At 39.5% G+C, this 288,358-nt stretch overlaps 6 protein-coding genes and 1 long non-coding RNA gene across 12 annotated transcripts in view; 5 read left to right on the top strand and 2 right to left on the bottom strand.

The window, feature by feature from the left end:
* The window catches only part of foxg1b (forkhead box G1b), a 1,667-nt gene extending 1,480 nt beyond the window's left edge, over positions 1–187 (bottom strand). Inside the window, exon 1 of the mRNA XM_017721923.2 lies at positions 1–187. This exon is cut by the window's left edge and continues 1,480 nt beyond it. The gene's annotated coding sequence lies outside the window, so the exon portion shown is untranslated.
* Positions 188–14,722: 14,535 nt separating this feature from the next.
* On the top strand, positions 14,723–34,757 carry LOC108442070 (acylphosphatase-2). Its single transcript, XM_017721922.2, has 4 exons — positions 14,723–14,873; positions 17,730–17,746; positions 18,822–18,931; positions 34,182–34,757. The coding sequence occupies exons 1-4, from the start codon at positions 14,738–14,740 to the stop codon at positions 34,294–34,296; spliced, it is 378 nt and encodes a 125-aa protein (XP_017577411.1). The 5' UTR covers positions 14,723–14,737; the 3' UTR covers positions 34,297–34,757.
* Positions 34,758–41,100: 6,343 nt separating this feature from the next.
* LOC108442069 (uncharacterized protein C2orf73 homolog) lies at positions 41,101–47,412 on the top strand. 2 transcript variants are annotated; one of them, XM_017721921.2, is made up of 5 exons: positions 41,101–41,294; positions 44,015–44,177; positions 44,343–44,496; positions 45,158–45,264; positions 46,955–47,412. In XM_017721921.2, exons 1-5 carry the CDS (start codon positions 41,236–41,238, stop codon positions 47,072–47,074), a joined length of 603 nt encoding a protein of 200 aa, XP_017577410.1. In that variant the 5' UTR covers positions 41,101–41,235; the 3' UTR covers positions 47,075–47,412. The 2 variants fall into 2 exon arrangements, with proteins under 2 accessions (XP_017577410.1, XP_017577409.1); XM_017721920.2 differs by having other exon boundaries at positions 44,015–44,237.
* Positions 47,413–50,260: 2,848 nt separating this feature from the next.
* sptbn1 (spectrin, beta, non-erythrocytic 1) lies at positions 50,261–164,936 on the top strand. 3 transcript variants are annotated; one of them, XM_017721911.2, is made up of 36 exons: positions 87,373–87,517; positions 123,454–123,605; positions 132,279–132,452; positions 132,833–132,924; positions 133,037–133,117; positions 133,243–133,358; positions 133,442–133,554; positions 133,838–134,025; positions 134,138–134,255; positions 134,455–134,613; positions 135,870–136,172; positions 137,851–138,004; positions 140,054–140,505; positions 141,061–141,479; positions 143,348–143,485; positions 144,914–145,670; positions 145,979–146,181; positions 147,174–147,264; positions 147,442–147,588; positions 147,779–148,042; positions 149,702–149,926; positions 150,107–150,196; positions 150,289–150,567; positions 150,915–151,045; positions 151,933–152,137; positions 153,685–154,059; positions 154,749–154,993; positions 155,084–155,222; positions 155,365–155,449; positions 156,263–156,459; positions 157,608–157,705; positions 157,963–158,017; positions 158,797–159,008; positions 159,373–159,546; positions 159,650–159,692; positions 164,706–164,936. In XM_017721911.2, exons 1-36 carry the CDS (start codon positions 87,373–87,375, stop codon positions 164,934–164,936), a joined length of 7,050 nt encoding a protein of 2,349 aa, XP_017577400.1. The 3 variants fall into 3 exon arrangements, with proteins under 3 accessions (XP_037401485.1, XP_017577400.1, XP_017577401.1); XM_017721912.2 differs by lacking the exon at positions 87,373–87,517 and adding an exon at positions 100,122–100,550; XM_037545588.1 differs by lacking the exons at positions 158,797–159,008; positions 159,373–159,546; positions 159,650–159,692; positions 164,706–164,936 and adding an exon at positions 50,261–50,366 and having other exon boundaries at positions 87,308–87,517; positions 157,963–158,029.
* Positions 164,937–173,507: 8,571 nt separating this feature from the next.
* Positions 173,508–243,403, top strand: eml6 (EMAP like 6). Of its 2 annotated transcripts, XM_037545040.1 has the most exons (42): positions 173,508–175,238; positions 199,346–199,505; positions 201,147–201,245; positions 203,399–203,467; positions 205,518–205,703; positions 208,168–208,303; positions 209,344–209,545; positions 211,309–211,446; positions 211,536–211,792; positions 211,915–212,124; positions 213,188–213,355; positions 215,702–215,808; positions 216,060–216,160; positions 216,865–217,051; positions 219,163–219,268; positions 219,586–219,679; positions 219,768–219,868; positions 221,691–221,893; positions 222,683–222,794; positions 222,916–223,043; positions 224,736–224,877; positions 225,039–225,191; positions 226,320–226,451; positions 226,614–226,702; positions 226,806–226,973; positions 229,090–229,291; positions 230,342–230,468; positions 231,029–231,107; positions 231,554–231,683; positions 232,239–232,337; positions 232,636–232,656; positions 235,521–235,694; positions 236,603–236,811; positions 237,190–237,347; positions 237,941–238,055; positions 238,292–238,480; positions 239,447–239,619; positions 240,067–240,229; positions 241,682–241,785; positions 241,894–242,047; positions 242,687–242,787; positions 242,896–243,403. In XM_037545040.1, the coding sequence occupies exons 1-42, from the start codon at positions 175,030–175,032 to the stop codon at positions 242,918–242,920; spliced, it is 5,880 nt and encodes a 1,959-aa protein (XP_037400937.1). In that variant the 5' UTR covers positions 173,508–175,029; the 3' UTR covers positions 242,921–243,403. The 2 variants fall into 2 exon arrangements, with proteins under 2 accessions (XP_037400937.1, XP_017577399.1); XM_017721910.2 differs by lacking the exon at positions 232,636–232,656 and having other exon boundaries at positions 173,509–175,238.
* A 4,403-nt stretch (positions 243,404–247,806) lies between these two features.
* LOC108442068 lies at positions 247,807–273,913 on the bottom strand. 2 transcript variants are annotated; one of them, XR_001858999.1, is made up of 5 exons: positions 273,843–273,913; positions 256,798–256,941; positions 250,999–251,117; positions 248,518–248,662; positions 247,861–247,898 (listed from the first exon to the last, which is right to left on the bottom strand). It is a non-coding gene; the product is annotated as an uncharacterized LOC108442068 (long non-coding RNA). The 2 variants fall into 2 exon arrangements; XR_001858998.2 differs by lacking the exon at positions 248,518–248,662 and having other exon boundaries at positions 247,807–247,898.
* Positions 273,914–274,071: 158 nt separating this feature from the next.
* On the top strand, positions 274,072–278,023 carry LOC108442062 (protocadherin-20). Its single transcript, XM_017721909.2, has 2 exons — positions 274,072–274,229; positions 274,685–278,023. The coding sequence occupies exons 1-2, from the start codon at positions 274,179–274,181 to the stop codon at positions 277,289–277,291; spliced, it is 2,658 nt and encodes an 885-aa protein (XP_017577398.1). The 5' UTR covers positions 274,072–274,178; the 3' UTR covers positions 277,292–278,023.
* Positions 278,024–288,358: the final 10,335 nt, after the last annotated feature.

The raw sequence follows: 288,358 nt of genomic DNA, 5'->3' as shown, positions 1-288,358 counted from the left end.
GGCTGAAGGTGGAGGGGGAGGAGGAGGAAGAGGAGGAGGAGCTGGGAACTTGGTGAGAAATGTTTTCGCGCGACGCGTTCCTGCTTTCTGATTTTATCCCGGAGCTCGGGCGCCTGACGTGGCCGCTGTAGGAGGGACGGAGACGCACTCAGCATTCATTCATATACAGGCTCACAGTGCGCGCTGGGGAGCAGTCTGCTCCGATTCCATCGTGTGGGAGGCGCTTTGGCAATGTTACTAACAGCTTAACCGTCTCATTTGTTTGTTTGTTTGGTGTTTATTTGTTGTCTGTAAACGTGCACGGCCTAGAAAAACACATCAGCAACACTGGCTCATCAAAAAGGGCAAATCGGTATCAGTCATAAACGCTTCCACAACTGCTGAATGACCAGCGTGCGCTTACTGGCGCATGTATAACCTTAACAATGTGGACCTTTTCTTCTTTATTTACTTATTCATTTGGTTACATGCATGTGTAAATATCCACATACAAAAAATCAGTAACTACAAGAAAAGTCAGCAGGATTTGGACTGAATATTGATCTGTATATATATATATATATATATATATATATATATATATATATATACGTGTATGTGTGTGTGTGTGTGTGTGTATGCAATACAACATTAAGTCACGCATTTTCATTTCATTCACTTTTTCACACATACCCACTTGTATTAGCAATATGTACAGTATATTAGCAGTATTTATTGTTTATATATTCATTCCTTCATTTATTATTTATCATTTATTTATTTACCCTTTAGTGTCCGTGGTCTGTGAACGTGCACACAACTTTAAAAACGGATTTTTTAACTGGATTAAAATGCTGATGTGTTTCCTCTCTGTATGAGATTAGAGCGCCTCTAGTGGCTGCACATACGAATAGCAGAGCGGTATTGTTTTTCCCACCCGTATTCGACAAAACAGTCCACCTGGACCATGAATGGCTAGTAAGTCACGCTCAAGCGCAGGCGCACGCTTTCTAGAACGCCCGTGAGTGTCGAGTTCTAACCAATCATAGCGCAGGGGACGCGATGCGACCAGCCAATCACAGCGCGGGGAGACGGGTTTGTCTGAATACGGGTGGGAAAAGAAACAAGCTATGGATTTCTCCTCTCTTCGCGCTGGAGTCTGTTAGGAGCCTCCCAGAAATAAAGCAGCAGCAGATTTAAAAAGCTGTAAAAGGTTTTAATTAGTCCGCGGTTTGCGCCAAAGGTGGTCGCATTAACGCGCTCCCAGCTGAGGAGCCGCAACCGACACTCTAAAAACAGACGAGTTAGAAAACGACGCAGCCTGTCTCTGAATACACGCGTCAGTGAGTAGAGAAAACAGCACGACGCGCGAAGAGTTCAAACAGGCAACACAAGCACGCGTGTTGTTATTGAGCACGTCACTTTTTAGAGTTCATAAGCGCAGCGTGTCCGTCCATTGATGCGTTTTCGTTTTTTAAGCAGGTTGAAATTCTGATCGATAAATGTCACTTTTCGCGTTTATTCGGCGACTTTATTTTAATATTACATCAATGTTCGTCGATTTTTAGTATTTTAAATGTGTATTTATGTGTTTATTTCTCTTTCATTGTATTTATTTGTGTGTTTTCTCTTTGTTCCTTTTTTTTAAACTAATTAACTTTTTACTAATTGAATCTCTTTTTGCTGTTTCTCACTCAAATAGGGTCGATCTGTTTTATCCGGATAGAAACTTACATAAATCTGTTGAATTAAGTTTTTTCATCCCGCCAAATTTAGCGGTTCGTCTTGGATGTTGACCGTTAATAACCGTCTCGCGCCGCATACGTCTTCGATATTTTATTAAATTTTATAGTGAATGTAATTATATTTATATATATATATATATATGAGCGCGTGTGTGTGTCTTGGTTGGTTCTTAGTCCACATTTAGAGTTTTGTGCATCAGCAACGAATAAAAAACTCGCTCAGTTTTAAAGTAAAAAAGTTTTCAAGTAAAAGAGATGAATAAATGAATGTAATATAAAATAATATTAAACGAATTCATGCAGTATTTTGACCTTCTTCCCCCAGTGATGGAACTGAAACGCTGTGTGTGTGTGTTGTAAACTGCTGATGGACGGTTATGAAACGCGTGTTTCTCGTTTCTGCTACAGAAATTTAAAACCAGCCGAGGCGTCGCGGAAAGTGGAACTGATTCTAAACCAATGTCTCTTCCCAAATCTGAGCAGAAAGCGAACTCGGCTCCGCTCCTAAACCAACCTTAGTACTTCACTCATTCTCATGCATTAACGAAGAGATGCTTTATGCCGGATACTTGCACGCGTGATTGTCCGACCAAAACCTTTATAAAGCCTTTATAAATCAGTAACATACTGCTGTTAAAATACAGCGAAAATACATACGTTTAAAATGCCTTTTAAAACAGAAGTCTGTCAGCTCTGGAAACTCGGGCTATAAGGTTAACAGCATGGGGACTGAACTGAACTGACTGGGGTAGCTTGCAATGCTGAGGCCACTGAACCTCCAATAATTAACACGAATTAGTATTACAGCGTCATTTCACGTGAACCTGGTTTCAAAAAAGTGTAAAAGCCGCGTCATTTTTTTATGAGAACAAAAAGTACAAGACGTGGCCTTAAAATCGTTCTAAGGAAGGAAAAACAAGAGCAAGTCTCTTCGATTCCAGAAGGGCCCCCTCCCTCCCCCTTTGCCCACCCCCTCCACAAAGACACAAGGGCTCAGTCAACCCTGTCCTCTTAAACATCACTGTAAAAAGTGGCTCCTCAGGTCTACCCAAAAAACTTCATGTAGGATGAAGGAACGAGATTTTATTCAGCTCCTAATTACTTTGATTGGAAGAGTCTTTCATTCTGGGTATTGATTTAGGTTGAGTAGAACTATTTACTTAACTTGTTACCACTGAGGAGGCATTTTTGCTCTGATTGAACACAATAAGATTTGACTGAGAAACATTTTTCCCCCTCTCAGGCAGGAGTTCACAACTCAGACTATAACGCTTCGGCATCGCCCTTAAAACCCCCATAAAACAGAGTCTAAGAACAGGAGCTGAGGTCTGGGTATGAAATGGGTTTTAGTTTGTTTTGGTTCATAAATGCTGTTCCACATTTATTTTTTAATAGAACTCAATACACATGTTGACATACCATAAAATATGAAGCCTCCTGCACTTATGCACCCATTAAAAAAAAACACAAAAAAGGTGTGGTCACTGTCACAGGTGGAGCACCCCATTTCACTGCCCTGTAAAAAAATGGCTGGTCAGGTCAAGCAATGTACTAGTTTTATTCAACTCAAAATATTGCATAAATTCAAAGAATCGTTCACTCAAAGTGTTCATTTACGCTGAATAAAGTTGAATATTTGATTTCATTTTTACCATATTGTCATTTTTAGGTTGAAGCCATTTTTACAGGGTGGTGCGGTATCTTTAACGGTCTTCAGTGCCTTTAATAAGAAACATAACTGAACCATAATCCACTGAAATGATCCTGTCTAAGCTGTCCTGACTCCACTCCCCGTCTCGCCTCCAGGCTTTTATTTTACTGTTCTGTTTTAAAACTTTCAGTTATGAAAAGGTACAAATATGAACTTTTCACCTGGAAAAACTTATTTAAAGATCAGAGTTGGACCTAAAAGCACTGCTGCACCTCTGAGGGAACATTTACATAGTTTATACTTTGATGAATGAATAATATTCCTGTACAAAACCTTCATTCCTAACAGTTTTATTTAACTCAAACATTTCCTTTGAAACAATCCCTCACATAAAGTACTTATTTAGGTAAAAAAAAAATAGTTAACTTACTTGTTAGCACATGAAGTTTTTGTTGTTTTTTTATTAAACTGGCCAGCCATGTTTACAGTGGGTGTGGTAAACGGTTATATATGATATTATATAATTATATGAAAATAATAACTGAACATACATGTCAATGAAAATAAGAGAGAATAACATTCTCTAAAGAGGATCAACTTCATTGTGGCATTGTCCACTAATTTAGATGCCAAATAAAGAAAGTATAACATACAAAATGTGTCAGAACTTTTGGACAAGTCACATTTTATGATTGATTTTTTTCCCCCCCAAGTTGTCAAATTCAGAAAATGAACACCGGTTGTGCTTTAAAACGTGCACAAGTGTGTTTCGTCATTTGACCAGGACGCCAAGATGTTTGCACACGACTGTAGGCTCTGAATGTTAAAGCTACTCTTTTATACCACCTCCCATTGAAATGACAGAAGTGTTGTCTAAAGCTTGGGAGCTTCCTCTTCTGTTGAAATGTTTCAAGTCATTTTTGATTTCCTCTGTTACTCTTCAGTTCAGAAAAATTAACTGCAAAGGGTTTTTTTAACCATAAAACAGCTGTTAATACTTAGTGTATTTAGTTGTGGCACTCAGCTGCTTGTTCATCAGAGTGTCTTTTTTATCATGACAATGAAACTAAGAAAATGAGCCCTTATTAAAAACATTCGAAAAAGATGGTTCTTCAAGGGTTCTTTAGTAAAGACAGTGGTTCTACATAGAAACATAAACACTCAAGGAACCTGCTGCATGCTTAAATGATTCTTGGCAGGGTGAAATGGCCCTTCAGATTGATGGAGAATGTGTTGTATACGCTTCTATGGAGCACCAGAAAAGGTTTTTACAATGTTACGAGCTAAAGACAACAAATTGTCCATCAATCTGAAGAACCGTTGTACCATGCAAAGAACGATTTAAGCATGCAAAAGGTTCTTTGAGTGTTCATGTTTCCATATAGAACCACTGTCTTCACTAAAGAACCTTTGGAGAGCCATTTTTAGACATCCCCAAATTTTCTCATTTCATGAACCCTTTACATGTACTCTTCAAAATAAAAGTACCAAAAATAGTTCTGTAAAGTGATGTTATAGATGGACCACTTTGGGTTTTCCTGAAGAACCTGCCAATGGATGGGTTCTTTTGTAAATGAGCTGTATAAATGAAGAGCCTTTCTTGTTCCACATAACGTAAAGGTTCTATGTTTTTTTGTTCAGAGCACATCCACTTCAGGTGAAAACACTTTTTAAACTGAAAGTATTTTATTCTGAGTTCAGCACAACAGACCCATTATTATTATTATATAAGGTAACTCATCATACAGTCATATGTAAATGTTTGGACCCCCTGCTTTTATAGTGAAAATAAGTTCACACGTCTACAAACTTTGATATGGTATTATTTTTGTTTATTAATTATTAGTATATAGCAATCAATAATAAGAATGTTATTTATTTTTATTCTTTTCTTTTTTTTTGCTCATTTTAGTGCTTTTAATTTTGACTGAGCCTAAAAATGAGAAAAACATGAAACATAAACTATGCCAGAACCTTTGCACATTTTATGTTTTAACATTTATATGTTACATCTGGCAAAAGAGTTACTGTGCATTAAAAAGTTAACATTAACTTATTTCCACTTAGAAAATCAACAAAACATAACTTGACCAGGGGTGCCCAAACTTTTGCATACAGCTGTAGGACTTTTCAAATTATGTCAAAAAACTGAGAAAAGTCAAAAACAGAGATGTGAGGTTTTCTTCTGACTGTTATTGTTTGTGACAGCATCTGTACAGCTGTGCTGTTGATCATAACTCTTGACTTCTGTCTTTCCTCATTTGTTTAAGACCAAAAGTTCATTAAAACAGAGCCTAACACACATCAATTCTTATGCTCATGGACGATGGAGGTACTTAAGAAATTCCAACTTTAGTTCTGCTGGACCAGAGTCATCATCCATCCTCAGATCTAGACATGAAGAGAAAATCTGACTTATCCCACATCAGCCCAGTTTAGCAACATCTGTGAACATTTCTCACCATCTCTGCAGGTGGAAGCTGCTTTAAGCTGACCTGTAAAGACTTACAGTGTACCTTACAGTGGTTAATATTAGGTTTGGTTAATATTGGATCTGGTTTTGAAAGAGCATTGAAGCGTTTTGTACAAAAGAGAAACTTTCATGAACATCTGCTTCTTATCAGTTCTACTCCAAATCTGTCCATCTAAGCGTCACTTGCTAGCAGGGTTGCCGTCTGCCCTGTACTGCACCTCCTGCCATACGGAATTCATGAATGTGTTCAGTCATTTAACTCAGCCGACTTCCCTTCTTTCTCTGCTGTAAGTTGATTCTGGCTTCTGGAGGAAGAGTCAAACCTCAGCATCGCAAAGTCCAGTTTAAAGTCAGTCAACTGCAAGTTATTATTCAGTTATTGCTCTCAAAACCTATTATTCAGTGACTGCTATCAATAAGTCAGTAATTATTGTGAATGATTCAATAATGACTCTGAATTATTGAGTAGCAAGTATGAATAAGTCTGTAAGTACCAGGAATTATTCCATAACTATTATGAATAATTCATTAACCATTAATTAATAGTAACCATGAATTCAGTAACTGGAATAAATGATTCAGTAAGTACTCTGAATCATGCCAAAGGTACCATGACTATATTGATTATTCCATAACTATAGTTAATAATGCATGAATTATGAATTATTTCTGACTACTATTGATTATTCCATAACTTCCAATCATAATGCAGTAATTACTATGAATTATTTTGTAGTTACCAGGAATTACTCCATAACTACTGTTAATGTTTCAGTAAATTCCTCTATTAATCATTTAGTAACTACTTTTATTTATTTAGTAACTATTATGAATTATTAAGTAATTACTATAATTATTCAGTAACCACTATAAATTATTCCATAACTACTAACAATTATTCCACAACTTTGATCAAGTATTCCCCAACTACTACATATGATTCAGTAACATCTCTGAATTATTCACTAACTACTATAAATGATTCAGTAGCCACTATGAATTGGTCAATAACTATTATGAATTATTCAGAAACTACTATGAATGAATGAATGAATGAATGAATGTATTCCATAAGTACTACATGTGATTCAGTAACAATTGTTTATTATTCACTAACTACTATTGATTATTCTGTAGCCACTGTGAGTTATTCAGTAACTATGATAGGTTATGCCATAAATTCATTTAATAATGTGGTAATTAATGTGAATTATTTCATAGCAACAAAGAATTATTCAGAAACTGCAATTAATTATTAATTTTTTTAAAATGAGTTTTTCAGTAATGATTAGGGACCATTCAGTAACTACTATAAAGCATTCATTAACTACTATTCAGTATACAGTAAAACTAGTCTGCACATTATGTAGTTGTGTAGAGAGTAAGGAAGTAAAGAAGGGGCATATATACACATCCTTATTGTTTAAAGGGTTCTAAATATAGAGAGGACAAAATCTGGGGCACTTCTGGGTCCTTTAAAGGCTTCATCCTGGATCAGAATGACATTCTATAAAAATAAAATAGAATACAGTAATGTAGACCTTAAAGCAGGGATAGAACACTCAGTTCACTGTTAATGAAATAATTCCTCATTAACACCACTTCACTAAACATATTACATGTATAAACCTAAAGTCACATGTTTATACCTACACATTCACACACATTCATGCACAGCAGATGAACACTTACAAATGTACATAGTGTTGACTACTGGTCAAAAAATTCCTCAGCTCTTTCTGCTTCCCCTTCACTCCCCACCTCCCTCCTCTCTCATTCTGTTTGTTGATGGCCTCCCTGGGGTCTGTTTACTCCTGTCTACAACACCTCACAGCGCCTGCGAAAGGTCAGCACTGACCAAGAGAGATAGTGAGAGCGAGAGAGAGAGATTCGCAAGATGTCTTCACCATTTATCACCCTGCCACTTTATGACAAAACATAATAATCCCAAGAGGGAACAACACACAGTCAGAGCATTTGACCCGAATTCCTTTGGAAGACCTTCTACATCTAGTTGATGTAGAGTGCCTTGATTTTTCAGGATTGTACAAGACTAGACAAATGTCAAAGGATTAATATGTAATATTACTCATTACATGGTAATAAGCACATTGTCATACTTGTCATTTGGGATATGTTGTATATCATATTGTACAGCGAGACACATTGACATAAAACATGTACAGTCCATAGTACGAGATTTACTGAAAGGGTTAAATCCTGTAATTCATTCAATGAAAATATGGTGAGCATAAGACCATGCGAACACTCTTTATAAAGATGGTTCTTCAAGCATTCTTTTGTAAAGGGAATGGTTCTACGTAGCACCATGAGTTCTACATAGAGCCATCTCATGAGTAAATGGTTCTTTGCATGGTGAAATGGTTCTTCAGATTGATGGAGAATGTGTTGTATATGGTTCTGTATTGAACCTTTGTGAAAATGGTTCTATATAGCACCAAGGCTTTGACATCACAACAATAAAAGTACCCTTTTTGGTGCTATGTAGAACCATTTTCAAAAAGCCATGTACAACACATACTCCATCAATCAGAAGAACCAGTTCACCATGCAAAGAACCATTTACGCATTAAATGGTTCTATATAGAACTCGCCCCATAGCTAGACAGTGCTGGGTTTGATGCCCCGACTGGGCAACCAGGGTCCTCTCTGTGTGGAGTTTGCAGGTTCTCCCCGTGTCTTTGTGGGTTTCCTCCCACAGTCCAAAGACATGCAGTCAGGCCAGGCCAATACTAAACTGCCCCTAGGTGTGTGTGTGACTGTGTATGTCTTTGTGTCTGCCCTGTGATGGATTGGCAACCTATGTAGGGTGTTTCCTGTCTTCACCCAGTGAGAACTGGGATAGGTCCCAGCACCCTCCACGAACCAGGAGCATAAGCAGCTTTAATGATGAGTGAGTGGGTTCTAAATAGAGACATTCTAAATAGAGCCTTAACTGTCTTTTTTTTTTAAGAGTAAACATTGTGACACTATTTAGCGGAGATGAAGATGCTGAGATTTTCGTTGGGAGTGACAAGGCTGGACAAGATTAGAAATGAGCAGATCAGCGGGACAGTGAAGGTGGAGCAGTTTGGAGATAAAGCCAGAGAGGCCAGGTTGAGATGGTTTGGACATGTGTTAAGAAGGAATAGTGGATATATTGGTCAAAGAATGTTGGAGATGGAGCTGCCGGGTAGAAGGAGAAGAGGTAGACCTCAGAGAAGGTTTATGGATGTAGTGATGGTGGACATGGAGATGGTTGGTGTAAAAGTAGAGGAGGCAGTGGATAGGGCAAGATGGAGGCAGATGATCTGATGTGGTGACCCCTAAAGGGAGCAGCTGAAAGAAGAAGAAGAAGATTGTGACACTATTTAGGCTTTTTAAAGCTACATGACCTGCAAGTGCTATTGTAAGAAAACCATCATGTTCATTAAGTTATGTTAAACATTCACGCCAAATCATGAAAAGCCCATACTTTGAGTTTAGTCTGTTGCTGTGAACAAAGGCAAATGAAAATGAATTCAGAAAAAGAAAGGTGTTCTGCAAGCCTCTATTCTGGGCCCAGTCTTCTTTTCCTTCTATATAAAGAATAGTTAGTAGAAAACACTGTGTTATTATTCAAATCAATCAAATCAAATCTCACTAGAGGATTTTCTTTTACTAGATTTGAATTTGTTATTGAGCAAGTCTGCAAATACCTTCATACCTGGATTGAACACAAGTCTTTTAGGTCTAACACCAATTAATTTCATATTTTCTTTATAGAAATTGAGAATATTTTACTGAAAAGAACAAGAAAACATGTTGTCTGTGTTCAAGGCTGCATTGTTTGTAGATATCTTATACAAGCTGATTGTTTTTTACGATGGTGCTCACACTGAGTGACATACAAAACCTCACTGTGAAGGAGAAACTGAATTTCCCAGAAGGAATATCTACTAAATGAAATAAAAAACAGTGAACTTAAATATGCAGTGAAAATAAAGTGCATGAGCAAAGTAGAACAATGAAATCAGAACTGCAGATGAAGCTTTTTATCAAAGTTTGCTGACCCTGAACTAATAAAAGTGGCCACCAGGAAAATCACTGTGTCATGAATTTGGCCAGTACAATGAGACTCAAAGTCTTAATCATGGATTCACTCATGTTCAATAAAAGTGGAGCTTTTTTATTTTCAGTTGGCAGTAGACTGTACAGATGTTAGTGTTGTTTGCTTCTCCTCTGTCGGCGAGTATTCAGCTGTGTTTTGTTCCAGATCCCAGAATTCCTATGAGGTAACAACTGTTTCTATCAAAACAAATATTCCCAGAAGAGGCGGTGCACATTTTTACGCAGGGAGGTGTTACTGCATTACAGCATTTCCTCCAGATCACTTTGCTATTAGTCTTATAATATGAAGTTGAATGCAAATGTTTGAACACCCCAGGTCAGTTTACATGTTTTGGTAATTTTGTGTCCTCTACAGAGAATGAACCAAAAGCTACACTGTGTATGATTAGGGAATCTGGAGACTTGGGTGTGCTTCGGACCCCTTCCCCAAGCAGATGACTGTGAGCTTGTTGAAAGAATATTCAAAGTGAACTCGGCTAAGGACGTGTTCTCAGAGGATGTGAGTGAATGATCCACTGTTGTCATCATATTTTCATCAGCATGATGTTGATTTTGCATTCTAGACCTAAACATCAAGCCAGACCTTATTTTTGAGCCTGCACATGTGATTCGCAACAGCACACACAAACCAAATCTTAGCCCCAGAAATGCTACTTTCAATTTGAATTTTAAAAAATGTGTGTTCAATTTGTTTATTTATATAATACATTACATAATGTATATATATATATATATATATATATATATATATATATATATAATACATATTTACATTATTTATATTATTTTTTATTGTTCTATTTTTCTGAAATTAATGTTTATTTTTATGATTAGTGTTTTTTTAGTGTCTATTTAAATTCATACTTTTCCTGTTTACCATCTATTTAATGCTATTGCTACACCATGGGTTCTGAGAGTAACGCAATTTCAGTACACTGTGTGTCCTCAGTTGTAGTATTGACAATAAAGCAGACTTGCCTTGACTTGACTTATTTGACTTAGATGAACGTAAGTTACAAAGTGTGCCATTACTTTTACACAGGCCACATTCTATGCTTTATTTGAATCTTTTCCAGCATGCTAGATTCAGCAAATAAACAGTAATTTTGCATCAAAGTGTGCTGAAGCGTCGAGAACATGTTTTTATTTTTCTACTTAGAAAACCAATAAAAAATGTTTGCATCATGACTGTATGTTAATAATGTTCTCGTTGTATTACAGAATGAAGTAGCTATAGAGAAGCCAAATCCAATATTTGCTTATGAAAAAAAAATCTGGGGCAGTTTAGCAGAGGATTTTCCAAAGCCCTTATCCAAATCACTGAGCGCTTTAACTAAAGAGAGAGAGAGAGAGAGAGAGAGAGAGAGAGAGAGAGAGAGAGAGAGAGAGAGAGAGAGAGCGAGAGAGAGGATGTTTGAGAGTGCTGAGATGTCCCCCCTGCTGTGATATAAATCTATTAGCGCTATTTGCAGATTGGAGTTCACCGTGTTAATTACCAGCTCTCATTAGTTTATTCATTTATATAGTTTACTTGTACATATTTGAGCTGGCAAGCTTTACACTGAGCTGAATTGCAGTGTATGAGTGTGTGTGCTCATGTTTGGTCTTAAGTGTGTACAATATGTCTGTCAGTGCATCTGGTGTGTGTGTGTGTGTGTTTGTGTGTGTGTGTGTGTGCAGTGTTGCGAAACTGATCTCTCTCTGTGTGGACAGTGCTTAGGGATTACTGAGTCTTGCCTTTTGGGCATTAATGGCTCAGAGCAAATCAACAAATGTTTGTGTGTGCGTATGTGTCTGTGTCTGTGTGTTTGTGGGGGGGGTTGGGGGTCTGTGTGTGTGTGTGTGTGTGTGTGTGTGCACTGCTGTCTTTCCTAGATCACCCATCTGCACAGCTGTGAGATGTGAAATCCTAAGATGGGGTCACGGTGCGTGGAGATCTCTAACCTCGCCCCATTTTCAGCTGTGTGTTCAGCTCAGGCTGAATCACTCCACACAGCGCCGGCGCTCTGGGCCTGGGCTCATCTATGAGGGGCAAGTTGACATACTGCGAATCCCACCGCTCAAAACATTTGCCAAACAACATCATGTTCCACAGAAGTAAACAAATAGCTGCAGATGGGCGACTCCAGCCTGATGAGCAGAAGCCATACACACCAGCAGTGTTATTAAGAGTGAAAACGTGCAACAGTGCATCAGTCTGAACTTGCAACTGCATCTGTTTTGAAATGCAAATCGAATGCTAAATGATTTGTATATGTATCAAAATATGTGCTCCATTTTTGCTCAGCATACGTGTGCAGTAACTAGTTAGGCTAGATTTTCTCAGTTCCATATAATTAAAAATGCATTAAATACGATGTTTTGTGAAAATTGATAAAACTAGCATTAGTCAACATACAGGCTAAAATATGTTGTGAGTGCACTGCGGTGAGTTGCAATAGTAGTTTAACATTCAGAGGCAGCGGGTTGAGAGTTTTTCAGACTATGTTATACATCTTTATGTATTAATGTCACATGCATAGACTCAAAAAATAAGATCTGGCTAGATGTTTACAAGTCAAATGCAAAAACATTATACTGATGAAGATATGCTGACAATAGTAGATAATGCACTTTGAATACTCTTTCAAGCTGTCTGAAATACAACCGCCTTTAAAAAATTCTTCCACATGTTGCATGCAATTACACGTTGTCTTCAAAGTCCTCAAAACATACATAGTGTAGCTTTAAGTAACATTTTGATGGATTTGTACATCTCTGAATATTTCAAATCATTATACTTTTTCTTGCTTTGTACCATTACCAATACTATATTGCTAGCAGCCCCAATATTGGCTTTTAAATACAACTGGTAAAAGAGAATACTGATAAAACACAGCAATTTCTGGATGTGTACGCATGCTAATACTTAACGCCAGCAAATGGACTTTAACTGAAGCAAGCATATCAGCGGCGTGGGATTATTTCATACTTGACTAAAGCTATTCATTGCTAAATCAAAGCCAGTATTTTGAGGTAAGAAATTCAATGCATTAAATTGAATTTAGCATTTAAAAATATACCATGGCAGAGAGCACTGTGACTTCCCATTGTTCTAAAACAAATATTCAAATATGAAGTTATCCAACCTGTAAATGCCATTCAAGCTTAACAAGTTTTATGTATGTCAGAACACTGTTCTCAGTGTGAAATACAGGGTGATTCAAAAAGATTCATCCGATTTCAAAATGTTTTATGTCACTTGTAAATCACCACAGAATAATGCAGTAAATTGTAAATGGATTAAGTCAGCATAAAGTTTATTATGTAATTTTACTCCACTTTAGTCATCCACACTGACTGCCTGAGTTTAGTTTTTTTTACGTAGGGTTAATTTCATACTGTTTTGTTGATGGGCTGTTTTAATAAGGAGTCTTCATCTTTTCTCATTTTAAAGCATTAGTGAGGTCAAAGAGTATTTATGTAGCACTTTTCACAACAGCCGTTGTCACAAAGCAGCTTTACAGAAAATCCAGGTCCAAGCCCCAGTGAGCAAGCCAAGAGCAACAGTAGCAAGGAAAAACTCCCTAAGAGCAAGAAGAAGACACCTTGAGAGGAACCAGGACCCAAAAAGGGAACCCATCCTCCTCTGGTCGACACCTGATAGCAAAACAATAACATGACAAGAGCGATATTAATAGAGGATAAAACTGTACAATTAATATATGACATTGAAAAAAAGGAAACCAGCCTGTCATTGGACAGAAGTATTTAGATTAACCAGTGTTAACCAGTGACTAGTGTTAGAGGCCCATGAGAGTAACTGAGAAACAGATCCATGAAAATCAGTCACTGTTACCAGTGAAAACCAGTGACTACAGTTAGGAGCGTATCACAGTGAAAAGGAGAGTCACATCCTTAAACAGGACTGAGTATTGTTAGAAACCTATAATGATGATCTGTTAGTATGAATGTGAGAAGAGCTCAGTGTATTGTGAGGCAGGTGGCACAGTGTCTATGATTAAATAGTGTGAGGCTCAGTATCATCAGGAGAGTGAGTGGCATGCAGGTTAGGCTGTATTGCATAAAATGTACCTTTATTTTAGACCCAAAGGTCCCAAAAAATGAAAAAAAAGGGGCACCTAATAAGCTAGCACTGATGTTTTATACTCTCATTTTGTGTGTGTGTGTGTATATATATATATATATATATATATATATATATATATATATATATATATATAAAAGATAAGCTAAGAAGAATACACTCTTTTTTTGCACTCTCAAGAACAAATGAATAATAAATAGAACAGAGGTGGAGTGGAACTGATGAAATCAGTGCCAGTAAAGAGCAGTAGTGGTGTTCTAGTTCTAGTGGTGTATATATATATATATATATATATATATATATATATATATATATATATATATATATATATATATACTGCTTATTCCACTCATCACTTCATTTATAATCTCCGAAAGGTGTTTTAGAGCTGCCAGACACTCAAATGTGTAGTATCCCAGTAGCTACAACACCGCTAAGCCTTCAGGGCGGCCAGCCCAAAGCTTTTTTTCAGCATGATTCTCTCACCCCTACTCTAGATGATATTCACCTGTATTTAAGACTGTGTCGTAGTGGATGGTTAACATGGTTGTGTCTGAGGAGAGTCTTTTAATCACAGCTCCAGCGATTACATTTGAGCCGAGATAAAAATATAACCGGGCCTGTAATGGGTGTGTGGGAAATCTCGCGATGCAAAGCGGGATCAGCCTGCTGGGGGCGACAGAGCTCTGTTTATGTTTGGCTTCAGTTTGAGCGCTTTGAGCGGCTTCTGCCTTCTGCTCGTGTTAATCTCCTCTGCGCTGTTCCTCGCCATGTCCTCTGAGGGGAAATACTCATCCGTAGATTTCGAAATATTCGGCGATGTTCAGGGTAGGTGGGCGAGACTTCAGCTCGCGGGCTCCGCCTCCAAAAATAGAAGCAGTGCTCCGCTTGCTGGGCTGAGGTGGCCGCCGGTGACTGCAGGGTCAGTTTAGGTTAGTTTTGGTTAAGTGGGGCTCTTGAGTTTAACGGCTGCTGTGCTTCGCTGCTGGTTGTGCTGAGAGCTCAACATGGTCTAATGTTTCTCAGTAATGTCACGTCACCAACGAGGAGTTGGATGCATGTTTAAAAAAAACAAAACGCACCCAAAACATGACGATAAGACAAGACTGAAGTTGGCTGCTTATTCAGATTTTCCATTCCACCTTAAATGGTGAAGCAGATACTTTCAGACGCCCGTATAAAAGTCAAATAAGAAGCTTTGGCTTCGTATTCAGCACACGCTCTGCTACATCTACGCAAGTTCGTATTCAGCACATAGACCAGCTGAAGTGTGGCCGTTATAGCCAAACATTTCAATACACAAGTCCGACCAGTCAAAATATAAGTAAGAATAAGAATTATAGATACCTGTCATTTAATTTAATGTAGTGAAATATATATTTTCGCGTGTAAAAATGATATTGTGCTAGTCAAAATTGAATTACAAATCTACTTAATGTAATCACAGATATCAACATATACCTTTTTACTTGTACCACCAAATATTACAGATCTCTATTATGAAAACGTTACTTGTTGATAGATAATTATTAGTCAAATTGGTGTTCTGACTAATTTCAGACAGAATTAATGTAAAACTGACTAGTCAGAGCTCATGTTCATCAGATGCTGATCTGTTAGAAGACAACACACCTCTTTTCTCTGTCACATGCTTAGTGCAGATTTATTAGACTGTATTTCAGAATAAAAGTCCCTCATGGTGTAAGGCTTGTTACTACCATGAAGTTTGCTGAATGAAATTTAACAGGGTTAAAGCCCTGTTATCCCACATGCAGCAGTCTATTTTTGCGCTCAGTAACTTTGACATTTGCACAGTGCGCATGTCTGCTGGACGAGGCAACCCTCTCGCTAGCATGCTTTGCCTTTCACATTGATCTGTTAATTGATATTTACATTTATGGCATTTTGATCATTTTTACACAAGTAGGCGAAGGTAGTGTTTGGAATCTTGCCCAAGGACTCATTATTATTGGTAGTATTATTATAGTGTAGGGTGTTTACCCAGGTGGGGGATTGAACCCTTGTCTACAGCATAGAAGGCAGAGGTGTTAACCACTACACTACACCAACCACCATATATGCCACCACCATACATATAGTAATGTATTTTTCATGGCTTTGCAAAATTGCATACCTGCTAATGCATGTTTAGGGTATTTTGTTAAATTGTGGTTAAATTTTCAATTTTATAGTTCATTGGCTCCGAAGTTAAAGGTTTTAACCTGAACTATGCCAGAAAAAAAAAAGGGATTTGAATAGGCCTAGTTTTCACTGGAACTGGAAGAAGCATCCTATCCTTAATAACTGTTCATTTACACTGGTGCGTCCATTATGCACACTTAATAACAGGTCAGATCAGAAGTTAACCTAGTTTTAAAACTCTGTGATGCAGCATAACTAGATCTAAAATAAAACCTAAGTAACAAAATCAAAATTGCCACAAAATCAGCAACTTAACTGTTTTATTTCAAACTTGGGGTCCAACAAAATTGTAAATCTCTAAAACTATCTGTAAAGATATGCAGACTGCTTCTAAAACATTAGTGAAAGAATGGGTCGCTCTCAGGAGCTCAGTGAATTCCAGCGTGGTACCGTGACAGGATGCCATGTATGCAACAAGACCAGTCGTGTGTATGTGTGTGTGTGTGTCAGTGGTGGACAGTAACAAAGTAAATGTAATTCACTACTGTACTTAATTTGTTTTTTCGTGTATCTGTACTTTACTTAAGTTTTTCCATTTTGGGCGACTTTTTACTTTCACTCCACTACATTTCAAAGCCAAATATCTGACTTTTTTCTCCACTACAATTTGAGAAATCTGTCGTTCCTTTTGGTTTCTGTGTGTATAAAAAGGTAACATGTCAAAACAAAAGAAGTAAGAACACCAATCAGGGCACAGCGTTCACTTTGTTTAGAGCTTGGTTTGACCTGTTGGTCATACCAACCCAGTGCAAGCACGTCAGCACAGCAGCATAAAAATACATACGTCTACCTACATGATGGAATTAACCTAACTTTGTGTAAATAGACCACAATATAGAAATATGTCCACATATGCAGTCGTGACTGGCATGTTTCTTTTTTTCTGAATTCATACAAACACTTTCATATTAAAGTAAATTATTTTGGGTTAGTTTATGTTTATGAACAGAGACCAACAGATCTATATAGTAAAGGAAAACTTATTTGTGATCCTGAGTTTTAAGCAAGTTTTTATTCAACTTGTAACTAATTTACAAAGTAATCTTAAACTGAAACTTTGCTTGTTTGTAAAAGTGATTTCAGAGCCACTCGGTTCTCCCTGATGGAAACTGTTTACCTTCAGTGTTTTGTGCTTATGATCATTTTAATAGATGTCAGCGTCACTAATTAATGACGTTCTATTAAAAGACTGGTTTACCAAGAGAGACACTGGAGGATTTTCACCTAAAATGAGTTCATGAAGCGAGTCTTGTTACAAAAATGATAACAGTTGAGGTCTAGAGTAAGGACTTCTACTTTTACTGGAGTAATATTTTACCTTGGGTATCTCTACTTTAACTCAAGTACATGATTTGTGTACTTCATCCACCACTGGTGGGTGTGTGTGTGTGTGTGTGTGTGTGTGTGTGTGTCTTTATCTGTTATTTGATATCTATGTATCTTCGTGTATTAAATGTATTACATTTTCTTTCTGTGTTTCAGGTGTGTGCTTCAGAATGGTAAGAATATATTTAATCTATACTAAACTGAAGTACAGTAAAGTCATTGTTGTACAGTCTTACTTTTACCACTACCCTGGAATAGTACAGCAGCATGAAAACTATATTTAAAGAAAGAGCTTTGTATATATAATATTTACACAAAGCTGGGTTCACTTTTCTGTTCTACTTTTAAGAAGAATATATTTGAATAGGTGTTTCTTCTTTCATTAAAGCTCAGGTTGTGCTGGGTGGATTGATAAAATTCAGTATTACAGTAATTTCTCAATATGTCACAGTATCAGTTTAATCGGTTTAGTTTACTCATACCTTCCCCTGTACCAGGCCTGCCCAAACTTTTTATCTTGGGGGCCAAAGTGCAATGTGTTTGGTGATTCAAGGACCAAAACCACAAAACAATATACAAGAAGAGAGAGGTTTCAAATAGAGCTTTTAAAATGCTGGGTTTTTTTTAAGTTTTGCTATATCTTGCTACAAAAGTTTTTCTTGTTCTCGCACTGGGTGGGGGGGTGGGATTAGGGTAACTTTAGGGTAGGACAAATTAAACATCCTCACGGGCCAACTTAGGCCTGCTGGAAACCCTTTGGGCAGCCCTGCACTGTGTGAGTAGAATGTCTTATGAACATGACATAGCTTGTTTTTGTTGGACTGTTTTATTGTTTTCTTTTATTAATATTACACCAGAGGGATCCTCATGCAGTAATGTAATTGTTAACCAGACAGAAAGAACATTTCCAGAAAGAAAACATGCTATTTATTCATTTGTATATGGATTTTTTTACCTTTTCTTTCTTAACAATCCGAAACACCCAACACATTACATACTGTTCACTGTCAGGTGAGCAATGCAAACAAAATGGAATTAAATTATAGACATTTTTATGGATATAATAGCCATTCTGTATCACTTATATCACAAAAATATTGCTAAAACTGAACAGCAATATTAGTGTCAGTATCACATTTTACTGATATGTAAGATATATTGTCCAGCTTGAATGTTTAGTCTTTAAATTGGCTGAAAGAGTGAGAAAGTGTAAGAGTCTCTGGGGCTGTGTGCCTGTGCTGTGTGCAGTATACAGAGGATCAAGGGAAGAAGCTGGGGGTGAACGGCTGGGTGAAGAACACCAGACAGGGCACTGTGATCGGGCAGGTGCAGGGGCCTCGGGACAAAGTCGATGAGATGTGAGTACACATGTTCCTTTATGATACTTGTTGACATGGATTTTCTAACCGGTTCCAGCCTGACTTCATTTAGGAAGCAAAAGAATGTGCATTTCAGAACTAACTTTGGTGGCAGGCTTTTTTATGCAGATGTAATTAAGTTATATCATTAAATTAACAGTTAAAGTATGTTTTCTTAATGATGGTAAAAAATCTGTAAAATTATAGTCATTTAATTTTTTTGGAATCCTGCATTTCAGTAGTTTCACTAGTTTGCCCAGTTATTCTGACAGCATTTTCCATAATAATAACAGTAACAACCATCAAAATAATGCAGATGTCTGTGAAATAAAGGTGATCATTTGTTTTTGTGCATTAAAAATGCATTGTTTTTCTGTAAATGAACAAATTATTAAATCTACAATGTATGTATGGTTTATTTACATGCATCAGAAAAACAGGTTTTGACATTTGAATTTTACAGCATTTTGACAGTGATTTTTTTTGCAGTGTATATAAGAGAATAGAGTCTTTATATGTCTTTATAACACTGTGTATTTCTCAGTAAAATGCCCATAAGCCACTTTTCAAGCTTGGATTTTCATGCGATACCCTTTATGACCAGCAGAGGGTGCCACCGATTAACTCTTTGTGCCATGGAACACTCTAGAATCCAGTGGTCTTCTGTCACCCTCTCCATGCACTGTGTTTAAACTGAAACACACTCAGAAACGTTCAGAGAGATGAGTTAGGAACAAAAATGCACATTCATGGGTCACATTTTGCTGTTCACACAGCACTGATTTGAAGGAACAGTTCAGTCAGAAATGCAAATGTTGCTAACAATGAATAAAAGTAAAATGCAAGTAATATAATACTATAATACTACCATTCATTCTTAGCATATCTGATGATACTCGTGATGAAATACGTGGCCCTGCTGTCACAGGCTGATATAATTTGTTTTGACACAAATAGGTTTATGATCCGTTGTGATTCCTTATGATCCGACCTTGCAATTTTGTGCTGGTGGAAGCCTGTGGCCTCAGCTATGAAGCTGTCCTGGGTGGCTACTCTGGCCTGGGCTGTTTTGTTTGTGCTGGGTGGGTGGGTGTGTCCCACTCTGCAGTCCCAGACGCAGGGCAGGGCCAGGAGAGATGATGTCATGAAGTGAGCCTGGGCAGGGGCGGCTCACAGGGGCTGAGAGCGTATGACATCACAGCTCTCCACCAAGTCCCAAATGTGAACCAGACGTTATAGAAAAAGAGAGAGAGAGAGAGAGAGAGAGAGAGAGAGAGAGTGGCGGGGGATAGAGAAAAAAGGTGGGGGGGGGGGTGGAGAGAGAGAGAGAGAGAGAGAGAGAGACCCACCCATTTCCAGATGGATGAGATCGCCTCTCGCTAGGGCTGATTTCATCTTTAAGAGCATGTGTGTTTGCACGCTTGAGTGAGTGGGTGGGTTTGAATGGGGCACTGGGGGCATATATTTTCACGTATGTTTATTTTTATGTGGATTATTATACAGCAGACGACACACTGAGTGGTTGAAAAGCATCCTGCACATGTTATTTGTGACAACAACATTTCCATAAGTTTGTTCTTACACCTGCTCTTTATTAATAGGGAGTTTATCCCCCTTTGCTGTAGTAATAGCCTCTACTATATGCATTCAGGATATGTTTACTTTATTATAACTTCATTTAGCTTTTTCAGTCTCATTTTAGAATCATCTACAGCTCTGTTCATACTTCAGTTTTCTCCCGACAGCAGCGATACACAATAATAAGTAGTTATACATATAATATTCTCTCTCTCTTGCTCGCTCTCTCTCTCTCTCTCTCTCTCTGTCTGTCTGTCTGTCTGTCTGTCTGTCTCTCTCTCTCTCTCTCTCTCTCTCTCTCTTCCTATATACAGTCCCTGACAGAAGTTCTGTCGCTTATCCATGTTGTGGAAACAAAAGCTTATAACCTGACTTTAAATTCATCCATTGGTTTTAGAAATGACTCCTATGAAAGCTGAAACCCTCCCAAATGAGGTTTAATTTACGAAAATAAATTTGCTTCACTGCAGAAATATTGATCATTTAATGAACACAGAAAGGTCAGATTTTGGCCAGGCAAAAGTTTTGTCGCCCACAGAAAGAAATATGAAAATCAAAAAAAGAATTTACTTCAAATACAAAGATATGTTTCATAACATTGGTGAATGAAGTTGCAGTGCTATTAGAGCCATATTTAATAAAAAGGACTGCATCCATGTGGTTCGACAATGATTCATACAATTTATTGATGAAGTCATCAGGAATAGCAAAGAATGCAGTCTTACATGCCTCCCAGAGTTCATCAAGATTCTTTGGTTTTGTCTTCCAAGCTTCCTCTTTCATCCTACCCAAACATGCTCAATGATGTTGATGTCTGGTGACTGGGCTGGCCAGTCCTGGAGCACCTTGATCTTCTTTGCCTTGAGGAACTTTTATGTAGAGATGGATGTATGAGATGGAGCACCATCCTGCTGCAAAATTTGACCCGTTTTATGATTGGGAATGTAAGAGGTAGCTAATACTTCTTGATATTTTAGGCTATTGATATTGCCTTCCACCTTGCAAGTGTTTTGCACACCCCCATACAGTGTAACCCCAGACCATGATCTTTCCACCACCAAACTTAACTGTTTTCTGGGTGAATCTTGGATCCATACGGGCTCCAGTAGGTCTCCTGCAGTATTTGCGGCGGCTGTGGTGTAATTCAACTGAAGATTCATCTGAGAAATCTTCTGCCACTTTTCCAGCGTCCATCTGTTTAGCAGGCTGTGGGCCTTGGCAAATGGCACACAGTTTTTTAACTGCCTTTTGTTTAGTGCTGGCTTCTGGGCACTGATTCGACCATGGAGGCCATTTCGAGACAGAATCCTACAAACTGTTCTAGTTGACACAAGGACTTGAGGTGACCAGGCTGAGAGGGGCTGGCTTTGGATTTTCTAACCAACAAACGTTCCTCCTGAGCAGTTGTCTTGTGGGGTCTACCGGACCTGGGCTTGTCAAAAACATCTCCAGTCTCTTCAAATCTTTTTTTCATTCTTTGTACTTGACGCTGAGACACATTAAAGGTGCCAGCCACCTCTGCAGTGAATCTGGTCTTCAGCCTTTTGATAATCAAGACTTTGGTCGCAGGGTGGATTTTGTGGCATGTTGTCAAAGGTCAAGTTGCAGTTCAAGTGAAGGTCTGAGGTGCTGGGGTTCTTTTTATACACACCCACTAATTTACCGATCAATCAGTGAGCACAGGTGAGGCTGTGAACCAGGATTGGGTGCATTATATGACAAGGCGACAAAACTTTTGTCTTGCCAAAATCTGACCTTTCTGTGTTCATTAAATGATCAATATTTCTGCAGTGAAGCAAATTTATTTTCATAAATTAAACCTCATTTGGGAGGGTTTCAGCTTTCATAGGAGTCATTTCTAAAACCAATGGATGAATTTAAAGTCAGGTTATAAGCTTTTGTTTCCACAACATGGATAAGCAACAGAACTTCTGTCAGGGTCTATATATATATATATATATATATATATATATATATATATATATACACACAGAGTGTGTGTGTGTGTGTGTTTATTTGTTATTGTTACGGATTTGAACTAGCCTTCTTTTTTACAAGTCTTTTAATTTAATGCATTGATCATCCTGAATTGGTTAAAAGTCAGAGTTTATCATCCATTTCATATTTTAAAATTGGACTTCAATCCTTTCAATCAAGACTACAATCCTTTCACTTTGAAAGACCTAATGCCGTAATTATTTTTATTTTGTTTAAATAAATGATTGAACATTCCATTTTGTCACTACCATTACAATAACAGCTCTTCTGAAACTTTACCAAAAGTTCCAGTGGTGACTGTTTTCTTAGTGACAATTTTAAGACTGAGTTTAAAACTCAAAAACACTAGCAAGTGCATGACTAGCAAACACGGCTTTGAACAGCACATCATAATATTTTTCCTTGAAACATAAAGTTTAATTAATTGCAGAAATATGATAATAAATAAGAAAGTATGTCTGTAATGACTTCTTCATGTTACATGCTGTTTTTCAGACTTTAAGATATATTTACAATGGGATCTAACTGCTCACCATGTGGTCATGAGGGACAGGGATGCAGCCTCACTTCCTGCTCTAAAATGCAGGGGTGTGGTTAAAATAAGGCTCCACCTGTGGGCTAAAATTCTGTTTTTCGGTAGTGACATTAAAACGTAGAACAAACTTTTAAAATGTTTTTAATAAAAAATTAAGATAAAAAAAATAGCTAAATCTAGATCTTTCAACTTAACCTGAAAAGAAATAAAAAGATATTTAAACAACTTAGAAAAAAATGTAAATATTATTTTCACAAGTGTAAATTTAGGGGTTAGGGTTTGGGACAGCCACCTTTTGATAGAAAGTACCCTATGAATAATGATTTTGAATATATTTAGCTCATTACCTGTTAAATAGAACAGTATATAAACCTTGTAAATATCTAAGATCTGAATACTTACAGATAAATATATAAAATTGTCGTTATATGCCAAGTTTTAGTCTAAAATGATGAACAGAGTTATAGAGGGTTCTAAAATGATATTCCAAAAGTGATCAGATCTCAAGGCAGTTGACATAAATGAATAAATAGAACATTACAGTATGTATTTCATCATTGAATCATTTACTGTTCACAGAATTCTTGAAATATTGAACAAAACATTTAAGAATACCTTTTCTTATTGTATGCAAAATAACAGAAAATCATTAATATGGCAAATGACTCCAAACTTTGTAACAGCTTCATTTACCAGAGCTTCTCTAGAGCTGTGCGTGGACGTGAACCTAAACTGATCATGTTTGATAAAATTGGCTCAAATGTTTTTTTAGGTTTCAGTCTTTAGTCGCACTCTTGGCTCAGCTGTACAGTTGGCCTCACAACCCAAATAACACTGGAATGACTTCTAGACACTCATGAGCTCAGTGGAGTGTGTGTGAGTTCGCCTGGATACAGAGGCAGATGGCTTGGTTATTATTGCAGTGGAAAGCTTTTCTTCATCCTCCACCTCCTCCCTCCTCTTCGCTCCGGCTCATGTAGTGGAGATGCGAGAGAACAGAAATGTGTTTGCTCATTAAATATTTAGACAGACAGAGACGGCTGGATGGGAAACCTTTTCTCCCCACCCCCTTCAACATTACCTTCCTGTCTTCTACCGTCTACCAGCTATTACTGCTTTATTCTCTCTTTTCTCCTGTTTCTCAATTTGTTCCCTTACAAAAACAGAACTGCAGTAATACTATAAGAATCTATAAGATTTTTAAACAGATGTACTTCTAGAATACTGGACAAAAGTCAGAGACCACCCTTTTCTTTTTTTTATTTCAGATTAAATCGGCCAAGCGCAAGTTATTAATTTTTCAGCGTCAGAGAAAAAAACAGAAAACATATTTACACACAGATATAACATCACGTTTGTATTCTTTCAGTCTGTACTGTGTCCACTCTTTACCTTTATTACAGCTTCTTTTCTTTTCAGGAGACTCACTTTCAGGTTTTCAAAGAAATCCGTAGGGATGTTTTTCCACACCTCCGAAGTTCAGTCTTAGAAGTTGGCTACATTTTTTGCTTTTCACAATCCAAATAATCCAAACACACTCAGTGATGTTGAGGTCTGGACTCTGGGATGGTGAACCTCAGCAGCTTCATTGTTTGCTTTGCAAATGTTCTTGTTTTTCATCTTCTTTTCTCAGTGGTGGCTTCTTGACAGCTACACATCCTTTCAGACTTTTATCACGGAGTCGCCTTCTCACAGTGGAAGGATGGACAGAAACACCTGTGGATGCTTTCAGATATGAAGCAGCTTGGTTTTCTTCTCTGTCTCAATGATGAAAGCTGTTTCTCTGATGGGGACAGTTTTGGTGGTCTTGAACTTTCATTAAGAGTCCTGTTTTCTACTCATGAAGTTTTCTGCTTAGAAATATCTCCAGAAAAATGAAAAACTTGTACTTAATGGCTGTTTAGTTTGGTGAAGGAAAGGTGAAAACTTTTTTGGTGGTCTACCACAGGGTTGCACAACTCCAGTCCTGCATGTCATGTGACCAGCACAGTTTGGTGGTCCCCCTACTCAAACACACCCATCTAACCTGGCAAGTCACAGATGAGTTGCATCATGTGTATTTCAGCAGAGAATTCACCAAACTGTCCTGGACACCAGAGTTGTGCACCCCTGTCTGTTACAGGCCTTGCACGGTTGTTAGGAGTCTCATTTTCTTTTGGCTTCCAATATTTTTCTCCACTCCAGCTTAATTCAAAAACTGTTTTTCCACCTTAACTTCCCCCCTGCCTATGCAAGCAAATTATTTTATATCTAATTTCCTCAGAAAACTCTCCTGGAAAATAAATATGTTGTACTTAATGGCTGTTTTGACAAGAAATCAAATAAGTAAAGGGTGGTCTCTGACTTTTCACATTACTGTGTAATAGCATAGTGTAAATGAATATATTCGGCTGTGTGTCATGTCTATCATACTTAGATTGTATCCTGTAGTAAACTGTTGTAATAGTCTGAATTTACTGTACGACTCTTCTATTACTATAGATATACACTGCTCAAAAAAATAAAGGGAACACTCTTATAACACATCCTAGGTCTGAATGAATGAAATATTCTCATTGAATACTTTGTTCTGTACAAAGTTGAATGTGCTGACAACAAAATCACACAAAAATCATCAATGGAAATCAAATTTATTAACCAATGGAGGCCTGGATTTGGAGTCACACACAAAATTAAAGTGGAAAAACACACTACAGGCTGATCAAACTTTGATGTGATGTCCTTAAAACAAGTCAAAATGAGGCTCAGTATTGTGTGTGGCCTCCACGTGCCTGTATGACCTCCCTACAACGCCTGGTCATGCTCCTGATGAGGTGGCAGATGGTCTCCTGAGGGATCTCCTCCCAGACCTGGACTAAAGCATCCTCCAACTCCTGGACAGTCTGTGGTGCAACGTGGCGTTGGTGGATGGAGCGAGACATGACATGTGCTCAATTGGATTCAGGTCTGGGGAACCGGCGGGCTAGTCCGTAGCTTCAATGCCTTCATCTTGCAGGAACTGTTGACACACTCCAGCCACATGAGGTCTACCATTGTCCTGCATTAGGAGGAACCCAGGGCCAACCGCACCAGCATATGTACTGAGAAGTGGTCTGTGGTCTCCACCTGCAGAACCACTCCTTTATTGAGTGTGTCTTGCTAATTGCCAATAATTTCCACCTGTTGTCTGTTCCATTTGCACAACAGCTGTGAAATTGATTGTCAATCAGTGTTGCTTCCTAACTGGACAGTTTGATTTCACAGAAGTTTGATTTACTTGGAGCTATATTGTGTTGTTTAAGTGTTCCCTTTATTTTTTTGAGCAGTGTATATTTCATAAGGGTTGTTCTACATGCTCTCTGTCTTCAAACCAGCTCTTGTCTGTTTCTCTCTGTTCGTGTTTTGTGTGCGAGCCCTTCATTTGGCACTGAGAAGTGTGTGATTTCTCCATAACCTTTTGTGTGGAAATGTATGTGTCAGAACAGTGACGAGAGCAGTGGTCCCAAAGGCCCCTCATCTGACAATATGCTACACACCCATTTTAGAGGCACAAGGGTGGAACTCTTAAACTGATGGGTCGCCCAAAAGTCTAATTTACACAGATTTCCCCTCACACCAAATGTAGTTCATCAGCCAAGACTTCTCAAGTTTGCTTCTTCAGTCTTGCGCCAGAGCTACAAAGCTAATGAAGCTAACAATGAATGGAGGCTTAGGCACCTGTTAGCAGCACCAAACCACAGGCCTGAATTGCCACTCACTGCAAACTTGCCTCAAAATGGACAGAAGGACAAAATGAAGGCTTTGAGATGGACACACTACGTTACTGTTTTTAGCTATGTAATATACTTTTGAACATTCTTATAGATGCTGTACAGTTACTCGTCAAAAGCATGCAGACACAATTATTTTTACACATGCAAATAATAAGCAGCAGGCTACTCAGAGGCTCTCAGGCACAGTGATGACACATTTCAGACTGGTTAAGCAAATATTGTTTACATATTACTTTTTTCGCGGAAAAAGATTGAGTCTAATAGTGATCCACACGTATTTTGTCACTGTCAGAGCATTATATTATAATTAAAATTAAAGTATATTATGAGTATAATTAAAGTATTATATGTCCAAAAAAGCAAAAGGAAAGTATTTGAGTAATAGAGTTTGCTGAGCAGCTCACCATGGTTTGACGCAATGTGATGATTTAGGTAGCACTGTGGACACTTCATGAATCAAAATGCTAGTTAGAGACCAACCTGTTAGCTGCATTAGCCTTGTAGCCACAGTCTAAAACTAAACAAGCAGAACACAGTTTTTATCCCAGTGACAAGCCAAGGCTGGACCGCCTCTGACCTCATTGTTCACGCTGTATTAAAAATCACCTGGCCAACATCCACTGGTGTTTTCAACACGTGATTGACCAAACCCTCTGTCAGAGCTGCTCTATGATCAGTGGGGCGCCCTCGCTGATGGCTAACCTGTACGGTTTGTGGATAATCCCCCAGCTGGAGGAAATTCCTTCCTATCACTGCACTTCAATGTTATCAGACTTCCTCAACAGCAGAGCAAGGGCAGAACTCATTTCCTTTGGAACACAATGAGTCCATAAACACACAGGGCAGGTGTGTGTGAGAGAGAGAAAGGCTGAGAGGCTACTAGGAAAAGAGGAAGAGTCATTCACCGGGTGAAAGTAGTGGAAAGTTCTTTGTGGTTGTATTTAAAACTCAGTGTATGAGCTCTATGAAAACAAATGGCTGACAAACGTTTAATTAGGGGTGAAAAAATGAATATCATAAGACTTGAAGGTATTTTCACGATATTAAGTTTCACTTAAGGACGTGCACAGTGATTCAAGTACTGGCTCGACCGTTCTAGTTGCCAGTATTCAAATACAGGAAACAATATTTGGGTACTTGTTACATTTCATCAGATAAGGACAGAGAAAATAAACAGGCAAGCAAGTCAAAAAATACCTGTTTTCCATGAAAATGTTATACAGTTTTCCGAGCATGTGTAATGTAATAAGCTACTGCGAAGCACTCGTGCCATAAAGTGAGAGCATTGCCAAAGCTAAGTGTGTGACGGAGATGCAGAGATTGCGCGACTGCCCTGGTATGGCAGATGTTAGCTAGAGCTAATGAGAATGTTTTCCCTGACAAACTAACATGTTGGAACATTGTCCACTGAGTGAAAAGACCTTATGTAAGTTAACATTAAGTTGAGTTCTCACCGGCATCCAGCATTGAACTGGTTAGTTCAGTTAGCTCATTAGCTCCTCTGAAGAGGCAGCTCTCATCGAACAGGAAAACCTGCCAATTTCCCCTGGCAATATATTTGAATAGTAAACTTTAACCTCGAGTACTATCATCTAAGAAGTAAGACTGCTTTATTATTTATGCCCCATGTGTTGAACACAATGACACGTTCCTATTCAGCCCTGCAAAATAATTATAATTTTCTGTTATTATTCGCCCGTTTCACCCTGAGATGCACTACAGTCCCCAGCATGCACTGCAGCAAAGTGTGCATTCTGACCCTCTTCTCCCAGAAACCATATCAGGGCCAGCGGTTACACAAAACGAAAACATGCCTGGTGTCTAGTTCAAGCAAATAGGCAGTTTTAAAAACGACCTAAAATTATTTATTTTTATTTAGAATTATTTTTGAATAAGTATTCATTTCCTGTTGTACTGTTGTAGTTTCAGCATACAATACTGTGAAAGTCTTAGGCACCCAAGACACATTTTCAAAATTTCAAAATCTATTTATTTGTGTAGTATGTGTTTATTTGCTGAGTGTTAATATTCGAATAAACAAAATTTATAGAATAGTAATTAATAATGATTTTATATATACATATAAACAGGGATTTATCGATGTTAGTGTGTTTGTTTAACAATTTTCAAACCTCTCCTTGAGAAAGTCCACTATTATATGTAGTTAAAAAGCAGCTCCTGGTTTGACCAATCAGTGCTTCAGTAAATTGAGCTCATGATGTAATTGATGATATTAACAAGTCTTTGTGGCGGCTGTGAAGAAATTCTTGTTACTTTTTATTGTTTGTTTATTTGAATTATGAATATGACTTTATTCTCATGTATATTGTGATAAACTCACTGCTGAGGTAAATTGTTAAAAAATTTCCTTAGATGCCTAAAACTTTCGCACAGTACTGTATTTTGAATAAACAATACTGGGCAATATGGCAAAATGTTATGTAAAAATCAAATAAAAACACAGCTGATTTTCAGTATTCTAGGAGCACTGACTACACTCTGAAAAGTGCACTGTGACGTAATATATCACTATACCAATAACATATTATCATATTGCCCATCAAGTGCAACCATGGGTCCGGTCCTCCATTCTCAGTGCTCGTTTGATCACTTCCGTCTGCCATTCCTCTAAAGGACACAAATGGAATAACAAACCATCCCAGTGTGAAAGATAAACTGCTCATATTTTCTGCTCTCAGGGCTGGGTTTCCTCTTCTGAGTGGACTCCGCCCGATCAGTGATTTATATCAGTGACGTAACGCTGTCAGATCGAAAGCTAACAGCTGGGGTTTGGGTTTGTGATCTTGAGCAATTTTCAGATAACTCTGTGTGCACCACAGCTCTCTCTAATCCATCACACCCAGAGCACCTAAACACATTCACACATTCTTTCCTCATTGCTGCTTCCAGGGTATTAACTATGTGCTACCCAGTGATCTCTATATTTACTGACCCCTTGGTCACAACTTGTGCAGCCAGACAACACAAACTGATCGGCATGCACCAAAACTGAAGTTCAAAAAAAGATTAAAAGCCACAGAGACTTTTTTTAGCTTTTAAGCTAAATATTTGAAGTTGCATGCGACCTAGCATCATATTAGGATCATTTCATACATGTATCTGAAACAGTACTGTTTATATATTAATGAAAACGGTGATCCAAATGTTTTTCTTTGATGCTCATACAGAGAAGTATATGAAATGCATGATCTCTGTTTCTAATCAGCTTTTCTCTTGTGCATCTGTTTGAGTGCAACCCTTTTTCCTGATAGTGCCGTCAGCTGAGTGAATCAGAGGCAGTCATGCACAGGGCCTTACTGCACACACACAGCCAATAAGAGCCTGCATCTATGGCCCACCACGCAGGATAATGCATTTAGAGGTCCTCCGAGGAATAACTGCATGAGCAGTTCTGCCTGTCCATGCCCACTCTGAGAGAGAGAGAGAGAGAGAGAGAGAGAGAGAGAGAGAGATGCTTTCATGTGTAATCTGATTTCTTAGACTCCTGTGATGCGTTTACTGACTTAGCTGATATTGTTAGGTTTGCCTTCTATGCCTGCATTGATGAATGTGGAGAACTAGGGTCTTTGCTCAGCTTATGAAATAACTTTCCTACATTGTCAATAATGTCTAAATGGAATACAGTACTGAGCAATCTGAATACCCATTTGTTGTCATGCATTACACCACTACAGTACAATGCACTGAGTTGCTGTTTTTGTAGGTATCAGAATCAGAATCAGAATCACAATACTTTACTTAATTGCAGTTGTTACAGTTGCAACCATTTATGTAAAAGAATAAACACTTTAATAATTTAAAACAAAAAGAGAAATTTGCAATATGTACACAAGATTTAAGTTCTTATGAATACAATAAAGTGGCAGTGACTGATAATAAGTATTAAACATCTTGTAAAAAGCAGTTCAAATTATTGCACCTCTGAGTTATTGCACACATATTATTATTATTACACATATGAACAGTACTGTTAGGTATTGAGTTTTGCACAGATGAACCATACTATCACACACTGAGGGAGGAGTTACAGAGTTTGATGGCCACAGGTAAGAATGACTTCCTGTGGCGCTCTGTGGTGCATTCCGGTAGAATGAGTCTTGCACTGAATGAGCTCCTATATCTCATCACTGTGTTGTAGAGTGGGTGGGAGCCATAGTCCATAATGGCCTGCAGCTTAGACAGCATCCTCCTCTTCGACCTTGCAGATCAGTTTGTTGAGTCTGTTGGCATCTGCCACCCTCAGCCTGCTTCCCCAGCATGCAACAGCATAGAGGACAGCACTCGCCATCACAGACTCATAGAAGATCCTGAGCATAGTCCAGCAGATGTCGAAGGACCTCATGCGCCTCAGAAAACAGAGACGACTCTGGCCCTTCCTGTAGAGGGCGTCAGTGTTCTTAGCCCAGTCCAGTTTATCAATATACACTCCCAGATATTTGTAATCCTCCACAGTGTCCACACTCACTGCCCTGATGGACACAGGGGTCACCGGTGCCTTGTCCCTCCTCAGGTCCACCACCAGTTCCTTTGTCTTTATCACGTTGAGCTGCAGGTGGTTCAGCTCGCACTATGCAACAAAGTCCTTCATCGTCACCCTGTACTCATCCTCATCACCCCTGCTGATACATCCAAATACTGCAGAGTCATCAGAAAACTTCTGAAGAGGGCAAGTCTCTGTGCAGTAGCTGAAGTCCATGGAGTAGAGGGTGAAGAGGAAGGGAGAGAGGACAGTTCCTTGCGGGAATCCAATGTTTCTGACCACTCTGGCCGACACAATGTTAGCAGGCGTACATACTGTGATCTGCCAGTCAGGTAGTCAACAATCCAGGACACGAGGGGAGCATCTACTTGCATCACTGTCAGCTTATCACCCAGAAGAGCAGGCCAAATGGTGTTAAATGCACTGGAGAAGTCAAAAAACATGACCCTCACATTGCTGGCTGGCTTGTCCAGGTGAGCAGGCAGATGATGTCCTCAACTCCCAGGCGAGGCTGATAGGTGAACTGGAGGGGGTCCAGAAATGGCTGGACCATGGGCCAGAGCTGATTCAAGACGAGCCTCTCCATGGTCTTCATGACGAGGGACGTCAGTGCCACTGGGCTGTAGTCCATTTTATCCGAAACACCTGCCATATACAGTGAGGGGAAACAAGTATTCATACACTTTTGTTTTTGTCATGTAATTTTTCCAATGCATATATCCACCTCAATTCTACACACATAGAGACCCTTAGTCATCAAAGTCAGATTTGATCGCCTTTATGACTTTACTCTGCATCTGATTCTGATTTTAAGACATGGAAATGAGAGATTTGAGGACAAATAGCGAAATAGTGCATGAAATGAGCCAACGACTGTGCCCATAGGACCCATGTGTCAAACACAAGGCCCATAGGCAATGTCAGGCCTGGGGCACAATCCTGTCTGGCCCATAAAATTATTTTAATGTTCTATTAAACTTAGCCTGTTTCACAATGCACTGCACTACAATCCCCAGCATGCATTGTAATGTAATGCACAATCTAACCCTTCTCCCCCAGCAATCAATGGGAAAGCAGTCACACCAAAAAAAGAAAGGGTGTAGCTCAAGCAAATAGGCGAACAGGGTAGCCTGTATTTTACTCTTGCAGCTTTTGCTTATTTTGAATAAACAATGGTCATTTAGGGTCATGGCAACATGTTTAGTGAAAAATGAAAACAGATGTTCTCTGGCCCACAGATTTGCTTAGATTTTTTAATATGGCCCTTTTAGTGGTTAAGTTTGACACCCCTGCTGTAGAAGAAATCTGAAGACAAGCACTGAGTGTGCTGCTCTACCGACTGACCTTGCAGCACTGGTTTATATCAAGGTGCATGGAAAATAAGCACTTCCTCTTTTGTATTGAAATGCCTGAATGGTTTGTATTATTGTTTTTTTCTGTTTTTCTTCTTCTTTTTCAACTTTGAAGAAAAAGGGTCAATATATTTATTATAAATATGAATACAACTACATATATATATATATATATATATATATATATATATATATATATACACACACACACGTACATACATATATATATATATGTGTGTTTGTGTGTGTATGTAAAGGTTAAAAATAAAAGGAGCTTCTGAAAAGTCTTAGGAACATCATTATTAAACAACACTCAAATTAAAAATCTACAGTGCAGTAGCAATTGTAAAGCCCAAAGAACCATCATTAATCATCCTTGGACAGGTGTGCTATGCAAGTTTTCTCTCAGGCTAATGACACTGAATTTAAGAAGGAATCCATCAGTAACTTGAAAAGATCTGAACTTGATGATGTGAAAGCAGCAGGAGCAACAGTTACACAGAGAACACTAAGCAATGAACTCTACCGCAGACATCTCCGTACATACACCTCACGCAAAACTCCTCTTCTGAGAAAAGAAGCACATACTTGTGTCTGAAATACGCACATAAGTATTTAAACATATCAGAACTCTTTTGGAACAGTGGACTCAGGTCAGACAAAAAAATAGAACAGTAATTCAGCTTGTCATATTTGGAGAAAGGTTTGTGCCTGTGAGCCCAACAACACAAAACCTGCAGTGAAGGTGGGAGCATTATGATAAATGCTGCTTCTCTACAAACAGTACTGGGGCATTACACTTCACTGACGGGGCATAATTAAACCTCATCAGCCAAAAAGGGGGTAAGAAGATGGATGTTCCAACAAGACAACAATGGCAAACAGCCAAAATAATTTAAGAGGGTGAAGATTCTTGTCTAAACTCTAAAACTGATATGAATCCCACTGAAAATCTATAGAGATTTTTGAAATTGTGATCCTAATTTTTGGGAAGGCGATTTGCTAAGAGCAGTGGGCCAAAACTGAACTACAATGCTGCAAAAAGCTATTTACTTCTTACCATAGATGTCTCAAAGCTGTAATTGCCAACAGTGGCTGTGCAATGAAGCATTACAATTATAATTAATTTATTAATTTATTTATAAGTTATTAATTTGTGGTGTCTGAAATTTTTCTCCTATAACAATTTAGTTTATGAAAAAATCTTTTTTAGCCCATCTGCTGCTGCACCACATATTATTCCCCTCGTACCTCATCTATCCATAGAAAAGGGACCAATTTAGGACACCACTGATGTGCTGGGAATGATCCACCACTCAAATAATATCTGATCAGTGGTGGTCCTGTGGTGGGCTACAGTATGTCATCACAAACCTACAAGGTGTACTCTATTACTGATGAAATGGTCAGTTAATATAAGTTCAAGGTATCAGCAACTCTGTATAAAATTAGCTTCAATTAATCTCTCTGTCTCTCTCTCTCTCTCTCCCTCTCTCTCTCTCTCTCTCTCTTTTTTTTCTCTCTCTCGCTGTAGGAAACATTGGCTGAGACATGTGGGCAGTCCCAGCTCCCGTATTGACCGTGCCGAGTTCACCAACGAGAGGGACATTTCTAAGCTGGAGCTTCGCGGATTCAGCACTCGTTACTGAGCTCCTTAACCTTTCAGTTAGCAGCCATAAAGAATGCATTATACCTGCTGACTCAGTGCCTCACATTCATGACCAGACCATTTGGCACCCCTTGGTTTGGTACGTTTACTTAACTAATTATTTTCTCTTCCTATTTATTAGAATATTCAACCCCTCACAGCCTAAAGGCCCTGACGTTGGTGCTAATGTCAGTCACTCTCATAACTACATAAAATACATAGGTTTCGAATAATTTACAGTAGTTACTGTAAGCCTGGGGTTGACGGAGTTAGTGTATGCATTAATAAATGTAACAGAGGAGTATTTTTTACTTATTGTGTTGAATTTGTGACTTTAAATGTAACTTTTTTTTTCCTCTCCAAACTAAAGCCAATATGACTGGAGAGACTTGCCAGTCATTTGTTTATAATTGAAGCAGCTCTCAGTTCCCACCCTGAAATAAATCATTATGTTGAATCCAACATTCTAAACAAATCTGTTTTCATTTTTATACAGATGTTATGTCATTTTGACAGCACTGTTAGACAAAGCTGCGCATACCATTTAGACAGAGAAATGTTTTTTAAAGGAGACTCGCGCTAATGCTTTACAGTGTTTAAACAGGGCAGATCAGAACGCTCCCCAGAGATATGAACACTCGTCCTCTCCTCTCTGCCTTATCCGATTACAGCACAGAGGATTGTTTTCCTGCAAAGCATGTGACTAATATTGATGCCCGTAGTGCAGAGAACAAGGAGATGCATCTCTAACCAAAATGGATATGTGCTAATAATAATGATAATAATAATAATAATAAATGATGGGCATGTCCTTGCACTGTAATCATTATTATTATTAGTAAGTAGTAATAGTAATACTCTGTAATAATAATAATAATAATAATAATAATAATAAATCTTGACCGAAAAATAAAGTAAAAAAAATATATATTTTATATTGACCCTAGTAAATGTCCATAATAATAATGATAGTATTAATAATAATACTTATTATTTTTATTATCATTCTTGACCATAAAATAAATGTTTTACCCTAAAAGGAAATCTAAAGGAAGTCCATCGTTCATTACTGCATATTTTTTATAGTAGTAGTGTTATTGTTGTTGTTATATTGAACATAAAATTAAATATAAATAATAATAATAATCTTGAGTGTAAAAGTCAAATGAAATATTTTTATTTTGACCCTAAAAAGCAACATTATAGTAAATAAATCTTAAATTATATATCTCATTTTACGTATCATTATTATTATTAGTAGTAGTAGTAGTACTGTCGTTTCCTTTTATTTAGTATGTAATTACAAGCTGTCAAAGTATAAGCAGACCTGAGCTATATAGTCTCACTCTTTTTCAAGAGATGTTCACTTTATGGAAAATCCACCAATCACAGGCTTCCTTTGCTCTGTTGCTATGGCGGTTCTAACCCGCCCCTGTGTTCTTCTCTTAAGGTGGCTGGGCTTGAAGCTTATTCCGTTTGCTGCACTTTTCATTCAAACTTCATGAGAAATGTTTCTGTCATGGCCTCTTCTGAATGCCATCCGTAGGGTCACCCCCTGCTGAACGCTCACTGTAACCGTAGCAACAGACACAGACAATCTCCTCTGGGCCTCCTTTTCCCCCCAGCATGCTCGGCTGCAGCAAATCTGCATGCCCGCTGGCAGGGAGGCTGCAATCCTCTTAGCTGACAGTGGCGAGATTATATCAGAGGCTTACGGTGGGGCAGGAGGCAAGCGCTGGGCAAAAGCTGCTCTTTTTCCTCTGACCCAGGACCAGTCTGTGCTATCACAACCCCAATCTCAAACATCGTAGGAGAGAAGACAAATGTGTTCTCAGATCAGTGTAAAAGCTTGCAGCAGTTGAAGTCAGTGGCCTGTGCTGGAGAGCGGATGTGATATAAAATGCCAAAGCCCAGCACCCCCACTGGAATGTGCTTTGCTCTTTGTGTTTGGGCTCTCTATCTGTTGTCCAAATGCACTGTCATCACTGTGCTGCCCACTGCACATGACAGTCCTCTGTTCTTTCTTTAGTGCAGTAGTGGGTTTTTTAATCATCTGTTGCAAAATCTAAGACATATTTTTGAAGTATTTTGTTATTATGTAGTTTATGTAGTACTTAAAAGGTCAGTTCCATTTTATTTAAGTATTTATAATTGGGTTTTAAAGGGCTCATCTATGATGCACTAAAAGTGATGGACAAAAGTATTGGGACACCTACCTACAAGAGTTTTATGACATCCTATTCTAAATCCATTGGCATTAATATGGAGTTGGTTGCTGCTATAACAGCTTCCATTCTTCTGGGAAGCTTTCTACAAGATTTTGGAGTGTGTCTGTGGGAATTTTTGCCCATTCATCCAGAAGAGCATTTCTGAGGTCAGGGCGGACTAAAGGGTCTAGGTCAACCCCATAGCATTATCACTCCTCCACCAAACTTTACACTAGGAGCAATGCAGTCAGGCAAGTAATGTTCTCCTGGCATTCCCCAAACCCAGACTCGGCCATCAGACAGCCAGATAAAGAAGCGTGCTTCACCACTCCACAGAATATATTTCCACTGCTTCAGAGTCCGGGGGTGGCGTACTTTAGACTACTCCATCCAACGCTTGGAATTTTGCATTTTGATCTTAGGCTTGTGTGCAGCTGCTCAGCAGTGGAAACCCATTTCGTGAAGCTCCTAACACGTAGTTCTTTTGCTGATATGGCTTCCAGAGGCAATTCATGGCTACACTGTTGTTGCTCCTGGATGCTTCCATTTCACAATACATTTCACTTACAGTTGACAGGGGCAGATCTAGCAGGCCAAAATTTCACTTGTAACTGACTTGTGGCAGAGGTGGTGTCCTATGATAGTGCCATATTTGAAGTCAAAGAGCTCTTCAGTACAACCCATTCTGCAACCAGTGTTTGTCTATGGAGACTGCAAGAATATGTGCTTAATTTTATTATTTATTAGTAATGAGTGTGGCTAAAACACCTGAACTAATCATTTGGAGTGGTGTCCCAGTACTTTTGTACATACAGTGTATGTTTTGGTACTTGTGTTTGTGAGGTCCTGTTATGACATTACTGTGGAATTATCTTCCAGAACAGTCATAATTCAGTTTTACAGGATCATATTACATCCTTTCTTTTGAGTATCCAGAAGCCTCTTTTAATTAGTGAGTTCAGCCTCTTTAATAGGCCTATTACATGGAAAGTCAAATTGTCCTTTCTTTTTTAAATATCAGTTTGATGTACTATGTAAACATTGGTAAAAGTTTCCAAAAACATTTTTGGAATTCATTGGTTTTGTGATGTCAAAAAACACATTAACATATACTACCAGTCAAAACTTAAAGAACACCCCCATTTTTCCAGTTTTTATTCATTTTTAAGATTAAGTTCAGTGAATAACTTGAAATGGCATAAAGGTAAGCAGTAAACTTCATGGGGTAAGTTTAAATTGAAAGAAAACTGAAAAATAAGGTCAATTTTAGAGTTATAAAAAAGGCCTTTTTATGAAAAAATGCATTTTCTTAACAACTTACAGTTGTTCTGTAGCAATGCAAGTAAATGAAGCATTGAAAGTTGATGCAAACTAATATATATTGTATAAAAGCAGTGTTGGAAGAGATTGAGTTACTAGTGTTTGGATAATATTGTGCTACAGAATGTAATATATTGCTATTGTCATTATAGGAAAAAGGCCATTAGCAAAGGAAAACAGAACATTATATCCTTTAAAATGTAGGTCTTTCAAGAAAAAATGAGGTGGAGTTTCCTTTTAGACCAGTAAAGAACACTAGGCACAAAGGACAAGCATTTATATCATTTGACCAATGATGTAATATCAGATATAACGCTGAGCTTTTTGATCGACTGTAGTAAACACCGCAGCGAAGTCCCCATTGTCTACTCTAACGGATCGTAGAGAGTCAGATGATGGGATCAGGGTCTTCAGCAGGACCCCGCCTATCGCCAGGCCTGTTTTCATTGGTGTGTTTAAAGTTGTCCAGCTACACCTAATCCCAAGAAAGATAACACACCCAGCAGACTTTGTCCTTATCTAATCCATTCTTCGCCCACCATGTAGCACCTTTCTGTCACTTAACTTGCTGATTAGGTGAAAATGCACATGACTAAACGATGGTGTCTTATTATAGCAGAACGAGGCCTTCCCTGTGTTGTTTCCACTCAGATCCCCTAATGAGCTCTAATCACATTATGTGTCAGTTTGGAAAAAAAACAGGAGTGCAAATCAAAACTAAGCAGGCAGGAAGCTGTGAAAGAACACAGGAAATTGGTTTGTTTTAAAATTTCCAATCACCCTCCTCAGTGGGGCTGAGATTCATTTCCAGTATGTATACCATGTCATAACTGTCTGTGCCAAGCAAAGTTGTTTGCTTTCTATTATATTTTCTTATTTTTAAACACTGTGGCTAATGCATGTCCTGTTCACAGACTGGCACACAATAGGTGTAAAACTGCTGCATTTGTGACTGGCATATTATTATGCCAGTCTTCCATATGGTAGAGCCAGTAACCCATGATCTGCAATGAACGGTATACTAGCAGGTGATAACAATTAAACAATTCAAATATATTCTTAGATTATTAAAGAATGTTATAACATTCATAACATCAAACTGAATTATTTGTAGACTTAAAAAAAAACATGTAATCCTATCAACTGAAATCTCTGCCCTGGCAAATCATTTTACTTTCTTCAAGCATTATTTTGCAAAACAAGCTAAATTTATGTGAGAGTAAGATAATTTCACTTAATAAGATCAGTTAAATTAAGCAAAATGCAATACCACAATACTGTGAAAAAGCCAGAAAAGTTTCATTTCCAGTCTAAACAGCATATAAGTACAATATTTTCATTTTTTTCAGGGATATTTATGAACAGAAAACTAGAAATTGGGACTCCTAACAACCCTGCAAGACCTGGGCCATGTTCAATCTTGAAACATTGTGCATTGTTTTGCTACGGCTTCCAGGTTGAACAACGCGTTTTGTCAAACTGGTGTGGAACAGTGTGCAGTGGGCTTCTCTTTCTCATGTTGGATGGATGTGTCAGAGGTGTTACCCGTGTATATAAGGATGGATGTGTCAGCAGTGACGTGTATATAAGCCCCACCATATTAAAAAGGCAGAGCAAACAAAGGATTCTAATAAAAGTCCTCTACAAAAATGTGGTCAGTTGAAGACGTTGGAAAACATGTTAGTCGTATTTAAACCATTTCATCCAATCTTCGGAAAAGAACACCAAAGATGGCCTTCTCAGCTGCCGCAATTGTACCAGTTATGTAACACAATATCCAACTCACCACTGTTTCAGTTTAAACAGATGTTTTGCTACATTTTGTTGGGGTTGAACGCAACCCTGGAAGACCACCAACATTGTCCCAATCAGATGAACAGCACCTGAAGCTTTCAACTTTGAGAGGTCACAATCAGGCTGCTTCAGATCTGAAAACATCCACAGGTGTTTCTGTCCATCCTTCCACTGTAAGAAGACAACTCAGCGCTATGGGTCTGAAAGGATGTGTAGCTCTCAAGAAGTCATTGAGAATAAGAAAAGAACATTAGCAAATCAAACAAAGAAGCTGCTGGTGTTCTCTGGATGATGGACTGACCACTCCAGAGTCCAGGCCTCAATATCACTGAATGTGTTTGGGATTATCTGTATTATGAGCAGCAAAAGAATGGAACCAACTTCTAGGACTGAGCTTTGGAGGTGTAAAACATCCCTGTAGAATTGTTTGAAGAACTGACAAAGAACAGCAGCTGTAAAGGTAGCAAGTGGACACATTAAACCCTGAAAATATTTGAGATCATATTTAGTTGATGAAGCTTCTGTATTATTTATGAAGATGTGAAATGTTAAATATTTGTTTTCTGCTTTTTGCTGATGCTGAAAAATGAATATCTTTGCACTTAATGGCCATTTGATTGGAAATTAAATAAAGTCCATGTAGTCTCTGTATTACAGACAGATTAAGCTCTGTGGGTATAAACAGTAGTGCAATTTGAACAAGCTTATGGAACAGTTAAAGTGATGAGTGCATAACAGTCCCTGAGAATGTCAGGGTTCAGTACTGGGGAGTGGGGGTCAGAAACCTGTGTTTTGGTCCAAACTTTGTTTGTGTGGGGAGCAGGAGGAGGGAGGGGGTGCAAAGCAGGGAGAGAGTTGAGCATTCCGACAGCCTGGTGGATGAAGCTGTCTCCCAGTCGGCTGGTCCTGGCCCGGAGACTCTGCAGTGTTCTCCATGATGGCAGCAAGCTGAAGAAGCTGTGTAGTGAGTGTGACCACCTGCCATGCAGAGAGCTTTCCGGGCTTACCTGCCAGTGTATCATTTTTGCAGTGTGGGACCCTTTGCAGTGCCATTAGCATGCAAGCTTAATAAGCAGTGAGTTCATAAAAGCTATAATTGTCTAATTTAATTTGTTATTGTGATTTTTTATACAAACAGGTGTTATTTCTCCAGGCTGACATAATTCTATCGATGCTGTGCGCTAATTCACTATTGGCTTTGCTAAGGTGGATTGTGTTACACTGAGTAGGCCTATTGGCCCAGCCTGCCGTGGCTAGAGCATATCCTTTCCTCATAAATCACAAGCTTCCTGTGCGAAAGCAAATTAAATTTATTTTCTTGTTGTGCTCAGTAAGGTTCATGTTTAATTTCAGGTCAATTTTTTATCAGCCTGCTACATCTGGCCCGTCCAGGGTCAAATTTCAGCTTGTCCTGGTTGCTCCGCAACCTCCAAACAATGGAGCCTACTTCAGAATAAAAACAGGACCAATACGGAGCCCCTCGAAAGGACACTGAATACTTTCCTTGGGTTTTCAGGTCTAAGGTCTGTCTTTTCTACCATCAGTCTATAGAAAAGGTGGTATAAGGCTGTCAAAAAGCAAATTAGCAACTTAGAAAAGATCAACTTTATCTTCTTGAGATGTATCACCGTGCAGAGATATGTCTGCCTCGAAAGAAGAAGGTACTGGACTCCTACCGGTACGTAGTCCACTCTTATACTGTATTTTAAATCAAACACTACATTCTGCACACTTAGGCCCAATCCCATTTCTTCTTTTTACGCCTACCTGTTGTTTTTGCGTGTCACTCTAACCTCTTGGAACTGAGTTACAAGGGGTTAGTGGTTGAAATATTACCCTGTTACAACACTCAAATGAAAAAAAAAAAAGGTTGCTTCATTACCAGGCTACCTGAGGTGCTCTGTAGGTGATCAGGTCGTCTTCAGGGATAACAGAAGGGAGTTCAGCTCCTCGCTGCTGGGCTTTAGTTACATTCAGGGCATCACGTGCTTTTAAAGAGGGGCTATAAGACAATTATTTATTATCACCCACCCCTAATTATTGGGTGATACGAAGAGCAATTCGCCGGCTTCTTGCTGGAATTTTCCCGTTCCACCTTAAATCTTGCAGCAGATACATTCTGGGACTTCAGGCGTCATTTCTGCTGGTCTATTTAAGGTGGAACGGAAGAGTTAGCCAGCTAGCTACCGAGATATTAGCATGCTATTAGCGACTTTTTATACTTGTTATGAAGAAAACAATCATAATACATCGAAAATACATATTAAACTAAGATGATATAATGATTATGAAACTGAGAAAATACTTTTGTGGGTTTCTTTGGTCGCTCGCGCAGCCATCTTGCTGGCTTGTCTTTTTTTCCTCATAACCTCATTTTTTTCCTCAGTGAATCTCTCAAAAACCTCCGTTTGGAGGGCCATGTAGCCCTGACACTTCACCATATTCTATCTCAACAAAAATTGGCATACCCTACCATTAGACACGAACGCGCAACACCTAAGGGCGAATTGGTGGGGCAAAGGGTGAAATGGGATTGGGCCTTACTACAACACCCAGCATGCACTACTCAAATATGAGACACACACTTTGTGGGTATTGATAAAGAAACTGTGATAGCATAGCTACAGCTACCGAGGCTAATAAATACAGTAAGCTCATAGCAATAAGTTAGCTATCTGTGTTTCTTCTGCATTATCCAACTAGCAGAAAAACAAAGTTTAAAATGGTCCGTTGTCCAGTCCCTGCCCAAAAGCAGTCATAGTTTTTTTGAAAGGTCCATCCACCTTCAAAATACATCATCAGAAGAGGGTTTCCCAAGTCATTAAACCGGAAAATCTTATTCTAGAGACAACTGAAGCACATCTGAAGTAGGTGAGTAACCATGTTTACATCAGATATCACAATGGTTAGATTTGTCATTTTGGCTAGATTGTCCCTTTAAGGACATTGATGTACAATTCATTACCAGTGTTGGAGCAGTTACTATAAAAATAGTCTGTTGCAAATTACTATTTCAATTTGAATTACTTCTCTCAAATTGTGATGGGGTTACTGATTACTTCATGGAAAAAAGTAGTCTTATTACTCATTACTCTGTAAAATCTGTTTATAACAACTTCAGGCCTACAAGGGAAAACCTCATAGTCTTTTTCAGTCATTTATTCAGAGAAAAGCAAGCAGTCAAGCACAGTAAACGTCGTTTAATAATATGTCAGTATGCCTGCGTTTGAACAACACACAGCCAGAAATGCTGATTAAATTACGAAGGTTCGGAAGCAGTATTAAAATTGCTGCCTTGAACTAAAATCTTTTTAAGGAATAAACTGTAAAGTTTACAGAGCTGTTTCTGAGTGAAAATGAAGTCTGGCCTGTTTAGGTGAGGTTGGGCTTCTCTGTTCTTTATCTGTCTTTTTCAAATAGGTGTGATGAGATGTCTCCACAGATTGTTCACTGACCCCCTGTTTAAGTACTGGTTTTAACTAGCCCTTGTCCACTTGGCCTCATCCTTTCCCTCCGCGGGAATCCCCAGCGCCATCTTTAGGGCTGTTCCATTTCTTTATTAGCCAAAATGAAGGGTGTTAGATGAGCCCTCGGAGGGGTGAGAATCGAGTGAACACCAGTGTCCACTTCAGCAGCAGAACTGACCCAGAAATCACTGAACTGAAGCATTTTCCTTTTCAAGCCCTGAAATAATGGGGGACAAAGCTTTTTATAAGCCATAGCAATAAACTACTTTACAGTGCTTAACATTTCATACCCTAACATTTGATTTTCTAGGTTTGAAGTAACGAACTGCATCCATTATTCATGACTGATTCAACTTCATTCATTTCTCTGCTAGCCGCCTCGTTAGCATGCTAAAGGCTACACAGCGGAAGCACTTCAGCAGGGTTCTTACAGCCAGACAAAGCAGTTACTCACACACATTACGTAGCTACGTTATGGACACTGCAAGTGTGATGCACACCCAGTGCTAAGTTGATTTGGTTGAGGACAAGTTAGAAAAATAATTAAAAGTTTACAGCCATTCCTGCGCTAGCCGCTCATATTGGTATCACACTTAAACGGCTAAAGTGCACCAACTTATACACAAGTGTTTGTTTATTGGTCAGAAATTTTACAGGAACACAAAAGCTCTGTTAATCTCACATTTGCCACAATTTGAGCCAAAAAAAACCCTCCAGCTTCCATGAAAATAGAGAAACTTAACGACTGTGATGTCAAAGCAGCAGTCAAACCTCACTTGCTTGTCACTATCTGTTTGTTTATGATTGGTTTATCAATTTGAATAACCAGTGAGATCACCATGCAGTATGTGATCCATGTGCCAAAATGAAATCTTCTATTTACTAAAGGTAGGATCCCTGCTCTTTCTCTCTTCTGCCTCCTGTGCCGCAGTTCAAACACCTTCAGGGTATTTGATGAAAATATCCCGGAACGATTAAAACCAGACGAAGTCTACAGGGACCATAATTATGCAGCCAGAGATGCAGGAGAAACAGAACTTCTGAAGACACACAACATCCCGCATCCTTGCAATGCCAAGTTCATCAGGACCAATGTGAGATTCCTCAATGAGCCTGTTGCTCATATGGAAACGGAGAGTACGGTGGCTGAACAGGTGGCTGTACAAGTTGCTTTGGACTGCAGTTTGGTTTTAAAAAGTCACTCATATGCTGATTCTGATTTATTTGCTTTTGTGTTATTTCATGGTGATTCCCAACAGTTTCATTGGTGTTCGAATAGCCTGGACAGAGATGTGGCTAGAAAAACAGTCTACAGTAAAGACAGCACTCAGAGACGTGACTACCAGGCCATCACATGCACTCCAGTCGTCAGATTTAAAGAGGGAAGAAACAGACCTCCAGCAACAGGAATCAGTAAGCTGGGGGTGGGTGGGGCATGTGGTGTGTGATTATTATTCCATCCCATTTACAATGATCATTTTAAAAATCGTACCATATTTCTTAGGATTTATGTATGTTTACTGTTTGATAGAAAGCAACTTCATTAAACTACTACTTAAAGCTTTTTTCTTTTATGAAACATTTGATAAAATGTAGATATTACATAAATGCTTTCACTTTTTAGTAATAATCTGAAAAAGATTTTCGTCCACCAATCAAAGTAGTTCGCTCTCAGGAGGCTATAGTTTCTATGTAACATCGCAAGTCTTTACATATCTACATAACAGTTGTTTGTTTCTTAACTTCATCAAGATCCTCAACATCAGTTTGACAGTTTGCAAAATTCTAAGAAAGTCCCTCCTCCCTTAGTTATTGGTGCTACGTCTATCACATTTTTTAGTTCAGGCAAAGTCCTTATAGGTCTGTCCACTTGAAAGCGCCTCTGGGCAGTTATTTCCACTCTTACAGGACCAACCTCCTCTCTCTTTGAATGGAGAGAGGCCTGTATACTCCAAACTAAAAGCCACATTAATGTTTCAAAATTCAATTTTTGCAGCAAAGTAGTCAGATTTTAGAACCATTTATCTGTCTTTTAATAGAAAATTTACTCCACTTGGCTTTTGGATTTTTGCAGTTCCGACTCTGAGCCCCCTAGGCCAGCCTAAAATACTAGTGGAGCACATGTCCTTTATTCACCAGTATGACTCCAGAAGACTGCAGGACCAGCCATACCAAGGAAAAGTAAGACTTTTTTTACGTATTTATATGACTGTTTCCCATTCTTTGCATGACGTGTACTTTCTATATACTGTATTTAATGGCAGTGATTGCAATGTCATCAGTATTTAATCTTCACCTCACCTACAGAACCCCTGCTGCTTTTACAAGGGCTTGCAGGAAAATGCAACCACATTTTTCATGCTAGGTATTATGCTTGAAGGTGGATCTACTCTTTTTGATCAGTTTATTCCAGCTAGTTAGTTTTGTCAAATCCCCAGAGGAAAAACACACCACTTCCACTCTTTCACACACCACATGTCCTGCTGGCCTTTGCCAGTGTGATCAGGAGCTGGTTGTTAATGGGCCATTGAGTCCAGTTCAACCTTTTCACAAGAATATCTTTGCCATTGTATTTTTGATATATACCTCCATTTTTATTGGTCTATGCACCGTAATACTATACATCTCCGAAAACACCTCTTCTAATTAGTCAATTCAGCTTTAAGGTGCATCTATTGCTGACATGGGTATTTACCTGAATGCACACAGCTTGTAAAATATCCATAGAAAAGTGCTGCCACTGCAATGGGATGCTGTGGAGCAGCTGCACATTAGCTTAAGGCAGTAGTCACCAACCCTCCCCCTGGAGATTCACTTTCCTATAAAGTTTAGTTCCAACCTGCACAGGCTGCCCCTCTTCCGTAAAGCAATTATATCTGATTCAGCCAATCAAGGACCTCTGAAAATGTTAATTAGGTAGAGTAGGTGTGGCAGAACTAGGCCCAGTAGGGAGGTAGAACCACTGGCTTAAGCGCACCATGCCTAGTGCCAAGTGCCTGCTAGATGGCTATAAAGTTCCCAGTGAAGTTCCCTGTGGAGGAGTGGTGATTGTGATAAATTGGAATAACTAATCATTCAACATGGATACCTGACCTCATTAATGCTTTGTGGCTGAATGCAATCAAATCCTCAAAGCAATGTTCCAACATCTAAAGCCTTCCCAGAAGAGCAGAGGTTTTTACTGCAGCGGGTTGGGGGCGCAAAATTTTATCAATACCCTTGAAATCAGAAACCTTGAATGAGCAGGCGTCTACAAACTTCTGGACACATAGTGTAAGTTATACAATATAAAGGACAGCTGGCAACCTAAGAAAGGTATTACTTAGTAGGCCTATTAAAAAATCTGATCTATCAATTTTCTTGTATAATGACTTCAGCAGGAAACTCTGTCTGCTGCAGTTAACCAAACTTCTGTCACACTGAAAAGGAAACAGACCGGTTTGCATTACAGTTAGGGTTATGATACATAAACGCTTGTGAATGGTGGTGTTGGGCATTAAATCAGGGTTTTGTTTGCCATAATACAAACACACACAAATTTCTCTCATAAAGTCTGACAGTGAAGAGTAAACGTGATCTGGAATGACTTCTGGCCGTTTGTGAACTGTGAGACAAACGCGCCACAGCTGTATCCAACACCCCAACACCCCTTCAGTACTGCCTGTTCTGCTTTAAATCTACTTTATGTTTGTCTCATAATGCTCTCATGCTCTCTCTCTCTCTCTCTCTTTTCTCCTTTTATCACTCCTCTTTCTCTCCCTGTCTTTGTTTTGTCCTCTTCCTTCCTCTCAATCCTTTTACTTCTCTTTCTCTCTCACTGTTTTTCTCTGTCTCTCTCTATCTCACACACACTGTCTCTCTTTCTCTACAGCGTCACGGAGCGTTTGTGTGGACTGAGAGGGGGGTGAGGGGGCCTGGCACATTCCAGAGTGTGGAGGGACTGAACTCTTCCCAGCATGCCCCTCTCTCTCTCCCCTCTGCAGATGTGTGAGTCCACAGGGTCCTTCTCCACCCTTTTCACTCAGCCAGCACCTGACGCCAGGATCTCCTACAGCCCCACTGAGAAAACCGAGGGGGTCTTGAGGGTCCCTGCTCACTTGGGTGGGGCCCAACAGGGATTAAAGGCCCTGTGGACAGTGGAAGAGCCTTTAGGTTTAGCCACCACAGTGACCTGACGCAGACGATGCTGCGAGTCATTATTATTTATAATGTCTTATTACGTATGAACGTAATAAGTACGTTATAAGAAACCGTGCAACACATGCAGGCCCTTTGGGTTTAGTTGGTTAAAGCAATTTATATTGGCACTAAATGTGATTTTTTTTCTTGTGAACAAACTATTTTACATCCAAATAAAAATATTTACAGTAAAAAGTAAGATTTTCTTATTATCATAACTGTACTTGATACCTTGTGAGATGATTAGAAGAACACCAACGGACAAAAGTGATACATTAATGGATGGATGGCACAAGTTATTATTATTATTTTATTTGATAAAATCACTGCAGTCATATAGTGGACATTAGCAGGGGTATCATGGAAGCTAAAATTCTGGGTACACACTCTCTCTCTCTCTCTCTCTCTCTCTCTATATATATATATATATATATATATATATATATATTCAAAGACTTGTAAAACTTCACTATATCAGTTTTTATAACTCATATATCTTCCACTTTACGTTAGGGTAAATATATGTATATGTATATGTGTGTGTATATATATATATATATATATATATATATATATATATATATATGTTTTTAGATATTTCCATGTCAATTATTTGCAGTATTACGGTTTAAAAAAAAACTACACTAGCTTACACTACTGACACTTTTCTTAGAAAAAAAGAGATAAATCTTGTCCCCACTAAAAATGGGGCATAAATTCACATATAAAGACTACATCCACAATCTAAATTTAAAGAATATTGATAGTAAAGCCACAGATGAAGGGAATCTGCCAACATGGTAACAGCTGTGTTTTCAAACACAATGCATAGCAGCATGAGTACAGATGAGAGTACAGATGAGACTGCTTATTGCCATAAGACTCACACAACTCTCCTTTACCAATATTAAACAGGATTCGATGTTATTACAACCACCTAGCGAGCCAAAGGACTAAACAACCGGACTCATAGACGGCTACTAACTGTAACCAGTACCAGCCATTGCCAACTACACTATATTTCCAAAAGTATTCACTCATCCATCCAAATCACTGAATTCAGGTGTTCCAATCACTTCCATGGCCACAGGTGAATAAAACTAAGCATTTGTGAAAAAATAGGTCGCTCTCAGGAGTTCAGTGAATTCCAGTGTGGTACCGTCATAGAACACCACCTATGGAACATATCCAGTCATGAAATTCACTCACTATTAAATATTCCACTGTCAACTGTGAGTGGTATTATAATAAAGTGGAAGTGATTGGGAACGACAGCAACTCAACCACAAAGTGGTAGGCTACATAAAATGACAGAGTTGGGTCAGCAGATGCTGAGGGGCATTGTGCGCAAAGGTTGCCAACTTTCTGCAGAGTCAATTGCTACAGACCTCTAAACTTCATGTGGCCTTCAGATTTGTTCAAGAACAGCGTAGGGAGCTTCATGGAATGGGTTTCCATGGCCGAGTAGCTGCATCCAAGCCTTACATCACCAAGTGCAATGCAAAGCATTGAATGCAGTGGTGTAAAGTGCTGCCACTGGACTCTAGAGTAGTGGAGATGTTTGTTCTCTGCAAGCCAGGCCTTCTCATCCAACGTCAGTGTGTGACCTCACAAATGCTCTTCTGGATGGTCAAAAATTCCCATAAAAACACTCTTAACCCTTGTGGAAAGCCTTCCCAGGAGAGTTGGAGCTGTTATAGCTGCAAAGGGTGGCCTGACATCATATTATACCCTATGGATTAAGAATGGGATGTCACTCAAGTTCATATGCGTGTGAAGACAGACCAGCGAATACTTTTGGAAATATAGTGTATCTTGCAAAGCAAACTATGCCTATACTTTTCAAACTCATTTAAGTGTTTATAACTAACTGCATTTCATTTTCACTTGTTTGAAAAGGGGACTGATGGTCTACTAACCACCTCAGCAACACACCATCAATAGTTCAGCTCTGATGAGCACAGGGTGGTGTGTGCTTCTGTACCTGTGAACTGAGTTCATCCTGCAACTTTGGGAAGAAACCAGTACTGTAGAAATAGGCATGTGTGACTTTTTGAGGTATGATTTATGACATAGTTAGATAAATATGTTTGATTCATAATGTAAAATTACCATCACCATCTGATGGGGCAACACATGCCCCCCCAGCTTGAATGGCACCCATGTGTAAGAGTGACCAGTTGTTGGGCAGGCTCACATAGCCTTGGTCAACCCATTAAGAAGTCCACTGCTGCTCTATACGCCAGAGCAATGTCTCATGAAATATGAATGCATTATGGATGCCTGGTCCATGAACACAAATTCAAGCTGGTCAGCTGATTTAGGACAATCAGGAGCTTTAAAAGCTTAATGGATAGAGTGGACCTACACTCATTCTCCTCTTTACGGTCTTCAATCTGTGCAGAGTGTAATTTGCACATATGGTAAAAATCAGGGGACATTATTGCACTTGTGTTCTATTTAATATTATTCTCTTTCATAACAACAGCACCAACAACATAATACATAGTATTGTTATTTATTCCTTCTTTATTCTCCACTTATTTCCTTTTATTTTAATTTTAACTTAGTTTATTATATAAACTATATATGTTATAGAATATTTAGTCTATTTATATTTAATAAACTGACCAATCCTCACCCCAGCTGCGAGCTACTCGTGTTTTTAACCTGGACTGGACCAGCGCGTCCAGCTCTGTAGCTGTCTAGCCCCGCCCCTTCCCGCTCAGTGCAGCAGTGGCACTGCTGAGACGCGTTATTAGTTACCCCACCCGTATTCCGACAAACCCCTCCCTCCTGCACTACGATTGGCTAGTAGTTTATATTCACAAGCAAATGTATCCCTATCCACCAACACAGAGAACCAGAGCCATCTCTACATGGCTCTGCTGAATGCGAACTAGTAGCCAATCAGTGCGCAGGAGGCCCGATAGGACTAGCCAATCAGAGTATAGGAGGGCGAGACTTGTCGGAATACCGGTGGGAAAAAATCCCATAACGCTGCTTGGGGAGAGAGAAGGAGGCAGTGCGGATTCCGCTGCTTCGGCCAGCCTTCTCGATTGCCTGCTGTAACGCGGTGAAGTTCATTGCTTATTCTTCGATAGGTAAGTGCGAATAAAATGACTCACGGTTTGCAGAAAGCTCCGGGCGGACGGGCGTGCTCGGTTTGTGCCCTGTGATGCGGCTGCGTGTGGAAAGAAAAAGCCCTTTCTTGCGGTAGAGGTTGGAGAGACAATTTGCTAGTTTGCGTCAATGAGATCAATCTGAGTCGATACAGTGATTGCATGTAGTCTACCTGTTAAAACGGCTAACGGCCTGTTTATCGTCCATTAATCTCAGACATGTGTTGGTCGTTTTTCCCAGGCTTGTATATTTAACTGTATTTGCGAGGTCTTGCGATCAGTCCTGTAGTCTGGCCTGATGGTTGTGCAGTAACGGTACAGTAGAATGGATGCAAACAGGCGTGGTCGGATCCAGGAGCTGCTGTAGTTGTTATTGAGAGGGCGTGCTGTCTTTGGCTAAAACAACACGGCAGCCCTTTAGAATTGTTTTCCTTTCCTCGTTATATGCAAATTCCCAGTGCCACTTTTATGCGCGTTTATATGCTGCTGTATTTCTCTCTCTTTTTTTTATTGTGCTTAATTTCACATCAAAGGCGAGTCCTTTTTCACTCACCACCGTTTAGCACCGTCGTGCAGTAGTTACCAAACAGTTTCCACACATGTGCATATCACACCTCCACCGGCGCCAAATGGCCTCAGAGCCCGAGTGTGAATGCTAAACCAGTCGTTTGTGATGGGAGGTCGGTGAATTTTATTTTATGATATCATTTTCATCTCAGTCTTTACCGCAGGAGATTTTCCGCCATAAAACATTCCTGCTCTGCGGAGCCAGTGTGCGTCTCTTCTCCCCGTAACCACCTTAACTAACTGGAACCATGGGCCTGGTGACGTCACAGCGCCAAGCGCCGGCCTCTTCAGCTCGCAAAGTTCGATTCCGGTTCGATTGTGCCGAACCGATTCTTTCGAACCGAATTTGACGATTCATCAGTTCACGAGTCAGTATGTCTGAGTTTATAACTAAAACGTATACATGATATATTTTTAAACCCAGAATAACAGCCCCTGTCATCCTGCCTCGTTTACAAATAAGGCTACATTAAAAGTTATCTGCTATTAGTTAGCTAACATTAGCTAGTTAGCCATATTTGTTAGGCTATGCCTAGGTGGCTAGCGAGGCTAACTAACTAGCTAACAGTACATCATGTTTTTACATAAAAATTCCTTACAAAAACGCTGACAGGTGCATTTCTAAGTAGAATGTAATTGTTTTTTAAAGGTAGTTCTGCAGATTTGGGCTCAGAAATCACGTTTGTAAACCACTTCTGGTGCTGCTACTGCCGATGTTGCATCGCCAACGGCTAATTTTTTCAACATTTTCCAGACGTGAGAAACTCCTGCTCCTGTTTAGAACAGTAGTGTCCAACAGTAGCTGCCGTACTTGAAAATCAAATGGTCCTAAGTATGCATTGTGAATTTTTGAGTGTACTTGACTTTGTTGCTTGTGACTCACACTACATACTCAAAAACTAGTTAGTGTTAGTACTAAATGTGCAATTGGGACACATCCATGTTCTCATTTCCTCTATATTCAATGACATTAAATTCAGAAAGTGAGTCTCATCTTCTGCATGTCTGCTGTTTCTGCATGATAATGGAGATAAACATATAAAACCAAAAAAGTATTTTATTAAAAGGCTTCAGCTTTTACAAAAGGCTCAATACCTCTTTTCTTTTCTTATATCAGCGTTGATAAAGTACCCTTGAGTGTTGGGTACTGATACCAGTCCTGCTTTAAAAACTACTTAGCTTTGAAATGACCTGTTTTTAACCATACTTCACTGAAAATGAGAATCTAAAAGTGCTTGTATTACTAAATACAAACTTTCAAGACACACCTTATTTCAGGCTAGATTTGTTGCATGACTGGGCTGGATTAAAATAAAAATAAATAAATAAACAATAAATAAATCAATAATAATAATAATTGTGTTCATGTTGGGCTTTTGTCTTTTTTCCACTTCCAATATCTGATCTATCAGTCTTTGCTGATATCGGCCAATACCGATACCTGTTATTGGGTTGGACTGATCTCTGTTCAGCTTAAGACTTAGTTTTGACTGATTTGGGCTGGAGTCAGTTTGATGGATTTATCGCTTGCAAAAAGAATTGTAGCAGAATTATAAGAACATATGTTTTTTCCACAATGTGGTATAAAGTTTCTATAATTATCCATAATCTAAGCTCCAACTGCTGCACGTCTACCTTTTAGTATTCTGTAATACTTTATTTAGTTCTAAAAATGATGAATAAAAAAATACCTGATTTATTTGCTGGTCAGATAGTGCTACTAAGCTAAGCTGACTCCCCTCAGCATGACAGTTGCTGTTTTATTTCATTTGTTAATGGTTGGCCTGGGAGGAGGGATGAGGGATTTGAAGGTGCTAGGAAAGATATCAAACCTGTGACTCTTTAAGGAACTCCAGATGGTTGGTTCCAACCATGGTGCTAACCGAGGCACCCTGGAGAGCTGAGGGTATTTTGTGGGTTTTACCTCAAGTTCACACCTCTTGTATTAAAAGAGCTCACAGATATCGGCTTGAGGAGCTCCAGGGTGAATAGTAACAGTGTATACTTAATAACAGACACTTGCTGTAGTGTAAAATAGTTGTGCTGAAATGGTGAAATAGAATGTTGGTGAACTATAGCAAGTAGGCTGGACTACAAGATGGTTATTCAAGGGTTCTCAAGTAAGGAGAATGGTTGTGTTTAGAGCCATGAGTTATATATAGAACCATTTTATACTCAAATTGTTCTTTGCATGCTGAAATGGTTTTGCAGATTGATGGAGAATTATTTTGTATATGATTCTATAAAAACCTTTTAAAAATGGTTCTAAGCAGCACCAAAAGAGTTGTTCTATCATTACAATGTCAGTCCTTTAACAGTAGATTGGCCCTGTTTGTTGCTATATAGAAGCATTTCAAAAATGTTATATACAGAGCTATATATATAACACATTCTGTATCAATCTGAAGATCAATTTTACCATGCAAAGAATCATTTAACCCCTTAAAAGTTTTATTACATGCCTCCACAACTCAACAATCGCTTAACCAGTCCCTGTAGTTAAGTCTGGGATTTTAAGGGCTTAAGCATGAAGTGGTTCTATGTAGAACGCATGGTTCTTGTGTATCTTCACTCCCCAGTTATTTTGCCTCTTAATGTCCACCTCCTACATGTTTTGTAACTTCAAAGAAATGCAGATCATGATTCTGCTTTGTGTCCCAAGATGCAGTATTTGGACCTGGTCCATGGACTCATGGACTCATTCCAACCATAATAGACTTCATCCCTTCGCCGTGGTTTAAGGCTATGCTATACAGCCACTATAAACTAACATGCTTGCTTTTTTTTGTCTGCTTCATACATATTAGCTAAATTAAAAATGCACCCTGTTTTATTTTTATAGCCTTACATCAGAGTATCGAGACCAAATAAGTACCAGCTTTTGTTCTGGTTGTGCTTTAATTTCACACTTTTACTGCACCACTTTAGGAAGCCTGGCATTTACCACTTCAGCGCTTAAGTGTACTTTCCAATTAGATTTCTTCGCTTTATAGATCAGTTCCTGTGCCGACCTGATCACTCTTTGCAGACAAACTGTCTCCTTGTCCTCAAGGGTGGGGTCACCTTGTATTGGAGAAATGCTGCAACTACAGTGTATGTGTAATGAGGTGGTGGTGTATGTTCACATCCCTGAGGGAGGTGGAAGAGTGTGGCGCATGTGTGCTCATGGTAGAGTGCATGTCAGGGGACCGGGATATTTGTGCGATTATTAGGCCTAGTACAAGATCTGTCCCACAGCCAAGCATGTTTGTGCTCTTGACTATGTGTTTTTGCTAATGACGTGTTTTGTATGCATGTATTTGAGAATACAAAACCACAGACTTCTGTATTTGGGATGGGAATTTCTCTTCAATTTAGATTCCAGGATTATAAAATAGTTCTCAATGCATGTAAGTTTTTGATTTCTATAGCTTGCATTTTGATTTTTCCCTGTATTTTCACTAATAAGTAGTATTAGCTTCAATGAACCTCAACACAGGCTGCACACTTGCAAAGTCTGTAGGCCTGTTTCACCATGAAAAATTTAAAAAGACTAAACTTCTGCTTTTTAAGAAGCATTTTTGCCTAATAACACCACTACACTGTTGTTTCTTTAGGAATGTTTTCAGTGTTATGTTAGGACAGTTGTACAATCACTTACCCAGACATGTTTTATTAGTAGTTGTAGCAGTTCTACCCTAAATCTAGAGCTGAATATTACTGGAGTAGCCTGTTCGAAGTTTGCTAAGTTGTTTAAACAACATTGTTAAACAAAGACATTTTCTTAGGTAGGGTGTGTTTGCTGTGGTTTTGTGACTGCAAACTTGCATGTCTTGTAAAGGTCCTGCGTTTTTTCCGGACTGTGCCGAAGCGCTTTAGAAAGTCTCCGGATGCATGTGCGTTTATTTTACAGGAGGTGAAATGCAAAGTCTGTGTAAAAAAAACAATTATGAAAGTTTGTATATCGATTCAGAATCTTTCATGAGGGAATTGTGATCCATCTAAGAATCAGTTACTTGATTCTTTGACGGCCCTTATTTCCACTAATGCACCAGTGAAAATGTAGAACCTTATCTAAAAGCTGTGAAAAGCTGTGTGCTATTTAAAGGGAGGAACAGAACAAATAAACAATTGGCGAAAACCAGTTAGGCCCATTTTGGGCTGACATCCAGTCTGCTGCTTGTTGCTATGCAGTTTGTGCAGTTACTGTACACGCTGGGTTTCGTTGTTGTTTACAGTCTCTCCATAATTGGTCATAATCTGTCTTTTTGATACTTAAAGTTGTTTTGTGGTCTGGAAGTACAAATTCATCACAGGGCTGATTTGTCATGCAATAATAAATTATGAGACATTGTTTGCTATTTCTGTGTCCACTATACATGTTCACTCTGTAAGAGCCCTGTGTGGTCTTACCCTATTATTACTGGCTACCTGTTGGACAGGGTGCAGTTTAATTAGTTTCACAGCACAGACAGTGTTAGAGCGGGACAGGTGGCAGGAGGTTTGGGGGGGGGGGCAGTGTTTACCATCTGAGTTCGTTAAGGAGGGGAATTTTGGAGGGTGTGGAGTGGTCGAGGGCCAGCTGTCACAAGGGGGCAATGACAGGTGAGGGACACATGGACCCCATGGGTGGCTCCCAGGGTGACAGGGAAGGGACAGAAGAGGGGGGGCACGCATGGGCCTGCTTTGAAGGCATTTGCACAAGCTTTCTTCTACCAGGCCAAGCAAGGCAAGCATCTCGGCCATGTTCGCCATGTTTTCCCAGCTGCCTCTCTCGGGACCGCCTGGAATTTCACATTTTATTTTTGGGTCCAGCGTCTGAGAATCTTACAACGCTCTTGCATAGTTTGTGGCTGGGGGCACCGAGGGCCTTTTTTCTGCTCCTGTTGTTCATATGGAAAATGGCTAAATCCATTTGTGACCTCAAAGGAAATCAAACTAATTACATTTTCCACTCGAGGCCATGAGCCCATGTGTTTGGATAGAAGCAGCGGCAAAAGTGCTTGCATTATGATCTGATCGCAGTGTTGTGCTCATTTGGTGATCAATACCATGGAAAAATTTGCACTCAGATGAATTCTGATGGCCAAATCATCCAGACTCACTGTGTGCTATGTAACCTTATTTCCACCACATTGACACAACATTATGGTATTATATATCTTATTATTCAGATTTTCTCACAGTATTACCTCTTAAACTACAGGGTTATCGTTCACTTATTAATCTTAAGACTAATTACGATACTAACTTTACAGTAACTGTTGAATTATCATAACGCTGGTATGTTGTTATGTAGTTATGAGGGTGAGGAATTGGCCCATGTATAAGTTTCCAGAGATAATAGCTGTATTTGCTTAGTGTAATTGTAAATATAAATATGAAAAGGAGTTCAGCTTTGTTTTGTAGTTTAAACAGACATATTGAAGTGAAATTCGTCTCTGAGAAGAAGAGATATTTCTGTGCTGATTGCAGTTGTCGGAGCGGAGCCATAGCTGACGTACTCAAGGCTGTCTGAGCCCAAAGTGAATTAGAGGAAATGAGAGAGACCCTAAGGGACTGGGTGAGGCCTACAGCCCCAGACCTCTCTTTTCTTCTCCTTTATCTTCTCTTCTCTTCTCCTTTCTCTTCTCTTCTCTCCTCCTTTCTCTTACCTTTCTTATCCTCTTCTTTGGTCTCTTCTCATTTTGTCTCCTTCTTCTCCTTGCTTTCTCTTATTGTTTTGTCTCTACTTTCCTCCTGTTTGCTTTCTCTTTCTTCTTGTCTTTCTTCTCATTTTCTCTTCTGATCTCTTCTCATGTTGTCTCTCTGCTCTTGTCTTCTCTTCTCTTGTATACATTGTGACTAGCACATCACTTACCTTCTGTCTTTTTACATTTTTACCTTCTTGATGAAACAGCAGTGATTCATTGTCAGGCTGTACAACAATAATGCATATTTTGATTTCTACTGTGAAATAAAAAGTCTGATGAAAACACTCAGTTATATATTTAAACAGCCTTTCTACTTCATTTTTTTCAGTGTAGGACTTTGAAACATAGTTTGTCCAAGCATAGCCCTCTATTGTTTGGCTTTTTTAACCAACTCTATTTACTCCTCTAAATCATCACTGGATTACTCGATTCCTCATACAGTCGGCAGTGACAGCTCTAAGCACATAGTCTGTATCATCACTATCATCAAGAGAAGATCTATGACATTTCACAGAATGTCTTCCTCACACTCTGAACGCTTCCTCCAGCCCCCCAGCTGTATTCCACAGCTCTGTTTATACAGTTTAAACACAGCTTGTTATCCACCCATCCATCCCCATCCGCCCCAATCCTCCAGCTGGATGGATGGACACAGCCTGGGCTGGATGGTCAAAGGTGCACAGCTGTGTGACAGCGCAGGCCTTGACCCTGATCCAATAACTCATCCAAAACTCTGCAAAAGGCCCAGACCTCTGAAGAGCAGCACATGGCCGAGGCTGTGTGAGTGACGTCATGTTGCTAATTCATGATGGAGATATTAGGTCCTGCTGAATAATCCCTCCAGCACAGAGGTCAGTGGGGAGGCTAGCTGTTTGCCACAGTGTGAGTAGGGCTGGGTGTAGCCTGATACAGAATGGTTGGAGACTGGAGGCAGTGTTTCAGTGTAGCTCATCAGTGAGGAGGCTACCTGTTAATCGTGGAGGTGCTAGCGTAAATTAGGCTAGGTGTGCTGCTAATGGCTGATTGGGAACTGGAAGTTGCTGCTAGCTTTCAGTTGTCGTGCTTCAAATGAACTGACCCAGATAGCAAGCTTATATCAGTCCGCTAGCTTGATAAGGTTGGCACCCACTGACCGCATGCCAGGGGTTGTCCACCTTCAGACGACCCAAATTATTGTCCTGCATACGAGATCTTTCAAGACCAGTGCACAAAGCCTTTTATTTTAGAAAATAAACCAAAACAATTATTACAAAAACATTGCTGTGCAAAAAGCCAGTGGGCCTCCAGCGTTGTCGTCAGTGGCCTCTTGCTATCTGGGGAGGCAGTAAGACTATTGGTGAGGTTAACTGTTAGCAATGGAAGTGCTAGTATGAGTGGTGCTAGGGGACAGACTGATATCGATTGGTCAGGGACTAAAGGTTGTTGTTAGTGTTCAGTAGTGGTGCTTCAGTGTGAATTAAGGTCAGCAGCTAGGCTAGCCCTTAACATAAGTGGAGATGGGTTTAGACCTGTAAGTTACAGCGGATGGAACAGTTTAACTGAGGCATTGATGTGCACGCTAGCAGGCACTCAAAGATCTTGGTGGTTCTTATGGATAATGTGTTGAGTTTCCTGAAGTGCTTAATGTTGGCCATAATGGAAGCAGGGAAGCCATAAATTGCATTTCTCTTGGCAACAATACAATGTCATATTGCAATAATTGATGATTAGTGGAGGCTTTGAACTTCCCATGAGTTCAAAGGAAAGGTGTGGTTCTGTGTTGTGAAATTGACCATTGTTTTTATTGGGAACTCCCGAGGAAGCTTTAGTTCAAAGGCGTGGCTTTAAACAGACACTTCCTAGCTGCATCTCCGTATCCCAGCAGAACACTTTTCCATAAGCCCAGGAGTCCATGTGGGCTGGCAGATTGTGCTCCAGTGGCTGATAAAGGTGTAACAATACAGTGATTCTGATAAATGTGTGAGTTTTGATGTGTGATTGATCCAGTATACATAGACACATATCATAGAGCTATTTTGTTTTGTTTTAGATCACTTTCTGAAGAAAACATCTTTTCTGCAGAGTCATAACCATCATCTTAGGTTGTTCATTCAGAGCTCAACAAACCTTGTTTTAGTAGTGTTTATTGTGATACACTGAGAATGAGAACTGTGCCGGTGCTAATATCCTATAATTTTTGTGTATATATTTGACAATTTCAACAGATAAATGTTCACAAAATGTAGCACTTAAGATTAAATCTACCTGAATTAGCATTATAGGATAACATTAATATAGTAAAATTAACATATTTTATTTTTTTTTCTGTGTTTTGTCTTGAGTTGAATATGTTGGAAAAAATTCAACATGTAATTTAACCAGGGGCATCCAAATGGTTGCCTACAGCTGTATTGTAGGGGCTACTACTCGCGACTGGAGCGAATCCACAACGGACAGGCTTTAAGTCACTCAATGGGGTCTAGCCCTTTAAGAGACTCGAGGGGGGAGGCACTAATTGGTTTTAGCTGAGTTGTTGTTTTGGAAGCGAGTTGTGAGTTTCGTTTTTGTCTCGTTGAATTAAAGTTTTCCCTCCACAGGATTCTCCACTAACTTGAGCCTCCTTACTTCACGACCCGCTTCAGTATATTCAATATATGTGATACATAGTAAAGACTATGTTATCCAGATACACAATTAAGCCAATTTTCATATAAGCCAGTTGTTTTTAGATTGTATTCTCTTTTTACAGATACAAAACATCTGCAATATCATATCGACAGTCCATCACCATATTTGGGTACAACAGTGTTACTTTTCTATTTGGAACGGTGGCAGTACATTGGTGTGAATATAAGAGAGAGAGTGGGATCAGGAGAGGGAGAGGGGTGGAGGCCAAAAGACCAAATCAAGCTGTACAGACCAGCCCTTTGCCTTGATATGAGAAACACACTGTAGACACGTAATTCATTTGTGATCGATTCCTGGCCTCTACCCACTCTCTTTGTCTCTCTCTCTCTCTCTCTCTCTCTCTCTCTCTCCCCCCCCTCTCTCCCCACCTTGGACTGGCTGAACTTGGGCAGCTCGTCATCTGAGGCGATAGTGATCTCATCTTCAAAGTCCTGGGAGGAGGAAATTAATTAGAAAAGTCTGTGTTCGCCTCACGTATCAACAAACACATCTTTGGGGGTGTTGTTCCAACAATTGCATAATCAGACCGTTTGAATTTGGAGAAAGGTGTCTGTCATGTGTGCAATAGTACATGCCGTGTTCTTTGTACCGGAAAATAATCTACCGTTTAAGAACCTCAGAATGTCCTGTTTGTGCCTTCCAGCCTTTTAAAAGTGTGTTGGATTATCTTTATCTTTATCTTTCAGGGGTTTGCCATGATGTCAGACGTGTAAGCATCTGAGAGCTCAAATCCACCATTCGCCCTCAATTTGGGGTTTTAATTAAATGCAATAGCAGTTAAAGACGCTGACACTTCAAGCTGGAGTCTGAAATGTTCCAAGCAGTCTTTCAAGGTCACGGCTGCAATCTGTAATCCAGATTTGAGAAAGCTCTTTCTCGTTCTCTCTCTCTCGCGCTGTCTTTCTCTCCCCATGTCTCTCTACTGTCTCGAGTGGATACAGTGCAACCACCCCCCCCCCCCTCTCCCCCTCTCTCTCCATGACATTCTTGGTTGTTTTTCTCATTATAGTGACCTGCTCTGCTGGCCTCAGTGCTAGCCCTGTTTTTACAGTTGCACCATATCCACCAGAGCTTCATAGCAGAGTTTGTGTAATAACGAGTGCTTTCCAGTTCCCCTCGGGATAAACGAATGCCGTCTTCATGTCTTGCAGATGTGCAGAAATGAGCAGCGTTTGATTCGGTACAATAAACATGTTGTAATTACCGTGTAATAAAGGCCTCGTCTCCCTTTCTCTTCTCCTGATTCTCGTTGACACAGCGTGGAAGTCGTTGAAGAGGCTTTGGAAAACATGAGGTCATCTCGAGGAGACACACACTTCCCAGGTCACTGGCCCCACTCCACTTATCTCCTCATTTTCCCATAGTCCTCCTACACGATGAAAGCAGGAAGTCCTGACCTGTGTCCCCACTGGGGGGACCTCAATGTGAACTCTCTGTTGTGAAGCCTGCAATGGCACTGTGGTCTTTGGCTGCTCCCCATGTACGATCCTGACCCAAAAGGGTCCTGGACGGCTGTTGAGTCATTTCATAAGCCTTCTGGTGAAGCAGTGTGTGTTAAGGGACCCTGCAATGATTTGATTTGGCTGAGATGCTTTTTTATAGCATGTTTTCTTTCCAATTTAGTCCTTCTCATTTCTGCCCACTATCTAGATCTATCCCTCACTCAGTGCTACCACGCTGGGAAGTAGGCAAGTTAAGCCTCTTGCAGTTATTGCGTAATCACCTGATCCCAGTTATTTCAGCTGACTGCAGTTATTTGCCACAGTTGTCGGTTTTTACAATCGTATATTTACATTGCAACAAACAGTTTGAATTGTGAGTGTTTTCATCATTTCGGTTAAGACCAATACAGAATAATTGAAGGAAACCAGAGGAAAACACAAGTATCCTATAAAAACTTTGTCATTTTGGAGCTTCTAAAAGCTAGGAAGCAAAACTGTCAGCCAATTTGGCCACTTTAGGCTTTTGTTAAATCCATACAATTATTAATCACAATTATTTCTTTGCCAAATAATTATCAGCTAAATGATCAAGATCATGACAGGTCTACAAGAGGAGTTTTCAAACCTCCGCTAACAAAACATCACTTGATGCATGGAGGAGAGCTCTAAGTACCAGTTCTGTTCTGCTGGCTAATAGATGTCCACTATGACGGGAATCGTGCTGAGTGGTGGTGTAGAAATGTTCTGCTTTGTAATGTGTTTAGTGTTGTGTTATATGTCATTATATTCTGTTTTGTGTGTGCCTGTACTGTGACTGTATTTAGAACATTCTTCTGCCTGTTCTTGTTTATCCCTACATGGTCATGTCTGTCACACTCACTTGTCATGTATAGGCTGAGCCTAATCTTGGCATCAGTCCTGCTATACAACCGCATCATCCCAGTGTCTTACAGGCTGGCTAGGTGTCTGGTACCTGCACGCAAACGAATAAACTTCACTTCTCCAGACATATGGCTGGTCCCCTGGTTAAATTAGTGTTTGGATTCTTCAGTGGCCGGAGAGGGAGGTCCAATCTGCTCAGCAAGTGATAGCGAGGCCAGTAACGCTGTCCTGGACTCTTGATCAAATATGGCTGTGGCATCACGAGTGACTGAACTTCTTAAGAAAATGATTCAATCTCAAATTGCACACAATTCAGTTATTATTGACATGTTTATTTTGGTATGAGTCAGAACTATTTACACAGCATTGTTGTTGTTTTTGAGATTTTAAAATATGAAAAATTGAGTGTGATGTGAGTGCAGGCTTTCCTAAATATTATAACCGTTTAGGATAAGTTTCTAACCACAGTCATCATTAAGGTTGATCCATTGTGATCAATTTTACACCTCTGCTGTGTGGCTGTGTGTATGTGTGTGTGTGTGTGTGTGTGTGTGTGTGTGTGTGTGTGTGTGCGTGTCAGCCTAACTGGCGCTGCTTTACTGCCAAACTCTCGTCTGCCAGAGTTGTGTTTGGAGCTTGTTGTGAAGAGCCCTCAGCACTGTAATTTATCCCCTTCGCCTGCTCAGCCTGTGACAGTGTTAGTCTCTGAAGAAAAGCATTTAGGTCTGCATGATCAATTAAACCATCACAGAGGGGACTGATTCCAAATGGTAAGAAACAAAAAGGAAATGAATGAATTATTAATATTTTTAAGAAATCTATGCACATCATAATTCTGTATTATCTGTTTGTGTTATACGGTCAGGAGACTGTTTTGGGTCTTTAGTTCTTCTGCAAAGAGCAAAAGCTACTGGCTAACAGAATGATCAACATTTGTTTATCACTAAAGAATCAAATGTACTTAATTCTCCCTTTAAATGCAGTTGATTGGTCTAAAGTTTGATTCTTTAGGTTTGCGTTGGAGCTACAAATCTTATGATGCTAACAAGTGATGGAAACCTACCAACCCGGATAGTGAGCATATAATGGTCCTCTGCTAGATAAGATTGACATCCTCTACTAATCCACCCTTGAACCATCCCAATAATTGTCCTGCAAAAAAAGCTCTAAAGTTTTAATCTATTCTAACCAATTTTATATGCACAGTGTCTTTTATTTGGGAAAATAAAGTATTTATACATAGAAATATTACAAACAATTAAAAAGAATACTAGGTCTATTAAAATTATTCAGTTGAAATGTTGTTGCTGTTATTGCTGGTTAACACTTTATTTATGATATTGCCTTTAAATTATTTACTAAATAAATAACAAAGGCCAAGAAAAGAATAAAATAAAGGCATTTGGACCATGAGTTGCATTTTACCTGATGCTCTGCTCAACCACCAGTGGGCTGCTTGGCAAACGATGAGCACAAAGCCAATGGGCCTCCAGCTTTGCCATCAGTGGGCCAACAGTGACCTACTGTCCTGTTGATATTGGGGAAGTCATATCATGCTTGATTAGGTACACAAAACATTTGTGTTATAGCTATAAGCAGTAGCATTGGCCATTAAGAAGCCTGAATTAAGAAGCCCCACACAGTGCTCTATTTTTATAGATAAAGTATATCTGAGATTATTGAACAACTTGCCGCAGGCAAGTTTACACGATGCTAACTCGCCACATTCGGATCGTAGCTCCAGTACAAAGCTAAAGAAGCACACTTTAGACTCTAAACATATCTCGCCTCTCTGTCTGTCTCCCACCTGCACGCACCCACTCCTCGCTGTGTGCTCTCTGCTCTCTCTCCATCCTTTCTTTGTCGTGCCCAGCAGCAGCCTGCTGCAGGTACTCATCTGTCATCTGCTGTCGTCTGACTGTTCCATTTAGCATCTGATTAATGTGGCCTAGCAGCCTTTCCCCGTACTGCAGCACTCACTGCAGCAGGAATATAGACAGCAAGGAGCTCAGATTACAGCAGTGCTGGGTTACCAGTTTAAATGATATACTGTGGAATAAATTCCAGTGATAATCACATCATTGCGGTTTTTTAATAATTATTTGTATGATTACTGTCTTTTAAAAAGTGACATTGGAAGTAAACGGCCTATTGCTACAGTCTCTCTGCAACAGGATTTGCATATTTATAATCTGAATAGTAAACAACAGTAGAGCAGGTGATGATTTCATATTTATTTGTGCTCAAATAGATCTTTTGGTGCTATTAACACATACAGAGAGTTACCCATAAGACACGATACCACATGGCTTGAGCTGAAACTTTTAACCTGAATTGAATAAAGTGGAATTGAGGTATCTGATTGGGCGTGACTGGAGCCAATCACTTTCTCCCACCTGTAGGACAGTCCCTCATAGAAGGCCTCAGTAGAGGGCGCCATTGTGTACTTTGCTAGCTTGCAGAGTTTCTCAGATACAGTGTATCACAAAAGTGAGTACACCCCTCACATTTCTGCAGATATTTAAGTATATCTTTTCATGGGACAACACTGACAAAATGACACTTTGACACAATGAAAAGTAGTCTGTGTGCAGCTTATATAACAGTGTAAATTTATTCTTCCCTCAAAATAACTCAATATACACCCCTAAATGTCCAAATTGAGCACTGCTTGTCATTTTCCCTCCAAAATGACATGTGACTCATTAGTGAGTGTTACTAGGTCTCAGGTGTGCATAGGGAGCAGGTGTGTTCAAATTTGTAGTACAGCTCTCACACTCTTTCATACTGGTCACTGAAAGTTCCAACATGGCACCTCACATGTTGCGCTACATGAAGATGGCCAGGGCTACAAGAAGATTGCCAACAACCTGAAACTGAGCTGCAGCACAGTGGCCAAGAACATCAAGCGTTTTAAAAGAGCAGGGTCCACTCTGAACAGACCTCATGTTGGTTGTCCAAAGAAGCTGAGTGCATGTGCTCAGCGTCAAATCCAAATGCTGTCTTTGAAAGATAGGCGCAGGAGTGCTGTCAGCATTGCTGCAGAGATTGAAGAGGTGGGGGGTCAGCCTGTCATTGCTCAGACTGTACACCGCACACTACATCAAATTGGTCTGCATGGCTGTCACCCCAGAAGGAAGCCTCTTCTGAAGTCTGTACACAAGAAAGCCCGCAAACAGTTTGCTGAAGACGTCAACAAAGGACATGGATTACTGGAACCATGTCCTATGGTCTGATGAGACCAAGATTAATTTGTTTGGTTCAGATGGTCTCAAGCATGTGGCGGCAATCAGGTGAGGTGTACAAAGATAAGTGTGTCATGCCTACAGTCAAGCATGGTGGTGGGACTGTCATGGTCTGGGGCTGCATGAGTGCAGCAATGTTGGGGAGTTACATTTCATTGAGGGACACATGAACTCCAATATGTAGTGTGAAATACTGAAGCAGAGCATGATCCCCTCCCTCCGAAAACTTAGTTGCAGGGCAGTGTTTCAGCATGATAATGACCCCAAACACACCTCTAAGATGACCACTGCTTTATTGAAGAGGCTGAGGGTAAAGGTGATGGACTGGCCAAGCATGTCTCCAGACCTAAACCCAATAGAACATCTTTGGGGCATCCTCAAGCGGAAGGTGGAGGAGCGCAAAGTCTCGAATATCCACCAGCCCTGTGATGTCGTGATGGAGGAGTGGAAAAGCATTCCAGTGGCAACCTGTGAAGCTCTGGTAAACTCCATGCCCAGGAGAGTTAAGGCAGTTCTGGAAAAAAAAATGGTGGCCACACAAAATATTGACACTTCAGGAACTGTCTCTTAGGGGTGTACTCACTTTTGTTGCCGGTGGTTTAGACATTAATGGCTGTATATTGAGTTATTTTGAGGGAAGAATAAATTTACACTGTTATATAAGCTGCACACAGACTACTTATCATTGTGTCAAAGTGTCATTTTGTCAGTGTTGTCCCATGAAAAGATATACTTAAATATCTGCAGAAATGTGAGGGGTGTACTCACTTTTGTGATACACTGTATGAAATAGATGTTAAAGAGAATGAATTTGAGGTGGTCTTGTATGCCAGATTGAATGGATGTATTCAGTTCATAATCAGCATGAATCCCATTCGACTATTAGCCTGTTTTATTTTAAATTATTTTTATTTAACAGATCAATCGTGACTACGATCTGCTGGGAAAAAAAACACACATCCCTCAAAACGAGGGCTGATTCCAAATAGTGGCTCAAAGAAATCAGGCAAAATTATATGGCCTGGAATTCAAGACTAGTTAATGTAACATGTGTGGTGGAATAATTTCAGTGTATTAGTGCTTTTTAAGCGTTTTGAGTATACAGTATACAGTAGTTGAGCTGGTGATGATTCCAGATTTATTTGAACTGTAGATCTTTGTTGTAAAATAAAATGACTATAAATATGTCTCAGAAAAAGATGCCTTGAGTTCTGTAAGGACCATAGTTGGTGGCAGGAAATTCTGGAATTGAATAAAGATGAATCTGATTGAGTGTTGGTTGCATTCTCCACTGAAAGTTCCGCCTACATGACCCCCCAGAGAGTCCGTCCCCCAAAGCAGCCCCTGCTGCTAGCTTTAGCTATGTACTTCGCTACCTGGCCTTTTGTCTCTCTGATCTGTACAAAGAAATCTCTCAGAAAATGAACATTGATTCCAAACAGTGCCTTAAAGAAATCAGGCAAAATCATATTGCATGGAATTAGAAGCTGATAAATAAGTGCATGTTAGCTGTTTTTAAACATTATTCTCAAACTATTTCAAACCTTCTTCTATGAGAGTGAAATGGTATTGGGAAAGAGGAATGAGAGGAGGAATGAGGCGTGAGGGCTGGAAAAGACTGTGAGAGTTTCTGAGAGAGAGAGAGGGGGAGATGTCCAGGAAGAAGAACAGGGGGGAGATGAGTGTGAGAGTGTGAGTAGGAGTATAATGACATCCAGACTTTGCCACAGAGCCATGTGTGTTTTCCAGCATACGGTGTCCAGGTCCAAACGGGATATATTCAATTCCAGCTCCGACACTAGGGCGTGGTGAGGCAAGGTTTAAGAGCTTGGAGGCAATACCTTGTGAAGAAACGTGGCTGGAGTGTCTGTCTTGAAAATGCAAAGTTAAATTTGCATGTCCTTATTAAGAAGCTTGTGTTGCTTCTGTGCATTTTTGAGATAAACACGCTTTTGTACAGCGTACCATTCACTTCCCATTCCCGTTCAATCCATATATGGGAAAATAAGCTGTTTTGAGTTCATTATGGTTGTTGAATCACAACCACAAAACATTTACATATGACCACCCACTCAGTGTGCAGCACTTTAGCCCCATCCATTCATGTTGAAGTGATGCAGAGTATTGTTACTGCAGACAGTCTGTAGCTGTGGAGAAATTGGTCCTAGCTGTGCTGTTCCTGGCTGAATAAAAAGGATCTTTGAAGCTCTCCAGGACCCAGATGTCGGAAAGGAATGGCGGAAAATGTTTTTTCCCCTGAAGATAGCAGTTTGAAGTCCTTTTCAGACTTTATGTGGTTTACATACACTTTATACCCAAAAAATCCAAACGCAGTCCCAATCTAGTGTTTCTTCTGAAATCAAGGCTTTCACTAAGGTGTTTGCTGCTTCTTTGCTGCATTTACAGCCTCTACTCTTCCAGGAAGGCCTTAAACTAGATGAGGATTTGCTTGCAAACAGCAGTTCCACTGCTGCTCAGCCCAGTGCTGGGGGGCTTTATACCCCTCTAGCCAGCCCTTGGCATTGAGCATGGTGACCTTAGACTCATGTGCAGCTGCTTCAGAGCATTCCATTCCATTCCTTCCCATTCAGCAGTGGGTGCACCTTAAAGTAGCTGAATGTACTAATGAGAAGAGGGGCCTTGATACTTCTATTGTATTGGTTGATGTATTAAAGCTAGAATACAAGAAAAAATAGAATATGTGCCTTTTAAGCAATTCATCCCTGACTAAGCACAAGAGAGAGAGAGAGAGAGAGAGAGAGAGAGAGAGAGAGAAGGTGCCATTAAAAGCCAATGTAAACCATAAAGCACTTTACTCTGGCCTCGGTAGTGCAAATGTTTGGACTGTTATTAAAGATCTACTGGCAGGGACATCAGTCTTGACACCTGGGTAATCCCGTAATGTTTCTGCCCTCAGCATTAGAGAAGCTGTCTAATCTAGAAGAGTCTGAAAGTGAGAAATTTTATCTGCTAAGAGAACAATGGTGCATGTTAGAGAAGTCTTGTGGTCTTTATATAGCCCAGCCGTTTCTCCTCAGTGCTTCTCCTTCAGCTGAGTGGCCATCATCACTTGCAGCCGGGGAGGGACATGAAAAATGTGTTACATGTTTAATGGAACAGATGTAGAAGCCAGGTTTATGTGAGTGTATTGATGGAACAGAAGTTGGCCTAACGCTTATGTTAAGGTTATTTGATCTTTATCAGACCACAGATTTCCTTTTTGGACTTCAGTGAATTTTGCATGACACCACAGTATTACTTAACATTCAGTGATGTTCAGTGCAGAGTGACAATGCGAAAGGGGAAGGCAGTGAAACGCTATACAACACTGAAATAAATAACAAATACTGTAAAAAGTAACAAGAATTTCGCTTTCAAAAAGTTGCAGTTCCAGTTGTAGCTATAAAAAGGGCCTAAATGACTTCTGTACAGACTGACTATCAGTGTGTGGAACTTTAATATATATTTAATATATTATGTATTAGAACAAAACCTTGTACCTCCAAAATGGTAACTTTATAGGAGAAGGAAAAAACATACATTACTTTCAATGTAAATCAATGGAAGCAGACTTTTTTACAAGTTATTTTTGGCCATTTATTTTGGTCCATCCTTCATGAAATTTACATACAATATAAAGACCAACATGCATTTTCAATGTATGTCAAAAACTGAAAATCGACAAAAATGGAGACAAAAGCGATATGTATTTTTAAGTATTATTCTATTGTGTATATTTAATATGAATGACCATATACCAAGCACTGCTAATTTAAAGAAATTATACTCAGAATAGTGTTGTTGTCATGACCACTAGAGGCAATCCAAGTCAAGAGTTTGTAGTTCATTGTACGTTCATTATCATTCATTATACAGGACATGCATTAGTAAATATTTTTGTTTTAGAATGTAGTTTGTAAAACATAAAATAATTTTGAACCTAAAAGTAGTATTAATGACTATTATATTATTACTACTGCGATGGACTGGCGACCTGTCCAGGGTGTATCCTGCCTTCCGCCCGAAGTCTGCTGGGATAGGCTCCAGCATCCCCCCGCGACCCTGACGGAGAAGCGGCTTAGAAAATGGATGGACGGATATCATTACTATTATAGACTTAGTGCAACTTTCTGATCTGCTCTCAGCAGATGTTTAAATTTTGAAATCAAAGAAAATCAACAAACAAATAAAATTTAAATCAAGGAAAGATTCTCAGCTGGCAGTAACAGATTTTATCTAAACATGCAGAGAAAGAGCTGTTTTATTTTGCTTGAAGGCTTGTTGATATTCGATTATGATGGAAAAAACTGCCTCAGACGTAGGCTAGGCATCACACTCAGCTGGGCTCAAGAATTTTGGAGACAAAGACAAGACTGAGACGTTAATTGACTTGAGTGCTGTAACACTTTTCAGAACATAGTTTGTTTAACTATAAAAAGTTAGCTTTTTTTTTTTATAATATGGTGAGGAGGGTAATCCAGGTCCAAAAAGTAAAAACCCTCCCCAGGATTTTGTTCCAACTGCTAGACTTCTCTAATTTGCTCAAACCAGCAGCAAAGGTGTTCAGGCAGTTGGAACAAAATCCTGGGGAGGGTTTTTACTTTTTGGACCTGGAGCACACACCTCTACATACCACACACTGGGATAAAGGATGATTATCATAATATACCTTCCGTTTTTTTATATTGGCGCATGCATATGCCAAGATAAAGGCCTGTGTTTTGATCCAGGTCCAAATAAAGTGACATTTGACTGATCAGTCACTAAAATGACTTGTTACTGTTTTCATGCTAATAAATATTGACAATCCTTGTCTCTCCTTGATTAGGTTTTCAATAATCTTCAAGCCCAAAATCTCTGTGAAGGTTGAAGACGTCATTATTGCCTGTTAGAGGTTCTATGTTGTGGTCATCTCACTGGAATGTGGGTATCAGCAGCACCCCCAGTTTCTAAAAGAATTCAGAGGCCAAAGAGTGTCGACGCTACGCTGCTGGTTTTCCCACACTTCAAGCCTCGCTGACTCCGGTCTCAGTCTAAGTGGATCTAATTTTACTGCATTCCACAGTCTGACTGCACGAGTTAAAAACATCTCTTTTATCACAGAGCACAGAAGCTCTATTCACAAAAGACTGAGTTTCCCAAATTAGTCGCATTTCACTTCAGTGCATCTTGCTGGCGAGAACTCTTCTGAGTAATGTTGTCCTCTGCGTTCTTTGGATTTATTTCTCCAGTCCTCTTTGGGTGGACATAATGTCCAGTAAGTCTTTGTTACAGGGGTGTTTGGGGATAAGGGGGAAAACGCCTAACATTTTCCAGAGACTCAGGATGTGAGGTCATAATGAGGCTCATTCTCTAATGCGAGTGACATTCACAGCACATGACATCTCCAGCAGCTCTAACAAAAGACAGACGGCCAGTCGCATCATTTGTCCCTGTCAAGCTCCTTTTTCTCTTGGATTCACAGTAACCCACCCTTATAGGCCAGCTTTGGCCTGTAGGCGTGGGTGGAGTGGTGAAAACATAACATTACAATGCATGATACGTATCATAATTAGGGGTGGGCGATATGGCAAAGATATTCAGTTGCGATACTTTAAGACATTTTCACAATACATAATATGCATCATGATATTTAGTATTTCTGAGATTTAATAAGTTGGAACAGACAAACTAGAACCTGCAGTGCCACATATTAAAATTCTATAATAATACTACTACTAATACTACCAATAATAATAATAATAACAATAAACCTACAACTACAATGATTTTACTCAAAGTTAATATTTCAAATTGTACTGCAATCTAATTAAACAGGACTAATTATGTCTATATATGGAAATTTGTTTTGAATTCATTGCTTTTGTGATGTCACAATAACAAACATATTTACCTGAGCCGAATTACCCTACAGCAGTTAAAGCTCACCCATTCATACTAAAGCTCTAAGGACTGTTTCTTCCCGGACTGCATTTAGAAAAGAATGAGGCACAAAACTCAAAATCAGCCTTGATTAATACGTAATTAGGGCTGAAAGGCTGGCAATTTTAAAGAGCGCAATATTCAAATCACAAGAGCTGCAATTTCTGTTATAGCCTTAGAGGCTGGTTAAAACTACATAGTTCCTCAGGGGTTCTTTAGTAAAGAAAATGGTTCTATATAGAACCGTGAACACCTCAAAGAACGCTTTGCATGATTAAACGGTCCCTCGCATTGTGAAAGGGCTCTTCCAACTGATGGAGAATATGCTGTAGATGGTTCTATATAGAACCGTTTTGGAAAAGGTTCTATAAAACACCCAGAAGGGTTCTTCTGTTGTTACGGTGTCAAGCTAGTAATAGCAAAACCCTTTTGGGTGCTATATAGAACCATATACAATACATTTCAAGAAGCATTTAATTAGGCCAAGGGTCTGAGGGTTCATAGCTCCATATAGATCCATTTTCATTACAAAAGAACCCTTGAAGAACTGTCTTTTTTAAGTGTGAATGTCAGGTTAAAGTAGGGAAATTTACCAAGCATAATAGGGAAATTTAACGTAATTACATAGAGCTTGTGAATTGGTTTTAGATGAATTCGACCAATCAGAGGCCACCAAACAACCGCGTGCTGTGACATCACAACCGCAAATCACTGGGAGGCTGATGCTCTGCGATGTGTTCAGTCCTCAAGCCAAAAAAGTATACGCTGGTCTTCTTAGTCAAAAAAAGGCCCACACATCAGTTTATAGAAATATTCTCAATTTATTTAGACAGAGAAATCGCAATTAGATAGTTCACCAAAATCCTTCAGCCCTACATATAACAGTCTTAAAGGCACAAAAACAGCCTGTTTAATGCTATGGAATAAAGAGAGGTTGGAAAATGGTCTTTTAAAAATGAATTGTAACCGTTTCTATTACATAAACCCACAAAAATGTCATAAGCTGGAAAACGTGAAGAATAAGGTTCTTAAGGTAGTCAGATGGGAAAGACAGTTTTGCAGGACAGTTCCTGCTCTGTGCACCATGACGAGTCCTTTGGTGCAAAGTTTATGGCATCACATCTTTAAAGTTATTCAAGCTCTTTCTTATGGGCTTGTTTTTGCTGTAGCCCTTATAGTCAAACGGCCTATCCTGCCAAAGTGGGCGGCTCTTGGTCACGCTGAGCAACAAGACACACCCTCTCTGTGAGAACAGGCAGAAGTCTGGCTTGCAAGACTAAGCAAATACAATCCAGTATAATGGCGCAGAAAATAGAATGAAATGTGACAATAGCACATTTAAAACCTCCTGCTTCATCTTTCATTTTAACTGAAAAACAATCCAGACAACATTACTGCATATATTGTACATACAAATAAAAATATGATCTGGACATAGAATGTGTCGTTTTATGTCGCTCGCCTTCTCTGCCTGGTTAATTCTGTTTCCTGATAGCCCTGATTTTGTTAAATCATAAATAGTGAGCAGTAAGGGGTCATTAGCTTATCTAACATTCTGCTGGATGGAATATCTACTATTTCTTTGTGTTCCTCATCATCGATCTTAAACATCTGGTATGCATAGATCATGCTCCCTTTTTATTTTTTCCCTTTACTGTGGTCACCATCCATCTAGCAAAGGGCCAAACAATATCCAATAGTAAAATTCCTGGACTCGTGCCTTTGTAAACAGAACGCTGGCTGGCTATTATAGAATTTGTCAAAAGAGAAATGCCAGCAGCTTTTGTAGCCAGAATTCAGACACCATCCCCGCTAGCTTTTTAACAATCTTTCGTATGAGCGATTAATCCCACATGCTGCGCAAGGAGGGATATTCAGAGGCTGGAAAAATAAAGAAACTCCAAATGGAGATTGATTAACCCTTTAATAAGGTAAATGTTTGGTCATAAGACCAAACAATGTTCCTTTATAATGACAGAACAGCCGGTGTGGTGTTCTCTCTTATTGATGGCTTTAATGTTTGTTTGGAGAATATTTGTCACTTAGACGCCGAGCTCTGATATTTCTGTTGTACAGCATTCATTCTGTTTCTTTTATTTCATTTTCCTGTACAGTAAACATTTAGACAGATCCTATGGAGATTTACTGTAGTGGCAGTGGGGTGTTGACATGTGTCCTGCTTCCTTTTCATCTATATAAGTAAATAAAATTTATAAAAAAAGAAAGAAAGACATACTGAAGGAGAGAGGCGGAGATGCGGAGAAGATCACTGACCACAACTTTGAATATAAAGTCTCTATTATGTGGCTTTACGAAACCACAAAACAGCAAGCAAAAGCATGACCAACACAATCAACAACTTTACCCAGTAAAACAGGTGTAAAAATGGTTGGTTTGATGAAAATTGTGACAAATGTTAAAATTAAGTGCGTTAGCCAAAACTGGCTAACATTTTTAAAATGGGTAGAGAAAGCTAGCTAATATAAGGTTAATGATATATAAATGTGCTTTTAGAATTGTTTGCTAACTTAAAAATCACTTATGTACCCACTTCCAACTGTTTAAAGACTTTAGCAACTTTATCCAAATCAGTAAATGTTCAATTCATTATTGGTGGTTGATGTAATGCATTCGCAATATTTGTGCATTTTTTATGGATATTTTTGGTTAAGCTGTTGTTTTAGCTTAAAATTTACACTTAAGCTGTTATTTTTTTTAACACTTTATGGTATTGTTGAGTTTTCCTTTAATGCATTTGTGTTGACCCTTAATGTAGCCATGCTGTCATCTTTTGCCAGCTCTCCAAATGCTGCTGTGTTCTGACTCTGTGGGCCACCATAAAACATGCCATTCATCAGCAGCCTCATAAGTGAATTTCAAGAGCCCCAGCATGGCAGTCGTGGGAACACAGTAACCACCAGAGTGGGGAGAGCAGCCAGAGTGTCCTGCTCCCTGCTGATCTGAGGGGTTGTGTCCTCATATCCTCCTGCCCTGTCTCTCCCACTGCTCTCTGACCAGGCTCCATGGGGCTATGTTCGTCCCTCTGGTGGGGTCAAGTGAAGGACTGTGCTTTATGTCATTTCAACATGTTGGCCATGGTGCGTTTGCCGTGCAATGCTGGCTCTTAAACAGAGGAGCAAGCAAAAGTTGCATAACAGTAGTGGAAAGTATTTATAATTTTTAATTATATGGCAAACTTGATGACGAACCACAACCAATAACCGATTACAGCATTAACTGTTATGCTTGGCAAAAATCTTGGTAAAAATCTTATTGTCGTTTTTGGCCTAAATCTTGGTAATTTGTCATTATATGTCAAAGCAATTGCCCAGATTATTAATGCAGAATCACAGTGATAATCACTTACAGTATTGGCTCTTACTGTTGGCCTCGAAACTGTTGTAAATGAAATGCTTTAACCTAAAATGCAAAATGATCCCAAAAGAAGAATCAGACACAAACCCAGCCACGTGCATGTGTGTTTACATGCAAGGATTTTTGCCAGTCTGATTGAACACATTTTGTTTATAGATTAAGAATGTTTATATGGTCACTCTATTCAACAGTCTGATGGAAAATCTCTATTTACATGCACACAACAAGTAACTGGATCAAAATTATGCACATGCGCAGAGTAACACTTAGAGTAAATGTTACCATGACAACAAGCATCACGTGAGTCCAGTCAGAGTGAGATGAGCAGCAGTGAGCAGTGCTTGTGTTTTACTTGCTTTAAAATGACGTCAGACTCAGGAAAATATGCTTCACATGTTCTTATTAAAGAAGGCTGAGAGGAAGACATCGTGCTCTGAGACCCATGTGGTGGATGACCGTCCCGCCGCTGTCTTTTTAAGATCAGAGCATAAACTTCACCTCCTCTGCAGACCAGTTTCTGCTCCCGCCATGTTGAACAGTATAAACTTTCGCTATGATCGCAACGAACATGCGCAGAGCGTACTTAAACTCTGATTGGGACTGTGATCAGATACAGGTGTTTACATGGTTATAATTCGTCTATTTAACAGGTTATTTACAGGATTACCCACCGCGTTCATTAGGATGGAAAATATGGCTTTAGTTGGACCAGTTTATTACGATTGAGGTGTTTACATGGACGTATTCTATCCAGATTGAGCTGTCCCCGCCTAAGCCGCTTCTCCTTGTGGGTCGCGGGGGGTGCTGGAGCCTATCCCAGCTGTCATTGGGTGAAAGGCAGGATCCAATTGAGCTATTAGTCGGATTATTAACGGATTATTAGGCTGCATGAAAGTGCAGTCCAACCACGGTATAACATCTCTGCATAGTAAGATTTACAGAAGGAAGCCAGATAGACAGTATGTAATTGCGGCTATATAATTGTGGTAACTATCTTCAAATCTTCAACAATGGTTCATTCAAATGATAGAATTTGACTTGTCAGATGAGGAGGACATCAAGCCAAAGTTAGCAAGGTTAGCAAGTAACATGACTATCTAGATACATAACTACAGTTTTGCTTATTTCCTCTGCCTGAAAGGGTAAAAAACCTGTCTCTGTTGTCCATTATTTATTGCATTAAGACACAATAATAATAAATAATAAAAAGGCCATGGTAAGAGTTACAAAAGTGTATTTATTTGCCTTTGGCCTTATTGGCTAGGCTAGCAGGATTGGTCGAGCACGTCAGGGATTCCCAATGGTTGGTGGGAGATATATGTGGAATGCATGCTGGGTATTATAGTGAGAGAACATTGGCAAATGAAATCATAAAAACAATATAAATTTGTCCCCAGAGGAAAAATGTCTTTGGTAAGATTGTCTCAAAGAAATAAAGCAGATCTCGATATTGTATTAGTGAAGGATCACTGATTTCTGAATACTTTCTCCTAAAGCCCCCCTTAGGAGACAAGAGAAGATTAATATCAGTTTTTCATTGTGAGAAATTCTGGTGATGAATGAGAAAAATGACACCATTTAAAAGATGATAAGATCTTACACTTTTCTTATGGAACTAATATTCAACTAAGACTGGGGTGAGACACAGAAGAGTTATTCCATATGCGTGACAACATTTTGATCAAAGTGAGAAAACCTGAGGGTTATATCTCAGAGCCAAATTTCAGAAAAAACGGCTTAGTCGGATTTCAAACCATGTCGAGAAGTATACTATATTTCCAAAAGTATTCACTGACCCATCCAAATCATTGAATTCAGGTGTTCCAATCACTTCCATGGCCACAGGTGTATAAAACCAAGCACCTAGGCCTGCAGACTGCTTCTACAAACATTACTGAAAGAATGGGTCGCTCTCAGGAGCTCAGTGAATTCCAGCATGGTACCGTGATAGGATGCCACCTGTGCAACAAGTCCAGTCGTGAAATTTCCTCAGTGCTAAATATTCCACAGTCAACTGTCAGTGGTATTATAACAAAGTGGAAGCGATTGGGAATGACAGCAACTCAGCCACGTAAAATGACAGAGCTGAGGCGCATCGTGCACAGAGGTCACCAACTTTCTGCAGAGTCAATCACTACAGACCTCCAAACTTCATGTGGCCATCAGATTAGCTCAAGAACAGCATAGAGAGCTTCATGGAATGGGTTTCCATGGCCGAATATTTGTTTCCTCTGGGTCAATTTCTGAATAATGTCAAGCTGATGAGGCTGAGGGATACAATCCTGCTCTAATGCATTTCACAACTGCCTACACATTACTGCCTGATTCATAATTTAATCAAACTGGTTCCCTGTGAGTGTACTTTCCTTATAAATAGGGCTGCCTAAGTGCAGCAAATGATGTTACGCAATTTAGCTAGCAGTTTGCGGGCAACCGGCAGGCATCCCTCATTTTTTCTGCATGTTTTCTGGGTCTGAAATCCACAAGCCTGGAGTGGCATAGGCACATGCAGCAGCGCCAGATGGTGCCTCTTATTTACCACCAACACTGGCTGGGTTTGTTACTTAGCAACCCCAGCAACTGCACAGGAAGCATTGTCTGAGGATTTGTCGGCACTGAGTGAGCAGAGCAGACCCTACAATAGCCATACTGTCTGCTGACAGATCTAGGGTCAGGCTGGCTGTTGCCCTGGTTTTGGAAAAGTCAAGTCGGCCAGACACATTCTGCAACACCATCGGTCAGCATTAGATACACCCGAAGTGCCACGCCGTTTACTCACTGAAAGGAGCTGCTGCGGCCGAGGGGGAGTAGTATTTTAGGTTTGTGTGCGCCAGGCTAAGCTACATACCATAGATAGTGGGCATATCTGAGCAGTAAGAATGCATAGGGAGATATCTCAGCCTGCTTTGTCAAGAGCGTTGGCTGCCTGGGAACAGTTGGCTTTTATGGAGCGTTCGGCAATGAGGGGTTCTGCATAGCATGTGTGTGTGGGTGTGTGCAGACAGGGCTGAGTCTGGTAACGTGAGAGAGTATGTGTGTATGCGTGCATGTGGGTTGCAACAGGAGGTGGAGGGCTTCGCCAGGTTGAAGGATGTGTGCCTGATGATTCTCCATCCCACTCGACCACTAGGGCAGCGAGGTGTCAAACTAGCTCGTATGGATGGTTTTGACCAGAACAACAACCTCCTCCTACACACGCGCACACACTGATCTCAGATGTTCTCAGATGCTCTGGCAGAATGTGGTTTAAAGCTTCAGAGCACTGCACAGACCTAGAGGTAGAACTGTAGGTTGTGGAATACAGAATAAATAATGTATAGCATGTATGTGCATTTTAAATGTAAATACTTCTCCCTAACTGTGCAAGTTCCAATCCAGAGGCACTTAAAGTTTCCTGCCGCTGCAGTGAAAGAGTGGAAAGCTGGTGGAAAATCATGTTGCAGTTGTTGCTGACTATGCTGGAAACATGCACTCCAGGTTATGGGTAGATGTACAGTACATCGGCATGGCTGCCTCACAGACGAGACTGTTTTATGTAACAGCGAGAAAAAGACAATGCCAGACGCAATTCAGAGCCCGTTTCACTACAGCGCTACTAGAAAATAGAAAATAGGTTGCCATGGATGCGGAGTGCCATGGTGTGACCACAAATCTGCACCCAAGCTGTTACAACTGGCCATTTTTTATGTTGGTCGAGAGAAGCATAAGTGCGATTTCAGTGTACAGAAACTGCACATACTGTCTTTTAAACCTGATTCTGTGGTGAAAAATCAAATATGATGTTTATCCTAAACTGAATGTGTCTTGAAATTTGAAATTCTTCCTCTGGTATGAGTTTTGTCAGACCCGTTAAACCGGTACAAGACAGGACAAGAGAAGATAAGATAAGCAGAGCGCAGTGTACAAACAGAACATGATGCACACAAATGACTTTCCGGTTCCACCTTAACTGGTGCAGCAGTTGCTTTCAGTTTAACTGAATATAACTTCTGCTCCATTTAAGGTGGAACTGAAAATTCATGGCATGTAGGCAGCCTTCAGCCCTGTAGAAGTTAATACATGAAATAACATTCAGGACTGTGTTTGCCAGGCCCACGGGGCTAGAGCTAGAAGGCAATATTAATATATGTTTATCTATGTATTATCCAGTTTTGTTTGTAGGTTTATAAAAAGTAATATTTCAGATTTACTTTGGTTATTAAATAAAATAAAATATTTGTAGTTCTATCGTTACAGACTGTAGTCCATCTGTTTCTCTGCATCCTTTGTTAGCCCCTTTTACACTGTTCTTCAGTGGTCAGGACCCCCATGGACCCTCACAGAGCAGATACTATTTGAGTGGTGGGTCATTCTCAGCACTGCAGTAACACTGATGTGGTGGTGGTGTGTTAGTGCTGCTGGAGTGTTAAAACACCTCAGTGTCACTGCTGGACTGAGAATAGTCCACCAACCAAAAATATCCAGCCAACAGCGTCCTGTGAGCAGCGTCCTGTGACCACTGATGAAGGATTAGAGGATGACCAACACAAACTGTGCAGCAGCAGACGAGCTATCGTCTCTGACTTTACATCTATACGGTGAACCAAAAAGGTACATATGTGTAGTAGAGTGGACAGTGAGTGGACATTGTTTAAAAGCTCTTGTAGCACTGTCCATACATTTTACGTTCTGCTCGTATTCACAGTGTGGGACTTTCAGAGGACCTACTGTGACCTTTTTCCCTCACCAAGCTGGTCCAGTCTGGTCCCTGATTGGTTGATTCCTTTGTTACTTCGTAATTATACCAGTGGTTAATCTAACACATTAGGCCTTCTCTTCAGCACTTGAAGTCCTATCCAATAGGAAGGCTCGCTTAGTTTTATCTACCTAGACACCATGGAGTAAAATAGTTACTGATTGGCCAGTTTCCCGCTGGATGTTTATAGAGTAAAACTTAACAATGAAACAAGAGTAGCACTGTAACACTTCCAGAATTGGAATAAAAGCAAGATCATACTGAATGAAAAATTCACAATCATCTTCTCTGAAGGCCTAGAAAGTCCTGATGGTTTCCTGCTGGTCTGGATAACTTTGAACTGAACTGAACTGTGAGCTAAAAGACAGCCACCCGTTCTCAGAGCTAAGTGTTCTTTGTGCTGGCGTGAGATATCAGTGTGATGTGTGTGTGGGGGTGTGAAGGAGCAGCAGGGTGGAACCAGCAGCTGTTCTGTGGAGTTCAGTGTTCGCTGGACTGTGAGAGACGTGTTGCGTTATCATTTAAACAGCTGCAGAAAGATGGGTGGAGCCTTTAGCTGAGCTCCTCAGGCTCAACACCCTTCAGGGAAGTTTGACCCTTCATTTTCACTTCTCCATTCGTCCAGTAAATACTCAGGATGATACTCGTGTAACGTCCAAGATACAGCTAATCATCATCAGCTCCAAATGTTTAATGGCTTTTCCAAGTGTTGTTGTATGAAGTATAGCCGCACAACAGCGCCCCCTTTCGGGGAAGAGCCAAACATCTTCTGGAAATGAGACAAACCACAGCCGCTGTAAATCTCAGAGGCAAACCGCAGCTCTCCTTTGTGATTTTCTGTTCAGAGTGACCGTTTTTATTTATCCGACCACGGTAAGCCTGAAACAATATAATGTCAGTGTGTGCCTGAGACCTGATCAATCATAGCTGGTTCTGAGCTGGAGTCTTCGCAGGGGGCTCAGAGGAGTTGGCCCGCTGCGTCCTCTGGCTGTGATCACACCATCTCTGTCTAAGCTAAGCAGGGGTCCGTGCACCGAGCCAAGTTTACAGAGATTGGAGGCTCCAGTTTCCTCTTTCATAATAATCACCCTCTCTGCTCCCACAGGCTTTAGAGTTGTTTTCCTTCACAGAGAGAAAAAATAGAGAGAAAGTAGAGGAGGACATTTGTTGGAGCTGTAGTGTTATCCAGCTTTCATTTCCTGCAGAAGAGAGGGAAAGAGAGAGAGAGAGAGAGAGAGAGAGAGAAGGGAGCAAGAAAGAAAGAAAATGAGAGACAACGAAAAGAGAAAAGAAAAACGATAGAGGGAGAAAGGTGAAGAGAAGGACTGAAAAAGAAAGAACGAAAGACGAGAAACAAAAAAGCGAGAAAAAAAGAAGAGAGAAAAGAAAGTACAAACAGAAAGAAAGAGAGATAGTACGAAGAAAGTAAAGAATGAAGGAGTGAGAGGAGAAAGAAAAAAGGAAGAAAGAACAAAAATGAGAGAGCAAAAAGAAAAAGAAAGAAAAGGACAGAAAGAGAAAAGAGAAAGACAATAAGAGACAGTAAAAAGAGAAAAAGAAAAGGACAGAGAGAGAAAGAAAGCAAGAGAACAAGCAAAAAAGGAAGAGAAACAGAAAGAAGAAAGCAAAGAATAAAGGAGTGAGAGGGTGAGAGAAAGAAGAAAGAAAGATAGTACAAAAAAAGTAAAGAATGAAGCAGAGTGAGATGAAGAAAGAAAGAAAATGAGGCACAGCAAAAAGAAAAAAGAAATAGAGAAAAGAGAAAGAAAGAAGAGAGAAAGCAAAAAGGAAGAGACGGAAAAAGAAAGGAGAAGAAAAGACAGAAAGAAAACAGAAAAGGAAGAAGGAAACAAGGAAAGACGGAGTCAGAAAGTATAAAGAAAGGCACAAAAAGGGAGACAGAGAAAGGAGGAGGAAAGAAAAAAGAAAGGTCAATGAAAAGAGAAAGAGAAGTTCACAAAGGAGAGAGATTGAACCAGAGCCGGAAAGTTCGTGAGTAGAAAGAGAAAAAAGAAAACAGCGGAAGAGAAGGAATGAGGAGAGAGCATCACTTCTCTGTAGCTCCACTTACTGACCGTAAACAGAGTAATGATGATCGGTCACTCATCTGCTGATCTGATGGCCCTCCTTCCACTTTTCTCCGTGCATCGATTGGTCATATCAGCAGGCTGAAGGCTAATGCTCTCTCAGTTAACTGTCCACTACAGGAACTTTGCTGAGCAGCAATGTTAAGACAAACAGATCGATCAGTCGCAGCCAAATGGACTGCAGTTCCACTGTCCATCTTTTCAGTCTGTAGTTTATAGTTTATATTTATATCAGATCCATTTCTAGTTTGTTTGCAAATACAGATAAAAGTTCTTTTCTATCTTTAAAAGAGCTTATAGACGAGCAGGAGATTAGAGGCAGGGATTTTAAGGCTATTTTAAGGTGGAACCATCCTAACAGAATAAGCACATCAAACATAGTCGAGGAGTCGTGACTCCTTAATCTGATCAGTGAGGAGCCTCTCTCTCTCTCTCTCTCTCTCTCTCTCTCTCTCTCCACAGAGCACACCATTTCACCCAGGCTGGAGCTGGAATTAAGACCGAATGACTTGTAATCTGCAGAAGATGCCAAAAAGGGGTTATGGTCAAACCCATATGAGGATTGTTTTGTTAAGGATTTCAGATGTAAAGTGGCGTTTAATCTCCAAAACCCTGGCCGCAGCACTGCTCGGCTGGGTGCATATTGACCTGTCTCCATAGTGACCCGGCAAAAAGGCTTTGTATCTTGCCTTGTTTACCAGCTAATGGAATCAGTGGAAGAGGAGTGGACAGAGGAAGCGCTCGTAATGGCCTTTAAGAGAGGGAGAACGAGAAGCAGAGGGACGAATGATGATGATGATGGTGATGAGGGTGATTTGAGAAAAGATGCAGAAGGTTGAGGTACAGTGATGAAGTGATGATGGCTCAAAGGATGAATCCCCTTCTTTTCTCTCTCCCTCCGTTCTCGTGTGCTATAGTGCCTCCTGCCCAAGCCACCTCTAAGTGTGGTCCAGTTAGACCTGGATGATCAAATAATGAAACATTGCTGATGATGCCTGATTTATGTATTTTCAATAAGATAAAAAAACCCTTAAACTTTGTGTAATTGCTTCTTCTGTACAATAGGTGGCGTTTTTACCCCATAACTAATGCAAACAATTGATCCCAGTAAAGGCTGATTCTTTGATTCCTGGCATTTGGGAATCGAGAGTCGATTCCAAAGCTTTAGACTCGATTTCACACTCTGACATTCAACACACATTTTAATAGATTGGCTAAAAAAGGTAGCTAGCTAGCTAGACAGACAGACAAATAGATAGACAGACAGGTAGATAGGCAGACAGACAGATAGACAGATAGATGGATCATCAGTGATCTCAAAGGGAAGTTGCAGTGATACTGTAGCAAGACATATAATTGCACATAAACATACACATTTTTGGCAAAAATAAAAAATAGAAATAAAAATAGACATAAAATAAGGGAGAGTAGAAATAAAAATTACATCTATTTGCATATTTACAACAACTTTATTCAGGCCTCGATATCCACAAAAGAAAGAAAAGTAGGTAAAAAGACACTTTTACTTTTTTACAAAAACAGAAGACCACACACAGAGCTACTGGAACTGGCAGCCACCTTGAGTGGCACCAGAACTGAATTCAATTTTTTAATGTCCAGATTCGATGACGTGAAAACTCATTTGTGTCATACGTGCATCTCTTAGGCCTTGCTCAGACTGCTTGCCAAATCCGATTTTCAGGATATTCGGATTGTATCCAGGTTGATTTTAGATAGTCTGGACTGCAAAAAAATGACACAAAATCCCTTTTTTTCTTAAAAAATCAGATCCAAACCAGTTGGATTTTTACAGATGCGCCTCAGTCTTTACGCTCTGGCAGCTCAAATTTGAGTTCAAAGTGTCTTTTGTCACTCGCAATGCCACAAACAACAACGACGTCAGATCCAGAGTGATGAAAGTGCTGGGATTTAAGAAGAGTGACAAAGATTTATGCTTATACCAGAGAATTTTGATGAGCTTGGAGGGTGAGATGACAGACCTCCATCTGCCCTGCATATGGCCTCCAATATATCCTGAAATTTGAGAAACAAACCCGACTTGCCTGCAGTCTGAACATTCTCACTTGAGCTTATCTATGATCGTCAGAGGCTGCAGGAATTTCAGTATTAAATATTGCAAATGTCTTATGCTGTCGCCATTTGTCGAAAAAGCTGTGGAGCTTCTTGGCTTGTAGCAAGGACTAGGCCGTGCGTTGCAATACAGCATGAAGAGGCAAGGGGATGCCAGGTTGTCTTCATGCTAGACCCCAAGAGACCAGCTTCTTTTTTATTTTACTCTTTTTGGCCATCTGTAACTCATTAAAATCTGATGCCTGCTCTGTTAGAGGTGATAGTCCATTCATCATGAAAGTTGATGGAAAGGGCAGCTGTTATTTTAAAATGATATAACAAAATAGTTTAATAAAAGGAAAAATGGAATTACAAGTTATGACATCTGTTATGATAGGAATGTTTTTAAAAGGCAGACAGACAAGCTGCTCTCTTCTGTAACTAGCACTGGACCATACAGTTAGAGGAGAAGAAAGAAGCTTGAATTTAGCCACATTCAACTGTACTTATAGCTCCACTTGCACATGCAGAATGATGCTAGTCTCAATCGACAGCCTGTAACAGGAGACTGGCTAATGGAGACACATTACCAGCAGCCTAAAGGCTCTCTCAGATAACCCACCATTACTGTAAAAGGCCTTCTCAGATTCTCACATTCTGGCGATGTGACATTCTGATGATAATCAGCGACTGCAGTAGAAATGCTCTTGTAGCTCTTCGAGTGCTCAGGCTTCGCAGGACGCCTTTGCTGTTGTATAAACAAATAACTGTTGACCTTAAGATGAAGTGTGGTAGGAGTCTTGTTTGGGAAAATACAGATTACAGCTACAGCTTAATCAATATGTAGGAATGCAGTGCATCTGGAAGCCAATGGAAAATCAGTAACGCAGAGGGTTTTGGCTATGGGACAGACTTGTCTGGTATCTGGGCTTTAGAGTATGGCGTGCGTCTTCGATAGGGATGGCCAGCACCATTTATTTTGATGCCAAGGAATGTGAAGGCTAGCACTGTCCTGACACTGGTGTCTTATGCACGTGAAAAGGGGACTTGTATTATTATAGTAATAGTAATACTGTTGGCATTGTCTGATTGGAATGAAATAACTATAAAATGCCAGTAGCACTCGTGTGACTATTATATGTATATAAGGAGCAGAAGGATGAAAAAGCAGTTCCTGTCCTATTCAGTTAGTTGCTACAATAAATTTTAATCCCACATATCCAGCATCAAATACATATTCTATTTAATAGACAACAGGGATGTCCTGATTTTGGACTTAAGCAATGACATATAAATTTTGGTCAACTGCCAGTATCTGATATTTTCCATGCACATGCCTGACACTGATGTTGACACAAGTGCCAATACATTTATGAAGTGTGAAAATTAGGACCAAATCCACCTGGATTAGCATTACAGAGAAATAAAACATTATTTCTGCAGGTTACAAATGCAGTAAAACAAATAAAATACATTTCAGCACAGTGGTGTAGTGTTGTACCGCAAATATGTCATCAAATATTGAAAACACTGGTCAAATCTGAACATCACAAAATCGAATACAGAATACAGTTATCTGCTGATACTGATATGATTCCAAAATTATCACTCATCCCTAATGGCAGTTCTGGGCTGATGCTTAAATCTAGAGTTTATATATATATAGGGAGGCACGGTGGCGTGGTGGGTAGTGCTGTCGCCTCACAGCGAGGAGGGCCTGGGTTCGATTCCCCTGGCCGGGTGCCCGGGGTTCTCTCTGTGTGGAGTTTGCATGTTCTCCCTGTGTCTGTGTGGGTTTCCTCCGGTTTTCTCCCACAGTCCAAAGACATGGGGCCAGGCCAATTGGGTATGCTAGGTGTGAGTGTGTGAGTGACTGTCTGTGTCTGTCTCTCTGCCCTGTGATGGACTGGTGATCTGTCCAGGGTGTATCCTGCCTTCTGCCTGATGGGATAGGCTCCAGCACCCCCCTGCCCTGATGGAGAAGTGGCTTGGAAAATGGATGTATATATATATATATATATATATATATATATGCATTTCCAAACTGGATTAGCATCATAAAAATTTGATTTATTTGTAGAGGATTATGAATCAGTAAAATGTATATAATGCAGACTGGTAGCCAAGTGTTGCCTAAACTGAAGCCAGTTTTATGCAAATTCAAACATCAGTTTGAGTTATTGGTCAACTCTATAGGTCTATTGATGATTATTTTCCTGTTTGATTCAAATATCATTGTCTGTCCCTTACAGAAGATAAGTATTGAAATTGATGCTCAAGAACACACTGGATATTTATTTGTATTTATATGAGGACTAATAGTGTAAATGTCAGATGCAGGGCTGTGTAATACATCACATTCTAGAATCAGTGTTCTTTAAGTACTGCTGCTATACACAATATGCTCAGGAAAGCATATTGTGACGTGATTGATCACAATAATGATAAAATATCGTCATATTGCCCAGGCTTATGTCACACTATGCTTTCCTGAGCATACTGTGGATATCGTCAGTACTAAAAAAACACTTTCCACCTGCATGTTTGAGTCCTGTTGGATTGGATTTAATGTTGTGCAGTATGTAAAATGCTGTATATAAAGTGTTTTTAAACTTTGTCTGTTCCAACTTCTCAGATGTCTTAAAAAATGAAATACCATACCATGTTAGTATCTTAAAGTATTGCGATATAACATTTTTGCCATATTGGCCACCTCTAGCCAGATCTATTGATATCAGTGTATTTTGGTATTTGCCCACCCATCTCCAGTCTCCAGTCTGACCATCAAGCATTCAATGTTTTCAGAGGCTTTTTGCCAGTCAGTGCGATTAAGTTATTACATATAAGCTGATTGAGTGCATTTAAGTGGTGCATGCATGTATGGTCTTTTTTAGGATGTGCCACTGCCAAAAAAATCTGTATAAATCCGTCCTTTGGACTCTCGTGCCATCCGTGTGTTTATTTTATTCTGTGCTTCTGTGTCGGCACCCACTCTAACTCCAGCTCCTGCGGCCTACGCATGTAAAGAGCCTGGCCCAGCGGCCGGGTTATATTTAGCCAGCTCCACCACCAGGAGTCTCAGAGCCACAGCGTTCGCTCTCACTCCTACACAAAGAGGCTGATGTGGTATGGAAATGGAGGGAGTAAGGTCTCAGCAAGAGACATGTTCCACCTAATTGCAGTAGTTAAGCGCAATCTGCAGCAGAATTTCAATAAAGTTTTCAGTTGTGTAGCTAGATAGACCAGCTAGGACAAATCTCTTTGTGTGTGTGTGTGTGTGTGTGTGTGTGTGTGTGTGTGGGTGGTATGCCTAGAAAGAAACTGGGGGGAAAAATCCCACAGGACTGAAGTACATTCTTTATTTTGCACAGGCCTTATGGTAGCAATTAGAAAAATGAACACCATTTTAAATGGAGTTTGAACCCAAGAGTTCCACAAACCAGGCATTGAGAGAAGCCTTATGTTCTTACTGTGAAAAAGCAGCTTCTATTTTGTTTATTTTATTGTGTCTGGCACCTCTGCAGCTAGGCCTCACACATGCCTGGTACTAGGCCCTAGTTCATAGGTTTCTGACTCTCTGCAGGCTCAGTGCTGACAATAGGATTTTACACGCGCACATACACATAAGAGGTATTCGCTGAGCTTGTCAAGCTGAGATGCACTCATGCATTTGAGGGCAGAGTGCTGATTTCAATTAAGGGGAGCAAGTCTGCACACAGCAAACACAGAGAAAACCTTGGCAGGAGATGTTATGGTCAGCCAGCTCTGCCAGAAGCCTCCCCATGCTGTCACTGTTATGAATTACTACTGAAGAACTCCAATAAGTGTACTTGTCCACACTTTCTGGTTATGGATGGTTTGAGGTCATACAGAGCAGTTCTGAGACTTGACCAGGAGGGGGCAATGTATCTCCTCAACATTTGAAGGGTTCCAACTTGTGGTTCAGTTTTAACTTTGTGGTTCAGTCTCATAAGGGGGTAACCATTGATGGGTCATGAATCCTCATATTACACCCTGTTTCCCCACCCAGCAGTTTTCTGTTGCAATAAGGAAAACAAACAAATTATTGTGTAATACAGCAGCGAAGAGTCATTGCCATGCAAACCAAAACAGCATTCACAGCTTTTTACTCACAGGCCTAAGCTGTTTGGATTTCATTCCGGCTTTGTGGTTTTTTTCAAAGCTGTTATTTTGTGACACCCACGCTTTATATATATATAAATATATATGTCTGACATTTGCTCCCTTCTCCTATGCAGGGCTTCAGAGGAAGCCGCCCATGAGGAAGTGTGATCGGTGAAAAGGTGAAAGGCGAGAGGTCAGGATGACGACAGTAGCCGCAGAATATGACCACATGGACATCCAGCAGCAGTACCAGGATACTGTCAACAACCGCTGGGATGAGGACTGGGACAATGAGAACAGCTCCGCCCGCCTCTTTGAGCGCTCACGCATCAAGGCCTTAGCAGGTGAGGCGCAGTCTCTGAAGGGCTTAGAATGGAACCTTGAGGTACTCCATACAATACTATTACAGCTAAGGGTTTTGGGGAAGATTGAACATACCGTTCAATAGAATTGCACAGCATAGATTGTAATGAAAAGATTGGACTTTTGGATTTGCGAATTAGCTCACAAATTGTACTGGGCATCCTAATGACTGAGCAGCCTAACCAAATCTCACACCATTCCAATGATTAATGGTTTCTGTTAAATTATTTTAATCAAAATAATGCAGGTAATTATTTAATCACATAACATCAAGGGCTCCCTAATGTGTTTCCTAACATACTGCAACTGTCATATCTTAATCACAGTATGCAATTTTGATAGCATTAGCAAAATGCAATACGATCCACATATTACAGCTCTGCTCTTCAGGAAAACATGGACTTTTTTGTATAGGCAAAATATCCCTTAGACGAGTGGATTCTGACTAAATAATAATGTGTATGGATGTTGTAATAGTAGTGGTCATCAGTCATCTAGATCACATAGTGCACAATGGACAGTTAGGAGGTCATTGCTAGTTTACTGTGGGCACATTAGTACTTTTTCACCTGCATCGTAATTTATTCCCTTTATTCTCCCTCCCTCAAGAATCTTTTGATAAATAAGCCTACCTAGTGTTCCTCACAAGGCACCCATTTTAATATTAATGCTGTAATATTACACTTGCTTTTGTGCATCATGTAGCTTAAATGGCTTGAGGCACAGAAAATCAATGTTCAGGTTTGGCCTTATGTTGCATTATTTAATAAGTGAATTCTTTGTGCAGTCACTATATAAAGCAGAGTAAAGAGCTAAACACGCAAGGATGGAAGGTATTGATCTATTTCTATAGGCCCATAACCACGCCACCACCCTCTCCCCCTTTTTTGCTGCTGCCTTAGAGGGAACTGTAATTAGTCTGGACATTTTTCAGTGATGCCATGTTGGTAGTAATATTGCTTTCGGGAGTAGTGCTCTGGGGCACTGGGGCTTTCATATATCAGCATGGTAACATTTTGGTTATATTCCAGCATATTAGAGTAAGATCATATTTAAGGGCTCATATGCTACGTTTTTCTTGTCTGTTATATATTATGTCTACTTTTTATGTCCACTTTTGGCATTTACATGGTTTTATGTGCCAAAAAAAAAAAAAAAAAAAAATTAAAATAATTTTTTAAATGGTATTTTCCCACATTTTCGTCCTTTAGAATTAAACAAGCTGTTTTTTTTACTCTGCCTTTAAGGCTGATACACCATTGTGTGGAAATTTTGAACACTCCTGGTCAAATGACATGTTTTGTTGATTTTCTAAATGACAATATCTTTTGCCTCTACATGGAACAACCTTAAATTTTGTGCACAATTTCGGCTTATTGGCTGAGTTTATCACAGACAAGATATAAAATATAAAATAAAATTAGAAATAAAATATAAAATGTGTCGTAACTTCCACACAGGCCATGTTTCATGTTTTATTTCTAATACATTAAATTTGTAAAGCAATAATTGTGCCTTGAATGTGCAGATCTGGATGTGTACTTATTTTCACTTATTTTCATAAGAAAATAAACATGTCATTTGACCAAGAGTGCCCAAACTTTTGCATAAGACTGTATGTGATTAACCTCTGTTTTGATTGGTCCCCCTATATTGTGCTTAATCAAAAAGCACTGTACACTAAAACACTATTAATTCAGTAGGAATATGTCAGAAGTGAATCTACTGAGCTGAATGAGTGGATGTATGTCAATGTGTTGGTCTCTGTGACATCATAAAAACAGTGAATTTGGAGTGCAGCTTAATTTTCATTTATGGACTGAGGAGCAAATGATACGCTTAAAAAATGCACCAATAACACTATAAATCAGACTCTTATTTTGATGTGCAGGGATGGCACATCAGTAGTGTATTTGCCACCTCTGTTTTCAGTCACTCTCTCCATTCAGAGGACGATCTAAAGTGCTGTAAGTGCACTGTTTACAGGGGTGTGATGTTGTTTATGATGGCTGACTATTAAAAGGGCCGTAAGATGGCAGAGCAGAGGGGAGAGCGAGCACTCTTAAGTGCCCCGGAGCAGCCTGGCCTGTTATTCCTGATGGGCAGCGGAGCTTAAACAGGCCCCGACTTTAACCTCCAAACCTCTCTTTTTACTCGCCACCCCACTCAGTCCAGGAAGTACTTCAAATATTTCAGTAAAAGAAGGAAAAAAATAGTTGACACAAAATAGAACATGGAAAGCGTTTTTCTGACTCCTTCTTTTGCCCGAGACCACAATCTGTTTTGGGAGCAGGGGGGGGAAAAGCCCCCAGAATTCCAGTGAGCATCCTGCTTTTCACATGATTCTGTTTTCCTGCATTCCTGAGCACTAAAGCATACGCCTCTCTCTCTCTCTCTCTCTCTCTCTCTCTCTTCACTCTTGTTCTCTCTTTCACTCTCATTGCAATGGGAGTGTGAAGGGTAAAGTTAGTGTAAGCTGAACACTGAACACACAACCACGTTAGCCATGTAGTTTTTGGCTAGAAACCTTTTTTTGCACAATGTTTGAGCAGCTATGGCTTATGCACATCTGGGAGATGAAGAGAGAGAAAAGCAAAGAGAGAAAAGAAGAACATATGAGTTTATACAGTGTTGAAGCATAAAAGATTTGTGTCTGGCTTGTAGCGTAACCATTTAATGGTGCCAGTCCATCGCAGGGCAGGGCCCATATTATGGAAAATCAAATTCTTTTTTTGCAGTAAAGTTATATTAAGGCTTGAAATATATCATTCACATCTCCAGATCTATAAAATCACTGTGTGAGTTGTCTATGATATGTTAAATAAGGGTTAATTTATCTTGTTTCACTGTAGCATTTTCCAGCATCCTATCAGTCCAGTTATCCGTCAAAGATTTCTCAATCTTTAAAGGGGCACCCCAGCCAAAATGAAAAAATGGAACCCTTGCTTCATCACTGTAAACGTGCCTAACCCTCTGCTACAGCAGTGCCAGATTTGTTGCTACAGTGAGATTTTCTGTATTAAAGACTAGGAAAGTCCTCTTGTGATGATGTATCTTGAAGGTGGGAGGAGCCTACAACTGCTCTGGGGCAGATGTCCCTGCTATTTGGCTAAAACCAAAAGAAGCTAAATGGCTAACATTTCATTATTATGGATTTCTTTTATCACATAGGTTGTATGATTTATTTGTGTAATGCATGCTGGGTATTGTAGTGAGAAAATCATTGATGGAAGCCCACTCAAAAAGGATAATCCATCAGACCAGTTAGGCTGGGGATGCTGTGGCAAATAATATATTAAATGCTAGTTTGGGCAGGAAGGCCCCTTTAAGCAAAACCCCTAAAACTGTTCCCTGGCTAAAAACTGAACAGTGCAACAACTATAACATAACAGATGCAACATCTTCATTCTGAGAGGGTTCTTCAGATATGCAAGTTCTTCTCTTGCATATCTGATCTGACCATTGGTGACTTGGACAGGAAGTGCAATGTAACGCTAGCACACATTCTAGTCCCAGTGGGCCGATAAGGCAGGAATCCCCCCACTAGCAGTTAGCATACCCCACTAATGTGGACCATGTGGCCTGCGATGAGAAGAGCCAAAACTATGACATTCATCCTCCACTGCCTCTCTACTCAGCACTCCACAATTACGGGTTGCCAGATTGAGGCAAAGCGGACTGTCATATTGTGGCTGAAAAAAAAAAATAAAGCGCCCTGATGAGAATTCCCCCAAAAGCTAACTCCAAACAAAAACATGTGTTACATGTATCGACTTTGTTTGTTTGGACGCAGAGGCACAGTTCAGGGAAGAAGCTCAGTTATCACTGCGGTGCATAAAAGTACCTTGGGTTCCATTTAGTGGATTTTTGTTATCTTTGGCCAACATTCAACTAGAATGGAATGCATAACAACTTTCGGTTTCATCACACGTTGCTTCAAGGTCCAAGGTCTCCAAGGAATCTTGGTGAAATCATATGGACTTGAATGCAGGGATAGGGAACTGAGGGCTGGTCTCCAGCAATGTTTGCTAATTTTCCTGCTCTGACAGCACTGCTAAACTGCTAATTACCGTAAGAGATGAGGTACACTTGAGCCTGAGAGGGAGATTCACGACGCAGGCTTCACTCACACTTGAGAATGTGAAAAAATTCTTAAATTCAAACCACCAACGTTAATTTGGTAAATATAGAAAACCTTTTGTTTCCAATTTTGTGTGGGACATTGTCTGTCAGTTTTGCTGCAGCCATTGCTGCAGTGCTGTTCTCCTGTAGCTTGCAGTGGCATCAGGTTCTACATGGCTAAAAATGAGGCTTACGTTGCGGAAAACCTTCAGTCTGGTGGATAAAATGAAATACTACATATAGTAAATTCTGTGTTCATATGAAAGAGGCAAAACTTCAAACAGTTGCTGATTTGGCTAGCAAGAATGCTAGTGCAATAGCTAATTTAGCAGAAGTTCAGAGCTAATCTAATGGAGGTTTTAGTAGGCTACAGATTATATTCCTTTAAATCTTACTCACTCCAGCTGTTAGCTGTTGCGCTAGCTAGCTAGCACAATTGGTGCTCAAACTACAGACAACCGACCATTTGAAGTTTTTTTCTTTTTAAACCATAAAATACAGCATTTTCTGTGTTCAGCAGTTTTTTCTCTAATGAAAGGCTTATTATTTGAATCTGTGTGAAATTAACATGTTCCTAATGGTGTTTACATTTACATTTACAGCATTTAGCAGACGCTCTTATCCAGAGCAACTTAGAAGAAGTGCTTTATCTATCTAGAGAAAGTATCTTTGCTAGTTACCAATAGGTTAGAGAAAAGACAGTCCTGAGCTCAGATACTGCTAGAAACAAAGTCACTGTAGATACCGAGAGAAAAAGGAACAGAGTTAAACTCAGAACTCTGTGCCATTCAATACAATGCAATACAATAAAATACAATGCAATATACTACAATACACAGTGCAATACAATAAAATATAATTGCAGCTTATAATTCAATGTTTACTTTTGCACAGTGCAGGGCCTGCAGCTTATAACAAGGTTTAACCAAAATTCTCCAGGTTTTTTGAGACTTGACTTGGGCTCACACCTCAGAGACTTGAAATTTGACTCAGACTTACATCCCTGAGACTTGACTTCCATGAAGCGACTCATGAACATCTCTGTTCTGAGCAGGAAAATGAGCCAAATGTGCAGTAATCCAGCCCTCTAGGACTGGAGCTCTCTGCCCCTGCTCGGGGAGATGCTCAGTTCTGAATAGAAACCCCTTATAAATTAGTATAGACTGGACTATTGGTGGGTCAGATGTTATTCGCAGTTCTGCTACTTATACTGCAGAAATTGAAGTTAATGGAAATGTTGCAGTGTTGTCACGAGGGGTGGGTCTGTTAGGGACTTTGCTGCTTTTACTACATGCCTCTGTTCTTAATAAATGCTGTTTTTTGTTCTATTGCTTTTTGGTAAGATTAGCAGGAAAATACAGGCTTAATATGTAGTGTTGATCAATATTTATAAGGATTTTACCAAAAATAATGAGTTTGTCCATTTCTGCTAGTGAATGTCCCGGAATTAATAAAGTAACCCACCAAAAGAAACAAGAGAAATCATCTGTAATCTAGTCTAAATATCTAATATTTTTCATTTTGAGGTGGTTGTATGAATATTGCGATTTGCGATTGTATGGATATTGAAATGTTATTCATGTTTTATACTCATAAAATCTTCTCCTTATATTGGCAGATAATTTTGTTGTTTCAAGCACCTAAACCCCAGCACATAGTTAAATAATTAAATTTTGTTGTTTTCATAAAATAAGCATAATTATCTACCAATGTAGTGAGGTAAATTTACTTTAAAAATACTCAAAATAACACATAAAATCTAAAAGTTTAAACTTAAAGTAAAATAAACTTATTCTACTGTGCAATAACGTGGTGACCTGTCCAGAGTATATCCTGCTCCAGCCCCCCCCCATGACCCAGGAGAATAAGCAGTTTAGAAAGTATGTGTTTGTGTAAATAATCTTATCATAAGCTTAGAGCAATGTCAACATGAATAATATTCAATGTATCCACTAGATCTAAGATCATTTGACTTGCCAAGAAATCATTTTCTGCAGTGTGAGTTCCTCTGTTGCTCATTTTTAAACACACTTGACCTGAATTTGGCCGCATCTCGGGCCACGTAATCAATGTGAAGGCATCGCTGTGTCTGGAAAGGCTGAGGATGTTTGGGGAGTGTTTTAGAAGCTTTTTCCTCGAATGGATGTACATTTCTTAGTACAATGGAAACAGCTATGAATTGCCTGTTCCTTCCTTATGGCTTCCTTCCCTGTGTTCATCGGCCAGATGCTAGTAAAACTTTGCTATGGTTATGCTAGCATGCCTGTCTTATAACATCATCGTTCCTACACCCGTTCACCCTCTCTCACACTTCGACCCGCTTTCCTGGCCCGACAGCTGCTACACAGCTTGGATTCGCAGCGCTGACATCAGCGAAGTGAGCTAAGGCCCAAAGAAATGTCGCTGTGACATAGCATTGGCTGTTCTCATTGAAATTGTGCAGATTCGTGAGGCCATTCTGTTTGAGATCTCAATGGACCATCATGTGAAAACTTGTACAGGAGACTGCATTACATGCCTGCCAAAGGGGCTACTGTCCTCTCTGTTGAGGCCTGAATGACCATTGTGGATACGTGTTTATCTCACAAAGGGGGAATTAGCTACGGATCTTTATGTCTCCTTCAGTCATTCTCGCTTCTGCAGTTTTTAGTTTTTGGTGTTTAGTTAAAATATAGAACATTGCTATTATAGCTGTTGTGGGTTTTAACAGAACAGGATACACTACGGTTGATTGATATGGTGCATTTTTTTTTTATTAAATCAGCAGCTGAATCCAGCTTGGTCAGCACACTGCATGATTACTTTCCATGGTAAACTCCATCCAGGTACTTTCTATCCCAGCATATGTGGTCACAGTCAGAGCCTTGCAACTCAAGTTTTATCATTTTTTTTTCTTTTAAAATTCTTTTGAAGTCACTGCCCTTAACAATGTGTGACAGTTCAATTGTGAATGGACCAATAGAAACGGCCCAAAATACCATTAATGATATTTCTATATAAATTACTTGGAATTTCATTGAAAGTTAAAGCAATTTTTTTGTTCTCGTTTTCTATGTTGGAGATTCAAAAGACCATATTACCAATCTTGAGATTTGCTGGGCTTTTTTTCCACAATTTTTTGATTATTGAAAGTTTTCTTGTTGGGATGTAAGCATGACAATCCTTTTTGGGTGAGGGTAAAAATAAATAAATAAATATATAAAATAGAATGCGAGACTGCACAATACATCATAATTTCATTGTTGTTAAGATAGACGTTTCTGTTGTTAAGGGCTGTGATCATAGAACTGATCAAACTAGTTCACCAGTGAAGTGCAAAAGTATGTAGTTAGATTGCTGGGAAGTTAGTGTTAGAAGCCAAAGCTCAAGAACTGCTCTGTCCTGAACTGCTAGTCTGAAAAAATGCTTAAAGCACTGAGGACTATTCGCACTCTCAGTGTTGGATGTAAAATGCATGTGTGGTAAAGTGTATAAAGCAGTAATAGCTACTGTCACAACAAACCTGCATCATCATAAGAAGCTTGTGAATGACTTAAAAATATATTTGTTTGTTGTAGGCATCTATGGAAAATAAAAATATATGTAGTCATTCATTTTTATGCAAACACGGATAGAAAATTAGTTCGATGACTGTTTTTAGACTGAAGTGCTTCAAGGAACTCACATTTCGCAGGCTACAAATTCACCCCAAGGGGGCACTATTAGCATTGATATAGCTTTTGTTGCATCATAAGAGCCGCACTTCTCACCAGTGGCGCTGTGTGTGCTGGTTCAGGCCTAGTTCAGCCTTTTAAGTGTTTATAGACGTCCTTTTACAGAAAGAAGTCAGTATTTTTCCACTTAGCATTGATGGCTTCAGTTGAAAAGCATTGCTGAGCTAGTTTGTGTTTAATGTGAGACCAGATATTCTCTGTAGGGTTTAAATCTAGACCATCAGTAAAAAAAAACATTATATTTTGGACTTGGTTCATTTTGCCCAGGAGTATACATGCAGCATGTCACAGTGTACAGGCTGTCAGACACACAATATTTTAGTTATTATTTATTGCCTCTTATATTTTCATTGTGATATCCAACAGCTTTAATGATACTTCACATTTTATCTCCATATTATACAGCCATAGCTTTGACCAACCCTTCACCTGGAGATCTGCTTTCCTACAGCGTTCAGGTTATAACCTGAACATGCTGCCCACCCACAACTCTGTTAAACAGCGCAAGTGTATCTGGTCCCATCAAGCCAATCTAGCACTTCTGAAGCTAATTAACTGAAGCAGGTGTAGCAGATTGTAGTTGAAACTAGACCCTGCAGGAACTAATAAGTAAACAATGGAAGTATTATATAGTGTTATAGAACCACTAAAGAAAAAAAGTAGTGTATTTTTATCTAGTTGAAAAGAAAACCTGGTTAGAAGATTTACTTGCTTTTACTTCAGTCCGATTCCATGCAGGTCTCTGTGCTTCCACTTCAGACTTATTTAAGTCAAGCAAATGCTTCATTGTGGTGGATGACTAACTCATCGTGCAGGAAGCGTCCCCTCCCTCCTCCACTCAAAGTGAAAGGAGCGCAGAAAAACTTTCTGATGAGGAGCTGTTCCACAGCTACGAGTCAGATACGCTCATGATAGAAAACAGAAGTGCATGTAGAGGTCAGGACAGAGCAGCACTGCCTGTAGGGGTGTGGAGACCACGTGGGTGCCTTGTGACTGCCCAGTGACACAACCACAAGTGTTTCTCCATAATATCCTTCTCAAAGACACCCAGCCAGCCTCGAGCCCCATACCAGTCCTGTGTCTCAAATCCCACGGCCCATAAACCCGTAAACACATAAAAAGCGCATAGTTAAATATTGTGTTATGGAAAAATGAATGGTCATGGGGCTGGTTTCCCTGTGCCACATTTTATTTCTGGTCCTTGTTCTTTGTACTACCAGGCGCTCTTATGAAAGGAACGGATGAGACTCGGTTTGGCTGCACTGCAACAGTATAAAATTCATATGCGAAGAAAGGATAGCTTTTAAATTCTTTTAAGATACCACGTCCCTCGTTCTTGAACAAACAGCCCACCATTGTAGCCATTACACTGCTACATCATAGGGTAATTTTAAACGGTGTCCATTCAGTTTATTCTTAAAGCAGTTTTCTGCATTTCTTGTTTGTGTTTGTTTGCACTTGCTTGTCCTGAACACTCTAAAAATATTATCATTGTTAGTATTATTAATAACATTATTATTGTTGTTCCCAGATAGTTACTCTAATGAATGCTTATGCCAGATCGTGGTTACATTGCATCTTCAGTGCATCGTAAACAGTAAAAAAAAAAATACAAGCATTATTTAAGGGCCAAAAGGCAGACGGGCTCCTCTAATAATACTCACAGTTGAATTAGTTATAATAATAACTAACTGCAATAATAAAAACTGCAATAATAAAAGTAAAATATGTTGCATATATCTCTTACCAGCTGCAGAAGTCTGTGTTTAAGCTAAAACTGTGTAGTATTAAACCAAGTTTGGGAAAGTGAATGTGCGCCACTGTTAGCTTGTCACTAATATGGCAGTGCAAATTTCTTAGAGACTGAATCTCACAGCTAGCTGAAGTGAGCATAATCGTGAGTCCCCATCACAAAGTGAGTTTTTACATTGAATTCTATTACACAATGACATAAATAACAATAAACTAGTTGAGCTAATTATACTGAATGTTTTGTTTTATTGTTACATTATTGTTAAGTATTACAGTAGTCATGCAATAAGGTGATACAACATAGTCTGCCTGTACAGTAAATATTTTCCCTGAATTCAGAGAAAATATTCAGGGATTTGACATGAAACTGTAAAACACATTAACAGTACCATACTGGCTTGTGCACAGTGCTTCATTACAGAAATCACAGAAATTTATTACAGTGTAGATCTACATCATTGGCACAGAATGAGCTAGAAGCTACGATATGGCTCATAATTCTCATAATGAGAATAAACATCTGGGGGACGACATTTGGATCTTTTGGGCTGAGTTGCACCGCAGACAATGGTACTTAACGTAATATTATTGTACCTTTTGTAGTTCATTTGCAGTCATGCTTCAGACGCCTGCAGAATCCCCTGACTCTTTGTTCATTGTGAGATTAACAATGTTTCAAGCACCATTCCCTTTAGTATAATGTCCTCCTAAAATATGTCCCAGAATAGATCTCTGCAAATATCTCATCTGCCGTTTTTTCACAGCCCCTCTCTCTGTCCGCCCAGGCGAAAGAAGGAATGATTCTGCTCTGTGTCCCGGTAGGGGACGGAGGCTTGACAGGATGCTTATGGAGACATTTATCATCAGCTCATTAATCATAAGGAAAGTTTCCCTCTATGAAATCCTCTAGTGAGAGGAGTTGAGTGCAAGAGTGGAGCCCCATCACGAAAGGCCCAGCTTGTGCTCTCAGAGGAACTCTAGCACTAAAGAGAGTTGGGTATTATTCCAGTAAAGTGTTGGGTACTTACTTACTTGGAGGAATGTGGAATTTAATACGTCCCATGCCGATGTGTATGAGGGAGGGTCTCTCGGTGTGTTTGGAATAAAGATATCAAAGTGCATCAGCACATCATGATGTATTTTTGGGAAAGTTGAAATTTAACTGCTTAGATTTTTGGAAATTTGCAAAAGATCATGATCAGTTTACATGAAAAAGAGTATGTTGTTGTGAAAAACATAACGGCAGTTTAGTTTAAAATCTCAAACTTTATGAATGTTTGAAAAGGATACACAGTGATATCGGAATCATATCAGTATCTGCTTAGGAAGAAATCGGCATCAGATAGATTTTTAAGTTTTGACAAACAGTTTAATCCAATATTTGATGACTAGATGATACTGGGTTGCAGTGATGCTGGCTAATGTCTGCAGGTTAGTCATTTTACTGCATTTGTAATCCTACAGAAATTAATGTTATCATCAGCCAGAGGAGCAACAGATATGTACCTCCGAAATATTGGATATCGGCCTCAACTCACAATTCCCATACCAATGCATCCCAAGTTTTAATCTTGAAAATTTCTTTTGCTGGGAAAAGTAATTCCACCACAAGTGGTGTGTTGCCTAGGAAGCAGCTGTTGTTTTTACTCATACATGTTTGGGGAAAAAAAACAATAATCAAAAAAGTGTGATCAAAATGAATAGTATAACAGTAGTTGATAAAGTATGTGGTCATTTTTGGCCAAAATAAAAATTCGGGCTATGTTTAAATGTAAAATATAAAACAGTAATACAAAGATTATTATTTAAAATTAATATTATTATTTGTAGTAGTGGTACTGTTAGTGTTATTTTCCTTTTTTCTCCCAAATTTTTTCCCCAATTTTAGTCATCCCATCAATTCTACCCACTAGTTAGGACTCCCCCAATGACACAATACCACCAGCACTAGGAGGGTGAAGACTCCCACAAGCTTCCTCCAAGACCAGGGAAGCGCCACCACATCTTTTCTAACTTATTTACTATATTCCTACAAATACCAACATAATTAAATGGATCATGTTAAAGTTGAGATTTCACGATTTCGTGAATCATTTCCTAAAGAATTGTAGCTGAATTGAATCTTGAATTTGGAGGTCAAATATTTGCACTAGCTTCTAAAAGAGTGTCCAGCTCTAGTCCTGAATTTAACAGTTTGGTGATTTCCCTGCTCAAACACATCTGATTCAACTCTTCAGTTAGGTACTAGGTTTGCTAGATGTATTTGAGCAGGGAAATCACCAGATTGTGTTGGACTCTGGAATTAGACACCTCTGTGCTACAAAGGAAGGCACAAGTTAGGAGGGGGGAACTGGATAACTGAAGCAGGATGTGTGCAAACAAGCTTTTAGACAGGACATCAGTTACTCTAACATCCCAAAAAAGGGATTTAGTGCTCCTCATCATGGCATATTTCAGTCTTTCTTGACTCCAAACAACAATGCAGGGAAGCTGGCCTGCATCCTGTACAGCTCGCAACCCCCGTCTTCTCTGGAGGTTTGGTACATTCCACCTCCTCCTTCTTTCCTTCTCTCCGCCTACTGCCTTCTTTATGGTAATACGGTGGTGAGATCATTGCTCTACACACACCAATGACTGGACCTGTGTTGAAATTACAACCCCACGTTCTCCTCCCATCTCCTGGGAAAGGTGTACTGAGTGGGACAGAGACCCTTTCATTGCCCATTACATTTTTTTAACCCCTACACACCAAGCACATCTTTGGCTGGCTCGAGTAGTACATGGTGCTAAAATGATATGCAGCTTTCACTCGCTCCCACTCCACCCCCTCATCTAACTGCTGTCTGAATGAGTAAAAGCTTTCGGGTGAAAGAGTGCCCTCCCCTCTGCTGCGCTTGCGACAGAGAAGGGTTGTGGGTGTGTGCATTTTAGGGGAGGGGGTAGAGGCTACTTTTGAATGGCCAGGGAGGGAAGACAGAAGAAGAACAATCGGGGTAGAAGCAGCATGCTAACCCCCCCTCCTTCTGGGACGTGTCCCGCCGTATTATTGCCTGCTCCTCGAGCGCTGGACTGGGCTGAACCCTAACAGACTGGCCCCTCTCTTCTCCTCCGGATATCTTTTCTTCAAACTTGTGGTGGAAAGAGAGGGAGGGACTGGAGTGTGAAGGAGAAAGGAAAGTGCAGCGGACCTCTCCTTCCCTACCCTACCCTTTCCTTCCCTTCCCTCCGTTTTTCTTGTCTTGCGTTCTTGCTTTCCTGTGGTTTTCCTGGGACCTTTTGGGAGGAATTAGGATCTAGTTTCCCTACAACTGAGGGAGCATGGATGCAGAATGGGGGTCTGGCGGGGACCTCTATCAGGGGGCTGGTTACACTGCTCAGATGCCCTTCAACTACAACCAGCTGGATGGACGTTTCAAACAGCTGCAAGGTAAGGCAACATCTGCAGGTAAAGCTTTCCGTATCCGTGCAATACTGCAGCAAATTCCGAAGCTCCTTGGGTGAACATGGACGTGCTGCAGTTCTGGTACCACCTAAGCTGAGAAGAGCAAAAACAGAGCAACCCTGACTCTTTGTTTTGCTGTGGTTCAGTGCCTGTAACTGATCCACATGGACCTGCTACAGTTCCATCACCTCCTAAGATAAGCGGGGAGACCAAAAAGGAGCAGTCCCGGCTCTTTGTTTTGCTATTTTTCCATGTTGTTTAGAGCCTGTAGCTGGCCCATAATCCTAGAAAGGGGGGACCAAGGGAGGAGATAGATGCAGCATGTCTACTGCTTTTGCTGGAACCGTCCAGGAGAGGATGAGTTTCAGACTGGATTAGTAAGAAGGGATTTGAAGCTACGACATAAAGGAGAATAATTACTCTGGGTTTGTGTTTCTCTGTGTGTGAAAGGCAGCTTTTCATTACAAACATTCCGTGACTATGTTTGGCTCCCCCTCCCCAAAGTACAAGCGGCGCCCAATGCCGATGGGCTAAGTCAATAAAAGGGCCGCTTAGTCTGAATGGGCCGTCGTACACAACAATGGCAGGCCAAGGAAGGTGGGAGTGGCTGTTTTGTTCTTGCCTTCACAATTGTGCTTACTTCTTGGTACCAGTTTACTTGGGCATATTTGGGCACATTTGGGCGCAATAGCCGTTCATGGCGTTGCCTTTGAACGTCACCCTTTTCTACTTAATGTAGGCATGACAAAAGAGCTGCTTTAGCACTGCAGTTCTTTTGTTATTCCTGAGTGCTGAAACATTGCCAGTGGTAAAGTAATGCAGGTATAGGCCTGGTCCTAATAGTGATAAAAGCAAAGTACTTCCTTTAATTTGGACTGTCTTTTCCAAATGAAAAACAATGGGCATTGCTGGATGGCTAGTTTATAGATGATTTGATTCATGGCAGGGTAGGATTGATCAGTGGGAGTGCTCTAGGCTATCCTAACACACTCAGCAATTTCATGGTTTTAAGCTATTACATTGCTTTGTCCTTGCAGTAGCTTTCACCCATGCCAAGGTCCTTTTTTTTTCTTTTTTTTAAATAAAAAAATGAGTCGTCAATACTTCATTTGTTTTTGATTAAACTAAAAATACCAGATCACATTGTGTAACCATTTTGTGGCAAATGGACAAATGGTAGTTAGGAAAGTCAGAGACCACCATTAATTTGTTTTACAGCCAAGATGGCCAAGTATGTTTTTCAGTGTCAGAAAAAAGAAAACATATTTAACAGAAAGTATAAATTCCTAAATATAATTTTACATTTTCATTATTCACCCTTTGCCTTTATTATAACTTTCAGTTTTTTAAAGAAATCTGGAGTGATTGTTTCCATACCTTCAAGGTTCTGTCTTAGAAGCTGGTTGGATTTTTGGCATCTCGTGGTCCAACTTGCTCCATCTTTTGATGTTCTGGTTTTGATGTTCTGGTGCATATTTTCTTATTTTTTTGTCGATTTCCATCTCTTCTCACAATGGAAGGATTGAAAGAAACACCTATTGATTTCGTCCTGTATCTCATAGATCCAAGTACTTTTTTTGACAGTGACAGTTTTGGTGATCCGCCAGGTCTTGCACTGTTGTTAGGAGTGCTTTTTTATAACTTTGGGTCATTTTTTAACTCAAAATTTCCTTTGGTCTTCCTCTTCTGTATGTCAGCGTATTATATTATATGTGCTCAGAATATCTTCTGAAAAATACTTAATGTACTTAATGGCCATTTTGACTGAAAATGTAAAAAATGAATGGTCATCTCTGACTTTGGCCTAGCACTGTATCTCACATTAACATACATTTAAATTTACATTGCTGTATATTTTAACTGTGCTGTAGACTCAATATATTCAAAGAACGTCCCTCATGTCAGAAAAAGAAGGCTGGTTCTGGGACATTATTCAGAGCCACTGCTGAGGTCACTGTGCTATGGAGATGGAGGAATCAGAGGTGTAGAAGACATTAAGCCCTTCTCAATCTCTGTATCTCACAGGCTCGGAAAGTGCTGGACATGCTCTTACTAGCTAATCAGTAAACCTTCCCGCTAACCCCACCCTTCATCATAAAGCATTTAACAGCAAGAATCACAAAGAAGATGACTTGACCTTTCATCTGCGTCTGTTTGGGTGGTTCGCCCTGCATGAGTCATTAAAAAATCAGGCTCTGATCAGATCCCAATAAAAGCACTTCGGAGTATTGAGTAGCCGTCTCCAAACTGTGTTTGTTTATAAATTCCTTCCTTTTCTTTCTGGCTTTGAAGTGACTAATGAATCATACAAATGCTGTGTATTGGTTTCTTCTTGAATGACAACAAAGATATATTGATTAGCCATGTTAAACGTGACATTCCTCCTCCTTCTGATATGACATCCTTATAAATTTCCATCTGTACTTACTGTTTCCTGTGATTATCATCAGTTTTCCTCAGTCCTGTTTCTCATGTTATGTGTTGATGGCAAGATTCTTGGAATTCACTTTGCACTTCTTCACTGCTTGAGGGACGTATCTGTCAACGAAGGATGAGATTGAACCTGTCAGTCAGTTGTGGAATTGAAATAAATGACAAATTAATTAAGCTCGGTATAGTTATGGGTGGCTACATAGGCTTTAAACTAACAAAAAAAATATGTACTATGTAATCTACTGTAATAACTATTCAGTACTGCCTTTTTACAGGCCGTATACTTTCTTCTATGTGGTATTTCTTTTACTTTTGTCATATTTGTTTTTAGCTTTTCGTCCCTTTGTTCAGACAGAACTATATAGTGCATGGACACTGGAAATTGGCTATTTCTTTTTTGGTCACCGCTGTGCAGCTGAACCTTGTGAATCTGCATAAATTTGAAGCCAGCTCAACTTTTCTCATCGCATCGTGAGTCATGTTTCTGCCACTTGCTATTCCAAATCCCTCATACATATTTTCGGTACCCCTCATTGAAAAGGCTTGACGAATTTGCAGTAAATATCAATCAATCAATCATCAATCAGAATTTCAAATAACTACTCATGACTACTCTTAATAAACTTAATAAGCTCTGTATAGTTCAGTAGATGCTGGCTGGCTGTGTAGCTGACGAACGGCAAAATAGACTAGCTTGCTGTAATTGTGATTCAGTTCTGTCTTGTAACTGTCTAGGAAAACAGACAATGTCAGAGACTTTCTGCCATGACAAAGCTAAGATGAACTTTTTCTTGTCCATGTCGTCCAGACAGAACTGTGTAGCCACATACTCATTGTGCATGGACAGTGATGCTCTTGCTTGATTGGTCAGCATTGTGCAGCTGTGGTGTGAAATTTGCATTAAAATTGAAGCCAACTCAACTTTTCTCGCTGCACCGTGAGTCAAGTTCATGCTTCTCACAATCCCACACTTTTTCATTACCCCTCATGAAAATGAATGGGGTGAAATTCAGACATTGAATTTGCATACAGTAGACACAATGAATCAATACTTCAAATATCTTGGGTCAACCATCCAGAGCAATGGACAGTGCAAAAAAGAGGTGAGGAAGAGGGTGCAGGCAGGATGGAGTGGGTGGAGACGGATGTCAGGGCTGACGTGTGACAGAAGTATAGCAGCAAGAGTGAAAGGGAAGGTTTACAAGACAGTAGTGCGTCCTGCTATGATGTATGGTTTGGAGACTGTGGCTCTGTCTAAAAGACAGGAGGCTGAGCTGGAGGTGGCAGAGATGAAGATGCTGAGATTTTCGTTGGGAGTGACAAGGATGGACAAGATTAGAAATGAGCAGATCAGAGGGACAGTGAAGGTGGAGCAGTTTGGAGATAAAGCCAGAGAGGCCAGGTTGAGATGGTTTGGACATGTGTTGAGGAGGAATAGTGGTTATATCGGGCAAAGAATGTTGGAGATGGAGCTGCCGGTTAGAAGGAGAAGAGATAGACCTCAGAGAAGGTTTATGGATGTAGTGAAGGTGGACATGGAGATGGTTGGTGTGAAAGTAGAGGAGGCAGTGGATAGGGCAAGATGGAGGCAGATGATCCGCTGTGGCGACCCCTAAAGGGAGCAGCCGAAAGAAAAAGAAGAAGAAGAAGACACAATGAATCAATTAGTCATGGATTTCGAATACATTTCAAATCAGTTATTTTCTCAAGGTTACTCTCATGAACCTAAAAAGCTCATTATAGTATATATGATGGCTGGATACAAAAAATAAGTATCAATGCTATGATTTGTGATCTGCTTCTGTCTTTTAACTGTCTGTGAACACAGTGTCACAGAGTTTCTGCCACAGACTTTTGATTTTGTATTCGTTTTGAATTGTACGTAATGAGAAACCCAGACACAACATGTTATTAACTTTTCATCCATGTCGTCCAGATAGAACTATGTAGGCACATGCTTGTGCACGGACATTGATGCATTTGTTTGATTGGTCAGCGCTGCGTGGCTGCCGCGTGAAATATGCATAATGTTGAAGCCAACTCAACTTTTCCAGGTGTAGTGGACATGTACCGTCAGTCCTACTTCTGTTTATCAAGGGGAGTCCAGTCTTTTAGCTCAAATCAGAAGCTGCTAGCTCAGAGTTCTCTCCTTTCCTAGAGGTATACAGTCTTTCCTAGTACATCAACCAAATTGTTGCTGTTGGAACAAAACCTGGAATCTCCAAAATGGTAACTTTTCATGAGTAGGACAAACATTTGTGACTTATAATGGAAGGTTATGTTATAAACCATCTTTTCCCAAATAATATGTCCATTTCTATTGATTGTGTTTACCAATTATGCCAAGCAAACAAAATGGAAATACAAGGTTTTATTCTGGCAATATGTTGAAGGCATGATCTGAACTAGTAAACGGTACATGATAGAAGTGCTCCATCACCATGACACAGTGATGGCACTGAGACTAGATTCCAGGCTAACTGATATGTGCAGTTCTAAATGCTTGAAGTCAAATATAACAAGGTAAATTTAAAAAAAACATACTGTCCGTGCTAACCCGTTCGCCAGATTTTCTGGACTGCATAAATCAGCCAAGATAAATGACTGGACTTGGACCACATCTACTGCTATTGTCAAGGTCTAGAGACTAACCAGAGCAGCCCAGAACAAATTACTGCTGGCCTATAGCTTCAAGTTCACTATGAGGGAACATTCTGAAGCTGGCTAAATGTGCAAATATTTAAAAAACAAACACTTCATAACAAAAATGTATTTTGCCTGTGAGGGTTAATAGTAATAGGTAAACCAGCTTTGCTCTCAGGTTTATTGCAGATATCATTTTAAGTAGCAAACCCCTGATGAAGCACATTATGGATACTGAATTGCACTGATGGCTGCATTAGCATACCTGATCTGTAGTGCTAACCGGTTTTAAGCATGGCTAGATGCCACCAGGCACGTCTGGACAGCACCTCATAGCGGCTTTTATAACTGAGCTGAGAGCGGGCTGTGAAGGAGCTTGCAGGATCTGTGCTGAAGCGCTGCTTTTGTCCTTCACACGTAGCCCTGCCAAGCCACCTCTCTCACAGTCTGGTCTGCTCAGTGACCTTCTGTTGGGTTGCTGGCAGGACCACAGCCTCCAAGAATGAGGCACGGAGCCTCAAAGGGCTGTGAATGAGCCAGGAGGATTAAGTTAGTCCCAGCACGTGTCTGGGTAGACTTCTTGATTTGGGTAAATTCACAGCAGAATATCCTCACTATCACAACAGTTATCAGCAGTAACACAGCATTATATAAATAGATGTTATTTTTTGCCCTCAGTTCAGAGAAATTCTGTCAAAACTTTGAATCTTGCATTTAATAGTACATTTGTGTTGGGACGTCAAAAAGGAGTCCATTTTTGTTATTTCTTTGCTTTCTTACAAACTTAAATGTCTGGTTCCATTGACTGACACTAAAAAAGGGTTTTCCTTCTCCTGTAAAGTTATCATCTTGGACATTGGATTTCTTCCAACAGCAGCAACATATTGATAAATTATAACCAAACAAAAACCCTTGACTTTTACAACAGAAGGAAAAAGCATTCTTAACTTTTAATGGAAGTTAATGCAGCAGTTATTTCTTCACTGTGAAGTGTACACATTGTTCACCATACAATGTGAAGAGCACCTGGCATCTTCAAATGGTGTAAAAAAAGTTTTGATACGACAATGTGTGCCTACTGAAAGAGAAGACTTCGCTACAGGAATTCAATTTGGCTAAATGCCACACAAGAATGATGTAATCGTACAATATGCTGACGGAAAGGGTGGAAAGCTGCAGAGGTCACGCTTTGCTACTCTGAAGAGATCAGAGGAGAACAGTGCATTCAGTTCACTGAGAGCGACACATCAAAGTCCTCCACTTTCCTAATCTCCAGTCCCGGTAGAGACAGACAGCACTGGCAGCTGCAGGTCTCCTGTACAACATGACTCTGCAATCACTGCACATCCAGTGGCTTTTACATTTATTTTTATTATTATTATTATTATTATTTTTATTATTATTATTTTATTTTAAATAAATCTTTCTCTCACTCATACTGTCTTTTTGATGCAGTTGAAAATAATTTTTTAATCAAGACTTAAATAGATTGACATTTTAGTCACGTCCCAGTTTTATTCATGTTCATTTCCACCTGCTGGCTAGACCACCCTGATCACCCCTCTGCAGTGCTTCCAAGTATAGAGAGTAAAGGCTAGCAGGTGCGTTCTTTAAGTAACTTGAAGCAGCTCAACATCTTTTTCAAACTGTTCCTAATCAAGCATCACTGGACAGCTCAACATGCTTGGAGGAGATTGCTAACTGCTAATTTTGTTATGTGAGTACTGTAACGTCTGTCTTGTTACATCAGCTAATTCTGTCCCATTCTGCAACGTCAATTCTAGAACATCAGCTAGTTCTGTACCGTAATTTGTTATGTCAGCTAATTCTGTTGTGTAAGGTCAAGGTTTAAGGTCAATTCTGTAACGTCAGTCCTGTTATGTCAGCTAATTCTGTCTAGTTCTGTAATGTCAATTCTATTATGTCCTGCATCGGTTCTGTTACTTCACTTAATTCTGTCAAATTCTGTAATGTCAGTTCTGTAACATCAGCTAATCATGTCCAATTCTGCAACGTCAGCTAATTCTGTTCAATTCTGTAGCCTCAATTCTGATATGCCAGCTTATTCTGGCCAATTCTGTAATGTCAGTCTTGTTATGTCAGCAACCTCAGTACAAGTTCTGTAACATTAATTCTGAAACATCAGCTAATTCTGTCCAATTCTGTAATGTCAATTCTGTAACATCAAGTATTTCTATTCAGTTCTGTAACATAATTTCAGTTACCTCAGCTAATTCTGTCCAATTCTGTAACATCAATTCTGTTGTGTCAGATAATTCTATTCAACTCTATACCATCAATTCTGTAACATCAATTCTGCAACATCAGCTAATTCTGTAACTTCAGTTCTGTTGTGTCAGCTAATTCTATTCAACTATATGCCATCAATTCTGTAACATCAATTCTGCAACATCAGCTAATTCTGTAACTTCAGATCTGTTGTGTCAGCTAATTCTATTCAACTATATACCACCAATTCTGTAACATCAATTCTGCAACATCAGCTAATTCTGTAACTTCAGTTCTGTTGTGTCAGCTAATTCTATTCAACTATATACCATCAATTCTGCAACATTAGCTAATTCTGTAACTTCAGTTCTGTTGTGTCAGATAATTCTATTCAACTCTATACCACCAATTCTGTAACATCAATTCCGCAACATCAGCTAATTCTGTAACTTCAGTTCTGTTGTGTCAGCTAATTCGATTCAACTATATACCACCAATTCTGTAACATAAATTCTGCAACATCAGCTAATTCTGTAACTTCAGTTCTGTTGTGTCAGCTAATTCTATTCAACTATATGCCATCAATTCTGTAACATCAATTCTGCAACATCAGCTAATTCTGTAACTTCAGTTCTGTTGTGTCAGCTAATTCTATTCAACTATATACCACCAATTCTGTAACATCAATTCTGCAACATCAGCTAATTCTGTAACTTCAGTTCTGTTGTGTCAGCTAATTCTATTCAACTATATACCATCAATTCTGCAACATTAGCTAATTCTGTAACTTCAGTTCTGTTGTGTCAGATAATTCTATTCAACTCTATACCACCAATTCTGTAACATCAATTCCGCAACATCAGCTAATTCTGTAACTTCAGTTCTGTTGTGTCAGCTAATTCGATTCAACTATATACCACCAATTCTGTAACATAAATTCTGCAACATCAGCTAATTCTGTAACTTCAGTTCTGTTGTGTCAGCTAATTCGATTCAACTATATACCACCAATTCTGTAACATCAATTCTGCAACATTAGCTAATTCTGTAACTTCAGTTCTGTTGTGTCAGCTAATTCTATTCAACTATATACCACCAATTCTGTAACATCAATTCCGCAACATCAGCTAATTCTGTAACTTCAGTTCTGTTGTGTCAGATAATTCTATTCAACTCTATACCATCAATTCTGTAACATCAATTCCGCAACATCAGCTAATTCTGTAACTTCAGTTCTGTTGTGTCAGATAATTCTATTCAACTCTATACCATCAATTCTGTAAAATCAATTCCGCAACATCAGCTGCTTCTGTCCACTTTTCTAACATCAGTTCTCTAACATCAACTCTGTAATGTCAATCCTGTTATGTCAATTGTCCTATCAGCTAACGAAGCCAGAGCTTAGATGGTTGCTTTACTCAGAAGCCTCTGATTGGCTTCAACGGCTGTAGTTATTTGTGAATGTTTGATTGTGCAAATTCATCCTTGATGGATCAGAGATGCTCAAAACACATAATAAAACATTCACCGATTGATTGGAGGCTTATTTATATATTGCAGCTGTATCAGCATGTGTGTATTTCCTGTCGGAATAATAATTAGGGAACGATACGTTGCGCAGCCCAATCACTCGGCATGTGCATCTGTTCCCTCACACAAAGCAGACTTCTGCCTCTACATTTTACCCTACACTGCCTCACAGCCTCGCTGACTGTATTAGCTCTATTCAGCTGCTGGAGCAAAGGGACTGATTCTGCAGGCATGTCATGACACTCCACTGAGTAGAACAAGCTGGATAACCCCATTATCTTCTTGCATGTCCACATCCTGTGGGATATTATTCAGCAGATATGTAAAAAATAATGCAGTTACATTATATGAGTTACTATTACAGGAGTGAGGAATAGAGTAACCCAGCTGTGAGCATTAAGGGCTTAAGTGTTTAAACTCTAAGGGTTCATAGACTTCAGTTGCTCACTGTCATATCTATATGACTTACGTATAAGAGTTTCATAGCGGTTACTGAATAGTTCATACCAGATACATAAAAAGCTTTAAAGGGGAACGCCACTGATTTTAGTAAATTTCTGCGTAATTATAATGTTAACATATGAAAGTCATTCACATCAGTTTGATGTGAAATAAGTCATTCTTGCAAAACGTATAGAGTCAGATTTATTCACAGTGGTGGTGATAAGAACCAGATGTCTGAGGAGTTTAATGTCTTTAAAATGTGTCTGTTTTGGATAGTAAATAAAATGGCTTTGTTTGTGTTGTAGACATCACAAACCCTGATTCCCACCATCACCACTGTAAAGAAGTTTCTCTATGAGCCATTTTTTAAATTAGCTGGAATTCCCCTCTAAGGTTAATAAATGAATGGTAAGCCCGCCGATCAAAGTGCTCATGTTGCGGAAAACCAAGTTGGCTTAGAGTGAAAGAGCTTGTTGTAGAATGTAAACATGGTCTGAAAACTGACGCTCTCCAGTTTGTAAGGTCCAAATATGTAATTGAAGCTACTAGAACAGCATGTTTTGAGTTTACTGTTATTGTTAATTAAACGTATTAATTATTATATGTAGCCCAACTTTCCATTGTAACGTCTGGACGCAAATGATGGTGAGGTTATTCTCTGTCCCTTCTTCTCTAAAACTTTCAGAATCACCACCGCAAGTTGACTGAATATAAACCAAACAACAGCCATCATTTTTTGTTATGAAATGAAAGCATACAAATATTTGAGTCTGGCCTCAGGGGACATTGGAAATTTGGAACAAATAAACATTAAGAAATACCCAACTATGCCATCATGGAAAGGGTGTGTTAGATCGTCAAGCGACAGTGAACAGAATTTATTAAGCATGTAGAGAAATGACTTATTCTGATTGGAGGTTTTATTGATAGTCAGTCATGACAGAAGTTCAGTTTTCAGTTACCTCAGATGGAGGCATTGCACTCAGCTGATTTCCAGTCCACCTTACCCCGAAACTCAGACAAGACCAAGTTAAAATGACCCAGACAGGACCGTTCATTTACAGTCTCTAGACCGATGTACATTATAAGTTTGTATTATGAAGACAGAATCTCTGCCTAAATGTGTGGTTGGTCAGTGTAGTGGTTAACCTCTTCCTTCTACGCTGTAGACTAGGGTTCAATCCCCACCTTGGCAAAACACCCTACACTATACCAGTAAGAGTCCTTGGGCAAGACTCCTAACACCACCTTCGCCTGTGTAAAAAGACCAAACTGTAAGTCGCTCTGGATAAGAGCGTCTGCCAAATGCCGTAAATGTAAATCTCGGTCAGTTTGCTAGCTTGTTTTTCCTCACTTTCTCTTGTGGTTGAGTTCACAGAGTTGCTTGTGACCTCATGACCTCTCGTGGTTCAATTCACAGAGCTGCTAAATGTTGCTGAGTGTCAGCCGTATGCAAACAAATGCGATCAATGGGCCTAATTGGTCACAGCTGAACATGCAGTTGTACATCGTAAACCTGAAACCTGGCCTTCAGCATTGTTTCCTCACAAAGCTTTTTCAGGCACGTAGTCCATCCTTCACTCATTCGGTCAGAAGCGTGTGGTAGTGTTCCCTCCACAGCTGCCATGTCACCATTTTAAGTAGGCTTACAGTTGTGTGCAAAAGTTTGGGCGCCCCTTTGACATGACATGATTTGTTGTGTTACACAAGAAAGTGGTTCTAGGTAGAAGCATGAACAATCAAAGACCCATTTGAACCATGAAAGGGTTCTGCAAGATTGATGGAAAATGTGCTGTAGGTGGCTCTGTGTTGCACCTTTTGAAAAGGGTTCTGTATAGCACCAAAAAGGATTCCTCTGATGCTACAAGTTGACCTTGTAACAATAGAAGACCATCTACAGCACATTCTCCATCAATCTCACAAATCCTTTTATGATACAAAGAACCCTTTAATCATTCTAATCCCTTTAATCGTTTTTTGAGTGTTTATGATTCTATATAGAGCCACATTCTTTATTAAAGAACCCTTGAAGAACCTTCTTTTTAGGACTGTAGTGAATCTACTCTGTGGTGAACATGTTAGTTTGTGTAGGTGCTTGTGCAAACATAAACACATGAGCACCGATGTAAAGACACAAAGCAGCACAGAACAAACATAAACATGCCCCAGTGTTTTGTCACAGTCTATTTTATTTCCTGTCAGGAAGAAATTCCAGGACTCGTCTTGAGTGAAAAGTGGGAGAGATCGGCCCACACTTGATTTGTGTTTGCGCTCACTCTCTAAACTCGGGGCCGTGATCTCAGCGGCCTGTCTGCGTCTTTAATGCACAGGAAGTCTGAGAAATTCCATTCTTCTGAGCCTCACGCCACAGGATGCTGTTACATCAGAGAGAGAGAGAGGAAGCCACCCCTGGACTTCACAGAGAGACCCCCAGAGCTCCTTTAGAATGACTGACAAGGCCAGAGATGGATCACTCTGATTACTTTTTAAAAGCAGAGCTAATATGTGGGCAGTTCTGCAGGATGAAAAATGTTTTTCTTTGCTGAGAGTTCATATTAAAGTACTTGGAAAAATGTGGAATCTCTATTCAAACAGGTGGAATCGATTTGGTTACAGATTATTCTGACCTTGTGGTAGCAGCTTTACAGGTTTCCGGTATTTAATAAGAGGCTGAAGTTTTAGAATTTTAGAATGCCCTTTATTTAATCATTTATAACTTCTTTTCACTCCACAAATTCCTTGAACTGTTCAAACAATAAACCTAAAAACCCTTTAAAAGAATGTTGAGGTGAAAAATCTAATTTATAGCTAATGTAGTCGATCAGCTGAGATGTTTGGTGCCCAAATTTTGCTTCTTTAGCTACAAGGCTAACATAGCAGGTAAAGAGTTATTTTGAGGATGTGTTTACTGAAATAATTTGGGTGACTATTGACATCTAGTGTTTGCTACCATCAGTACCCTTTTAGCTCCAGCACTGGATCTTCACTAGCAAAATGTGGACACTAAACATGTCTTGGCTGATCATCATGAGTAAGTGGTATTTTTTCACCAAACGGTTTCTTTGAATCCACATTGTGTATAAACTTGCCTCCGTTTTTGCCAGTTTTTTAACCATTTGAAAATGTGAGTTGCTCTTTACATCATGTAACCTTTTCATGACTAGACCAGTGGAAATGGTACAGTATTACATGGAATGAGATCCTGTTACTTTTGCTTATGTTAAAAATTAGATATGTTTTTTTCATTCTCCTGCAGAGTTACCATTTTGGAGATGCATGGTTTTGTTCCAACAGTAATGATAAGTTATTATATGGGTCGTTCTGCCCAATTGGGTCAAAGTCAGAATTCAAAACACTCAAGACTTTTAACTGCCTTGGACTTTAGACTAAAATCCTTTTTGCTTTGAGTGATCCTAAAACTTAATTATATTTATTTAAATAAAATAAATTATTAAACATTCCATTTTGTCACTAACAAAACGATCAGAACTCTACCGAAACTTGAAAATGTTTCAGTGGTGACTTTATAGCTAGCAAATGTTTCAGTGGTGACTATATAGGTAGCAAATGTTTCAGTGGTGACTATATAGCTAGCAAATGTTTCAGTGGTGACTATATAGATAGTGACAGTTTTGAGCAGAAATCAAAATGCTAGTCAGTAATATGACTAGAGAACACGGCTCTTATTCACACACATAATTTTTTCAATTAAACATAGTTACTTGCAGAAAATATGGGTCTCGGGAATGACACTTCGAAAGTACTTACAACTGATTTGGGACACATTTACTTCAAAACAATTGGATCTAAATACCATGTGCCCATGAGGGACAGGGATGCAGTCTCACCCCCTGCTCTAAAATGAAGGTGTGGGTGTGGCTGAAATGAAGATCCGCCCATATAATAATAAAAAGCTATCACTCTGTGTTTTGGTAGTACCATGAAAACTCGCTACAGCATTTTTTGAACAAAGTTTAAAGGTTTTTATTATTATTATTATTATTATTATTATTTAAACATCAAATAATTTTTTAAAACTTCACTTCAAATGAAATTTAAAAAGGTATTTAAAAACAAAATTTAAAAAACTAAAAATGTAAGTATTTTTTTCAAGTGGGAATTAGGGGTTAGGGGTTTGAGATACATTGCTCAGTAAAAAGAACCTTATGACAAATTTTTATATATTAGACTTAACACTTTCTCAATGAATGCTTTGGGTTTATTATATCATAACATGATCATTGTAAATATGTAAGGTCTAAATACTTTAAACATAATTAACTGTGGGACCACAGTTTGAGCTAATTCAGTAGAACGGTCCATATATAAATGAACAAAAATGCCAAGAGATTCCAATCTTTTGAGCTGAAGTACATGCTTGCTTTATGTGTTGGCCCTACGCTGCACTCACGCTGTTGTCCTTGGGATGGTTTCCTGGAAGTGATGTAATCAGAGTGGTCCACTCATAGGAATCAGATGAAGTGCAGTGAATCACAGGATAGTATTGTGGTCTGCCGGCCACGTCCGTGTGTGTTTCCTGCAGGCAGGGAGGGGAAAGGCCGGAGCAGGCTGACCTCTGATGAGCGTGAAGGACCTCAGCCTAATCAGACTTCCCTTTCCTGCAGCAAACACACCACACTACCACAGCATGGTCATTGACTGAGTGGAGCTTGGAGAAAATACCATACTGTGATTATATTGCTACGTTTTGTGACTTTAATGTACCTTTTCAAATTTTAAGAACACATTGAGGAACCCCTGATGTGACATGGCTGTAGGTTGGCCTGCATTATTTTTGGCCAAAATGATTTGTTTGCTGGATGCCTTGTTTCAACCAGCTTGGTTAGAGGCTTGTTTATGTATTGCAGTCTTCTGCGGTATCAGTATTGGAAAAACCAATGTCGTGATAACCATTAAACCTGCACAATGTAAGATTTAAAGATTTGGAGACCTCTCTGGTGGAAATGTGTAACTGCACACAATGTGGTCAAGGACGTTTTAGAACATCGGTTGTGCTTCACACCCATTTGCTGTGTGGATGAATCTGATGATGAGAAAAAATAAACACATTGGGCTTTAAACAATGTTAACCACAGGGTACGATAGTGATACGAATTGTGAAAATCCCATTCATCAGAGAAATCGCAGACTTCCTAATATGGACATGACACCGAATACAGAATGATGAGACGACTTCAGAGGTCTGTTTACAGCTTCCTAATATCTTACTTGTATTAAAAACTAGTGTATTAGAATTGTTTTATACATTTATCTGCAACCAGTCTGTTTTTATTTTATGTAAAACACTGATGCCAATGTTTTTGACAGTGATTGAATGCTAGTGAATTGTGAAGCTGTCTCCCACACAGGACCTTCCCTGTGAAATGTGCCATGCTAATTTAGCTTCATCTTCCCCCACTTTTCCTTTTTTATATACTCTTTCTAGCTGAGCAGTAATGCAGCTTTGTCTCTGGATTGCTGGCTAGGGTGTGGTTTGTTTGGGTGGCAGAAATGTCAATAAATCAATAGGCTGTGTCCTGTTATAGCCATGTTGAGACACCTCAAGTCCATCTGGCTCACGTCTAATTTTTGTTTCCTGTTTCAAACAAAGGACAAAGAGTAAAAATGATCAGAACCTCAGGGGTCGAGGTCAGCCAGCAATGAGCAACCTTATCACTCATCTCATCTACATAAAGATGCTGTTAAGATTAATCAGCTCAGTATGTCTCTCTTAAACAGCCCATATACTTGTATTTTTCTTTTATTATATTGTTTTTCTTGTCATATAGTTATAATGTTTGTGTGGTTACCAAAAATAGTCTGAATTTACTACACATACTACATTGAACTCCTTTATTTCAAAAAAGGGAGGAAAAACGTATGTGAAAATGATATGGGCCCTTTAAATGATGTTAAATAAGTGACACATTGATTACAGAACATTGTTAGTAGCATCATAGCATATAATGTAATTATACAAGTATATAGAAACTATAAACTAAACAGACTCAGCATTCTACATTTGATGGATCTTAGACCTTATCAGAAATCTAGACATTACTATTGATTTGCTCTGAACAGGCTCCGTTGCCTAAAGGCCTCCAAATTGACCATCAGTTAGAGGCACCTCTGTTTTTCTGTTCTTTTTATTCCAGTTCATGTTTTTTCCATCCTTCCATCTACATAGCAGCTCTTTTAGTCAATGTAAATATAATAAACAAGTATTTATAGCATGGGAAGAGTTTATAAGAGCATAAGATGTGTTTATTGTAAAAGGACCCTAACCGCTCAGCTGTTCTAGTTCTAATGGCGTTAAGTTGGAGAGAGAGGGAGCGAGAGAGGGCTGTGTTTACCTAACGATAAGACCAGATGCTGCTGCATTCCAGCAGCCGTCCCCGGGGTTCGTGACGGTAGCTGAGGGGAGGAACACTGCCGCCATTGTTCCTCTACCCACAGTCCCACGGGGGAGTCTGCAGGCCCCGCTAATATGTAGCATTAGTGGCATCGGTAGTGATGTTCGACTTACAATGAAGCCACAGTGTGGCATTCATACTGAAGCTGGGGAATGAGATACCCAGTTAGCAAAATTAGTTTGGCCCACTCGTGGACCGCATCCTTGTGTTTGTTCTGGCCCAGTATACAGCTGGGTGCTCGGCCCAGATCTGGTCTACACACCATACTAGTAGAAGTAATGGATGTGGACCAAATCTGTCTCAGCTACCTGGTTGGTTCACAATATTCATGCCAGAATTGGTCCACAGTTATGCATACAACACAAAACTGTATGAAGTTGTCCTGGAACTGGCCTGCATGCCTGTATCTGCCTGGTAGTCAACCAACACTCATGTATGAAAGCCAGAATCAGCCCAGAACTGTCTGCTCTCTGGAGACAGTCTAATGTTATGTAGCCTATATAGCGAAAAGCATAGTCTCAGCTAACCTCAGCTAAAGTCTGTCAGCTGAGACATTTTTCCAAAGTTTTGCCTCTTAGTTTTGCACTAGAGCTACAAGGCTAATAAAGCTTTTAGCATTAGCATTGTGCAAAATTAATTATTAAGTGACCCTTATAGTCACCTCTGCAATCTAACCCATCTGTGCAGTGAAACACCACATACACACTAATGAAGACATGCACTAGGGGGGCAGTGAGCACACTTGACCGGAGTGGTGAGCAGCCCTAGCCTCAATGCCCAGGGAGTAGTTGGGGGCTGGGTGTCTTGCTCAAGGGCACCTCAGTCACGTTCACAAGGCTGGGTCCCTAACTTCCAGCCCACAGCTGCCCCAAGATTAGGCATGATTTAAATGCCTAAATCATGACACAAGCCCTGAGTAATCTTATATAGACTCACTTATGTGGTTTCTATAACTGCGCTCAGCATTTTGAAGACGTACGGTGAAAAAAAGTGCTTTAGTAGTTTCAAAAACTGGGTGAATCTTGAGAAATATTTGTCCGATCACTGATAAAATGTGCAGATGATGTTGTTATAAGAATACAGAACATGACTAAAAGCATGTTCTACTGCAGCATGTTAAACTGTAGAAAAGATGCATGTTGAATTTTACCGTTTGTTAGACTGTTCCTGTTCTTCATTGAGTAAATTGTGTAAATTCTAGGGTGTCGACATTGAATAGCACTCTGGCATGTCGTGTGGCTCCTGTTTAGATTGGCAACAGGAGGATGAGGGACCTGGTGTATCTCTGACAAACAGTGAGTGTATTCTAAGTGTCATGCGGAACAGGACAGACCGGCACCGTTGTGGTCGGAGTTTCCAACAGCAGAATAATACATTAGGGTCTAATTTGTGAGCGCCTCTTCATTTTATTGCAGTGCAGTACGACACTACATCATCGTTAGTGTTATTACATTAGTGTTCGTGGCAATTATTTGGGCTGTGTGGGTTTGTTTTAGTGCTTTGTCAGGACAGAAATACCAGGACTAGCAAAGATTTTTCACAAAAGCTGCATGTCGTTTTTTTTTTTTTACACTGAACTGACATATAGAATTATTTTCGGTCCCTGAGGTTAAGGTCTTGGAAATGTCTTATTACATTTAGATACATGGAACATAAAATTATTACCTACAGGTACTTACATAAACAGTAAAAGTAAAAAGCAAAAGTCATTTATGTAATTTTGAGTTAAAACGGTCATTATTCCTGAGGAGATTTGTATGAGGAAGGAGAAAGTCCAAATAAAATAAGGGGAAACCATGAGTTTCTAAAACTGGACTTCAAAAAATAAGTACTTAAAGCTTTCATCTTTGAGAGAGAGGATAAAACCACGCTCAACCCTTGCTTCTGATCTGAAAAATCTGAAGGATGTCTGAAAGGATGTGTAGCTGTCAAGAAGTTGTTGCTCAGAAAAGGACAAAGAAAAAAAACAGAAAGAAAAGAGATGCTGGTGTTCTAAGAACAATGGACTGACCACCCCAGGGTCAAGACCTCAGTGTCACTGAATGTGTTTGTGATTATTTGGATTATGAGATGCGGAAAATTCGACCAACATCTAAGACTGAACTTCGGGGGTGTGGAAAATATCCCTGCAGGTATCTTGGGTGGACACTCTAAATACTGAAAAAGTATACATTAGAGTATAATGTTCTATTAAATGATGCTGAAAAATAAATACCTCGATCTTAAAGGCTCTTTTGACTAGAAAAGAAATAAATGAGTGGGCACTTTTATTATTCTGCTGCTGTAGTGGTCCCCAGGTGTGGTCATGGAGATCTACCACCCTGCAGAGTTTAGCTTCAACCCTAATCTGACACACCTGATCCAGATAATGGAATTCCTTCAACTGTGTCTGAATGTTAGAGCCAGGTGTTTTGGATCTGAGCTCTTTAGGGTGGTAGATCTCCAGGGCTGTATACACAATATTATTACATATGGATACTCGTGTGGAATATATGTGGGACATTTGTATGAGCTGTGTCCCGTCATTGTGTAAAACAAGTGTTTGTGTGGGTCCAAGGTGGGAGGGTTGGAGTGACAGAGAGAGATGAGTCGGAGTTGGTCTGGTTCATACACTGACTGGTCTGCAGCTGTGATGCATGTGCTCCCACAGGGTGCAGGGTGCTGGAACATTTGGAACGTGTTGACATATATAAGAAAGAGAGAGACGCAGGCTCAGCACTTTTCAGACTGTGTGCATATTCCGGATTTATATGACGAATGAAGTCATGATGTTGTACCTCAGTCCCTCATTTATTTTCATGGCCTCTTATTGACGCATCAGTCCTCATTCTGGCATGCATAGCTCACCGCGCCAGTCTCTGTGCTGGAAGCCTTTTGTTTAGGAAATACTGCTTACAGTGCAGGTGGGAAAAGGCTTCTGGAAAATGAACTCGCAGTGCACCAGAACATGTTTTACGATTAAACTGCATCCATTGCAAAACAAATGAGATTGCCCACGTGAGTGCATGTGAGAAAGCCAGTTGTGTTTAACTGGAATATTTGGGTGTTGATTTTTTTTAAAGGGCCCATATTGCATTTTTCTTGCATTTTATTTTTTCCTGAAATCCACTTAAAACATTAGACTGTTGTATAAAAACAGTCTGGATCTTTCTGGAAGATTCATTGTTTTTATATTGATATCGCAATTTGAAAGAGTTTTAAGTGGGGAAATGTAACCTTATTAGAGAGGGCTTGTGAACTGCCTGTAGATGAATTTGACCAATCAGAAATAACCCATCTGTTGTGACATCAAAACCATGACTATATATATATATATATATATATATATATATATATATATATATATATATATATATACACACTGCTCAAAAGGGAACACTCAAATAACACATCCTAGGTCTGAATGAATGAAATATTCTCATTTAATACTTTGTTCTGTACAAAGTTGAATGTGCTGACAACAAAATCACACAAAAAACATCAATGGATCTCCTCCCAGACCTGGACTAAAGCATCCGCCAACTCCTGGACAGTCTGTGGTGCAACGTGGCGTTGGTGGATGTCTCATCTCGGTATCTAATGGCAGTCAGGCTACCTCTGGCGAGCACATGGAGGGCTGTGCGGCCCTCCAAAGAAATGCCACCCCACACCATTACTGACCCACTGCCAAACCGGTCATGCTGAAGGATGTTGCAGACAGCAGATCGCTCTCCACAGCATCTCCAGACTGTGTCACGTCTGTCACATGTGCTCAGTGTGAACCTGCTTTCATCTGTGAAGAGCACAGGGCGCCAGTGGCGAATTTCCCAATCCTGGTGTTCTCTGGCAAATGCCAAGCGTCCTGCACGGTGTTGGGCTGTGAGCACAACCCATTTGTGGACGTTGGGTCCTCATACCATCCTCCACGTCTCCTGGTGTACTGGCCTGTCTCCTGGTAGCGCCTCCAGGCTCTGGACACTACGCTGACAGACACAACAAACCTTCTTGCCACAGCTCGCATTGATGTGCCATCCTGGATGAGCTGCACTACCTGAGCCACTTGTGTGGGTTGTAGAGTCTGTGTCTTGCTACCACGAGTGTGAAAGCACCACCAACATTCAAAAGTGACCAAAACATCAGCCAGAAAGCATCGGTACTGAGAAGTGGTCTGTGGTCCCCACCTGCAGAACCACTCCTTTTTTGAGTGTGTTGATGTGAATGTGGAAACTTAGTTTTTAGTTTTGTAGCAGTAGCAGTTGTAACCTATATACCACAGTATATAAACCGTATACAGTATAGACAATTATTAACGACACATTTATCCAGAAACATATATCCAATAAGCACTTGACAACATATTATAATCGCATAAAGATACAGAAGATGTATGGTTCGTGACTATTTGTCGCAAAAGGGGGGAATGATATAAATTAAAGATTCTCAAAATTAAAATGCCATGTATTATACAGGATAGATCATAAATAAGGCCTAAGCACAAGTGCCCTAAAACAAGCTTCCTCAGTAGGGCGTAAGAGAGAAGACTACTTTATAGGGAGTGAGTGGACTTGTGAACCTTTCAAGGCCAAAAGCCGAGATGGAAAAGTACCGGCATGCGCTTGGCACAATGTTTTTTTAAAAAAAGGATTCAGACAAGACTTGGAGATAATGGTTCAAACAAGACCCTATTTCATAGACATATGAAGGTCAATTTGGATATAATGGTGGTTTTGTGAAACCAGGAGATGACAAAAAAGAGGTGGGGCGATGTCACCCCACCTTTACCGAGGGTATAAAACATGTGTACAAATTCTGTATATTTGGGAGTGTCATCCAACGGCCTTTGGAAAACATTCTCCATGCTCAAGAAATAAAGGACCTGCACTTCTGAATTCTAAAGAGTCTTCTCGTATTTCTTAGTTCGTTCGATTCTTTTTATTTTCTTTCAACAAACAAATTGAATTCGTTTTATTTTACAAACCATAGATAGAACTTAGGCTTGGTGGTCAAACAAGTGTCGAGGAACGACAGTGTCTTGCTAATTGGCAATAATTTCCACCTGTTGTCTATTCCATTTGCACAACAGCTGTGAAATTGATTGTCAATCAGTGCTGCTTCCTAAGTGGACAGTTTGATTTCACAGAAGTTTGATTTACTTGGAGTTATATTGTGTTTTTTTAAGTGTTCCCTTTATTTTCTTGAGCAGTATATATATATATATATATATATATATATATATATATATATATATATATATATATATATTCTATGTTCACATTCTATGTTCAAGCCTCAAGTCAAAAAATCACAGGTATCTTCTCCAATCCATTTGCTTCCCAGTTGCTAAGAACTGCAGCAACAGCACTACTTCAGCTTAAGAGAATGGGCCAAAATTCATTGGTTGTGATGTCACAACCACGATTGATTTAAAAGTTGTTTTTGCAGATTAGTTCCCATATATGGACTGAGGAGGGAATGGTATGCTTAAAACTTTTAACAGTGTTCATGTATAAAACTATTTCAAAAAAAGGAGGGGAGTTTTGTTTTTCCAGAATACAGGCCCTTTTAAAAGAAGAGCAAATGCTCATGCTGTGCTTCTGACTGGCTAGTTACAGTATATTTGCTTTGTTCTGTTTGGAGGCTTGTTTGGCCTCAGCTGTCATCCGTTTGGCCTTGTGCCCTCTGGCCACTCTAGCTGGCAGATATGCTCTTCCTCTGTTTGTTGACTTTCTTTTGTTTTGGGCAGGGTTGTCAGTTACGATGACACCCATCGCTTGCCCTCTCTCTCTTTCTCTCTCTCTCTCTCTCTTTTCCTTTCTCTCTCTCACCACGCCTTAGACAGTCGATAGGTCTGGACAGCTATAGCCATCCTGTCATCCTTCATGCGCAGGGGTCATTCAGGAAAGACGCTGGAGGCGGGAGAACAATTGGACGAGATGCTTACGTCTATGCAGGGATAAGGAATGCAACAACAGGAAAATTGCTAAGATTATAAATAAACTCCTCTGTGCATGCATGCATGTGAACCACCAGGCCAGAGGTGGGGCAGGGCAGGCCAGGATAAACAGGATAGCTGGCTGTCTACCTGTTTAATACGGCAAATGTAGTCTGATTGGCGGAGAAAGTGTCAGCTGCTTCACAAGTTATTGGATAGTGAAGGTAGAAGCCAGAGCCCACGATTGGTTTAGCATCTGGCTGGAGAGCAGTTTGACAGATTGAGAAGATTTCCACCAATTTTGGCAAAATTTGGTAATTCAGTGGCTGAGATGTAAATAATGTTTTTCAGAGTTGTTTGTGAAATTGATTCAGTGGAAATTACAGGCTCAGATTTCTTTATGGCATCAGTGGTTGTGATGTCTATAAACACAAGTACATCAATTTGTTTAGTATATAAAACAACAACAAACCTACTTGTGATTTCTGAGCTTTTTTTTTTTAGGGATGTATGATGAGATCAGAATCTCTTCAGTGTTGATAAATTTGACTGTAGTATTGTTCTCTAGAACAGTAGAGCGTCCAGGTGGCGCTGGGCTACTGTGCTAAAATGACTGCAGTTTATTTGTTTTACTGCATTTGTAACCATCTACATTTCTCTGTAATGCTAGCCTAGATGGATCTAGTCCCATTTTTCACATTTTATGAAATATCTGTGTATCCGCATCAGCCCAAAATTCCCATGTCAGTGGGATTCCTGTATTCCTGTTTTCTGTGGGTGCTGTTTTGCTAAAAAAAACACCTCTCCTCCCTGAATATATTTAAAAAGCAACACATTTTAAGCCTAAAATCTTATCATAAAACTATCCCAGAGCAGTGTCTCAGGTATCGGGCAATATAATCATAACTGCTTTATGTAATAGCTTTATCTGAGGGAGAGGTAAGAGGCATGAAATGTTTCAAAAGTCTGTTTCCCGTCTGGTGAACAGTTCTGACTCAGTATGTTGACATATTTAAAAAATGTGCAGTTCCCCTTCAAGATGGTGGCATTAAGACAGAATGAAGACCTGAACCAGATTATATATCATCTAAAACATGAATATGCACATTGATTAGATGCTACACCAAATTAGTCACTTTACTCAAAATGTATTACTTAAAAGTTATTCATTAAAAGTTACTAACACTAAAAAAAAGTGATGAATGAACTTCCTGGGCTAAATACAAGGATCTGAGAACTCAAGTTCTTTGCATTTTCTAAAGTTTTCCTTGTTCTTGTCCCGTAGATGAACGTGAGGCGGTGCAGAAGAAGACTTTCACGAAATGGGTCAACTCCCACCTGGCCCGAGTCTCCTGCCGCATCACTGACCTGTACATGGACCTGCGGGATGGACGCATGCTCATCAAACTGCTGGAGGTGCTCTCTGGAGAAAGGCTGGTGAGTTTTCCTCTCATACCAGCTCCTCCTTCTTCTGCTGCTTGGAGGAGTCACGCTTCTTGTGGGATCCAGACCATGGTGATTTTAGAACAGAGCTCACAGAGCAACAGAATAAAGCCCATAGAACATATGATTTAATTGTCTTTTAAGTCTTTTGTTGTTTTTTTTTTTCGGTCTCTGCAATTACCTCCGCTCTTCTCAGTCTTTGACGTGCGAGATCCTGTGGCGTCACACTGACGTGCTCTTGGTGTGAATTAAACTCTGATCTCCCTAATAACAGTGCTGTCATTAACGAAAGCAGTCATTAGCAGTTCTCTAAGGGGAGGCCACACTTGCACCAGATGATTGTATACATCATCGATGAATCCCATCCTTTCCTGTTCTTGGCAGAGAGACAGAAGCTTTTGAGGACAGCATTGGCATGTGAACTAGTGACAAATTGCATTCGGGGTAAATGTTAACTCTTAGAAGTGTAGAATTATCAATGTATAAACATACTGATTCACAGTGCTGTGCAAAACTCAAAGACCTCCCTTCATTTGTTCAGTTGCCAGTCAAAATTGACCAATGTGTATACGGTTTTCATTTTTCATTGTCAAGAAAAAAAGCAGAAAACAAATGTTTTACAGAGGCTAAATAATATTATTTTTTTCAGTCTTTACTGTGTCCACTCTTCACCATATTATATCTTCCGTTCTTTTCAGGAGACTCACTTTCAGTTTTTCAAAAAAAAAATCTGCTGGGATATTTTTCCACACCTCCAAAGTTCAGTCTTAGAAGTTGGTTGCTTCTCACCATCCAAGGAATCCCAAACATTTTCAGTAATGTCAAGGTCTGGACTCTGGGGTGGTCAGTCCGTTGTTCTGACAACACCAGCAGCTTCTTTGTAAATTTTCTTTTTTTGTACATTTATATTTTGTCTTTTCTCAGTAACAACTTCTCGACAGCTGCACATCCTTTCAGATCCTTAGCACTGAGTTATCTTCTCTTCTGTGTGTACTATCGATCTCTCAAAGATCTTTAGAAGAGCTTTAAGTGCTGTTATCTGATGGCGAAACTCAATTTTTTCACCTGTTTTTCTTGTGTAGTTGAATTGTTTATATCTAATCTTTTCAGTAATGTCGCCTGAAAAATGAATTACTTGTAATTAATGGTCATTTGAATAGAAATAGATTCATAAAATAAAACAAAATAATAGGCACATAATAGATTCATTCAATAGATAGATACATTATGTCTAAATCCTGTATAGAGAGGTTAGAGTCTGCACTTTTCTGTTTGTTTCAATGTCCAAAAAGTAAAACTGAGAGTTTCTTATTCTACGAAATAAGATACAACAACTATAATAAGTGCACATAGTAACATTTCATGGAACTCAACACTGCTCACAGGCACAGACGTGGAATGTGCTGAAAGTTTGAAATGACACATTAAAGCAGATTTAAAAAGAGCCATTTCAAGACATTCCCCAGGGGTGGTCTGTAAAGGTTGAAAGGAAGGCCTTAATTTGAACTAGTTCTGTAGTGAATGGACCAAATCTGCATGTGGTCAGTCTGGCAGGCTGTCCTAAACCACAGAGATGTGTTTCTCCTGCTTAAAATCAGCGTTCTGTGAAGATAACTGTTGTCCTTGAAATTTTACACAGTACCCAAGAAGAACTCATACATGTGTAACTAATCTGTTACTGTGTTGCTGGAGGGGTTGTGACCTTTTGTTTTGTGCTCTGTCCCTTGTTTAACTGTGTTAGGCTGACAAGGCCTTGCTTAAAGGGCCCACATCATGGAAAACTGAGTTAGCTGTCATTTGTAAACATTGTTAAAATTGTCAAAATGCACCATTCAGTCCATACAGACCATTTCAATTAATTAAATTTGGCACATTTACATATACCTGTCTGTTCGGCCTGTAGCAGTTACTCTCACGTTCATGCAGAAGTTTAAAGGTGTGTCAAGAGGGTCTGCTTTTTGAAAATGGCACTATACCAAGGGTCTTTAATTAAAATTCTGTAAGGTCCATTTAGAGAAAATGTCCTCAAGCAAAGGTCCAGAACATCATAATGTCTAAAATGCATCATGATTCAGTGCCATATACTGTTCAGTGAAGTAGCCTAGTAGGTATATCAATCAATCCTATGCAGTCAAGAACTGAATGCCAGATCAAATAAAGTACAATTCCGTCATATTTCAACAATATTTATTGTAACATTTTATGTAATCTCTTTTTAGAGCACGCCATGTGAAATAACTTCCCTCTGACTCACTTTCTCCTCCGACTGCTGTTTCTCATCTTGTCTCTCTCCTGTGTCTGCATCACTCATTTGAGTCTCAGTGCTCATCGTAATGCACAGGTGTGATTGGCTGAGTAGCGTCATGTGTCATATTTACAACGCATGCGATTGGCCTGTGAGTCTCCCAGGCCATAGCATAAAGGCTAGAAAAGCAACGCTGACTAAAATAGGACCACCCTGTCAAATTTAAACAGTTCTTCATAGTTTATCGGTCATAGGTCCAGGTCCTCGTAGGAGAGCTCCTGGGTTCGGATTCAGACCACGGTCCGCCTAATAGTGACCTCTGCACCATACAAAACACTCTCAGAAATAAAGTATGAAACTGTCACGGGGGCAGTACCCCTTACAAACAAATACAAACGTTTCACCTGGAAAAACTTATTTAAGGTTCAGAGTTGGGCCTTAAAACCACTGCTGTACCTTTGAGGGAATGTTTGTTGTTTGTTATTTAAGTGCTGTAGCAAATAAACAATAATAACTGTATTTAAAGGCTATCAGTTAAGATACAGATAAGTTCACAGGTCAAGATGTACTATGAGCCCTCAAGCTGTGAGGTGTGACCATCGACTAAGAGCTTGCAATTCCACAGTGTGCTGAAAAATAATAAACATTAAAACGTTTCAAAAATAAATGACTTGGCTTGTTGTTACATAATGAACTACACTTACGTTCCATGTACAGATTTACTAATTCGAGTGAGATTTACGAACAACATTTCTTCTTAGGGCTGGCGATACCTGTGACTTCTAAGTGTTAATGATGTTTTTGTTATGTTATGAACATTATATTTAAATTTTTATATTCTTCTGCACGTTGCAGCACCAGTGTATAAGTGTGTTTTCACTCCTAAGAGTGAGCTGAAACTGTTTGAGATGGAGGTGCTGAGTAAATCCGTAATTGTAGACATTCAGGCGTGTGTTTGCACTCTGCCGCCACATGTAACCGTAGTGCGCTCAATTCACACGGACTTTCACTATCGTTCCAAAGGCTCCTGATAAGATATCTTCCTCCCTGGCAAACACAGCTTACAGCAGAGGAAACTGTGCTCAGACACACCCTCAGAGCTGCTCTCCGGTTCTCAACACTTCTCAGCTTGGGCCTTAACTCTCTCTTAATCTGCTGTGTCGGCAGTACATTCAGATACTTTGTCTTTGCCCCCTTTAACTCATTCAAATCTCCAATCTGGTGTGTTTGTAGTAGATTCATGTCTGTGTTGGCCCACAGAAATGGTCCAAAAATGTTACCGGACCCCCAGCAATTCTCCAGAGCCTCCCTAATTAACCAGTCCAGCTGGTAACAATAATAACAATAATAGTAACAATAATAGTTGACTGAAAGTATATAGTATATTTCTGTTCATTTGCTGGTATGAAATGGTCATTTTTACAAAACTCTACAGATTTTTCTGCTGTGGTAGTTCGGGGTCTTTACCCATCAATGAGCGTGATGGCATTTAGAAATCAAATTTTTAAAGGAGAAAAGTAGATGGGTTTAATGCAGTTAAATGTATAGTCTTTTTCAACAGCTGTTGAACCTGTTGCCTTTCTATTGAACGGAAGTTAGTCATGGCTAGTAGATGACACCAAACATAGCGGAGGACATTGGCTTGAACGGGCCGGGTGCTTTGTTTCAGCTTGGCCGCTGGTTACCGTGCAGCCTGCTCTAGCCGAGGACGCTGTCAGCTCACCTGCAAGGGCAGGGTCAGTTTACAAAGCAGCATCTGGTGCAACTTAAGCTGAGGAGGATTCCACTTGTATACACTTACGGGGGGATTTTAGAAAGCAGGATTTCTTGATTAGCTGCATATCTTAAGTCTAAAAACAACCCTGTGCAACAGGTGGAGAGCTAATTGACCTCTCTATTGGACAGTCCTCAGCTTGGGCTTAAGATACTGAGCTGTCTGAGAAATCTTGTTTCAGTGTCCACCCCTGGTCTTCATTCAGCTGTGTCCCTCTTGAGGCCTCTCAGGACTGATATTTGATATTATCATGAGCCATGCCCGCTCACCTGAAGCCGACTAGTTTACACGTGTCTTTTGAATGCGACATTTCCTTCCTCCTTAGGACGCAACCCTTTCTGTACTCATGTTTCACCTCTAACACATTGAGCATTCATCAAATGCTGCCGACACTGACGCTTCAGTTTGAGCCAGTGTAGGTTCAGACTCGCCCTCTCGGCTTGGCTAGACATGAATGCCAAATCTTTTGTTGTATTATATATTTATTCTTTATTTATACAAATGAGGTCCAGTCTTTTTTGAGGTATACACTCAGGAAAAAAGGTACTAAACATGTATTTAACAAATCATTAACTAAATGTAGTATTGCTTTATTATATCATCATCTTTATTATATAAGCATGCATTCTTTTCAGAAGAGTTGCTTTCAGCTTTTCGAAAGAACTCTGCTGATGCATGTGATGTAATATAAGCAGCTTTTATGTCATTTTCTGTTAAATATATATTTCCTGACTTTGAAAAATGAATAAATTCAACTTAATAGCAGTTTTGGCTGGAAATCAAACAAATAAGGGTAATCCTTTCATGTTTGCACAGTATTTTAAATGCGTATAAACGAAAATACAGACTAGATGGCCGAGATTGGCTGAAGAGGATGTCACTCACTTTCTGACACAGGCTGGTTTGACAGATTTGGTGATGTAATGGTTTTAAAGAAAAGTGCTGATGTCACTGTAGCGCTCCATACTGCTCTCTGCCTGCTGTGTGTGTGTGTGCTTGTGATCTGCATCTCAGAGAGCTGCAGTGCCACTGCAGTGTGTGTGTGTGTGTGTGTGTGTGTGTGTCTGTGTGTGTCCGCAGGAGACCTCCTCACACATTCAGCAAGGACCATACCAACCACACCTCTTGGGGGGTGGGGGTGGTGAACACATTAACCCCCTCCTCTTTAGCAGACACCTGCCACCTCACTTGGCACCCGCCTGCTGGATCAGGTGCCGTCTGAGTCTCCTCTCAAAGCATGACGAACTATCTGGTCATGCAGGGACCTGGGCGTCCACCTCCCTTTGCCAGCCTCGTCCATTTTTTTATTCTGTCTTTTCTCAGACTCGGCCGCCACACCTCAGGGCAAAGTCTCCTCACACATCATGTCCCAGTCCACAGAGCTCAAATGCCAGCCGGTTACTCATTTACTAACACAGACAGATTGAGCTCTTTGGTAAATGGGGAATGTCAGGTTATCATCAGTGCTGGGCAATAAAGATCAATGTGATGATATAATCCACTATAATGATATTATAACATTGCAGTGGTATTGAAAAACATTTAGGCACTAATCCATTAAATGCGCAGGACCCGGTTCTGATTTCCGTACCTGATTTCTGGAAAAGGAAATTCTACTGATTTTTACAAACATCTGTGTAATTAAACTGTTAAGATTATATGCATTGCGGTTAATTCAGATATTCAAGTACCTGTAAGAGATGAGTACATGAGGGTGAGTGGACTGGTGTCAAGTGTTCAGAGAGTGTTTTATTTTGAAAACATGTATTTAACAGATAATCAACTAAATGTAGTATTGCTTTATTATATCATCTTTATTATATAAGCATGCATTCTTTTCAGGAGAGTTGCTTTCAGCTTTTCAAAGAAATCTACTGATGTATGTGTTGTAATATAAGCAGCTTTTATGTAATTTTATGTTTAATATATATTTCCTGACTTTGAGTGTGCAGAGAGTATTTTTATTTTTAAAAAGCCAAGAGAAAGTGGTAGTTTTCCTGTTGGATGAGTAGCGGAGGCTGCCTCTTCAGATGTGCACTAAAACTACACTTAACTGTTAAACACAGGATGCTGATGAAGACTCAGTGTGTTTTCTCCTCTGTGGAAGACGTATAAACATGTTAGTTGGTCACAGAAATAGATTTTTCAATCATGTTCTTAACAACGTGTTCATTTTTTAGACCGCTTCTGTTTCAGAGAGGCTGATTTAAATGCTTAGTTGGTGTGAGTTTGAGCAAAACTGCCATTGTACAGTCCTGTTAAAACATAAAACCAGCGTTTATATGAATCGTTAGTTTGTATTTTCTCTGTATGTCTGCACAAAAGCCCAAATAGTGATTTCAGTATTAGAATACTGGCACCTCAGATAGTTAACTTATATCCGTGCATATCCATTCTTAAGGTCATTGGTGGTTCAAACACACCCTTAAATGTATTTTTTAATCTGTTCATGGTACATGGTACATGTAGGATGTTGGAAAGCAGAGCAGCCCCCAGGGAGGTACTGTTCAATCCCTGCCTTGGCAAGCACCTTACACTATACTAATAAGTACTAATGAGTCCTTGGGCAAGATTCCTAACACTGTGTAACTGATCAACTTGTAAGTCGCTCTGGATAAAAGCTTCAGCCAAATGGCATGAATGTAAATGTAATGTAAATACTGCTATTTCATCATCATCAACAGGACAGAAGAACTGGTCATTTTGAATAGCAAGTAAATTAGCTAGATTTGCACTGTAGGCATTGTGACCCCTGAGTTGTTAAGTTTCTCTACAATTTACCATTTCACATCACACAACAGAATGATCTTAACCTTCTGATTATGTGGAAATGTTGAGTTCTTTTTTAAGCTTTCAGCCAGTTTGCATTGTTTTCCATGTAATTACTGAGTAATAGGCCTTAACATGTAATAAGCCTGGGAGTTTCAGGGTTTAATAAAGATTTGCATTTTTAGCATTAGTTTGCACTGAAGCCCTTGTAATTAGTAAATAAGAAGCCTTAGCATGTATTAAGCCTGGAATGTTAAAGGAATAAGTATAGAGGATATATAGATTATATATGAGGATAATATAGCATCGCTCAGCACTACTTCATTTTAATTTCTATAATGCAGCCCAATTGGAGTACTGGCTTTGACAAATATGACAAAATCTCTGATGCACTGACAAGTCATTGGAGATTCACTCTTATTAATCACAACCTTTGAGATTTGTTTCCCATATTTAACGAAAAGTGCACAGAACTTTGTGTGCATAAGTGCAGATTTCCTCTTCCTTTTCTGTGGAAGGTTACTGAAAATCATTGTAACACGCGAGAGACAAACGGATGTACATGCTGAAGTTTTTTTGGGGGGGCTTTTCCAAAACTCGTTGATAGCTGCAAGACAGGGCAATTCTTTACACCAAACCAGGAAACCAGACATATAAGCCAGTCATTGCCAAGGTAAGAACCAGAAAAATACAGGTAACCAAGCGTGAGACTAAACCGAGTAACTCAGTAACAAGAAACTTGGCTTAGAACTGCTGGTGAGGTGCAAACAACTTTGTAAAGGTGCACAAAGACCAGGACTCTTTATACAGACTGGAGTTAAACAACTAAACTAGACCAGGCCCAGGAGATAAGAGACGCACATGAAGTGGGTAGGGACAGCCAGCCATGGTGGAGCTGTAGTTTTATAGCATAATGATTCTTGATGACAGTCATAAAAAATAGATTAGGCCTGACCCTGGACTAATAAACATTGCAATTATGAATCATAAATAGCTTTGCAATTTGGTCCAAGACTAGACTTTATCCATGCATGGGAAACCATACATTTGAATCACATACAAAATCAAACCTAAGTTTATTTCATTTACAGTCAAAACAGCCAGTTTGTTATTCATTAGTCATGGGCTCAACATCATTGAAGGCAAAAGGTGGACACGCTACCAAAGAATTCTATTATAATTAGCTTTTGAGGCTTCGGTTTTTTACTGATAGTCAAAAGTGAATAACTTCTTAATAGCTGTAAGCGAAACAAATGAAGGGTATTCTTATGCTTTTGTTGCACTGTAAGAACATGCAAAGGTGAACTAGATGAGTTGACCTTTCCACTTTATACACATAAGTCGTTTGTTGAACAGGACGTTTCCTCCAGAGTGACTCAATCCATCTTGGGCTTTGACACCTTGCTTTTCCTGTGAGGGCCACTTTCCTCCATCACAGGTGTCAGAAAAGGAACACAGCGCCACTGCGTCCCAGAGGTCCGGAGTGTACATCATTAACTCCGCTGAGCTGGGCCTTTCAGCTCCAGTTCCCTGTTCCTGCTGAGAGGGAACTGGACGCTGCCGGCTTTTCTGTTAACCCGCGCAGCTCTGTCGGCCAGTGCACCTGCGTGAACTCGTGTTATTTGTCATTTGGGAGTTACACTTTGGCTTTCTATTTCAAGCAAGACAAATTTCATTCGAGACAGATCTGCAGTTTCCATAGGAACACTGAACTCCATGACCCAAAGCACTGCTTGATGATCTTTGTAACTGTACTGTATCTCAAGGGGGAGCAGAGCCAGCTGCAACACTTGAATCCAGTTGGACCTCAAAATATCGCTCAGAGGAGCTTTTGTGGTGTGATGACATTAGTCATGATTCTACTGTCTACTGTCCACAGCCCAAGCCCACGAAGGGCCGCATGAGGATCCACTGCTTGGAGAATGTGGATAAAGCCCTGCAGTTCCTCAAGGAACAGCGGGTCCACCTGGAGAACATGGGCTCCCATGACATCGTCGACGGCAACCACCGCCTTACGCTTGGCCTCATCTGGACCATTATCCTCCGCTTCCAGGTAATCTGTCAGTCCACTGGGTTTGCATTGTCTTTGATGTTTCACCTGCTCTGTGCTGTGATCCTGTTATCTACCTAGTGATTTACCACCCTGCAGAGTTTAGATCCCTACCTATATATACCTCACATGATCTAGCTAATGACTGTAATCATGAAACCCTGATTGACTTCATCATTTGCATTAGCCTTAGGTAAGAAAGGGGGGGCTACATGTTAAACTCTGCAAGGAGGCCCAGTGACCAGAACTATACTCTGAATTATCAAAGCAAATCAAATCCAAGCTGTGCATGTAAACGGAGTGTACTAGCTGTTTCCAGTAAAATGGCCAGGTAGTGGACCATACTGAGTCTTGACAAACCAAGTCTGTTCTGTGCGAAACAGATCCAAGACATCAGCGTTGAGACAGAAGACAATAAAGAGAAGCGGTCAGCCAAGGACGCTCTGCTCCTGTGGTGTCAGATGAAGACAGCAGGGTGAGTGGACGCCCACAAAGGCCCACAGCTGTTTGCGTTCAGACCTCATGTCAGGGAAACTACGGAACATATGAGACATAATAAGCTAATATGTTTTTGGCTTTCTTTACAGCTATCCAAATGTCAACATCCACAACTTCACCACGAGCTGGCGTGACGGAATGGCTTTCAATGCCCTAATTCACAAACACAGGTATAGACTCATTGCAGTCTTGGTTAGACAGGATACTAATTTCAGTTCACTGCTCTGTCTGTCCACATTGTCTCCCTCTTCTGTGTTATTTGGCTGTCCTTCAAACACTTCTCTCATGTTGACAGGCCAGACCTGATTGACTTTGACAAGCTGAAGAAGTCCAACGCTCATTACAACCTGCAGAATGCTTTCAACTTGGCCGAGCAGCACCTGGGACTGACCAAACTGCTGGACCCTGAGGGTGAGAGTTTTCTCTGGTCCAAAGCTTCGTATCAGCTTGTTAATGAAAAACAGTGTAGTAAACTGATGTGATTTGCTTTTTAGACATCAGCGTGGATCATCCCGATGAGAAGTCAGTCATCACCTATGTTGTTACATACTACCATTACTTCTCCAAGATGAAGGCCCTGAAAGTGGAGGGCAAGCGTATCGGCAAAGTGAGTTTTAAGTAATTGGCCTTGCTCTTGCTTCTGGGTGGGTCTCCCTCTGTCCCAACATTCAGCACATTGCTAGCCAACATGGGCATCTGTAAACTGGTATAACATAATTCTCCTCCAAGCATATTGAGCTACCCAACCTCCAAGCTTGGTTGCATTGTGCAATGGGAGAGACCTAACTAGCGGGCAAAATTGGCCACAATTAAATTGGGGAGAAAAATTAGGTATTAATCCAAATAAACATACAAATAAATAAAAATGAAAGAGTTGTTTGTATTTCTAGGTGCTTGACAACGCCATTGAAACAGAGAAGATGATTGAGAAATATGAGTCTCTGGCCTCCGACCTGCTGGAGTGGATTGAGCAGACCATCATCATCCTCAACAACCGCAAGTTTGCTAATTCACTGGTAGGAGTCCAGCAGCAGCTCCAGGCTTTCAACACCTATCGTACTGTGGAGAAACCCCCGAAGTAAGTAGGACAACCTTCATTCTTGACTGTCCAGCACAAATAGATTGAAACTGAATTAGAGCGAATTTACTTTGTTGACACCACATGCTCTTGTTTTTCCCTCTTTGTCCAGGTTCACTGAGAAGGGCAACCTTGAAGTCCTCCTGTTCACAATTCAGAGCAAGATGAGAGCCAACAACCAGAAAGTGTACATGCCCAGAGAGGGCAAACTCATCTCAGACATTAACAAGGTGAGACACAGCCTCTGTGAAACACCCTCCAGCCTCTGGCAGCTGACATGATGCTGTTAAGTCAGACCCTGTGAAGGATTTGAGTGTAGCTTGTATTTACAAGGCTGAGTGTATTTTAAAAGACATCAGCAGTTCTATTCTAAGTTGGTGCTAACTGGGAGTAAAAATAAGTTTAATTTTATGAACATGTGTGTGGTAGGCGTGGGAGCGTCTGGAGAAGGCGGAGCACGAGCGAGAGCTGGCTCTGAGGAATGAGCTGATTCGCCAAGAGAAGCTGGAGCAGCTGGCACGTCGTTTTGACCGCAAGGCTGCCATGAGAGAAACCTGGCTTAGCGAGAACCAGCGACTGGTCTCACAGGTAACCGTAACTCACATCATATCACACCATGACAAGTACAGTCACTTATGCCGAGTCCTCTAGCACTCCTGGCTGTTCATGTTCAGTTAATGAGTGTTCTCTTTTTCTTGGTTATATCCAATACATGATGTGTTGGAAGGTGACTCAGGACTGGGCAATAAAAATATAATAATTATTGTTATTAAGCATGCCTCTCTTAGCTAAGTAGCAGTTTCATTGATTTTCCTACCTGTGTTTCATATGCACATATGCGCCAGTACAAAGTTTGAACACACATGCTTATAGAACAGATTTTTTAAATTATCCACATTTTATAATGTTAATAAATGCATCAAAGCTCTGAGATTGTATGGAATTTATTCAGTCAGAAATATTGGCCTGTTTAGACCCCACCCTCAAGTGTACATTCCACTCATTAATGTTTAATGAAAAGCAGATGGTGATTGTGGCTTTAACTAAAAGTTGTTTTAAAAAATCTTGTCTACATGTGATTTTTTGTTTGTTTGGGACATAAATTCCTAAATATGCATTGATTAGATTTTTTATATTTGTCTTAAAAACAACTTTAACACTTCTATGTGTAAGCTTATAGGTCAAAGTGTCTTAAAGAAAACTGAAAAATATACTATCAGTTTTGTCCAGTCGTTTGACTGCCAATGTATGTTTATCGCATTGCCAAATATTTTTGTATATTAAACCAGGATGAGCTTTTTTGTGTACAAAATACTGTTTGAGTTTAAAATGAATCACCAGCAAATGCACGTAATAGTGAGTAATTTGTCCAGTGATGTGGAAAATCACTGTAAATGTAATAAGATTTATGCTCATATCACTTAGACTTCATTGAAATAGATGAATCAGCTGAAAGGACTGGCCTGAAGACCTTCACAGTACACATATATATTAGTAATTGTGCCTCCTACACAGTTGACTCAGCTATCAGTGTGGTGCAGTTGCAATGTGATTGCATGTTGTTATAAGATCAGTGAAGAGGAAATTGGAGGTAGCATTTGAGACTTTTTTGCACCTCCTGGTGGTCATAATGAAGAAATGTTACGAGTACAAACATAAACATAAACATTACTGATCGGTTGGATCTTTCAGTGATGTCTCTCCTTCAAACATATGTTTGTCTCTTAGAAGTCTAGAATTACTGCTGTTGTAATAATGTGATGGTTACATTTTTCATTTCAGAGTGCCCCTTTAAGAACGCTCTTCTTTGAAATGCTAAGTTTATGCTCCCTCTCCTTCTGCAGGACAACTTTGGCTTCGACCTGCAGGCGGTGGAGGCGGCTACCAAGAAGCATGAGGCCATCGAGACAGACATTGCAGCATATGAGGAGCGCGTGCAGGCCGTGGTGGCCGTGGCACGCGAGCTGGAGGCTGAAAACTACCATGACATCAAGCGCATCACCGCCCGTAAGGACAACGTCCTGCGCCTCTGGGATTACCTGCTGGAGCTGCTGAAGGCGCGCAGACAGAGGCTGGAGATGAACCTGGGCCTGCAGCGCGTCTTCCAGGAGATGCTGTACATCATGGACTGGATGGATGAGATGAAGGTGAAGCAGGGAGGGAGGGGAAAGAGAGGGAGAGAGTGGGTGAGAGGAAAGAGGTAGGAGTTTTGCAAGAAAGAGGACAGGCAGAAGTGCAGTGTAGAGAGATGAGGTGATCGTGAGAGCAGGAAAGAAGAGAGCGTGAGCGGAGCAAGAAGAAATTTCTAGAAAGGAGCGCCGCTGAAAAATGGTGCGTCGTGCACTAAGATTTTGCTTGCTGTCATCATTTATGTCAAGTAGAGTCTGAAATGTGAGGTGTGCCAGTAGAGTTATTTAAATTAGTAACGTTTTATTTGCTAGCAGTGAAAACTAGAGATGGCACTGATGGCATCGGGCTGAATCCTGTTAGAAGTCTATCTTGGAATGGCACTAACTCACATGATGCTATTAGCTGTGTATTTCTTGTGGGTTAGTAGAGTGATTTGAATAGTTCCAGTATGATGTCCTACTTTTACGTGCTCAACTTGAGAAGTATTTCAATTAAAATGAGCTCATTTTAAAAGATTCATAGTTTTTAAAAAAGTCTTTTTTGTGTCAAGAGCAGTGATGACATCTTTATTCAGCCCAGTCTGATAACAGTTCTAGCAAACAGGCTTTTATACTGTGTATTTCCCATGCAGCTACTGTATATCCGCTAAGGATTATGTCAGGGCAGTGGATATTCTGTTGTATACATATACAAGCAGAGGTTACTGAGGACAATAGACATTCTGTTGTAAGGCAGGAAACACCTGCAATCAATATTTGAGGTAAACATCTGCTAGCCACGTGATCAGTCATTGATAAGCTCTGCAATTTCAAAATAAAGAAAAATAGAAATGAAATAACAAAAGCTAAAGATATAAAAAGGAACAAAAACTATTCAACATGAGAAACATTGGATCAATATTGGGCGATACTGAAAGTTTATTTTGGGTATTGGTATTAGAAGAGAAGCAATTGGTCTCATGTCAACTCTAATAAAACATTTTTCTATGACGTGATTCTTGAAGAATTGATTCAATGAATCATAAAATTTGATTCAATTATTTAGATATGATTCAGATTTCACTGAAGTTCACTGAATACACAAAATATTACACAGTAGTATAATAAAGAAAACACAAAGAGTTTTTATTTTTTTGTATTTATTTTTGGCCAAATAAAATTGCCTGGCCCTTTTTTTAAGTGTAAAATCTCTTTCCAGAATTAAGCTTCATGGATTGTTCCTTACTGTTTTGTTGTGTGTCTGTTCCACCACTAAGGAAATAGTTACTCTAGTCTACGTTTGTGTATTTAGTGAATTTTAAAGCTAATTCTAAATTGTATCAAATTAAATTAAGACAATTGTAGTGATACATAAAATTCAAAATTCAGTTTGCAACAAAATCCATACTTTATAATATCTTGATTGAATGCTCTAGCCATGAGCTAAATAGTTTGCCCCAAGCTATCACAACAGCCTCAAGCTGACATCTATGACAAGTCATAACACAGTGATACATTATGATGTTCTTTTATACAGTTTGAAACAATACATTGTATCTTAAAACTAAGAGAATTTGATAATTGTGAATGTGAGATTTTTTCACAGATTGAATCGTTTTCTAAAAAATCAGTAGCAAGCCCCTTGCCTTGATGTTGAGCTGTGAACTTCCTGTAAGCTGTATGTAGTGACCGCTCTTATTTCTAATTTTGTCAACAGATGCTGCTGCTGTCTCAGGATTATGGGAAACACTTATTGGGAGTGGAGGATCTGCTGCAGAAGCACGCGCTGGTAGAGGCTGACATCGGCATCCAGGCTGACCGGGTCCGGGCCGTCAACGCCAACGCCCAGAAATTTGCCGTCAGCGGCGATGGTGAGGAGAGACAACTTATAAATCTCATAAAATGTAGTTATACTGCAATCCTGGAAATTTATTGCAAAGAAGCAGAACTTTAGGCAAGGAGTTTAGATCTGGTCCAGGTGCAGATAATAGGGTCTTTAACCTACCATCATCTTCCATCTGTTTCTTTCATTCGCTTTCTCGCTCTCACATATTCACTTTCTTTTATTCTGCCTTTACTTTTGAGAATCCCTCAAAGGTCTGGAGTTATCACTGTATGAATATAAATACACAGTTATGTAATTGATTACACTAATACGTAGTGAATTATATTTACACTCAGTTTACATTTTGTGTACTAGTTACTAGTTACTCTTTCTTCATGTCCATTTTATTTGTTTCTGCTAAGGGTTTGAGTCTTTAACTTCACAATGATTCAATCTGATTATGATTCTTCACTAAACGTCAATTATTGATAAAGTCTCATATTCCTTTACATTTTATTTGGGTTTGAATCAGTTTACTATATTTGGGTACGATTCAGATATATACAAAACTGTGACTGAAGAAAGACTGATTCTGCAGATTAAAAAAGTCATAGAATGTCTGAAAATGTCAACATTTTTCTAGGATAAGTGGGTTGAAGTCTAAAGAGTGGGTTGAAAACAGTCATTATATATATTAAATTAATCCAGATTAGTCTGCCAGCCTAACATATGCAGTGTCAAAGGTTGTTCTCTGGACAGAAACTGACCACAGACAGGACAGCTGAACCAGTAATGCAAGCAAATAATCTCAAAGTATATATGCATGTTTGAATTGATCTGTTTGAAGAAATTAGACATTAATTATGGGACATGGGACAACATTATAGAAATGAAACTTGTATATAACTTAAAGTAGTCAGTGTACAGCTTGTATAGCAGTATAGATTTACTGTCCTCTGACAATAACACACACCCATTAATGTCTAAATAGCCAGCAACACAAATGAGTACACTTCACAGTGAACATGTCCAAATTGTGTCCAATTGTGTCAGTGTGCCTCCCTAACACCCTGAAGCTGAGCTATAGCACGGTGGCTGAGGTCATACAGTGGTTATCCAGGACAGGTTCCATTTAGAACAGGCCTCACCAGGGTTGACCAAAGAAGTTGAGCCAACGTGTTCAGCGTCATATCCAGAGGTTGGCCTCAAAATTAGATGCATGAGTGCTGCTAGCATTGCTGCAGAGGTTGAAGAAGTGGGAGGTCAGCCTGTCAGTGCTCAGACCACATGCCGCACAATGCATCAACTCAGTCTGCATGGCTGTCATCCCAGAAGTAAGCCTTTTCTGAAAGAAGAAAGGCCGCAAACAGTTTACTGAAGACAAGCGGTCCAGGAACATGAATTACTAGAACCATGTCCTGTGGTCTGACGAGACCAAGATAAACTTGTTTCCAACATGTATCCTTATTCCTTGTATCCAGCATGTGTGGTGGCGCCCTGGTGAGGAGTACCAAGACAACTGTCTAGAGTCAAGCATGGTGGTGGTAGCATCATGGTCTGGAGATGCATGCAGTTCATTGAGGGAAACATGAATTCCACCGTGTACTGTGACATTCTTAAGCAGAGTATGATCCCCTCCCTTCGGAAACTGTGCTGCATGGCAGTTTTCCAACTTGATAACGACCCCTCAAGGGGGAGGAGGAGGAGTGCAAGATGTCTTCACATCCACCAGTTCCATGATGTCATCATGGATGAGTGGAAGAGGATTCCAGTAGCAACCTGTGCAGCTCTGGTGAATTCCATGCCCAAGAGGGATAAGATGCTAGATAATAATGTTGGTCACACAAAATATTGACGCTTTAAACACAATTTGGACATGTTCACTGTGAAGTGTACTCACTTGTGTTGCAAGCTATTTAGCCATTAATGGCTGTGTGTTGAGTTCTTTTCAGAGGACAGTAAATCTATACTGCTATGATGAATTATAACATTCCAAATATCTTTATTATATTTTATTATATATATATTTATATACATTTTTACCCCTGTTCATCTTTTCCACAAACTCATCTCTCTCTTTTTCTCATCCTTCCAGGCTATAAGCCGTGTGACCCGCAGGTGATCCTTGACCGCGTGGCTCACCTGGAGTTTTGTTATCAGGAGCTGACCCAGCTAGCGGCAGAGCGGCGGGCGCGGCTTGAGGAATCCCGACGACTGTGGAAGTTCTTCTGGGAGATGGCAGAGGAGGAAGGCTGGATCAGGGAGAAGGAGCAGATTCTGTCCTCAGACGACGTTGGCAAGGACCTGACTGGAGCTGTGCGGCTGCTGAGTCAGCATCGCGCCCTGGAGGATGAAATGAGCGGTCGGGCCGGTCACCTTCAACACACAGTGCGCGAGGGCCTGGCCATGGCTGACGCTGGCCACTTCGGAGAGGACCGCATCCGTGAGCGTGTGGCTGAGGTGCAGGCCCAGTGGGCAGCACTGGAGCGGCTAGCTGCTGTCCGGAAGGCCCGTTTGGAGGAAGCCTGTGGCCTGCACCAGTTCCAGGTTAGACAGATTTTAAACACCATGATATTTTGGTCCTACACAATTTTTTTTATTATTCATTCGTGTTGTTTATTTATTTGTTATTCATACAACTCATTCATTCTCAAAAATATGTCTTGAGTAGTGACTATTTGAAGGATGTGAAACAACAAATGTAGATATGTGGTTCTTTTTAAGAAACATCAACATTAAAAACGTACATAAATTGCAGTTACACTACACATAAAATAGCCTGTAATTAAAATATTAGGCTCTCATTCATGCAAAATAAGCCTTTAATGATACGTTTAGCCAGCCTGATTTTAGTTTGTATCCAAGTCCCAATCCAAGCAGTGACCACTAGTGCCCTTATGAGCAGTGAATCATCAGATCTTACTTGAATTCCTGTTCTAACTTGTATTTAGCTCATGACAGCGATTTATGTACCGTACTGTGCTCTTTTTTCTGGGTGTTGTATGTCTGGAGTTTGGACCTGGATTTCTGTTGCTTTATAACAACATCTATTGTAAAAAGCACAGATCAAACTAAACTGAACCAAACTGATTTGAATTCCAGACTGACGCAGACGACGTGGATGCCTGGACACTGGATGCACTTCGCATTGTGTCCAGCGGTGACGTGGGCCATGATGAGTTTTCCACACAGGCCCTGGTCAAGAAACATAAGGACGCAGCAGCCGAGGTGGCCAGCTACCGACCCGTGATCGACGCCCTGCAAGAGCAAGGCCGAGCACTGCCCCCGGAGTTGGCTGAGTCAGCCGATGTGAGTGGACGCCTGGTGGGCATCGAGGAGCGCTACAAGGAGGTGGCCGAACTGACAAGACTGAGGAAACAGGCTCTGCAGGACGCACTGGCGCTCTACAAGATGTTCAGCGAAGCAGATGCCTGCGAGGTGTGGATCGACGAGAAGGAGCAGTGGCTTAACAGCATGGAAATCCCTGAGAAACTGGAGGACCTGGAGGTCATTCAGCACAGGTAGGAGGCCAGGGGTTATGGAAGCCTATTGAGGCTGTGGCCTCAAACGGGTTATTTTGTAGCAAATGTTGCGAGGTGGGATAAGCTTATATCAAACCTACTGAGCCGTGTCATTATATGGCTCTCTTATTTTATTGATCTGAGGATTTCTGTCTCTCTTGCTGACACCACAGCGCTTGATTTTATTAATGTAGCTTGAGGTCACATGTTTTTGTTTTTGGTAAAATGTTGGTATATATGGAAGGCATGAAGGGAAAAAGTAGTATTCCCTTACGGTATCCTTGGCCACGCTAAAGCAGCTAGCTGTGTAGGCTAAGATGTACGCTTAGCTGAAGCTAGTGAACTTCCTGCATACAGACAAATGTGAAAGTTTGAACACCCCTGGTTAAATTATATTTATTTTTATTGTCTAACTGAAAATAAGTTAACACATCCTCTACAAAAAACACACTTAAATGTTACATATTTCTGCAAAGTTTGGTGCCCAATTCCTATTTCTTAATATTTTTATATATATATATATATATATATATATATATATATATATATATATATATAAAATATAAAATGTGCTGCAGCTTTTGGGCACATTTTGTGATTTTTTCCCTAAAGTGTTCAGCAAATAAACAGTAATTATGCATTAAAATGTGAACACATGTTCTCAGTTGAGGATGTGTTGACTTATTTTCACTTGGAAAATAAAAAAAAATGGAATTTAACTAGAGGTGTTCAAACTTTTGTATTTGACTGTAAACAGCAAGTTCACTAGCTTCAGCTAAGCTAACAACTTAGCCTACATAACTAGCTGCTTAAGCATAGCCAAGGTTAATGTTAGGGATTTGCTGACAGTGGATATTGTTTCAAATTAAGAACTGTCTGTAAATATAGGGGTAAACAAAATGTTATGTGCTACACTTTCTCATTTCAAGTCAACTAGACAGGAAATGCACCGACTTTAGCTGTTTTAGTATTGCTAGTTAGCTAAGCCTACAGCACTAGCTACTCTAGCATAGCTGAAGATATTGTATTGTATAAGATATTTGCTGAAATTTTTCCTTCGTACTTGCCGAACATACCAACATTTAAACCCAAAACAGAAAGGGTAATATGGTACATGAATAGAAGTTCTACAGTAATGTTGACATAGACATACACAGATCTGTAAAACTTTCGAAGTTACAGAAAAACCATAGTTGGATAGGATCTTTGCCAACATCCTGGAAAGCATGTCCAACCTGTCACTAGCTATGAAAGAACGAAATCATGGCCAGAATGTGGATAGGTCAGTTTATAATTTTGCATGGGAGTTTAGCTGGGTAGTATGACCGCTTATGATCATGTATGTTATGATCACTATTTATCGCTGGTACGAAGATTCACAGTCTAAAAGTTCCTAAGCCACAGAGTGAAGGGACTGTTTGGGTTTGTGTGTGTGTGTGTGTGTGTGTGTGTGTGTGTGTGGTGAGGACAGCAGAAATGGCAGATTAGGAGCATTTAGTGCACCAGATGTTCCTGCTGAGTCAGACAGAGAGATGATGAGGCCAAAATCACAGCTCTGCAGCTCTGCTGTGGTCAGACAGCAAATCAGTTGACACCATATGAACATTTTTATGCACTGGCTATGGTGTTTTGAGACTACAACCCTCATAGTGACTCATGCTGTCAGATGTTATTCACTGGACTTGGCTGTATTGTGCATTTACATAAATCTTACAGTGAGTCCAGGGAAAATGCATACGTTCCTTATGGCTTTTTCTCTGCACATTCTCTTTAAAACTATTGTCTGTATCTCTGGATACCTATTAACATTGGGGATGTTAATAACAGTGACTAAATGGGTGAATAACTGATGGTTTGTTGTGTCCCAGGTTCGAGAGCCTGGAGCCTGAGATGAATAACCAAGCGTCTCGCGTTGCCGTTGTCAACCAGATCGCCAGGCAGCTGATACACAGTGGACACCCAAGTGAGAAGGACATCAAGGCCCAACAGGACAAACTCAATACTAGGCAAGTTCTAACATTTAGATTCAGGCATTAGCACATAACAAGAAAATGTCCCCTCCCCCCAAATTTAGGTTTCAAACATTTTAGTGTATTTTTTTTTTTTTTTTTATAGTGTATTGAGATTTTGCAACATTTTCTGGACAGTCATAATATGTTCGAGCATTGTATTTGAGTTTTTCATTTTGTTCAAACTTCTCCAGTAAAAAATACTTTGGCTTTAAATGTTTTTGTCATAGCACATAATTTTTTTCCTTAAGTACTGTTTGAAAAAATGTCATTTGTAGTCTAGAAAGTCAGGGGCGTTGAATGCTTTTGCATTCAACTATACATACTTAATAAAACCTCAGTCTCTGATTTATTTACAATAGAATAGAATAGAACAGATCTATATTGTCACACCAACACAGGAAATTATCTTTGGTTTCACTAGTTAAAAGTAAACAACACACACAATGTACAACATATCACTAAACACATACAATGAACTCATCAATAAAGATGTACATTAGTGTGTATTAATACAATTTGTTGATAAGTTTGACTGCACTAAGAAAAAAGATCATAATCATAATCACAGCCTTACTGAGCACAGCTCTGTTATTGAGATCCTCAGCCAATGATTTCCTCTGCCATTTTGATAATCCCTGCCAATTTATTTTTGTTTACCAATGACAGATGTCCATACCATACAGAAATAAGGATGCTCTCTATCAAGCTAACATACACTTCTTCCAAAATATTATTACTAACCCCAAGCCGTCTATTTCCATCTCCAGCTAGTTTTCTTACATATACAGTGAACATTGTATGTAAAACAGTTGATGATGCATATTTAACCCTTGTGGTATTGAGGTCTATGGAACCCATTTTCAATGTTTACCAAAGAAAAAAATGGTGCAATTTATTATTATTTCAACCTGATATTCCTTAGCCTTTGCTCATTTTCTGTGAAGAACATATGAAATAACACATTTTCAGTGTTTTCGCACTGTTCACCCCCCACACATTTATATTACACATATGGTGTTGGGGTGAACCCACAGGGTGAAGGTACTGTGTTCTTCACTCTGTTCTCCTCCTACATGGCCTGCTGTTGTGTGTGTCTGTGTGTGTGTGAGGATTGACAACATGGATAGGGTGTTGACTGGCTATAGCTGCTAAAGGAGAATCCTCCGCTGGTCACTTGTGATATTTTAAACATCTGGTATTTTACATCAATTGTTATGACTGTACTGATTGAAAAAAACATTAATCTGGTGGGTCCACCAGACCACTGAGCAAGAAAAACATCAACACCACACGGGTTAAAAATATGAACATTCAAAATATATGCAGTTAGAACAGTTGAGTTATAGCATTGACTAAGATACAAACTCTTGTATAAGTTATGGATATGGATTACCTAAATGTCTCTACAATGCTCCTCTGTAGATGGAGTCAGTTCCGAGACCTGGTGGACCAGAAGAAGGAATCTCTAAATTCAGCTCTGGGTGTGCAGAACTACCACCTGGACTGCAATGAGACCAAGTCCTGGATCCGCGAGAAAACCAAAGTCATCGAGTCCACCCAGGAGCTGGGTAATGACCTAACGGGTGTTATGGCTCTGCAGCGCAAGCTGACAGGTATGGAGCGTGATCTGGCTGCTATCGAGGCTAAGCTGGGCGACCTTCGGGGCGAGGCAGAGCGGCTTGCAGAAGAACATCCCGAGCAGGCCAAGGCCATCACAGGCCGGCTGGCTGAGATCGACGCTGTGTGGGAGGAGATGAAGGCCACACTTCATAACCGTGAGGCCTCCCTGGGTGAGGCCAGCAAACTGCAGCAGTTCTTGCGTGAGCTAGATGACTTCCAGTCCTGGCTGTCCCGCACCCAGACAGCCATCGCGTCTGAGGACATGCCCAACACGCTGGCGGAGGCCGAGAAGCTGCTAGCCCAGCATGAGGGCATCAAGAACGAAATCGACAACTATGAGGAGGACTACCAGAAGATGCGGGACATGGGCGAGATGGTGACCCAGGGCCAGACAGACGCCCAGTACATGTTCCTGAGACAAAGGCTGCAGGCACTGGACACTGGCTGGAACGAGCTGCACAAGATGTGGGAGAACAGACAGAATCTCCTGTCCCAGTCTCACGCCTACCAGCTGTTTCTCAGAGACACCAAACAAGCTGAAGCCTTCCTCAACAATCAGGTAATGCACTGAGGAGCCCAAAGCACAGTTGTGTTTGCTTGCATAAGGTAACACATCCATTTATGAATGAAGCATTTGTGAGAAAACAGCCTCTAAGTTAGGCTAGTTAGCTTTAACCTATAAGCTGATGAGTGTTAACAGCAGTGTAGGATCCTAAACACGCTATGTTTAGTGATTACATCTGAAATGCTAGGCAAATACTTGTGACACACCAGTACAAGCATTCACAATGTGATGTTAACAGAATATCGGCTATTAATGATAGTATTAATTAATTCCTAACCTCAAATCTTCTCTCCTTCTATCAGGAGTATGTGCTGGCCCATACTGAGATGCCTACTACTCTAGAAGGAGCTGAGGCTGCCATTAAGAAGCAGGAGGACTTTATGACCACAATGGATGCCAATGAGGAGAAGATCAACAGTGTGGTGGAAGCTGGTCGGAGACTGGCCAGCGATGGAAACATCAATGCTGAGCGAATTCAAGAGAGAGCATCTTCTATTGATGACAGGTAATAAGCACACACACACACACACACACACACACACACACACCCACATACATACACATACAAGGACAGATAATTACTCAGAGTTGGGTTTAATAAATCCAGTTTAAATCCAGATTATTTAGAATGTAGGATCTGCTTTCTTCTCGCCTCCTAGTGGCCATTCTTAGAAATTGACTTAAGTACTTTAAATTAGCCACAGTATTTAAGTATTGTAACTAGGCTATAAGATTTACTAGGACACTGTTGGCTGAGTTTTAGCTGATTGTGATTTGTTGCGCAGCTAGTGCGCACTGAGGAGTGAAGGCCGGGTGAGAACCCCTGCTTAGCTATAATGAGATATAATGTCGCTTTCATAAAAATGAACATGAACATCGCCACAATTAAAAGCTTTTAAACCCAGTAAAAAGACTTTTATTGACTAAATGCTTACCTTTCAATATGAAAATCCAGTTTCCTTCAAAACATTTATAAACTGCATTTTATGGCTGCTGTGAAAAGTGGTTTAACAGTGTAAATCAATGCACTTATGATTTACATTTATGTGAATTAATTATTTTCATAGCAAATAAAAAATGTTGCATTGAATGCTTTAAATGTGTACATCATTTCCACATGAGTAAAATGTTACATCAACACAAGTTTGTCTTGTTTAGTTTGCTTACTTTTGGCAATAGTTACATTAATTGTATTTTTTTTTCATGTGAAAATTATTCACATTTAAGTAGATTGACTGCAGGTATGTTTGTGTTGTAGTAATACTAGCATATAATAACTAATTTGGTCTAACACCTAATAAATGTTGAAATATTTCCCTGTTAGGTAATGCAAATGTTGCTTTAGAGCAAATTATTCTTCATTCTGTTGTGACAACCCTGACTTAAAGGGGGATTCCACTGTGTGTAATCTGATTTAGACGTGTTTCCCAGGGGTTGTGGTGAGGACTAAAATCTGTTGTTTGGCTGGATTTATGAGCTTTGACATTTGACCTGCAGACATAAGAAGAACCGTGAAGCAGCTGTGGAGCTGCTAATGAGGCTGAAAGATAACAGAGACCTGCAGAAGTTCCTGCAGGACTGTCAAGAGGTACACTTTAACTTCCTATGTAGGAATCCTCAAGGCTTTGTTTATGTAGTTTGTACTCTTAACAGTGAGTACACTGACAAAATAGCTATTTTACATCATCCCAGCATCAGATGTAAAACAATTTCACCTTGGTTTTTCCTCTAAATGTGGTTTCTCTTCCCTGTCATGTGTTTAAAGCTGTCCCTGTGGATCAATGAGAAGATGCTGACAGCACAGGACATGTCATATGATGAGGCCAGGAACCTACACAGCAAGTGGCTCAAGCATCAGGCCTTCATGGCTGAATTACAGTCCAACAAAGAGTGGCTGGACAAGATTGAGAAGGTATGTTATAAGATTATAACAGCAGTTTGCTGATATAAGAGGTTTTATTGTACTATAGATATAAATGTAGGTTTTGGAATGTGATGAATACCAAAACTGTTAACTATTATGTACTTCTTTTTATTTGATATAACAAATCAGTCGCATTTTCAACCTCCTCTAAACTCTTTTTTTCTCCATCTCTCTGCAGGATGGGATGCAGTTGGTGTCTGAGAAGCCAGAGACAGAGGCTGTGGTGAAGGAGAAGCTGGCGACGCTGCAGAAGCAGTGGCAGGAGCTGGAGTCGACCACACAGACTAAAGCCCAGTGCCTGTTCGATGCCAATAAGGCCGAGCTTTTCACACAAAGCTGTGCTGACCTGGACAAATGGCTAGGCGGTCTGGAGGGACAAATTCAGTCTGACGATTATGGCAAAGACTTGACCAGCGTCAGCATCCTGCTGAAGAAACAGCAGGTAAGAACAGCAAGATGTTAGACTGAGTTTGATGCATCAGAGAGCAGCATGATGGGTGGATGGATGAGTGAAAATGTCAATGCAACAGTAGAAAAACACTGACATTCACTGTTTCTTTTGGAATGATTTTTCACAAAAAACATTGTTGACAAAGCAATTTTAAGGGCATTTTTAAAAGCAATGCTCACACTTTTTCAGCTCTTATAAAGATCGATGTTAAGAAAAGGCTAAAGCCTTTCTAAATGGAAAGTGCTCAAACAGCTCTATACACCATTAGAAATGAAGCTTCTGTGCAGGTACATTTTTCGTTCATTAAGGTACATATAATGTTCCCTCAAAGGTACATCAAGGGCCAATCGTGAACCTTAAATAAGTTTTTCCAGGTGAAAAGTACATATTTTCATAACTAAATGTTTTAAAACAGAACAATAAAATAAAAATCCTGGAGGCAAGATGGGGAATGTGGAGTCAGTACAACTTAGAAAATATAATTTCTGTAGATTATAGTACAGTTATGTTCCCTGACTAAAGGTACTGAGATGTGTCAAGAGGAGTACTGCCCCAGTTTCCTTCCTTTTTTCTGAGAGTGTAGGACATAAAACGTGATCTCACGTGTAGCAGATATAATGGATCTAATGGATCTGATGTTAAGCCTAATAAATAAACAGAAGCAAAATAAATAGAAATTGTACACTAACATATGCAGGGAAAATCCATGTTCAAGTGTGTTCCCCATAGAATATGTGTGAACGTATTTTCACTTGGATAATCAACAAAACTTTGTAATTTGACCAGGATGTTCAGACTTTGGAAGCTGCAGCAACTGTTCTTAATACAGAAAATGATGTCATTAACTGACGTTTTAAATCACAAAGTCAGTTTGATGTAAACGCTTTTTTAATTATAATTTTTTTCATGTAATTTTTTTCTTATAATTTATTCCTTGCAGTTTGCGCAGAAAGTCAGTGGAAACTACAGATAAGCTATTGTATAGACTTGATTACAAATACAATGAAGCAGCCTTCTATTTGGACGGAATTCATTTTACATGGGCAGTTGGGGTGATGTAGTTTTCGCGCAGGACGTCTGTAATGATTATAAACATTTCTGGGTAAGAAATTATAGACAATGGAGGGATACTAGATTTACACATTGCCATCATATCAAAAAAGTTCCATACGTAATACATTCAGCTGCTCATGAGTAGAAAACATGTTCAAACATTAAATTTTATGATGATTATCTTTACCTTAACCATCTACCTTGCCGTACCCTAACCATCTGCCTCGCAATTCAAATGACTGCATTAAGTGAATGTAGTCATTTGAATTGCCATTAGCTGGGAAATTTACAGGCAGTAGTGAATGTTACAGCATAAGGTCATAAAATGCATAAAAGAGACAGTTTGCACTGGATTAATATGACAAGAAATTATTTCTACAGTTTGTTTTATAGCAGATAAAATTTGCTGGGGTCTTGGCTGATGTGAAAGCACATAAAAAGTACTGACATAACATATTTAGATGGGACAAAATCACAGAGAGACACTAGTACAAGTACTCATCTCCTCATGTAAAACTAATCCTATCCAAATAGTACTTGCCACTGCCCTCCTTCTGAAACACAACTAAGCTCACATCCTGCTCTTCTTGTGCGCAGATGTTGGAGAACCAGGTGGAGGTGCGTAAGAGGGAGGTGGAGGAGCTGCAGTCACAGGCTCATGTGCTGCAGCAGGAGGGAAAGGACACGGACGAGGTGGACAGACGGCGACAGGTGGTGGAAAAGAAGTTCCAGGAGCTGCTGGATCCTCTGATGAAGAGGAAGAACTTCCTCATGGCCTCCAGAGAGATCCACCAGTTCAACCGCGATGTGGAGGATGAGATTGTGAGTTGAACAAGAGTGTACAGCATGATTTTTGATGACCATTATCGGATTAGCAAGGTGTTTCTCACTCATTGTCGCAGTATAAACCTATGTAATGTAGCACAGCGCTGCTATGTGGAGCCCTCATGAATGTGAATATGTATACAGTAGTGAATTAAATTTTCTTACCTTTTTCTACAGCTCTGGGTTGAGGAGAGAATGCCTATTGCAACTTCAACAGACCATGGCCACAACTTACAGACTGTTCAACTTCTAATCAAGAAGAACCAGGTAACATTACAAAATCAACACAATAACTACAGTACTACAGTATATTGTTACCTTGGTAGTAAATGTGAGTGCCCTCTGCTGGTTTTCCATAGACGCTGCAGAAGGAGATCCAGGGCCACCAGCCACGGTGTGATGACATCTTTGAGCGCAGCCAGAGCATTCTAAAGGAGGACAGCCCCAACGTGGAAGTCATTAGGGCGCGGCTAGACGATCTGCAGACCCTCTGGAGCCTCCTCATCCAGGAGACGGAGAAAAGGCATGAGCGGCTGGAGGAGGCTCACAAGGCCCAGCAGTACTATTTTGACGCGGCTGAGGCTGAGGCCTGGATGAGTGAGCAGGAGCTCTATATGATGTCTGAGGAGAAGGCTAAGGTGTGTAGGAATGGGCGGAGTAGTTTTTGGGCTGTGAACTGAAATATTTGGTAATTCACTGAGCTTCTCTATGAACTTTTTGTCTGGAAATGTTACTATGAATACATAGCTAAAGCATATTGTCTCTCATTTAAGAAATTCTTCTTTTTTTATTTTGTCATATTGGCATGAAATATTAAACAAAGTCACTAACAAGCATATGTGCTTGATTTAAGGCCTTACATGTCATAATTGATTCCAAACTTTTGAACATTTGTGTAATTTTAGTGGTGGTGTTGAAAATGTATTATTAAACAGTCCTTTTATTGAACGTTTCTTTACAATGGTCCCACTTGTTTCTCTCTCAGGATGAACAAAGCTCAGTGACCATGCTGAAGAAACATCAGATCTTGGAACAGGCGGTGGAGGATTATGCTGAAACTGTCCACCAACTGTCCAAGACCAGTCGTGACTTGGTGGCCGCCAATCACCCAGAGAGGTACAGTACCCGCTCTCACTCTGACTCCCTTTAGGAGTCACTTTGACAAGAAAGTCATTTAGAAATTAAGACTCCATGGGGCAGAATTTGAACTAGTGCTACTTGGGAGGCCCTTCTTTTAAGGAATTTTAAGTTTAATGTAGCTTGAGATTTTTTTTTCACTAAAAATGAAAGATGATTTATTAAATATTATTATAATTGATTCTAAGATTTCAAAGGCAGTGCATAGCATAATGGCAGGGGCTGTCAAACAGTAATGTTTACTAATGAATAAATAAATTCAATAAATTACAGCTTGTCTTTGAATATATATCTATCTATATATATATATATATATATATATATATATATATATATATATATATATATACGCTCACCAGCCACTTTATTGGGTACAGGTTGCTAGTTAAACCCCCTTTTGCCTTCAGAACTGCCTTAATTCTTCGTGGCATACTTTCAACAAGGTGTTGGAAATGTTCCTCAGAGATTTTGGTTGGTTATTTGAGTCACTGTTGCCTTTCTATCATCTCGAACCAGTCTGCCCATTCTCCTCTGACCTCTCACATCAACAAGGCATTTTCGTCCACACAACTGCCGCTCACTGGATATTTTCTCTTTCTCTGGCTATTCTCTGTAAACCCTAGAGATGGTTGCGTGTGAAAATCCCAGTAGATCAGCAGTTTCTGAAATACTCAGACCAGCCCGTCTGGCACCAACAACCATGCCACGTTCAAAGTCACTTAAATCACCTTTCTTCCCCCATTCTAATGCTCGGTTTGCACTTCAGCAAGTTGTCTTGACCACCTCTACATGCCTAAATGCATTGAGTTGTGGCCATGTGATCATTTTTGATTTTTTTTTGTTGTTGATGTGTCCTTGCTGTGCAGTGAAAGAATAGGGATGCGCCAGTCTCAGGTGGATAAGCTATACGCAGGGCTGAAGGACCTGTCAGAGGAGAGGAGAGGAAAGCTGGACGAAAGGTTCCGCCTCTTCCAGCTGAACCGAGAGGTGGATGACCTGGAACAGTGGATCGCAGAGAGAGAGGTGGTGGCAGGATCGCACGAGCTGGGCCAGGACTACGAACATGTGACTGTAAGACTGCAAAGCAAAAGCTGCTTTACACTAAAGCTTCCACTCGCTCTTTCTATGTCTGTCTCTCTTTCTCTCTGTCTGTCTGTCTGTCTTTCTCTTTTTAATCATGCTGAATGTTTGTCTGATCCATAATTGTCATGTTTCATTTTCATTCTTCTTACTTCAGATAATTAAAGAGTCAGAGATTTATGGCTTGAAATTGAGCCAGCAATTAAATCAAGCTTTTGATAAACAATAAAGCTGTCGTCTACTGTGCTGCCATACTGTTTAAGGCATTAGAGGTTTATTTATATGTACAGATGATGAAGGGATCAGCAGAGTATTCCTCTGTACCAGTAATGGCTTTGAGCAGAGATATGACCTTTGAGCTTTAAGCAGAGATATGACCATATTCAGTAATCTACTCTGGATTGTAGAGTTTGGGATGTAGCCTCCTGAATGGTTTCTGAAGGTTCTGAGAGTTATTACCGTAAGCTGTGGTTTGAGTGGTGCAGCTGGGAAACTGTCTTAGAGCCATTACTACAAGGGTTAAAGGTTGTGAGTTTCATTGCATGCCACTCTTAATTTAACCACTTATAAAGGTATTTTATCATAGTAAAAGCTGTCATTGGGTCCATGAATAAAACTCATTAAGCTTGAATGAATTGCTTTGGGAAATATACACATATATAGATAAACCTGTGGTTCAGCAGTGGATCTCTTAGCTCAATGGGAGCACCAGGCCCTGAGAACATGTCATTGTCTGATGCAGCTGACCAACAGAGGCTACAGGCGGTGTTGGAGAAAACACTCGTGCAGTGAATGGGCTGCTGTGCTATAGGCAAACCCCAAGCTAATGGCAACTGTTACCCCCAGAGACTGGTGGTTCATATCATATATCTCTCTAATGTTCACTCCCTGGAAAACAACAGTGTTAGCTCAGACTGTGACTGAAAACAAAGCGGGAGGCATTCAGGGGAAAGGTTACTGTGTTTTGCACTGTTTGTAAATTGTGCTATTTGCACTTATTGGTGACTAATACATTAGCAAGAATTTTAACTGATTGAACTGATATCACTCACTATTATTTCCTCCAGAACAAAAAAAAGTTATAGTATAGTGGCAGTATAATATTAATTTTACGGCTGCTTAATTCAAACATGAGCAGATCCAATAGTAGTGGGTACTGTACTTTATTTGTTATTGTACGTTTAGATACTCAGGCAGTCAAGCTGCTTTTTCAAAGAAGCAAAAGGAAATAATGTTTGGTGAAGTAAAGCATTTATAAAGGTCATATCTTGATATCTAGCCCCATTAAAGTAACACCTCCATCTGAAGGCAATCCCTTATTGGTTCAGGAGCTGATCCAGAATCCTGAACTTAACGTTCTCTGTTTTAGTCTAGCATAAGTTGCCATGGTGATGTAGCCTGGTAAAAAATAAATTTTTGAAACAAAGTTAGCAGGACAAGCAGAGACCCTGAGACAGACCTCTGAAGTTTAGATGATTTAGATGGTTAGATAAGCGCTGAGTTTGCTCCTGACTTCCGTTTCTCTTTCCTGTATCCAGATGCTGCAGGAGCGTTTCCGTGAGTTCGCCCGAGACACCGGCAACATCGGGCAGGAGCGTGTGGATGCTGTGAACCGAATGGCCGACGAGCTCATCAACGCTGGCCATGCTGATGCGGCAACTGTTGCCGAGTGGAAGGATGGACTTAACGAGGCATGGGCGGATCTTCTGGAACTAATTGACACTCGCACACAGATTCTGGCTGCTTCCTACGAGCTTCATAAATTCTACCACGATGCAAAGGAGATCCTGAGCCGCATCCTGGACAAACATAAGATGCTTCCTGAAGAGCTGGGCCGAGACCAGAATACAGTGGAGACACTTCAGAGGATGCACACCACCTTTGAACATGACATACAGGCACTAGGGACACAGGTTTGTTAGCTCACATGTATTAGCTTTAAAGGGGAATTCAAAATTTTTTAAAATCCTTTTGTGATTGTGACTTATCACAATGATTCAAAGTCATTCCAGGTGTTTTAATGTAAAGTGGTGTATTATGAAGAAACTGACGAACTCAGATTTCTGTTCAGTGGTGGTAATAGGAAACGGGTTGCTATGATGGCTGCAACGCAAACATAGCCGTTCAATTTGCTAAAACAGTGCTAAATCTGAAAGAATAATTTTCTTTGGGTACTGTATGTACCTTTCCGCTATAAATATGCTTCTAAAGTATGTTTTAGGCTAAAACCTTACTGTCGTAAAACAATGTTTTAGTCATCAGACAATGTATTCACAAGAATTTCATGCAACAACTTCCTATAATTTAGCTGATAGAGGCATTAAATGCTTTAGATGTCTGGTTTCTATGACCCCTGTGAACAGTTGTGACTTGACAGATTTCTCTAGAATGACTCATTTCACGTCAAAACAATCTGAATGACTTTGTTTATATCGGAACTATTTAATGACGCAAAATAATTTTGAACATCTGTGAAATTCCCCTTTAATAGTATCAAAGTGTTATTTAGCTTCATTAGCATTGTAGTAACGTTGTAAAGGAGCAATTCCTTCAAGACCCAGTCCTCATAGACCTCTCTGTCGGCCCCTGCTGGTGTATGTAGGTGAGGCAGCTGCAGGAGGATGCGGTGCGTTTGCAGTCGGCGTACGCGGGCGATAAAGCAGATGATATCCAGCGCAGGGAGAGTGAAGTGTTGGATGCATGGAGGAATCTTCTGGAAGCCTGTGAAGGCCGGAGGACGCGTCTGCTGGACACTGGAGACAAGTTCCGCTTCTTCAGCATGGTGCGTGACCTCATGCTCTGGATGGAAGATGTTATACGCCTCATCGAGGCCCAGGAAAAGCCCAGGTGAGTGTGTGTGTCTACATGCGTGTGTAACGTTTTATTTGTTGGCTGAAATGTATCATTGATTGACTGTGTGTAACTGATTCTCTGTAGGGATGTGTCCTCTGTGGAGCTTCTCATGAACAACCACCAGGGCATCAAAGCAGAGATAGATGCCCGTAATGACAGCTTTACCTCCTGCATTGAGCTGGGGAAGTCTCTGCTGGCACGGAAACACTACGCTTCAGAGGAGGTGAGGAGGTTTGCACTAAACGAACTGTGATTGAGAATTGCTATTTACATATTTGCACTTTATGAAGACATTAATTAGATTTTTAGGATATTTCCGGGATCTAAATTGATTTCTCATAACTGAATTTTTTCTGCCTCTGCAGATTAAGGAGAAATTGCTACAGTTGACGGACAAGAGGAAAGACATGATTGACAAATGGGAGGACAGATGGGAGTGGCTAAGACTGAGTAATTACACTCATTTATACTCTTGTAGTAAAACTAATTTATATCACAGTTTCGTTACAATATCTGTTAAATGAAACTGTGAATTATAAGAATGTGTGAAGAATAAGCCTTGATTTCAAAATCCATTTGAATTGTTCAAATCCATCAACAGCACACTTAATTTATTGAAGCATTGATTATTCATAGCAGGTATTGAGTGATACCTACAAATAATACTGGACTGCTGTGATGAGAGGTTTGGAAATGGTTAAAAGAACACTTTGACATACATAAGATTTTACTGCATAAATGTTATTATAATAAATGTTCGGGGACCAGATACATAGCTTTTTAAAAATATTTTTTTCTGGTGTCTAAAACATCTGCACATTATTTTACTGTTTGAATTGATCTGTAACAATTTTAGATATAACAGGTTTGTATATATATTTAAAATAAAGTTTTAAAAACTCATTTCTAAAATGAAGCACTATTAGACAATGTTGTTAGTGTAGAATGATGAACCGTGTTGGAGATTATTCATGATGGAGAAAGCTGTATGACATTAGGAATATCAAAAATGCCTCATATTTAAAAAGTTGTAATCAGTTCTTGACAGTGTGGCAGGTTATTTTATATTTAACACAATACAAAAGCCTACAGGGGTTTTCTGCAGCTGTTGCTCACTCATTTCTAATATGAAACACAGGAGAAGCTGTTCAGAGTGAAAGAGGATGTGTGTGTGGTCACTTTGGCACGCACTTCCCTTCTCTCATCTGTGTGTGTGTGTGTTTGTGTGTGTGTGTGTGTGTGTTTGCGTGTGTGTGTGTGTAGTATTGGAAGTGCACCAGTTTTCAAGGGACGCGGGGGTGGCCGAGGCGTGGCTGCTGGGGCAGGAGCCGTACCTGTCCAGCAGAGAGGTGGGACAGAGTGTGGACGAGGTGGAGAAACTAATCAAGAGACACGAGGCGTTCGAGAAGTCAGCTGCTACCTGGGAGGAGCGCTTCTCTGCTCTGGAGAGGCTGACTACGGTGAGACAGAGAGAGACAGAGAGAGAGAGAGATTAGACAGAAGGAGAGAAAGAGAAAGAGATTACCAAGTGGCTGACTCTTCTGTTTTCCAAAAAAAAAAACCCTTACAAATGATTTGGGTGTTGATAATATAACACAATCAGATGTCAAACGCCTCAAAAGGATCATTATGTGCATATGTATTGCACAAAATATTTAGGCCCGTCAAAGTTACTAAGTCAACATCATAGACTCACGAGAAGAACAAAAGTTTTAACTCCTGACTGCTGTGGTCAGTAGAGTTTGTTTCATTAAACATGAGCTGCGTTTGTCGTCAGTTGGGAGCAAATAAGCTTCAACAGCTGGGAAGCAAAAAAGCTGATCAGCCAATTTAGATTTGTATTTTAATAAGTGCAGTTATTAATATGCCAGTTAATTGTCAGTAAAATTTCATGATTGTGATAGGCCTAAAAACATAACATCAAACCTGATATTACCAACCATGCAGAAATAACCCAGGCATTAGCCATGTCATATACACAAAGTCCAGGTACATGGACACAGCAACCTATGAACTATGTAGAGCATTTTCAGTGGAAGGGAGACAGAGAAAATACTGCGTTTCCAAAAATATAAATATACACGTAGATGGGGCGTGACACTACTCAGATGTGTGTGCGCTAGAGAAGGATGCTTACCAGAAAACAGAAGTGAGAGACAGCGAGGTAGCCACTTCCACTTGGGTGACAGGAGGATTTACAGTTGTGATTTCATCACCAATTCTAGAAAATACCTTTTTATTTGAAGCTAATATTTAACCACATTTTAACTTTTAAAAAATCAGCCAGATCATTCACTCCTTAAAATCCCAGTCTTATTACATCCTAAGGCTTATCATTCAGTAACTACATGGAGAACTTGAATTTGCTGACTTATTTCTTAGTGCAAGGAGTGAGGGATGGAAGCCTTGACCCATTGGCAGCTTCTTTTCCTAAACCTAGTCATATCTTTATGTACAATATATATATATATATGTACAAACACCTTAGGGTAGAAAGCTCATCTTTTCTAATTTAAGGGGGATTTGAAAAATCTTAAACACTTGAGAAGTTGTTCAAGTTTACAGACCTGAGTGTGTTGATGGTGACCTTTTTTTCCACTTTGCTCAGATGGAGTTACTGGAAGTGAGAAGACAGCAAGAGGAAGAGGAAAGAAGGAGAAAACCCCCGACACCAGAGCCAGCACAGGAGATCCAGGAACAGCAGAGGTAGGCACACCAACACACACTAAACAGCACACAGCAAGCTAGCCTTGTTATTAGAGTTTACAGAGCTTTAACGAAGCCACTGCCACGTAAAAAGGTCATCTATATTCATCCAGGCTCTTCACTTTTAGAAGGCATCCATCTGTGTAGAGTTTGTGTTTGGGTTTTTGCTAATTAGATGTTTTACATGGTTATTAGTCCTAGTTCGATGTACACTTGTTTACATGTTAGTTCTCTAAAAGTGCCTTCTTTCTCCACAGAGAAGGAGAGCAGATTGCCCAGAACGGACTGCCATCAGACCAGGAATCCCCTCGGGTAAGTTACTGATCTTGCACTCTAAACACATGGCGGTCCATCGTGCCCCTGCACTTCTCAAAAAGAGGATTCAGGCCTATAGAAAACAGTGAACTAAATCATGCTCTTATTTAAGTAGGGTCTTTATGTTATACATGTTGACTGTTTGTATTTTACAGATAATTGTTTAATTCATAAAAATTTGTGCAGACAATGCTCTGAACTTTTTCATCAGCTTACACACCTGTAGGTTGTATCTACAGAAGCAAAGATCTGCAGTGAAGAATGCAGGTTATTTGATCAGTTTATAAGCTGTATGAGTTAAATTAGATCTTGTTTCCAGAATTAAAAGGGATTTAAATGTTGAGCATTTGGATATAACCCAAAAATGTTTCACTTACATTCGCAGTTTGGTATTATGGGTATAAACTTGATTACATTTGTATAAATGCTCACGCTATATCGAACCCGATGTTAAAGTTAGACGGTAACATAAAGCATAAAGTAACTGGAACATTTTTCTGCATTATGCTGGATTTAAATCCTGTATGAACACGTCTGTGAGATGTTCTGTAAACTGTACAAAGTGGCTGTTTTCTGTGTATTTGCCTGTGATATATCTCTGGGTTAATCTAAAAAAAGACAGAAACTCATAACTTGGCTGTAATATTTGAGACTTCGCTCAGGTTTGTTGTTTTTCGCTGGATCTTATTTCAGAAAATGATTTTCAGTGACTCTGTGCAGTGTAATACTTCTGTGTAGCCAACTTATGAGCTTCCCTCTTTCTCTTTCCCTATCAGGAGGGAGTGGATGGAGAGATTGTGAATGGTGTGCCTGAACGCAGTTCTAAAGAGCCCAGCCCCATCCCGTCCCCTACTTCAGGCAGACGTGCCAAGGGTAGCCAGTCATCCACCCTGCCGGCCAAGAGCCAGGAGTCACCCTCCGCTCAGCTGGAGGGCTTCCTGCACCGCAAACATGAGTGGGAGGGCCACAACAAGAAGGCCTCTAACAGGTAGTGTACCAGCCATAAGTACTTTTTTTGACATGCTGTGGGGCCAATATCAAGGAAGAAATTTTCTGAAAAAGTGGATTATGCATTGGAGACAACCAAGTTACATCATTAGAAACATAACCTAAACCTGTAGATGATTACCCCCCCCCCCCCCCCCCCCCCCCCCCCAAAAGGTGGCACTGAAGATACTGTGGCGCCACATGTAATGTAATGTAACATCTAAATTGGGGGAATGGTTTATTAATGGCCTTGGATCTCATAATCCACTATTCAGATATTGTCATAAGGTTGCTATCGGCCATGAATCTGCTCGTACTGACCCGGATTTCACATGCTATATTCTACTTTGTGCCTTTTCCTGCAGATCCTGGCATAATGTCTACTGTGTAATCAACAACCAGGAAATGGGCTTCTACAAAGACAATAAGAACGCTGGACAAGGAATCCCATATCACAACGAAATCCCTGTCAGCCTGAAGGACGCCACCTGCGAGGTCGCCGTCGACTACAAGAAGAAGAAGCACGTTTTCAAGCTGAGGTAAGCAGGGAGATTAGAGTTGAATTACTTGGCAGTCCTGAGTCTGAGTTTGGAATGTTGTTTTCAGAGTCCAGAACCCTGATTGTTCTTTTCTTCCTTACAGAGTGACAGATGGAAACGAGTATCTCTTCCAAGCCAAAGACGATGTAAGTCACCTTTGTGAATGCCCATATGTGGTTGGTTAGTGTAGTGGTTAACACCTTTGCCTTCTATGCTATAGACTGGAGTTCAATCCCCCACCAGGGCAAGCACCCTACACTATACCAATAAGGGTTCTTGGGCAAGACTCCTAACACCACCTTGGCCTGCCTGTGTAAAATGATCAAATTGTAAGCCGCTCTGGATAAGAGCGTCAGCCAAGTGCCATAAATGTAAATGTAAGAATGCAGCATGCTGTTTTTTCAGACAGATTGCTCAGCAGTGCCCCCGTGTGGCTGAAAAAAGAGCGAGATGAAATTTAACTGTAGAATTTAGGTTTGATTAATTTACTGATTTCAGTTGATTAATTAACTGATCTTGTTCATAGTCTGTTTGATTGAGAGCAATGACAGTTTAGTCATTTCAACAGACAAAGATTGCAATGAAATTAAGCAATCTGTAAGTCTGCATGAGGGACAAATATCTAACACTGTAAACAGTCAAATGTGATAATGATTTATTGCTAAAACCAGGAAGATTCCACAAGATTAATTCCAAGCATATATATAGTTTGGATACTCCAGTCAAATTACGTTTTGTTGATTTTCTGGAAGTGAAAAGAAGGTAACACATATTATACAGAGAGCATATTAAAATATGGCATTTTCTGCTAATTTTAACATATTAGAAAAACATTTTTAAAAATATGCCATAACTTTTGCACCAGCCATATTATATATTTTTTTTTGTTACGTTCAGCAAATAAACAGTAATTGTGCATTAAAATCCTGCAAAAGTGTGCTCTCTGTAGAGGATGTGTTAACTTATTTTCACTTAGAAAATTAACAGAACAGTAATTTGACTACCGGTGACCACACTTATCCAAATGACGTAAGATGTCCCTTTGTCAACTGGAGCTGGTGCTGATTTCTAGCTCAGCTGAGTTAGATATGTGAATTTCATAAAAAGGAATAACAGCATTTGTGAAGTGTCTGATTTCTGAACTTGAAGTGATCTTAAAGACCCTCATACTGTACACTGATTTTTTAATGGTTTACTCCTTAGTTTGTATCAGCCCAGATAGCAAGCACATATCGGTCTGCTGGCTTGATAAGGTCGGCAACCCACTGACCGTTTGCCACTGCTGGTCTACCCTTGGACCACCCAGTTTATTGTCCTGCATACAAGCTCTAACTAGTTTTTAATTTCCTCAAACAGATTTTAAATGCACAGACACTTTTATTTAAAAAAAAACTGAGACAAATATTACAAACAACTGAGAGAGAAAAAATAATGACTAGGCCTTATACAAAATTATTTTATAGACAATGTTTCTGACACTGAGCTAGATTAAAATTATTTTCTAATTTAACTAAAGAAAGGAAGGAAGGAAAATAAGTGAATTATACTGTTAGTGGAAATTGAGTAGTGATAAGTGGAGTTTTGTCTGCTTAGAGTCTGCTTAAACACCAGAAAATGCTGAGTAAAATACCAGTGGACCGCCAGCTTTGCCATCAGTGGGCCAACAGTGGACCACAATCCTCTTGCTATCAGGGAGATGTGTTACTACAGTGCAGAATTTCTTTTTAAAAACACTGGTTTCCTCACTACATCTGAAAAAAACTATTTGTGGAGCAGCTTAGCTTAGCTTTAGCTTAGCTTAGCTTTTTTCAGAAATAAGTTTGAACCTATCACAGTACAATGCAGTAAAATGTGCTATGGAGAGGATTAAAATATGGTATATATAACTACAGAACATGCCTGTGCTAATGTAGCTTTTTGTGTGAAATGTTTAAGCTTGAATAGACAAAAACATTGGTATTTAAAATTACAACAGCGCCAAATTTCTATTCTCCATTTATCTAATAAGCTGTCGTATATGCTATAGAGCTTTTCTAGTAGCATGTAGCATGCTGCTGCAGTAGCTTAGCATGCTACAGCTTCAGACGCCACGGCACAGGTTCATTCTGGCTCACTGAAGCTTCACTGCACAAGTTTAGAGAATAAAGACTCAAATCTGAGCAGGTAAATCAGTGATTTTGTAAGTGGAGCTCTTAGCTCCAAGCTGCTTTTGCTTCATTATCCTCATTAGCAGTAGATGCTAGCACTAGATGCTAGCTCAGTGAGAAGGCCTTAACTGCTTTACACACTGCCATGCAGGTTCATTCTGGCTCATTGAAGCTTCACTGACACAAATATTGAGAAAGAAAAGCGAAAAGGCTAAACAACCAGCAATTCCCCTGATTGTAAGAGGATAGTAAACCGCTGATGGCAGAGCTCGTGGTCCACTGGTGTTTTGCTCAGTGTTTTCCGGGTTAAGCAGAATATTAGACAAAATTCTACTGATCATCACTCATTATCCACTCACTGTCCAGTTTACTGATTTTTCTTTCCTTATTTATTTTTTTGTTATACTTTGTAAATGAGTTTAGTGAATTATTTTAATCTAGCTCAGTGTCAGCGACAACATCTTCCATAAAATCATTTTTATATGAGATCAAATCTCATTTATTTCTATAACGCTTTTTACAGCTGATGTCACAAAGCAGCTTCACAGAATTCGAGTAAAGACAAAGTTTTGACATGAAAGTAAAACCCCCCAGGTGAGCAAGCCAAGGGCGACAGTGGTAAGGAAAAACTCCCTCAGAGCTGAGGAAGAAACCTTGGGAGGAACCAAGGCTCACAAGAGGGAACCCATCCTCCTCTGGTCAAACCACCTCCAAAGTTACTATACTACTAATATTAATAGTAGTAGTATTAGTAGTAGTAATAGTTAAGAGTCCATGAAAACTTCAATGTAGGGTGGGCAGCTAGCCCAAGGCAAGTAGCGGTACCTGGGGCGTGGGGACCTGGTCTGAAGTAGGTAGCAGGAGAGCTCGACAGTCAGTCATCTATCAGTGTCCGGCCGGACAGGTGGGCAGTCGTTTGCTCAGAAAAAGGTAGGCAGATTGAATTAGTTTTCTTCCATTTGGGTGTATGTAAAACAGAGAATGTGAGCGTTTCCATAGAGTGTGGCTAATGACTCCAGCAGATCTGGCTATAACAGCTTAACTAAAAGGAGAGAACCAGAAGGAGACACAGGAGCACTCTGAAACAGTTTGACATCCCTCCACTCCACTGTCCCACAAACCTGAGTGACCGTGTGCAAGCGGAGTGGGTCGACAACATCAGCGTCTCAGTTTACTATAACTCCTTGTGTCCATGGACCCCTGGATCTGCCGCCTTTATCTAAGGGGGAACAATTGACTACCAAAAGCTAAATTGAACAAGTGTGTTTTCAGCCTAGATCTGAAGACTGGGCCTGTGTCTGAGAACATTTTCTGGAAGATCATTCCAGAGTTTGGGGGCTTTATAAGAAAAGGCTCTTCCTACAGCTGAAGCCTTAGGAATTCTGGGAACTATTAAAAAGCCAGCACTCTGTGATCTGAGTAATCGTGATGGCTCATAATAGGAAATAATGTCTTGCAGGTACTCAGGAGTGAGCCCATGTAGGGATTTATACGTCAATAAAAGAATTTTATAATCAATACGGAATTTAACAGGCAGCCAATGAAGTGATGATAGCACTGGACTGATATGATCAAATTTTCTAGTTTTAGTGAGGACCCTGGCTGCAGCATTTTGGACTAGTTGAAGTTTGCTTAAATTCCTGCTAGTGCATCCTGACAGTAGTGCGTTACAGTAGTCTAGCCTTGAAGTAATAAAGGCTTGTACTAGTGTTTCTGCATCACGCAGGGACAGGGCATTTCTTATCTTGGCAATGTTGCGAAGCTGTCCTAGTGATGCTGCCTATGTGTTGATCGAATGATAAATCTGAATCAATTATGATAACCAAGATTTTTTGCTGCTGAGCCAGGTGTAACTGGAAACTCAGCAAGATTTAAAATGAAATCTGTTCATTTATCTCTTGCCACTTTTGGACCCAGAAGGTGAACCTGTGTTTTGTTACTGTTTAGTAAGAGGAAGTTACACGATATTCAGCCTTCCACGTCTTTTACACAGTCCTCTATTTTCTTTAATCTGTATTTGTCATCAGGCTTGACTGATATGTACAGTTGCGTATCGTCTGCGCCTGAGGTCAAGTAGCACCAACAGGGATACGTAGCCTTGATTAGAGGCAAGAAGATCATTAGTTATCTTAACTAGAGCTGTCTCAGTGCTGTGATGTGGCCTGAATCCAGATTGGAATTTTTCATATATGTGGTTCTTATGTAGATATAAACTAAGTTGTTGGGTCACAGCTTTTTTAAAGATTTTAGATATAAATGGTAAGTTAGAAATAGGCCTGTAATTAGACAATATGCTAACATGAAGATTTGGTTTCTTGATCAGAGGTTTAAATAACTGCTAGTTTAAAGGCTTTGGGTCAGGCTAAGGGACGTGTTTACTGCAGTTAAAAGAGGGTTGATAACTGGTAATACTTCTTTGAGTAATTTTGAGGGAATTGCATCAAGTGTGCAGGTTGTACAATTGAAGCCTAGTCATTATTTTTTCTCTCAGTTGTTTATGTTTTTCCTTAGTGTATTTAAAAAAAAAGAATTGTACATTTTAAATCTGTTAGAGGAGATTTAAAAACTAGTCAGAGCTTGTCTGCAGGACAGTAATCTCGGTGGCAAGCAGTCAGCAGGGTGCCAATCTTATCAAGCCAGATGACCGATATATGCTTGCAATCTGGGTCTGGGTCAATCTTGGGCATAACAATAGCACATAGAATTATTTACCGAATTATTATTAATATAGTTTTTTTTTGGGTGGGGGGGTGGGGGGAGGATTACGACTGTAGGTCTACTTTAAAAACTTGTTTTGTCCCATTACCAATTTCCTAGAGGAGTTCTTGATTCCTTCTGTCAGTGTACCTCTAGCACTTGCTAACTAGAAATTGACCTTTTTGTGTTTTCTGTGTATTTTATGTTTTGTTTCTGTTTTTATAAGATGTGTATTGTTCTGTGATACAGCCGTTGTGAAGCCAAGGACAAATCTCCAGAAATGGCCAATAAAGTTACAAATCTTTCTTTCTGTAGGAGGACATGAACACATGGATCCAGGCCATTCAGAATGCGACCACTGGCTCCTCCGCCTCTGAGAAGTCAGAAATCACCCCAAGCAACCAGAGCACTCCGGCCTCCAGCCGTGCCCAAACGCTCCCGGCGACAGTCACCCTGACGACCGAGTCCAGCCCAGGCAAGCGGGAGAAAGACAAGGAAAAAGACAAAGAGAAACGCTTCAGTCTGTTCAGCAAGAAGAAGCAGTAGAGGCCTGTTCCCATAGTAACGGAAACATTCCGTTCCCTCGCTCTCCCCCTCCATCTTTCATGATTTCTGTTTTCTTTTTCTTCCTTCTTTGCTTTTCTTTTTCTCATTCGTGTCTGTCCACCTTGAGTGATATTCCAGCATGCAAGCTCAAGAACAAGTACACCACACTCTGTGCCTAAAGTCCCTCTGATCGGGTTCCAAAGTTGCATTAAAGGAAAGAAAGATTATGTTAAAAAAAAAAAGTTAAAAAAAAAAGATTTTTAGCTAGGGTGTGTTGTATGTCAGGGAGCTCCACCTTCAAGTCAAGTTTGGAAAATTCCAGAGGACCAGATGTGTTTTTTAAGCTATTCTGTTTTTATTGTCATTGAATTTGAAATTTACAGTTTAATTATTGATTATTAATATCACTCTTTTTTGTAATTGTGTATTGTTGAAGGGTGTGGATATTTAAAACACTTTCCTCAATTTTGTGAGGCTGTCTTGGAGGGGGTGCCCAGCATCCTCTCTTTGCTTTTGGGGAGCAAGACAGTGACGCGTCGAAAACAATTCCATTGTGCGGGGGGTGCGCCTGCAGGTGGACCCCAGTAGAAAATTCCAGACGAACAAAACTTTCGCAAAAATTCCATTCGCTTCAGTTAGTCGCTACGCCCAGTTTGGACAGATTTGCCTTTTAAGAATCGCAGGTTCTAAAGCTGTAGAAATATGAAGGTAGATTAACATTCGCTTGGGGCCATGCTCGTCTTGTGTCCCTCAGTGGGTCTTACCAAATTCTTCTGACCTGTAAGAATGTTGCTATATACAGTACAAAAGGACTAGAAATCCTTTAGTTTTTTTTTTTGTTTGTTTGTTTGTTTTACATTTTCCTTCCTTTCCTCGTTTGTTTTATTTGTCATTTTTCTTAAGTTGCATCATAATATATGTTTCAAATAATTCTAGTACAGAGTATTGAAAAACTAGATGTATTATAAACACTATAGCATCAATGTTAAGTGGAAAGTGGAACTCAAGCATTTACTGGAAAAAGGTAAAGTTGCTCAAAAAAGAAAAAATACGGTTGCTTGCTTGTTGGCTATAGCACTACGCATTATAATTTTCTTTTTTGCTACATTATCCCGCTATTTGATACATAGTGTGCATTTCTCTGTCACTGTATGTATTGTAATGAAAAAAAAAATAATTCATCTACTGCACAATCAAAAACAACATAATAAGAATGAAATCCTTTGCGAGGTCAGGGCTGGGGGGGAGGGCGTATAGTAACCTCCTGCCTGACTCAGATGTATGAAGCTGCACCTGTAGACCTTACCCCTCTCTGTTAAATATGTGCGATGTCATTAAAATGCTTTTAAACATTACTGCCTTCTGCTGATTCTTGTCTCGTGTTCTACGGTGATGCTGCAGTAGAGCAAGATTATTTAAAGGCTTTAAACACTAGAAAAAACCCTTCTGATGATGTAAGGGGGGGGAAATAACTTAAAAAAAAAGGTTAACAAGCTAAAAGCTAAAATAAGCCTGTTATTAGCCTTTATGTTAGTTCCAGCTAAGCCAGCTGATTGATGTAAAAGGCATTCTAACCGTGATGTTATTTCACCATAACATATCAGATAACTCGTAGAGAGGAGAATTACCACTCTGAAGTGTTTTCCGGTTTTCTCAAACGCTAGAGGGCGCTCCCGAGTGAGTCCAAAATGAATGGGTTGATATGGAGCATTTGAGCAACATCATAGTTTATAAATGCTTAAACATTTTTAATGTAAAAGAATGCAACAATTTCCTAAACAAAGAACAGCATAAAACATTTTAACACCGCTGTTATATGTTTAAGAGCTTTTAAACTCGAGTAACAGGAGTTTAAAACCGCACCTCGTGTACGTTCATGACATCAGTGAGCGCAAACAGCCAATGAGCTGCACCGCTCGGCAATCAATCATCACACTCTGGCAGTAATGCCCGCCTCCTGCTGCCCAAAACATGTTTACTGTACAAAAAAAGAAAATATATCTTTTAAGATTTTTTTGTTTTTTAGTGAAATACATTTTTCTACTTTCTAAAGTTAAAGAAAAGTTCTTGGCGAGCAATTAGAAACTATTTTATTTTCTCCCATTCACTGAGTATTCATTCGTGGCCACCCTCTGCTGTTTAGTAGTCTTGTTTTTGATATGACCCGGGGGGGGGGTCGCCAGGGTCCTCATAAACCAGCTCTGATAACATCACAGTTTCCTCACAAACACTGTATCACCCCGCTGGGAAGATCACATTTGACCTACAGCCGATTTGTTCCGACTTTGAAGATGAGACTACACTAAAGTCCCAAACTGTCATCACCACTGAGCAGCTTTTCAGCTGGCAGCTGTGACAGAAGAACAGCTAAACAACCTGGAATCAGCCAGAAATGAACCGAACACCATTCGCAAAATGGGCTGCAAGATGCTTTACACACTGGCTGGAACAAGACAGCACTAATCCAACAAAACTGAGCTAAACCTGATATTGCGGCAGTTTTATGGCTCAGTCCGCACTTCAAATGGCGAGCTTTGCATATGTTGGTCACTGCTGTGCTGAGAATGGTCCACCACCCTAATAATACAGTCTAAATGTACATCTGTATGGTAGACCTGCAAAGTGGGTGCAGCTCATGAAGTGGCCAGTGAGTGGACGTGCAAAGTAGTGGTTGGGTGTGAAAATCTGAATTTATCACAATCTGTAGCTATTAATATACAATCTTTAGCATTATTAATATTATTCAGTTATTAATCATGAGGCGTATTATTTATGAACTTCTAAGACTTATTCAGTAACTACTATGAAATGTACACAAAACAAATCACTGTAAAATTACTGCCTACTATTTGCATCACTTTCACAGTAATTTATTGCACCATATTAAGAATAAATATTTTTATGTTACATCTGTAAAAATAATGCAACTCAGTAGCCAGTCATACCATACTATTAGCATATATTTTTATATGAAAAAATACTTTTTACAAGAAATGTTATTTAATTAAAAATATCAATGAACATAGTCACCATATATGCACAAATGATCTATAAATAAAATGATTTTTATAATGTAGTTTTAACTTTATCAACAATTTGCATCTGCCAGTGGCATCAAAACAATACTATTTCATGTCAAATAAAAAAATTATTCCAGCATAAAAACTAAAGAGTCTTTATACCAATAATGAAGTTTGATGTAATTCTGGCCCACCAGCAGGTCCAAAGATTTCTACACACTTCTATATTTTAAAAATAGATCAGCCAGCTTGCATTAAAGCCCCCGAAGTTACTGAATAAGAAGTCTGTGATTTTAAGAGGTTAAATTCCCAGGCCTTTTAAATCCGAATTATTCCTTAATATTTTGTAACAACATGGAAAACACTGCAAACTGGCTGAGCTATTCTTTTGAAGAAGTGAAGAGAGGAGCCTCTGAATCAATGCTATGATTGAATCATTCATGCTTTAAAAATGTGTTTCGGCACTTACTATGTGACTGCTGTCATATTCGATTATATATTAGATTTAGCCTCATGTACCATATAGAAATTGATATGCTATATATTTTGTGCTTTTGCCCTTTTATTTATTTCCTTTTCAGACTAAATGGTCAATGACAAGTTCAAGCTGTACGGACAAATTTGATAATCTTACAAAGAAGGTGCTGGTGTTGACTGGACTGGCTGGCCCAGAGTCCAGAGCTCAGCATTACTTGTGACTGTGATTTCTTGGATTGTAAGAAGCAGAATAGGCAACCAACTTCTAAGACTGAACTTTGGGGAAGTATGGCAGGTTGGGGAGCAGTTGAGAGAGGCTCTCTCTTTCTCTCTGTCTCTGTCTCTCTCTGTCTCTGTCTCTCTCTCTCTCTCTCTCTCTCTCTGTGTGTCTGTCTCTCTCTCTCTCGCTCTCTCTCTCTCTTTCTCTGTGTCTCGGTCACTCTCTCTTTTTCTCTCTCTCTCTCTCTCTCTCTCTCTCTGTCTCTCTCTCTCTCTTTTCTCTCTCTGTCTCTCTCTTTCTCTCTCTCGCTAGAGGGACACCATCTGGGAGTTCCATATGTCTGGGATTAAATTGTGAGGTGGAGCACAGGCCCTCAATTTACCCCTAAAATGCATGCAGCTACCACACCTGCACACCCAACCTCTACCACACTGTTCAGTGTACAGCTCTGTCTTATGTTGTCGTACAGGTAGGAGAAAATGTTGCTCCATTTTTTCTATATAGTGCACTATATAGACGACTAAACTGGATTTTACACCCAGATAGTGTTCTAAATATTCAATAGGGAGTCGTGCAACTTTGGCTAAATATAATTAGCTTTCTTCTAGTGCATTTTTGGGGTGTAGAAGCCATTACTTCAAGAACTACGTAGTGCACTACATAGGGTATAGAGAGTCATTTGAGACGCAGGAAAAGTCTCTCCTGTGTCTCTTTCTGTGTGTTTAAGTAAGAGTCTTGCTGGCCACTGTGCCAGTGTTTAATCAGATTACTGTGGAATAGTTGAATTAGAGAAGTTTAAGGAAGCTTCACCCCACCCCACACCTGAAATACACAAATACTCCAATCTAGAGAAACTTGCTGAGTCTGATTTGTTCGCAGTGGTGTTGATAGGAACCAGACATCTGTAGAGTTTAATGCCTCTAAAGGCTCCCTCACAGAAGTTCATATGTTTGTAAAAAGCTTTATAAAAAGTAACAAATACACTGCCTGGTGCCTGAGACATTGTGTTAAGATATGAATATTTAACTGCATTCATGGTGGCGTTTGACATGCAGGGTGTTTTAAGGCAAAATATTTCCCAAACTTATTTTTTTAGATTAAACACTGTTACCATCATCGCTGTTACATATGAAAACTCAGAAGACGTGTAGGTTCACCAGCTGTTCTGGATTCATGCGCAGTTTTAAAGGGGTGGCCCTTCCTAATATGTGACAGGCCACCCCGGATGCAACCCCAAAATTTCTACCCTGTCCCACTTTGCCTTTAAGGGAACAGTGAATCTGTGGAAAAACTGTCCCAACCTCAGGACCCCCACAGGAACACCACAGAACAGGTATCAACTGAATGGTGGAGCATTCTTAGCACTGCAGTGACACTAACGGTGGTGTGTTAGTGTGTTGCACTGGTATGAGTGGAGCAGACATAGCAGTGCTGCTAATAGGATTACATATAGATAGTAAAACATGAAATATGTTCAATATAAAATGTATACACAGAAAGTCAAAGGAAGCTGAAAGAAAAACAGGAGTTTCCAAAAGACAAATAATTCTAAAACCTAGAACCTGGGATGGGAGTAGAACGGGAGTCCTAACAACCATGCAACACCTTTGGGCAAAAAGGAGGCTCAAAGGGGAATCCAACATGAGTGTCTGCATATTCAACAGCTGCGATGTAAACAAATTCATTCAGTGTAGTTTTACGTGAAATGGGAGAACGCTCTAGAGAAAGTTGCCAACTCTATTTTCTGTATAATGGTGGGGATAGGGGTCATAATGCAAATATCCATTACAAAACAATCAGTGAAGAGTTTTACTATGTATATTGATAATGGTAAAATTCTTTTTCTAAAATTCTTTGAGGACCATCTTGCCACACAACACCCTACATATGTCTCTGCACCATGAATTTAAGTGATTTAAAATGTTTTAGGTCAAAACATTCTCAAAACTAGCACAAACAGTGCCTTGAGCATTTAGTTTTTAAACGCTGTGTCCATTCACTGTCCACTCTATTAGACACTCCTACTTTGTTGGTCCACCTTGTAGTTGTAAAGTCAGAGATGGTAGCTCATCTGCTGCTGCACAGTTTGTGTTGGTTAGGACGCTGTTGCCTGGATATTTTTGGTTGGTGGATTTTTTCAGTCCAGCGGTGACACTGAGGTGCTGAAAAACTCCAGAAGCACTGCTGTGTCTGATCCGCTTATACCAGCACAACACACACTAACACCACCACCACATCAGTGTTACTGCATTGCTGAGAATGATCCACCGCCCAAATAGTATCTGCTCTGTGAGGGTCCATGTGTGGGAGGCAAATCCTGCCAAAAAGGAAATGAAAATAGTAAAATGTAAATGCAAACCTCTTTTTGCCATTTCTTTTTCCAAACATCTGCGCAAAATATCCTGCCAAAACTGAAAATGAAATGACATGCCTTCATTTGCAATTTCATTTTTCAAACGAGCCGTTTGACAAAAATAAAAATAAATTGAAAACGCCTATTTGTCATTTCATTTCAGTCGTTATTCTGTTTTTTCTCGGCCAAATCTAAAATGAAAAAGCTAACAGACAAAAGAAAACACAAACTTCACTTTGGCTTTGGCTTTTCTTCATGAAACGCAGAATACGTGTCAAAACTAAATCAAAATACAAAGTTTACTTTCTTATTTCTTTTTCATAGCGATTGGCTGCAAATCTGACAAAATTAAAATGAAAATGCAAAATGAATAAATCAACAGCAAAGTGACCGTCTGTGATTCTGTTTTCGCCACTGACACGCTTTAACTGTTAGAATGAAAAGGAAAATTCGTTTTCTAAGTCATACGAACCAGTCTGTGCTCGACTCTGAGGTCGTTTGGTCTGATAACTTTTCTCTGAGGCTGTTTTGTCTGATAACTTTTCTCTGAGGCCGTTTGGTCTGATACCTTTTCTCTGAGGCCGTTTGGTCTGACACCTTTTCTCTGAGGCCGTTTGGTCTGATACCTTTTCTCTGAGGCCGTTTGGTCTGATACCTTTTCTCTGAGGCCGTTTGGTCTGATACCTTTTCTCTGATGACGTTTGGTCTGATAACTTTTCTCTGAGGCCTTTTGGTCTGATAACTTTTCTCTGAGGCCGTTTGGTCTGACACCTTTTCTCTGAGGCCGTTTGGTCTGATACCTTTTCTCTGAGGCCATTTGGTCTGATACCTTTTCTCTGAGGCCGTTTGGTCTGATACCTTTTCTCTGATGACGTTTGGTCTGATAACTTTTCTCTGAGGCCTTTTGGTCTGATAACTTTTCTCTGAGGCCGTTTGGTCTGATACCTTTTCTCTGAGGCCGTTTGGTCTGACACCTTTTCTCTGAGGCCGTTTGGTCTGACACCTTTTCTCTGAGGCCGTTTGGTCTGATACCTTTTCTCTGAGGCCATTTGGTCTGATAACTTTTCTCTGAGGCCGTTTGGTCTGATAACTTTTCTCTGAGGTTGTTTGGTCTGACACCTTTTCTCTGAGGCCGTTTGGTCTGATACCTTTTCTCTGAGGCCGTTTGGTCTGACACCTTTTCTCTGAGGTTGTTTGGTCTGACACCTTTTCTCTGAGGCCGTTTGGTCTGACACCTTTTCTCTGAGGCCGTTTGGTCTGATTCCTTTTCTCTGAGGTTGTTTGGTCTGACACCTTTTCTCTGAGGCCGTTTGGTCTGATTCCTTTTCTCTGAGGTTGTTTGATCTGATACCTTTTCTCTGAGGCCGTTTGGTCTGATTCCTTTTCTCTGAGGTTGTTTGATCTGATACCTTTTCTCTGAGGCCGTTTGGTCTGACACCTTTTCTCTGAGGCTGTTTGGTCTGATTCCTTTTCTCTGAGGTTGTTTGGTCTGACACCTTGTCTCTGAGGCCGTTTGGTCTGATTCCTTTTCTCTGAGGTTGTTTGGTCTGATACCTTTTCTCTGAGGCCGTTTGGTCTGACACCTTTTCTCTGAGGCCGTTTGGTCTGACAGCATTTGGTCTGATGTTCAGTTTCACCTGATCTGAGTCATGACAGTGTTTTTTCTGGAGACTCGAAGTCTTTTATCTTGAGTAATGAATGGCGATTCTAACGCGGATGGCTGAGGATGTCCTCAAATGTACCCCGTAGCCCCACCTAGTGGTAATTAATATATATTTGCATGTTGGTCAGATAGAAAAAGAAAAAGAAAACTGGAAAATGAAAAGTGAATCTCCAGCAGGTGGCGCTGATGCTCGTTTTCATTTTCCTTTTCATTCTAACAGTTAAAGCACGTCAGCAGCGAAAACAGAATCACAGACGGTCACTTTGCTGTTGATTTATTCATTTTGCATTTTCATTTTAATTTTGTCAGATTTGTAGCCGATCGCTTTGAAAAAGAAATAAAAAAGTAAACTTTGCTTTGATTTTAGTTTTGACACGTATTCTGCGTTTCATGAAGAAAAGCCAAAGCCAAAGTGAAGTTTGTGTTTTCTTTTGTCTGTTAGCTTTTTCATTTTAAATTTGGCTGTGAAAAACCAGAATAACGACTAAAATGAAATGACAAATAGGCGTTTTCAGTTTATCTTTATTATTGTCACAAACGGCTCATGCTCATGTGAAAAATGAAATTGCAAATGAAGGCATGTCATTTCATTTTCAGTTTTGGCAGGATATTTTGCGCAGATGTTTGGAAAAAGAAATGACAAAAGAGGTTTGCATTTACATTTTATTATTTTCATTTTCATTTCCTTTTTGGCAGGATTTGCCTCCCATAGTCCATGGGGGTCCTGACCACTGAAGAATAGGGTAAAAGGGGGCTAACAAAGTATGCAGAGAACTACAGTCTGTAACTGTAGAACTACAAAATGCACCTATACAGTAAGTGGAGCTGATAAAATGGACAATGAGCGTAGAAACAAGGAGGTGGTCATGATGTTATGTCTGATCGATGTAAACATCAGCAGAATTTCAGAAATAATCAGCCGTCCTTTAGATTTTAAACCTTGATGTTAAGCGTATTCACATGTGCCATGGCTTTACAGTGCAGTGTCCAGCACAGGGGGAATCCATGAGCAGAGCAGGGAAACACTGCTGCCTCAGAGTGGTGACAGATGCACGGTTGTAGTAGATCACGTGATCTCGTCTCAACCTGCCACCCCCAGGCAGCTCGGCTCATGTCCGTGAGATGCAGTGAGTGGGGAGGGGCGGGGAATGCCCTCCAATCCGTGACCGTGCTGCTGCCTACGGAAACGGCTGACTTGAGCGTTTAGCCTGTTTCTCAGTTCAAATGGGCGCCATGCTGTATCCATACAGCCTGCTATAAAACAGAGGAGCTGCACTGAACGAAGCAGCGCCGCGCGAGTCTCTTTGCGTTTAAGCTGAGCTCACGCTAGGCTGCGTCCTTATATGGACCCGTGTTCAGGACCTCGGACAGCTCCACGCCTTATCGGTACTTGTAGTTTTCTTAGCCAAAGCCTGAATTGGCGTCTACAGCTAGGCGGACTACAACTTCCATAAGCCCTTGCGACCGGACACCCATTTGTACGTGTCAGCATCGTCGGACATGGGCCACAAGGCGTCGTAGTAACCAAGCTGAATTGGGAACTCCAACCCGGAGCCCATATTCCTCAAAATCCTACGCCAAGGCTCGAGCTCAGACCCTGTTTGAGCCGCATGGGCTGCGCTGAATTCGCTTTTGGAGGATTATCCACGGAAAACGAGCGGCGCTTTTTTGTTCCCTCCTTCAAGAGTGGGTTTTTTGTGAATCGTTTCTGCTCTTGAGTAGTTTCAGCATCATGTGGCGCCGTTCGGAGAGGCGAACTTAAAGGAAGAAGGGATTTTTGTTTTTCTGGGATGGTGCAGGCGACCAGCGATGCGGGACAGTGGTCAGAAAACCGTGCGTTTGATCGCTGGGCTCGTGGAAAGGGGCGACGCTGAAACTGGGTGTTAATGCTGCATTAGAGAGCCACTGGAACCTGGATGTGTTCACCGCGGAGCACCTTCAGTCATTTACTGGGGCTCTTCCTGGATCTTCTCGCTGCCTGTAAGGTCTGACCAGTAGGTCCCAGGCTTGGGGCATCCCGTAAGCTCTTGATGAATCGCCAGAGACTAGCAGTCTAGCAACCATAAGCTCGAACTGTGGTTGCACGATGGGTTTAATCCTTAGTAGCAACGACCGTTTATAGTAAGTACATGCAAATGTAGGCTATGCGTGCTTCCTTAAGTTACGTCTGTGTTCTAAAGACGCCTGGCCGCGACTTCTAACGCACAGCTGTAAAGCAGAGAGATTGGGCTTAGCAGCACACGCCCATCCCTCCATCAGGCAGCGGACCTGGACAAGCTGACAGCCTGTGCTGAAGCCGTCGTTTCCTGGGCTCGGCTCCAGCTGCTGCTCCCATGCTGCACGGTTGGAGTTGATGGTGAATGTGGGAGAGCATGGCCGATAAGACAGCTCCACGCTGCCAGCTCCGGCTCGAGTGGATCCACGGTTATCGTGGCCATCAGTGCCGCAATAACCTCTTCTACACGGCGGGCAAGGAGATAGTGTACTTCGTGGCTGGAGTGGGCGTCGTGTACAACACCAGAGAGCACAGCCAGAAGTTTTATTTAGGACACAACGACGATATCATTAGGTAAGAGACCACATCCTTCAGCCTCCACCAAACGGCCAGCTACTGCTTTACCCTGGCTGAGAGCAAGCTAAAGGTTCAGTTCAGTTCATTCAGTCGAGCAGCTACTGGGTTTTCTCAAGCTTTAGGCCAATTCAGTGTAATGTAATTCGATTCACTTCAGTTCTGTTCAGATCTGCTCAGTTCAATCAGTTTAGTACAATTCAGTTCATTCCAGTTTAGCTCAGTTTAGTTCCATTCAGCAACTAATGGCTTTTTCTCAATACTCGTGTGAATTCAGTGAAGTTTTGCGATTTACATTTAGTTTAGTTTAGTCTAATGCAATTCAGATAAATCTAGTTTAATTCTGTTTAGTCCGGTTCCTTTCAGCAGCTACTGTTTTTTCTTATCAGGCTTTTTGGCTAATTTAGTTCAATTCGATTCACTTAAATTCTATTCCATTCAAACCCCTGCAGTTTTATTCAATTTAGTACAATTAATTTAATTCCACTTTAGTTCAGTCCCATTCAGGAGCTAGTTGTTTTCCAGAGTCTTCAGTGTAGTTACATTTAATTTAGTTACGTTCAGATCTGTTTCAGTCAATTCAGTTTAGTACAGTTCACTTCAGTTCCATTCAGCAGCTGCTGTTTTTTTCTCAAGTGTTAAGCTAATTCAGAGTAGTTGAATTTAATTCAGTTTTCATTAAGTTTAGTTTGGTTCAGATCCATTTAGTTCAATTCAGTTCATTCTAGTTCAGTTCAGTTCGGTCCCATGTAGCAGTAATCAGTTTTCTCAGCTCCTTGTCTAATTCAGTGCAGTTTAATTCAGTTAAATTTAGTTTAGTTTAAATTTACTTCAGATACTCTTGTGTTCTGTTCAGTTCAGTTCCATTCAGCAACTACTAGTTTCTCAAATATCACTGCATTTAGTGTAAATGTAGTTGATTTCCATTCCATTTAGATTAGTTCATTTCATTCAGATCATTACACTTCAGCTGCATTTGGTTTGATTCTATTTAGCCGCTTCTGCTTTTCTCTTAGTGATGCCAAGTCTTAGGCGGATCCAGTTCAGTTTTGAATCAGGTAAATTTAGAATACTTCAGCCCTGTTTAATTCAGTTTAGTCTGGATCTATTCAAATGAATTCAGTTACATTCTGCTCAGTTTGTTTCAGTTCAGTTTGTTCAGTTCAACAGTTATTGTCAATTTCACATAAAAATGAATTTTATTTTTTGCTTTGGCTTCACAGGTTCAGAATTGCATTGTACAAAAATAATCTCAATGTACACATCATAGGTCAGCATGCCAAAGCACAACATTCACAACAGCCATCCAACAACAACTTCATCACTGGGCCTCAATCACTATTATCATGAGTTTTTCTAAGAAAAAGTCTCCGTCAGGTTCATGACGTCTTCTTAAACCACAGAATTATTCGCACATTTGTGCTTTTCAGTGTTTGTAGATTCTGTTCTTACCTAAGAACAAATCCCAAATAAAAACACTGGTGAATGTCTGAATCTTCAGGAACGTTTACTGACTGAGGACCACTGTGTTTTCTTTTGTGTTACAGGTTAATGACCTATTAAGATATTGTGTATATACTGGGATAACTGCAGTGATTTATTTAGTATCTGATTGGTGTAGCACCAGAGATGGGTTGCCTGATGACGCAGGGACATCAGTGCAATTGAGCGTATGATTCCCCGGGTTAACAAGGCGGACAGCTCTTAATATGGGCAGAGACAGATCAATGATCCTGAGCTTTAGTATCCCATCATTAGCCTTAAAAAGCCTACGGCTTGGCCTCACACCCATGCGCATGTAATATTGCCAAAAGCATGTTAGCAGCAGAAAAGTGTTTGGAATGGTAAGCGAAGTCTGCCTTTGTACTATGATTCAGAGGTACTAAGGTATTCCAAGGTAGCTACTTAAAGTTTAAAGAAGGACAAATGTTCTTAACTTTTATCAAAATACGTCGCTGTTGCAAGATTTTACTGCAAGAGACTTTGAGCCATTTCCGTTGATCCTTTCACCATAAATTGTAAAGGACAGCTGGCGTTATCAGATGATGTAATGAGGTTTTTAATAAGACAGGGACATCATACAGAGATAATAATGGGTTTGCAGCATGTAAGACATTTTCGTGTCAAACAAAGCAAAGCAATATTTGTCCCGAAGCTATTAATGGCCCGATGAGATGAAGAAGAATCGGAGCAGTAAATGACCATGACAAAGTATTCCCTTCTTCCTTGTCTTGCCTCTGGGTGAACTCGGTCTGCTAAGAGAGTCTGCAAAGCCCATGTGGTAGGAACTGTGGTAGGTGACTGTGAGTGCAGGACACGTTCAGTGTGAAGGATTTTAGAAGTCATAGCTAGCTGGACTGAAAGGAAACAAACTCAAAACACCAGTGTGCCACCCCACCTCCAGATTCCCTCTCCGGTTCCGCTCTCTTAGTTGCTTTCTCACCAGTCTACGTGCCCTCTCACTCTTTCTTTCTCATCCTCCCTCTTCCTTCTGATCTCTTTCCGTTTCTTCCTCAGTCCGATCTTTAATATTTATGAATGGGCACAAACACTTGAACAGATTTGACTGCAAGCTCCACTGCAGGCTCCAGCTGGCCTGCTCTGTGCCGAGCTTGCTTTTAATGCCAAGGATCTGTATGTGAAAAAGCGTTCGTATTTATGAGTGTTGAGTGCAACTCAACAATGGTGAGCAGGTTAGCAAATACGCTGTTTAACAGTCCACATGTCCTACCTTTCTTTTCTCTTTTTACCCCTTCGCTTAACTTATGACCATTACATGGATTTATCTACCAAAAACGGTCATAATTCATTTTTACAATACCATTTTTAAAACCTCTCTTTATCCGTTATGACATTTTGTGCCTGTGTGTTTAAGACTGGTGTTCTCTGTTCTGATTGGCTGCACTATATTGTGCCTCATTCAAAACACAGCCCAGGCTGAAACACTCCTCATAACTTCAATGTGAATGGGTGGGGCTAAACTGATGTCAACTAATTTGGAGGATATACATAAATACACTGTGTTTTTGAGATATCACAAAAGAGTTCATTCAAAATAGAGCGTTTGTGTACATTTCCTTTTCATATAATTTCCATATTCGACTGTATGGATTAAGGAATGAACGGTATGGTTTGACACTTTAGCAATGTTTATATATACAAACGCTGTTGTTTAAAAAAAACAGCAAGGAGACTTTGCTTTTCCCTGATACAGCCTGTTTTAAGTTCACGGTTTTTGTGATGTCACAAAAAACAATGCATTTACACAATATTGACCTATTCATCCTACAGCAGTTAAGGCTCGCCAGTTTATACTGAGATTATAAGGAGTATTTCATTTTGGACTGGTTTTCAATGAGGTACAATGTAGGGCAGCCAATCAGAACAGAGCTCATTTATATATATCAGTCTTAAAGACTCAGTGAAGAAAGGACAAACAGCCTGTCTAATTGTGAAGGATATAGAGAGGCTGGAAAATGGTCACGTAATATGAATAAGGACTTTTTTTGATACCTAAACTAACACAAATATCTTGAGTGGACCTAAGAGGAAAACTTAAATACAGGAAGAATGTATGATATGGGTCTTTAATGAATTAAGAAAGAATCTCCAGATAATATTAAGGTCCCAAGCCAAAAAAATGTTTAGGAACTTTTGCTTTTAAAACTGTGCCAATTTGTCAACTAAAAGAGGCACCAGCTTTGGGTAGTTCAGCCAAATCATATGTCAAAGGTTTGGGCCAAAGTCTGGCCATTTGGTGGTAGAGCATGACAGACAGCCAAACAGAAGTGACAGCTTTTGATTCCCTCTTCACTTTCTCAATCTGTCCAAACCAGAATCGGCCCAAAAACACAGTAAGCTTTTATCAGGCTCTGTTAGCCCTCCAGGCAGCACTGCTATTCTTATCTCTTGATTCAACTCACGCCAAATTATCATTTAGCTCAGACTCTCACCAGAGTCAGCCAACAAACCACACACACGTGCCTGTACTAGGCTTGCTAATTATGCTTGTACAACCATGCTGCAGTCTTATAACTGGAGCTGGACTGTGTAGTTTGACCCAATTATAATGATTGTCACTGTTCAGTCAATTACATTTTGAATTATCACCTGATAAGATGACTAGAGGAACAATATTGGCTTTACAGCCCGCACTGAAATGCATTGAATTTGCTTGAGTAAAATATGCACACCATTTCAGTAAATCTTTCTTTTACCAAAGCTTTGGTTCTAAGTATTAAGCCAGGTATGTGTTAGATATGCATTTCACTTCAAACCACTCTGAATGACTTGTTTACATTGATTTGATTAGGCAGCAATTTTGAAAAATCTGTAGGATTCCACTTAGAGCAGGAAAGTAAATGGCAAAAGTACCAGTTAGCTAACTTAGGGGACTGTAAAAGAAAGCATTACCCATCATTTCCACATAAATAAAATGATGTTATATTAACAAGTTATTAATAGGTTTTGCCTTACAGTTTATTGTTAGCAATAGTTTTGCTGACACATTCATGTGGAAATTATTTGAATCAGGTAAATTCAATACATTGCTTTTTCTCAGTGCAAGGTCACTATTAACAGATTAACCATACTAGGGCTGTCATGATTACTCGATTAAAAATCTATTAAAATTTGCGTTCTCAACCAATGGGCTTACTGATTAATTTGAATAATAAACAGGATATTGGTAGGTTATAAAGAACGAGTGATTCACCACAAGGAGGAGCTATTAGCACTCAAGTCACTTTTGTATACATTACTGAAAGAGGAAACCCACACAAGCAGGATCTTAGGAATTCACAAATGTTTGTAGTTACAACTTGCATGTACAGCTTGGCAGGCAGTTTATACAGTATTAATAATATACGTTTCATCAAATTCACTATAGAACTGCAACATACAAGGTTAAAAATGTCTCTCAAAAGCCTATTACAAATATCAAGTGCTTAAAGCCTGTCAACAAGGTTCCAAATGTTTCAAATTTTGTTTTAATAGGAAAGATGTGCCACGTTTATAGTGTTTGCCACTGTTCTATTAAGAAATAATTATAAATTAATACAATTTATTAGTAGATAAATGCGCCAAAAGTTCCGAACTGGGTGGGCGTGTCAGAACACACAATGATGGACAGTGCCCTCTCCCTATCAGTGCAAACAACTCGGCGCCAGTGGCAGTGGTGATCAACACCACCAGTGATGCTAGAGACGACCCACTCAGCAGACCAGTGACTCAACTTTTGATTTTGAAGAACAAGAGACTGTTTCACTTTTTTCAGCTGGTCTAGTGCAAAATGGAGAACAAGCTGTCTGGTGGTCATTTTAGAGATTCAGTTACATTTTGCAGTGAATGTCTGAGAATTCAGTCTTATATCTTTTAACGTTAGGTCCGTAATCTTTTGGCTACCTAGGTAACTGCTGGGCTGTGTTTCTGAAGAGGTCATTATAAGTCAGCACGGTCGTTTTTCAGAAGCTGTGGAGAAATTTCTCATATGCCTTATTGTGAGCTACACCTATAAAGTGCAATTGCAGGGAAACAATATAAGCCTTGATGTTGCCACGGTCCCTAACATAATACTAAACTAGCTTATCATTTTCTTCCTAAGGTTGTGGTTGGCCACTAGCTATCACACTGTCTTAAATACAGTTGATTACTTATCGTAGAAACCTGCAGCAGGTGGCTGATGCAAGTAGGAAGCAGCGTCTAGTTGCAAACATTGATGTAATATACTTTCATAACAGGTATTCTTAACAGATAACAGATTAGAAAAGCTTAAATCACCTACTCACTGAGAGGTTTGGCTAGAGCGCAGAGCAGCAGGAGAGCAGTCACTTCATGTGAGGGAGAGGAACGCCAGGAGCTAACGTATACGTTACTAACTCCGATTGGTATGCTGGCAGACCACTTATGCCAGATTTAGTCCCACCCAACTCAAATCAAACCAAAGAACATGACAGAAAAAAAAATTCTCTCAACTGAAAAGACCAGCATTATTCTTTCTCTGCCAGTTCAAAACTAAAAGTTTACATAATAAACAGGGGCTTTAAAATATCCAAGCTGGCCTAAGCAATATTAAACCCTGTGTGTGAGGGGAATACAATGACATCTTATTGTAGTGTTTTGCCCTTTTTATTGTTTGGCCTTAAAGAAACAAACAAACAACAGATTCCTCAGTTAATCATTTAATCGATAGTGACAGCCCTAATCATTACTATTACTGGGTGGTTAATTTAGGGTTCCTTCAAGCTTGACACAGCATGACCCAGCACACCTCCACACCTCTACCTGTGAGGACAGACTGAATGTCATTAATGTCGGTGTCTCTTATGTAAGATGACCGCAAACCAGCATAGAGAATAGAGCTTGTCTCAGCATTATGGCAACAGAAGGACACATTGCTAATCTAAAGCACCTGGAGGCTGCAAACTGTTCCTCAAGGACAATTAATTTGTATAGAATTCACATCTGAACAAAATCAACTTTCCAGAAACATTATCTCTGCCCTTTAGATGTTTATAGAACAGCATCAGTCATTCAGTCCCAGCCATCCTTGTGGGCACTGCAACCTTGCAGGAAAGGAGTGCAAAGAAAAGCTTGAAAAAGCACACACACACATCCACAGAGGCATAAATCTTCTCTGGTCATGGCATATGAGGGCAGTCTGAAGAGTGAGTGTATTAACCCAGTTTATTGTGTAGCCAGGGGGGAGGTTAGCTTTTTAAAGGCCCCATTAAAAAGTTCTGTAGAGAATTGCACATGTTGCTCAGTGTAGAGGGAATTTAGGGTACCTCTTTCTTGCTGTAGAACAGGTTTCATTAGCTCAGAATCTGTTTCTGGATCTTTTGATCTGTTGTAATGAAGAGGAGGCACACAGCATGGTGTCTCTTGCATTCTTCCAGTCTGTGTCTATAGGTCAAGTGGACGCTTATATTGTTTAAGCAGTTAAAATGTCCGTCTGAGCTAAATTGAGTTAGCCTGTTCACTGTTGAAGTAGTTAGGCATCACTTGCATAGTGTTGCGCCTGCCTGGAAAGGTCATAAGCTTCATTCTGGGCCGAAGAATTATTTGCATACAGTACTGTGCAAAGGTCAGAGATCACCTTACTTTCCAGTCAAAATGGCCATTAAGTAACAGATGTTGAAAATAAGCTGTAAACACACACTAATTGGACAAAAGCATTGGGACATTGGAACTATTGGAACTATTGGAAGTAATTCCTGAGTCAGGTGTTTCAGCCACTTTCATTGCTAATGGGGGATCACATTAACCACACAGTCTTACAGTCTCCATAGACAAACACTGGCAGTAGAATGGATTGTACTGAAGAGGGCAGTGACTTTAAACGTGGCACCTCTGGATGCCACCTCTGCCACAAGTCAGTTTGTGAAAGTTTCTGTCCTGCTAGGTCTGCCCCTGTCAACTGTAAGTGCTTTTGGGAAACAGAAGCATCCAGGAGCCACAACAGCTTAGCCACAAAGTGGTAGACCACACAAACTCACAGAGCGGGGTCGCCAAGTGCTGAAGCATACAGTGTCAATCCTCTGTTGAATCACTTACTAAAGGGTTCCAAATTACCTCTGGAAGTAACATCAGTAAAAGAACTGTGTGTTAGGAGCTTCACGAAATGTGTTTCCATGGCCGAGCAGCTGCACACAAGCCTAAGATCAAAATGTACAAGGCCAAGCATTGGGGGGAGTGGTGTAAAGCACTGCCACTGGACTCTAAAACAGTGGAAAGTGACTGTGGAGTGACAAATAATGTTTCTCTATCTGGCAGCCTGATGGATGAGTCTGAGTTTGGCGAATGCCAGGAGTACTTTACCTGCCTGACTACACTGTACCAACTGTAAAGTTTCTTGGAGGAGGGATAATATTATAGGGTTATTTTTCAGGGGTTGGCCTAGAACCCTTAGTTCTAATGAAGGGAAGTCTTAATTCTTCTGCATACTAAGACATTTTGGACAAGTGTACACTGCCTCTTTGTGGGAACAGTTTGGGAAAGGCCCTTTTCTGTTCCAGCATGACTGAGCCCCGCTGCACAAAGTAAGGTCCATAAAGACATGACTGGGTGAGTTTTGTGTGGACGAAGTTGACTGGCCTGCACAAAGTAAGGTCCATAAAGACATGACTGGGTGAGTTTTGTGTGGACGAAGCCATCAACCCCATCAAACACCTTTGGGATGAACTAGAACGGAGATTGGGAGCCAGTTCCTCTCATACAACTTCAGTGTCTGACCTCACAAATACTTTCCTAGATGAATTGGCAAGAATTCCCAAAAACACACTCCTAAACCTTGTAGAAAGCTTCCCAGAAGAGTGGAAGCTGTTGTAACTGCAAAGGAGAGACCAACTCCATATTAATGCCAATGGATTTAGAATGGGATATCATAAAAGCTCCTGTAGTTGTAATGTGTGGGTCAGTGCTTGTTTTTGGATATATGATAGAAAAACATTCTCTGATATTAATACAAGTCCGAATGACTGAATGTTTTAACGAAACTATTCTTATGAAGTTTCATCCAATACACGTGATTTTTTTTTCTCGATATTTTGAATAAAAACATTAACTACCTTTCTTACTAGTTAGCTTAGCTTAACGCTAGTCCTGCAGACATGAAATAACACGATGCGCTTTTCTGCACTTGCACACAGGCATGTATACACAGAATTATATGTAGAATCAAACAAATAATGAGCAAAAACACTTGTGGAAGCTAACATCAGTGTTGTTATTCGCTTTAAACCAGTGTTAAGGTAATTTTCCCCTTATAGCATGTTAGTGCTAAGCTAGCAAGGTTAGCTCAGCTGATTTTGATGTCAGCTTTAGTTAGTATAAGACATTTTAAGCTTGTAACATGTATGTAAGAAAGATATTTTACTTTGTATGTCTTGTTTTTAACTAAGTCTTTCTGTAAAGGCTTGACCTTGAAGTCTTTTATTATCAGAGAGTTAGCCTGTTAGCTAGCTGGTTAGCTTTCTAACTTGCTTACACAAATGGGGACAAAATGTATTCTGTTACAGAGAATATCATGTCTAAACCAGTTAAAGAGAGTTTGTTAGCAGCATTAGTGAAGTTCAACTGCCAACTCTTCGTCTGGTTGGATTTTATGTGCACAGATTTCAACAGTAAACACTGGACACTGACTTTGAAGCCATGTTCAGATGTCCTTTCACGTACTGCGCTTTCTGGAGAAGATTATGCTCATAACTTTCCTGATTTTGCTATAGTTTCAGCTTCAGTTGACTGTAGTGACAGCCACAAACTGCACCGCCTCTGCACAGTTAATGGGGCATAAACTGATAACAAGTAAGCAGATTTATAGTGACTTTAAACAGTAATGAAGGACTCTTCCATTCCCCAACCAGATATCTTGAAATGCTTGAACGCACCATTCTTATTTGCATTCTGGTGCACATTTTGGTGATGGAATAGTGCTTGGTGATTTAACCTTTACCTCAAAGAGTAAATAATCTTGAGCAGGTACCAAAAAACATAAAACTGGAACCTTCAGCTCTGGAGAAGCTCTGGTGACCTGTTAAAAAGCACCATTCCTGTTTTCTAGTACCAAAGGTTCCCGTACTTTGCTCAGTGGAAAAACACTCAGACTGTAATGACTCTAGTCGTGTGTTTCAAATATTCATTTACAGAAATCAACACGAATCACCCGAATGGCTTCTGTTATATGTTGGGTTTGAATCAACAGGTTTTCAGTATCAGTCAAAATCACTCTCCATGGTAATCGATGCTACAGATGGAGATCAGGTTGAAAAAGACTAAAGAATACAAGTTGTTGCAGATACAATTTCTCAAGTACTAGGAGAACCCACTGATGGACGAAGATCATTGATTTAAGAAAGGAGATCTCACCACTGTAAGGTGATCCATGTCCCGGGCGGCTCACTGCTCTCAAGGGCAGGAGTAGGGTCAGCTTTATCTGTTCCCTTACTGACCACAAACACAGTGAGCTTGACCTTTACAACTAACCTCTAGGCGACCGAGCAGGCTTGGATGTGATCTCTGTCAGCATCAGTTTCTCTGAATTTTGCTTGTTCAGGATGGTAGACTGACTTTTTCTAGGCTGTTAAATTTAAAGTCATTATAAAAGGACACTCAGATACACATGGCTGTTGCTCAGTCATTAGCAGTAAAAAGCATGAACCCTTGTGGTAGAGATGCATTCATAATTAAATTACCCAAATGAATATCTCACATTACATTACTCTACAATATTTATCATTCTCAGTAGCCATAAACAGATTATGCTAATAATAAATGCATACATGCATGGGAGCCATCCATGGAATGCATTGTGCATTCTTATGATATTGGTCTTTGCAATAGTAATAACCCAGAAGGTTGCAATATGCAAATTATGCCTCTTTCCAGTCACAGCTTTTTTTACTGTGTACTGTGAACATCCAGAGCAATCACAAATCCAGATACACATTTGTATCGTTTCTAAAACAACTCAAAACATTTGCGAATACACTCAAAGCAGTATATTTAGAATATCAGTTGAATATAAATGGATTGCAACTAAATATCATTGCTGTCCAAAGACAAAAGTATCTCCATAATAGTAACTTTATAGAAGAAGGCAAAAACACTCTTACCTTTCAATGTAAGTCAATATATAGTGATTTTATACCATGTGATTTTAGAGCATTTCCATTGGTCCATTCATCATGAAATTTACGTAAAGGACAGCTGGTGTGTTGAAATTATGTAGAAAAATAAAAATCGATAAAAATTGAGATACATGGCTTTCTTTGAACAGCGATGAAGAGTCATAGGCCAAAGACCTCCCTCTCATTTATGTGTTTTCCCATTAACATGGCCATTAATTGCAAGCTAAAACCATATGTTTAGCAGAAAATTACACAGAAGCCTGAATAACTAAATAGATTTTCCCGCATTTAGTCTCTAATGTTTGCCTTTATTACACCTTTCATCCTTTTCAAGACATTTCAGTTGTTCTGCAGGGATATTTTACCCCCAATTACAAATTTTGAACCTTAGAGCACATCTCAGTTGTCCAGTTTCAGGGTTCTAGAGCAAATGTTTTTCTTTTTTGTCCATTTCCTTTTCTCAATAACAGCTTGTTAACAGCTAGATATCCTTTCAGACTCATAGTGTTGAGTACCTTCTCACTGTGGAAGGATGGACAGAAACACCTGTGAGTGAGCTTAAGAGTGGAGCTTAATTGTTTCCTCTCTCTCAAAGATGAAAGCTTTAAGCGATGTTTATCTAATTAGGAGAGTTTTGCTGGTCTACCTCATCTGGCATGGTTGTTAGGAGTTGTTAACTGTCCACTTCCTTATGTAAACAGATTATCTTATATCTAATCTCCTGAAAAATTAGTAACTTGTACTGAATGGCAATTTTGACTGATAATGGAATAAATGACCGTTTTAGCGTAATTCCACACGTATATTTGAATAATATAGTCAAAAATGGAAAGTCAATTTGTCACATTATTGATTCACCTATCCATTTTTTAAAACATTCCAAGGTATATTACAATAGCACAATATACAGCAATAGAATGGCAATAGTAGTGTTATGCACGTATCATGCAGCTCTAGCATGGAGTGAACATCACTTTGGCTCCAGAGGTCTTCTATGACGTCCATCATGCCCAATTAACCATGACTGACTGCCCTGTCCAATCACTTCATCTCCGAGTCTCACCACTCACTAGACACCGGCCAGAGCAGAGAAAAGGACTGCTCCCTTCATACCTGCATCCACAGTGCTGTCAATTAGTCTGACATTGTGAAATACGCTTATGCATTTTACATCACACTCGACGTCAGCGAGTGCCAGCAATTAAAATGACAAATAGCTGAAGAATCCCTATTGCTTTTAATGATGTTTGATGGATACATTGCAGTATCCAAATGACCAGCAGTCCATAGCCAATTTCTGCAGACTACGGAGAAGAGGATATTTTTAATCAGTATAATTAAAATCATTTTTTTCAAATAATTATGTTACCCGATCAAATTGGACACAGAGTGCATTTACATGCATTCAATAATCCGATCATAATCGGATCTCTGCAGTTATCTGATTATTCAAATGGTCATGTAAATAGCATATATAAAGATTTCTTAGATCGGAGTAAGGTCTAGAAATCCGATCGAAAAATCTGATAAAGAAAGCTGGATTTTAGCTCAGTAATCAGATTTCTCAGGGCATGAAAACTCTTACTCTGATTTCTTTAGTTTTTTTCTCTGTGCATGTGCAAACAAACAGCGGAAATAAGCAGCAGCGTTGCTGCAAGATGGTAGCAAAACACTTTGGAGTGACATTGAAACAAACTACATTCTCAACAAAATAAAAGATTTAGATATTCGGCATGAGGTTTGAGTTTTACATTACGTTTACATCACGTCTTGTTTGGAGTTTAGCGGCTGGTTGCAAAGAAGAAATCTGTTATCTGTTTGACTCATGTAGACCCGAAGTTTTCTCATGTCATTCCTGTTGCTCGAGCTGCAGCTGTTAAAAAACGACAGATGAGCCTTAAACTAGTAGCGGAGACCTGCGTTTGGCTTTGGCTCACTGATCACGAGCATAAGCGGCCTGATTGTTTCCTGTTGGCCGCTATGTTTTAAATGTATGAACAGGTGGACCTTGATGTGGAAAAGGTTGAGAACCCCTGTACTAAACCTGTTTTATTTATATGACCAACCTCTAGGCTATTTATCCCTTACAACTAAACAGCCTAGTGTTGTTACTGTGCTTTTGAGTCTGATATATGTAAATTACCTCTGTTTTGATTGGCTACACTGTATTGTGCCTCATTCAAAAAGTAGTCTGGACTGAAACACTCAACCTCAGCATGAATGGGCGGAGGTAAACTTTTGTAGGCAGAATCACTCTTAAAACGGGTCTTCAAGGCTTTTTAGTAAAGAAAATTATTCTGTATAGAACCATGAACACTCAGAGGTTTATGCAGATTAATGGACAATGTGCTATAGATGGTTCTATATAGCACCAGAAAGGGTTCTTCTATTGTTATGATGTCAAGCTTGTAACAATGGACGAACCTTTTTTGGTGCTGTACAGAAACCTTTTTTTAAAAAAAAAAAAAGGTTCTTTGTAGAACCATCTACAGCATGTTCTCCATCAATCTGAAGAACCCTTTCACAATGCAAAGAACCCCTTTATCATGCAAAGGGTTCTTTGAGTGTTCATGATTCCATACACTTTCAGAAGTGAGGTATGAAACTGTCCCTGGGGCAGTAGCCCTCTAGTCACTGGGGTTGAACCCTCAAGTTGTACTCACTCCACACCCCGTCTCGTCTCCAGGCTTTTTATTTTATTGTTCTTTTTTAAAACATTTGGTTATGAAAAGGTACAAATATGAACTTTTCACCTGGAAAAACATATTTAAGGTTGACTATCAGACCTTAAAACCACTGCTGTACCTTTGAGGGGACATTTACACTGTCTGTACCTTTATGCATGAAAATGTACCTGCACAGAACCTTTATTTCTAATAATGTACAGAGCCATTTCCTTTACTAAAAACCCTTGAAGAACCATCTTTTTTAAGAGCCTAGATGTTAGTGAATTGGTTGGTTTTCATGTCATCAGAAAAACAACTAAAAATAGGCAAACTAGTGTCCATATATGGACTATGTGGACTCAACATAAAAAAAAAGCAAGGAAAAGTTGTTTATCAATGACATTGGCTCTTTACACCAGGCCAGGGCCCACCGGCACTCCCAAATATTTATTACACACTTTCATAACTTAAGAATAGCTAATTAATTGGTTAAACTGCATCAAATTGTTATGCAATATTAAATGAACTTGAGTATGTGGTTTCTGGCACTGTAGGAGATACTATTATTGATTTTTTATTTAATTGGACAAATGGACATTGCATGGCTAGAAACAGTAGTAGCATCTATTGCAGAATTAATCTTGTCTGTGAACTTTAACTACTTAACTAAATTAGCTTCATAGCTCCAGTGCAAAACTAAAGTTTATTTTCTTGACCGTATTTGGAGGACGAGGGGAGCTGTGTAAGTTTTGGTTGAGCAACTGCTTTAAGGCTGCTGCAGGGCTGGTGGACTGCTATAAGCCCTGTTGTCCTGCTGGCTGTACGCTGTGAGTGCTGTGTGAGGCCAGTTGGAATGAGCTCGGGCATTGCCGTATCTCTGCTGTCGTGGCCCGGCTTGGAATTCCCACTCCACTGCACAGTGCCGGAAGCACTAACCCTTGTTATCTGGCTCTCCTTTGCTCAGCCTGTCTGTGCCATATTTCTCTCTTCCTCCATCTACCACTGTCATACTTCATCTTCTTTCTTCGATCCCTTTTCTCGTTTTCTTCATCTATCTTTTTCCATTTTTACGCCTCTTCCGCATCATTTATGCTTTCTCTGTCTCTTTCTTTTTGCTGACTCTTTTCCTGTTTGTCTACTGTCTTTCTCCATCTCCCTTTCTCTGCTTCCCTTTTTCCCTTCTCTCTCTCTCTCTCTCTCTTCCTGCTATCTGTGGCTGTCCGTCTTTCTCTTTCGCGCACCCCCTCTTTCTGTCCTTCTTTCTCTCTCTTTCTCTGTCCATCTTTGCCATTTTCTCTCTCTGTCTCTCTTTGCTCTTCTTTCTCTTCTCTTTTTCTTTCTCTCCCTCTCTTCTTCTCCCCTTCTCTTTCTGTCATTCACAGTCTTTCTCTGCTCTCTCACTCTCCACCTCTTTTCTCTTTCACCCCTCTCTCTTTCCATGCTGTCTTTTACTCTCTCTTTCTCTGTTCTGTCTTTTCTTCTGTCTTTTTCTGCCGTGTCTCTCTCCCTGCTTTCTTTTTGGGATTTCTGTCTTCTCTTTCTCGCTGCTTTTTCTCTTTCTGTCTGCTCTGTCTTTCAGTCTCTCTCTCTCTCTCCTGTATGTTGGAGTCCATCTATACATTGTGGACGGAGGGCAGATCTATCCCAGAATCCGTCTGTAATCACTGATTCACACTGAGCTTAGTGTGATGGCCGCGGGAGCCGCGTGAGTAAAGCGCTTCAGGAAACCCAAACACACACATTCAGACACACTCGCATTATGCTGCTGTTTGTGGCAGTGGACAGCGCATGGAGCGTTCACATACCATCACTGTCAAGAGAAACCGTTTAAATTTGACAGCAGTCACTCAGCACTCTGCCTGTTCACCATCCTGCCATCAGGCAGGAGATTTCGCAGCATCCAGTCTACAACCTGGTTATTGAACAGTTTCTACCCACAGGCTGTCAGGCTTCTGAACAAGCTGTGAAGCTGTGGATCCTTCCCCAGTTATCATTTCACTCAGTCACTCTGTCAGCATTCTTATTATGTCATATCACTGCTATCGACAATAACACCTTAACAATAAGCCGCTTTAACGAACAATAACATTGAGTCACTTAAGTCACTTTAAAATGTATATTGTCTCTGTATTTCGTGTATATTTCTCTGTATTCTGTGTATATTTAACATATTTCAATGTTTTTTTATATTTTACCTTACTTATTTACTTTCTGTAGAGTGATGAGCTGAGCTGAGCCTCACCACGAGCATTTCAATGCATGAATGTCCTGACATGTTGTGCAAATGACAAATAAACTTGAAACAAATGAACTTTAAACTTGAAAACGGCAGCTACCACCAATATGGGAATTTCATAATTAGCCATAACTGTAAGCATGTTTGTTCATGTTAGGACGTCCCAGTGATGCCGAGAGACAGTTTTAATGCGAAGATAAAGAGACCAGAATGGACATCTGATCATCTAGATAGCAGTGTTAAAACTGAATTAAGCTCAAGGCAGAAATCTTTTAAAACTTTGATTTGGTGATTTGTTTTCATAATCCGTTTTAGCTGGTTTACTGAAATGATAGCCAAGTTCATGTTCCACTGCTAACTTAGTGATCCGAGTTAGCCGCAGATGAGCTATCGTCTCTGAATTATGATAACAGACTTTCTCTTGTGTCCTATTGCTTAAAAATAAATCTCTGTCGGATTAAAATGGACATTTTAGCACTAACAGCATTACTAAAACATTCTGCTTATCCAGAATACAATGAACAAATTAAATATCAGCTTGAAATATTGGTCAAGTCTTAACATCTGTCTGATAATTACTTGTATGCATTTATATGCTAGATCTAATATAATCTTGCATCCCTATTTTATATCGTGTGAGCATTGCATCCCTATTTTATATCGTGTGAGCATTTGTATTATGAATGGACGAATGGAAGTAGCCCAAAATTAATTGGATTTCAAATTTATTGGCCATAAGTGCATGTAAGAATGTGACTTCTCCATTAAAAAATGTATCTTGATAAATATGCAAACATTCTATTTCATTTTCCTGCAGTGACCATTTCAGAAATGTGAGATTTTCTTATGTACATGCAGGCCAGTGTAAGCACATATGAATATTAGTATGTGTTGTGTTAGCGAGCTGCAGAGGACATAGATGTTAAGGCGACATTAAAGAAAGCTCGAGTGACACATACTGTTCACTGTCGTCATAAGCAGTGTCAACACTTCTTATGGGTCAGCGTTTTATTTTTATGCCTGCATAAACACACTCACACACATAGGCACAACTGCACAGACACACATGCATTTACACAAAGCACAATTCCAAAGAAGTTGGGACTGTGTTTGAAATGTAATTGTTTTAAAGGTATTAGGTCATTGCGATCCTCATGTGTTGGTGTTGTCAGTAGTACAATACACATTGGGTATTGCGTCAGGTCTTACTGGGCTTGCTTTACAACTGTTTGTGTCTCAGATTTGGGGGTCCTGGCCCAAAAGGTCTGCATATGGGCCTGGGCACGACACCACAGACTGTATTACATCACCTTACTTTTAACAACACTAAATAATCGTTTGGGCACTGAAGATGCTGCTTGATCCAGAAAGCAGATCTTTCCAATCTTTTACAAGTCTTCATTTTAATATTTGTGCTTCATAAATTGACATGTTTTCAGTGCAAAGTATGGACTGCAGGCAGGCCAGTATAGCAGCCGCATTTGATTCTGTTGATCTTACAAAATAGATTGGGCAGTTTTGTATCGCCTTGTTTTTAAATTACCTCCCTCATAGGGTACAGTGTGTTAAATTGGATAATTGTCCATTTACCCTCTTCCTGTTACTAAAGGAGTTCCCCATGGATCAATATTAGGTCCTGCTCGGTTTCATATATTTATTACTGATATTCCTCATGCTGCTCGTAATTCATTTGTTCACTTATATGCTGATACACAGTCTTGTATGCCACTGGTCTTTCTCCTGCATTCGTGGTAACATTATTCCAGGACAGTTTCCTCCAAATTCAAAGGGCTTTTAATAACCTCCGTTTGTCCTTAAACTCCACCAAGACCAAAGTTATGTTGTTTGGTTGGAGGGTTGTGGAACCCCCTCCTTCTTTTGAGATCACCACTAGGGAGGGAATGGTCTTAGAACAGGTCACCACTTACAAGTACTTAGGAAACTGGTTAGATAGTACATTGTCTTTTCCCCATCACATTTCTAAGCTGCACACAAAGGTTAAAACTATAATATATAAAAGTCTTTTATGTAGAAATTGCTCTTCATTCACCCCATCAGCCAAACTTAGGCTTATTCAAATGACTATACTTTCTCTGTTTGATGATGGTGATATCATTTATAGAGTTGCATCCAAAGGTTTGCTTCAAAAGCTTGATCCTCTCTACCAATCTGCTGTACAGTGTGCCCTTTTCAAAACACATTACTCTGCTCACTCATTGGTTAAAAGGCCTTCTTTGACTACTCAACGTAAAATCCACTGGGTTATGCTCATCTATAAACTCTATTCTTTACTTGCATTTGTGGAAGCAGTGATGAACTGTCTTTATTGATAACGGTTGTTAACCTCTGGTGCCCGTTTTTGCCTGAAACCACATGCCTAAAGTAAAAGGAGCACAGGTCCCACATACTTTGGACTTCTATCATGATCTTGGTCTTTAAAAGGTAAAAGGTAAAAATTTAAAAGGTAACATTCTCAGGTTTTCTTCCCAACCAGAATAACGTATAAATTACTGACACAGAGGCTAGAATGGAGGCATTTATTTCTGCCTGACCCATAGATCTCTAAACTGATCTCTGACTCTTGCCATGTTATCAAGACTTGCCATGTTATTTCAGATTATGATGTCTCTGTGGATAACGGCAAGGCTTTGAGGGTTAGGACCTACAGATTTACTAGCGTTTGCTCATTTGGAACTTTGCAAATGAAACGATATTACTGCTGTGGATAACGGATCATAAAATGTGTTGCGGGATTCAAATCCTGAGATTTCAAACATTCTACTGATACACTGCCATATTGCTAGATCATCACCATATTGCTGGATGATTTTAATGCATAAAAGTGATGTATGAAAAAATGAAAGTGAATGCTTCAACAGGAAGTACAGTGATCTAGATAATTATTCCCGAGCCCATGTGGTGAGAACTGTCACAGAGGCATGCTGGTTTTTCATGCAGTGCTGTCTGAGGGATCTAAGGTCACAGGCATTCAGTTTTATACACAGAGATTTGTCCAGATTCCTGAAATCTTTTGATTATATTATGCACTGTCGAGGGTGAAATTCTCAAAGGAATACTGTTTTTAAACTGTTGGATAATTCACCAATGCATTTTTTGTAAAGTGGTGAGCTTTGACCCATCCTTGCTCATAAATGATTAGGCCTTTACTGGATGCAACGTGACTGCATCACCTGTTTAAGATGTTTTTGAATTTGCAAGGCTTCTAATCTTAAATGGCCCTGTCCCAACTTTTTAGTAGGCATCAGTTAGATCAGCAAGATTGAGGAAATGTTTACAAAAATCAATGAAGTTGATGAGGTAAAACATTAAGGTCCAATCCCATTTCTTCTTTTTACCCCTACCCCTTCTTTTTGAGTGTCACCCCAACACCTTGGAACTGAGTTACAAGGGGTAGTGGTTGAAATTTTGCCCTACGAAATGGGACAACACTCAAACTAAAAAACAAACATTACTTCATTAACAGGCTACTAGTGGTGCTCTGTAGATGACCCTGCCCAAAGAAGGGAAAAGTTCAGCGACCTCACTGCTGGGCTTTAGTTACATATAGGACAACATTTCAAAGAGGGGGGATAAGACAATTATTTATTATCGCCCACCGCTAATTCTTCAGTGATATGAAGCTGAAGTCAGCTATTCACCAGCTTGTTGTTCGAATTTTCCTGTTCCACCTTAAATGGTGTAGCAGTTACATTCTGGCACTTCAGGCATGAATACTGTTGGTCTATTTAAGGTGGAACAGGAAAGTTAGCTAGCTACCGAAACATTAGCATGCTATTAACGATTTTTATGCTTGTTAGGAAGAAAATGATCATAATACATTGAAACGACATTAAACTAAGATGATATAATGATTATTGTAATTTTTTAAAGGAGAAAATTGTCACGTGGGTTTCTGTAGGGGTGAGGGGTGAAATGGGATTGGGCGTAAATATCTTGTCTGGGTGCTGTTTGTGTATACATATACACAATACTAGGCAAAGTGGATTTACAAATCATTGCTTTCTCACCTTTCACATGGTGTTAGTACATGCTGAAGCAGTTGTGTTACATATGTTCACTTCTGTATTGACATATGCGTCCTGTGATGATGTCTTCCATTTAGAGCTGTAGCTCAGATTCCATGCTGGTGGACACACTAGAACTTTGATCTCTACAAGCTCGCTGTCAAACACACACACATGCACACCCTGCTTATTCCTCATTGGCTTTGATCCTTGCTTTATGGATTTTCTAGACAGCCATCCTGTGCCCCCAGCTGAGTATAGTGAATAGATGGCAAGGCTGAGGATCTTTGCAGTGGCCCAGCTGGAGTATATGCTGTCTAAGTGCAGAGGATGTGACAGGTCTTTCATCCGCTCACACTGTAGATGAACCTCTGATTTAAGACCTGAGGCAAACTCTCATCTGTCGGATGTGTAGAAGGAAAAAAGTTTGGGAATGCGTGCTTTGGACCTGTAGAAGTCCATTTTCATCTGTTCTTTCTCTACTTCTCTGTTTCTAGCAGCAGTATGTCAAAAAATGTGGCTTAGAGCATTGAAAGCTGGGCTTTTCATCCTTTTAATGACTTATATTCTAAAACGTTTGATGTGTGACCTGAAAATCGTGACGTATTTCCTTACATTTCATCCTTTTAATGACTTATATTCTCAAAAGTTTGATGTATGACCTGAAAACAGTGATGTATTTCCTTACATTTCATCCTTTTAATGACTTATATTCTAAAAAGTTTGACGTGTGTGTCAGCCTCCTAGCATTGGTAGTATCGTGTGATTGGGAGAGTCCTAACTAGCAGGTGGAATTATAGATGACAAAATTGGGGGGAAAATCGGGTAAAAAAAAAAAAAAAAAGTTTGATGTGTGACCTAAAAATAGTGACGTATTTCCTTACATTTTTTACTTCTGTCATGATTTTGCACTCATGACAAAATAAGGCGTACTTTGTCACAATATTGATGTCTGACATGCTATATCAAAATAGTCATTCAGATTTTGAGCAAGTATTTATTTCAGGTCGAGATTTATTATTTCTGAGATAAAGCATTTTCAACATACAACATACCCCTGCATGAAACTGAACTGTGAAACAATCATGTTTTTACTCATCTTCTAGATGAAGGTGGGCTTCCATATCAGACCTATCCAGAGCCAGTTTTTGACTAGATATTCTCTGACCAGTCATCTATAAATAGTTAATATGTCTGTTTTTTCATGGCTTTTTCTGTGTTCCACAGTATTTTATCCATTCCAGGCATGAGTCCTGACTTTGGGTAGTTTAAATACTGCTGCTGTAGAGAAAGACAGCACCTTAACAGTGGGAGAGGTTGTAAATTCAAATGTACATTTACATGTACAGCATTTAGCAGATGCTCTTATCCAGAGTGACTTACAAGAAGTGCTTTGTCTATCTAGAGAAAGTATGTTTGCTAGTTACCAATAGGTTAGAGAGAAAGCCAGTCCTGAGCTCAGATACTGCTAGAAACAAAAAGTCGTCACTATAGATACCGAGAGAAAAAGGAACACAGTTGAACAGAGAACAGTCCAATACAATAAAACACAAAACATAAGTGCAGTACATTATAATCAATACTTAAGGACTGCAGCTGTCTAATATTGTTATTGTTGAATATGCTATTGAATATTCAAATATTTTTTATTAACGAGAATGCGCCAGTGCTATAATATTCATTTATTTTCTTTAAATTTATGTTTTTTAGAATATGGTGACGTTTCTGGAAAAGCTAGCACTGATAAATTATCTAGCAAGTAGCACAAAATGCTAATGCAGAGAAATCTGACCGGGCCGTTGAGTCTGTTTGAACTTGTCAGCTGTTTTATATGTTTTATATTCTATATGGTTTTTTAAAGTTTTTTTTCTGATCTGGACGGACGACTCACTCGCCAGCTCACTGTCGTTTATTGTCGGAAATAGATGCAGTGGATAGCAGCTAGCATACAATCCAGATTAGCAGCAAAAGCATTTGGACTCAACTGGCCGATTGAAAACAACATTATTGCCTCAGATTATGAAGTCTCTACATTCCTACCTCTGACTATTGGTGTCATTCTTTGACAGGAAAGGACCATTTGACTCCAAAAAATGCTAGCCATAATTCGCTGTTTGTGTCTGATGTGCATTTACTAGCATTTAGCTAGCATTTAGCATTTAGCTAGCTTTTAGTTGGAGTAGTGGATGAACACCTTTAACAAAAAGACTGAATAAACGTGAAAAGTGTGGATTCATAAAAACAAGTAAAAAATCAGTTTTTCAAATGGCTTTTTTGTTTTCAAGTTTCTAGGTAAAAGTTTACGGATTTTAAAGCAGATTCCCTGTGTGACAGCTGTGTCTGTGAGACTGAGTGGCTTGCTGTGATCATCGATGTCATTTAGAATTTGAAGTTCTAGAACATTCTGCAATTCATTCTTATGGGAGGTTTTTAATTTTTAAACTTATTTTTATTAAAAACTGCCAATCCGATCGACTCCAAAAATACATAGCACAAGTCACAGCGCCGAGAGCTTTGGAACGCAGTTTGAACAGAGTCTGTACGTTAAGCGGTTCGGGCTGTATTAATCACAGAAAAGTGTGGAAGAAGAATAAAAAGAAGTATAAGAGATAACAATAGAGTGCTTTTTCAAGCACTCTAACAAGGGTTTTGAGTGTAGTGTTTAAAATTGGCTTTGTTATACTTCAAGATCCAACCATTCCATATCAATGAACCCCCGGCCGCATGTAGGGTATGGTCCTCCTGGAATCCAATCTTTATGATCCTGAGCAATGCGTTTATCAGATAACCAGCTCAGGGACCATAAATACTCATTAATATTCATTGAATATTCTTTTTCGTGCACCTGTAGAGCTGCACATCTTTTTAGCAGTGCTTTCATGCTGTGATGTCCTTGAGCAGCGAGTCTTCACAGTGTGTGTCTGTGAGCTTTTGCTGTATGGAGGCTGATGGACCTCCACTCCCCCTCCTCAGAGACCCACCGTGATGAAAAGCCGTAATACATGGCGCTGTCAGGGAAAATGGAGAGGCTGCTATTCTATCTACTCATATTATCCTGCTGTGGCTCCCTGCTTTGATAACAGCTCCATTGTTTTCCTGCCTCTCTGTGGGCTCATTGCGCCTGGTTCCTCCACTTCCCTTTCTCTTCCATTATGTTTATCACTCTCCATGTGGTTAAATGGTAATTCCATAATTAAATCTATTGTGCTGAGTTGTTTTCTTTCTTTCTTTTTGGCACTTGGTTGCCATACACTCCAGTTTACATTTTACTTCTACTCACTGGGTATTTTATGAGTTTTGCCTGCTCTTTAGATCCACTGTATAGTGGGATTGTGACTATCAATTATATTAATAATTTTTAAATGTATAATTTAATTAAATAATCTGTTTTTTTCAGGTCAATCAATAAAAATGGCCTTACCAAACAATAACTTTGTAAAGCATTTCAAAGTTTTTAAAATAATTTGTGTATGAAAATAGAGAAGGAAAATATATGCACTAATACATATATATGTGGCAAAAATTCACAGAAATGTGTAAATCATGCTCTCTCTCTGAATGTGAGAGAACTGTAAGAGAATTTCAATATCAAGTTCATTATTCTTAGCATTATCAGGGTTTCTGTGGACATTAGCAAAATTAAAAGGCTTTTACGTCATTTCTAATAGCACTTTTTTGAGAAATCTTTAACAAATTTGTCATTATATACCAGTACTTAATGCATAAATCTTTACTTTATATCTACCCAGTACCATTGCTAAGGTAATGCTAATTCCCTCTAATTTTAGTCTATGGGATTTTCAACGTTTTGTTAGCGCAAAGCTAACAATGGTGTACATTTGTTCCCTCACAGAGTTTAAAAGTCAGGTTGGCTCTACTTAATTACAAACATTTGAAATGTGAAACTTAAAACAGGCATTTAGGATTTGTATGTTGCAGTTGAATATTATTGGAGAAGTCTGTTAGCCTGTAAGGTGTCTGCCAAGCTCTTCAATCTAGATCTATTTAAACACAACCTTTTATAAACCTGCTAAACACAGCTTTATAATGACATGCGGATGCCCTGTATATCATTCACCTGTTGCTGAACAATTTGTCCACCACCCACTACCCTATTCATCATTGGTCAGTGTCTGATCACAGGACTGCTGTTGGTATTATTTGGACCTTTTTCAACACAGCAGTAACAGTGACAATATTGCCATCTGCTTTTTACAAACCCCAAAATATTCAGCCAAGAACGGCTGTGCTTTCAGAAACTGACCATTGGTGAAGGGCTAAAGGATGGCTAGCACAAACTGTGCAACAGATGGGCCACAGTCTCTGACTGGGCGCCTACAAGGTGGGGCTTTCAAATAAAGTGGTCAGTCAGCATACAACTGATAAACTGTGGTCGATTCCAAAAAGGCAGTGTAATTTAGGCCAGATGTCTATGTCTGTCTATTATTCAGGTTAGTCTCTGTCTGAAGACACAAATGCAAAAGTTGGAGTTCTTGGTGCTAAAAATGTAAAATTTCTCCCTGCATCAAAATAATTTTGTCTTCTTTTGTTGCAGTCTCGCTCTGCACCCTGATAAGATTCAAGTGGCTACTGGTCAGGTGGGGAAGGATCCGTATATCTGTGTGTGGGACTCGTACACACTGACCACCGTATCCATCCTGAGAGATGTCCACACGCACGGCGTGGCCTGTTTGGCTTTTGACGCTGATGGGCAGGTGAGTGTTTTTTTCAAGTGCTCATTGCACAAAATGTTGCTTTACAGTTACAGCATTTGGCAGACGCTCTTATCCAGAGCGACTTACAATTTGATCATTTTACACAGGAAGGCGAAGTTAGGAGTCTTGCCCAAGGACTCTTATTGGTATAGTGTATTGTATTTACCTAGGTGGGGATGGACTCCAGTCTACAGTGTAGAAGGCAGATGTGTTACCCCACTACACTATACCAACCATGCTTTAGCACTTTACCTCAAGTAAAAGGAAAGATCAGTGCGGTTTTAACCCATCAGCCAATTAATTTCTTTTAAACGAATATTCCAGCCTTATTCAGCCTAATCTCTGTGTTCTGTGTCTGGTTGTACTCTTGATTACCACAGATAAGAATTTAAAATCTCTATGTTTAAAAAAAGAGCAGAAACACTGTTGACTTGGAACTCACTTGTAACTGGGCAGTTCTTGAATTTTTGTTGTGAATAAACATTTGAGATATGTGACTGTATAATGCAAATTTGAAATGAGTTGTTATATTCTAACAGTACAGATCTTAGGATGATAAAATCATGACAGCATTAAGGCTGTTCTTTAGGGCAGCAACAAATTACTAATTTTATAGTTGAATAATGTATCGATTATTGAAAGGAATAATTGATTATACAGGTTATGAATCACACAAATGACCAAATAACTCTTACGTAGAGATCAGCTTTTACATTTAGCTCGAGGTTGTTTTATGCATTTGCTAAAGAACAGTGACGACAATAAAGATGAATAACTTCACTGTTTTATTGAACTTTCCTGCTAATACAAAAGATAAATAAAACACACAACATCGTTTTTCCTGTCAAACTTTAAAACCATGGATGTGCAGAGTAGCAGCAATAAATGTATCAAAACAATCAGTTTTCTTTAATCAAGTAAATCAAAGATCTGTCTAAATTTAAATATGAATGGTAAATACTGCAGTCTGTGCTCTGAGCATTCTGCTGTCTGTTTACACTCAGTAGCAAGTAAATTCTACAGTCAGCATCTCTGCTTGCTCTTGTAAGAGACTCGCTCTCGTCTGAGAGCAGATCCTCCCCTCTGCAGAGAAGATGCACTCTGATGGAGTGGAGGGGAAAGTGGCGAATATTTGTGACCATCTTGTTTGGTCACCCTTCGTCCAGCTGACTGAAACTGTTAGCGAGTGGTGGTAAACGTTCTCCTATGTGTGAACAAATCTTTGGCCTCGGCTAAGACAGCAATGCAGTGTTTAAAACTACAAAAGTTAGTTGGAAAGTAAAGAGGGTCGCTCTGAATAATAGATGTTCCATTAACAACTCCAGAAGACAGCATTTAAAAATGGAAGACGTTACAGTTCCTAACATGAATTATGATGACTTTTATGATGACTGACATCACACTTTTGTCAGTTCTCCAGTAAACGATCATGTCAAAACATTCCTAGTTAGGAACACGTGATTACATGTCCAATTAATTCAGCTTCTATTGTTATGTTTTGTAGTCAGTATGTTGTCTGTAAGTCGTCAAAATGATTCTTTGTGGTGTTTGACCATGTGACACAGATGCAGTGGACTAAGACTAGGTTGAAAGTCTTTTTTCTTGACTGAGTTCCTTGTTTGTCTGTCCTCTCTTATCCAGCGTCTGGTGTCTGTTGGTCTCGATGCCAAAAACACTGTGTGTGTTTGGGACTGGAAGAAAGGGCGCGTCTTAGCTACGGCTACGGGACATTCTGACAGGGTAAGGCTGTGATGTTTGGCCTTTCTGTTATCTGATTGGTTGTTCTGTCAGTGTTGAGACCGAAACACTAGTAGAGCAATCAGGAAAATTCAGTGCTGTAGAGCTGAAGATAAATAATGCATTCTTAATTCTTAATAGGTGAACTGTGGGATGCATGAATACTTACATTTTAAACCTTCAGACAGCCTGTACCTGTTTTACTTAATCTTATTTATTCTTAACTTTTATTTTTTGTTTTAGTTCTTCTCTTAGTTCTTCTATTTTTTTTTCCTCATTATTTTATTTTAGTAGATTTGTATCATTACTTTTTAATTTGTATTATTGTATTATTACTTTATTAATCTTAATCTCTTATCATTTAAACCTCAAGTTTTATTTGTATCTATTTTTATCTTTTATTCACTCTTATTTTAAATGTTCTTTTAATTTAAAATGATTAAATGTAGTTATTATTTTCTTTGTCATGTCAATCCCTGTTTTTGTAAATGCTCGGCTACATTGAAAATGAGGGTTGCCCTCAATGTACTACCGAGTCAGAGTAAAGGTTGATTGATTGATTGATTGATTGATTGATTTATTGATTGATTGATTGATTGATTGATTATACTTTGAATTCCAGAAACCTGTATGAGCAAAAACTCTGGATATAAACATTGCATAGATTACGTTAACTTACTATACAGATAGACAGACGGTACTGTGCAAAAGTCAGAACACTCTTTTAATTTCCAAATTTGCCATTCATTTTTCAAAAAAAGCAGGAAGCATGTGTTTAATGGGAAATGACACAAAAGCCTCCAACATTAAGTACAGTATCAAATCTATCAGTATTTAATTGGTTCGCTCTTTGCATTTGTGCACCTACTGCCTCTTTATCGCTTTCATCCTTCCCCTCTTAAAACCAACCATTTACAGCTGTCCCCACATTGACACTACTAACATTCACACAAGCAACTATCCAAACTCACCTTAACTGCCTTTAAATTTCTTTCTCATGTGCATCTAAAATGGCTAAGAAGATATCTCTGAGGAGATTAGATATAAAATATCCACCTGCATAAGGAAGAGAGGAGAAAGTCAAGCTCCTCACTCGCATCAGATCCGAAGAAATCCTGTTTCTGTTCATCCTTCCACTGTGATAAGAAAATGTATCTGAAAGGATGTGTAGCTGTCAAGAAGCCCTTACTGACAAAAGATAAACAAAAATGAAGAAAAGTTTGTCCTAAAACAGTGAAGCTAGACATGAGATGCAGAGTAAGAATTTTTGCATTGGTGAGTCTAAATCTGTAATGGGAAGTACTTGGTTCATGAGAAGCAGACAGTGCAGCCAAAGACTGAATCTGAATAAAAAGAACACAACCTGTTATAAAAGCAAAGCTCAGACTAAATAAAATGAGATCTTATATGTAATTGTTGATGCTTCTCTGTAATCTCTATCAGATACACGCTTTCTGCTTTTCTTCCAGACACACAAAAGTGAAAAAAATGTTTTGACTGAAAATGAAATAAATGAAAGGGTGGTCTCTGACTTTTTCACAGTACTGTATATTATGTAATATTCCTTCTGGTGATACAGCAGCCTGGACAGCCTTGAAGCGCACGCACTCGCTTTCTTTATCTCTATCTGTGTGTCTTGATCTGTCTCTCTTTTTCACTCTATTTTTCTCTGTCTCTCTTGTATCTCTTTGGTTCCTCTGTCTTTATTTTAGCGTTTTTCTCCATCTATCTTTCACTTACTCACCATCTTTTCCTCCCTCTTTCTTTCTCTGGCTGTAAGCCTGAAGCACTGACAGCACTCTGTAGAACAAAGGCAGGGAAGTTTTGATAAGGAGCGTCATTATGACAACCTTCTCCACCTTCTATAAGCTGTTAATGCAGAAGCTCTATTGAAGTGTTGGAGTCGCAGGGAGAGGCTGTGCTTAGAAAGCTCAAATCAGATTCATCTTTCCACTTTTTCCCTGATCATATTCATAGGTTTATAGGCACTATCAGCATGTGATATGATCATTTGCTGGAAAACAGCATCAGTAGAGGCGGATGGGAACAGATCTGTTCTGATATAATTGTGTGGTTTTTAAACTCAGAGGAGAAGCTGAGATATGTGTATTTGTGTGGAGTTTGTCTAAACAGAGGTCGTTTTCTGCCTGTTTCAGATCTTTGATATATCCTGGGATCCATTTCTGCCGCACAGGCTGGTGAGCTGCGGAGTGAAGCACATCAAAGTGAGTCGACTCTACACTCTCTCTCCCCCGACACAAACTTCCTTTTGAACTTGGCAGGTGACGTCTGCAAGTTTCTGAAAATTCGTGCGGGAGCATCACATTACGCCTTCGCATTCGTCTACTTCCCCTCTCAATTATTCCTCTCCTCGCCTCAGTCTCGCTCCTCTTAGTCCTCTCTCTCAAACAGAAGGCAATTACAGATGGGAAAAGCTGACAAAGAAAGATGGAATCTAACTAGCTCAATTATTGCTCCTGTCCGCTTCAGATAAGGGCTTGTAAAAGCGGCAAAGACCCGTTTCAGCAGTGCATTTGTCAGAAAGCATTTTGCTGATAGCTTCAAGACTCGCTGTGTGAAAGCCTCGCTCGAATCAATTTGACTTTGAATAAATGCCCAGGGAAAAGTCAAATTAACTTCTGAGGGTTTATCTCTAATGTGAAACTTGTATGTTCTCCCTGTTGTTTTAAAAATCAGAATCAGCATCAAAATCTTATGTTTGCAGTACAAGATGTACAGGGAATTTCTCTGGGTGTTGACGTGAAAAAACATTCCAATTGACAGTTTTAACCCTTGTGTAGTGTTCAGTGATCTGGTGGACCCACCGCATTATTGTTTTCTTTTTAATTCAAAACAGCCAGAATAATCTATGTAAAAATACCAGATGTTTAAAATAACACAAGTGGCCAGCGCAGGGTTCTCCTTTAGCAGCTGTAGCCAGTCAGCAGCCTGTCCATGTTGTCTACCCTCGCACACACACATATACACACAGACACACACACACACATATATGCAAACACATACGCACACTAACAGCAGGAAAACAGTGAAGGACACAGCACCTCCATACTTTTACTCCCGCGGGTTCCCCCCACACCACATGTGTAATATAAATGTGTAGGGGGTGTTTACAGTGTGAAGTCATTGAAAATGTCTTATTTTATGTGTTCTTCACAGACAATGAGCAAAGGCCAAGGAACCTGAGGTTGAAATAATAATAATCTCATTATTTTTCTTTGGTTAAACATTAAAAATGGGTGCCACAGACCTCAACACCACACAAGGGTCAATATTGTTCCACTCAACATTGATGGCTTCAAACAATTTAAACAATGTCAGGCTAGTTTGAGTTTAGTGTTAGACCAAATATTCTCTACAGGGTTTAAATCTTGACTCCCATGGAGCCCTGATGATGACATCCTGTATAAATAAAAATAATGCAACTTAGTAAGGCGTGGGAATGAGATCACGGCTTACTAAGTCGTGGCCACGCATTAGGATCTTGTTTCCATGCTTTAATAAGTCATGGCCACAACTTTATTATCTCGTTCCCCCGCCTTACTAAGTTGTGGCCTCGCATTATTTTTATTTATACAGGATGTCACCAGTGGGTCTCTGTAGACTCCAGAACCATCAGTGAAAAAAGTTGTGCACTGCAGACGTCTTAATTAGTCTCTAGATTACTGGCAACAAGCGGGGATTTGTTGTGCATCATAGCGATTCGCAGTGAGTGTGTGACATATATGTGCAATGCATGCTGAGAATTGTAGTGACAGATGGACTAAAACACAAAAAATATACAACATCAATTCAAACTGATGAGGGTGACGGAGGCAGTGCTGCACTGCAGAATTTTACATAGCATAATAAATAACTATCTATATCTTAAATGGTGGTTTAAGACTGGAATGTCCCTTTAAATATAATTACATTTTAAGTACTTAGGAGGATGATGTGTGCTGCACAGTGAGTATATTATGTACATTGCAATATATGCATTAAAGTACATACCGTCACATGTAACTCCAATTTTGTAGTTTTTTTTTTCTTTTTTTTACAGAACTAAAAAAATGTCACCTGTCAACAATGAGTAGAACAATAGAAATGGTCTAAAATTACTTGAAAAAAAAATGTTTTATGCCTTCCACTGAAAAGGTACCGTTTTGGGGATCAGACGTTTCATTACAACAGCAACAATATGTATAACTAATCACGGAGGAAGTGGCAAGGGACATTGTGAACTGTCTTTCTGTTTTCTGTCTATTTCTGTCTTAGTTCTGGACATTATGTGGGAACGCACTGACACCTAAAAGGGGAATCTTTGGTAAGACGGGGGACCTGCAGACCATTCTGTGCTTGGCCACGGCAAAAGACGAGGTGACATACTCAGGGGCTCTGAACGGAGACATCTATGTATGGAAGGGGCTGAACCTAGTACGGACCGTGCAGGCTGCTCATGGGGTGCGTTCACTGCTCTGTTCCTGCTCTATACAATTGGTGTCTGTCCAGCTTTGATTCTGGAGAGCCTTGGTCCACCACAGTTTGGTGGTCTCCCCTGCACAAACACACCTGGTTCAACTCATTAGTCACCAGGCAGCCTGGGAGCTGTTTTAGCCCCTTAAAATCCCAGGCTTATTACACACTGAGGCTTATTATTCAGTAACTGCAGAGACTTCAACACAAACTAAAATACCACCGGTCAGCGCTAGCCATTTAAATCATTAACTAAACTTGATTACAGCCAAGCTACATTTAGCCAACTAACTAGCAGACCACTCCGCCATCAGGGTAAGGGAAGCTAGGAAACGTGGTACATGGTAGGTGTGAAAAGGTCACAGACTAACCCACTCAAACAAATACAGATGTGGAGTCAGGACAGACTGACTTCCTAATAGTTTGCATGCTGGGTAGCTAACTGAAATATACTTGCTAATAGCCAGCTACACTTAGACAACTTAGCTCTCTGCCATCGAGGTAAAGTAAATTCCCAGATAGCAAGAGGATAGCTAGAGGATAGCAGGCCACTGATGGCAAAGCTGGCGGCCCACTGGCTTTTTGCTCAGCGTTTTCTGTGCGGCCCACTGATAGTTAAGCGGATTGTTAGACAGAATGCCGGATGTCTTTGATCATTTTTCCCCTCACAGTCCAATTTAAATATTTTTTCTTTATTTTTATTTTTTCTTTATCATTTGTACATTAGTAAAGAAAACTTTAATTTAGCAAAGTGTCCGCAGCAACATTTTCAACCAAATAATTTTATATTAGGCATAGTTATTAATATTTTTCTTTAAAGTGTTTGTAATACTAGACTCTATAATAAAAGACTCTATCCATTTAAAATCTGTTCGAGGAGATTAAAAACTAGTTAAGCCTTGTATGCAGGATAATCTGGGTAGTCCAAGGGTGATTATATCCAATATCCATTTGTATACCCTCAACATAGGGACAACTGTTCTGTAAAGGTGCACCACAAAAGCGTTAACTGAGAACATTAGGTTCTGTAGCTGTACTAACATCTGTCTACCTTTGACCACGTTGTAAGCAATCCTGGAGTTAGCACAAAAATTAAACAGTTGCTCATTCTTTCTAGGAATTTTGCTTGGCTGAGGTTGTAACCCAAGGTTAAAGTGAGCTGACATTGGTTAATGTTGGCTAGCGTTTCCTTTAGTTTCAAGAGAATTATGGTTTACTGAAATCATTTCCACCCTGCATAGTTGATGAGGGGAACTCCTCGTGGGAGGCTTCTGATGAAAAATCAGAGTGCATCTCTGGATATGGGACTGCCTGAAGTTTACAGTTTCTTAGATCCTGTTTTATGGCAGATGTGAAGTTATAAAAAGAATATGTGTCTGGAATCATTTGCCGCTAATAGGGAGGGCGCCTCCACTAAAACCCACCCTTTTCTGTAGTCCGTGCTTTTTTAACGTCTAGAGTAGAGTCATTAATACAAGTGAAACAAGCTGGCTAGCAAAATGCTATAGTATATAACAGAATTGTTTTTTTATTTCCAAGATGTAAACTTTACTTTTATGTAGTGAACTAACTTCAGTTGCATCCATGCTTGTTGTCCATCAGGCATTGTTAGTGAGGACACCATCTCCCCTACTTTGACCTTCAGCTTCACACGGTGTTGGATTGGTTTAGACATTTCACTCTCAGTTCAACTACCACCCTAAAAGGTCTTTCTCACCTACATTTGTCCCAAAATTTCTCATAGTTGTCCCGAAACATTACTGTTAAGAATTTAGTCTGGGCTGAGACTAATCAGGGGTTCTAGGGGGCTGGTGGTAGAAGCTTTTCTCAGCTCTTATGAGAATCAGAGTGCCCTTCAGTGAGGTGACAGAAGTTTCCCAGAGGGCAAGAGTGGAGGGGAATCTGGTAATGCCTTTATTTTTCAGACTCAGAAGGCAGAGCATGTTTAGTAGGTGTGTTCAAGCAAGGAAATCACCAAACTCTGATGCACCCTCGCCCTGCAGGACAGAAGTGGACATCCAGTCTGTAATAGTAGTCCCAATACTCCAGCAAATCAACACTCCATGTATGGACACATTTTAGCGTAGTTGGCTAATAACCACATAGTGCTGATACATTTACAAAGTAGGAATGTCAACTGATTAGCTGCTTGGTTAAGCACTGCTGCGTGCTGCAGCCAACCACTTGATTTTTGCAGTGTTCCTGCCTTCAGTCTCACAGCTGCTCTTTGTTGAATTTTAAAGGTCAGAGTGATGGCATAATATTGTTGCCCTGGAAGCTTTTATGAAAGCAATTCTTAAAATGAGTTAGCAAAAATATAGGCTTGTGTGCTAAAAATGACAAAAAATACAAAACTCTTGAGAACCACTCTCTAGATAATAATAGATAACTCTAATATCTCTAGATAACTCTGGTCTATCAGGACTGAATCTAATGTGTTTTGTTTCCGCAGGCTGGGATCTTCAGCATGCACGCCTGTGAGGAGGGCTTCGCCACTGGGGGGCGGGACGGATGTGTGAGACTTTGGGATGTGGACTTCAAACCCATCACCAAGATTGACCTCAGAGAGGCAGAACAGGGATACAAGGGTAAATCCCTCTGTCTGTCCCTGATGACCACAGAAATCCAGACAAAAAAAAAACTTCAGATTCAAATCGTGTTTGTATTTCCAGATCTCCTTCACTTGACCTAGATTAATGCTTGGAAATGATTAGTTGGTGGCAACACCAAAAGGGCTTATCGTAGCTGGAGTCGCCACATGTTTTGCAAATATAAATCCCTTAGTACTGATTTTCACCAAAAAAAATTTTTTTTTTAAATAAAATAAAATACACTGTAGGGTAATCGAGTGTTTTTGGCCCAGAATGAAACGTAAGAGAATACAGCAGCATATAGAGCGCTAAAAGCAGAGACTGTCCTCAGACGAATAAAAAAAAAAAAACCACATACACAAGATCCGGTCGGCCTGAATAAAGCCTCTCAGTATCTAAATGAGCCAGCAGAGTGTAGAGCCCAAACGCCCTCCGTACACTTCCCCTGTGCTTTTAATCTCATTAATCCCTCAAAGCCCTAACCAGGAACTGCAGAAAAAGCAGTAGGGGCTGCCTCTTTATCACCAAACTGCATGAGAAAGGTGCACAATGCGCACAGATCAGTGGCACAGTTCGTCAGGACCCAACCTTGGCCTATACATTAAAGCAAGCTTTTGTGAAGATAACATGATGATTTATTGTTGGCTTGGTGTCTCTTAGGAGCCGCAATGACTTTAGCCTGTGATTACTGTCATTCTGTGCCCCCCCTCCCCCAACCCATATGTCTCTGAATATGAGTAATTGCTAGGTACAGATAAAGCAACTGCTTTAAAGAGCTGTTCTCTTTTTTAATTCCCTTATGACTTGCTTTCACATGCTTTTCATTTTGTACTTGGACTGTCATTTTTAGGAGGCTCTAGTTGAAGTTGCTAGTTTGTGCTCAGCATTTTAGGGCTGTTCTAGTTGCTTTACGCTTCATGGCGTTTAGTTCCTGTGGCCCTTTAATGCTCTTATTCCTTTGGCATTTCTCTAGTGCATTCTTGTCCTTTTACTCTCCTTTATCTTTCTCTCTTTCTTTCACTCTCCTTGTCCCTCAGGTCTCTCTATTCGTAGCGTGTGTTGGAAGGCTGACCGTATCCTGGCTGGGACGCAAGACAGTGAGATTTTCGAGGTGATGGTGCGGGACAGGGATAAGCCTCTGCTGGTCATGCAAGGTCACTCGGAGGGGGAGCTGTGGGCACTCGACCTGCACCCCAAACAGCCAATTGCAGTCACGGGTAGCGACGACCGATCTGTCCGGTCAGTGGATTTCATTTGGTTGAAACTTGTAGAGAAAGAATTAAGCATGTTTTTAATAAAAAGTTTGTTACATTGAATATAAAACACTGTGGATGTTGGGAGGAGTTAAGGAAGTATAACACATTGCTGTTAAAAATATGGGTGTCCTGCTAGCAGTTAATCTAGACCATTTTAATTCATTATTATTAAGAGCTCTCAAATCATTTCTGACTCCTAGCAAACATATGAATAGTGTTTCTCTAGAGCTTTAGGCTTCTGAATGGCTGGATGTTGATTCCACTAATTGTATCCACCCATTTTTGCTGGTCGTCCTCTTCGTCGTTTGCCTTCAACTCTTCCTTCATTTAGGTCTTATCCAGTGAATTGTTGCATCTCATAATATGTCCAAAATAATATTGCCTCAGTTTGATTAGCTGGACTTTGAGTGGGAGGTTTGGCTTGATTTGTTGGCAGATCCATGTGTTTGTTTTCTTTGCTGTCCAAGGTACTCTTCGCCAACACCAAAGTTCAAAGGCATCAGTATTTTTTCTTGTCTCGCTCTGTTTATTGTCCAGCTTTTACATCCATAAAGAACCTCAGAGAAGACCACAGCCTGAACAGTTCCATCCTTTGTTTGTAGAGACAAATTGTTGCATTTTAAGATCCTTTCAAGCTCCTTCATCCTTGTTTGGCTGAGTACCAATCTTTGTCATATTTCTTGAGTGCTGGATGCTCTGTTGTTAATAATTGATCTAAAAACATCTCTATCAGTGGTAAAGATAGCAGTCCTTCTGTTGAACCACACACACACACACACACACACACACAGCCGCTTCTCCTTCTGGGGTTGCTGGAGCCTATCCCAGCTGTCATCGGGAAGAAGGCAGGACACACCCTGGAGAGGTCGCCAGTCCACCACAGGGCTCTGTTGAACTAGCCTACAAAAATTTATGTGTACAGCTATTTTGCACTTGGTACATTCAGAGAGAGACTGACTTATATTTCAGCTGATACTGACAAACCAAGCTCAGATGATCTCATAACAATAATGGCAAAATCTTTTAAAAAAATTAAAGAATAGGAGATAAAAAAACAACAAATTACAAACAATTCTGGGTGGGCACTTCCCTCTGTACTACAATGTGTATATTATTAAAAAATTCAAACCAAAATCATAAAATAATGATGTGTCTGAACAAACATAGAATTGTCTTTCTAGTCTATTTATACCGTATATATATATATATATATATATATATATATACTTTTGCACTTTACCATCAATATGAAAATGCTGTGGCTAATACTGACACATATATATATAGGATTATGGATGGAACAGTTGAAGGCACATTCTGGACAGACCCTGTCCATGTGGTCACCAGGGTGAGAACCAACTTGACAGCACTTAATAATAGTATTAATAATGAGAATCTGTGTCAGTATTAGCCACAGCATTTACATATTGATCGTAAAGTGCAACTCGAAATGCAAGATTAGTGTCAAGACACCATAAATTAATAGTTTCAGTTCAGAGTGTCACTATTTGCACATGCTACAAATTAGTGGATTTTGCTGGAACATTTTAATGTAATTGATGGCCTAACATATCTCACCTAAATTGGATTGGTTTTAGTATTGTTCTTGAAATGTGCACTGCATGACAGTATTGTCATAAAAATATAAAATCAATGACTCAGATTTGAATCAGAGTAAAAAAATGTGCAAAATTTAAGCTTCTTTCCATTTCATTTAAACTAGTATGATATATTCTCATGTCACAGGCTTTGGAGCCTAGCTGATCACACGCTAATAGCTCGCTGTAACATGGAGGAGGCTGTCCGCAGCGTGTCCTTCAACAATGATGGCTCTCAGCTTGCACTGGGCATGAAGGATGGCTCCTTTACTGTGCTTCGAGTGAGGTAAAAGAATCCACATGCTACTCTGTGCAAGAGGTCAAGCTAAATTTGGTTAGTCCGACAAAACACAATGCTTTTACATGTTGTCTCAGAGACATGACGGAGGTAGTGCACATTAAAGACAGAAAGGAGGTGATTCACGAGCTGAAGTTCTCTCCTGATGGTTCGTACCTGGCGGTGGGATCCAACGATGGCCTGGTGGACATCTACGCTGTAGCTCAGCGCTATAAGAAGGTGGGTGAGTGTAACAAATCCACCTGCTTCATCACCCATCTGGACTGGTCTGTGGACAGCCGCTTCTTGCAGACCAATGACGGCGCCGGGGAGAGACTCTTTTATAGGATGCCAGGTACACTTGATTTATCTGACTGGGGCTTGTGTTATGTTTTAGCAATTAACGGTTTGTCATTACAGCAGTTGTTTAGAGGAAGAGGATGAAACCCTGTATGTCTTATTCTTTTGCCTCTATAGCTGGGAAGTTCCTTCCTAAGGAGGAGGCCAAAGGGATTCACTGGATGACCTGGACTAGTGTCTTTGGGCCAGAGGTCAATGGGATCTGGCCCAAGTACTCCAATGTCAACGGCATTAACTCTGTAGATGCCAACTACAGCAGTGCTGTGCTGGTGACGGGAGATGACTTCGGCCTGGTCAAGCTTTTCAGATTCCCCTGTCTAAAAAAAGGTCTGAAGACTGTTTATTTCCTTTCAGGGGATGCTTTTGAAATCTGCACACTGCAAAATGCGAAATCCTAACAAGCTAGAAATTCTTGAAAATTAACAACAGATCTGTTTTTTGTTTTTTTTTATTACATTTGTATGTGGAAGATTAATCATCTAGCTTTTACAAACTTTGTGTACTGTTATTTTATTTAGACAAATATAGCTGATTATACATATAATTATGACTCCTCAAACTTAAACTTTTTTAAAGCTCGCCACTATGAAATACGAAATTTCAAAGTAAGGTCACTTCTTAAGTAATTGCATTGGACAGAAGTCTTAAGTAAGTAAATAGTTTTGAAAGAAAGAAAAAAATTCAAAAATTGTGGAGAGCTTCAAAACTTTTCAAGCTAGGTGATACATAGGAATCCATACATAGTCTAGTCTCTTCATCATAAGCAAAATCTATTTGTAATTTTAAAAACTTAATGTCTTCTTAAGATTTACATTTTTGCACCACTTTATTTATTTTGTATAATTATTTCAGTGCTTTTGTTAAGCAAGTTTGTTCATCTTATTGGAGTTAGTAAAGCAGCGGATTATCATACCTGTGTTTATTTTCATTTCATGCTTTGTTTTGAGAACTACATCAAGAATGTCTTATTTTAAGCATTACAGCATTGATTTAAGGTCATTTATAGCTATTTTTGTTTATTTATGAGTAGTGTTTGCCTGGTGTTGTGCTGGAAGTGTGGTCAAGCATTCTTAAAACACGACTAATATGCTAGTTTTCGTCGCTTAAGATTATTATTATGACATCAGATGAACTCTAGCCACAACGTCTTTAGTAATTTTAAGATCATAAGATAATGTAATCATCTGGTTTCCAATTTTAAGAAATCATATTACATCAAATTTTCTCACCATACTGACAGATAATTTAGCTTGAAGTACCTTTTTTCTTGAATTTGTTTTTATTTTTCTTATTTTTTGACACAGAGTGTATTTTTTGCAGTGCAGGTTTTCTGATGCATGGTGTGTCAGATGTTCTCAGCCATTTTATCATTCTCTGTCTCAATTCCTAGCTGCCAAATTTAAGAAGTACATAGGTCATTCTGCCCATGTGACGAATGTGCGCTGGTCAAATGATCTGCAGTGGGTGGTGAGCACAGGCGGAGCTGACCACTCTGTGTTCCAGTGGAGGTTTCTGCCTGAGGGTGTGATGAATGGTGTACTGGAACCCCTCCTGCAAGGTGAACACTCAATGGTTCATCACAGTAATAGACAGATTGTTCATCTGGAGATGAATAAGAAGTTCTGGTTTGAGCAACTCTGATGAAGACCTGTTTAACCCATTTAAACATTTAAATGGTACTAAATAATTCAAGAGGAATTCTTCTGCTTTTCAAAGGTTCTGCATAATTCAATGACTGACACAAGGTTATTCAGAGTGGCTTGATTGATACGGTTATTTGAAGAGAAACTTGCCCACTTTTTTCTTTATTTACACTCTCAGAAATAAATGTATGAAACCGTTACTGGGGAAGTACCCGTCTTGTCACTGAGGTGGTACCCTCAAAGGTACATCTCAGTATCTTTTGACAGGGAACATAACTCCATAATCTATTGAAATGATATTTTCTAAGTTGTACTGATTCCACACCCTGTGTCGCCTCCAGGCTTTTATTTTTAAAACATTCGGTTCCGAAAAGGTACAAATACGTACTTTTTACCAGGGGAAAAAAAATACATTTAAGGTTCACAATTGGACCTAAAACCGCTGTTGTACCTTTGAGGGAACATTTACATTGTTTGTACCTTGATGAATGAAAAACGTACCTGCACTGTACCTTTATTTTTAACAGTGTATAGTAGAGATAGTAGATTTCTTTATAGTAATGGATGTTGTATAGTATAGTAAGAGGATATATTGTATAGTTACACACAATGCAAATATAGCCTAAATATACATATCTACTGAGTTTTTACACAGAATGTTGATAATAGTAATAGTGGTAAATATGAAAAATGATTTTTCTTTGGAGACTATTTTGCCTTACAACACCCTACATGTACCTTTTCACCACAAACGAATTTAAAAAAGAATTTTTAGGCCAACATCTTACCTCAGAACTATCATAAACACTATTTCAGGTATCAGGCACTGTATTGATAGCCATTTTATGGAACAGCCATCTGTGAAGGCAGGCTATATGTATTCATAGGGTTCAGTTCTTGCTGATGCCACAGCCACAGTGGTCTAGTATCTGGGTGGGTAACTCCTACCTCTCTATCATCAGTCAGTGTTATATTAGCCAATTCCAGCTGCATCTGTTAACTAACATACACAGAATTGACTCCTCCAAGCGTGTTGTGCTGTCCAGTGAACATTTGACTCAAAGGAAGCTTGTGAAGCCTTCACCCTCCCTGCTTGGTAACATTGTGTGATAGGGAGACCTACGTAGCTACTGGGTGGAACTGACCATGACTAACTGAGTCTGATTTGGAAAAAGTTTTGAAAATGAACACATGCATATTAATGCTGTCTTTCACCTTGTGTCTGTAAAACTAACAATTTAAGCCAGTTGGGGTTGCATGGATGCTCTGTTGTCATGGCTGCACTACACAAAAATGACAGCAGAACATCAGGGGTTAAAGAAAACATGTATAGGCCCATAGAATTAGGGTTGTTTAGTTTATCTAGGCGTAACCTAGAATATTCATGCTATTCATGCAGAATTTTTGTACATGAACCCAAATTTTTCCTTCTACCTCAGTTTCTAGAGTTAAAAACTGAAAAGTCTGTATGTGAAGTGTCCACTAAAGTTCGAGAAGCACATCAGTTTTTTCATGTGAAGAAGTACTTGGCCTTAAATTAGGGAGGGAATTGGGTAAAAATAAAAAAGTGGTATCAATTGAAAGACTGCCCAACAGAATGTGTACACTTGTTTGAATGAACAACAAGTTAGACATTTATATATATATATATATGATAGTAAACATCCATTTTCTTTTTTCCCCAATTGTCACCCTAATTAATTCATGTTCAGCTGCCCAGTCTCATCATATTACGAGTTCCTCTGAGTTCTTTGAAGCCCACCACTGCATCTTTTGAAACTGACACTAATGCAACGCCTTTGGACAGCTCAGCATGCTTGGAGCCGACTGCCCATTCTGTTACATCAGCTAACAGACACCTGTGCTGACCGTCACAGCGCTGAGTGATTGGGTTGAGGGAGATCTGTCTTACCCACCCAGAGAGAGCCAGGAGAGTTGTGCCCTCTCGGACTTGCAGCCACGGATAGCTATGCCATCACTGGGGATCAAATTCACAATCTCCTGATGATGGGACAAATGCTTGCGCCACTCAGAAGACCCAGAACATGTGTTATCTGCTGGTTTTGTTGTTCAACTTACAAACACAAATAATTTGACTGAAAGTGTAGAATCCACAATTTGACAGAATTTATAAATTAGAAATAATTCACACAAAACTAGAACAACATGCTTCTGATACCTATGACTACCAAGGATTAAAGCTGTAAAACTTCTACAAACTGTGAACAACTGTTTTAACAGCATTTCTGCTTTCTCTCCAGAGGGCTACGCTGACTCCAACAGCGGCGAGTCCGACTCTGACCTGTCTGATGTTCCTGAGCTGGACTCAGACATCGAACAGGAGGCTCAGATGAACTATGAGCGCCAGGCAAGACTACAACACTTTCATCTACTTTACATATGCAGCAGAATATTTTATTTCTCCCAGTTCCAGTGGCTGCTTTAATGCACTTTGTGATTCAGTAGCTACAGCCTCGGGCTCTAATTATTTTCACAGCTGACTGGCCAACCAGCCTCTACCCCGCAGTTGCCCTTTACTTTCTTAGTGTTTGTGTCTGTGTTTGTTTTCTGTGTATGTGTGTGTTTGTTAAAGTTGATGCTCATGCGGTTTTGCCGCAGGTATATAAGGAGGATCTCCCTCAGCTGAAGAAGAAGCTGGTTGGTTCTCTGAAGAGGCAGAAAGCTCCAGATGAGGGGCTGCGACTGCAGTTTGTCCACGGGTAACTGCCACATATTTGTCAACATGCATTTATTGTTCTGTGGATGTTATGTGGTTTACCCACAGCACTCTTGGTTGAAGCCTATATATTAGCCTATAGATTATATATATTTACGTTAACCCGATTACAGGCCTGCTCTTCAGTTACTCTCATAATTACACAACCTATCTATTTATTGTGAGGTTATTATGATATTAATAAGTAATCAGTGAATAATAAGTCTACGGTTAAAAGGGAAACTATAAATTTGCATTTATTACTAAGGGGTAAGCTTTTCAGTATTCATATTTAGCACTAATAAGGAACCTATGTATGTATATATATATATATATATATATATATATATATATATATATATATATATATACATATATATACACATACATACATACACACAGAATGATTGTCAAAGAACCATCTACAACACATTGTCCATCAATCTGAAGAACCTTTTCATGATGCAAAGAACCCTTTAATCATGCAAAGGGTCCTTTAAATGTTTGAGGTATTATCTAGAACCATTTTCTTTATTAACGAACCCTTGAAGAACCATCAAAGTGTACCCGTGTTTGATTGTTGTTCTCTTTTTGTTTACTCTAGTTCACTTGTAAGTGGACTGTTCATGTTTGTTTGTGTTTGTCCCGTTGGTGGTCTTAACTGTGTATTTTATTATTTTTTATTTTATTATGTCTCTCTGTTTTCAGGTATAGGGGTTGTGACTGCAGGAATAATCTGTTCTACACGCAGACTGGTGAGGTGGTATATCACGTAGCCGCCGTGGGTGTGGTCTATAACAGACAACAGCACACTCAACGTTTTTACCTGGGCCATGATGATGACATCCTCAGCCTCACCGCCCATCCGCTGAAGGATTATGTAGCCACTGGTCAGGTGAGGTCATGCTGTCGAACACCGATGACTGTCTGACTAGACAGAATGAGACCAGAGTTGAATTTACCTGAAATTAGTAGCCAAATTGCATTTGCAGTTTTATTTAGTGGACGGTAATATCAAGAGCAAAGTGCAGTGTACGGATCATTTAAATGTATTAAATATAATACACCGATCAGGCATAACATTATGACCATTATGATCCTTGTTTCTACATTCATTGTCCATTTTATCAGCTCCACTTACTATATAGGTGCACTTTGCAGTTCTACAATTACAGACTGTAGTCCATCTGGTTCTCTACATACTTTGTTAGCCCCCATTTACCCTGTTCTTCAGTGGTCAGGACCTGCATGGACCCTCACAGAGAAGGTACTATTTGGGTGGTGGATCATTCTAAGCACTGCAGTAACACTGATGTGGTGGTGTTGTGTTAGTGTGTTGTGTTGGTATGAGTGGATCAGACACAGCAGTGTTGCTGGAGTTTTTAAACACCTCAGTGTGTGATGGGGAGCGAGGAGGCGGACGCACGTGCTGAGATAAGCGACTTTTATCATGGGCAAATCCAGGGTCACGGTCAAAACAGTCCAGGGTCAATGAACCAACATGGATAGATCGGGGACCAGACATGACATAAACCAGAATCAAACAAACAAACAACACAGACAGAAATACAAACAACACAGACAGAGATACAAACAACAAAGACCAGCCAACACAAGGGGCAAACACAGGGCTTAAATACACAGGGAAAACGAGGCACAGGTGGAAAACAGGTGGAGACAATCAGGGGTGGAGTCATGAAACGAAGGGGCTAAACCAAAACAAACGCACATAGGCTAAACCAAAACATGAACACATGGACAGGACTGGGAGGGGCCAATCGTGAAACAGTGTCACTGATGGACTAAAAATGGTCCACCAACCAAAAATATCCAGCCAACAGCGTCCTGTGACCCCTGAAGGACTAGAGGATGACCAACACAAACTGTGCAGCAGCAGATGAGCTATCGTCTCTGGCTTTATAAAATGGGCAATGAGCGTAGAAACAAAGAGTTGGTCATAATGTTATGTCTGATCGGTGTACATAATAGTTTTATTAGCATGTGCAGTGCTAGGAATCTAACCTATGATCTTGCTGTCCACATACTCTGCCAGTTGAGCTACAAGAGAATGTACACATGTAGTTTAGTCATTGTTGGTTTGTTTGTTTGTTTTTGTTTTTGTTTTTTTTATTTGTAAAAGAGTTTGCATTGAACCAGTGTACTGCTAAATATGTGCATTCTAAAAGACAAACAGCAAACGTACAACAGCTCTTTTTATATTTACAGTTGTACACCCTTGATCACATTACTTGTTTTGTTGATTTTCTAAGTTAAAATAAATTAAGACATCTTTAATTTCTGTTTTTTTGCTGAATTTAACATATTGGAAATAAAACATAGAATATAAAATGTTGTCATGTTGGTGTTTAGGCCACATTTAGTGTTTTTCCCCAGTATGCTAAATTCAGCAAATAAACAGCAATTATGCAGAAGTGTGTTCTCCATAGATGATGTGTTTACTTATGACCAGTCAGAAAATCAAATCAAATCAATACATGTAATTTGACCAGAGGTGCTTACATGCTCTTGCACATTCCATTCATAACCATCCAAGAAAAACATCTACATTCTGATATACCTGTTCAGTATAGCCTCACCTGATCATAAGTCTATTAAAATAAAAATTCAAATATATAAGTCTATTAAGACCATATACAGTTGTATGCAAAAGTGTGGGCGCCCCTGGTCAAATGACGTTCTTTTGATTTTCTAAGTGTGAATAAGTTAATACATTCTCTACCAAGAACACGTCTGCACATTTAATGCACAATTACTATTTATTTTCTGAATTCAACAAATTGAGAAAAAAATAAAACATAAAATATGGCCTGTGCAAAGGTTATGGCACATATTATATTTTGTGTTATATTCACAGCATTCAACTGTAGATATTAACAGGATAGACTCACACAGGGATGCATAGGACTGTAGTAACTATAAAATGATGTGCAGTTCCAACGGTAAGAGAAGAGATGAGTTGCTGACTGTGTTTCTGTGTGTGGTCAGGTGGGGAGAGACCCAGCAATTCATGTTTGGGACATTCAGACCCTGAAGTGTTTGTCCTTGCTGAGAGGTCAGCACCAGAGAGGAGTGTGTGCACTGGAGTTCACAGGTGTGCATTCTGACCCCACTGCACCAATAATACATACAACACAAGGCACTTGTTTTATAATGTCATTTATATTGTAAGTAAAAATGAGGGTTCTTGACTGACAAAACTGGGTAAGCATTGGCTCAGGAGATTATGATGATTTCCGTGGGTGGGTAGGTTGGCAAGATGTTGCCATTTGGATTAATGTGAGCAGCATCAGCTTGTGTCTCTGCATTATCTGCAGTTCTACATTCAATCAAAACTTACTTAAAAATGACAAGACAATTCCAAAAGAATGCTAAAATGAGCTGGATTTGTTGTTGCTGTGCTGCTTGTAGCGGATGGGAAGAGTTTGGTCTCGGTGGGCATTGATGACGGCCACTCCATAGTGATGTGGGACTGGAAGAAGGGTGAAAAGCTGGCCAAAGCAAGGTAGGAAATGTACTCTATCCCCATCCCCCTGAGATATACATAGCTTTAGATGGAATGCTTTGGGATGTCTGTGTGTTTTTCTCTGTAGAGGACACAAAGACAAGATCTTTGTGGTGAAGGGGAACCCGTTTCGTATGGACAAGCTGGTCACAGTGGGCTTAAAGCATATAAAGTTCTGGCAACACACAGGTACTGAGTGCATATAGTCATTGTGGTAGATCTACTAACATTTTAATGTTGATTTTGATGTTAAAAACTGTTACAATTTTCTAAACAGGCACAACAACCCTTTAATGGTTATAAGATCAAAAGGGAGTCACTGCTATTTTTCCACTTTTGCTTTTTTGCAAATGCATTTATAGGTGTTTCCTTCTCAAAAAGCAGAATAATTGGAGACGATTATGAAAATGAAGCATCTACCTACTCCACTTATCTATTTACCAAGCCTAAAAACTGGCCCCTGTTATTGTTCAGAGATTCTGATTTAACAAATTGGAAGCCTGTTTCTGCGAGCTAAAAAAGGTCCTAGTTCATTTTTTTCTCTTGTTTTTGGCAGCAGATTGTCAACTTCTAGCTTCTTTTAACCTGTTTTTCCAAATTACTTATTGCCTCAATATTTTGAATTAGTATTTACATCAACATACTATGTCTTGAGTAAAAGAATTCTACATACTAAGATTCTTGAGTAAAAGAGTCAGTATGATGTTAGTATAATCGATAATCATGATTTTTTAAAATAGAAAATTAGTGTTAATTATTTTCAGATATTGCATAGACCAAAATATTTCAACATAATGAGTCATTATTTAGACTTACTAAGCTAAAAAAAATTGAGGAAACAGGTCATTAAACAGAAAAGTCAAACTTTAGACATATAAACTAAAACTTCTGCCAGAAATATTGTGCTGGTCATACAGTGGGGTCCAAAAGTCTGAGACCACTGGTGAGAATGATTTTATTTATCATCCCTTTCTAATATAATGCAAAGTTTTTTATTACAAATGATATTATCAGCAAAACAACTTGAATGGAAAGTGGGATTCAGAAATTAGTATTTGGTACAGTATGCCCCCCCTTGCTTTAATGTCAGCATGCACTCAAGCTGGCAAGGACTCCATACATTTGTATTAATAATGTACCCTGATTAGTAGATTAAATCCACTGTAGAGTCATTTGAACACATGGATGGAATCTAATATAGTGCAGAATTTTGAATATTTTTTCTTTTGTCATTTTAAAATTGTCATAAGTTTGTTTCTAAAACTTTCTGTTGTTTATTTTTGGGTTTACTTGAAAAAAAAGATTTTAATGTGGTCTCAGACTTGTGGACTCCACTGTATGTGAAGTACAGAATTGCTCCTTTGCTTATTTGTATGAAAATTCTTAAATTAGCCACCCCCACCAGCGCAAACTGTCTGTAGACTGTCAGTAATTAATGCCTTTTTAAATAAACCAGCCCATACAGTTCCTCACAATAAAATTACTTTTTGGCAAACAAGTTGTCGCATAAACTGTCAAAATAAGATAAATCAACACAAAGTAAACATACACAAAAACACTACCAAAGTAACACACAAAGCCCAACCTAACTTCCTGAGAAGTGATATATAGTTGACCACAATGGCTACTTAAGCAACTCGATTAAACATGCAGATAAAACATCTTTTAATGGCTGGCAAGATGCCATAACATGATTTCATCAGCTTATAAAATGCAGTACATAAAACTTCATTGGCTTGCATGCTAAGAAGTTTGTGACAAGAGTTACTAAACAAAAAAAAGCTTTTCAGACTGAATTACATAATCTGCAATAGTAGTAATAATCTCTAATGGAGCAAAATTTGTTGTATTAATACTAAAGACATCCGGAATAATTTCCCTATGAACTGTAACTACATGCTCAGTAAAAGCCAAATGTTTTTCGGAGCAATGTTAATAAATAAATGGTTATGGATCTTGTTGATTTTTCTGAACATATCTACCTACTGACTATGATTACTTCCTAATCTAGGTGGAGGCTTGACATTTAAAAGGGGAATATTTGGCAACCTGGGCAAGCAGGAGACCATGATGTCAGCATGCTATGGACGCTCTGAGGATCTGGTGTTTTCTGGTGCCACAACAGGCGATGTTTACATATGGAAAGACACTTCACTAATAAAGACCATTAAAGCTCACGATGGCCCAGTGTTTGCCATGTGCTCACTGGACAAGGTCAGCCAACAGCATGACACATTTTTACAGGACCCATAACATGGAAAGAACATAATTTTGAAGTGTGTATTTGCTGTGCTGTGTGAAAATGGTTAATATTTCAAAATGTACTGTCCATGTATACAAAAGCCAAACTGCAAGAATAGACAGATGAACTATGAACATGTTTAAATATGATCATTCATTCAGCCTACAGTGGCCTTTCCTGGCCAGTCAGTGTCAAAGTGATAAGAAAAATGGATTCTTTAAAACGCCCGTATCCTACATTTTTCTTGTATTCTTTTTTCATTCCTGAATTCCATACATGTTATGTGGGTTAATGTACCAAAAACAGTAATAATTCATTTTTACACGTGCATCTCATCATCTTTTAAATATAAACAGGGTGTCTGGCAAATATAAATGACCTCTGCTGGTTTTGGCTGCCCCTTTCTGTGCGTTACTGAAAACACAGTTTGAGCTGAAATACTATTTCTGACTTCAGCTTGAACTAGCAGGGCTAAACTACTTTGGGCTGAATAGACGATGCATATAAATGGTTTAGTGACATCACAAAAACAGTGCATTCAAAATGTGCTGTCTTTGCGCCTTAGTTTCCCTATATGGACTGAATGACCTGGGGGAATGGGCTGTTTTTCAAGAGCATACTACATCACTGTTATTCAAAAAAGCAAAGGGAAATTCAGTTTTCTATGTACCCTTTATGTTTCTAAAAAGGACTCGACTGTCTAATGACATAGCCTGAACTGTGAGTCATATTTATGGTCATGTCTTTTGCCGTGTCTGTAGGGGTTTGTGACCGGAGGTAAGGATGGAATAGTGGAGCTGTGGGATGATATGTTTGAGAGGTGTTTGAAAACCTACGCCATCAAGAGGGCAGCGCTTTCCCCATCCTCTAAAGGTGTGATTTTCATCACTGGACTGTAACTAATGGCATTTGGTCCTCATACAGCAGTGCAGTACTGATGTAAGCTGGAGCAGCAGTGGTGTAAGGGTGTGTGTATGTCTTGCTGTGTGTGCAGGGCTGCTGCTGGAGGACAACCCCTCAATCCGAGCTATCACTCTGGGCCATGGACACATCCTGGTAGGCACCAAAAACGGAGAGATCCTGGAGATCGACAAGAGCGGCCCTATGACTCTACTGGTTCAGGTAGGAGAACTTGTTCTCCAGTCAAAACAGTCAGTAAGTACAACCTCAATTCCAAAAGAGTTGAGACAAATGTGTAAAATGTAAATAAATGTGAATAAAAACAGAATGCAATGATTTGCAAATCTAGTAGACCCATAATTTATTCAAAATAGAACATAGAACACGTTTTACCATTTCATGATAAACATCAGCTCATTTAAAACTTGATGGGAGTAACGCATCCAACCAAAAAAGTTGGGACGGGGCTGGAAAAGTAAGTGGTACTAATAAAAAACAGCTGGAGGAGCAATTTGCAACAAATTCACATGACGGAGTATAAAAAGAGCACTTTTGAGAGATAGTCTCTGAGAAGCAAAGATGGGCAGATGTTCACCAATCTGTGAAAAACTGTCTAAAAATTGTGGAACAATTTTAGAAAAATGTTCCTCAACGTAAAATTACAAAGACTTTAGATATCCCACCACCTACAGTACATAATATCATATAAAGGTTTAGAGAATCTGGAGAAATCCCTATGTGCAAATCTGATGGTCAATATTGGATGCTCCTGATCTTCGGACCCTCAGGAGGCACTGCATTGAAAACAGGCATGATTCTGTAATGGAAATCACTGCATGGGCTCAGGAACACTGACAGAAATCATTATCTGTGAATATAGTTCACTGTGCAGTCCACACATGCAAGTTAAAGCTGTATCATGCAAAGAAGAAACCATATGTCAGCACGATCCACAAAAGCTGCTTCTCTGGGCCAAAGATCTTTTAAAATGGACAGAGGCAAAATGGAAAACTGTTCTGTGGTCAGATGAATAAAATTTGAAATTCTTTTTGGAAACCATGGACTCAAGAGCAGTTAGAATCCTACATCAGACAAGAATGGGACAGCATTCCTCTCCCAAATCTCCAGCAGTTGGTCTCCTCACCTCCCAGACGTTTACAGACTGTTGTTAAAAGAAGAGGGGATGATACACAATGGTAGACACGGCCCTGTCCCAACTTTTCTGAGACGTGTTGTTGCCATCGAGTTCTAAATGAGTTAATGTTTTTAATGAAATGGTAAAATCTCTCAATTTCAACATCAGATATTTGTTCTATGTTCTATTGTGAATAAAATATGGGTCATAAAGTATGTGTAGCTATTAGGTGCCATGAAGCTGTTACTGAGAAAAGGAAAAATATGAAAAAAATTTAAAAATTAAATAAGGAAGTTATTGGTGTTCTCAGACCAATGGACTGAGCTCCCAATCATCTAAACCTCAACTTAATTAATGTGAGACTACTTGGAATTTGAGAAGCAGAAAATGCATCCAACTTCTAGACAAAATTTTGGAGATGTGGAAAAATACCCCTGTATATTTCCCTAAAAACTGTGGTCTTAAACAGTGTTATAAAGGGAAAGAGTGGACATATTTGGTATCATATTTAGTTTAGATTTCTGTGTAATTGTCTGTTAAATATATGCTTTCTGTTTTGTCCTGACTCAAAAAAAGAAACATATACTTAATGGCTTTGACTGGAAATTAAATAAAATAAGGGTGGTCTCTGACTTTTGCACAATACTGTATATATACAGAGGAGAGGAGAGACTAATAGAGATCTTATTGGATTGTGCAAATTGTGATTTTGCAGTCTTCACACACCAACTATCCAAGATAATGGTGAATGAAATGGATGTGCATGTGTATATACGTAGGGCCATATGGAGGGTGAGGTTTGGGGTCTTGCTGCTCATCCTTTGCTGCCTATATGTGCCACTGTGAGTGACGACAAAACGCTCCGCATCTGGGAGCTATCCGCCAATCATCGGATGGTGGCCGTCCGCAAACTTAAGAAAGGTGTGCTGATCTACTTTGTGTTAATACCATGTATATGTACCTGTTAAACTACATATATTATTATTTACATTGTTTTCGATGTATTTCAGTGTTTTCCACTGTTCTTAAGCTTCACAAAGAACTGTTTATGTGTGTTTGTGTGTTCATATGTTGATGTTCAGGCGGTAGATGCTGTGCCTTCTCCCCGGATGGGAAAGCCTTAGCGGTGGGTTTGAACGACGGCAGCTTTCTGGTGGTGAATGCTGACACTCTGGAAGATATGGTGACCTTCCACCACAGAAAGGAGATCATCTCTGACCTTAAGTTCTCTCAAGGTAGCATAAGTGGATATGCAAGGATTTGGGAAGAGTGGGCAAGAACAGGGAAATCGCTGAACCAAATTATGGATGAGTCTACCAGCCATTTCAGCATTAATACACTGTGATTATTTGTAAATCTAGGCTAAAATAAGTAAGACTTAAAGAATAATTCCACTGATTTTTCAAAATATGTGAAGTAATTCAGAGTGGATTGATGTGTAATGCTCTATTCAAGAGAACGTCATAGAATCAGAGTTGTCCACAGTGGTGATGAGAGGAACCAAACCTCTGAAGAGTTTAATGTCTCTAAAAGTTCCCTCACAGAAGGTTATTACATTAAATTATTATAAATACATTGCCTGATGCCCGAAACATTGTTTTATTAAAGTTTTGAGAAGGTTTTGGACAAAATTATATTTTTCAAAAAATACATATGGCAGAGGGGTAAACGCAGGGTGTTGTCAGGCAAAATAGTCCCCAAAGGAAACATATTATTTTAGGATCTGCCACCACTTAACCATTATCAACTTCATAAAAAATCAAAGGGTTCACTGATTTTATTGGATAGTAAATGAAAGGCTGTATTGGTGTTGTAGACATTGTGACCCCTGGTTTATATCACTACCACTGTAAAGAAATCAGTAGGTCTGTAAGTTTCTCTATCAAACCACATATCAAACCACTCTGACTGACTTTATTTACATCTCAACGATTGAATTATGCAGAAATGTTTAAACTGAATGGAACTCTCCTTTAAGACATTCTTGGAAAAACATAAGAAATAAATAAAAGAACTATAATTAAATTTCTGACAATAATGTAATAAAGCAATGAAAGGTGAAATCAGTCGAGGGACAACTACAATATAAAAATTGTGTTCATTAATAAATAAATTTGGAACATTAATTGGTAGATTGTTCCATAATTTTTTGGCTGGATCAAAAATACTTTCTTGCCTGTCTCTCTTCTTATGTTGCAACCTCTATATTTGTGACCTGAAAACTTTCATATTTCAAAGCAAATGATAACTATTATAATTCTTCACCCATGTTCACTTCTTAGTACTGATAAGCATTCATAGAGACTCATTATAACATACTGAAACCATGCTTTGACATTCAGTATTTAATCTTTTTCATCTAGATGCTGGAAAGTACCTAGCAGTGGCCTCCCATGATTCATTTGTGGACATCTACAATGTACTGACCAGTAAAAGAGTGGGTATCTGTAAAGGAGCGACCAGCTACATCACCCACATCGACTGGGACACCCGCGGTAAGAGTTATATAGACTCTTACAATACTAACAATGCTAAATAAATCATTAGAGTAGATTAGTCTAATCAGTGAGTGACTGAATTAATTAATCACTTAATCAGTGGCCCTGAGCAGTTATAAAGCAGTGCTATATCAAAAGCCATTTCACACTGTGATGCAGGTAAACTGCTGCAAGTAAACACTGGTGCCAAAGAGCATTTATTCTTTGAAGCTCCCCGTGGACGGAGGCAGAACATCTCCACCGCTGAGGTAAAGGAGACACAGAGCAGAAATGTATAAAGACATGCAGTATTTCAATGGGGAAGTCAGACGGACTTCAGTGTAGCACCTGTATGTGTGTGTTTGTGTGTAGTTTGAGAAGGTGGAGTGGGCTACGTGGACATCTGTCCTGGGTCCTACCTGTGAGGGAATCTGGCCTACGCTTAGTTTCGTCAATGCCTCTTCACTTACCAAAGACAGAAAGCTGCTGGCTACTGGGGATGACTTTGGCTTCATCAAACTCTTCAGCTTTCCCTCGAAGGTAATGTACAAGACAATGTTGTACTGAGCCAGGCATCGGCAAATGTTAGGAAAAGCCATTTTGTCCTTTAAACAAAAATCATACAACCTTTGGAGCCGCAACATTTGTCCATTTTACCATCTTGGCTGTAAATATGTCTCAGTATGTGACAACGTTCTATGAAAACACAGACTTACTTTGCTTTAAGCTTTAGTTAAGCTTTGGTTATAGCTGCTTTTCTCTCATCTCTGGCAGGAAACTTTTCCACTAAAGTTGAATAGTTTCTTGTAAAATGTCTCTCAGTGCTTGATTTTTTTATTAGACTAAAGTCAGCCTTAACAGCTTTTTGTTGGAATTTTCCCTCTCCACCTTAAATGGTGCCTCAGCCACCAGAATGTAACTGCTGCACTATTTAAGGTGGAACAGGAGAATTCGAAGGAGAAGCTTCATCTTCAGGAAAGCAATTGGACTGCTTAGAAATGCCAATAAGTCTATTTGTTTCCAAATTATTGATGTTCATCTTAAATCTTTTTCTTTGCCGTTTCTTGTTGCTATGGTGACCTGCAGTCTTCGCACCAACTTAAAGGTTGGTAAATTACCAGATATAGGCTACATGAACCCCAACGTTTACGATAATTCAGTGTTGAAACAGTGTTAGAATGATGAGCATTGGTTTATTTCACTGCAAAGGAAGATTATTTTATTTTTACCTAAAAATCTAATTCTGTTGTGGAGCTAAAACAGGGCAGTAAAAAGCCTGACAATACCTGATGAAAGTTGGAAGGGTCCGCATGGCTAAAATGACATTACAAACCCAAAACCCCTGTGCGAAAGCTAGAGGATAGGAGAGCATCGTTTTGCCTCTGATGCATGTGATTATAAAACACGCCTGCGTCGTGATGTATGTGCACCCCTTCCGTCAACATTCATGCGACTGCAGCCCATGGCGGAGCTGCAGGATGCCGTATTAAGTGTCTTGTGACAGCTTTAGGTACAAGTGGGACACGTTCTGCCTGCATGTTATGTATGAAACTAGTGCTGGAGTGTTTATACTTGTAGTTATGATTCTCAGGTTTTAGTTCACATTAAAGCATTCACACTAACCTGTTCAACACTGAACCAAAAGACGAGTAAAAGGTCACAAGTGAATGGGCAGATTTTGTGGCACACAGTAACAGTGATAATGTCCTTACTTAGTCATGCTATACTCTGTTCTGTCTGGACTCATCGGTATTATTTATGTGTTATCTGTCTTGTGATATTAGAGCAATAAGCCACAAGACTCTCTGCGTTACTGTGCGTGACACAAAGCAGGGTGAAATCCCTTTGACAGGCCCTAGTGGCTTACTGCTTTTACAAAATGGAGAAACCTCAGCCCATTAATACATAATATCATTTTGTGTGCAGTCAAATGTGTATATCTAGTATTTTAGACTTTAAATGTGCCTCAGCCTCGTTTTAAAGCTCAAACTAATTATTCTATAATTACCGATTCAGAGCTTGCGATGAGGTGATGCACATGCACGTATCAAAGCAGCATCAGAAACTTGCCTTCTGTATGAACAAAAGAAGTTTGGTCTGATTTTTTTTGCCTTCTGTTTTCTTTATGCAATGTTGATAATGACAAAACAGCACTAAATCTGCAAAAAGTTTTCTTTGAGGGCTACTTTGCCATGCCACACCCTATACGTACCTCTCCACCATGATTAGACCAAAACTTTAATCCCAAAACTGGCAGCGTAAAAAAAAAGGCAGTGTATTTGTAAACATTTAATATATATACCTTAAATATAATATAAATATAAATAACAGTAAGTTTTCCTAGAAGGGAGCATATCACATCAAACAACTCTGAATCACTTAATGATTTACTTATGTAGAAATTTTGAAAAATCTGTGGAATTTCCCTTTAAGTATGTCTTGTGAATGGTCTATATTTAAGCAAAGAGGGGAAAATGTGAAAGTTCAGTTTTTGTCAAACCATCACTTTAAACCCTATTGCAAATTAACTAATGATACAGAGTCCAAATGTATGCATGCTCTCTGGAGCGGCTGGTGGATCAGCTAAAACTGCAGCAGTGCATCGTGAGTTGGGACAATTCCAGTGAACAGTAAATGCCATATTTGCTCCCTGCAGGGTCAGTTTGCCAAGTTTAAGAAGTACGTGGGCCACAGTGCCAATGTGACGAATGTGCGATGGTCCAATGACGACGCCATGCTGCTGTCGGTGGGTGGGGCAGACATGGCGCTGATGATCTGGGCGAGGGAGGGGCTTGGACCACGCGAGAGTAAAGCCGTTGACAGCGAGGAGTCGGATGATGATGCAGAGGAAGATGGAGGTGTGTGTGTGTCTGTGTGGTGTGGTCCTGTGCATTTTTATACTTTTATATAAAAAGATATAAGATAATATGAAACAATAACACATTCCAATAATAAGACAAAGCATTAATAAAACTGATAAATATGAATTAAATAAGTGAAAGAGCACTTACAGGGAATTTTCTCCCTTTTTTTATAGGATTTTGATGTAGTATGTAGACACTGTTTAAACTTCCATAACATACCATTCACTCCTCAGGCCATACAGTCCATATATAGAAATTATACTGCAAAATTCATTCACAATTCATTTTGAATTCAACGTTTTTGTGATGTCATGAAAACCAATGCATTAACATAGATCAACCTATTTAGGCCTACAGCAGTTTAGCTCCACCAATTCACTCTGAAGATGCATAAAGTGTGTTAGCCTGACCTACCATTTGAATAAGACACAAGACAAGGTGGCCAATATGCACAGATATCATTTACATAGATCAGTCTTAAAGGCACAGCAACTCAAACAAGCTTTTTATTCTTAAGTGATAAAGAGAAGCTGCAAAATGGTCATGCAAAAGAAATTATGACTGTTTTTACTACATATGCCTGCACAAATGCCATAAGTGGACCTCAGTGGGGAAAAAATGAGACACACCAATATGTAGGATGGCCCCTTCAAGGTATATGAATTCATGAATATGCGTCTTCCATAAAAGCCAGGCCAAGATGTTACCATTTTTAGCCTAGATTTAAAAGGTATTACAGTTTATTTATTTATTAATTATATTTATTATCCAATATTTACAAAATTTATTATCATCATTCTCAGTCCCTGATCTCTATATTGGCTCGGCTACATTGTAAATGAGGGTCTCCCTCAGTGAACTCGCAGTTTAAATGAAGGTTGATTGATTGATCTGAACTTCAGGCATTAATTAGTGGCTTGATCCATAATTTCAGGGCTTTCCATGCAAATTATTTTTCTACTGCTGTGTGAGTGAAATGGAGTCAGAAATTATGTGGCAAAGATTACACATTTTACAGAGAGACTGATTTTTGTTTCTGTGTAGGGTACGACAGTGATGTGGCCAGAGAGAAGAACATGGATTATACAACTAAAATCTACGCTGTCAGCATCAGAGAGATGAGTGGAGTTAAGCCACATCAACAGCAGAAGGAAATTCTTGTGGATGAGAGGTATTGATTTGAGATAAATCACTGCTACTTTACACACTCAGCTCTGTAACAGGTTTATACTGGAAAGCAGAGCTTAAAATATTTGACTAACCTGCTCAAGCCGGTTTAGTCGGAGTTTGAATGTCATTTCACAAATACACTCACTGAGCACTTTGAAATGGACACTTATCTTGTATCTGCAATCATTGTCCATTTACCATACAGGCCCGTGTTAGGTTCAAATTTTACATTACATTCTTAAAGCTGACCTCCCACCTTTACTTATTTTTACCCTGTGTTCCCCCTGCTTTAGATTTTCTCCTTACTTTGCTCTTCCTACCTACTTTCTTTACTCTCAAGCAATTTTTAATATGACACACTGGATCTCATGTATGTTCATGCTTATGGAAAAATGGAGTTGGTTATTCTCAGTTCAGGTTCAGACTTTGAACTTGTGTCGTGCTATGGGTCAGATCGGACTCTTGGTTTGTATTCGGGAACAGACCACAGGTTCAGGCATAATTGAAGGTCTCTCTCTCTCTCTCTCTCTCTCTCTCTCTCTCTCTGCTTGTGTCCTGTAGGCCTCCGGTAAGCAGAGCAGCTCCATTGCCAGAGAAACTGTTAAAGAATAACATCACCAAGAAGAAGAAAATAGTGGAGGTTTGTGGAATTTTGTTGTTACTAATAGTATAGCAATACACTGAATTTATGCACTTTCCCCAAATGACTGGCTACATTTGTGGTAAGGAGAAAATAGTGACAACAGTTTTTTTCTAATTTTTTGAAAACCTTTTGCCATAATTCAATCATTGAAATAAAAACAAAGTCATTCAGAGTGTTTTGCTGTAAAATGGTGTATTGTAGAGAAACTCACCAACTCAGATATCTTTGTAATGGTGGTGATAGAAAGCAGGAATCACAAGTCTGCCTTTGTAAATTTCCCTAGAATGAAGCATTTCATGTCAAACCAATCTGAATGATTTTGTGTACATCTTAACTATTTAATTATGCAGGAATTTAGAAAAAATAAATGGAATTCCCCTGCATACTCTTAACTGGAGAAGTGTATTAAGTATGCAACAATGTGTGTTTTCCTGTCTGTCTAGGAGCTGGCACTGGACCATGTTTTTGGATACAGAGGCTTCGACTGCCGTAACAATCTACACTACCTCAATGACGGAGCTGACATCATCTTCCACACAGCAGCTGCGGCTGTGATTCAGAACCTGTCTGCTGGTACACATACGCTTTTCCATATAGAACTGACTTCAGCTCATCTGCCACTGAAGCTGTTTTCTCAGTTCCAACACAAAACTGAGATCCTGAGACACACTTCTGAGATCGATGAGCTCTGACTAGTGTAATGATGAGTTATGCACTAAAGCTATAATGCTAAAATAGCTAACCACCAATTAGTATTGTGCTAACAGAATCTGAAACTGTGGTAACTTTGATAAACCATGCTGACCCCTTGAGGATTTACAGTGAAATGCAGTCCTCTGTTCAGTGAAATCAATCAGCTTTGATAATGAAATTATTTTATCTCCATAATGGTAAATTAAAAATGTTATGTACTTTAATGTACATTAATATAACAAGATTTTATTCTAAGTACCATTTTCTGTTGCTCTCAGAAACAAATATAGTTGTAATATGATCAGACAGCAATGAATCAGTTATGATTACTGACAATTATAATGACTGATGAAAAGAGTAAAATGAAGTGATGATTCCAGTAATAACCTACATAATACAGTCATACTAATCCCTGTTCTTCCTGTGCTCCCACAGGCACGCAGAGCTTTTACCTTGAGCACACAGACGATATCCTCTGCCTCACTGTCAATCAGCACCCCAAATATCAAAACATCATTGCCACAGGCCAAATAGGTAGGCTGCAATTTACATGTGGACAACATGAGAGAAGCACAGTATGAATACAACTCACCCTGCGGCATTTAACATAGAAAGACAGTCACCGTCATGATCATTCGCTTTAGTTCACTTGTACACATTTTTGCTTCCTTTCAGTTTACACAGCTTTGTGTTCATTATGACAATTTGCTCATAAGTTTGTTGATTTTTTTAAAAGCTGGCATTTGACCTGCCTTGTCCCTGAAGTTCCTTCTCATTGCTTTTTTTTTCTTTGGCTGTGCTCTCATTCCCTCACCTACACCTCACCAATCAGGCGAGATCACTGATCTGCCAGGTAAGACACTGGAACTACAGACCCCATAATGCATTTCAGTCTGCTGTCTGTCCTGTGCCAGTCAAACAACCTACCTTGTCTGCTGTCGTGGTCCCTCAGCACTGAAATAGAAGTGATGCTTTGTGTTTGCTTGATTTAAAAACACACAATTTTCACATGAGTAAAATACATAAACATACATTTGTCTTTCAGTTTCCTTAGTTTTGACAGTAACTGTTGTGTAATATAAGAGTTACTTCACTAATGATTTTCACGATACATGATCCGTATCAGAATACTTTGACAAAATGTGGTTGTAATGTCACATTAAAGCTATTAAAAACGATTATTATTCAACATTCCACATAATGCACTGCCTAAATCCAATTAAACAGGTCTAATGAGCCAGGCAGTTGGTATGGGTCCTTTTAGCGCAGATGATATCCACCATACTCATAAATGCATATTGTCATATTGCCCATCCTTACTGTGTTATATTTAATATATTTATTTAATCTGAATTGTGTACATAATTTTGAAACAAGTAAACTTAGTGATCACTTTTATTCAGTGTATATTTCCATACTGTCACTCCTCCGCAATAGAGTTAGGGCCAGAAATATTTGGACAGTGACACAGTCTTCATGATTTGGGCTCTGCATGCCACCACATTGGATTTGAAATGAAACAACTGAGATGCAATTGAACTTTAGATGTTTTTTTGGCAAAGTCTAATCTGGCCTTTCTATTTTTGAGGCTGATTAGTGGTTTGAGCCTTGTGGTGAACCCTCTGTGTTTGCTCTCATGAAGTCTTCTCTTTATGACAGACTTAGATACTGATACACCTACTTCCTGGAGAGTTTTCTTAGCTTGGGTGGATGTTGTGAAGGGTTTTTCTTCAAAATGGAAAGTATTCTGTCCACCACTGTTGTCTTCTGTGGACATCCAGGCCTTTTTGAGTTCCTGAGCTCACCAATGGGCTCTTTTCCCCCCAGAATGCACCAAACTGTTAATTTGGCCACTCCTAACATCTCTGCTATCTCTCTGATGGATTTCTAATGAAGGTCTATTTCACTTCCATTGAGAGCTCCTTTGACCGCATGTTGTGGATTCACAGTAACAGCTTCCAAATGCAAATGCCACACCTGGAATCAACTCCAGACTCCAACTCCATTTCCTGGCTTAATTGGTGATGGATTAACGAGGGAATAACCCATGCAGCCCATGAAATAGCTTTTGAGATAATTGTCTAGTTACCTTTGGACCCTTGAAAAAGAGGCAGCTACATATTAAAGAGCTGTAATTCCTAAACCCTTCCTCCAATTAGGATGTGAATACTCTCAAATTAAAGCTGAGTCTTTAACTTTATGAACTTTAAGTCCATGTTGATTATACAACTGTATCTTAAATATGTTTTGGTAAACAGCTAAAGTGCCAAAACTTGTGTCACTGTCCAAATATTTTTGGGCCTAACTGTACATATGCCTGGAAGTGTTCTGACCTTGGCCTCATGGTATTTATCCCAGTATTTTCATTCTTTACAAAAAGTAGTCATTGGCTTGCATGAGTCATATTGGAGCTGGTTAATGTCAAGCCTTTTCCACTTCTTGCCTTCTAGCATGGTGCCTTGGGACTTGCTTTGGAACCATAAAGCCATTTTACAATGTCTTTTGTACATTACTTATGTTCTAAAAGTCCATTAGGCTGACCATTCTGGCTTTGTATAATGGTGATCCCAAAAGAATCCTCAGTTTCGCGGCCTTTTTTGGTTCTGCTTTTACACTGCAAAAAATGGTCTTGGGAATTGAAAGCATTTATAAAGTAATAATTGTAGCTGACACTTAAATGCCATATAAATAATTGCTCTGAACAAATGAATTGTCTTTTTTCGTTAACTGTCTGCAAAAAAACTAATGTAAACATCTAAAGTGCCCAGATTGGTTATCAGTTTTGGTTCCTGAATGCTGGTACTTAGTAGCTCCCAACCAATGACAGAAACAGCTCCAATGCAAATAGTACAGCACTATGTAAGATTTTTGTTAAAGTTGAAAGAAGTAGCATTACTGAGTTAGGAGGAAAAACAGGATAAAATTCATAAGATTTGGCAGAGGTTCATTGTATGTCTTGACACACAGGCTCAGAAAGACAGTCTAGCTTGATGTTTAGGTCTCAAATACAAAAGCAACATTATACTGATGAAAAAATGATGACAATAGTCGATCAATCACTCTCGTCCTCTGAAGACCTGGTGAAGAACTCCACCAAGTTTTGAGCGTGCTCAGCAGTCATCTGATCCATCTGCTCGGGGAAGAGGTCTGAAACACAGCTGGTGTTATGTTTTTCTGCACATTTCCACCAGAGCGGTCTTCAAAACCCCAAATCTGTCTTAGTACCTTTAATAAAAATCCAAGGATCAAACAATCACTGCTGCTTTCTAAAGGTGTTATAGCTCCAAAGCAGAGATCAGAATTTCTGTTGTTTTCATAAGAGCCATGATCCACATCAATACATGCTTTTTCCACCTTGTTTCATGAGTATTTCTCATCATGAGACTGTTGTTACTGCACTGGAAGATAATTCTGAATTATGTAAAGCAATAAGTAAAGATGTCTAAAAATAGGAGGAATGATCTCAGTTTGCTTACAACAGTTGCATAATGAGGAATGTTTAATATGCTTTCACTTGCTAACATGCCATTTTTTGTATTGTTCTATGAACGTTCCTGATATGAACTGTAGAAAAAGAATTTGGGAACCACTATCAGTTTCTCTCAGCTGACCCCAAAGCATCTGGTAGAGTGGAATTAAACTGTTCAGTGAGGATATACACTGATCTCATCTTGTGTGTGTGCGTGTGTGTGTGTGTGTGTGTGTGTGTCTCTGTAGGCCTGGCACCCTCAATCCACGTGTGGGACGCGATGAGTAAGCAGACGCTCTCTGTGTTACGCTGCTCCCACGCTAAAGGTGTCGGCTATGTCAACTTCAGTGCCACCGGCAAACTGCTGCTGTCAGTGGGAGTCGATCCAGAACACACCATCACTGTGTGGCGCTGGCAGGAAGGTGTGTGAGTGTGTGTCAGTCTGTAGGACATGAAAAAAGAAAACTTAGTTCAGTAAATCAAGAAAAATGATCAGATAATGGGTTGATAAAATGTACTTAATAGGGTTTTTTTAAACTTTATTTTTAAATTTTAAATTTTGGCCTGATCTCATTATAATGTGACCAGTCAAATAACCAAACTAGCACATCATTAAAGGTTTATAGGTTTATTTTATCTGTCTGCACATATGGACACCTTACTGTATATATTGTACTTCTGCACACCTTATCGCACATCTTGTACATCTGGACACTCCACAGCTTTATTTCAGCACCAATACCTGCACATATTTATTCAGTATTGTCATTATATGCTGTTACTTGTGCCTCCTTGTACAGAGAAGCTGTGTTTTAAAATAAAAATAGAGAGTTAGACATCACTGGCATCTTTTACTTTATTTTTTTAGGTCAGTGATTAACCCTGTGATGAAATAGAGGGTAGAGTTGTTCTTATCTTACGGTTAGAATTGGAATTCAAGACTTTTGGGTTTTACACTTTTCTTGTCACTCAGCTTATGACAATTTGATTTTAATTTGTGCATGTTTTACATCCAGTCCTTGGGGAACTGCAACCCTTAGTCATTTTAAGGCTTAAAATAATAATAAGGCTAAAAATGAGGAATCTCCTGTAAATAGTTCCAAAAATAAAATTTGCAGCATGTTGACGATGTTCATGATGTAGAACACCACAACTGACCAGAGCTCATGAGTTATGTTGCTTTCTTGCTCTTTATTGACTAGTTTATTCTAGCTCTAACTTATTACACAAAGAATTTTAAGGATTCAGTTGCTCTGTGTAAGATAGTTGATTCTATATTCAGTCTAACTTAGTGGGGTGTTTAATGCTGATCTTCCTGCTAACCCTCCAGGAAGTAAAGTGAGCAGCAAGGCCGGTCACTCTGACCGAATCTTTGTCGTGGAATTCCGGCCGGACTCAGACACCCAGTTTGTGTCTGTGGGTATCAAACACATCAAGTTCTGGACACTGGTGGGCGGCTCTCTGCTGTATAAGAAAGGAGTGATTGGAGCGGTGGAGGACGGCAGGATGCAGACCATGCTCTCTGTGGCCTTTGGTGCTGTGAGTAACTCAAACAACCTACATTAAACTCAATACAGCATAATTAATCACAATAGCATCATCATATATTTCTCAAAAACTACATGTTGTAGTTTAAAACAAAAAGAAGCTCATATTGTTTGTCCTATAGCATAAGATTATACTGCATGAGCTTCAGTTTGAAAAGGTGCAGTGGCTGGCTTCATATGATAGTGATACCCAGCTAGCTGGTGGGATTGGCCATAACTAAATTGGATTTAAAAATGTCTGTAGCTATTATTACCATTTGTTTTATATTTGCTATGTATTTCAAATGGCTGTGAACAAGAAATAACGAAATGAAATATAAGACACTGTAGGATCTGGGAGGGTTAATGTACCTGATTTCCTGTACTGTAGAACAACCTCACGTTTACGGGTGCCATCAACGGCGATGTATATGTGTGGAGGGATCATTTTCTGGTGCGTGTGGTGGCTAAAGCTCACACTGGACCTGTTTTCACCATGTACACCACCCTCAGAGACGGCCTTATAGTCACAGGAGGCAAGGAGAGACCGTGAGTCAAGTGTGTGTGTGTGTGTGTGTGTGTGTGTGTGTGTGTGTGTGTGTGTGTGTGTGTGTCAGAGAGATTTTGTAAGAGTTATTTTTAGTTCTGAGATTATAAATTGCAAAATTATAAGAAAACTTTGCAAATTGGAGGAGTGATGCTCCAAATGGACATTCAAGATTTTATTCCTAATCTCCAATTTAATTTTGAACCACACAGTTCTCTACAGTGAACACACATGTGCACATTTTAATGCACGGTTACTGGTCATTTGCTGAATTTAAGTGTGGCATGTGCAGATGTTGCAGGATATTTTATATTTTATGTTAAAAAAAAAGATGGAGCATATTTTATATTTTATGTTAAATTCAGTGAATAAACAAAAATACTGCAAATATTTTGTGCATTAGAGTTTGTAGAAAAATGCCATACACATCCCTGTAATAGTTTGACTTAAAAAAGCAACAAAACAAAACAACAAAACCCCCAAAAATGAATTTGTTTTCATATGACTGACAGTATGTAACTCACTTTCAGTTTACCATTGTGCATAAACTTGCCTTGTATTTGTGTTAATGTGTAATTATATGCATCCTCCTCAGGACCAAAGAGGGCGGAGCGGTGAAGCTGTGGGATCAGGAGATGAGGAGATGTCGAGCGTTTCAGCTGGAGACTGGCCTCCCTGTAGAGAGCGTCAGATCCGTCTGCAGGGGGAAGGTGAGAGCTAACTGATTACTACACCAGATACACCAGCTCCTCACCTTTCATCACACTGAGCTCGACAGTGAATTACTGTGTTTAGCTTATTCGGTTATGAGCATTAAGGTGTTCAGTGAATAATGAGTCATTATTTATATACTGAATGAATAATAAAACTATATTCAATAATGAATTGAACGGAAGACTCTTATCAACCAAGATTTGAAGGAAATGCTGTTGTCTTTAAATTGAAGGGTAAGATCTTGGTGGGGACGAAGGATGGAGAGATCATTGAGGTTGGAGAAAAGAATGCTGCCTCGAACACGATGATAAATGGACACACGCAGGGTCGAATCTGGGGTCTGGCCACACACCCCTCCAAAGACGTCTTCATCTCAGCCAGTGATGATGGAACCATCCGCATCTGGGACTTAGCAGACAAGGTAGCAGAGTTTGTTGTATCTTTGTAAAGTTGTATCTTTTTTCATTTCTTTTCATCTTTTATCAGTCAAAACAGCAGTTGCAATTTTCAGGAACTGTTTCTGAGGAGATTAGATGTGAAATAATCCAGTTGCACCAGAAGGGAAACGTAAATAAGTGAGAAAGCAGGAGTTTCCAAAACTTTCAATGTTTTAAAAAGGTATTGAAAGAAAAAATGTGACTCCTAACAACCATGGAAGACGTGGTAGACAATCAAACCTGTCATCATCAGATAAACAGCACTTCTCAGATCAATGGAATGACCACCCCAGAGTCCAGACCTCAGCATCACTGAATGTGTTTTGATTGTGAGAAGCAGGAAATGAAACTGAAGCAGGAAATGAAGCAAGAAAACTTTTAAGACTGAACTTGGAATAATACCCCTGCAGATTTCTTAAGGAAACTGAAAACAAGTTGACTAAATATTATATGTTATATATAAATAAATATGTTATTATATGTATATATATAAAGTTGAATGGATAAATGAATAACTTGTATTTAATCACTCTTTTGACTGAAAATTAAATAAAAGAAGTATCTGACTTTTACACAGCACTGTATTTAATTACATAATTACATAATGAATTTGATTTATATGTGATTAACATTCAATTTACATTAACATACATATTTTTCTTCTTCCCACAAAACTGTACACAGCAATAGCTTTTCATCAAATTCAAGTCATAATTTCAAGTCTCTTACTTATAAACACAAATGAAGTATACACTAAAAATCTTGTTTCACTGAGTTATGAGTAAGAAATAATTAATACTAAATCAAATTGTTTAGTTTTTTCTATAAATAAATGTGATTTCTAAGCATTTGTGATTTTAAGTTTTTTTTTTGTTGTTGTTGTTGTTATGAAAGCTCACCGATGCTCACAGTGACGATTCTTCACGACACATTGGTTTATTTCCTTTCAGAAACTTCTGAACAAAGTGAGCTTGGGTCATCCAGCCAAGTGCACCGCATTCAGCCCCAATGGGGAAATGCTGTCCATCGGAATGGAGAACGGAGAGTTCATCGTATTGTTGGTCAGTTCACTCACCGTGTGGGGCAAGAAAAGAGACCGCAGTGTGGCTATTCAGGACATAAGGTCAGCAAATAAACATACAATACATGCACCTCTAATAGTTACCAAATAATGTGTAATAGTTACTGAATAATGTTTAATAATATTTAAAAATAATATTAATTAATGAAGTTAAATACCGCTTCATTCCTTATATAGAAAAGTGGTGAGTGAAAGTATTTTAACTGTATGACTGGGTTGCAGGTCAAATGCATTTGGCAGAAGCTCTTATACAAAGTGACTTAAGAGTTTAATCATGTTAATTCCTCTGATTAATCATAATCACAGGAAGGTGAATGTAATTTTAAGAGTCCTGCCCAAGGACTTTTACTGATATCGGGTGGTGTGCTTGCCTGGTTAGAGGATTAAAGTCCCCTCTGCTGCATGGAGGGCAGCACTGTTACCCAGGGCACTATGTATGTTTTTATAAAGTCCAATTGTGTGGTTTTAATAGGAGAACCGTGTCTGCAGGTTCAGTCCTGATAACCGGCTGCTGGCCGTGGGGTCTGTGGAGAGCGCTGTAGATTTCTATGACCTGACGCTGGGTCCTTCCCTCAACCGCATCGGCTACTGCAAAGACATCCCCGGCTTTGTCATCCAGCTGGACTTCTCTGCCGACAGCAAGTTCATTGCGGTCTGTGCCTGTGTGCTGACTGCTTTGTTACCCATTTAATCATTATTCCTGTTCATTTTTTAAATATTAGTCTCATTTAACTAATTCGTGCAATAATCCTGTCAGTAATGGGTGCATCCAGTGTATGAGTCACAACAAATAAGCAGACAAACAGGCAGTTTACTGTCAGCTAATGGCCTCAGATAATCCTGTGAGGGATTAAGGGATGTCAGGATGAAGCCTCTTTAATCTGAATCAGTGATTTAACTCAAACAAAAGAGGCCCTAGACTGTGCCGTACAGCATTTATTAGTTTTAGGACTTCTGGCAAATAATATTCAGGTGTTACATTTTGTATTGTCTTGTAATTATAATGGTAACAAAAATAAATCAGTGGATATACAGTGTGCACCACATAAATAGACGTTTTCAATAAGCTCCAGCACATTGGCATTGAAACAATTAGGGATGAAGGATAAAAGAATCCAGATTTTCTACATTTCAGGAGGCCAAAATTAATTGGACAATCTAACAAGCAAATTAAAGGGACAGGCCAAAATAAAAAGTGACCACCATACTCACTTCTTACAATAGTGTCACAACAGTCTCTAGATTGAGACTTTCCAGTTTGAAGACTAAGAAAACCCCTCTTTGGAGGTGGGCAGATATTTGGGGGAAAAAAATGCAAATCACGTATATTGGGTATACGTGAGGGTGGGCTGTGTGAGGTGACTGTAGAATGAAGCTGTTAAGATGGCGTTACCTCAACATGACATCTGCGTTCATTAGCCTTTATAGCAGTGTTATGTTGATTGCAACTGTTGCATTATGTATTTGTAGAAGGCATGCTGGGTATTGCAGTGAAAGAACACTGATGGATGAAACACAAAAAGGATACAAAATAATGAATTCCATCAAATTGATGAGGCTGAAGGATCGAATGCTGCACTACAGAATACTGCATAACATAACAAACAACATAATACATTCTGGTTTTAGGCCAGCATGCCACTTTAAATGAAATGCATGACTTCCTGAAATCTGTAATCCACAGGGTTTTTTTGCCTTCAGTCTTGTGAAGTATATAAAATATGTGGGGCTCTTACTGACTTATTCTGATTGATGATGCCTTATGATGACCTGCTTTACTGGCTTTGCCACTTCTTTGCTCCTCATATTGAGAGACAGCAGTAGCAGATTCTGAAGCAAATACCAGGATAAACTCTTGTGTTTTTTGGCTCTCTAAGAGTCATTTTGGCATCTATCATGTCCAAGTTGTGGTCCCCTGAAATGAGAGAGTATATAAATAGTAACACACACTACACAGTTCATCCACTATAGTATTTCATACCTATGAATGAAAATTTACTCCCAGTTTCAGTTCACAGTCTGCTGTATTAGAGAGCCAAAACTGTGTGTATTGTTTATGCAAAAGGTGAACCTGAACTGAATTCAGTCTCTTGTTCTTCTCCAGGTTTCTACAGGAAATTATAAGCGGCAGGCCCATGAGGTCCCCAGTGGTAAGGTGGTGGTGGAGCAGGCCATTACAGAGAGAATCACCTGGGCTTCCTGGACCAGGTAACGTATACAGTATATCTGTACAAGCATTACTATCACAGGAGGATGTTTTAACAGCGTTTATGTAGAAATAGAGTGAATGAACGCTGACCTGTTGCTGCCCTGCAGTGTCCTCGGTGACGAAGTGTTGGGTGTGTGGCCACGCAATGCAGACAAGGCCGACGTGAACTGCGCCTCCGTCTCCCATGCTGGGCTGAATGTGGTGACCGGGGACGACTTCGGCCTGGTCAAGCTCTTTGACTTTCCCTGCCCTGAGAAATTTGTAAGTTTGATTTGGATTAGGGTGATAGTTAAGCCTTAAATCCTTTTTTCCATAGGAGTGTAAAAATGGATAACATTGTGGTGGCCATATCAGGCATATTGAGTTTGGAATATAGGCCAAGATAATGGTATTCAATTAAGTTTGTGCTCTTTTTTTTGTCAAAATAAAAAAAATAAAAAGGGGTATTTTCAAATGTGGAAAAAAAATTAAGCTTAGTGTATTGTTTTGTTGTTTATATTCAATTGTTATATAAATTGCATTTGTCGATTCAGTATATTTTTACTCTGAATCATATTATAAAAAGTAAAAGGTACAATTTGATACCTTGATACCTTTACAGTTTCCATATGTGGACTGAGGGCAGAATGGTACATTTTAATACTTGTTTACAATGTTTACGTACTGTATCAGATTATTTTCAAAGAAGGGAGAAAAAAAAATAAATATTGCAAAATAACACAAGAAATCATTTTAAATGTGTGAAATGTTTCGATATAATTTGATCATTTGTTTGTCCCTTGTCTGAAAAAATTAGTCCAAATATGCCCAAATATGCATTAAAGGGTTGAATGAAGTTTTGTAACAAGTGAGCAACTTCCAGTATGACTGGTTCCTTTCTTTCTTGTCTTTCGTTCACAGGCCAAACACAAGCGCTACTTCGGGCACTCGGCTCACGTGACCAACATTCGCTTCTCCTACGATGACAAATATGTGATAAGCGTTGGAGGCAACGACTGCAGGTCAGCTGAAAGGCCTGAAGGCAACGTTAACACAACACTCTGTATGTAGATTGATGAACAAATGCTAAATTGCACATACTGAGAGTTTTTATTCTCTGTCTTTCACAGTGTATTTGTATGGAGATGCATTTGATGGGAGCCCAGCCTATAGTAACTGAGCATCAATCAAGAGGGATTCCTCCCCAATACCTCCAGTATCTGAATGCTGCATACCTTCAATGCTGCATATGATCGCAGTGTGTGTGGATGGGTTCAAACCGTGGCTGACTGCGCTGCCGTTCTACAGCAGAAACAGTGTGTTTGTCACCATTCCATCAAGTGTAATGTTTACGTTCTCATGTACTCAAGAGAAAAAAAACAAACGCATAATCATGCCAATATTTCAAAAGAGATAAATGTATTATTTTTTGGTTTTGACATGAAGTGCCTTAAACACACAGTTTGCTGAATTTAGCCCACTAAATGGTTAAGATGCATATCTGGTGCTATATGGAACATGTCAATTTAGGGCTTTGAATGGTCTGTAAAACTTCATGTTATGCAAATTGTTCATTTTTTTATTTGATATTTTTACATTGTGGTCAGATATATCCAGTTACTAAAGTTCTTCCTCATGTATGTGTATGTATATATATATATATATATATATATATATATATATATATATATATATATATGTATGTATGTATGTATGTATGTATGTATGTATGTGTGTGTGTGTATATATACTCACTGGCCACTTTATTAGGTACAATGTTCAATTGCTTATTAACACAAATAGCTAATCAGCCAATCACATGGCCGCAACTCAATGCATTTAGGCATGTAGAGGTGGTCAAGACAACTTGCTGAAGTGCAGACCGAGCATCAGAATGGGGAAGAAAGGTGATTTAAGAGACTGTGAACGTGGCCTTGTTGTTGGTGTCAGGCGGGCTGGTCTGAGTATTTCAGAAACTGCTGATCTCCTGGGATTTTCATGCACAACCATCTCTAGGGTTTACAGAGAATGGTCTGAAAAGAGAAAATATCCAGTGAGCGGCAGTTGTGTGGACGAAAATGCCTTGTTGATGTGAGAGGTCAGAGGAGAATGGGCAGACTGGTTCAAGGTGATAGAAAGGCAACAGTAACTCAAACAACCACTTGTCACAACCAAGGAATGCAGAATATCATCTCTGAATGCACAACACGTCGAACCTTGAAGAAGAAGCTACAGCAGCAGAAGACCACACCGGGTGCCACTCCTGTTAGCTAAGAACAGGAAACTGAGACTACAATTCACTCCAACTCACCAAAATTGGACAATAGAAGATTGGAAAAATGTTGCCTGGTCTGACGAGTCTTGATTTCAGCTGTGACGTTCAGATGGAAGGGTCAGAATTTGGCGTAAACAACATGAAAACATGGATCCGTCCTGTGTTGTATCAACGGTTCAGGCTGGTGGTGGTGGTGTAATGGTGTGGGGGATATTTTCTTAGCACACTTTGGGCCTCTTAGTACCAACTGAGCATCGTTTAAATGCCGCAGCTAACCTGAGTATTGTTGCTGACCATGTCCATCCCTTTAGGACCACAGTGTACCCATCTTCTGATGGCTACTTACACCAGGATAATGCACCATGTCACAAAGCTCATATCATCTCAAACTGGTTTCTTGAACATGACAATGAGTTCATTGTACTCCAGTGGCCATCACCAGATCTCAATCCAATAGAGCACCTGGGATGTGGTGGAACGGGAGATTCGCATCATAGATGTGCAGCCAACAAATCTGCAGCAACTGCGTGATGCTATCATGTCAATATGGACCAAAATCTCTGAGGAATGTTTCCAACAACTTGTTGAAAGTATGCCATGAAGAATTAAGGCATTTCTGAAGGGGGTCCAACCTTTTACTACCTAATAAAGTGGCCAGTGAGTGTAACATATATATATATATATATATATATATATATATATATATATATATATATATATATATATATATATATATATATATATATATATATATATATATATATATGTATCCAAAAACTCCGGACTCAGGAGCCTGTTAAGGCATAAGTACTGTAACTAAATATTTGTAGATGTTATTTTGGACGTGTGCTATTTTTGTTAAAAGACCTTGTTTTTTTTTACGTACGTATGTGTTTATGTATGAAGTATGCAAGCTGGTTGGTCGGTATTGCGGTCTTACAGACGATTAAAAAAAATGCAAAAACTATCAAAAGTACTCTCAAAATGTAGTAAGAAACCAGTGTAATGATGTTGTCCGCAAAGTCTGTATTGCGATGCGCTGTTCGTAGCCAATGGTGTGATGGCAGATGTGTCTATCGTGTACAGATATCTAAGACAATATCTGTAATTTTTATGTTTGTTTTTGTAATCTATGTCAAGATAGAACTATATGTAATGGAAGATGTAAAACCAATGCATGATTTGGACAGTTCAAATATGTGTAATGTTCTAATGATGTTATATTTCAAAAGATGAGTGAATGGTATTAATGCAAAATCCAAAAAAATATTTATTTTGCAATTAAATGAAAAAACGAAATGATCCACCATTAAGAGACTTTTATATTCTCTTTCTGCTTGATGCCAGTTCAGAAAGAAATGTGACCACCATATACCACCAACTTTTCACCAGTAAGTGAAATGCTGCTCATTAGAACTCAGGTGATTGACTTGGTCGGTGAAGAATGTCCCATTTTTTGGGACAGCTTCTTTAGTAGTACACTTTGGTCATTGTCCTGCTGAAAGGTGAATTACTGATTCATTTTGGTTGGCTCTGATAAATTCCACCAATAATATTTGCAGTGATGACAGGAACCAGGGGCATTGATATAACACAAATATCACCATTTGATTTGATATGTCCAAAATGACCAGTGAACCAACACGTCTGAGTCGTAGTTGTAATGTTGATAATAGTAAAATAGTGGTCAGTCTCAAAAAAGCTCTTTTTAGGGACTATTTTGAACATCCCTCTCTGCCATGAATGGGCTTTAAAAAGTATGTTTTAGGTCAAACCATTATCACAAAACTATTGCAAAACAATGTTCCAGACAACAAGTAGAATATTTGTAATGGTTTCATGTAACAACTTTCTAGCTTTCAGAGACATTAAGCTTTTCAGACGCCTGGTTCCTATCACCACCGTGAACAATTCTGACTCTTTAAATTTCTCTAGAACGACACTCGGAATGACTTTGTATACATCTTAACAATGTCATTTTTATTTAAATCGATGGAATTCACCTTTAGGATGACAATTCACAAAGAATGTGTGCTAGTTCATACACATTCCCGTACCACCCTGTTTCACAGAGGACAAGGTTTGCTTGGGATCATATGCCTTTATTTCTACACACAATCCATCACTTAGTATAGTTTAATATTAATCTTATCTGTCCATTACACATTGTCCCAAAATTATTTGTAGCCTTTTATGTTCTTTTAGGCACACTGCAAGCCAACCGCCAACCTTATTGTAACCGAGGCTTACAGTGGTTCGCATCTGGCATATATATATGTGTGTGTGTGTGTGTGTGTGTGTGTGTGTGTGTGTGTGTGTGTGTGTGTGTGTGTACACTATATTGCCAAAAGTATTCACTCACAAATGTTTCCTGCTGGAGATGCGAGAAAATCTGCTATAGGTGAGCTGAAGCTTAAAGCAGAGCAAAGTAAGTTTTCATTTATACTTTTTAGACTACTAGGACATTAGCTAGCATATATTAAGAAACATTTTCAGACAGGATGGTAAAACGTTACTTCAATAAAATGGACATAAAATGTTATGGCTCATAAGGAGGTTTGATTTTTGTTGAAAGGACAAAGTGGCTCTTTTTAACATTTAGGTTGTTGTACTCTGGTTTAAAGGGTGCATATTATGAAAAAATCCTTGCTGAAATAAACGTTTAAATGTAGTTTAAATGTAACATTGTTAACAGTTCAAAACACTCGTTTTCCTTGTCCATGTATGAAAACTAAGCTGCAGAAACATTTCAAATTCACTGTATTTGTGAACCAACATATTTACATATACAGTATCTGTGTGCTTGGTGGACAGCGGTTTAGCCCCGCCCATTGACCCTGACGTGAGGAGGGATGTTTTAACCTGGACTGCTTTTTGAGTGACATGAAACAAAGCAGCCAATCAGAGGCCTTTCACACATGTCTGTCTTAAAGGCATGTCTATGAAAAATTACACAAATGGATATCTGGGGAGAAAAACAAGACAGTGTAGCATATATCACTTACATCTTCATGTACATCATGTACATCTTCATTCCTGACAGTTTATGTGATCTTCAACCGTTTTTCTTCATGATAAATGTTTAGTAATGCAGTTCAGCTTGGGTGTTTCAATGCAGGTCAGTTTCCTTTACACATCCATATTCCAGTCGGAGACCAATAGACGTACTACCATGTACCACCAGCAGATGGCAGTGTATATACAGGTTAAATCTCAATGGAGAGAACTGCTGGATCTGTTTTACTTTCAAATCATTAAGTCCTTATCATGCTTCCATCTCACCAGAACATGCTTTGGATTTTTTTCAGGTTCTAGATTTGGAGGTTGTTGTTATCATGCTTCAAAGAAGCTGTGCTCTAAGACAGATTCTTGTCAATATTCATTGGTTTGTCACTTCAATGCAAGATGTGAGAATCTGGGTTAATTGGAGAAATTTGAACTGCCAGAACTTCCACAAGATTCAGTGCCAAAGCCAATCAGTGCTGGGTAAAGGTACACGGAAGCAAAGGCCAAACGTTGCGTGACACCTGCATGCCTCCTGGTCTCGCTGCCAGTGGCAGATTAAACCTGAAAAGTCACATTTTCCTGTTCTAATGACATCTGAAACTAATCACTTCACAAAGCGCGGGATTATTCCACACCACACTCTGCATTCCTATACACACCCACAAACACAGCACACTCACAGGAGGTGAGGGTGGGAGGGTGGGGGTGTGTGTGTACGTGGCTGCTCCTCAACAGAAAAAAAGGGACAGATTTTCTTTTGGTTCCAGAATATTTGTAGTTTTTATTCCACACAGTAAAGCAGTTAAACTTTATTGAGAGGATAAAAACTGGTGTCGTTGGCTGCCACAGGCTCTGTAAACAGGACAAAAAAAGGAATATCTTATAAATGGTCAATCATCTCAAGCATGCATAACACTTAAGCCATATCCTACACTCAAAAATGAAGATGCTAGACAGGTTTCATTGTGCAATTCAAAAGAAAAGGAAAGTTTGAATACCTTAAAAACCTGAAATTGGATGGGTCATTTGATAACTGCTTTTGTAAATGAGATGTCCTGTATAAATGTGAACAGGTTCCGATCATCAAATTCTTGGCCCCTTGGCACAAGTATTGGGTGGGCTCCTACCTGGCTACCTTTTTGGGTGGTCAGTGAACTTTTAAGATACTGCCACGATGGCAGCACACTAACCGTAGGGCTGGGAATGTCACCGCTATGAACACTTATTTTTTTCCAATCTACTACTACCAACTAAGAGCAAGATTATGCCCACATTAGCATCCACCCAATAATCAATGCAGCACTCCCCAATAAAGCATATTATAAATTACAACAAATTTAAACCAGACAGCTGAATTGTACATAATGAAGTAGTACGTAACAAACTTTAAAAAGCAAACTGTCAAGCATCCAGGCTAAAGCATACTGCCACAGCAAGCGTGGAAATGGTCCTTTTCTCATTTATATCTTACCTCTGATGATTAGATCCCTGCTTTTTCATTAACTTGGGTGACATTTGAGTGTCATATCTGGCTTTAGAAATGGGCCTCCTCTACTGTTGAAGTATCAGATCACATTTTTACCCATCCGCAAGGCATGTTGTCTAAATGTCTGGAGCTTCAAAGTCAAGGGAACACTAAATGTCAATGCTAAAACACTGAAAGCTTAACTGAGGTAATGGTGGATAGTGGAGTGGTTGCTAAGCAGTGATTGGAAGAGAAGGTGAAGCAGATGGTTAGGAAAGACATGCAGAGCTTCAGGATAATGATCGGTCATAACAAGACTGCATTGCTTGTAATCAACCCGCCACAAGACAAAACAGCTGTTTAAATTTTCTCATAATTGCCCTAGCGGCTCAGGCCCCTGGGCACATATCCATAAGTGAGTGAGTGTGAAGGACTTTTCAAAGTTTAAAGGACATTAATATAATGTACAAAGAAAAACCAACACGTTGGTACAGAATTACTAAAATATCTGCATTTTTTATTTTACCGGATTTGTAACACTAAATGAATAAATGTTATATTTCTCTGCAGTGATAATTTAGGTTTTATCCAGATTTAGTTCCAATCTGGACATTTTTCACATGTTTACCTATCAATCTCTGCATGAGCAAGAAATATGCATGAAAAATATCAGCCCTTTGAGATAGCTAGCTCAAAACTAAGCTGTGACAAGACCCGCTGCTGCATTTGTTTGGTTCTTTGACAAAATTATGACATAGAAATTGGCATTTTCCACACAGAACTAAGACAAAATGAGCATAATGTGGCTTCTGAACGCTGGTGAAAGCTCAGGAAGTTGAAGAGCATGAAATGTAATGCTGACTCTGTTGAATTCCATGCAGGTCAAAGCTGGTCTATACTGGTTTATGCTGGTCTAGTGCTGGTTTAACTGGTCACCCAGCAGCATATCAGCATTGAAAAAACAACATATTGCTGTTCTCGAATCAAAAGCTTGTATCTCCAAAATAGTAACTTTACAGGAGAAGCAAAAAACATACTTTACTTTTAATGCAAGTCAATGCAACCAGACTTTTTTATGAAAGTAATTATGATTAATTTCTTTTGTTCCATTAATCAAGAAATTTACATACAATGGTATTTTCAAATTACAATAAAAACTGAAAAACGACAAAAATGGAGATACGCGTTTTATTTCCGACAACAGCAATATGCTGATTTTGCTGGTGGCAAGCCATGCTGGTTTTTCTAGCAAATGTGCTAGGCACAGCACATTTTGTTCTAAATTGCAGCTGATGTGGCGAAGTAGCTAAAGTTGATGTTAGCTGGATAGATAGGTAACATATTGGCCCACAAACTGTCAACCAGATTATGGGATTTTAGCCTGTCTGAAGCTAATAAAATGGGCTCTGGCCTCTGAGACTAGCTACCTTCCCTTCTGAAAAAACGCTGCATTTCATGCTAGTCTAAGCTGGTTTATGCTGATCTGGTGCTGGTTTAGCTGGTCACCCAGCATGATCAGCATCCAAAACACTAATTTTGTGGTGAGCACATTAGCTTCCATGGCTGCTAACCAGTATACCAGCATCCAGAAGACAACATATACTGGGATTGGCCACGGTGGTGTATGCTATTTCTTATTTATGTTTATTTAATAGGGACAAACACTTGAGTATTGAACATTACAAACAATTGCCTGGTGCTACATTTATAGCAACATGCTAATTTGCAATGTTTGTTCTTGATGCTTGACCTTCTGTCTTGGCTTATGTTAAATATTGCATTCAGGCCCAGCCTCTAAATTGTGAAAAATTCATTCAACTCAAGGAATTTTTGGTGCTGTTTTAATGGCAAACTGCCATACCTACATACCTGCTATACCTACAACCACTATAATAAAGCAAGAACTTCAGATGTACAAGAATTCAGGTGTACAAGTTTTTAAAGAGATTTTTAGATGCGCACAGCAGCCAAACAACCTTAATTTAGGTGTACTTGTTTTTAAAGAGATTTTTAGATGCACACAGCATCCAAACAAGTACTAGCTTTATATAAATGGCCACATCTTTCAACCTCAAACAGCTCTAGCTGTGTGAACTCTCTGAGGTGGGAAACAAGAAGTTCCGACCTGGAAACTTCCCAGTTCCCAGTTGTCATGAACGCAGCAGGTAAGTATATCTTTGTGGTTAAAGGGGCACTCTGGCCCACTTTTCCTAGACTTTAAACTGTAAAATGTTATTCTAGAGATCACTGTAGAACCCTGGTAAGAGGCTAGTAAGCATGTTTACTACAACTGTAGCAATGGTTAAGGTTTAATTTTGCCAAGAGTGTGCCTTTAAGTTTGGTTTAGGTGTAGTACAGCAGTGTTCAGATAGAGCCAGTGAGAAACAGGAGGCAGTGCATCAGTGGAGACAATCTACTAAGACAGCAGTACAAAACATATGAATGTGTGACTGAGTGTATTCCAGTAGAGGTATTCTCTTTACATACCTTTTGACATGTCACAGCCAGACCGACATTCTCCAGTCAGGTTGAAGAAATGAGTTCAGAGAACTGTATGTTTTATTGCACCCACATTAGCACATTTTCTCCATCCGCATTTTTAAAACCTGGAATAACAACATTAAAAAAAAACTCATCAAAAGTCCAAGAGTCTGAAACTGCACATACTGTAGCTTTTTAAAAAGTGTTAGTCCACATGTTTTGATGATAAAAAATAAATCAGCTATGTCCCATGGCTAAAGCCAGGTTCAAAGCGCACGGCCCATCTGGCGGGTGGAAGTGGAACAGCTGAAAGAGGCAGGAGGAGGATTTGGGGGCCCCGTAGGAGAGGCGGGGGGACTCCAGGGGCCTCACTCACCTGCCTGCACCTGATTTAGATGCATGAAGCTGTTCTGCGTGGGCTGTTTATTCAGCCCAAAGAAATCAGCTTTCTCAGCTGTCATGTTTGTCAATAGAAAGCATGAACACCTGGAAGAAAAAACTGGAATGAGGAGGAAAGAAGTGGAATAAGTTTGGATGTGTATGCATGTGTTTGTGAGAGAGAAAGAGAGAATTTCTTTTGTTCACTAAAGACGTACCTGCCCTCAATCGAAGGAAAAATAATAAAAATAGTGAACAATATCTTTTGCATGTGGAAAGATACCAGAGTTTGTTCGTTTATGGCAAAATATGTTTACAATTATAAAACCCATGGAGAATAGAAATACCACCTTAAGCCAATCCAGTGTAAATCAGAGAACACCGTTCTAATCAAAATGTCCATTAAGGACAAGCTCATTCATTTTTTAAGTGTCCAAAAAAAAAAAAAACAGGAGACAGGATTTACTGTATCTAAAGGAAAAGTACACAATAGCTTTAACTAATAATATTAATAACAATATTAAGTCTTATAGTGTTTCATTTGCTCACTTTTTGCTTTTTGCTTTTTGTATTGACACTTTAACTCTTCTTTCTTTTCAAAATGAATGCCAGCAGGCCCAAAGTATCATTACACACCTCTATAACCTAAGAATAACTTCTTCCTTTGATGGCCCTGTAGTTACTGAATAATAAGCCTTAGTATGTAATAAGCCTGGGATTTTAAACCAACCAGTTACAGCTGTGTCCTCCCAACAAAAGTCACAGACAGTATGTTCTGCTTCAAACACACACTAACATTCACACAAGCAGCTACCCAAACTCACCTCAGCTACCTTTAAATGCCTCTCATGTGCATCTCAAATGGCTAAAGGAGATATTTCTGAGGATGTTAGACAAGAATTATATAATATTTCCATGCATACGGAATGGGAAAGTAAAGAAACAGTAAAAGATACAGAGAAAATGGGACCCTAACAAACATGGAACTCCTGTTAGACCATTAAAACTGTCCCCATCAGATAAACAGTGTTTAAAGCTTTCATCACTGAGAGAAAATCAAGCTTCACCATTGCTGCAGATCTGAAAACATCTACAGGTATTTCTGTCTATCCTTAGACTACTAAGTAAGTTTATTAATAAAAGATAGTTCATTAAATGAAATGATGTCACTATATTGGAAGATAATTTTACTTGTTAAGAGCTAAATCCTAGTAGAAATGTCAATAAATAAGTTAAATAAGCCTGTATTTTTGCAGTGTAGAAGGTCAGGAGCCCAAAAACCTCAGCTAACTTAAAAATGTGCATCCAGGGGGGCCCATTCCTGCCTAGATCCCCAGAATCACCAAACCCAGCCCTGAGATTAAGGCTTTATGGACTACTTATCTACTACTACTTACCTAAATTTTAATTTGGACCAAGAGAAGCAGAAAATGCAAACAAGTCCTAAGACTGAACTTAAGAAGTATGGATATGTCCTTGTGAAGAACTGAAAGCAAGTCTACCGAAAAGAACAGAAACTGTTATAAAGCTATAGAATCGTTTGGTGTGATTTCACAAATGGTTTTGATCAGACAATCCATTCATCTCACATCAGCTGTGCCTTATTTTCTTTTATAGAAAAGAAAAAGAAAGCTAGAACTCTCTCACTCTGGTTTTCACTCCTGATGCTCCTCACACACTGTGGTGTCCAGCTATCAACGTAGCTTAGAGTCACTTTAATTAAAACCTCTGCCCAGAGTGATAGGACATATGGCCCCCCAGATCTGCAGTGAGATTACTGCAGTCTCCAACATTAACAGGCAACTGATGCAATTCCTGCGCCATAATGTGTTCTCCTCGCGTCCTCAAAGCACCTTTAAATGAGTTGCAGCGCATACACACACACACACACACACAAACACACACACATACTCACTCTCTCCAGAGCTGATAAATGTCAAAAAAAGCAGTCACTTTTCCTGACGCTGCCTCATTTCCTGAATAAATATGTGACCATGCAGCACCTGTTCAGTTCATAATGAGCAACTACCAGCGCCGACTACCTTCTACTTTTGCCCCCAAGATTTTTTTCCCATTTGATCACAAGTCGTGTTATAGGTTTTTATCATCCGGCGCAGGTTCGGTTTTATGTTGTAGCGCGTGGATAATGGCCCCTGGTGGTGCAGACATATTGGGTGGAATAAGAATTATATCCTCTTGCAAATGTGAGCTTAATTCGAGCCGTTTAATGGCTGACTACACACCCACAGCCAAGAGGATGAGGATGGAGCAAAGCCACGGACGAGCTAATACCGGATTTTACCCCAAAAAAAAATAGCACCCAATTAAAATATATTAACACTTGTGTGTTTGTTCACAGTGGCTGTCTTAGATTTTAGCCTGACCAAACTATAAGTGTTCAACATTTCAATAGAGTATAAAAAGTCAAATAGAAAAAGTTTACTGACATCTAATCAAATCAAATCAAGTCAAATTTATTTGCATAGCACTATTTACAACGGATGTTGTCACAAAGCAGCTTCACAGAATTCCAGTAGAGACAAAGTAAAAACCCCAGGTGAGCAAGCCGAGGGCAACAGTGGTAAGGAAAAACTCCCTCAGAGCTGAGGAAGAAACCTTGCACACAAGGGGGGACCCATCCTCCTCTGGTCAAACTACCTACAACGTTATTATACTACTAATATTAATAGAAGTTGTATTAATAGCTACTATTAATAGTAGTAATAGCTAGGAGTCCATGAGGAACTTCAGTGTAGGGTGGGCAGTTAGTCCAAGGCAAGTGGCGGTATCTATCACCCCACAGCCTCTTCATAGGGCCTCTTATTTGCCGTCTTTCATGGAAACCTTTGGAAACCTGCATGGAAGCTTTTATCCAGAGCCACTTACAATGTGATCATTTTACACAGGTTGGTGAAGACAGTGTTAGGAGTCTTGCCCAAGGACTCTTGTTGGTATAGTGAAGGGTGCTTCTCCGGGTGAGGGACCACCTCTGCCTTCTACAACATAGACGGCAGTGATGTTACCCACTACGCTATACCAACCACAAACCACTGTCGACCACCTGGGAGCATCAGAGTCAATAAAAAGAAATTTTGGGTGGGAATGTAGACTTATTAGGGTAGGAACAAACTGAGTGTGAAATGTCTAAACCAATCCAATGCCTTGTGAAGGCAGAACTCAATGCAGGGGAGATGGTGTATTCATCAAACTTGTACAAAGAACAACAAGCCTAAGATCACTGTAATGCATGGCCTCAAGTGGCTTATTGCTTTCATTAAATAGCACAAATTGTAAATAATTCAAGTTATTCTCAATTATAACTGATAAACAGTTACTCTGCCAAGAAATTTTGTTCCTTTACATTGCAAATACCTGCTGTTGGAAAAAAATCTTGTATCTCCATTTTTGTTGTTTTTCTGTTTTTGACATAATTTGAAATTATTTTTGCTCTTTACATTGTGTATAAATTCCATGATGAAAGGACCAAAAGTATCAGCCCAAAAAGTCTGGCTCTACTGACTTAAATTAAGAGTAAAGTGTGTTTTTTCCTTCTCCTGTAATTATTTAATGAGCTAATACATAGTGTACTATATCAGGAGTAAGAAGCTGTTTGAGATTCAGCCTGATTTTGATCCTACTTGAAGGGGAACTCCATCAATTTTTCAAAAACTTCTACATAATTAAATGGTTCAGATGTAAACAAAGTAAGTCAGAATGGTTTGGTGTGAAATGCTCTGTTCTGGAGAAATGTACTGAGTCAGAATTGTTCATAGTGGTGGTGTGAACCAGACGTCTGAAGAGTTTAATACCTCTGGTCATTTTGGATAATAAATAAAATGACTACATTTGTGTTGTAGATGTCATGACCACTGGTTCCCATCACCGCCACTGTAAACAAATCTGGGTCTGTAGGTTTTTCTGCAATGAACCATTTCACATCAAACCACTCTGAATGACACTGTTTACATCTCAAGGACTGAATTATTAAAAAAAAAACACCTGTCCCTGTAAGGCACATCTAACTTTAAAGCATAAGTTCTTGAATTCAAGGCCTGCGATATTAATAAAGGATTTTATTTAAGGAATTTAACCCCTTATAGCTTTCTTTTAGCCGGTTAGGCGATGACTTACTTACAGTTAAAAACAAACTTCTTCTCAGTTTAGACAACACTGGTTTCTCACTTCATCAATGCACTTGATGACCCATGCAAGCAGCATTAGAGTGAAAGAATTCAGTCCTTGTGATGTGGTCAGAGGTGTGTGAGCATTTTTCATGGCTCAGCCAATCAGATTTTAGGACCGGATCTTATCTGTTTCACCTTGCAAGGAAAAAAGAGTTGCTTTAGCAATCAATAACACTTTGCCAGCTCGCTTGCTTTGCTTGTGTTGTCAACTAAACATTAAAAGGCCATGTTTAAAGGAATTCAGGGGCAAGTTGTAAAAGGGTCATACTCTTCTTAGTGGCAGCAGTATAGCAGAAAAAAAGTCTAACCAGTTGCCCCCAGATGTGTTTTTTTTTTTGTTATTATTTTGTTATTTTACACACCAAAAAATATTGAAAATCAAATTATATCTCCACCGCAGAATCAAAAAAACACATTGAACCTGAAAATATGTTGATACATTCTCACTAAACAAACAAGACATCTCATCGAATCTGCTGTATATCAATAAATGCAACTGAGTCTGGAATCCACCCATCCCTATTTCCCTCCATGAGGGGAATTCCGCCACGATTTTCAATATTTTTGCATAATTCAATAGTTCAGATATAAATAAAGTCATTCAGACTGGTTTGATGTGAAACTGGTTCTTTGCAGAGAAACTTGCCAACTCAGATTTTCTTTGTAGTGGTGACAGAAGGTCATAATGTGTATATAAAACAAATATAGACATTTTATTTACTACACAAAATTACCAGTGAACCTACATGTTTTCTGAGTTTTTATATGCAATATTGATATTGGTAAAATCATGGTAACTCTGAAAAATGTTTTCTATGGGGACTTTTAGCCTTATAATGCCCTGCGTGTACGTCTCTGCCATGAATGGATTGTAAAAATACATTTAAAGACAAAAGGTTTTAAAAAAATAATGTCTCAGGTATCAGGAAGTGTATTTGTAACAGTTCTTCATGAAATCATGCAGGTTTTAGAAACATTAAATACTCTAGATCAACACAACTATAAGCCTAATGCAGAGCATTTCACATCCAGCCATGCTGAATGATGCTGTTTACTCCTTAATGATATAATTACACAAAACTGGGTGGAATTCCCTTTAAAGAAACAGAAAACACAGCATATGGGCCATCACCGCTACCTCCAGAGAGAGGAAATAGCTTTCTGCCCTGTTTCCCTAACGCTCACCAACGTTACCTGAGCCCACTTCTCTAATTAGGCTGATGGCCTGTCGCTGGGCTCTCACCTGAATAAGACAGTGTTTCTGTCTGCAGAGGGGGAACAGGCCACAAAACATCAGCATGAAGGCTGTGTGAGGTCCATCATTATTGTAGCTGATTGTGTATTCCTCCTATTTTCCTTTCTTTGAAGAGGTCTCCAATCTGGAATACTGCAGAACATAGAGACGCTATTAAAAATAAATGTACCATTTCATCCACACAATGATTAACATCATATGTTTGCATAAGTCAGGGTTTACATTAGTCAAGTAAATGTGTTTTTATCTGTTTATCAGGTAAATGTGTTTTTAGCTCCTTTTTTCAAAGAGAATTCTACCTATTTTAAAATCATAATTGAGACTTTACGATTATAATTGAAGCATTCAGGGGGGCTGATGTGAAATGCTCCATTCTAGAGAAACAGCAGTGGTGATAGGAACCAGACATCAGGAAAAATTTCAGACATTGTTTCATGAAAATGTTTTGGCGTAAACATTTTTTAAAAACATACAGGGTAGAGAGGTACATTCAGGGAAGGGGATACAAAGCAAAGTAGTCACCAAAGAAAACATGTCTTTTGGACACCAATGTAGCATGACCAGCGTTATGTATAAAACTAAGAAAACGTGTGAGTTCACTGGTTATTCTTGAAAGCAAGGAAAATGGCTGTATTGCTCGATTCCTGGTTCTCATCACCGGCACTGTGAGGAAATCTGGTAAGTTTCTCTACAATGAACTATTTCACACTGCACATATTTTCCATTTGTTTGCTATTTCTATAGTCAGGAGGGCTTAAAATGCATCATTGTATTTGTATATGTTGATCTGAAGGTCAGTAAGTTTAATGAGTTAAAATTGAGTTGATTAAAAACTGATTCTAATGATTTTTAATGAGGTATGCACTATTTTTAGCCAAAAGGAACTGACAAAAATCTCAGAAATTGTCCCAAAAAAAGAAGACTGTAGACCATCATTCGCATAAAACACTAAGAAATATATATATTTCTTTTATTTCAGAAGCATAATCTCACACTGAAAATTATAGAAAAATGTAACCTTTAACTCAAGTGAATTTAAAAAAAAAAAAAAGAAAGAAAAATCCCTGACTAAGAAATCACTATTTCATAAAATCACCTGTTCCACAATTATTGGCACCCCTAACAATTCCTAGAAAATAAATGTAATCATAGCATTTCTGTCGTTTCTACTGTAGTTTATAAAGTTGATCAGAGTGTCTAGGAACCTTTAATTAGTAATTAAGCCCTTCCTGTTTCCCTGGGGTATAAATATGATGTGACACAGAGGCCTATTTTTTCTTATCCACTCTTCAGCATGGGAAAGACAAGAGAACGCATCATTCAAGTAAGGCAGGTGTGTGTCGACCTTCATAAGTCAGACAATAGCTACAAGAAAACAGCCACCCACCTACACCTGCCCATATCTACAGTCAGAGGAATCATCAAGAAGTTTAAAACAACTGGAACAGTGGCAAACAAGCCTGGACAAGGACGCAAGTTTATCTTGCCACCATGCACAGTGAGGAGAATGGCAAGAGAAGTAAAAAGTTCTCCAAAGCTCACTGTTAGAGAATTGCATCAAAGAGTAGCATCTTGGGGTCACAAAGTCTCCATAACAACCATCAGGCGCTATCTGTTCTTGTTAAAACTTTGTCTTTTCTGGAATTCTGTGAGGCTGCTTTGTGACAACATCCGTTGTTAAAAGCACTATACAAATAAATTTGATTTGATTTGATCTACATGCCAACAAGCTGTTTGGGAGGCATGCATGGAAAAAGCCTTTTCTCACTTACAAGCATAAACGTAAATGTCTGGAGTTCGCTAAGCGGTACTGAAACTTCAACTGCGACCATGTGCTTTGGTCAGATGAGACCAAGATAGAGCTTTTTGGCAACAAACACTCTAAGTGGGTCTGGTGTAACACAAAAGATGAGTATGCGGAAAAGCACCTTATGCCCACTGTGAAGTATGGGTGAGGGTGATGCTGTGGGTCTGTTTCTCTTCCAAAGGCTCCTTGTTAGGGTGCATGGCATCATGAACTCTTTGAAATACCAGGACATTGTAAATCAAAATCTGGTTACCTCTGCCCAAAAGCTGAAGATGGGTCATCACTGAGTCTTTCAGCAAGATAATGAACATGTGGCCAAATTTACACAAAAGTGGTTCACTAGACACAAAATCAAGCTCCTCCCATGGCCATCTCAGTCCCCAGACCTCAACCCAATTGAAAACATGTGGGGTGAGCTGAAGAGGAGAGTGCATAGGAGAGGACCCAGGACTCTGGACGATTTAGAGAGATTGTGCATAGAGGAATGGTCGATGATCCCTCTCTCTGTATTCTCTCATCTTGTGAAATGTTATAGGAGAAGATTGAGTGCTGTCTTGTTGGCAAAAGGGAGTTGTACAAAGTATTAACATGGGGTGCCAATAATTGTGGCACAGATGATTTCATGTAAAAGAATAATTTCTTAATGTGGGACTTTTCCCACTGAATAAATCTTGAATTAAAGAAAAAAAGAAAGAATTTATTAGAAGCCTAAGAGCACGTCTTAATGAGGGGTGCCAATAATTGTGGAGGGCCCTATGTAGCTGTTGTTGGAGGAAAACCTCATATCTCCAAAATGATAACTTTACAGAAGGAAAAAAGCCTACTTTACTTTTAATGTGTCAATAGAACCAGACTTTTATTCTGAGTCACTTTAATTGTACAAAAATAATAATGTTTTAATGATGCAATCAATATTTTTATAAAGAATAATAATCAATGAAAATCGCTGCAAGGTAAGAGATTCACACCCCGTAGTTATAATTTTGCCACACACTTAAAAATTATGGTTCTTCAAGGGTTCTTTAGTAAACTCATAAGGGGTTCTGTTATTATTATAATGTCAGTACAGTTATGATGCCTGTTACTGTAGAAGAACCCTTTTTGATGCTACATAGAACCCTTTTCAAAAAGGTTCTATATAGAACCATCTACAGCACATTCTCCATCAATCTGAAGAACCCTTTTTTTTGTATATATATTTATTGAAAATGTACAAAACTTCAATAGAGGTTAACAATTAGTGAACATAACAACAGTATATTTCTTTTTTAGAAAGGATCCATCCATTTTCTAAGCCGCTTCTCCGTCAGGGTCCCGGGGGGGTGCTGGAGCCTATCCCAGCAGTCTTCAGGCAGAAGGCAGGATACATCGCCAGTCCATCACAGGGCAGACAGACAGACACAGACAGTCACTCACACACTCACACCCAGGGGCAATTTAGCATGTCCAATTGGCCTGACTGCATGTCTTTGGACTGTGGGAGGAAACCGGAGAACCCGGAGGAAACACACGCAGACACGGGAGAACATGCAAACTCCGCACAGAGAGGACCCTGGTTGCCCAGCTGGGGAATCGAACCCAGGCCCTCCTCGCTGTGAGGCGACAGCGCTACCCACTACGCCACCGTGCCGTGGAAAAGATAAAAAGAAGAGGAAAAAAAAAAAAGAAAGAAAGAAAAACCCACCCACCCCACCCCTCTCTCTAAACCACAGTGTATACAGTTAAATTAAATGGAGTATAATATGTACGATGGAAAATGTTAAATTGGATTTGTCTGTGTTTAGTGGATACCAGTACTGTTTGAGATAAGTTCAGTAATCTGCTCCAGCTATCGTCTTCATACGTACATCTTAGGTCTGATTCCCATTTTGATTTTTTTGAACACTTCTCATAAGCTGGTAAGTTATCAATAACAGTCTTATAGACACAAGAAGTAAGGCGTTAGTGGAAATACGTTTGGGATCCAACAGACACGTTTCAAGTAAGGTTTCCTCTGGTTTACTTGGGAATATCCCTAATGACTGACTTCTGACCCAATGCCTGACCTGTAGATATTTAAAGAGATTATGTCTGTGTAACCCATAGAACTCAGATAGTTCACCAAAGCTGGCAAATGCATTATTAGTGTAAAGGTCACCGATCGATCTAATGCCTTCCTAACCCAAGTGTGTAATATACCATCTGCTACAGCTGCAGGGATGTTAGGGTTGCCTTTAAGAGGTGTGTTAACCAACAACTGTATATCTAAGCCCAGAACAGAATGTAACTGTTGCCATGCATCAAAAGAAGCCAAAATCAGTGTGTTTGTTGTGATTGTAGAAAGTTGCTTTTTTGAGCCCAGAAAAGGGATAACTGCTAATGACGTGGATTTTAATTCCTGCTGTTCTATCGAGATCCACCTTACATCATTACCCTTTGAAAAAATCCACATCCACAGCACGCAGATTTGGGAGACCAAATAATAGATTCTGAAATTTTGAAGATTTAAACCACCCTTAGAATAGGGAGCCTGCAAAGTAAGAGGTTTGACCCTTGCTACCTTTTTACGCCATAAAAATAAAGATATTGCTCTGTCTAATTCTTTAAAAAATGTTATAGGAACTTTTAGGGGAACACAATGAAATATATAAATAAATTTAGGTAAAAGATTCATTTTAATTGTCTTAACTCTACCAATTAAAGATAGAGGAAGGTCCATGCATCGCTGTAAATCTGCTTTAGACTTGTTAAGTAATGATATGTAATTCTCTTGGTAGACTTTGTTATATGAGGAACAAACAATAACACCAAGGTATTTGAAACAGAATCTGGACACCATTTAAATGAAGGTAGTACTTTTATCTGCTGTTCTGTCATATTGATTGGAAATGCTTCACTCTTAGAGTAATTCACTTTATAGCCTGAAACTGCACTGTATGATTTAAGGCATGTGAGAAAAGATGGGAAGGATTTGGCCAGTTGAGATATAAATACTAACAGATCATCTGCATAAAGCGCCAATTTATGCTCCTCTGTGCCTATTTTTATTCCTGTGATAGATAAGTCAGAGCGGATTACATTGGCTAATGGTTCTATAGCAATGGAGAATAAGCCAGGGGAGCTTGGGCACCCCTGTCTACAACCTCAGGAAAGCGTGAAGGCGTCCAACATGACTCTGTTAGTCAGGATCTGTGACCTGGGGCCGTTAAAGAGTGTTTTAACATATCTAATAAAACTGTCTCCAAAATTCATGGCCTTCAAAGTCTCAATGTCGAATGCTTTTTCTGCATCCATGGACAATGTCACTAAGGGATCTTTTGGCAATGTCAATAATATGAAACAGCCTCCTAAAGTTATCCGCCCCTTGCCTGTTCTTAACAAAGCCTGTTTGGTCTGCATGGATAATTTTAGGAATAACTTTCTCCAATCAAGATGATATTATTTTAGACAGTACCTTATAATCTGAATTGAGGAGGCTCAGGGGTCTATAATTGCCACACCTCTGAAGGTCCTTTCCAGGTTTGGGAAGTAATGTTATTGTTGCAAGCTCCAAAGACTGAGGGAGTGATGCCTTTTGAAAAGCCTCTTTGATCATATTTGTAAGGGGGGGTTAATAGTTTTTCCGAGAAGATTTTAAAATATTCTAGAGAAAACCCGTCAGGCCCCGGAGCTTTATTGTTCTGTAATGATTTGATAGCCAGGAGAACCTCCTCCTCAGATATTTCTTTATCCAACATATCTTTATCAGTTGTGCTAAACTTAGGTAGAGGTAAATGACTCAGAAATTGTTTTATTCTAGTATTGTCGTTTTCAAGATCAGTCTTATATAGTGCTTGGTAATATTTTTTAAATTCTGAATTTATGTCTCTTGAATTTTCTAAATGTCTACCATCCTCTGCTTTAATACTCTGAATGAATTTTTCCGTATCTGCCACGCCAATAGCTTACTTGTTTTGTTACCAAATTCATAATAATGATATCTTGTTCTGGCCATTCCTGCTTCAGCTTTACTTGTACACAGATTGTCATATAAAAGGCGTTTTTGTTTTAATGTACTAAGTGATTCTGCTTGTTTTGTTTTTAAATGGTCAATTTCCAGAGCCCTTATATCATTTTCTAATTGAAAGACTTGTTCTCTATTTTGTCTGTTTTTATATGAGATATATGAAATAATGTGACCTCTCATATATGCTTTAAGTGCTTCCCATATATTTGAATGTGAAGAGGTTTTTAAATTCACTTCCAGATATATGTCTATTTTGGTATTCATAAAACTAACAAACTCTGGATCTCTCAGCATAGTTTCTAAATCTCCACCTTGGAGAGGTAGACTCAAGTTGGAGTTCTAATTCCATTTTTACCGGATTATGGTCTGAAATTGTAGCAGCTAAATAAGAACATGTTTTGATCTGTGACAAAAGTGTCTGCGAAGCCAAAAACATGTCTATTCTTGAGTAAGTATTATGGACTCTGGAGTAAAACGAATAATCTTTGCTAGTTGGACTGTGTAAACGCCACACATCACTTAGCCCTAATTCTCTCCTGCCTTGGGTCAAAGCCATTGCAGCTTTGGATAATAAAACAGTTTTAGGACAGGAGCGATCCATTGACGGGTTTAAAACTAGATTGATATCACCACCTAAAACACATTGGACCTCAATTACCGCCAGTTTTGTAATTAAATCATTAAAAAAATGTGGATTGTCTAAATTTGGGCCATATAAAGATACAAATACTATTCTGTTTGTGTTTATTACACAGTCTATCAAAACGAATCTACCATATTTGTCTTTTTCTGTGGAAATTAATCGAAATCTAAGGTTCTTGTTAATAAGTAAGGCCACACCTCTAGCTTTGGATGTAAATGAGGAACAAAAAACATGGCCAACCCAGTCTCTGCGCAGCTTTAAGTGTTCTATATCAGTGAGATGGGTCTCTTGGATAAATGCAATATCTGTGGATTGTTTTTTAAAGTATGTTAGTACTTTCTTCCTTTTAATGGGGGAATTAATCCCTCTAACATTTAACGAAATACAGTTTAACTGTCCTGTCCTACTCATTTGACATGTTGTAAATAAATCTCACTCTGGTTATTAAGTGACAACTTAAAACATAAATGACAACTTGAAGGAAATAAAATCTCTGGTATCTTGCCAAATATTTACAATTTTCAACACTTACAAAATCAGGCTTATAGAGAGAGAACTTAACAAATCCCTTCAAACAAAATACAAAGAAAACCCACCCTAGAAACCCAAAATAAAAAACACGGGCTAGGTTAGACTCCATCCCTAAACATACTTGGTAGCCTCTGCGGTCTACAATTCTAAAGTACTGTTATAGCTCCTAGAAAGTTCCTACGTCAGATGGTGTTGAAAAAAGCTTAAATCCCTCTCTGTGTCGGATCCTTACTGTCATATTCAATGTTTTTATCACGCATTTTTTTCTTCACCTCGTTGTAAGCAGCCATCCTGCGTTGTATCTCGACGCTGTAATCTGGGTAAACGGAGATTTGTCTGGTATCCAGATGAACAGTCCCCTTGTTTCTGGCCAAGCAGAGTACCTTGTCTTTATCCCTGTAGTTCAGAAACTTCACAAGGATAGGCCTGACGCGCTCCGCCGCTTTCCCCAAGTGGTGAGCTCTCTCAATGATGACCGGGGCGGGGAAGTGCTCCTCTCTGAAAAGTCGCGGGATGAGACGCTCCACATAGCCGATCACATCATTACCCTCAGCCTTTTCAGGGATGTTTACAATTTTCACATTCAATCTTCTGCTCTGGTTTTCCAAGTCATCCGCTTTCTCCTTTAAAAAGGCTATCTCTTTTTCCATGTTGTCTATGTGGGTTCATGCGTCAGTCAGGTTGTCTCCGTTAGCTTCGATCCTAATCTTCATTTCGTGCAACTGATCAGCTAGGGTCGACAGTGACTGTTCAGTCTTCATTATGGATTGTTGGATACTACCAGTCTTTTCATCTATGTGACCAGTAAGCTCCTCTTTCGAATCACGAACAGCTTTCATCAGGGATTTTAGCGTTGGTTTATCTTGATCAGTCGCCATCTTTCCCTCATGCGAGCACAGAGTTTTGTACCAAAAACACCCAGAAACATGTAGTTTCCAGCCAAGTTGGTCTGATTCAGGTAGAAAGTAAATGCCCATGACTATTACAGGGCAAGTTCAGTATTTGCAGCGATATAGTTAGTTATTACAAGGGCATTACCGCAGAGGCTAACCCGGAGCTTACAGATACACGTCTGCCCACAGTGGCTGCATCACGTGACTCCTCTGAAGAACCTTTTAATTAATGTTTTTAATGTGTTAATGGTTTTATATAGAGCCCGTTTTCTTTACTACAAAACCCTTGATGAACGATCATTTTTAAGTGTGTAGTAAAGTTCTCCCCATTGGATGACCCCCTCAGTCTGTGAGGGCCGCACTCCTCTTCTCCAGGCAAGTCCGCTAAGAATGTCTAAATAACAGGCGTGCTTGCAAATTGCTTAGTAATAAGAGAGAGTGAAACCCCACCATCATCCTGACCGTTTTCCCGATGTACAAAAAACCTGACCCTCTGAGAAAGTGCACACTTAAGAACTTCAAAGAGCTAGCTCTTTGTTTGACCACACAGCTTACGAGTCCATACCAAAAGTGCTTTGTGTGTTGATATGTGACCTCTCTATCGGTGCTATGGTTTATGCATAAGTCTACGATGGTGGCCAACCCATGACATTGGCATTCATGAAATGCAAAAGATTCATATCTTTGCACGGTTGCAATGGATAGGGGGCCAAGCACTAACATGCTTCAGCAAAGATGTAAATGCAGGCTTCCCAGAACTAGCTGGTCCACTTCTGCATATTAGCATTCCTGAGTCATAGCACTTCTCTTTCTTGCGCTGGGCCACTGAACACAGGAGTGCCTCTTTGTATTTTACTAAGCAGTAGATGTAATGAAACCCAGAAAGCATGGAGAGAGAGAGTGTTGACTGAGGGATTTGTGACATTGGGATATAGGTGTTATAATCCACTCTGAATTTGACTTAGGTAGCTTGTAAGAAATAGTGTAGCACAAAAGAGAAAGCCCCCTATTCATGCAGAGGAAATGTTAAAAGGACAACAGGCTTTATTTTGAGCATTGCTACCATGAGGTACTTCAAGGGTGTGGATGAGTACAGTCATCTCTTTAATGAGTTTCGAAGGTGCATGCCAACTTAGAACTGCAAAGACAAAACCAAAATGAACACTTATGAAGGTTATCTCACTAAAACCTGACAAGGAAGAGCACCATTTGTTGATAAATTCTTCTCTAAACAGACATCTGTTGGCATATCTACATCAAAACACGTATCTGAGACACCTTTTTGGCAGACCCCATGCACGGTCAGGTTAAAACAACCAAAGCATCTGAAGCAGAAGTCAAATTTAGCGAAACTGTGGATGCGTCAACATGTCCTATAACTGACTTTTGGTGCCTAGCTAAATGACAGACACATGATCCAAGGCTAGTTTAGTGGAATGAGACATAGCACATTTGACTGACTTAACTGAAAAAACAGGCTGCACACGTTGAGCAAAGCCAAAAAATCCCCAGATCAATGTAAGCACTTTTCTGTTCACTGTCTTAATGACAAGGTAATTGCACTAAACAGTTTTTTATACTGTTATAAGGATTGGCCTTTGCGTAGAGGCCTCGACACCTTGATGATGATAATCATTTTAAGCACTGGTATACAACATTTCAAAACAGACGACTTCATTAAAAGTTATGTTTTTCTTAAAGCGATGTTTTACAGAAAATTTTCATTTACTCAATTTCCCCCTTAACACAAACGTAGTCTATCAGCCAAAACATGCCAAGACTGTCACCCAAAAAGATTAAACCACCCTTCAATTATTTAATTCCTAGTCAGACCTGCCTATAAATACAAGTTATTAACACCATAAAAACCAGTGTTTTTTACCAGTGTGGGAAATACCCCCCGATATTTGGAGGTCCCATGTTGGATATCTACTCCAGTGTTGGCAGGCTTCTAACTCACTCGCCATAGCAGCACTGATGTGTGGACAGCTTCAGTGGCAATTCTTCTTCTGCAAATGCTCTTTTCTGGTTTGATAATGTGCTTTTCCACACATTACTTGAGGTCTTGCACATTTCTTTTGTCTTAAGTTTGAGAAATGGGTAACAATTCACTCTTTCCACTAAATTCTTGGGGAATTGGGAAAGTTTTCAGGTTTATAAATATGAGAGTTTTTCAGAGGTATCTCGGGCATAGTTACAGTTGCTAGGCTATGAAGGACCAACTGGGCAAACCTTGTTTGCTAGAGTGCAGAAGCTCTTTGACTGTGGGTGAAGCAGTTAAACAAAGGCCTTTCTCTGAATTTGCATTTGAGCATCTGTTTTTTCCCTAACAGACACCATAGCTTCATAGGTTTATTTTCAGGGACCCCCAGAATTTTTATTTGGAGATCAGGTGATCCAAGAGGTTAATTAGGCTGTCCCAGACCCCCCAGTATCTCTTGTATTATAATACCATTTTTTGTGCAGGGATATTTTTCCATATTTCTTCATAGAGCTTCAGTCTTAAAGTTTTATTGCATTTTCTCATTATCTAAAAAACATTCTGATTTTTACAAAATCAGTCCATAGAACCTTACTGTCCATCTCAGACATTCAGCTTTAGTATTCTAGCATAAAGGTTCTTATTTTTTGTCTATTTCCTTGTCTCAATAGGGGCGTCTTGATACCTAGAGTTATCTTCTTACAGTGGAAGGATGGACAGAAACATCTGTGGATTTTTTCTAATCTCTCAAAGATATAAGCTCTGCTGTTAATCTGATGGTAGCAGTTTACCAGGTCCAGTTTTCTCTGTATCATTTAGTATTTTATTGAATTCCAGTTTTAGAGTGTTTCATTTATTTCTGAAATAAATATTGGCCATTTTAGCAGAAAGACCTACTATATAGGTGCACTTTGTAGGTTTAGAATTAGAGACTGTAGCCCATCTGTTGCTGTGCAATTTGCTAGCCCTCTTTTACCATATCCAACAATGGAAAAGGATCATTATAGGACCACCATTGACCAGAAGTTATTTAGGTGGTGGACCATTCTCGGCACAGCAGTGATACCTGCATGGTAGTGTGTGCTGTGCTGGTATGAGTGTATTGGCCTCCGTGGTGCTGCTGGAGTTTTTAAAAACTTCTGTCACTGCTGGGTTTAGAGTTGAAAGTAATTCCTCACCAGTGTCATGAACACATATTTTCTAATATATCTGCTAGCACACCTGATGTTATAACTATTGATTAGGCGCATGAATGGTGTTTCTGATAGACATGGTCTGTACTTTTGCTTCTATTGAAGCCTACCTAAGGTTTTGAAATACCAGCTACTTGTAGAGTCGATCAATAACATTTCTAGCTACAAATGTTCCTCCTTGTATTTCTATTTGGGATCCTTGGGCATGGACTGATTGTATGTCTGTTTACAGAATATGAGCAAAACAACTTGCAAAATATTCTTCCATATCTTCAAAAACTGGTGGGAAAGATGTTTTGCCCATGCATAAAAACATCTCTACACTTGTGTAACTACATTATATGCCCAAACGTATCTAGACACCCATTGTAATGAATGAATTCAGCTATTTCGTAGGTGCAGCTGCATTTAGTTGCACACCCATAGATTCTGCAAACTCCATAGAAAAGCATTACCACTGAAATAGGACGCTCTGGAGCAGCTTCATATAAATCTAAGGCTACCATCCCCAAGCATCTACTAGGGGGTTATAAAGCCTCCCAGTACTAGGCTGTGGAGGAGTGGAACTGCATTCTCTGGAGTGATGGGAGCTCCATCCAGTACCTTTGGGATGAGCTAGAGTGCCGTTTGTGATCATCCAACTAATCATCCAATCATCAGTACCTGGCCTCACAAATGCTCTTGTGGCTGAATGCAGTCAAATCCTCATAGCAATGTTTCAACAAGCCTTTGCTGCACCAGAGCACAGTTACTGCAGCAAAGGGGGACAACACTCTTGAATTCAGAAGAAAAGGATGTAACGTTGCCTACAAACTTTTAGACATGTAGGCTCATGTACTGCCCATACAGTCTTGTTTGTGTTGCGTGTTGCTGAATAATGAATGTATATGACAAAATAAACAACTTTTCTGGTATGTAAAAGCTTTTAAAGTTCTCTGTGACTTACTACTTTAGACAAATGACATGGGAACAATAACAGCTCAAAGAGAAAAAATGTGGAGACCTCTGGACTAGATAAGATAAGATATAGAAGCAATAAAGCATTGAGTCATTTAACTGAATGAAATGTATCAGGAGATTTAAGACAAAATCACGGAGACAACTGCGACTGTGTATGTTGCAATGACACGCAATACTGCAAAAGAGTAATTGAAGATGATGCGCTTGGTGGTCGGAGAGATTTCTTCCTTCAAATGCTCTGTATCAAATTCAATCAGGCACAGCGTGGCATGTGCTCAGAACTCTCTATCCTGCCGCGCAAACAACCTCTCGCAGACAATCACACAGGCAATATGCTCCAATCTCAGCTGGCAGCTGCTGTGGTGGTTAAAACACACCCAGATTAAGCAGGGCTTGATTTGGTTAAGGTTATACAAGGAAGCCAACCTCTCACCCCTCTCCCTCTCTCTCTCTCTCTCTCTCTCTCACCTCATCCCTTGCTTTCTCTGTCTCTCTGGCTGACTCTAATCCCCTCTTCCCTTGCAGCCCCTCACCACTGCTGATCCTGCAGGGAACAATTATTCCCCCATCACTGAACAGAGCTGAATGCAAGTTTCTTTGCAGACTGTGGTAATGTCACACCGAAGTCCGTGGTTAATGTGAAGAGCATTAGAACAACAGAAATACTTCGGCAGAGCTATCTGTTGCTGCAGTGCACTTACTTCACATGGTAATATTTACTATCAGCCTTGGGGAGTTGTATGTAAATGGAGGATTAATTTAATCTGGACTGTAGAGCTGCAGGCACACTCTCTCTGCTTTCATCCGGCACTTTCTGTGTTGTTACTGCAGCGCCGCTCTCGGGCACTGAGGCCCAGCCAAGAAATCTAAAGCCAAGAAGTTTTCTAGTTCATCTGGCTCGTATCCAGGTCATGTATGGGTTAGGTTTGTTAGTTCTAAAGGGGAATTCTACCAATTTTATAAAACATAACTGAAGGCGTTCAGAGTGGTTTCTTGTGAATTTCTCCATCCTAGAGTGAGAATTGAATGCTTGCAAATGCTGGTATAGTAGCCATGGCCATCTAGGCCACCTAGTAGCATCTGTAACACCTGACCTAACAGACAAAGCAGCACAAAGCAAATTGTAGCACCACACAGAAGAGTATGACTGAAATATGATCATTCAAAAATAAACTGGCTTTACAAGATGTTCAGTGCGGACAAAATATGGCAAACATGAACAAAAAGTGGATTCAGGAAACCATATTTACATCAGTTAAAGCAAGGAAGTTTTCAAAGGAGGAGGTTTTAACAACAGAAGCTGCCCCTCAGATATGGAGAGGAATTCTTGCCAAATTGGGAAAGTCACCACAGTGGAAAAACATGAAATGCAATGCACACGTGACATTAACTATCCATAGTCACATGCAGAATTCATGCCAAAATGCAAAACAAACCCTCTATTTCGTCACGTTGCTTGACCTCTTTACTTAAAAACAAAGCATGAAGCTTTCACATTTTAAAACTGAAGCACTAAATTCCAGCCAGCGTTGAAAACAATTCACCTTGAAACGTAACAAAGGCACGGCTACATTTGTACTGTGATTTTCTCAGTGATGTACTGCAGTCAGAATTATGTGACAAGAAACATTTTACATTTTCAGTTCTTTCGAAAAGGAATCGAGTTTTCATTCCAGTTGGATGTTATCTTGCTCCTCTTGTCACAATGCCGAGGTTGGCTTTGTCAGCTTCTTTTTCAAATTTTGCATTCCACCTTAAAATATGCAGAAGTTACCTTAATGGAGTGTAGGTGCCTGCAGGGGTGTAGCACCAAAATGTGCAGGAAAGGGAAAACTTTTAGTGTATTTGTTGTGTTGTGTGTCTTTATGAAGTTGGTTGGTATACATTTGATGGTCAAACAGCTGACAATAAGGAAAATGTGCTTTGAATCATCAATGTTGCTGTACTTCAATAAGAATTAAACTTTGGTGTTGCTTTAAGAATTAAGACTTAGGCCCAATTCCATTTCTTATTTTTACCCCTACCCCTTGTTTGTGAGTGTAAACCTCCCCCTTGAAACTGAGTTAGAAGGGGTAGCGGTTGAAATCTTCCCCCACCACTTATGGTGAAGTGTTAGGGCTGTTTGGCCCTTCAAACCTCCAGGTTTTTCAGAGACTCACTCCAAACAGTGTTATGAAAAAAAGAAGAATGGCAAAGATGGCTGCATGAGCGACCTAAGAAACCCACAAATGTAAGTATTTTCTCTGTTAGAAAATTATGATAACCATTGTATTATCTTAGTTTAATGTCGTTTCAATGTATTATAATACATTGCCAGAATGTAACTGCTACACCATTTAAGGTGGAATGGGAAAAATTTGAACAATGAGCTGGTGAATAGCTGGCTTCAGCTTCATATCACAAGGGGTAAGGGTAAAAAGAAGAAATAGGATTGGGCCTTAGACTTGGTCCATGTTCAAAACAATCAATGCAGTTAGAGGGAAGTTTAAAAAGAGGAAAAAAACTATGTTTAAATATAATTACTGTCATTTTCACTGAAACGGTTGTTTATTGGTTTGAACAACAATTATCTACTTTGGTGAGCTCACCTTGTCTCATATCTTCAGTTGCATCAAAAAGGAAGGTGAAGCTTTCTCCCTCACCGACTGCCTCAGAATCTGACTGTGTTTTCCAGGCTAGCTGCTATGCTAAGGCTAACTTCATTTGATTATGATCACAGAAACACTGTATGTTTAAAAACAGTACTTATAACAGCTGGACTGAATCAAATCCTGTGCTTATTTATCAGCTTTCGTTGCTTACATGACTGCAAATGCAGCTAATCGCCATTAGTTAGTTAGCCAGCCAGTTAGCTAGCTAGCTTATGTTGCTACAACATATTAACAACTTAGCACTTTAGGCTCACCTTTTTTCTGTAAAAAAACAGAAGTTGTTTGCCCATTTATTCATTTCTCTTTCTTTCCACTCCTTTTGTTTAGAAAAACCCGAGTTTGGTTTCATGTTAACCAGGTCAGAATTAGCGGACAGCCGCTAGCAATAGACGTGTGTGCCAGAACATCAAACCACTGTGCCAGAATGTAACTGTAACACTGTTTCCTGTAGAATGGAAAATTTGATTAAGAAGCTAACTTCAGCTTCACCCTGTCTTATTATTTCTTTATTCTTGTACTGTTTATAATCATTATTTATTCTGACTCTAATATAGAAATATAGAAAATTCATTGTCACATCTCAATTCGTTGAATTGTTCCAGGCTCATTGGTGCTGGAAACGTGGTCATAAAAATCATAATCGGACATTGTTCCAATTTTTACACAAGCAGAGCTTCTATGTGTCTCTAAGTCTATGTGTTCAGGAATTTAAGTAGCCCTGCGTTTGGCCATCTGGCGCAAAATGATACCACATATTGCACTAAAGTAAAAGCGGGTTCTGTTACTCACAATGGATCTCTCACCATTCATCAATCTAAAGTAAGCCATCCTGTGTTTTAGACCACGTTGATGTATCCATTTGAAATAAATGAAGATCTGGGTGCATATAGAGACGTTATTGGGCATGTATGTGTATGGGTATTTGGACATGTATTTATGGAATTTGGTGATAATCTAAGTCCAGTGTTTGTTAGTGACGTTAGCCTAGCATATCCTGGTGTGAACTACAAATGCACGTCAGATACCAAACATATCTTGACTGATTGACTCCACCTGGCGTAAGTAATAAATCATGTTAGTCTGATTTTTGAACGATTCCTTTAATGAACCAATACAAACATTATCACGTTTACAAGTGTATATACTATAATCTTTAAATCACAATGCTTTAATCACAAATGTGAGAGCTGTGCCGTTTCTGTAACATTATCATCACATTAACGTTATATTCATATTGTTTTTTTTTAGCAAATACAATAACCCAAATAAAGTTTAGCTTACATTAAAGCCATTATCACTATCAACATTACATATTAAAACCAACACATCACCACTGTAAAGAAAACTAGGTCCACAAGTTTCTCTATAATGCACCGCTTCACATCAAACCACTCTGGGTGACTTTACTTACATCTCAACCAATGAATTTTGCAGAAATTTTGGAAATTTGGTGGCATTCCACTTATACACTGTCATAAAACTAACCGTTTAAGCTGATAAGAGAGAACAATATGGGTTTCCAGTGAATACAGATACAGATCTTTTGTTTTTTCCTGTCTCTCCTTGTTTTAACAATGAGGGACAGATTAGTCAGAATGTGAAAAGTGATAAGCCACATGAAGTGAATGATTTCACACTATTCAGTTAAGTTTTAAGTAAGACTCATCACACTTGCTTGCTTCTTTTTGCCCTGCATCTGTTTTCTACTTTTTATTTTGTAATTATGAATCGACATTACTAGTGAGGGGCTTCGTACAATGAAACGCAAAGACAAGCAGGGCTGTTTAACTCATCCATGACCTACAACTGCATATAGCATGACATGAGAAAATGCTACAGAACTTGAATGAGCTTAAGTGATGAAATGTTGTAGTCATAGATGACTGCATGACTGGGGGCCATTTAGCTGTTGCAGCTGTTGTTAAAAATTGAACTTTTTTTGTCATTTTAAACAGCGACCATGGCTAAAATGAGAAGAGGGTTGAGTTAGCACTGAATCAGCCGATGCGGTTAACTAGCATCCATGCTAAGAGCCTCAGGATATAAAGGGCATTTTTTAAATGAATCATTTACTTTCAGTCTATAATTTTTGTACATTTCAAGGCAACATTATCAATCCATATAACAAAGTCATTGAAAATAAATAACAAAGTATGAGAAATCTGTAATCTTCAGGAAATTATGATTCCACTTCTGTTTAATATGTGACTTTCAGGGTAGAATCAATGTTGTGGCGCATAAGTAACATGTAAGTTTAAAATAAGTATTTTAATGATTATATTTCAAGGTAAAGTTATTTATCTAAAATATAAAAAAGTATTGTTGAAATGACTTGTCTTGTATGAGTAAAGGACTGAATAATACGACAAATAAAGCGATAAAAACTCACTTTTTTATCCATTTTGCTTTGATCGACTCGACAAATTCCTTCAGCTTTGTGTTTATGGGCCTGAGGACATTTTTTAAACGTATGAATGGAGGTTAAAGGGTTAAATATGCAAATACCACGTTGTGCACGGCCCAATTTTGTTGGCGTCGATGCTGATTGGCCGTGTAGTGAGCGTGATTTGCATGCCGTGGGCGTGTCTGCGCGCTGTGAACGGAGCGCCAGACGCAGATGAAGCAGGCAGCCTGACGGATCACAGCCGCGCCAGCGCTCAGGATGCGTCCGCGGCACTAACCCGAACTCTCCCGCTCCGTGTGGTGCGAACGCTCAACGGGAAACATGTCCACCATACACCGCGGTGCTTGCCTTGCCAGTAAAGGAAAGTTCTGGGTAAGTTTCAGTTAATGAGAAATGAGAGCTGCGTTTAAAACGGCTGCTTTATAATACCACTTAGAAAATGAACTTGAGGAGATGAGTGAGAGTTTAGTTGACCAAGACTTGGAGCTGGAGAAACGGTAGGGACGGAAAAACGCTTCCTTGATGTGTTTTGGCAGCTTTTTGTAGTAAAGAACTTATTTTGCATACGGGTTGATCACATGTTTAATTACAGGTGGCTGTTGTAGGTCACTTGTCCTGAGTAGTTCTTTCTTTATTGCTTGATGTATAAATTGTATAAATTACCTTATATGTGTGTGTGTATTTTATATATATACATACATGTATACAGTTGTCTCTTGTATTTATAATACCATGATATATGTATATTTCTTTGTATTCCTTAAAATGGAGAGTTTTATATATTCAAATAATAAACTGTGCCTTTTTTCTGCTGTTGTTTGTTTTAGGCTTTGTGCATTCTCCTGCTTTACACGAGCCCTCTCTCCTGCTTTTCAAATTTCAGCCATCTCGTCTACAAGATAAAAGAGGGCTTACCCAAAGGGACTCTCATAGGGGCTATCAGTGAAGACTTAAAGTTGGATTTCTCGGTTGATCCTCCTCGTTTGTTCAATCTGGAGCTAAAGCAGATCAGCTCTCAGTATGTGAACCTGAATAATACCACTGGGGAGCTGTACACATCTGCCTTGGAGATTGACAGAGAGGCTCTGTGTTCAGACTCCCACGAGGGCCAGGGCTGTGCTATCTTTCTGGACGTGATCATTCTGCCACAGCAGTACTTCCAGCTAGTTAAGATCAAAATCATCATTGAAGACGTCAATGACAATAGGCCCTATTTCCCAGTGGATGAGATCAGAGTGTCTGTGCCGGAAAACGCGCCGGTGAATGCCCGGTTTGCAGTGGAGCAATCTGCTGTAGATCCAGATGTAGGCATCAATGGGGTGCAGACTTATTGGCTTGTCAATGACTATGGAGTTTTCACTCTGGACGTGGAGGAGAACGAAGGGGGTGAGCTGACACCCTTTCTTATCGTTACTGAAACACTCGACAGGGAAAAGCAGGCAGAATATTTAACTGACATCATAGCTGAAGATGGAGGCTCCCCGCCTCTTTTGGGCACTGCTACTCTTAGAATAATCATCACAGACGTCAATGATAACTGCCCCAAGTTCACAGAGTCTCAGGTGAATGTGACACTTTTTGGGAACGCCACTAGGGGTGCACAGTTGGCACGTCTCCATGCCTTTGACCCAGATCAGGGTGCCAATGCTCAAATCACTTACACTTTCAGTGAGCGGGTCACTCGAGAAACCAGGAGCCTATTTCATTTGGATAAGGTCACAGGGGTCATCAAGCTAGCTGGAAAAATTGACACTGACACTGGAAAGTTGTACAAGTTGGTGGTGCTGGCCAATGGGCCAGCCTGCATCCCAGATGTTGCTACAGTTACACTCCACGTTATCAAAGTGGTTTCAGGCCCACCAGCCATAATACCACGCTATATTGCCCCTGAGAAAGATGGTGTAGTTTCTATGAGCGAATCAGAGCCACCGTTTTCCCCAATAGCATTTTTCACCATAAAGAATGTGGACCCCAGGCAAGGGGTCACATGCCTTCTGGAAGGCACAGGACCTTTCAGGCTTTTGCCCTATAAACATTTAAAAAACGAGTACTTGCTTGAGACCACTGATATTTTGGATTATGAGCAGCAGAAGGATTATGAACTGACTGTGGTGGTAAAGAACACTTATGGATCAGTTGTTAAGACACTGGTGAAAGTGCAGGTGTTGGATGTTAATGACAATGCACCGATCTTTAAGCAGTCACTTATTGATATTAAGGTGGAGGAGAACAATGCTCCGGACACATTTCTTGCAAAGCTTCAGGCGACTGACAAGGACAGCGATAGCCGGGGTGAGGTGCTTTATCTTCTTGGCTCGGATGCTCCTAGCATCTTCCACCTGGATCGGTTGACTGGAGTCTTAATTGTGACCACATCTCTGGACCGTGAGGAGAAGGAGACCTACAGGTTTATGGTGCGAGCCGTAGACTGTGGCACTCCGAGGAAAGAGTCCATTGCCACAGTGGTGGTCACTGTGTTGGACCGCAACGATAATAGTCCCCGCTTCATCAACAAGGACTTCACCTTCTTTGTGCCGGAGAACTTTCCAGGCTTTGGGGAGATCGGAGTGCTGTCCGTCACAGATGCAGATGCGGGGGAAAATGGCTGGGTGGCACTGTCGATCCTCAATGGGAGTGACATCTTTGTGATCGACACAGGACGAGGAGCTCTGAGGGCTAAGACGCCCCTTGACAGGGAGCAGCAGGGAACGTATTATCTCTGGATCGAGGCTGTAGATGGAGGTAAACCTTCGCTGTCCTGCGTCACCATGGTTACTATTCTGCTCCTGGACGTCAATGACAACCCGCCCATTGTGCTGTTTCCCCAGTCTAACCAGTCCTACATGCTGGTCCTTCCCAATACACTCCCAGGAACATCCATCACAGAAGTCTATGCTGTGGACCGGGACACTGGCATGAATGCCGTCATAGCTTACAGCATCATCAAGCGGAAGGGTGGTGAGCCGGGCTCCTTCGACATTGACCCGGATACAGGGAACATCACTCTCAGGAAAGCCTTGAGCAACCGAGGCCTCTACAGCCTGCTGGTCAAAGTCAGTGACCATGGGCAACCTGAGCCACTCCATTCCACTGTCCTGGTGAACCTCTTTGTCAACGAGACCATCAGCAATGAGAGCTACATCCAGAGCCTATTGACTAGGGAAGAGGAGATTGGCATTGAGGAGATCAGGCCACCAAACAGACTGGCAAGGGGGCCAGAGTACACTGAGCTGTTCCCCTGCCAGCCTGTACTTATCGCCCTCAGCACCACTTGCCTGGGACTGTTTTTTATAGTGGTGTCACTGACTGCATACATTTGCTGCAAGAAGCAAAAAAAGCATAAAAAGAAAAGGCTGGAAGTGGAGATCCCTTTAAAAATGAAGACTGACATGCAGGCCATGGACAGGAAGCTTATGGAGCTTTCTAACATATGACCACACCCCCTCTCCAAGACTGCTCTTACTGCCCAAACCAAACTGTTTACAAATGTGACTTGTGCAGCTTCTAATCTATAGACAAACAAATGCAGTGTAAAGTGTATATATTGTATGTATGTTTTATAATTTTATCACAAAAACAGGCAAAAATGTCTAAAAAAAAGAGAAAAGATTACAAGCTTATCAAAAGTGTGTCTAGTTTTTCATACCTGAAAACTGTCAAATATGTTGTTGCCCAACTGTGTGATTCTGTAATTTATTACAACAACCTAAGCGGTGCCCTATGGAATGTGTCAAAAAGCCCTCTTTGTCTTAGCCACCTTGACCTGTCTTGGAGGACAAATAGTAGTTGCAAAAATCTCCACACAGTCAAAATATTCTGGTCGTGTTTGTCTCTGTTGTTCAAGTACAAAAGAACTGCCGTACAGTGACACAGGACGACGCCACGTTGGTTCCATTACTGGACATTTCTTGTGCATTTTTGCGTGGGATACATCGTTTGTCTGTCATGACTGCCATGCAATGACTTTTCAGTGCTGCTCCACTGTACAGGCAGCTGAGTCTTCTCCATCAGCTTTCGGTTTGTTGGAGTCTGTAATGAGATCTTTATTCTTTGTCCTTCACAGATCCTTTCCTACCAAATCAATGTTTCATTCTCAGACCTCACGACCCTGTGGTGTGTAAACAAAGAGTACATGAATATTAAAGTGCTTTATTTTCTTACCACAACTATCTATTATTCCATTAACAGTGTGAGACATTAATCTGTGATCCATTATTCAGTAGTGTTTTCACCAACAGTCCTCCAAGTTCAAGGTGTTAACTGGGTGTGTGATACGAACTGCAAAGTGCTGTGTAATTCATTTTGGTTACATGATGATGGTTCCAAGACATATTAACTAAATTACACTAAAGACAGGTTCTACCTATTAAGCTGATGAAAGATGTAGTAAATCTCATGATTGGATAATTATTTGGACTAACAGGGTGGAACGGACAACCAGACAGTACTGTGCAAAAGTCAGCGATCATCCTTTGTGTATTTCATGTCCAATCAAAATGACCATTAAATACAAGTTATTTAGTTTCCAGCATTAGCAAAAAGCTATTAATAGAAAAGTTATACAGTTTGGCCAAACTTGGCCTTTGTTACAGCTTCCGTTCTTTTCAGGAGACTCGCTTTGAAGTTTTCAAAGAAAGGCTATTTTCTCACACGTCCAAAGTTCAGACTTAGAAGTTGGTTACATTTTCTGTTTCTCACGATCCATATATTCACAAACACATTAAGTGACTTTGAGGTCTGGACAGTTGAACAGTTGAAACAATTGTTTAATAGCTTCTTTCTTTGACTTGCAAATTTGTATTTATGTATTTATTTTATTTCCTTTTCTCAGTAAAAGCTTCACAGCTACACACCCTTTCAGACACATAGTGTTGAGTTGTCTTACCATAGTAGAAGGATGGACAGAAACACTTGCAGATTTTTTATAGATCTGAGACAGGAGCTTGATTTTTGTCCCGTCTCTCGTAAATGCAGCTGCAGTTTCGAACAATCATTGGTTATTTAACTTTCCACAACCTTATGCAAGCGGATAATTTTATATCTAATCTCCTTAGAAATGTATTCTAAAAACGATTAACCTGTTTAGACTGGAAAGTAAACAAAAGGGTGGTCTCTGACTTTTGCACAGCACTGTACTCGCAGTAACTTTACTTCAAAAGGCACCTAAGTCTTAAGTCCTAATACCTAGAGCCAAAACAGAATCTGGGCTGTAAAAGAAAGCATTTATTCGTATCGTGGTTCTTACCATTTAAGCATTTACTGTTTAAAGAAGTGACATTTCAGTGAAGGCTACTGTGGGTGTGTTAATACTTACCACCAAATCATGATCTAATTATGATATTGCTATCACTTTTCTTCATAATAGCTAGAACCTTATGGGCATTCAAATGGCCTTGTGCCCACCAGCAGGCCCAAAACTGTATTACCCACTTCTATAACCTAAGGATAGCCCAGCCTATTTGCACTGAAGTCTGTGTAGGTACTAAATAATAAGCCTTAGTATGTTTTTAAAGGTTTAATAACACTGACTTGCAGATTATCATCATGTGACCCAAAATAATTACCTAGTACTTGTACCTGGTTGATACATAGAAAACTGTATGTATTATTCATACCAGAATCAGAATCGTTTTCACACGCAAGTCATTTGTTCTGGCAATTATCCACACCAGCTGAAGCAATATATATTTTTATATTGTGATATAAAATATTTCGCTGCTGTCAGAACAAAACTTTGTATCACCAAAATAGTAGCTTTACAGGAGAAGGAAAAAACACACTTTACTTTTAATGTAAGTCAATGGAACCAGACATTTTTCCTGATCCGTTCATTATAAATTTTACACACAATGTAAAGGGAAAGAGACATTTTCAGATTATGACAAAAACTGAAAAACAAAAAAAAATGGAGATACAAGATTTTGTTCCGACAGCAGCGATATATAAATGTAGTGTAAAATATGTACATCCAATATAAAATGTGCAGTACTGAAGGTTCAGGCGAAATCCTTACCAGAAAATGTACTAAGTATAAAATACATGCATAAATCAAAAACTTCCTTAAAAAATGGATACTCCACTAACTATACAGCTAAACAAAAAGCAAAACATTCCCAGGTGAAGCCACCAAGCCTTTTAAGAGCATTTCTTAATGTGACTCTGCAGGCTTTATCATTGTACTGATCTGATCATGAGGACTAAGCTGATGACTGATAAGGACGAGTCAAAGATCAAAGTTTGTACAGCTTGTTTCTCACCCTGATGTTCACTTGAGAACACATTATCTTCACTCTGTCACTGTTTCATTCGCTGGAATGTCCAATGGCAGGATTTCCTTAGACATATATAAGGTGATCTGATGAGGACAGGAGCAGTAAATCATATCTTGTACATTTGAAGCTGGAATCAGGATGTGTTGAGTAACGTGGTTCTGCTTCCTCTGCCAACACATTTATATGCACAGGAATGTCTCCCTTGCCTCGGGCAGGTCTTTATGGCGAAGATGTGCTCTGAGAGCAATTACAGGTTTAGTCCTGAATGATTTTTAGCACAACAGCTTCTGTGGTGAGCCAGGACTTATACCTTAATTGCTGCTTTGCCATACAGTATGTGCTTATAGATATCAGATATCAAGACTCTACAGTTAGTTCTTTGGTTAAGGATTCTTATTTAAATCAAAGACTCTTAGACAAAGTCCTATTTTCCTTCTGTACTATGACATATCTTTGGTATCAAAAAAGGAAATTTTTAGATAGTATTATTTTTCTCCACCTGCTGGTGTGTGCTGACAAAATCAGAAATTAGAAGGAGGGCAAAAGTCAATACACTTTATAAAAGATTACAGGACAATTTGTCCTGTAGCCTCTTTCTAAAGGCCTACAATCTTGACTTGTATCCTCTTTCTAAAGGCCTGCAATTTTGTCTTATAGCCTCTTTCTACAGGCCTACAATCTTGTCCTGTAGCCTCTTTCTAAAGGCCTACAAATTTGTCCTGTAGCCTCTTTCTAAAGGCCTACAATCTTGTCCTCTAACCTCTTTCTAGAGGCCTACAATCTTGTCCTGTAACCTCTTTCTAAAGGCCTACAATCTTGTCCTGTAACCTCTTTCTAAAGGCTTACAATCTTGTCCTGTAGCCTCTTTCTAAAGGCCTACAATCTTGTCCTGTAACCTCTTTCTAAAGGCCTACAATCTTGTCCTGTAAGCTCTTTCTAAAGGCATACAAACTTGTCCTGTAACCTCTTTCTAAAGGCCTACAATCTTGTCCTGTAGCCTCTTTCTAAAGGCCTACAATCTTGTCCTGTAACCTTTTTCTAAAGGCCTAAAATCTTGTCCTGTAACCTTTTTCTAAAGGCCTACAATCTTGTCCTGTAATCTCTTTCTAAAGGCCTACAATCTTGTCCTGTAATCTCTTTCTAAAGGCCTACAATCTTGTCCTGTAACCTTTTTCTAAAGGCCTACAATCTTGTCCTGTAACCTCTTTCTAAAGGCATGCAATCTTGTCCTGTAACCTCTTTCTAAAGGCATGCAATCTTGTCCTGTAACCTCTTTCTAAAGGCCTACAATCTTGTCCTGTAACCTCTTTCTAAAGGCATACAATCTTGTCCTGTACCCTCCTTCTAAAGGCCTACAATCTTGACCTGTAGCCTCTTTCTAAAGGCCTACAATCTTGACCTGTAGCCTCTTTCTAAAAGCCTACAATCTTGACTTGTAGCCTCTTTCTAAAGGCCTACAATCTTGACTTGTAGCCTCTTTCTAAAGGAAAGCAAATTTGTCCTGTAACATCTTTCTCATGGGCATTCCACTGGTGGAATGGATTTTTTGTCCCTGTAACTCTGTAATCAGATTAACTGGGACACTTTTGTGTCCTGAATGTCTGTGTGTGAAATGTTGTGACTCTGTGTTGAGCTGCTAGTGAGCAACGAGGGGCAGAAACCCCTCTTGTGAAAATAGGGCACTCCTCTCCACACAGAGGGCCATTCCAAGATAAAATAGACAGCACAACTGCAGCGGTCTTGATGTTAAAATATATAAAACATTTTTATAAGTGCTGACTTGCTTGCACACTTGTAAATTGTATAGATCTCTGATGAAATATTTTCCATCAACGTTACAGAAGAAAAGTAAAAGCTGATAGTTAAAATGAGGATCCCAAGAAATCGCACTTTATAGCCACTGTGAAAAGGCTTTAAATGGTATGAGATGATGAATCATGGTTAATATAACCAGGGACACAGTCTAACATGGGAAAAAAAAGATCCTTTCTTATGCATTAATGAAATGAAAATGCTATAGACTTGAATCAAGTCCATTCAGTGCAGTGTAGTATGTCCTTGATTGCAGTTGTTCTGTGACCAGTGTTAGTTTAGCATTTCCCTTGTCAGATAGCTTCTCCTGTGTTCCTTTCAGGTGCAGAGGTCAGCGCAGGAGTGTGTTTTTAGCTTGTCGTCACCAGGTGGATGCCATTCTTCCTTTTAGCCAGCCACTCGACAGTTCCATTCGTCCAAAAACCAGCCAGGTATCATTTTGCTCTTTCTCTCACTGGTGCACACTTGTTTGCGTACACTGGCAGGCAGACATTTAAACCCCCCTGAAAGCTGTGAGAGAGAGATAATATATCTGTGTCTGCGGAGGGAGCGTAGGTTGTGAGTGTGGCCCAGTGGCTGGGGTCAGGTTCAGTGGCTAAGCTGCTTACTATGCACACCAGCAACATGTGTTTAGAACTCCCTGGAGACTCAGTGCTAACAGCTTGCGCTCACCACCGTTGGGACGGTTCATACTGGGGTCAAGTTCAAGTCTATTTGTGATTTTCTACACAAATTGTTATTTCATACAGGTTCCAGTTGACACTTGCAGTCATCCATCACACCAGGCCTTATCAATGCACCTTCGTAGCGTGTTGATGGAGGCCTGCTAACCTAAAATAGACCTTTGTAGTGGCTCCAACCACCATGGCAGAGATTACAGGTGGAACCTCACAGAGGAAGTCACGTTTGTGTTTATGAAGCTACACTCATGATGAGATATGGTGGTGCTGTCTTAAGTGCAAAGCACTGTTTGATCTATTACAGCAATACACCACGAGAGGTTGTGTGTAACCCTGATGGGGTGTTGTTAGGCAATAAAACATTTCATTTCTTATTTTAAAAAATAAACAATTCTTCCACTACAAGATGAGTTTGTAGACTGTGGTTACAAAGCCACATAATGTGATTATTCCATGAGTGCAATGTTAATTTATTTATTCATTTTTAAATTGGTATTAATACAGTCAAAGAGTTAAGATGTAAACTAATGATAAGAAATGAAATGCTGATATGAAATGATCTGTTCTAGATAAAATCAATCAGAATTGTTTGCAGTGGTAGAGATGGGAACCAGATGTCTGACACAAATACAAATACCTTGCCTGATGCCTGAGGCATTGTTTTATAATAATTTTGAGGGGCTCCAAAACATCATTTTGAATGATGCATGCTGCTGTAAGGCTAAATAGTTCCCAAATAAAACTTTTTTTCAGATCGACTGTTATTTGTTCACTATTAAAGCCACATATAAAAACTCTGAAGACGTGGAGATTAACTGGTCACTTTGGTAAATAAACCTGTACTTCCATTATTGGCAGCACAACCACTTTCAACACCACTGTAAAGAAATCAGAGAGTTAAGTGAAATGCACCATTTCACCTCAAACCACTCTGTATGACTTTGTTTACATTTGAATTTTGCACAAATGGTGGAATTGTCCTTTAATACAGAATTGATTTCTAGTGGTGTAACTATACACATATTTTCATATTTCCAATATGTTTTTTGTCAGAAAAAATGGTAACTTTACAGGAGACAGAAAAATCCTACTTTACTTTTAATGTAAGTCAATGGAACCAGACTTTTCTGACAGCAGCAATAAACATATATATATATATATATATGCAAGTAATAGGTGAGTGGGCCTATCTTTTAGGCTATGTCCGGAACATCAGGGCAAGTTTTTCCCATGGGAAGATGGTCATGTAGCATATCAAAGAAGACCAGAATTGACTCAGAAATTGATTGCCACAATTGGATTTGCAATATCTTGTGTGGTTCAAAAGTCATCAACACAGAAAGTTGCAACAACAACTGGGAACGCTGCCTGTGATGCACAGCTATTTGACGTGTTCAATGTGCTGTCCCAGAGCTGAAGGCACAAGATCCAATCTTTATGAACCCGCATAAGAATCTCTAGAGAAAGGCTGTCACAAGCCTCCACGATGCGGTGCTGAAGGTGGTGTTTGTTGTGGATTTTCTCAGCATACACAATTTGTTTGAGATGACCCCAGAGATAAAAGTCGATAATAAAATAAAAAATAAAACGGTGTCCTGTTGCTTTTGACTCACCCTATATATGTATATACCCCGCGACCCTGATTGAGAAGCGGCTTAGAAAATGGATGGATGGATGGATATATATATATATATATATATATATATATGTATGTATGTGTGTGTGTGTGTGTGTGTGTGTATATTGAGCTCTGAGCTTCCTCCACACCCATTTGTACCATCAGATATTAAAACCACAACTATATCCTTTTTATAATAGAAATACTCCACACTTACTCATTAAGTTACACTAATTAGTTTTTTTTTGTTCTGAACTCAGTGACCTTCCCTCATTAGGGAAAAAAGCCATTTCTGCTAATTGAATGGGAATTATAAAACAGCCAGATTAGATTAAATGAGATTAGATCAAAGCATTCTGCAATCTGTTTTGTGTGTTGCATTCCCTACAATCAAGATGGTGAGAAGATTCTTATTTGTCACTGTTTACGCTGCTTTTGTCACTCTCACTGTCGCAGTTTGTGTATAGGGGTATTTACCACAGGTCGGCGACTTCAAGAAGTAAAAAAAAGCAGATGGCTCACTTTCTCACACCGAGGTGGAAGGGAAATACAATATTGACACAGACTTTTTATAAAAGCCAGTCCCGTCCTAAGCAGGATAGGGTCATTTTTAATCCCAATTTGGCCGCTGAGCTTTCCAGTGTAGTAATCAGTCATGTCCAAGTGTGCGTGTATGTGTGTGTGCGCTCATATTCGGATCGTCACCTCTGCAACATCCAACTGGCTGTCCGGCTCACTCACCCACCTGGCCAGACGCTTACAGCCTCCCTCCACAAGCCCCTCTGCATCTGCTCAGCCGAGACCAACACAAACAGAAAAACTAGACTGCAGCAACACTGCCTGATTAGGCACACGGCTATGATGAAGGGCCACTGTACATGCAACAACAAACTCAGTCTTTGATTAATAAAATAGATTGGAGCTCCACTCCGCGGGCGACTCGGTGTGGGGAGACTGTGAACCATAAATGGCCTTTCAGATTTAATTAACTTCCTTTTGTCCGTTGGCTCGCTAGTGTGTGAATTGCCATTGTTGGTTCACTACTTTCTATCAAAGTATCATATAAATGGTTTTCTCACGTTGGCACCGTGCCAACTTCAACTCCTTCTTTTCCTGTTCGCATATGTGCGGTGCATTTGTTGATGTGATGGATGTCATCAAATGCAAAGCTGTCAACAGCGGCCTACAGATAACCTCCAGCGTTGCAGGTGAGTTCTGTTGTGGTATGCTGCCCAGTGTTGCAGATTTCTTAAGCAAATCTAATGGTGAGAACTCAGAGCAAGCGTGCAAATACATTGCAAATGCGCTTTCGGGTAACACGGCTACACAAAGCCATGCAACAACTGAAACAATGCATACATATTATTTGCATGGCTAAATAAGTCAAACAAACTCCTTAAACCCTGAAGTGCTTAAGTTCATCATAGCTCAATAACCGACATACTAGTTTCATATCTATTGCAAAAGAAATGATAGTACACTCTCAGAAATAAAGATGGTGAACTGTTGCTGATGCAGTGCCCCTCTTGTCACTGGGGTGGTGACCTCAAGGGTACATCTCAGCACCTTTAATCAAGAAAGAAAATTGAACCAAAATCTACTGAAATGATATTTTCTAAGTACTGACTCCATACACCCCGTCTTGTCTCCGGGCTTTTTGTTTTATTGTTCTGTTTAAAAACATTTGGTTATAAAAAGGTACAAATACGAACTTTTCACCTGGAAAAAACTTATTTAAGGTTCAGAGTTGGACCATAAAACCACTGTTGTACCTGTGAGGGAACATTTACATTGTTTGTACCTTGACGAACGTACAAATGTGTCTTTACAGAACCTTCATTTTGAAATGTACAATTCAGTCCATACAGTCCTGAGTGACAAAAACAAGTTAATTGCTTTTGTGATGTCAGAAAAAAACTACTTACATATGCAACCCACATCAGTTTAGCCACACCTACTTTAGCTAAAGTTTTAAGGAGTGTTTCAGCCTGAGCTGCTTTTTAAAAAGGCACAACACAGGTGAGCCAATCAGAACAGAGGTTATTTACATACACCATATTGCCAAAACTATTCGCTCATTTGCCTTCACACGCATATGTATTTCATTGACATGCCATTCTTAATCCATAGGGTTTAATATGATGTTGGCCCACCCTTTGCAGCTATAACAGCTTCAACTCTTCTGGGAAGGCTTTCCACAGGGTTTAGGAGTGTCTTTATGGGGATTTTTGACCATTCTTCCAGAAGTGCATTTGTGAGGTCAGACACTGACCTTGGACGAGAAGGCCTAGCTTTCAGTCTCCGCTCTAATTCATCAATAAATTTATTTTGTAAAAGCTCTTCTCAAATGAAAACAGAAAATGTGTTTTATGATCACACACATTGCTATATGCTTACAATTCACTGCTGAAAGTCAAAAATCTTAGACGCTCCTTGTATTATTTTATAAAAATAATTTTTCCAGAGCAGATCACTGACAAGACGCCATCTGTTTACAGTTTATAGCCCAGATTTGTGTGGAAAATGGGTCGACTTTCAGTAGAAAAAAATGGTGAGTTCAGCTTCTTTTATTATAAGGGTTTAAAATTACCTCACCATCTATTTGACCAGAAAGAAGCTTTATACGATGCCCACCTTTTTAATGGAGCTCATGAAATTTGAAAGTTATGAAGAATATGACGAAGTGTGTTTTGGGACCACTGGTAGTTACAAGGAGTTTAAGAGGTTATGTGTTTTTAGACTAATCAGTAGGGAATCCTCAGGGCCCAATGATTTCTGTGAAATAAGTAAAAAAAAAAAGTATGTCTGCACTTTTTAGCTAATTTTTATCTAATAGACTCATCTTGCTTGTTGTATTTAACCTCTGCAAGTAATACTCATTTAGGTTTTGGTAGGAAATGGTTAAATTCTTGAAACACCCAGCAGAATTTTTTTTTTTTCTGTATCTGAGTAGATACAGCCAAGCAGGCCCCCCCTTTGGTTGGACTTAAGGAGCTGGACTGAAGGCCAAATGCAGCAAATAACCCACTAACATAATTAAGAAGTAACAGAGCAACCATCCAGTCCTGTTTTGATTTACAGTGTGTGTGTGACGAATTTTGTGAGATACTACTGTCACTTTAGGCCTTCCAGAAGTCCAGATTTCTGTAGGATGAAATGGAAAGTAGCAGAGGCAGCCTTATACCAGGGTTTTTTCCTGAGTCACTACAAAACTGCAACATACAAAGTAAAATGAATGTTAATATCTGCTACCATCTTTAAATATAAAATATGGAATGCCTTTTACATGCCTCAATCTAAAGCCAACAAATGTCCATGTGCATCAGCACTAGCTAAGAGAAATTAGCATTATAACACTTAGCATTTCAACACTTATGGACTGAACTGAAGGCCTTGTTCTAGTTGTCATGGTTCACCACTGATTGTGTGTGAATAAAGCTTGGATATGTGAATATAACTGTTAATTATTTTCAGAATTTCACAGTATTTTAACATAATTTTATATATATATATATATATATATATATATATATATATATATATATATATATACAGGGTGAGTCAAAAGTCACAGGACAGGTTTTATTTTATTTTATTTTTTATTATCAACTTTTATCTCTGGGGTCGTCTTAAACAAATTGTGTATGCTGAGAAAATCCATAACAAACACCACCTTCAGCACCGCATCATAGAGGCTTGTGACAGCATAAAAAGTCCTGTGATTTTTGACTCACCCTGTGTATATATATATATATATATATATATATATATGTGTGTGTGTGTGTGTGTGTGTGTGTGTGTGGTAGCCTGGGAGTATGATTATTGGGGAAGACCATAAGAAAAAACAGAAATTATTAAATTGGTGACAAAAATTGGAAAAACTGGCCAACAGTAAATAAATAAATAAAGTTATCAATACATAGAGATATTCTGTTCACATTCAGTGCAAAACATGTTAAATAAATATCCTTGATTCTTTTAATGAACGTATTTGTACATATGGTAATTTTTTTTGTTGTATGTACATTTGCAATAAATTACCTAACTGTTACATATCACACATAAGCAATAAAGTGATGTTTTGATAAAGTGCTATCTGTCTGTTTACACTTTTCCCTC

This window comes from Pygocentrus nattereri, chromosome 15 (assembly GCF_015220715.1).
Source record: "Pygocentrus nattereri isolate fPygNat1 chromosome 15, fPygNat1.pri, whole genome shotgun sequence".
Taxonomy (NCBI): domain Eukaryota; kingdom Metazoa; phylum Chordata; class Actinopteri; order Characiformes; family Serrasalmidae; genus Pygocentrus; species Pygocentrus nattereri.
Note: the sequence above shows the minus strand (reverse complement) of the source record. Positions and strands in the feature narration are given on the sequence as shown.

Excerpts from the sequence above, each read along its gene's own strand:
- LOC108442070 (XM_017721922.2), top strand. The coding sequence starts at position 14,738 with ATGTTTGGCTTCAGTTTGAGCGCTTTGAGCGGCTTCTGCCTTCTGCTC. Across the intron at positions 18,932-34,181 it reads CGGGACAAAGTCGATGAGAT|GAAACATTGGCTGAGACATG; the intron begins GTGAGTACACAT and ends CTCTCGCTGTAG.
- LOC108442069 (XM_017721920.2), top strand. The coding sequence starts at position 41,236 with ATGTATCACCGTGCAGAGATATGTCTGCCTCGAAAGAAGAAGGTACTG. Across the intron at positions 41,295-44,014 it reads AAGGTACTGGACTCCTACCG|TTCAAACACCTTCAGGGTAT; the intron begins GTACGTAGTCCA and ends CCTGTGCCGCAG. Across the intron at positions 44,238-44,342 it reads AGAGTACGGTGGCTGAACAG|TTTCATTGGTGTTCGAATAG; the intron begins GTGGCTGTACAA and ends GATTCCCAACAG.
- sptbn1 (XM_017721911.2), top strand. The coding sequence starts at position 87,373 with ATGACGACAGTAGCCGCAGAATATGACCACATGGACATCCAGCAGCAG. Across the intron at positions 87,518-123,453 it reads ACGCATCAAGGCCTTAGCAG|ATGAACGTGAGGCGGTGCAG; the intron begins GTGAGGCGCAGT and ends CTTGTCCCGTAG. Across the intron at positions 132,453-132,832 it reads CCATTATCCTCCGCTTCCAG|ATCCAAGACATCAGCGTTGA; the intron begins GTAATCTGTCAG and ends TGTGCGAAACAG.
- eml6 (XM_037545040.1), top strand. The coding sequence starts at position 175,030 with ATGTGGGAGAGCATGGCCGATAAGACAGCTCCACGCTGCCAGCTCCGG. Across the intron at positions 212,125-213,187 it reads ATTCCCCTGTCTAAAAAAAG|CTGCCAAATTTAAGAAGTAC; the intron begins GTCTGAAGACTG and ends CTCAATTCCTAG. Across the intron at positions 239,620-240,066 it reads GTGGCTATTCAGGACATAAG|GTTCAGTCCTGATAACCGGC; the intron begins GTCAGCAAATAA and ends CCGTGTCTGCAG.
- LOC108442062 (XM_017721909.2), top strand. The coding sequence starts at position 274,179 with ATGTCCACCATACACCGCGGTGCTTGCCTTGCCAGTAAAGGAAAGTTC. Across the intron at positions 274,230-274,684 it reads CCAGTAAAGGAAAGTTCTGG|GCTTTGTGCATTCTCCTGCT; the intron begins GTAAGTTTCAGT and ends TGTTTGTTTTAG.